Source organism: Lissotriton vulgaris, chromosome 6 (assembly GCF_964263255.1).
Source record: "Lissotriton vulgaris chromosome 6, aLisVul1.2, whole genome shotgun sequence".
NCBI classification, from domain to species: domain Eukaryota; kingdom Metazoa; phylum Chordata; class Amphibia; order Caudata; family Salamandridae; genus Lissotriton; species Lissotriton vulgaris.
The window spans coordinates 779,743,765-780,032,122 of record NC_141694.1 but is presented as its reverse complement, the minus strand read 5'-3'; the positions used below and the strand labels follow the sequence as shown (position 1 = coordinate 780,032,122).

Genomic DNA, 288,358 nt, shown 5'->3' with positions numbered 1-288,358 from the left:
ACCTCCTCACACTCTAATATAACCGAAATGCGTCTGGTGTTTAATTTTTGACATGGTTTTCTGGACAGGGGTCTGCCAGCAAGCTGCCTGCCAATAAATAAAGGAGCAGATTATGGAAACTTCCTGTGGCCTTTTTTCAATCGGGCTCCTGTGTTGGTGGATTTATTGATGGCTTGCCTAGCCGTGAATGGAGGCCCACCGCTTTGACACCACTCTGGTGTTCAAACTTGGGGAGGAAGTCAGGTCGGCGCTTTGCAGGGAGTTGCCTGCTTGAAGCTCGTGATGGCATCTACAAAGCGTGGCATGCGTCCGCCATGACTGCATGTCAGCCCACATGGGTTTTATTTTTTCACATGAAATGACAGCGTGCCCACTGGGGAAAACGTCCTTGCACTACACATCCCAGAAGGCTAGAGAGATGGCCACGCCCACCAGAGCAGGTGTGTATAAAGAAAAAAACTTTGCATTGAATTGTGCTTTTATTCCTGTTTAAACCTACGCCGCTGATGAAGGGATTTTACAACCCGAAACGCGTCTGGCGTTTATTTTTTGACATGGTTTTCTAGACAGGGGTCTGCTAGCAACCTGCCTGACAATAAATAAAGGAGCAGATTATGTAAACTTCCTGTGGCCTTCTTTTAACCCGACTGCTGTGTTGGTGGATATATATATATATATATATTTTTATATATATAAATCCATCCCCAAGGCCTCTCTGCAAACTCCATGGTTCCCACCAGGGAACAGCTCTGCCCCCTGCTGTCCTCCACGACTGTCTCCTCTGGAGCCCTCTCCAGGTAGAATCGTTCATCTCCATACCCCTCTAGCCTACTTTGCCATTGCCCCTGTTCAGGTTCAGGCAGCGGTCAATCAATCAATCAAGCAAATTTGTAAAGCGCGCTACTCCCCCTGCTAGGTTCTCAAGGCGCTGGGCGGGGGGGGAGGGGTTCGCTACTGCTCGAACAGCCAGGTCTTGAGTTGTTTCCTGAAGGAGAGATGGTCTTGGGCCATCCGTAGGTGGGTGGGGAGGGAGTTCCATGTCTTGGCCGCCAGGTAGGAGAAGGATCTTCCTCCGGCGGTGGTTTTGCGAATTTGTGGGACAGCGGCGAGGGCGAGGCTGGCGGAACGGAGCTGGCGGGTGGGTGTGTAGAATGTGAGGCGACTGTTGAGGTATCTCGGGCCCATGTCGTGGAGAGCCTTGTGTGCGTGGGTGAGGAGTCTGAACGTGATCCTCTTTCTGACGGGGAGCCAGTGCAGGTCTTTCAGATGGGCAGAGATATGGCTGTGACGAGGGATGTCCATGATGAGTCGTGCAGAAGCGTTCTGTATGTGCTGGAGTTTTTTCTGTCGTTTGGCTGTGGTTCTGGTGTAGAGGGTGTTCCCGTAGTCCAGTCGGCAGGTGACGAGGGCCTGGGTGACCATCTTCCTGGTTTCGGTGGGAATCCATCGGAAGATCTTTCGGAGTATGCGCAGGGTGTTGAAGCAGGATGACGAGACGGCGTTGACTTGTTTGGTCATCGTGAGGGAGGAGTCCAGGATGAAGCCCAGGTTGCGAGCATAGTCCGTTGGCTTGGGTGCGGTTCCCAGGGCAGGGGGCCACCAGGAGTCGTCCCAGGCAGAAGGGGATGGTCCCAGGATGAGGACTTCCGTCTTGTCTGAGTTCAGCTTCAGACGGCTGAGCTTCATCCATTCCGTGACGTCTTTCACTCCTTCCTGGAGGCTGGCTCTGGCGGTGGCGGGGTCGTTGGTGAGGAAGAGGATCAGCTGGGTGTTGTCGGCGTAGGAGATGATGTTAAGGTTGTGTTGGCGTGCGATGGCTGCGAGGGGGCTCACGTAGAAGTTGAAGAGGGTGGGGCTGAGTGGGGATCCTTGTGAACGCCGCAGATGACCTTTGTTGGCCGCGGATCGGAACGGGGGAGTCGGACTCTCTGGGTTCTTCCAGCGTGGAACGAGATGATCCACTCCAGGGCCGCTCCTTGGATACCGGTGTTGCTAAGGCGCTGTATCAGGGTGCGGTGTCATACGATGTCGAAGGCTGCTGAGAGGTCTAGAAGGATAAGGCAGCAGTTTCCCCGTTGTCGAGCAGGGACGTGATGTCGTCGGTGGCTGCGATGAGAGCGGTCTCGGTGCTGTGGTTTGCTCGGAAACCGGACTGTGTGGGGTCGAGGGATCCATTTGTCTTGAGGAAGGCGGAGAGTTGTTTGTTGACGGTCTTCTTGATGACTTTGGCCGAAAAAGGGAGGAGCAAGATGGGGCGGAAGTTCTTGAGGTCCGTGGGGTCCGCGGTGGGTTTCTTCAGGAGGGCGCTCAGCTCGGTATGTTTCCAACTCTCCCGGAAGGTGGCGGATGCGAAGGAGCTTTTGATGATGTTCTGGAGTTGGGGTGCAATGATGGAGTCGGCTTTGTTGAAGATGTGGTGTGGTCAGGGGTCGGTTGGGGAGCCGGAGTGAATGGTGTTCATCAAGCGGGTGGTGTCTTCAGTGCTGACAGGGGTCCAGGTGCAGAGGGTGGTGGTGGGGGGCGTTGGTTTGGTGGTTGGGTGCATGGTCTGTGCGCCGAAGCTGTTGTGTATGTCGGCGATCTTGCGGTGGAAGAACGAGGCGAGTGAGTCGCAGAGGTCTGCGAGGGTGTGATGTCGTTGTTGCAGGCACTGGGGTTGGAGAGCTCTTTAACGATGCTGAAGAGTTCCTTGCTGTTGTGGGAGTTGTTGTCCAGTCGTTCTTTGAATGTTGTGCTTTTGGTGGTGCGGATCAGCTGGTGGTGTTTGCAGGTGGCGTTCTTGAGGGCTGTCATGTTTTCTGTTGTCTGGTCGTGGCGCCAGGCTTTCTCGAGGGTGCAGCAGGTTTTCTTGGAGTTTTTGAGGTCGTTGGTAAACCACGAGGCTTTCCTGCTGCCGGATCTGTTGGGAGGGTTCTTCAGTGGTGCGAGGTCATCGGCGCAGTTGGTGAGCCACCGCGTGAGGTTGCGGGCAGCTTCGTTGGGGTCCGTCGTGTCGGTGGGTGGGTTCTGGCTGAGGACGGTGGTGATCTTGCTCCAGCTTCTGCGGAGAACCTGTTGCGGGTGGTGGTGGGTCGTGGTTCTCCTGAAGTTGAAGTGGACGCAGCTGTGGTCTGTCCAGTGTAGTCCGGTGGAGTGGCTGAAGGAGATGTGCTTGCTGGAGGAACAGATGGGGTCAAGCGTGTGGCCGGCGTAGTGGGTGGGGGTGTTCACCAGTTGCTTGAGTCCAAGGTTGGCGAGGTTGTCCAGTAGGGCCGCGGTGTTGCAGTCCTTGTTGTTCTCCAGGTGGAAGTTGAGGTCCCCTGTAAGGATGTAGTCTGAGGATGTGAGGGCGTGTGGACTGACGAAGTCTGCGATGGCTTCGCTGAACTGTGTGCGTGGACCCGGGGGTCTGTAGATGAGAGCGCCTCTGAGGGTGGTCTTGGGGTCGGTGTGTATCTGGAAGTGAAGGTGCTCGGCGGAGGTGAGGGTGTCGTCGGAGTTGGTCGTGATGCGGATGGTGTTTCTGTGGACGATGGCGATGCCTCCTCCGGTTTGGTTGACGTGGTCCCTCTGGGTGATCTTGTAGCCATCTGGGATGGCTATGGCGATGTCGGGGGCTGAGGAGGCGTTCATCCAGGTTTCTGTGAGGAAGGCAACGTCTGGTGATGTTGTGTCGAGGAGGTTCCAGAGTTCGACGGCGTGCCTGTGGACAGAGCGGGTGTTGAGCAGGATGCACTTGAGGTGGTTGTTGCTGGTGCTCGACTTGGCGGGTGAGGTGCAGGTTCAGAGGCAGGAGAATTTGCAGGCTTGGCAGGTGAAGGGCCCGTGGGTGCGTTTCAGGGTGGCTCGGTAGCAGGCGGAGTTCCGGCCGGCGTTGAGAGTGTGGAGGGTGGCAGCGTTGTAAGTCCGTCGGGTGGTCTGGCATCGTCGAGGGCCAGGGGTCCTGGCGCTGGGCGCGGACCAGGCGGGGACGGGCGCAGACGGGCTTGCCTTTGAAGGAAGGAGGTGAGGAGGGGAGGAGGGGTCAGCTGGGAGGTGGGGGGGAGGAAGCCAAGGGTGTAGGGGGGCAGGGCCGCACGGGAGGCAGCGGCGGGAAAGACGGGGCTGAGGAGCCCGACGGCAGAACCAGGAGATAAGCACTCACACACTCGGGGGTACAAAAAAGAGAAGGGGGCCCTTCTCCTCCAAGGTCCCTCGGGCTGCAACACCTGCAATCTCAAGGGTGACTCTCCCCGTCATGACCCCTCACTATCGGCCGCATCACCCTCATGGCCCGACCCCAAGCCCTCAACCCACAGTCCCTCTGCAGGCAGCCTATCCCTTCTTGATCTCTCAAAAAATGACACTCCCTTGTGGTGGAGTGACCTCTCTGTGAGGGCCTCTTTTCCTCAAAGGCTGCTCCAGGTTGGCATCTTGTGATCTGCGCTCCACAAAAAGTTACTGTGGAGGGCATCATTACTTTTCTTTGTAGAGGGACGAGGGGCTGTGGCTAACCACCGCACATAGGCTTAATTTACACCTTGGCGTGTCACCTCTCGGGGATATCACCACCAGAAGGATGGGGTCTAATCCCCCATGTAACCCACCTATGTCCTCTTCCTCCTTCCCCCAGGGTCAGTGACCGCACTTACCAGCCACTCAGAGCCTCTCATGCACTTACATCGCGGAAGGAGTGGGGCAGTAATTATCCTACAAGGATGACTTTCCATGACCTGATACATCTTCATTTGATGCATCTTAATGCTCTTCCATGAGGGTTTAAGCAAAATATGGGGGATGTAATTGAACATGTGAATTTTTATGTTAAATATTATGTGCTTTGTCAAGAAATGTTACTGGGTGTATGCATTGGAAACATCAATTGATACTACTTGTACCCCGCTTCTCTTGTGAAGTAAATCCAAGCTCTGTTCTCCCTTAGAATCCCACCAACTTGTTACTTTTGTTTTTAGTCTGCTGTTGAATGATGGGAGTCCATGGCACTGGACTTCTCTTTCCCCCTGCTGCCATCTCGGTAGGGCCTTAACTACTCTTCTTCAGAACACTCCCCCTCTTCAGGTCACTTTTATCCCTCAGAGCTTCCTACCTTTCCTGGAAAACCGGGCACAGCCCAGGAGGTGGGAGGGCATCTATTAGTGCCAAACAATCTCCATCTCCTGCTATGCTGAGACACTTGTCACTGAGGTGGGTGACCGGTGCTAAAGAAGCCCTGTTAGCTTCAGAGCCCTCAATAGGTCTCGCTTTTGGGACCTTATAAGTGTTTAGCCATGCAACAGTTCATGTTGTTGCACCAAGGATATTGTGCTAGATAACTAAACACTTATAAGTTCCCAAAAGTGAGACCTATTGGCTATGCCAATGCTTGTTTTTTTAGGTATAATTCCAGCTGGTGTGTTTGTGTTGTTTACTTGAATCCTACAGAAAGACAAAGTTTAGTTTGTAATATAATCAATATCTTCCAAAGCTCGGTAAGACATCGTAAATAATAATTTACCTTGGTCTCTTTGGAGGCAGAGGGGCAGTCTGGTTTCTTTTAGCTGTATTCATTTGTTCCTTCGTTTCCTTTTCCTCCAATAACAGATTTATGATGGTCGGCTGCTCATTCCAAGAAGAATGTTGCCCTTGTGTAGTGTTTGACTTTGTCTAACCTTTCCCCCAAATTCTCCTTCCCATTCATTCATCAAACCTCTAACCATCTTCCTCCGGGCTGTGTGATTTAGTGAGATGTGACTTAACAATTTACACCATCAATTGATCACACACTTGGAGGGGCAGATGCGGTGAAAGCAACACCAACTCAAGGAAGGGTGAGGAGGATTTCATTCTTAAGCTCATATAGCCCACACTGGCAATATATTATATTAACCACCACCACACAGTGTATGATATTTTGTTTCAGAGGAACATCTCATTGCCAGCATCACCATTCAGGCACTGGCTGAAGTTAATCGAGCAATACACCATATGCAGCTTCTAGAAAATATAGGTCCTTGACGGAATCAGCATAAACATGTTTTTTAAAAATAGTACTCAGGCTTACTATGTGGGTGTCTTGTAAATTGAAATGTTGAATACAGCAATAGAGGTAGCAGCAAAAATGTTGCCCAATGTCCAAGTGAGGATCTGGCTTATGGGCCCCGAAGGAGCTGTGGTTGATATACTGAATGTACTGGCTGTATGCATCCCACAGGAATGGTCCTCAGAGGTCCGGGCGATATGGGAGAATTTTGTTTCTTACATTGGTAGTGTTAGGGAAGAGGTGGCTAATTGTAAGCCAATAAAGGAGGGGAAAAGGGGGAAGTACTTGCTATTGGTCGGCGGTGATTTGAACACACAACCATCCAATATGATTACTAATAGCGAACTCCTAATGGAAGTCTGTTGTTTAGGTATCCCTGAAGCAGTGATAAATGTTTTTAAATACGCTAGAAAGGGGGATGCATTCTCTGATCTCTTGATAAACTTTCAGTTGCGCTTCGTTAACGGCCGCACCGCCTCAAATAGTACTTCTGTGACTACTTTTGATAATGGGAGAAGCCCAACATTAATCATCTATATTTTGTCAATACAGAGGGTTGGGAATATGTGCATAATCTGACTGATGTCAGAAGGCTGAGTAGTAATTATGACTCTGTTGCACTCTGCTTGAAACTGTGTTCAAGGTGGTGTGTTAGTATGGCAAATTCACAGGAGGGGAATTACTGACCTGTGGTCAATCCATCTAATAGCAGAAGGAAATTAAGATGGAGCAGTGAGAAATAGCAACTTGAAGTCCCACTGCTGGAATGTATAATGGTTAAATACAGACCCACAATTTTGTATTCCCCTATTCTTGACAACAGGGAAATCTTAGTAGCTTGCGATGGGATGGTGGATGAGCTGAAGGTTCTGTGGTCCAATCCCACTGGATCTACAACCACTGGCTCTAAAGGAGGGAGACTAGGTGCTAGGGTTGATTGGTGTGAGAGTGGAGAAAGCTATCTCATCTGCCCTAGTACAACTCAAGTCCAGAGAGTGAATTGTGTTTCCGAGAGTGCTGGGCGAGTATAAACGCCTTCCAAAAAAATAAGAAATCACTGCATCAATTGTCTTAATGGGAGAAACTGAGGGGTGCCTCACACGGGAAAAATACTAGAAGGTTCTGGGACCTGGTAGCATAGGTGGAGAAAGGGGCTGCATATACTATAGAAACCCATATTGGCCCATCTGTGTGGACAAGGCAGTTTTGCACCCTATATAGTGCCATCCCCTTAAGCCTCCCTGGTGCCGGGCCAGCCCACGAAAGCCCTTTTATTGGGCCCAGGCAATTGACATCCTAGTTCCTGAGGTGGAGAGAGCACTGAAAGAAATTAAGAAACAAAACCTAATGCCTACTGATATCTACAGTGAGGAGACCCATTTGTGGGCCAGTATCCTTACTAAAGTGTTTAACTCATCGCTGACCGGTAATGACGTGATCCCTTATGGCGCTCTGCCATTATCGTGCCAGTCTATAAGAAGGTGATCGGACAGCCCAACCGACTATCGCCTGATCTCCCTTATGAATGGGACTAGCAAAGTGCTAGGGAAATTCCTGCTCAGGCGGCTATAAAGGCTCCCCATACTAGTAATTTGGCCAGAGTCAGGCACTGCCCAGGTGGGGAATGTAACAAACCTTTCCTGAATGAGAAGGGCATCCAGAAAGGGTGTGTGCTGGCATCCTTACTTTTTGTCCTTTTTTAAATGATGCAGCAGATTACCTGATGGAAGATCCCTTAGATACCCCCACCATAGACGGGAAAATGTTATTACTATAGACGGATTACACAGTACTGATGGCAGGTACAGAAAATGCAACTCACAGGAAACAGCCTTTACACAGCAAGTGTTACAATGCATGCTATTACCCTGCATGCCTTTGTAACGCTAAAGGTGTGTAGCAGGGGGGAAAAGGTGTTGGATTTACCTCCAACACCTTCCTTCCCTACTGTTGGACACACTGGAGTTAAAGTAGGAAATGAAACTATACCAACTTCCACCGAACCCCAGACAGTAATTTGGGGTTAGATTTGCATTGCAACGGCATGCATTGTAATGGAAAGTGGGTTATTGGTAGGGGCAAATGTAGATCTGCCACTGGCAATAAGGCCACTAACACAGCACTCAGGATAGGTCTTAGAAAATGATTCCCATGCCCAACCCTTGGTAACGTGGCTGCGAGCAGGCACACAGGCTTAACTTCAAAGACAGGTATGTAAAGCATTTTAAAACACCAATTCAGTAAATAATTAAAGGCAAGGCACACAATTAAAATCCAACACCAATTTATAAAAATAGGTAATATTTTTATATTTTAAATTACATCAAAACTAAACAACACCACTGTAGGTAACCAGAGATATGAATTTGTAAAGATTAGTCACTTTCTAGTGCTTAGAGACCAACAGTGCCCCTTTTAGTCATTTCATTTTCTCTGACAGGGACACGCCTCTAGACATTGTTCTGGATAATCTCACCACTGTGTTGTGCCGCCTTCTCCAGCAGGCGGGGTCCAGTTAGAACTCCTTCCTGAAGTTCTGCTTGCGGGTCCCAAAGTATCCAACACACAATCCAAGGTTCTGGAATCTCCAAAAGGGTCCTTGAAAGTGTGAAACTTCAATTTCGCAATCCACTTGAACAAAACCCTTACAAATCCACTGGTACACCAGGCTGGGAAGTCTTTGTGGGGGTGTCCAGGTGAGCTCTGTTAACCTGTAGCTTGCAGGGAGTCCACTTTTTAGTCCTTTTTGAAGCAGGTTTAATCCACAGGGCTGTAGTTTTCAATCGTGCAAAATGGCGCAAACTCAGAGTCCTGGCCTTTGGAAATGCACTTCTAAATCTTCCGCGCAGACAGTCCCTGTTTTATTCTCTTCAGTTTCAAACACCAGATCTGGAGGGCTCTGCCCCTCTCAGATACTTATTCCAAGTTCTCTGGGTCATGCAGGAGGTCACTTCTGACCAATGTGAGCAGGGTAACTCCTCAAAGTTATGACCACATCCTGTAGAGTGTGGCATTATTTTGTCCCAGAGTGCATCAAATCTTCCAGATCCATATTGGATGTATTTCCAGCATGGAGGTAAGAGCTGGCTAAACACACCCCTTGAATAGTAATTTACTTAGACTCTCCCCCCCTGCATCTGCTCATACCTTCATTAATCCTACCATCTGCCTAAGGTGGGACGTTCAGAGCGTTAAATTGACAATGGTCTCTGCTCTCCCGTTTGAAGAGCATAGTGTACGACCCCTTCCCCTGGCCTGTCATTCATATGGAACAGCAGACTGCCCTGCCATCAGAGCTGGTTAACCCCAGGGGCTCTTTATCACCTCTTCAAGGCAGCCTGGCGAATCCACTTAACTCTGACCAATCAGGGAGACCACTGGAAGACTGAATTTGAACCTACAAACAAGAAAGTCTTATAACTTCTTGTATGTAAACTTTAGGAGAAATTCAACAATATGATATTGTTGGATTTATTAATACCATTCTGGGAAGTCTTTGAGAGGCATTTTTATCCCTCTCCTAACAATAGTTATTAATCAATAACTTTCTAACATGTTACCCTATGTAACAGGGGATTTGCAAAAGGAAAAATTACTTGGGACATTTTTCCAGCACCAGGACTTACAAAAACATATTTTAATAGTATTTGCCTTATATCTACATGAACCCCACCCCATGTGCAACTAGGGGAGATTTCAGGGGTTCTGAATCTGTAGAAATATTGTAGATTCTCCCTTCACAGTGCTCCTATCATCAAAGTCGAATTTGAGCAGCACATTACCACAGTGTGGGGAGTGCATTGTGAAATTTCACTTTACCCAGGCATATTAAAACTCATTGTATATGGGTGTACCTTATAAATACCTGACCCCCTACCTGTGGGATACCAATGGGAGACCCCGGGGGTCCCTAATATGCCAAAAAATTGCAGGTTATCCATTTTTAGGTGCCCAAACACCAAAGTCGGGTTTGGGCACAATTTACTTTTTAAAAGCAGTCCTGGCATCCAAGGCTGTTTTTAAACTGACCTCGGGCTTCAGCAGTGCACATATGCAAGTGCAGAAAAAGGCTACTGGCCTCTAAACTGCCATGCCCCAGGGTACTGGGGACTTCTAGGTAGGTTCAACTCCCCTGCCCTATTATATACTAGGGGCCTATAGGAGAGGACATGCCAATCACAGGGGTACCCCACCATACCATTGTGTACCCTAGTGTATGTAGGTGTCTTAACTGTATTCTAATGTGTCTTTTTCAACATAGCACTGGCCCTGGGCCTGGTCAGGCAGAGCCCAGAGTCAGTCAAAATCAGTTACCACCAGTATCAGTCAGCAAAAAGCTGGGGGGGTGCCCAGGACACAGGATGACTTAGCAACAAACGTCATACATTTGTTACTCACAGGCTAATAAAGAGCTTTAAGGAATACTGTTACAAGAAGTCTCTGACCATTAATTGTAGCAAAACAAAGAGTATGGTACTGATGCCGTCTCCCAGTTTCAAGAGGAACCCTACGATTGAAGATGTACCCTTAGAAATCTTTATGCAGTTTGACCATTTGAGTATTTGCTTTTCAGGGAATCTGCTATACGGTAACGATATACAGAAGGCAACCTTAGTCTTGAGACAAATGGAAGGTGTGGTATTGAAGTTCAAGCATAAAGCAGGTGCCAGAAGCATTAGAGTCATTCTAAAAAATATATAAACAAAGGGCGGTGGCAGCTGCACTCTATGGGTCAGAGCTCTGGGGGTACACCAATGTGCGATCACTTCAAGTAGCTGAGAATAACTTTTTAAGAACTCCGCTGAGGTTGGTGGCGGGGACGCCTTTAGCGGCAATTTATGCGGAGATAAATGTTACTCCAAAATAGGAAATTGAAGCTCTTAGGCCGTTTCTTTACTGGGTTAGGCTGATGAGAAATCTTAAGGCAGCAACATATTTGAAAACTCTAGAAGAAGTCACATACAGGATGGCCGTGGGGGGAGCACATGGTCGTCTCATGTACAGAATAATTTAAATGAGCTGGAGTCCCTATGGGCAGTCCCCGCTAGAGTCAGACAAGATACTGCAAATCTGATTAAAGAATGGCATTACATATACATGCATACAAGGAGCAGCCTGGCATTAAGGCCAGGTTCTATCCCATGTAATTATTTCAGTAATGCCTATGGTTCCACCTGTACTAAATATTTAGACGTGTTATACTCCGAACTGAAGAGAACGCTGTATGTAAGTACAGGTTGGGTATCCTGCCTACTAGAGACTACCTAATCCGAATCCACAGGCTCTCTGCTGGTTCTGATTACTGTGATTGTAGCTTTGGGGGGATATATAATGTAACCCCTTTTATTCTGTTCTGTAAAAAATATGATTCGGTAGGGCGGCAATGGCTCCTCCTCTTTATACATGGTTAGATGGGTTAAATCGGCACTGGCGCTGTGCATTAGGCCAGATGGCGGTATGTGGTTAATTCTGTAACATAATTTTTATGGGCTGTGTGGTCTAGTCTGAGAGAGCTATCTACTACTCTAAGTATCAGTTTAGCTAAATAATCTATGAAGTTCTGCACACTTTCCATCATGCACTGTGCTGCTAGCCCAAGTTTAAATTGTTTAAATTGTATGTGCCCTCAATGTTCCTCTGAAGTTGCACTTATTTACATCTGGCAAGATGGCTGATAGTCTTTTTTTGGGATGGAATATAGTGCCTAATTCCTTTTATGATACTGAGCTTGTGAATAATGTAAATGTTTTAGTTAATAAGGTTTTGTTTGTAGTGTATATCTTTTAATGTGTCTTTCCACATGAACCTTCATTTACTTGATGAATTTTATGACTGCTCCATTGGAATGGAATGTGATATCTAGGTGTTATTGTTCCACCCAGCTGATTGCACTGAACAAGTTTTCAAGGAACATGTTTTACATTTCTAATGCTTTTAAATTGCAGTTTTAATTGTAAAGCTAACAGGTGAAACAATAAATAAATACACTTTATTCTCATTGCGACATGAGAGAAAATAAAAACAATTTAGCTAAAGGTAAATATATAAGATCCAGAGACAGTCGCCACCAAAGCTAGTGCCTCGCTATACAAAAGAAATCAACCCACACTATGAAGAGATATAGCTACTATAACAAAAGTATGCCTTCTGCTGGTAGCATGATACTAATGCGAATTATTAGAGTCCATTGACATTGCCATCGCTTGAAAGGGAGTCTCAGCACCTGATATTTTAAGATCTGGGACACGCTATCAAACCGTTGGAGAAATAGCTCTATCAGCTGATATAAAAAATAAGCTTGCATGATGTGCGACAGCTGATATCGCCTTTTAAGCATGACCATTGCAGTGATGCCTCTGATGATGAAAATTAACCAGAAAATAACTTTGCTGATGTGGAAATTGAATAAAGATCTTTAATTGTTCCTAACTCATAGGTGTATGAAGATATGGGCTGTTTGTATGAGCTGTTCCTGATGCTGCTGTTGCACGGGCCGCAGACAAACCCTAATGAAGATTACATCTATGGAAGTGCACAATTGAAGGGCGAGTGCATAAATATTTTCATTTTTGTTTTCAACCTGTATGGATATAAATATTTTATATCAACTAATAGATTGTCTTTCTCTCTTTTTGAATTGCTGATGGAGCTGGGAGTCCACAGCCCCTGTTAATGTTTACTGCCTATTCAGTTCAAAACAGAATGGAAACTCCCCAAGCTAAAGTAGAGAAATGTGTAAGAACGGTGTTTACTTTGAGATGTTGCCTATTTTGAAACGGGAGCCTGGAGTGTACCGCACAATGACATTAGGGAGGGGGAGAGTTATTTAGACACAATTGTGAATATCTGTCTGGAGGGAGATTTTTATATCTGTGGCTATTAATATAAAATCAACCATCCTCAACAGGACGCATAATGTAGAAATGTATATCTAAACTTAACTGAGTCAGATGCAGTGCACGTAAGCACTGTTCCAGATGGCATTATATAGCCCAAAATGTGGGTTTAGAAGGATTCCTGATATATCTCTGACAGAAGCAGCAGAGGACATACTCGCTACAGTCTTTTGCTGCCAATTCTTCGACAATAATCTAGAATGGCCCTTTTCTGTTTCCTCCCCAGACATCCCTTTACCCCCACCAATGCCCTCAAGAGATGGTAGCTTGCTTATCATGATCCCGATGGTACTGGCTCATTCCTACTTTCAATACATACTATTGCCATACAGGGGAAATAATTAGAGGGAAAATAGGCCACTTTACTACAGAAAATGTGTTATTTTTCACTTTCCTAATTCATTAAAGTTGAACTACAGAACCGGAGGCATTGACTCGTGGATGGCCATGGTAATGGTGTTTCCTAATTATACACTCAAGGTGCAACAACAAAGGCGCTCAGTCTCAGAGGGGAAAAGGAAACTCCAAGCCATGCGACTTACATGCTACTGTATCCAGCTCGACTCAAGGGGATTTTCAGGGACAAAAACCATTTTTTGACACTTGGTGGCTGCATGGGACTGAGAGGAGGCGAAGCCATGCCTGTAGCAGCAGCAGTCTACACCCGGGGGACAGTCTGATGACCTTGTGGATAGTGGCGGCTAATGACATTTTAAAATGGCAGGGCGAAAAAGTTGGGGGTGAATTTCACATAGCCAGTGAGTCAGGCCAACAGAAGGGCGTTCAGCCCATGCATAACTCACCCAATCATCTCCCCACTAATTCATCTATGTTTCCATCATCCACTGCATTCTTCTGTTCATGCATACATACATACATACATCCATCCTTCTAGAAACTCTCCCATTCAATCATCCACCCCCAATCCATACAGGTATCCATTCACTAGAAAATCATCCATTCATTTCTCCATCATATGGAGCATTCATCCATTCTTTCATGTATACATCCGCTCATCCTTCTCTACACACTCTCCTGTAACTCCTTTGCCCACCCATTCATCTATGTATCCATTCACCACTGGTGAATCACCAGAGTATCCAGCCATCCTCAGGTGATCTCTCATCCATCCTTGTATCTGTACATCCATCCATTCATCTTTCCACGCACCAATCCAGGTTGCCTCAATTTATCTACACACGCTCTCCCATCAAACGATCTACTTAGCCTACTATATCAAAATGATAGAGGCTTCAAATTGTCTTGCCATAAATACATTTTGTTATTTTTTATGAGGTCACAAAAAGTTAGAAGAGCTCCAATTGAAAACAACTCTCTTACACGAGGTGCAGGTAGATAGTGAGATCCTTCATTATTGGTTCACAAATCCCCCTGCATGCACATTATTTGTATTGAATAATCCTAAAAGAGTGCTTAAAATACAGCAATGGCTGTTGTAAATCAAGGAAGTGTTTAAAAAACAAAATGGTAAATAAGAGCAAGCAAAGTAGCTATTATGTCAAAAAAAAGTTGTACAAAACAAAAGCAGGCCTTTACAATACACAGCACTGTTGCCTAACTTCTGAACAGCAGAGGGGGATTATAGCGATATAATACCCGCTCTGACTGAAATGGCCAAATACAGTTTTGTTCCAAATATCCAATAATGTAATGGCTGGATTAAAAAAATACTCTTCATAGACATGACTGTAGTTTCAAAATGCGCCTTTTTCCATCTACTGCTCGTTCACTGCAAACAATTCCAGCCCTACAATAAACATTTCGGAAGAGCTGCAAAACTGTACTAAAATCTCCCCTGTTCCCTTGACAAAGACAAACAACTTGCTTGTGATAACTTAAACTAAAATTACCAGTCGCGGCCAGCATTACGGGCGGGTGGGCGGGGAATGGGGTTGTTGCTAACCCTGGGTGAAGCACTACGCTACGCTCGTGGAGTTTGCGAAGTTTGTGCAACTTCGCACTACGCGAGCTGCACGTAGCACAGTGCAAACGCGCGCATAGTGCAGCGTAGCGTAGTGCAGCAGTCATTTTTTGCTTGTTCGCGGTCCCCAACATCATGTTCGCAACCGCGAGCAAGGAAAATAACATCCCGGCGAGATTCTCAACGCGGGAGGTCAGGTTTCTCATTGTGAGTGGTTGCGCATGCTCGCGACTGCTCTCAATGAGAAACTACCAGTTCGCGTTGAGAAAGCTGCAGCTCGAGTAATAATCTACTCGAGCAGCAGAAAACTACAGCTCGTACTGTGCAAGATGCCGTTTTCAATGATTGCACAGTGCCGGATGCTTGTCCTCCGCACTGTGCAGTCATTGAAAACGCATCTTGCACAGTGCGAACATGCTACTACGCAGCTCGTGTAGTGCTACGTGAAGTTCGCGTAGTGCGAAGTGCACTTCGCGTAGCTCTACTTCGCGAACTACGCCCACCCCTAGTTGTTGCGCCACGGAGGGGATGGGGTAGGATAAATAATAAAAGTAAAAGTAAACTTACCTTCCCGTTCCCGAGACTCCAGACTCCTGACTCCCGCCGTCGCTGCGTTTGAATTCCTCTGCGCTCGTCGTCATCAGGAAACCTACAGGCAACCTCCCTCCCCTCCACCGCACCTCAGCGTTTTTGATTGGTGCTGCCACTGCCCCACCCGCGTCATTTTCTCTCTGTATGCTGCAGCATACAGAGAGAACAGGGAGAGTGGGGGGTGTTACTTGAGGGTAGGGTGGAGTGGCTTGCCCACTGTTGCTAGTACTGTCTGTTTGAGCGGCCTCAAGCTACCCAAACAGACAGTATTAACAACAGTGGGCAAGCAACTCTCCCCTGCCCTCGAGTAACACCGCCCACTCTCAACCAGGAACGTCTGCTTTCTCGCCGTGCGAGGAGGCAGAAACAAATGGTAGTTATTATGGTAATTACTGCCATTTGTTTCTGCCTTCTCGCACGGCGAGAAAGCAGGGGGTCGGTGCCCAAACGCCCCCATAGAGGAGCCGCCACTGCTGTGGGCCTGGCACGTGGGATCAGGTGACAAGAAGGAGCCAACAAGGTAGGCGCTGCCATTGATCAGAGGAGACGTCCAATCAGGACCCCTAACAGTAGCGTCGACTCTCAGCAGAGACCTCCTGTGGGGCGGAGGGACCTTCAGCTTCACAGGATCACACCTGAACTTAATACTTAGCTTACATGGGGCACAGAGCTCCTATGGAATCACGATCCTGTGTAGAGAGAGGGAATACTCCAGTGGAGGCTGTCCACCACTCACAAGGACTACCAGAAAAAGTAAGGGGTTGTGCGGTGATGATTTTCAGTTGGGATGGGGACAGGCTTCCTGTGAATTGGGGAGCAGGCAGATTTAAACCTGCAGCACAGGGTGGTGGGGAGGTGCAGAGTTGGGATGGTTCACAGGGAAAGTTGGAAGTTTTGTACGCAACCAAATGATAGACCAATCCACAGAGACATGCTGCTGCACACTGGCTGCCTGGACACCGCTTGAGTTAGGGCACATGCAGGAATCACATAAACTACCATGTGCACATCTGTCACTAGGTATACTGTCATGAAACGTTAATGGGTTGGCAAACAAGATAAATAGAGGAGTGGTCCTGGCCAATGTGAAAAAGCATGGACTAGATGTGGTGCTCCTGCAGGAGATACACCTTAAGGGGACCTCCTGCAAAATGCTTAACAGAGGGGACTGTAAAGTATTTGCACTTGATGCAGACGTACTCTGGAAATGATTTCTAAAACCTTAACACCTTTCCTTAAAGTACAAAATCATTCATATACTCAACAGTGGGGCCCATGACACTGCGAGTCACTCACAAAACACTTCCATCCTACTTCATGGATCGGTGAAATTCAAAGGAGAGCCGCTGTATCATAGTGGAGTGTCTAAACTAAAACTGGATATTTATACTATTTACACCTGAAGTTTAAATGAGCTTACCATGGTTTTCATTTAATAAAACACTTAATTAGACACGCCACCACTAAGGTTGACGGATCTGCTAGTAAAAAATTAGGCGTAGGAAAACTCAAGACCAGCTTAATTCTCCATTTATCTAATTTTTATTTTAAAAAAAATTAACATGTCTAAAGTTTGTTTACTTTATTTATTTATTTATTCAAGGCGACATTTTAAAAAGGAAAATAAGGATTTTATTTTCAAACAGTTAATTCCATTCATTCAGGAAAATTCAGAAATAGACATGTTATTTAATTTTCAGAAATACAAGTATTAGCAGAAGACAGATAGTTCCCAAATTCATTTTCTCCTATTTCCCTAACTTCCCTGACTAATAACCTAACCTAAAGTTCAAATTTCATTCAGAAGAAATAGAAAATTATTCAAAGTCTTACATCTCAGGAAAATCAGCATTCCGACAGCATCTCTCGAGGAAATCGAAAAGAAGGATATTTCTTCAGTAAAATCAGCACTTTTTATACCTTTTTCCCTCGCTCTGTCTATCTAAAAAAGTAACTTTCAGCTTAAATTCAAGTTCTGATTGGACAATTTAGGGGTGGATGAGCATAACCTCATCTTTTTAATATTCGTCTTCCATTGTGTCAGCAGAATCTAATAGGTCCTTCTTTAAGAAAATATCCGGCCTAGTCACGTTCTCAAATTGATATATCCAAACATATTTCCACGTTATACAATAGTGACATCCACAGTTGTTGGCAGTCATCTGTATTCTCAGGACATGGTGGCCTTGAACCTCGCTTTTCAGGCACTTTCAGCTCGCATTTATTCTCGGCTTTATTCGCGCATGCAAATTTCTCTTTTGACCACAGTAATCGAGTGACTCCATTTTCTGCTAGGCCTCACGAGTCAAAAATTGGGAACTATCATAGAAACAAACACAAATGAACGTTAATTTAGGAATTTTTACCCTTCTGTTTACCTCCCCCTTTCTAAGGTTTTCCCTATTAGTAGTTACCTAGCGAAATAGCCACATTTAAGCATATTATACTCACTTATCCTCGTGTTTTGCCACAAAATACGTAAACAAAACCACATTTATGCCGCATTCCATTATCTCAAAGCTGCTTATTAGTTTAGGACATGACAGAATCACATAATTAGTTAATTATGTTTTCAACATAAGCATAATTAGTTTCCCACATATGTCTGTGTAGGTGCATTTCTTATTCTAAGTTGATTAATTACACACATCACTCAATTAGTTCAAATTATGGTTATGGAAGTGTGGCTTTACAAGGGGTGCACAACATTTTGTTTCTCCACCTTGCTCCATCAACCCCCCCTTTGGTGATTTATCACCAAATATCTCCCAAAATTTGCAAATGTTTTATCAGAACATGTTTCAAATTCTTTTGATTAGTATTGATTTATACTTTAGTATTCTTTTCTCTAGTCTCTTTAAAGACTTTTTCTCGGAATTCCTCCATTTCTATATCACCTTTTTCTCTTTCTCTTTCTCGTTTCTCTTGGATCATCTTCTTTAATGACTTTCTAACATTTCTTCTCTTTCTGTATATGCAACATAATCTTATCATTAAGACTACTAATACTATTACTGTTACTGGAATTAGTATTTTACCTATATTCGACCTACCTATTTCTTAAAACCAATGTTTAACTGCTGTAAAACTTCTTCCAAGTCGTTCAAGAATACCATCAACCTCCAGTGGTTCAATTTCTCTATGCAACTCTGTTATATTTGTAATGTACTTTTCTATGTTTTGACTTTTATCTGGAAAGTAGGTGCATCAATGCTGTACCTTCAAAATTCCACAAACTCATCCTTCTTTTGCTAATATTATATCAAGAGCAAGACGATTTTGCATTACCATAGTCCTCATAGCAATCATTTCAGTGTTTACCATTAAGAATCCACCTGCTGTGTCTGTTGACAAACGATTTACTATCTTTGACAATCTTCGAATTCGATTTGCATTGAAAGATATTCCCACTGCTGGTATCAGTGATCCAGAAGACATATCCTATTATTTCTATAACACTCTCTTTTTTTCTACGATTTAAAGGTTTACCTATTTCATGGATGCCATTAGTACCTCTATCTACATGAAAGATTTTAGGAACGACCAAGTCCACGTAGCAAGTCCCATACCAGTGGTCAGGTAATCTATAATAAGCCTTGTTTCCACAAATGAAGTATATACCAGGAAAAACTGGATCATTTCCCCCTTTAAATCTCCAACCCCCTAGAATTCTATGTGTCTTTACATTGACTTGCTCCCACAAAATAATTGTCATACACAGTGTTGTCTCTCCTAATACAAAATTTCCCTAACAATGGAGTGTCTATATTTATTGCTACATTCACATTTCTTTCATCAAGATTCCCGTCATTGAATGTCCATTATTTTGATTTCTCATGCTTTACTTTTTCTTTTTGCTTATAAGCAATTCGCCTTTCCTCAACCATATCTAAAAATGTATTTTCTTCCACTCTCATTTTACATGTCAGATTATTTTTAAACGCACAATCAAATCGTCTCCCATAACTGTGGCAGGCTTTTTCTTATTCAGTGCATTATCAATCTTCATTTTTGCAAAAACTTCATCTGAATTAGAATAATGATATTCCAGTTTACTTGTTTGATAAAACAGGCTTGCAATCACACTACATGTAACTCCATATGTAAGTGGAAGGTGATGATATGTCACCCCCTCAGAAACAGATGCGGGTAACTTTACACACACATAACAGTCGCTAGCATCCATTGTCCTAACATACTCAGACAATATTTTGGAAATGTATTTTTCAAAAAATCACTTATAGAGCTATCTTGAGGTAATTCTGGCCTATATACATGCTGCTTGTTAGACTTTGATTCCACATTTTGTTCATCTGAACTCACATTATGTTTTAACTTCACTAGGTTATCTCAGAAAGGAATGACAACAGCTAAAATTATCCATATCAATATTAGTAATCCGGTACAAATTAAACAGGATCGACACCATTTCTTAAAAATAGAACATTTTGTTTTATGCTCGTTATTGACCTTTTTTTCTTTTTTTACACAGCAAGTTTTTCTAACAGGTTTTCTTCGACCTTGTGTCACCTATTTTATTTTTCACTTACAATGCCTTCTCCTTTTATCAGGATTTCAAGTTTTACCTTTACCCTATTTCTTTGATCAAATACCACTTTTCTTTGCGATTCTGTCCTTTACTCACTTTTCCCATTAGTCTTTGGGCAATTCAAATTTTCTTGACTACTGTTTACCTCTTCAATTGGAGGTAGAACAATATAGGTCCATTCAGGTGATTTGTACTTCTGATTTGGTCTTCTCACTCTTTTTGGCCTTTGGACAACTTCTATTTTCTTTCCCAATGTCTCTCTTTGACTGGTTATTTCATTAACCTGCTCCTCTTGTTTTCTTTCTTTGTTAACCAGTTTGAATCTCAGTCCATCATTTCCTTTAGGCCAATTATCTCCTTTACAGATTCTTTTTGTCTTAGGCTCCGTGGTGTTATGTTCCACTCTCCAAGCCCTTTTTCTCAGACTCTTTCTCAATGGAGTCTCATCTGCACTGTCTTCAGTCTCACTTTCAGTGTCTTCAACAGTTTAATTTATAATGAACTTTACAACGTCTTTCTCTTTCTCAGTGTCTGTTTTCTCTTTTATCAGTTTGTTCATTCTCCAATGACTTGAGGGAGCAACTTCCACTTTGTATAAGTATCACAGGGTCAAAGTCGTTGATTCCCAAAACTTTTCTTTATTCAAGTGTTAGACACAAAATGACGACAGCTTCTCAATTCAAATTCAATGTTTTTTCAGTAAGTCCAAAAAGCATCCGTTAATCAAAACATTAAACAGCCGACGCGTTTCGTCCGATGGCGGACATCATCAGGGCTCTCAAAAAACTATTCACAGAAAACAATTCTTCTCCTTCACAGTGTAAATCAAACAGATTTGTGACAGCACTTGATATTCTATATGTATAAACCAATCTTTGGGTAGACCTCAACTCCTCTTCCCACATTCAGTGTCCTCAGTTATATGCTCACTTTACTATCCATTATTCAAAACAAGAATTACCGCCACTATAGGTAATTTGAAAATTTCACTCTTTCATATCTGATTTCAACAAATTCAGCGCATCCAGTCCTAATTCAAAGTCTTTGGATTTCAATAACGGGAAGTCTCAGTCAGCGGCAGCGGGCATATCGTCAGGTCTCCTGTGTTCATTCTGTTAGGAACATCTCCATAACTTGTACTTGGAATCTCATCCTTATCGTGAGTTTTTCCTTCTTTTCCAGTTTCAGGATCTTTGTTCCTGCTTCCAGAGATTTCAGACTGTTCTTCAGAATTTTCTTGCTCACCAGTTTTATTTTCACTTTGCTCAGTTTCCTTACTGGTGTCAGTCTTTACCAATTCTCGATCTTCAGATTGATCTTCAGAATTCGGTACCTCAAGAATTTCTCCTTCTCCTTCAGATGCAGAGCTGGTATCTTATACTTCCAGATATCGACGTTCCTGTCGATCTTTAGTATCTGGACTTCTCTCTGGTTCTCTGATGAATGTCCAGTGCTTCACATACCATTTGCATGAGTTCATTTTGAAAATGTGGGCCATGATCAGTTTTGATCGTCACTGGGAAACCGAATCTAGGGATGATCTCACGTAGAAGTAACTTTGCAACAGTTAGTTTATCATTTCTCCTTGTGGGGAAAGCCTCTACCCATTGGGAGAATAAACAGATGATCACCAAAACATATCTGAGTCTGTTACATGGCGGAAGCTCAATAAAATCCAATTGCATTTGTGTAAATTGATCTCCCTCTCGTCCTATGGTTCCCAAACTAACAATTGTTCTTCTGTTTAAATTGAACTGTTGGCACACTAGGCATCTCTGGCACAAACTCTCAGCTATCATTCTGAACTTGGGATTGTACCACGTCTCTCTGATTAAACGAAACATTGCATCTCTCCCAATATGAGCTTGACCACGGTACATTTGGGCCATATTTGAGATCATGCTATCAGGCATTACTGGCCTTTCATCTTTGTAAACCCAAATGTCATCTTCCTCTCTTTGTCTGCATCCTGCTTTTAACCAAACATTTTTCTCCTCCTCATCAGCTTCTTCCTGCATTTGCCTCACTTCCTGCCAAGTTTCAACTACAGTTGTTAGCATTAAAGGACTTGAAACATGCTCTCTTTCCCTGTCCCGATGGATAGATGCAAGATTTTTAGCACAGTATCTGGCAATTGAGTCTGCATACCTGTTACCTCGGGTGATGTAGTCATCCCCCTTTTTGTGAGCTGCACATTTCACAACAGCGATCTTATCAGGCAACTGAATCGCATCTATCAACATTCTCACAAACTCTGCATTCCGTATTGGCGATCCTGCAGAAGTCATGTAACCTCTTTGGGACCACAGTTGTCCGTAATCATGGACAACTCCAAAACCATACTGACTATCGGTCACTATGGTAACCTTGATCTCTTTTCCTAGTTCACATGCTCGAATCAAAGCAATCAATTCCGCTATTTGAGCAGAATGAATTCCTTTCAGACAAGATGCTTCCAATACATCTGACACTGTGCAGACAGCGTATGCTGCACTTAAAACACCCTCATCTGCTCTCAGACACGAACCATCAACAAACATCACATAGTCGGATTTAGGCAATGGCTCATCTCTGATGTCTGGTCTTGGTTTGGTACAGTATTCAAGAGCATCTAGTCATTTGTGATCAACCTCATTTCTCACTTCAGTTTCCATTGTATCAGGCAATAATGTAGAAGGGTTCACATTTACGCATCTAGAAATTGTCACATTATCTTCTCCCAAAATTGTCTTTTCGTATTTCGTCATCCTATTGTTAGTCAGGTACTGTGTTTTAATCCTAGTAAGGAGAATCTCCACAGAATGAGGTACATACACCCTCACAGGAAATCCCATCACTATTCCTTCACTTTGTTCTAGACTGACGCTTGTAGCTTCTACTGCTTTCAGACAACCTGGCAATGCCTTTGCAACAGGGTCCAAAACCGCTGGGAAATACGCAATAGGTTTTCTCAGTTTTCCATGTCTCTGAATCAATACTGACAATGCACATCCTTCTCGTTCACTGCAGTACAATTCGAACTCTTTTCATAGTCAGGCTTCCCTAACCCTGGTGCTTCACATAAGCTCGTTTTCAATTGTTCAAATGCTTCCATTTCAGTTTTAGTCAGAACTATAGGGTCTCTGCTATCTGCTCTGGTTAATCTCTGCAATGGCTTGGCAATCAGTGAGAATCCACTAATCCACTGTCTACAGTAACCCACCATTCCTAGAAACATCCTCACTTGTCTTTTGGTTTTCGGTGGCTGCATTCCTTGTATCATTTTAATCCTTTCTGCAGTGACTTGTCTGATTCCTTTGGCAATCTTATGACCCAAATACTGCACTTCCTTTTAAAAAAATTGTAATTTTGACGGAGAAACTTTATGTCCTTCTTCAGCCAAATGATTCAACAATGCAATGGTATCTGTTACACATGCATCTTTTGTCTTCGATGCCACTAGGAGATCATCGATATATTGAACCAATACAGACTCTCCAGGCATGCTCCAACTTTCTAATGATTTCTTTAGCAACTGATTAAAGATCAATGGGCTTTCAGTATACCCTTGAGGAATTCGGCACCATGCTAAAATACGATCTCCGAATCTGAATGCAAAAATTGGCTGTATTTCTGGGTGCAATGGAACTGTAAAGAACGGATTACACAGATCGATTACAGTATACCATTCTGCATCATGTGGAATTTGATATAAGATCACTGCTGGATTTGGTACAATTGGACAACATGGGACAACTATTTTATTTACCTTTCTAAGGTCTTGTACAATCCTAAATGTTCTGTTTGACTTTTTCAATCCCATTATCGGTGAATTACAAGGACTACTCTCTATCTCTGTCAATATTCCTTGCTCAATCATTTTGTTTATTACTGGAGTTATTCCTTCAATTATTTCTGCTGTCATTTTGTATTGGGGAATGTTCGGGTAACTAGCACCTTCTTTTACAGTGACTTTTACAGGATCTACATCTCTCATCAATCCAATATCTTCTCCTGTGAAATCCCACACCTTTTCTGGCACTACCCTTTTCAATTCATCCGGTATTTTCTCTCGATCAAACACAGGAAACTATTTATTTTGTTCTGCCTCAATCATGAGCATGGTCATTTTATAAAGCTATCTTCATCTGGAGTTTGCAGTTCTATGCCGTCTGGTGAACAGTATATGTCACAGTTCATTTTACACAAAATGTCTCGTCCTAACAGATTTACCGGGCTACTATCACACACCACAAATCGATGCATGTCTTTGAAATTTCCAATTTCTAATTCAACTGGTTGTGTTAAAGATGTTTTAATCTGTCTATTAGCTACACCTACAACTTGGATTTGGTCTCCAGAGAGAGGAAGATTTTAGACTTCCAATGACCTAACAGTAGAACGGGTAGCACCAGTGTCCACTAGGAAAGTTATTTCTACATTATTCACCTTTCCGTTTACAAATGGACCAGACTGATCTACCTCAAGAGTGGCTCCAAGCACACACTCTTCTCCCTCTCTCAGGCACCGTCAGAAACTTTCATCTGACTCACTCCCAACTTCCTCTTGTAACCAATACTGGGGACTCACATTCACTCTAGGTGTTCTATTTACCTGCTCGCCTCCGCTGAATCCTGTCTCTGCACTGTATCTCTGTTGATTTACACTGTATGGAAGTGGCGGCTGTGGCACCTGACTTTGCTGAGTAACTATCTGCTGCTGTTGCAGTTGCTGTTGAATTGCCTCATGCTGCACCTGTGGATTCAATGATGTATTTTTGGTATTAACTCTTGGTGGATACTTACTCTCTTTTCTCCAATGCCCTATTCTGCCGCAATTATGACAAGGGAGTTTCTTCTTAAGCTGTTCTATATTCCCTACCATTTTCGTTTTGTTGAAATTTCCTTTAAATTTTCCTTGACTCTCTGCATTTTTATTCTCCAATTGTGCTACTTGGTGTTCAGCTACTTTCACTTGTGCCCACATAGCTTTCTTTTTTTATTTCTTTTGTTTGGCATCGATTTCTTCACTACAATATTTGGCTTTTCTTAATACATCATCTACAGTACTTGATTGCCATCCTATCATATTGTTCCTGATCATGTCTCCAACTTCTGGTCTCACCCCATACACAAATTTGTATACAAAATGACTCATGTCCTTTTGGCTCAGTTCCTCATATCCACTGTATTGCTTAAATACTAACAACAGTCTTTCATAAAATTAATGTACAGATTCTTTCGGTTCCTGTGTAGTTCTGTCTATTTTAACCCAATCTGTTTCCTTTGGCGGAATTTTATTCTTCAAAAACACTATCACTTGTTCGTACTTTCTCATTACTTCAGATGATGGAGCACCTGTTACTTTATCACAAGGATATTCTTCCCTCGGCCAATTTACTGATATTTTGCATTCAGTCCATAAGTCTGCTGGCACAACTATATCAAATATTCGATCCTGATCAACCCATAATATTTTGAAACTTTTACAAATCTGTCTACCTGTCGATACCATTCTACTGGTTTCTCTCTCAGTCTGGGGAAATCATTTGTAAATGATAGTATATCCTGTCTACTCCAAGGAACATGCACATATCCTCCTCCTGGTATTTCCCTCATAGGAAATTAATTTACTGTTGTTTCCTTTTCTCTGACTGGCAATGCTAATGTAGATTTATCACTAGCCTCTTCTTTTTTCTTTGCCCATTTCACTTTCCACTTATTCACATGTCCCCATTTTCTTAGCAGCACAATTAATTCCTTTATTTGAATTATTCTTCCAGCTGTATTCATATTTTCAGTGTCTTTTTCTGAAAAGTCTACTCTATACGTCTTCTGCAATGTTTTACATTTTGTGAAATCTACATTTAATTCACTGGCACATCCTTCCAGCTGATCATGTACAGATTTTGTTTTCCAACTAAAACTTTTACACATGAACATCAGTTCGTCATCTTGGTAGGCTTTTAATCTGTCTGTTCCAATTGTTCCAATAATTAATTCTTCTATATTGACTTTTAATCTTGCGACACCTAGTACTTTGGGTTCATTCTCTTTTAATTTCAGAGTTTTAAGCCAATCACTTAATTCTTGTTCCAACTGACCTATCGGGGTTTGTGTTAAGTCTATTTTCTCAGTACTCTTTTCAGGTGTAGCAGAATCAGATTCCGCTCCAGTTGCATATTTATAGGATGAACTCTGATTTAAAGTCAAGTCAGGCGGATTTACATTACTTGCTCGTCTGATTTCCGACAAGTCTGGATAATATTTTCTTTTACTTTTTGCAAACTTTGCTGTAAAGGGATTGTTAAACTTGGCTCTTTTATTCTTTGGTTCTCAAACACTGGAATTACAGGTCCTATCGTTACTGGGGCTGTTACTGCTTCCATATTTTTCGTAATCTCTTGTATCTTTTCTGTCAATGCATTTGTAGTCCATATATATTCAGCAGTACTGACTTGTTCTTCAACTTGTTTTTCTACCCTATTTACGCTTTCTCGATCGGTAATTTGCTTGGGGGTACCGGTAAGTCTTGGTTCTGTCATTGAAGTACTCGGATTATATCTCACTTCTACTCTTTCTGGTACATCTCTAAAAGTAGAAAATTGTCTTGGGGTTTCATTAATCCTTTCATCTACGAGTGGAGAATTAGGTGTAGTCCATAAAGAACCTGGTTGATATGGAGGTGGTCTCCTATTTAATATCTCTTCCAGTACAGCATCCTATGATTCCCTATCGCCATAACCTGTTTCCACATTTTTCTTCTTCTCTGTACATTTCCGCCCTTCATATTCATCCACTAGTCTAAATGGATACATGCCATCACACATGTCTGCATTTCCCCATCTGCGCATTCTACTCTCATGTGTCTCTCCCCATAGATTGCAAAGTCTACCTCTTGGTCTGATATGTCCTTTCAATTTTTCGCTCTCTAACTCATGCATCTCATCTTCCCATTCAACTAATGGCTCAAACTGAGGCGGTCTATGTCTTGGGTCAAGATTCATCATCTTTTCTCTTGTTTCTCAAAACTGCCACATCAAAAGATCCTCCTTCCGGAAAAGCTAACACACCATAATTTCTGGTATACCTTACCCAATTCTCTAGCCAAACACACGTATGGTAACCATATTTCGACAACATATAGGAAGCAGGCCTTTTTGGCGGAGGAAGTAATTTTCCCTCTCTTGTTACTATCGCCTTATCCTTCACAAACACATTTTTCAATTTCTTAAACCACGAAGGTTTCTTCTTTTCCTCTTCGTAAAAGTAATCCATTGTTCTGTAAATTCCCTGTCTCTTAAAAGATCATGTACTTTTCTGTTGCTTTTCCGTAACACCAACTTATCACAGTGCGGTTTACACTAGCGTACCAATTAGAACAAGATACGTCTCCTTAGTGCTTAACCAATTGCTTTGCTTCTTTTCATGTTGCACCAATCAGCCCTTACTCTGTCTTGGTCTCGTGGACCAATCCCTACGCGACACTTTTGACGTCACCAGCGCTCCGGCTTCTGCAGTGCTGACTGAGCCCTCCTTTACAAGGTTTTTTCAAAATGCCTCATTTACGAGATATACAACTGAATCAGTTAGTAACTTACACAAAACAACTCGATTTGTCCGTTTCGCTAAAAGAAAGTGATAGGTTTTCAATCGTTCATGTATTCTGTATAACTACAACAGAATTTTAGACTCACCAATAAAGTAGCACAACCCTCTACCTTACCCTTCTGTCAAACAAGAACGAACCCGTTTCTCTAGGAATAAGACACATACAGAGACCTCAATGCTCCTTAGAGTTTAATCCAGAGTTTCACAAGAATGCATATTGCTATTTCATTCACACACGTTCACATGGAAATCCCTATTTATTCATACAATAATTCTGTATTTTCAGTAGGCAGCGCTTACCTCTACCCTACCACAGAATTTCTCTATCGTTAGTAAAGTAGCACACCCACTTTACCCTTCTTTCAAGCTCGGGTTAAGTCCTACTACTCTCCCAGCAATGAGTTTTAAGACAGAATACGCAATGATCCCTATACATGAAAGCTAAAATTTCATAGACTGCCCTTCGCTATACATTTATCCCTTCACACCTAAGATCCCTACACTTGTGATGTGCGACGACACCACTTGTGATATGCGCAAATACCACCGTAGTATACGACAATACTACCCTTTGAAACAGACTAATGCACTGTGCGACTTCACTTGCCACACTTCCTCTGCCTGCAGAGTAACCAGCTTCCCACAACCTTCGGAAGCCTTACCAAGACTACATATAACGTAATACGAACTCAACAGATGTTAGTCATAATTCTGTACATAAAACCCTATATCACTTTATACATAATCCTAGCTAATTCTATAGCAACCAATGCTCTGCTACCAAGCTAATAAATGATGCAGCAGTACTCTGGAAATGATTTCTAAAACCTTAACACCTTTCCCTAAAGTACAAAATCATGCATATACTCGACAGAGGGGCCCATGACACTGCGAGTCACTCACGAAACACTTCCATTCTACTTCATGGATCGGTGAAATTCAAAGGAGAGCCACTGTATCATAGTGGAGTGTCTAAACTAAAACTGGATATTTATACTATTTACACCTGCAGTTTAAATGAGTTTACCATGGTTTTCATTTAATAAAACATTTAATTAGACACGCCACAACTAAGGTTGATGGATCCGCTAGTAAAAAATTAGGCGTAAGAAAACTCAAGACCAGCTTAATTCTCCATTTATCAAATTTTTATTAAAAGCAAATTTAACATGTCTAAAGTTTGTTTACTTTACTATTTTTTTCTTTATTCAAGACGAAATTTTAAAAAGGAAAATAAGGATTTTATTTTCCAACAGTTAATTCCATTTATTTAGGAAAATTCAGAAATAGGCATTTTATTTAAATTTCAGAAATACAAGTATTAGCAGAAGACAGATACCCCCACATGCATCATTGTTACATTTTGCGAATTCTTATTTGCGAAAAATAGGGAATCGCAAATAAGAATTCGCAAAATGGGATGCATCAATTTTTTCGCATTTTTTTTGCGATTCGGTAAAAATCGCAATTTTTACCGAATTGCAAGGAAATTGCGATTCCTTATTAGCAATTTCGCATTTTGCGAATTCGCAAATAAGGAAAACACCCACATGATGAATACTGAAGTGATTGCATTGTGCCTGCCTCTGAAACTAATTACAGACACCTGTGAGTTACCTTCAACTTGAATTTGGCAGTTTGGTGAGTGTGTTTGAAAGCTGCTGGAGTGGTTCCTGTTTTCTCTTGTGAATATGGAGTCAAGCAATGAGGTTTTGGAGCAGCAGCAGCAGCCCAGGAAAAGGAAAGTCAAATTTAGTGACAAAGAATTGGAGATATTAATTGAGGAAGTCACAGCTAAGCATGAACAGCTTTTTGGGAAAAATTCTTTAAAAGTACCTGAGGCTGTGAAAAGAAAAATTTGGATTACAATACAGGCAAAGGTCAATGCTGTAGGTGTCGCCCACAGAGACATCAGCAATCTCCAGAAGAGATGGTATGATTTGCGCAGCAGAGCCAAAGAGAAGATTGCGACACGCATTAAATCTGGAAGGAAAACTGGTGGGGGTACACCAAAAGACATACCAACTACCCCTTGGGAGGAACTAGTAGAAGGGACTTTACCTACAGAAGCAGTGATTGGAGTGTTTGACATAGACACCTCTGAGCAGCCAGGAACAAGTCAAGGTAAATTTTATTTAAAATCTGGATAATGTCATTGACTGCATTACTTGTGATTAATTTTGTAATGTTAAAAATCTCAAAAGTACATGTTTGGCCAAAGTGCATTACAAATATGGTAAATTTTGCTTAAAAGAATGGCATCATGGGACATGTAGTTTTCAAAAAATTTCTTTATTGAAATCAAAAAAAAGGGTCCATTCAGAAAGTATGTAGAGTCACTTTTAGGAGTATTTGTGAGCCATGCCTCAATATATGAGTGTCATATGTGAACCTGTTTAAAAAAATAGGCATTGGGAAAATTTTTTTTAACAGTTTACTCCCACTGTCTCATTTTCAGATGCAGGTTTGGATGCTGAATTCATTCAATTTGCAGAGTCATTTACACAAGACTTATTAAATGATGCTGGAAATAACTTTGACCCACCACCTTCACCCACTGTGGAACCTCAAAGTCAAAGACGTAGAGTGCGTCAACTGGTAGACACAGAATCTGAGGCAGAGGATAATGTGAACACTGCAGTCCCAAATACAACAGTGAATGCAGAGCCTGCAAAAAGGGTCCCAGGCAGGCGTCAAAGACTGCATCAATTCTTCCGGCGTCGCAGACGTCCTTTCCAAAATCATGAAGCAATGGATGACATTGTAAATGGCAGTCTCATTGAGAGGAAGTTATTAAAAGTACAGCGCCTGCAAGGAAAGGATATAAGGGTTATCAAGGGTAAAATCACCAATATGGCCAAAGACATTAACAATATGAGTACAGCACTTGTCAACATGGTCAATGTCTCATCAGACAAAATGGAACGCATGACATCAGCAATAGAGACACTTTGTCAAGCAATGCAGGGTAACCAGGGTGCAGTTTTACAAAGAGCAACAGTAGTAAATATGCATTCCAGCACAAGAGCCATGCACAGAATGTGCAATAACACTTCAAAATTGATTGAAACTACTGTTGACATTCAAAAGGAAATGATGAAATGTTATGGAGAGCTGTCCTCTGGCATGAAGTCAATGCAAGGCCTCATTTCACAGCGCCATCAAGGGACAAGTACTATCTTTCATCCAGAGTCTGCAGTCACTGCAACTTCTTCAGAAGCTGCAAATGTAAAAATTAAAGCAGCTTCAGAAAGAAGAAGTGTCAGGAATGTAGCCAAAGATACCTTTAAAAACCTTAATTCAAACCCTGTGCAGGTTAAAGCATTGGGGTTGAGAGGAAGGAAAAAATGAATCATATGTGAATATTTTGAGAACCTTATTTTGCACTGTTATTAAATGACAATATCAATAACTTTGAACATTAAATTCAAATGACATTTTTGTTTACAAAGAGCAGATAAGTTTGATCAGAAGCTCACATTACATTACTTTTGAAATGCAATAAATACCTAAGTTACAGCAAAAGCATGTTTGTACTGTGTCATACCTTTAGTTAAAAGTAATGCTGAGTTATCTCTGCTCTCCTTCTCCTTCCCTCTGCTGCATCAGGACCATTGATTCTAGGTTGGGGTTGGTGAGGTTGGTTGTGGTTGTTTGGGATGTTGTCTTCAAATTCCAATCCAAGTCCTCTTTTCATGGCTACATTGTGCAGCATGGCACAAGAGGCAACAATTTTGCAACAGACCTCAGGACGATATTGTAATGCACCTCCAGTTTTATGAAGTATACGAAATCTGGATTTCATTATTCCAAATGTCCTCTCAATCACATTTCTGGTAGAGATATGAGCTTGGTTATAATTCTGCTCTTTACGGGTTGTTGGATTGAGATAAGGAGTCAGGATAAATGTTCTCACACCATAAGCACTGTCACCTATGGAAAAGTTAACACCATTTCAGTTCATTACAAAAATGTCAAAATTTTCTTTGTCTGAAAACACTAACAACAACACAACATGATAACTTACCCAGTAAATATCCATCTCCAAAATGTCCAGCTTCCAACTTTGTGAATATGGCACTCTGTTTGAATATGTATGAGTCATGAGCACTTCCAGGGAAACTAGCAACTAGGTCTGCGATTATGGTTTTGGAATTACAAATGGCTTGAATGTTCAATGAATGATACAATTTCCTATTCCTGTAAATGTACTCATTTTGAGAAGGTGGGCATATGGGTATATGAGTACCATCTATGCAGCCTATCACATGAGGAAAATGAGCCATATTATAGAAGTCCAACTTTGTCTGCAAAAGTTCCTGCTGAGTACTTGGAAACACTATGTAATGCCTGATCCTCAACAACATAGCATTTAAAAAATGTCTGAAAAACCTTGAAAGGGAACTCTGTGACACCCCCCCAGCAATGGCAATCACACCTTGAAAAGAACCAGAAGCCAGAAGATGTAGGCAACAAAGTACTTGGACATGAGTAGGAATGGCTTGTGTTCTAAGGGTGGGCCTCTGTAGTATAGGATCCAAATCTGCAATTAATTCCAGTATTGAATCCACATTTAACCTGTACTTATCATAAATCTCTGCCTCAGTCAGCCCAAATAAATTAATGCGCACCCTAAATATCCTTTCACTCACTACTCTGCGCCTCAAAGCAGCTCTCAATCTCCGCCTACAAGCCAGGACAATGACTGCAGCCATGGTGAAAGGAAATGTAATGGTCAGAGTGTCACTTATATACCAAGAGGGGTCAAAATCACATGACAGTTTGTTTTGGAAAAAAATAACACCAAGTCTAAGCTCTTCTTATTTTAGGTAATGCTATTTGCGAATTTTCAGAGAATCGCAAATAGCGATTTTTCATGCATGCCATTTTTTCAATGAAAAATGCGATTCCTTAATTTTGCGACTTATATGCGAATTCGCAATTAATATGCGAATTCTTAAAATGCGAATTTTCGCAAAAATGATGATGCATCCCAAAATTGGATTTTGCATTCGCAAACGGCCAAATTCTGCGATTCGCACCGTTTGCGAATACAAAACACAATGATGCATGTGGGGGATAGTTCCCAAATTCATTTTCTCCTATTTCCCTGACTTCCCTGACTAATAACCTAACCTATGGTTCAAATCTCATTCAGAAGAAACACAAAATTATTCAAAGTCTCACATCCCAGGAAAATCAGCATTCCGACAGCATCTCTCGAGGAAATTGAAAAGAAGGATATTTCTTCAGTAAAATCAGCACTTTCAATACCTTTTTCACTCGCTCTATCTATCTAAAAAAGTAACTTTCAGCTTAAATTCAAGTTCTGATTGGACAATTTAGGGGTGGATGAGCATAACCTCCTCTTTTTAATATTCGTCTTCCGTTGTGTCAGCAAAATCTAATAGGTCCTTTGTTTGAGAAAATATCCGGCCTGGTCACGTTCTCAAATTGATATATCCAAACATATTCCCACGTTATACAATAGTGACATCCACAGTTGTTGGCAGTCATCTGTATTCTCGGGACAAGGTGGCCTTGAACCTCGCTGTTCAGGCACATTCAGCTCGCATTCATTCTCGGCTTTATTCACACATGCGTATTTCTCTTATGGCCACAGTAACCAAGTGACTCCATTTTCTGCTAGGCCTCATGAGTCAAAAATTGGGAACTATCATAGAAACAAACACAAATTAACGTTAATTTAGGAATTTTAACCCTTCTGTTTACCTCCCCCCTTTCTAAGGTTTTCCCTATTAGTAGTTACCTAGCGAAATAGCCACATTTAAGCATATTATACTCACTTATCCTTGTGTTTTGCCACAAAATATGTAAACAAAAGCACATTTATGCTGCATTCCATTATCTCAAAGCTGCTTATTAGTTTAGGACATGACAGAATCACAGAATTAGTTAATTATATTTGCAACATAAGCACAATTAATTTCCCACGTATGTCTGTGTAGGTACATTTCTTATTCTAAGTTGATTAATTACACACATCACTCAAATAGTTCAAATTATGGTTATGGAAGTGTGACTTTACAAAGGGTGCACAAAATGTTGTTTCTCCACCTTGCTCCATCACACTCACTAGGTTTTTGTCTGACTCAAGGGTTGTAGCTGGCCTAATCAAAAAGACAGTTCTATTTACGGAGGTCAGAACGTGAGCGGATTCTCAGGGTAGGTTCTTGGCAGTGATAGGCACATGGCAAAATACCATATTCAACCTCCTTTCAGTATATCTACCCCATCCTACCTTCAGGGTTCGAGCCTAGACACACTCGGGTGCAACTGTTTATTCTCCTCAAGAGGACTTTGGGGCTTGCTGGTGCCCTAAATCTACCATTGTCGAGAAAACTAGACAGTTCACATCGTAGCGACAAAGGGATGGGGACAAAACTAGCGAGCTTCATAACGCCTATGGAGCTGTGAGAGATTTGATGTCTTCATCATCCCACAGACAAACAGTACTCTTTCTACTCTGGAGCCCATCTGAGCTTCTCTCGCATTGATCCTTGTCTTACACATGGACACTTCAATTACCAATTTTGCAATGCCAAATACCTAGCAAAGGGGATATCTGATCACTCCCTCCCTGGGAAGACCTGTTAGGTGGGAAGCAGCACGTCCGACACCTCTGGCGCCCGGATCATTGGATCCTAAAAAACAGGGAGGTGACGACCCAGCTCAGAGATTATACTAAACACTTCTTTCTGGACAACAGGGCCTCTGTTGCATCCGTGGTGTAATTATGGGAGGCTTACAATTTGGTTATCAGGGGCCAGGTTATATCCTTTACAGTGGTCCTGAAAGGGGAACGCCTGGAGGCAGCTGTGGAACGAGGTAGACATTCTCTATTTGGAAAGGACCTATTCCATCACCCGCAGAGTACTATAGAACCCTCTATGGCTCTGCAACAGACAGGAGGGTGATGGAGACCAATGAATTCTTACAATGTATACCAATACCTTGGTTTTCCAAGCTAGACAGAATGGAACTTGATGCCCCCTGTTAGATTTGGGGATCTCTAGTTGGCATAGGTAGGTACCTGTGACATATAGGGACCCTTGCGTCTAGTCAGGGTAAGGGGGTACACTCCTAAAATAACCCCTGCTCAACCCCTTGGTAGCTTGGCATGTGCAGAAGGGCTTATCTCAGAGGCAGTGTGTAAAGCATTTGTGAACACATACAGTGATCAAGTGACAACACTATAGATGGACACCACGCAAGTTGTATATTAAAAATAAGTATTCTTTATGTAGATTTAACACAAGACCACAAACGACAAAAATCCACAATACTGTACTTAAAATGGTAGGTTTAGCTTAGTTCCCTTTAGATCTTAAAATGCCACACTTTGAGTCAATGTAACTTAAGATACAACACGCAGGGCAACAAAAGTGTTGCAAAGATGGAAATGCAGTAGTCCCTGGAATGCAAGGACAATGGTGCGTTGAAGATCTGATGCAAAGAAACAAAGATGGCGTCTTCTTCTTGATGTGGCGTGCTTCTCCGATGTTGCGAGATGTCTCGACTCGATGCGTCAGCTGCAGCGGCGACACCCTTGTTCAGAGATTAGACGACAGCGGCTTTAGCGGCAACACACTTCTCCCTCGATGCGAGACGCTTCAGCTCGATGCGACAGCTACAGCAGTGACACCCTTATTCAGAGATGTGACGACAGAGGCTCAGACAGCGGCACGCTTCTCCGTGGATGCGAGGCGCTTCTGCGGTGCAATGCCTCAGCTACAGTGGCGACATCCTTGTTCAGTAATGCGACGGCAGCGGCTGCGACGACGACACGCTTTTTCAATGTTGTGAGAAGTTTCTTGTGTTGCGGTGCAATGCATCAGCTACAGCGGCGACACCCTTGTTCAGAGATGCAGCGGCTGCGACGGCGACACGTTTCCTCTTCGTGAGTCGCGCTTCCAGCTCCTTGCGACACGCAGTCCCTCAGAAGGCCCAACACAGCAGCAGGCACTTCCAAAGAACTAGCTGGTGGTTGAAGTCTGTTGTCCCTGAGACTTCAGCAGGAGGCAAGCTCTTCTCTCAAGCCCATGGCGATCCTTACAAGTTGATGAACGTACACAAAGTCCCTTTCTCCTTTCTTTGGCAGTCAGGCAACCACTGAAGGCAATCCCCAAACAGCACTTCAGCTTAGGGATAGTCTCTCCTCAGTTTCTTCAGGTTTCTCTCCTCAGCAAAGGTTTCTTCTTGTAGTCCAAAAGTGATCTAATTTCTTGGGATCATGGTCCCAATACTTATACACCAAAATCATTTGTCCTCTGAGGGCAGAGGGGCCTTTGCCTAGTCCAAACCAGTTCTGGAGCACTCTGTTTACCTGACTCCTTCTTTCCTTTCACAGTGCAGGGCAGAAACATCAGACGCCCCACAGGAGGTGGAGCCAGCCTTGTGGAGGAAAGTCACAGCCCTGGAGCACTCTGTTGACATGCCTCCTTCTCTCCTTTCACAGTGCAGGGCAGAGACATCAGACGCACCACAGGAGGTGGAGTGTAACGAGGACAACATGCCTCAGGTTCGCTCTACCAACCAGACAACCCCGAGCGGGTATTCACCTTGTGACCCCTCCTCCTTTCATTTCAGCCATCACACACGCCGGTCTGGACTGGGACCAACAAACTATATAGCTGTGATGCCGAGGAGGAAGGATGCGGCCTCTTTAACTGGCCTGGGACCGCTGAGGAGGAGAAGCCCGGATACTCCTCAAATACGGTAGGTGAAAGCACTCAGGTGTGCTTGTTCACCGGAGGAGCGGAAGGCAAGTGGAGAGGAGAGGCGTGGAGCGAGAAGAGAGGAGAGGCATGGAGAAAGAAGAGAGGAGAGGCGTGGAGTGAGAGGAACATAACGAGAGAGGCGAGGATAGTATCCGGTATTCCATCTACGGAGGAAGCAGAGGACGAGTGGAGTGGCCCGTCAGCGGCGCGGGAGCCTGTAGGCCAACGGTAACACGAGCCGCCCAGCCGCACGCCAGGAGGTGTGTGGCTCTCAGAGGTACGCAAGCGTATCACAGGCTGGGTAGGGAGAAAGGGCGGATCTGTAACGTAAACGGCTTCCCTTTGCCTCCTGCATTAACCCCTCCCTTCACTACCTCGTTCCCTCACTTAGGGCCAGATGTAGGTCGGTCGGTAACGGCCGAAAATCGGTATTTTCGGCCGTTACCGACCGGTATACATCATTTGAAATGTAGGGGCACAATTTTACAGAATCGGTAACTTTACCGATTCGGTAAAGTTACCGATTCTGTAAAATACCGAATCAGTATTTTTACCGATTCGGTAAATCTCTGATGTAGGTGGGACTCTTCTGAGTCCCAAAGGCCCTACAAAATCGGTATTTTACCACACAATCCTATTGTGTGGTAAAATACCGTTTTCAGGTGTGCATGCACATGTGTGCATGCACACCTAGCCATGTGACAGACAGACATGCCCTTAGGGCATGTCTGTGTGCCACATGGCGCACATGTCTATTTGTGGGGTGCCAGAGGGTGTCAAAGTGACACCCCCTGCACCCTTGCAAAATTCGGTATTTACTGATTCTGTAAATACAGAATCGGTATTTCCCATTGATTCCTATCGGCTTTGAAGCCCATAGGAATCAATGGGAAATACCGATTCTGTATTTACAGAATCGGTAAATACCGAATGTTACAGAATCGGTATTTCCACATCTGGAAATACCTACATGTCAACCACATTGATTTACCGATTTTCAATTACCGAATCGGTAAAATTCGGTAATTAAAAATCGGTAAATCAATATTACCTACATCGGGCCCTTAGTGTGCATAAGTCACGGCTGGTGTCGCCTCACCCCCTTTCCTGATTTCCCGGTGTTGCCAAATAACTAGAAACTGATACAACCTCTTTTGTGTCATCCCTCACGGCGGAGTGCCTTCCACCACGGAGACTGATGAGGAACCGACTCGACGGAGCCCCATCCGGAGAAAGGAGTCCGAAGAAGACCGAAAGAAGAAAGAAGCAGATCCCCGCGGAGGCCTCCTATACGGAAGACGTGTACTGATTTTTTGCATCAGCAAATAAAACCTGCAAGAACCAAGACTCGACTCCTGCCCATTACTACACACCCCGCTACATTGGTGGAGAATGCGGGCACCCTATCCATCGGTTTAACTAAGATGGACACCGTAGTACAACAGCTCGTGAAGGGACAGGAAAAGTTGGAATGGGTGATGGAACAACAGATAAGGTCGGCGGAGGCGGACCGGGAGATCATGAAGGCAGCCATGACCGCTCAAGCAAGTGACCTGCCCACGAAGAGTTGGCCGCCTACAGGAGGGGGAGCTCCTCACACCATCAGTGGAGTATCCCTACAAAAGTATCAACCGGGGGAAGACCCGGATTCCTTCCTCCTCAATTTCGAAAGGGCCACCAGGGCGTGCGGGTGGCCCGTGGCAAAGTGGCCCTTCTTCCTCGCTCCCCTGTTGGTGGGGGAGGCACAGGCTGCCTACCAGGTGGCGAATCCCACGGGAGATACCCACTACAATGATGTAAAAAGAATCATACTGGACCATTTAGGTTTGGACACTGTAGCCTTTCGTATACGGTTCAGAAAAGAGAGAGGAGTCCCCCGGAAACCCCCAAAACCCTCTTCGTCCGGATGAAAAAGGCCGCGACAAATGTCTCACACCGAATGTAAGTACAAAGGAGTAGATAATGGACCGAGTGTATCTAGAGCAGTTCCTAGAAGCCCTCCCTTTCACCACTCAAAAATGGTTAAGACAGCACCATAACCTTACGACGGCCCAGGCAGTGGAAATGGCTACCACATTCTCCAGGGCACAGCCAAGACTTCCCCCTTGGAGACTGAGAAGATAGTGAAAGGGGGCCATAAGATTGAGAAGGAGCCAGTGAGAACCCAGGAACACACCAGGCCGAAGCCATGGAGACCAGACCCCCCTACGCCCGGGGGACCCCAGTGCTTCGAGTGTGGTAACTGGGGGCACATTGCCCGATTGTGCCCCCGACGGAAGCAGACAGAAGAATCAATGGAGGTGGGATACCTCCCAAGGACTGTATTATATTCTGCAGAGATGGGCCACGTGTTCAGAGTGAGTGTAAGGGTAAACGGGTCCCTTATAAAAGCTCTCCTAGACTCTGGCTGTCGTCAGTCAGTGGTACAGTCACAACACGTGAAAACCCCTCAATACATCCCCAATGAAAGGGTTAACATCAGGTGTGTTCATGGGGATGTCAAACCCTACCCTGTAGCCAACCTTCCCATAGTACCTGTTCAAGGGGAACCCAGCACAGTTAGAGTAGGAGTACTGTCCTCCCTTCCTGAAGACCTGATAATAGGGACCGACAATCCCTCTTTCCTACGCATGTTCAGGCAAAGTATAGGTCCAGGAGGGAACACCTGTCCTAAGGATAGAGACCATACACAGCCCATGCCCGCCTTGGTGTCTTCCGAACCGTGGGTATTAGACCGGAGCTTCCGGTTCGCACAAACAAACGATAACACGCTGTTCAACACCTGGGAACAAGCCCACCAAAACCTGGGACAGAACCCCACTCAGTACCCCAGGTTTTTCGTGAAAAATGACCTTCTTTACAGGCAAGGACAAAAGGGCGACCCTGAGAAACTCCTGATTCCCGTGTCTTTCAGAGAACAGGTATTGTTCTATTCGCATGCACATCTGGTGGCAGGACACACTGGCGCAAAGAAAACGACACAAAACATCCTCCGGCATTTCTACTAGCCAGGGATATATAAAGACACGATAACCTACTGCCAGGAGTGTGATGTCTGCCAGAAAAGGAACATGACCCGGCCCCCGGCCGTACCACTACAACCCCTCCCCATTATCGGGGTTCCTTTCGAGAGAGTGGGCATGGACCTTATAGGGCCTCTTCCAAAAACCAGAAAAGGGAATCAATACGTGCTGGTGGTGGTTGACTACTCTACGAGGTTTGCGGAAGCCTTCCCCTTGTCTACCACCACCACCAAACAAATCGCAGACAGAATGTTGGAGCTCTTTTCTCGGGTGGGCTTCCCTAAAGAGATCCTCACGGATCAAAGGACCCCATTTGTATCAAAACTGATGAAAGAAGTCTGCCAACTATTGAACATACAGCAAATACGAACAGCGGTATACCACCCCCAGACAGACAGGCTTGTGGAGCGTTACAATAGAACATTGAAGAGCACCCTCCGAAAAATGTTAGAGGTAAACGGATCCGAATGGGACCAGATTCTGCCTTTGGCCTTGTACGTTATCAGAAGCCAAAAACAAAGCAGTCTCTGGGTCTCCTCATTTGAGTTGTTGTACGGGAGACAACCCCGCTCCTTATTGGACATGACAAAGGAGGCTTGGGAAAACGAAATACCCAAAGAGACCTTGAAGACTCTAGAATATGCAAGGAATTTGAGGTCCAAATTGGGAAAACTGCGGGATCTGGCCTGTACCAATTTAGAGAAAATCCAGTCGAAGGAAAAAGCCATATACGATAAAGGGAAGAAGTGGAGAAGATTGGAGAAGGGCGATTGGGCCTTAGTACTGTTACCCTCATCCACCCAGAAGTTCAAGGCCGAGTGGGGGGGCCCCTATCGCGTACTATCGACCATCGGTAATACCAGTTACAAACTACAAATGACTTCGCCAAAGACCCAGCTCTACCACATAAACATGCTGAAGAAATGGTTAGGACACCCCCCAAAAGGAGTCCACCTCGCCAACCCGGAGGCACAAAAGACAATGTCTACCATCCAACATTTGGTGATCAACGAAGAGCTAAGAGAAAAGGAGAAGCAGGAGCTGCAGGAGACCCTCCAGAATCATGCACTGATCTTTTCGGATAATCCGGGCAGGACCACCCTTACGGAACATCAAATTCAGACACCACCCGGAAAGGTAGTCAAGATACGACCATGCCGAATACCCGAAGCCAGGAGAAGAGACATAAGACAGGAGGTGCAAGACATGTTGGAACTAGGGGTAATAAGACCTTCCCAGAGCAATTGGTCTAGCCCCATCATAATAATCCCCAAGCCAGATGGAACCCGGAGATTTTGCATGGATTTCCGGGCCCTCAAAGAGATCTCATCTTTTGACGCCTACCCGATCCCGAGAATAGATGAGCTGATTGAGAAATTAGGAGACACGAAGTACATATTCACCATAGACCTAACTAAGGGGTACTGGCAGGTACCCCTTAGGGAGGAAGACCGCTAGAAGACCACCTTCTCCACAGCAGACGGCCACTACGACTTTACAGTATTACCATTTGGACTCCACGGGGCCCCGGCCACGTTCCAGAGACTGATGAATCATGTACTAAAAGACCTAACCTCCTTTATCTCGGCTTACCTCGATGATATCGTGGTATTCAGCCCAGATTGGACCACCCATCTCTCCCATCTGCATCAAGTCTTCAATACACTAGAAAAAGCCGGCCTGAAAATAAATGCCAAAAAGTCACTTATAGCATTCCAAAAGGTGAAGTACCTGGGGTAAATTTTGGGACACGGCCTCATCGAACCCCAGATTGAAAAAGTGAGGGCCATAGCCGAAACCCCATTTCCCAGCACTAAAAGAGAGATGAGGGCTTTTCTAGGCCTCATCGAATACTATAGACGGTTTATACCCCAGTTTGCCCAGTTAGCTGCCCCCCTTACCAACACACTGAGAACCCAGGTCAAACAGGTTGAGCTTTCCTCTCCCACGACAGACATGCAGGATGCCTTTCACGCTTTGAAACGTCTGATCACGTCCACCCCCATACTGTCTTCACCAGACTTCTCACGTCCCTTCTCCCTACACACAGACGCCTCAGAGTACGGGATCGGGGCTGTGTTATCCCAAGAGGGGGAGGACGGGCTTGATCACCACATCTTGTATGTCAGCCTAAAACTGTTCCCCAGAGAGCTGAAGTATCCCACAGTCGAAAAAGAATGTTGGATTGTGCGTCAACGTTTCGGTCTTGGTCATTGTGTATCGGTGATATCATCTTCAGGATGTAGGCATTGCATGATAATAAAGGACCCCTCTCTGGGGCCTGATATCAAAACATTGACTTGGACTCTAGATGAGTGCTTAAAATAATGTCACACAGTTGTAGACCATGTCAAATCGTGGTTTCAGTAATGTTAAGGTTGGTCATTCATACATTTTATCAGTGGTTTCACAAGAAGTGACCATGTGTAAAAAAAAAATCACTGTGTTTACATTTGGCAAAAATGTATTCATGCCAGGTTATAGAACTACCGTCTGCGTACCTGTGCGTTCAGCATGAATCTGACCCAGCCTACCAATACACAATGAACGAAACCAAAACGTCGACACAAAATACAACTTCCTTCTTAGTCATTGTTAAACATATCCTCTAGAGCCTAGTATCTTTTGCTTGACAGGCCTAACTTATGTATGTAGGAAGTGGATGCTTGATACATTGTCATATGGTACTTAAAATTATATATAATCCAGCAACGACTGTGGTCAATGTGTCATGAGATTTATTTTTGTGAACCCCTGTTACTGTATATATGAAGATTTGTCTCTTTCAATACAACAATTATGAATATATACACCTGCTCTTGCAATTCTTTTTCTCTTCAGTCCATTTGAAATGTACCTTCAATTAAGTTGCGGGGTCAAGTAATGACACACTGAATGATTTATGAATTTATGCAGAAGTATATGTGTTTGAACAAATCCCTTGCTGGCCCTCTTACCTGTTAGACTATATTTATCTAAGCTCTCAATGGACACCTTCCTGCACAAAAACAATCTCCAGAGATTTTTACCTTGTTCAATTTGTGCTGTAGTATGCAGTACACATAGAATGAGGAAAGAACAAGGAGAAATTATGATATTTCTCCTCATTATGACCCCCCCCCCCCCACCCCCGGGATGTTTTGCATTTTAGAGCATTCCAGGTCTTCCAGTAATGGTAAATCTGGGAATTCATCAAAATCCATTGGTTTTGTGTGGGAACACCCATGTACCACCCAAGGAAAGCCTCTCTGGGGCAGAGTAATGCAACACAGTAATTTGAACTGCGTTGAGTTACTCTGGATTTATCAAGTCACTCAGAGTCATGCAAGGTGGACTTGAGTGGCTTGATAAATTGTATTTTAAGGTTTTTGCCATTTTTGCACCAGGCTTAGTGGTGCAAAAGCGACGCAACCATTGATAAATATGGCCCTTTTTCACAAGCATGGGCTAAATAAGAAGACAGTTGTCCCTGAGTTTTATAAAAATATGAATCTATTATATAGTTTACGTGTTTGTATTTTCCTAAAGAGTTCAAGTCAGTTAGTCTGCTATGATTTTGTGAATCAGAGCCTTACGCTGCTGATGAGGGGTATTTGCTAACGTCTTTAAGGACGGTAAACTGTTTTTTGTTATTATTCTTGTGATGTATTACAAGCTCAATAAAGAGTTTGGACGTTGAGTGGTTCTGAGTTCCACATCAATTGTGTGCATTTTAATGATTTTTCTGTAGCCAAGATACAGTCACATATATAATTTAGTTTGGCTGTGTGGTATAAATTGATCTGTGGTGGTAGTGTAACTTTGAATCATAATTTGCCTCCAGGGTCGAGTGATGTAAGCTCAACAAGGGTTTTATCTTGTTACTGAAGATTTTTTTGATCGTGTAATCCTTGAAGACAACACAATCATATAAAAGGGTTAGTACCGATTTTACCTTGATTACTTTAAGTGACTGGGTAATTGCATGGCCTCTGTAAATCTTTGATAATCTCTTAACTGACCTGATGACATTGATTGCTTTCTTTAGCTTATTTTCTATGTAGGTAGACCAGGATAGATTATTTTTGACAGTTACACCCACGTAGTCATTTGACCTCACTTCTTCTATTCAATTACAGTCAATAAATCACTTTTGACCTTTCCTGCTGTTAAATTCTGCTAATTTGATTACGCGATTTAGCAGTCCGGTTGGTGTAACGAAGTAAAATGATATAATATGCTTATGCTATGTACCTGATAGGTCGTGTTGTTTTCCCAGTTTTGGGAAAAGGATGTTTGAATGACCAATATATACTATGAGAAAAGTTAGGGGCCAATTTACACCCTGCTTCAGACCATTTTGCTTGGTTATCCTAGGAAAAAGAATATCATTGTTAATTTAATTGGAAGCATAGTCTTTTCATGCTGTAAGACTAAAATATGTAGCAATGTTTGGTCAATAACCCTGTTGGACAGTTTTTCCCAATGTTTCAGGCAGTTAACTCTGTCACAAGCTGAGGAATAATCAACAAAGCATGCGTTTCTTTCAAGTTTCTACTTTAATGTTTTATTGATCAATAACCTAAGGCTGACAATGTTATTATCTATTGTGGACCCATTCAATCAAAATCCAGATTAATGAATTTGAAGAATATTGTTTTAAATTGTCCATGTGTATAATACATTTCACAGGTGCTTGCCAAAGAGTCTACCCTCACAATCCAACAAGGTTATGAGTCAGTAGTTCTTTGGTTTTCTTTGCTTACTTTTTAATAGAGCGGTTCAATTGTCGCCCCTAACCAAAATTTTTATTTATTTATTTATTTTATTTTGAAGGTTTTATAGAGCGCGAACAGGATCCTTGTGGATATCAGAGGGCTTTACAATGATAAAGTTGGTTATACAAAATTAATAACTTGACACAATATAAATGCAGTAGATTGAGGGAAAGAACAAATATGGGCTAAATATAAGAATAGACACGAAAAGGAATTACTGATAATAAATTATGCAAAAGAGAACTCCATAAGGTGAGATCTGACCTAATAACTTGATCAGGATTCTGTTGGGGCCTGCTGCCTTTGAAGTGCGAGACTTTTTAATGAGTAAATTGATCTCGCTTTGTGTGATTTGGAATGAGATATTAACAGATTCAGGGAGATTAAAAGTGGAGAAACTTGTCCTTGCACAAAGGTCAGTAATATACGTGTTCCATGACTCAACTGTATAAAATGATAAGTTGTGCTCCTATAGGACCCTGTATCAGGCCAATTAAATGACAAATGTTTTTTTTATTTTCCTTAATTGTAATGTACATTCTAGCTAAGCTGTTTCCTGTGCATCCCTAAGTATTTCGTTTAGTTCTGTCATATAATACTTACTGCCAGATTCATGAAAACCAAATTCTGCGAATTCTAAATTGCGATTATTTAATACCGAATCGCAATTTAGAATTCGCATAATGGGATTCATGCAAATCTGCGACTAAATATAGTGAATCGCAATCGGCCGCAAAAGCCGATAGCGATTTTCCGAAATCGCAGTAAAATCGCAAAATCGGTCAATATTCGTGTTGGAATTGCGATCTCACAATTAGCGAGATCGCAAATTGCGATCTCGCTAATAGCGAGATCGCAAAAACGGGAAGTCGCATTTCGAGCACAGTGATGACATCACAACCAGGAAGCAGGCAGTTCCCTCCCCCATTGAGAACACTGAGGCAGAATTTGAAGCAGCACCACTCAGAGCTCCTCTCAAACCACCTCCAGTTTTCAATTTTGGATACTGCAGACTGCAGCTATGTCACAGGAAGTAGCAGCAGGGCTCAGTGACACCGGGAGAAAGCGCAAGATCAAGTTCTCAGAACAGGAGCTGGAGCATCTTATCAATGGAGTCTGCAAAGACCACGACAAACTTTTTGGCAAGGACTCCAGGAGGGTGCCTGAGGCCGAGAAACGGCGACTGTGGCTGCGCTTCCGCGCCAAAGTGAATGCAGTAGGAGTCACACAGAGATCCATAGACGACCTCAAAAAGAGGTGGTACGACCTCCGAGGTCGTGCCAAGGAGAGGGTGGCTGAGAGGCTGGGTGAGCGCCTTGCAACTGGAGGGGGAGAGCCTACAGTCCCTCCCAACACCCCATTGGAGGATCGTGTGGAGGACACATTGCAGCCTGAGGCATATGTTGGGGTCACCCGTCTGGACTCATCCCGACCCACCCAAGACAGCCAAGGTAAGTGCCATGCAACTGCGACCCTGTCCCCTAACAATGGCCAAGACCCTATAGCCTCCCACAATAAACCCCAGTCATGCAGCCCATGAACATCAGAACATCCCTATTGCATTGTGGGACATGTAGTCTGACCACAATGTACAAAAACTCCCATGCAGCCAGACATGTCCTAATGTACGCAATGCAACAGCCAGTCAGGGAATTATTATTATTATTATTATTGCATTTATTGAGCGCACAGCTACCCGCAGGTTTCCCGGCGCTTGCCTTGGGAACCCGTCCTGGCTTTTCCCTGTGAGATAGCCCCTACAGGGGATCCCCAAGGTGAAAGCCAGGCATCCCGCCGCAGGGGGGCCGTTGTGGAGATTAAGCAAGCTTAATGCCCAGAGTTGCAGAGTGAGAACCCATGATTAGAGCAGGCACCGAAGCGAGAATTATCGAGTCCGTGGACATTTGAGCTCAAGACCCTGCCGCGTCGGGAATTGAACCCTGGTCCCGGGTCTGACCTCAGCTTCCGGGTCTGCCTGCTCTACACCGTGAGCCACAATGGTAGCCAGCATGCATGTAGCAACCGCACATGTCAAAGATACATGTAATTAATCTACATCCACTTTCCATCACAGGTGGCGCAGATAACACCAGCAGCGAAAGTGAGGGGCTGCAGATTGATGACACACAAAAGGAGCCTGAGGGTGAGGAAGAGGAAACATCCACACAACCAGCTCCATCTGGCCAAGCACCAGTGCCAGCATGCGTACCACCACCAGGAACGCCAGCTACATCAGGCACACCACCATTGCCAGGTGCAAGACCCATGCCAGTGGCGCCGTCAACATCAGGTGCTGCAAGACCAGCGACACAACGCACACCCACTGTGCCCAGCCAGCACAGCAGGCATGTCAGGGAGATGCGGCAGAGTACACCACGCACCGGCAGGAGGGGGATGGCTGTGCGTGTGCCAGGGCTCTCAATTGAGCGCTGCATGCTGCGCGTGCACCAATTACAGGCACGACACCTAGGTGCTATACACCTGCAGCTACACAACACAGGCAGGAATGTTGCCAATCTGTCCGACCGCATTGACAGGATGACCACAGCTATGGAGGCAAACACTGCGGCCATGGTCAGCCAGCGTAACCTCACCCGCCGCCACCACCGCCAGCTCCTCACACGCCTCTCGGCGTACACACGTTCAAATTACGTGATTGGAAATGCCACCTCCCAGCTGTCCCGTAGGTCTCTGGCAATGCAGCTGCAGATGGTACAATGCTGTGAGGACGTGGCACGTGCACTCGAGCAGGTGACCACTGCTGTCCAGGCTCTGCAACCAACTGGCCAAGGCCTCGCAGGAGGGGATGACACAAGCGAGGGGACATCGAGTCACAGCAGCCTGTCTGCAACACAGGTCAGTGTTCTACGCCGCAGCAGCAGGCCCAGTGCGGGATCACGTGCTCTGCCGGAGGAGGAGCCCGAGAGGCGACTGGGAGCTTCGCGCCGGAGGCGCCAATGACATTTCTCTACATGGGCAGGGACATGCTGCTGACATAAGCATGTCCACTACAAAATATTGAGCAGTATGGCGCAATACTCCTCATATGTAACTGTTTCAAAAAATGCCATATTATTGTGCAACCAACAATAATATTTATTCAAAAAAAGTACATCAGACTCATGTCATTATTTCCATTGTCATGCATGAGTGAAGTGTTGGGTGAGGGGAGTGGATGCACTAGAAACAGTTCATTGTGATTTGGTTGCGCCCTCTTTGTCCTTCAGCAGGATTTTCCCCGCATGCGTGACGCTCATGTGCAGGTGGGCGGTGGTCCCCTTCCGACTGCCAGATATCTCTACAGGTATCCGGCGCTTGGTAGCAATGTTGTGTATTATTGCACACACAGCCACAATGCGGCAGCAGACCTCAGGATCATATTTGATGGCCCCACCAGTCTTGTGAAGTATGCGGAATCTGCTCCTCAGAAGGCCAAATGTCCTCTCAATGTAATTTCCTGTGCGTATGTGTGCTACATTGTAACGCCATTGCTGTGGTGTTGCAGGGTTGAGGTATGGGGTGAGGAGGTACTCACGGAAAGCGTAGCCACTGTCACCTGAATGAGAGGAGCAGAGGGTGAGTGCCTGTGCTGCGCAGCTACATCATCACAGTGTAACATTGTGGGGCAAGTGTACTTACTGAGTAGGTGTCCTTTCACCAAAGTCTCCCCTGGCCAGTCGTGTGTGGAGGCCGCTGTGCCGGAATATGAAGGAGTCATGCGTGCTCCCTGGGTACTGTGCCACTATGTCCGTGATGTATGTCTTAGCATTGCACACCATCTGGATGTTGAGGGAGTGGTAGGACTTGCGGTTGCGGTACATGTATTCCGTTTGTGCTGGTGGGCAGATGTGGATGTGGGTACAGTCAATGCTTCCTATCACATGTGGAAATTGAGCAACATTGGAAAATTGATGCTTGGTCTCATCCAAGTCCTGTTGGCTGATGGGGAATGAGATGTGGTGGTGTAGCTGGGTCAGCATTGCATCTAGGCAACTCCTTAGGCAGCGGGACATGGTGGGCTGGGATATCCCCCCAGCAACTGCAACTATCCCCTGAAAGCTTCCGGAGGCCAGGAGGTGCAGGCTGCACAATACCTGGACATGTGTGGACACGGCATTGGTCCGCCTTGTTGGGTGCTGCATCAGGGGGTCCAGGTCCTGGATTAGCTTGATGATCATTGGTCCATTCAGGCGGTACTTAGCGTATATTTGCTCTCTGGTTTGACCCAGCAGGGTGACCCGCTGGCGGAATATCCTCTCCTGGATCCTACGTCTGTTCCGTGCTGCTCGCTGTCGCCTTCGCCGCCTGACCACCATGTAGAGTCCTGGCATTGTGAGAGTCCTAATGCTGCAGCTGCATCTCCTTAAGTGTGTTTGGTCAGGCCTGCACCTGTTGCTAATTAGGAAATGTTTAAAAAAAAAAAAAATGTTCCTTAATGGTTACCACCTGGTTTGGGTTCTCCTTAAATAGCGCGTCGCAAAATGCGATTTTTTGTTTTTTCGCAATTTGCGATTTTTCATAAATTGAGATTGCAAATTATTTGCGATATCGCTGATTTATTTGCAGAATCCATGGTTTCTCGCAATTACAGAATCGCTAATGGGCTTCTACCAGGATTCTGCAAATATAATTGCGATATCGCAAATAAATATTAGCGAACTCGCAATTTTTGTTCTTGAATACCTTTTCATTAATTGCGATCGCAATAGCTTTTTCGCAGCTATTGCAATCTCAATTTGGCTTCATGAATCTAGCCGTTATTTCCTTGTTTGAGTAGAAGGTGCCGACATTCATATTGTTGAATTTTTAGGAGCGGTCCTACCTTGAGACCAAATGTTGTTGGTTGGGGGTAATGATTGCTTTCTGTCCTCTGGATGATTTGGAAGTCTTTACCTAAGATGAAGGCAGCGTAATGAAAATAAATATAATCAATTATACCTTTTGTTTTGGTGGTCATAAAAATGGGTTCGTCATTTGATCTACTGTTAATCTTCAGTTCAACATGCGGAATCCCAGGTCACCGAGTAACCTAAGCATATAGCTGTTGTTTAATAACTGTCCAGAGTGCACAGACAGGTGAAAGGATGTTATAGAATGGATCTGGAAGATCATCTGGGGCAAGATTCTTCGGGTGTGGTGATAACAGATTGTCATTGAAGTCTTCTTTGAGACCTCCTAAGACTGTGAGAAGCTTTGAACTATTTAATAGCAGTGATGGGGGGGAAATAGATGTTTACCAATAGTACTTGGTTTTAATTTTTACCTCCTAAGAAAATTGATAGCAGATAAATTAAGTTTGAGGGAATTATGAGATTTTTAGAGATATGCTATTGTATATCACTGTTATTATACCATCACTTGGGCGCCCATGGTGTTCTTTTAGGCTAAAATGTGATACGAGTGAAAGTTTACAGCATGAATGATTGAAGGCAGATAATATGACAATTATTTAGGAAGTTCGACAAAGTACTTCAAAAAGCTTCCAAGTCAAGGGGGCGTGGCTTGGACGCCGACGGGAATGGCGGCGTGAGCGGAGCTCCGCGCCTGCTCCCGGCAAATATCCTGATTTCGCCCTTCTCTCCACGAATAATTGACTGGCGCTGGATCCCCAAGCAGCCCGCAGCATATAGGTAGCGGACAGCGGCACAGGGGGACTCTCCTGGGTGCTCAGGAGCGGGATGTCCGGAGCGGCCATACGCGGCCGAACAAAGGCAAGATGGCGGACGACAGCCGAAGCTGAAGAGGATCCCCATGACGGACGGTGAAGTGGGCTAACAGCGGACCCTGAACATCGTTGAGCGCCGTCGGGAGTTTGTCTTCGCAATCTGATGCTGCGGCTTGGCGACTTGCCCACACGGAGGCTCTGAACTCTGATTTTGGTAGAAGTGGAGGTGGGGCTCGACTCCGGCCGGGGCGAGTGCTGTGGCTGCATGCTGGCTGAGCCCTGAATTCCGGCGGGGGACTGCAGCGGGAAGGACATCCTGGGCCGGCTCCAGCGACTGCTTGCGGCATTGGAGGGGGCTGGTTCAAACCCCAGGAGGCCTGTGGAGGTAGGCGGTGGCAGGGAACGTCGGAAGAGTGGCGGAGAGGAAAGAAGCCCAGAGCCTCGCACCGGACCAGCAGCACAGCGGAGGTGCGGCCCAGGAAGCGATCCCGAGGTAAGTGCAGTGCTGGGTGCCTGGGCTCCACGCTACGGAGGTGGGGTGGGCTTCAGGCGTGCAGCGCTGTGCTTGCTGAGGGAGCGAGGGGCGGATAGAGTGGCGCAGAACCTGGATAAAAGTGCAGTGACCGATCTGAGCAGAGCAGAGACTGCAGCAGGGCCAGCAGAGGCACATCGTGATCAGCTGTGGCAGCGGACTGGGGCACTCTGTGGACTCCTGGAGCACTGTACAGAGGGGGGATGACCACTGCTTGAGCCTAATCTGAAAGTGACACGATATCTGGAGACCCACGACTTGCCCTCGGTGCGGTGATCTGGTAGTACCTCACGGGATTCTCTCCTGGAACTAGCAAGGGGCTATCCTAGGAGCGCTGAGAAGGGAGTGCCTGGAGCTTGATAGGGACGGGCCTTCCTGGGAAAACTCTCCTGGCGGCTGCTCTGCATCTGGAAGGGCAAAACTGCGCGCCTACTGCAGTTACTGGAGGACTGGCCAGGGTCTCTGCTGTTGCTGGCCGATTAGGGGTGAATTAGTAGTGGCTCAGTACTGGGCCTTACATCAGGTTGGACTTTAGCGCTAGGTCAGGCACAACTCATGTGGCATTGAAAGCACCGGCAGTATGAAGGAGGTGAGGGAACAGCGGAGTTGCCCTTGAAGTGACGCATTCCGTAGGCTGTCCGGTAGGGGACTTAATAGCCAAGATGAAGCCTAAAGGCAGGAAGGATGAAACTGTGGACCTGAGTGGTGTTGCCACCACGGAATGTAAGACAGGGGAGGGGGGGCCCAACCCGGGGCTCCAGCAGCAGTTCGACAGGTTCATAGAAGCAATAGCCACCTCTAAAGACGCCCTACAACAAGACATTCCGCAAGTAGCTACTGGTCTGGGACTCCTGAGGGCGGACCATGCAAAACTGGTAGACAGGGTCAAGACCAATGAAGATACCCTCCAAGACTTAGCGCCGGCGCAGTCGGCTCTGGCAACAAAGTTGGAGGATGCGCTGGATCGCATAGGGGTCCTAGAGCAGCGGGCGGAAGATGCCGAGAGCCGCAATAGGCGCAACAATGTACGCGTGGTGGGTCTTCCTGAACAAATTGAAGGGACAGACATGGCGGCATATTTGGAGAACTGGTTCAGTACGACGGTGGCGCCGGAAGGATTATCTACCTTCTTTACGCTTGAGAGGGCGCATAGGGTACCAGCACTACCTTCATTGCCGGGCCGTCCCCCCAGGCCGGTGGTTGCGAGGTTGCTTCACTACAAGGACAGGGACTTGCTGATCCAAAGAGCCCGCTTGTCTGGCCCATTTGCGGTGGAGAATAGCAAGGTGACGATCTTCCCGGACTACACGCAGGATGTCCAGAGGCGCCGCACGTCGTTTCTGGCAGTTAAAAAAGTGCTCTGGGAAGAAGGGATCCAATATTCATTGATATTCCCTGCGAAGCTGAGAATCATTGTGGATGGCCTTGCGCAGTTTTATCACACGACGGAAGATGTGTGGACATGGCTTGAAACATACAGAGCGGGAACAGATGGTAAAGAACACCGACGATCGGAGCTGTCTAAAGTGCCACAGATTCGCCAATCTCAGAGGCTGCGGAAGCGGAACAGGAATTTGCGAGCGCAGCTGCTGTCGCAGGTAGCGGCGGAAAGACAGGGGGCGCTGGAGGAGGCGGCGGCGATCACTGGCTGCCAGAAACCGGACTCAGTTGTAGGAACGGACACTGAAGAAGAACGGCAGCGGTCGGAAGTCGAACACTCGGACACAGACAGTACTAAGGGCCCGGACGTCACGCCCAGAACGGCAGACGGAATGCTGAATGATAACGGAAGGAAGGGCGGACATATGGAATGGGCCAATGGGGCCATTTAATTCTTACTATGGGGGAGAGAGGGGCACTTGATCCTGTGTGCACGATATGGGAGCACCGGGCAAAGGAGTGAGAGGCTGGCGCTGCTGCCTGTCGGGGCTGAGCTGCCCCCGATTGCCCATAAGGCAACCTGTAGTGGCTGCTACAGGGTGTAGGTGTGCGTGTGTAGGTGTGTGTGTGAGGGATTAGTTTGGATGGGGGCTGATATTTTTGTATTAGGTCCTGTTCTGGGGGGAGGGGAGGTTGTTGAAGGGGTAGTTGTTGTTTGGGGCTGCAATTCTGGTGTGAGTGGCCGACTGCGGGACACCTGGAGGTGGTGGAACAGGCGGGATGGGAGTGTTACCTGAACTTCGTTGTATCACGTGGAATGTTCGTGGCTTGAATTCAATGGCTAAAAGATATAAGGTCCATGCATATCTAGTGCAGAGAGGAGTACACATAGCTATGCTTCAGGAAACCCATCTCACTGAGGTGGAGGGTCGGGCGTTGCAGCGTAGATGGAGGGGTCAGGTCTTTAGCACGTCGTACTCGGCATTCGCTAGGGGGGCGCTGATTTGGGTGCGGGCGGGTGTTCCGTTTCAGGCCATGAGCCATGCCTGGGACCCAGAGGGACGGTACGTAGCGGTGGAAGGGAGGTTGTTTGGTAGAGATGTTACACTTTGTAGTATTTATGCTCCCAATGTGGATCAAAACAACAAAAGAGGGCCTTGACTCCTTACTCAGCACGGCTGAGTCAACTTGAACTAATATAACAAAACAAACCCCATGACTGAGAATTTCACTTGGCCAAATGAATAATTCAAATAAATAGCTGTTTTGAATAAAGCAAAAACAACTTGCTTAGAACATAGCGACATACACATTTTTAATACTTCTTTTTGGTTTTCTTCACCTTTTTTAGGACACTTATTTTTTAGTGCATGGAAATACAAAGTATTTTTTATGTACACAATATATACAACATTTACAATAATGGAAACGAATAACATTTACACACTACAAACATACTTGGCCTAGCAATCATACATAGCTCATTCAAACACAATAACAAAAAATGGGTGAATAAGAAAAATGAGTAGGTCCCCAAATCTGGTCTGTTGTTAAAAACTACTGGAGAAAATCCGTTTGCGTTTTGCCAATATTTAAAGTCTTTTCAAACGCCAATCAACAAGAGAATTAACTTCTCTAACTTGTTATGGGACCGTTGTAGAAAGTTAGAGTTAAGCCAGATGCGGGACCAAGCTGGTCGACGCGTTTCGAACCCCTAACAGTTGTGGGGTGCTCCTCAGGACCAAAACAAGTGCTGTAACAACAGGAAAGACACTATTTTAGACATATTAAAAAAGAGACTAGCCCCCTGTGTCTGTCATAGCCAATAGCCTAATCATACCTTGATATCTTGACCCGTGGTCCCAATTGTCAAAGACTAGTATTTCCAATAGAAGTGCGCGGGCTGTGGAAGAAGCAAAATAAAAAAGCGCATTGCATTTAGACACCATTCATTCTCAGGCAATCAGTCTACCTAAGCGTGTGCGAAGGACGTGTACCTGCTAGGAATCGGGTGTCCAACTCGCCATTGTTGTGAAAGCCTTCCTCGTTGCTGGGGGGTTTTGGCTGTAAGCAAAACGGAGAGGAAATGAGTCAGCCTGTTGCATGGTAAACCGCTGTGGGAACATCGCGGTCACCGGATCAAAGTTAACATACCGATTAGAGGCAGCTCTGGCACTTAGAACGAGCGTGCGGGATGAATCACCTTCACTCGCTGATCTGCCACTACTGTGACTTCCTGGTTGGAAAACCGACATTAGCAGTGCTGGGATATGTAGTTGAAGTGAGGGATTCTGGGAAATGTGGTTTAGTCTGCGTGTTGACTGGAGCCTGGGGTAAGATGAAGGAGAAGGACTTGAAATATCAGGGTGCAGTTCAGTTGGGATTCAAAGGTGCTGGCGGTTCAAAGGCAGAGAAGTTGGGGGTTTTAGCTGTTAGGTTTATATATTTCAGAGATCTCGTTCAGGCCCCTCAATGCTGTATTAAATGTCATTATTAACAGCGCTTCGCGCTGGCATAGCTTGGCATCAAGGTCACCGCCACGTGGATCCCTTTCCACCTTGGAGAGGACTGTCCATTTCAGATCGGTCTGTTCATGTTTGAGATTATTCCAGTGGTTTACAAGTGGTGCATTTTCAACTTTTCTGCGAATGCGAGACTTATGATGCGTGATACGGTTTCTGACTTCTTGTGTGGTTTTCCCAATGTAAACCAATGGGCAAGGACAGACTATGGCGTAAACCACATTTTTGGTTTTGCAGTTCGTAAAAGTTTCATGCTTCCAATGGATGTTGTCATAAGTGAAAATTGAGTCTTCTATAGTCTCGTCACAACAGGTACAAGTGCCACACTTGTGATGTCATTGAGTAGGAGGTAGTCCGAATAAGCTTCTCAAAGTTGGAGTTTTGACAGTTGGGAGGGCAGCTCTGACTATATGGTTGGCCACACTTTTCTCCTTTTTGTACGCAAATAGTGGGGGGGTGGTGAAGTCCTCATGGAGATCTTTCAATAGATGCCAATTTGACATTATAAGTTTTTTATGTTGATTTGCTGCTGGGCAGAAGGTAGTGACACACACCAGTCTTCTCAGATCGGGTTTGATTTTCTTTTCAAGTAAGGTCTCTCGTGGGGTCCACCATGCCCTTTTGAGGGAGTTTTTAAGCAGTTTTTTGGGGTAACCTCTTTGAATAAGACGATCCTTTAAAATGCCAGCATGTTTGAAGTATTCTTCTTTTACTGAACAATTTCGTCGGATTCGGAGAAATTGTCCAAATGGTAAGTTTTGTCTTAGGCTGCGTGGGTGGTTACTGGTGAAGTGTAAAGCTTTGTTCCTGTCTGATGGCTTTCGGAACAAGGTGGTACTTAGGCTTCCTTCATGGGTTTCAACTTTCACGTCCAAGAATGTAATTGATTCATTAGATGCCGTAACTGTGAACTTAATATCGGCAGTTCTTGTGCCAAGCCAGCCAACAAATTGGTTTATTGAAAAAGGACAAGATAGAAGGTTCTTCGACTTGCGCACAGATGTCTAATATTTAGATAAAAACAAATCTCAATGTTGCTACTAGGGACAATAGTGACGTCTATCCAGCGTCATAAACAATGTAGTAAACTACATATAAAACATTTATAAGCAATATATCCCGAGCAGTTGCAATCCGCGTTAGGAAAAGCAATAAAGAAGAAAAAGTCTTTCAGTATCAATCTTCTTCTTTTAATGTTCTCAAGATGATATTTCTTCAGATCTTTAGCCTTTAGCCAACACGTGTTTCGTCTACAGCAGTTTATGCTGATAGACTTCGTCAGGGCTGTCTATCTGTTAGAGCTAGATCTGTATTTCAGATTAGATTTCTCCCATAGACAATTTCAATATCACTCGTAAAATCTTAAAAGGACTATCCAGTCCAATGAAGTAGCAGAAAGAAATTAATGTTCTTGAATCGCAAACCCACGTCTGGGTTGGTCAATTCCCACAACTGTGTGCAGTTGAATCTGTATCTCACGAGTATTCCGGGCGCGGCGTTTAGTTCTTCATATCCTCCTGTCCAGGTGAAGAAAGTTTTTCTGTAATGCAAAGCGCGCCATTCATCGATACCATCCCAGCCCATTTAAAAGACACTACCGCCTTTTTGAACAGAATAGCCACCATTCACTTTGATAGTGAGAGACAGCTTCTTGTGACACTAGACGTGGTGTCACTTTATACTCAAATTCCGCAAGAACAGGCACTTGAAACATTGTCAGTCTTTTTGGAGAACAGGGAAAGACCAGTTAGAGTACCTACTGACTTCATTTTAGATCTGGCGCGCTTTGCATTACAGAAAAACTTTTTCACTTTCGACACGGAGTTCTTTTACCAAATAAAGGGGGTGGCGATGGGTTGTCCTTTCGCCCCTGAACTAGCAGTGATGTTTATGGGACTATTTGAAGAGAAATTTGTTTACAACAATAACCCTTACAGTAACTGCATTTCCAACTACATGCGTTACATAGACAATATTTTCTTCACCTGGACAGGAGGATATGAAGAACTAAACCAATTTGTTGGCTGGCTTGGCACAAGAACTACCGATATTAAGTTCACAGTTACGGCATCTAATGAATCAATTACATTCTTGGACGTGAAAGTTGAAACCCATGAAGGAAGCCTAAGTACCACCTTGTTCCGAAAGCCATCAGACAGGAACAAAGCTTTACACTTCACCAGTAACCACCCACGCAGCCTAAGACAAAACTTACCATTCGGACAATTTCTCCGAATCCGACGAAATTGTTCAGTAAAAGAAGAATACTTCAAACATGCTGGCATTTTAAAGGATCGTCTTATTCAAAGAGGTTACCCCAAAAAACTGCTTAAAATCTCCCTCAAAAGGGCATGGTGGACCCCACGAGAGACCTTACTTGAAAAGAAAATCAAACCCGATCTGAGAAGACTGGTGTGTGTCACTACCTTCTGCCCAACAGCAAATCAACATAAAAAACTTATAATGTCAAATTGGCATCTATTGAAAGATCTCCATGAGGACTTCACCACCCCCCCACTATTTGCGTACAAAAAGGAGAAAAGTGTGGCCAACCATATAGTCAGAGCTGCCCTCCCAACTGTAAAAACTCCAACTTTGAGAAGCTTATTCGGACTACCTCCTACTCAAGGACATCACAAGTGTGGCACTTGTACCTGTTGTGACGAGACTATAGAAGACTCAATTTTCACTTATGACAACATCCATTGGAAGCATGAAACTTTTACGAACTGCAAAACCAAAAATGTGGTTTACGCCATAGTCTGTCCTTGCCCATTGGTTTACATTGGGAAAACCACACAAGAAGTCAGAAACCGTATCACGCAACATAAGTCTCGCATTCGCAGAAAAGTTGAAAATGCACCACTTGTAAACCACTGGAATAATCTCAAACATGAACAGACCGATCTGAAATGGACAGTCCTCTCCAAGGTGGAAAGGGATCCACGTGGCGGTGACCTTGATGCCAAGCTATGCCAGCGCGAAGCGCTGGTAATAATGAAATTTAATACAGCATTGAGGGGCCTGAACGAGATCTCTGAAATATATAAACCTAACAGCTAAAACCCCCAACGTCTCTGCCTTTGAACCGCCAGCACCTTTGAATCCCAACTGAACTGCACCCTGATATTTCAAGTCCTTCTCCTTCATCTTACCCCAGGCTCCAGTCAACACGCAGACTAAACCACATTTCCCAGAATCCCTCACTTCAACTACATATCCCAGCACTGCTAATGTCGGTTTTCCAACCAGGAAGTCACAGTAGCGGCAGATCAGCGAGTGAAGGTGATTCATCCCGCACGCTCGTTCTAAGTGCCAGAGCTGCCTCTAATCGGTATGTTAACTTTGATCCGGTGACCGCGATGTTCCCACAGCGGTTTAACATGCAACAGGCTGACTCATTTCCTCTCCGTTTTGCTTACAGCCAAAACCCCCCAGCAACGAGGAAGGCTTTCACAACAATGGCGAGTTGGACGCCCGATTCCTAGCAGGTACACGTCCTTCGCACACGCTTAGGTAGACTGATTGCCTGAGAATGAATGGTGTCTAAATGCAATGCGCTTTTTTATTTTGCTTCTTCCACAGCCCGCGCACTTCTATTGGAAATACTAGTCTTTGACAATTCGGACCACGGGTCAAGATATCAAGGTATGATTAGGCTATTGGTTATGACAGACACAGGGGGCTAGTCTCTTTTTCAATATTTCTAAAATAGTGTCTTTCCTGTTGTTACAGCACTTGTTTTGGTCCTGAGGAGAACCCCACAACTGTTAGGGGTTCGAAACGCGTTGACTAGCTTGGTCCCGCATCTGGCTTAACTCTAACTTTCTACAACGGTCCCATAACAAGTTAGAGAAGTTAGTTCTCTTGTTGATTGGCGTTTGAAAAGACTTTAAATATTGGCAAAACACAAACGGATTTTCTCCAGTAGTTTTTAACAAAAGACCAGATTTGGGGACCTACTAATTTTTCTTATTCACCCATTTTTTGTTATTGTGTTTGAATGAGCTATGTATGATTGCTAGGCCAAGTATGTTTGTAGTGTGTAAATGTTATTCGTTTCCATTATTGTAAATGTTGTATATATTGTGTACATAAAAAATACTTTGTATTTCCATGCACTAAAAAATAAGTGTCCTAAAAAAGTTGAAGAAAACCAAAAAGAAGTATTAAAAATGTGTATGTCGCTATGTTCTAAGCAAGTTGTTTTTGCTTTATTCAAAACAGCTATTTATTTTAATTATTCATTTGGCCAAGTGAAATTCTCAGTCATGGCGTTTCCCAATGTGGATCAGGCACGCTTCTTCAAAGATCTTTCAGGGACACTAGCGCGATATTTGGCTGGGCCAGCGATTGTAGGAGGGGATTTTAATTCCATGAGTGACGTGGCCCGGGATCGATCACATCCGCCACTGCTTGATTCCCCAGTCAGGAGAGTGGCAGGGAAACACTTGGACTGGCAGAATAACTGGGGCCTGGTAGATGTGTGGCGTACACACCACCCTCATGACAGGGATTACTCCTTTTTTTTCGGCTCAACGTGAGTTGCACGTCCGGTTAGATGCTATACTCTCTTCCCGAACGGTGGCCCACCTGGTAGCACATTCCGAGTACCTAGCTCGGACCATTTCTGATCACAACCCGCTGTTATTGTCCTTTAATTGGCAACAGGAAAGGTCAGCCATATCCACGTGGCGGCTCCAACCTGGAGGACTCTGCCTTCCAAGCGGCCGTTAGGGGCCAGGGCATTGAACACTATTTTGAGGAGAATCAGGGTACGGCCTCCACCCGTGCAGAGGAGTGGGACGCCTTCAAAGTAGTGATACGGGGGCTCTGTATTGACAAATTCTCTGGAGTACGGAAGGTGATTATGGGAGATGTGGCCAAAGCGGAGGAACGATTAAGGGAGGAGGAGAAGCTGAGACCGGAACAGCCTACTTTACAGAACAGGCTTGTAGAAGCATAGGAAGCGGCGGCGGCTGAAGTTGAGCGCCTCCGCTGCTTTGACCACAAGAACTACATGATAAAAACCCATGCGGAGCGTGGTAAAGTGGGCGAGTTGTTAGCGCGGTTGGCTGATCCTGTGCAGAATGGAGCCCCAATCATGAGCATAGAGACTGGAACGGGTACCGTGGCTTACACCCAAAGGGAGGTGTCGTCTCGGTTCCTAACGTACTACGAAACACTATATCAGAGCCAGCTCGATGGAGAGGAGGCAGAGATAGACGACTACTTAGCTGAGATTCCCCTCCCGGCCTTAGACGATGAACAGGCGAAGCTGCTGGGGTCGCATGTGACTGTCCGAAATCCGCAGCGCGATAAAAAGCATTGCCCGAAATAAAACGCCTGCTGCTGACGGGCTCCCCGTTGAATTCTATTCACAATATGTGGACATCTTGGCACCCCGTCTGCTGAAGGTCTATCAGGAGGCGAAGGCGGTGGGTCACTTGCCCGCGCCAATGCGCGAGGCATTGGTCATTCCCCTTTTGAAACCAGGCAGGAGTGCGACAGATGTGACCTCCTACAGGCCGCTGTCTATGCTGACGGTAGACTATAAAATCCTGAGTCAGATCTTAGCGACCCGATTATTACCCTATATGACCACGTTAGTACATTCGGACCAGACGGGATTTATTCTGACCAGGAATACATCGACGAACATTCGGAGGCTGATCACGATTATGGGAGGGGACCACCTTGAGGCCCGGTTGCCCGCGGCTTTGTCAGTGGATATAGAGAAGGCGTTTGATAGCTTGGAATGGCCCTTCCGCCACAGAGGGCTGGAGAGATTTGGTGTGGGAGAACACTTTGGGACTTGGACGAAAGTGCTATACTCTTCGGCGAGGGCTAGAGTACGACTGGGGGTGGTGATATCAGCCCAGTACCCGGTCCTGAGGGGGACAAGGCAAGGATGCTCGCTTTCTCCTTTACTGTTTGCCCTGGCAATAGAGCCCCTTAAAGTACGAGCTAGATCGGGATTAGCCTATCGGGGGCTCTGGTTACAAGATACACCTCCCTTCATATCCTTATATGCAGACGATCTGCTCTTGTTCTTGGACAATGCGGAAGAGGCATTGCAGGACGTGGTGTCCCTGTTGTCGCAGTTTGGGGCCCTGTCGGGCCTGACAGTAAACTGGCGTAAGACATGCCTTTTCCCGTTACGACCGTGTGCGCTGCCTCTGCAACTGTTGGGTGCGATGAAGTGGGAACCGACATGCCTCACGTACGTGAGAAGTTTTCTCTCGCAAAGGCACGATGCGACGATCTCGGGGGTGGCGATGCGAGGTCCAGCGGAGATCTTCCTCTCGCAGCTCCTCGATGCGATGGCTCTGCAACGATTCTCGCAGCGACGTGATGCGGTGATCTCACCCAGCGGTGACAGGGTCTGTGACAAAAATCTTCCCGCTAACGAAGGGTGCGGCGGCTTTAGGCAGCGGCAACAGGCGCTGCGACGATCTTGGTCTTCGTAGCGGCAGGAATTTTCTCGCTATGCCGGGTTTGCGGCAAAACTTGCAGAAAGTTCTTTAAAAGCTTGGTTTCCAGCTTCCCAACACAGGTACAACTTCCTGAGGCACCACACATGGGCCACGCACTCCAGGAAGGACAGAACTCTCTCAGTAGAGTTCAGGGAAGCTGGGGGTGAAGTCTTTTTGTTCCTGGGACTTCTTAACAGGGAGACAGCTCTTCTGAGGCCCTTGATTCCTTCCTTCAAGCAAGGGGACACAGCACAAAGCAAAGTCCTTCCCCTCTCTTTGGCAGCAAAGCAACAGCAGGTCAGTCCAGCAGAGCAACAGCAGGACAGTCTTCCTTCTCCAGTTTCAGCTTTCTCCTTGGCAGAGGTTCCTTCTTGATTCCAGGATGATCTAATTTTCTGTAGTCTGGGGTCCTATACTTATACCTATAAATGTCTTTGTTCCCTTTGTGCAGGAGGGCTCTGAGCCCGGTCTGAACCAGTTCTGGGTGTTTCTTGAGCACTTTGTTTTCCTGGCTTCTCATTTCCTTTCAGAATGAGGGGCAGGGTTGTCAGCCACCCAGCAGGAGGTGGAGCTAGCATTGTGGAAGGCAGGCACAGCCCTTTTCATGCCCAGGTGCTATCCCCTCCCACCACTCAAGATGCAGATGCAGTCATTCAGCCTAGGGCTGACTCAGCCAGCTTCCTGGGGGCTCCGCAGTCCCTGTCACTCTCAAACCAGACAGTCAATTCATAAACAGGCCAAGGCACACAGAAAGGTCAGACAAGAGAACAGCCACTTTCTAAAAGTGCTGTTCTCAAACACAGGATTTAAAACAACCTTTCCTAAAAGATGTGTTATTAAATTCTGAGTTCAGGGATACCAGACGTTTATGTCCTTCTTTGCTCCTATGAGAAGATATTCTGGTAGCCACTGTAGCCAGCATTCCCCATGATAGCCTATGGGCAAGATAGCCTTACAATAGTGAAAAACGAAAATGGCTGCCATTCACTACCAGAGCATGTCACCTGCACTAGTACATGCTCTACCTTTCACATACACTGCACCCTGCCCAGGGGGGTACCTTGGGACTTCCATAGGGGTGACCAATGTGCACAGAAATGGAAGTGTTAGGCCCTGTCAGTGGGGACATTGACCAAGAGGACATGGCAGTTCACAGACTGTACACAGGCACTGCGGTGGCAGGCCTGAGACACCATTTTAGGGCTACTCATGTAGGTGGCACAATCAGTGCTGCAGGCCCACTGGTAGCATTTGTATCACCAGCCCTGGCACACTCAGTGCACTCAGTGCCCGTCCAGGCCAGGTCGGGCCCAGGGGCTAGGACGCCTGGCCCCCTCTTGCTATACACCATGCAGACCCTGAAGTGCTTTGAAGCCGTGGCCTGCCCGTTACCCGATAGAGTATTATTAAAACTCAAGCAGGAGGGCCTCCTGAGACCTGAGGCTAGCTCTCAATTGGTAATTAGGGCCCCGTCACCAGCCATTCCATCAAAGCAGGCGAGCACGTATGGGTGCAGGTTTTCATTACTCAATACCCGCTCCCTACAGAGGCACTATTTGGAGAACTTCTCCCTCTTACAGTTGAACAACCTGGATCTCCTTTGCGTCACCGAATCCTGGCTCAACGATTCATCAACACCAGATCTGGTGGCAGCCCTGCCCCCTAACTTCACCGCTATCCATGCCAATCGCGCTGATAACATGAGGGGGGTGGTGTTGCCTTTCTTTTTAAAGACACTCTGAAAACTGTAACACTCTGCTCAGAGTGCATTGAAGGGGCGGACATACTGGTGTGAAGTTCTGTTCCCCTACAAACTGTGTGGTTTTTCTTTTAGTGTACCGTCCACCTAGCACATCAATTAGATTCATGGAACCTTTCCTGAGAATGGTTCAAAAACCTCCGCACTCGCTATGAAAGATTGGTGGTCCTTGGGGACTTCAATTTCCACTGGGAAATAATCCAGAAGGATGGTCAGGCTGAACATCTCGAAGAGGTTCTAGTCTCTTTGAGACTTACTCAGCTGGTGGGGGAGTCTACACATGAGAAGGGCCATACGCTAGATCTGATTTGGTCATCTTGCCCACTTCTGGCCCCGCTTGGGATCTCCCCTTGCCCCTGGTCTTACCACTTTTTGATTGAGGGACACTTCCCACTCATCACAGGACAGCAGGAAGTTAAGTCAGATTGGAAACTGCTGTGCTGTTGGAATCAGGTCAAAGCCCCCGACCTCGCAGCTATTGTATTACAATCTGATTATTCCCCACTTTCCGTGGAAGATCTGGAAATTGAAAGCACAGCCCTGATGACTATACTCAAGGAGGCTATTGAGGTAGTTGCTCTAGCCCATGCAGTTAGACTGAGAGATAAGGGTAAAGGAGCTTTATGGGTGAACAAAGCTCTTTGGGAACAAAAACAAGTCCTCCGCCAATGTGAGAGAGCCTGGCATAAGTCTTGCATGCCTAGTGCACGGGAGGCTTGTACTGTGCAGTTCGTATTATATAAAAAAGCCATCCGTCGGAGGAAAGCCGAATTTTATGAGGCGGCAATACAGGAGGCGGCTAACCCGCAGCAAGAAGTATTCAAAGTCCTAAATGATTTGCGGACAGTAAGGAGGCCAAATCCGACCTTTAATTTAAAAGACTGTCAAGACTTTCAAGACTTCTTTATAAACAAAATAAAGGATCTGATGATAGATATCAGACAGACCCGTAATCTTCCCTGCTCTACTAAACCTCCCTCCTTCTGTCCAAGGCCAATAACAAACTACCTGACGGAATTGCCTGCCCTCACCAAGGAGTCTTTATCCCTTATTATGAACCGGGTGAAATCAGGTTCCCCGGCGGACCCCTGCCCACCTAAGACTTTTAGATTAGGATGGGCTGGGATGGAGAATAAAGTCCTTGCCCTGCTGAACCGCTCCGAGGAGATGGGATTGGTTCCCTCCAATTTTAAAGAGGCACGGGTAGTTCCTCTTCTAAAGAAACCTGGTGCCAATCCTTAAAGAATTTTCGGCCAATTTCCCAGTTACCATTTATCGCCAAAATCCTGGAGCAACATGTGTTGCACTCTCTTACCCACTTCCTCGAAGGGAATCATCTTCTTGAGCCCAATCAGGCAGGTTTCAGAGCCCATCACAGCACAGAATTAGTGATGCTTTCCGTGCTGGATGACCTGAGACTTAAGGCTGACAAAAATAAACCCTGTGCCCTGGTCCTTCTGGACCTTTCCGCTGCGTTTGATACTGTGAACCATCACCAGCTTTTATCGCGGATCAGGGACCAAGGGATATGGGGCACGGCTCTGGACTGGCTGACTTCCTTTCTTAAAAATCTCTCGCAACGAGTTCAACTAGTAGACCTAGTGTCAAATCCAGCCGAGTTGACTTGTGGAGTGCCCCAGGGGTCAGCCCTTTCTCCCCTGCTTTTTAATTTATACCTGCAGCCATTGATTGCAGCGCTGAATAGGTTGGACTGCAGGGTTTATAACTATGCCGATGACACCCAAATCCTGATCCAGATTGACCACTCTCCCACAGCTCACTTGAGAATACAAGACATTCTCAAGTTTACGATCAATTGGATGTCAGACAATTCGTTAAAAATAAACCCTGATAAAACGGAAGTCCTGGCAGTCTCTACAGCTGCCAACCCATGGAGCGACCTTTTCTGGCCGGCCGAACTGGGGCCTTTTCCAGAACCAGCAGTAGCAGTAAAAAGCCTAGGCATCAGAATTGATGCCCGGCTATCCACGACACAACAGGTATCGGCGGTGGTGGGCACCTGTGTTAATCTGCTGCGTCAGCTGCGAAAACTATCCCCATTATTGTCCTTTTCCCCTCTTAGGCTGGTGGTCGCTGCTCTGATCTTGGCACGGCTGGATTATGGCAATTCCTTATACTATGGTCTCCCCAAAAACCTCCTGGCTAGACTCCAGGTGGTGATGAATGACGCGGCCAGGCTCATTTTTAATAAACCCAGGCAAACCCGGGCCTCGCCCCTATTGAAGGACCTTCACTGGCTGCCAATCGCTCAAAGAGCTAAATTTAAGTGCCTGTGTATAGCACACAAGGCCGTTTATGGCTCAGCCCCCAGCTATATCAAGGACCGGCTCAGAAACTACACGCCAAGCAGGACCCTCCGGTCTGCTGAGGCGTGTAATCTGATGTGTCCTCGGTTCAACCTTGCTTCTAAGGGCGGCAGAGCCTTTTCTAGCACTGTCTCCTTGGCTTGGAACCTTCTCCCAGCTGAACTTAAGAAAGAAGCCAATCTCCTACTTTTTAGAAAGAACTTGAAGACAGTGCTTTTCTTGGAGGCTTGGGGGCCTATGTGATAGGGTGGCCCGGTGCCTCACTGTTGTTGTGTGTCCTCTGATAGTGCTTAGATACCTCGGGTGATATAGCGCTTTACAAGCTTATATTAACATAACATAACATAACAAATATGCCAATCATGGATAACCAATTACAATCACAATTTACACAGGGATCACTTGCACTCTGACACTGAACAGCAGTGGCAGAATGCCCAAAGCATCTAAACCAGCAAAAACGAAATCCAGCACAGCATCAAACATACAGGAGGTAGAGGCAAAAAGATAGGGGGAAACCACGCCAAAGATGCCAGGTCTAACACCAAATATTTATTTTATGTACTAGGTTATGACTGCTTTGTGTGTTTGATTAAGATATTCAGGTTTCTGTGTTCACATCTAAAGGTAGCGTTGAATCTTTGATGTGGTCCATATGATTAAGAGATATTTTCCCAGGTAGTAGATGAAGTAAGTATACTATATCATCCAGCACGGAGAGATTTGCAAAGTGAGGTTCCACTTTCTGGAGCAGCCCGTAAGATTGACAAGGGGGCAGGAACATCATTATTAATCCTTTTTGTGTTCCTAGTGTCTATAGAGCTACTGAATCATATTTTGTTTTTATTTGATAGGTTTTTTGAGATCTAGTCTTCATGTTGCCAGAGGTAGGAAGTCTAACGATCTGAAAATAAAGAGCAAATGTTTTTCGCTGAGCGGTTCTTGAAAAGGTTTCTATGGCCAGTCCAAACATAATATAGGATTCATGGTATCCTATGGTAGTAAGACAGAAGTAGCAGCATAGGTGCTTTAAGAAAGGATGCCGCTGCCAACATGTGGGAATCGCAGAATCAGAATCCAGCCAGCAGAACAGCACGACCCTCCAACTTTTCTACCCCAGGCCTGGGGATTGGTGATGACCACACGGGGCAACACAGGACACCATGTTTCCTGCTGTACCTCCCCAAACCAGCTTGCTAGCTCACTCACCTGCCCCTTTCAGCTCTCCTTCAAAGTTCACTCACCCCACTGCCATCCGCAATGGTCACTTGCCAGCACAGCTTCCCCGACCAGAAGATTCTCCAAAGAGCCTTCCAATAGTGCAGATGAGTTGCCACAGAGGAAGTAACATTTTTTGTGTGGATGAAGACATTATTTATTCAGAAGAAACAATTAATAGACACCAGGACCAAGAAAATGGCATTCACATAATTCTGTGTTCTAACATCATCCAGCACTTATTGTGCTCACTAGCAGTACCCGGGGGGGGGGGGGGGGGGGGGCTTCTGTGCCCTTTGTGAGAGTATACAGAACGCACTAGGGTCACTGGTGTCTGACTGCATGCTGCCAAGAGCAATAATTTAAATACTGTTTGTATTGGCAATACTTTATCCAAAATGTTCTAAACACTTTAAATCAATTGAGACTAATATTATGATGTCTCCATAGAAGCAGGTAAAGCTTCACATTTGCATCTTATAGTTAGATTTTTGAAGTTGGAACAAACAATTGAATCTAGGGTAAACCCCAGTGGAGTGCCCTTCATTCATAGCACCCTGTACTCGCACTCTTTACAGTCGAAATCTACATGAGAGAAATATATAAAGAACTGTACGTTTTTTCAGTACATGAGCAACATTTAAATTGAATGACAGTTTCAAAATGCTCCCATTTCTATGTACTATGCATATTTCCACAAGCAAAAAGAGAGGAATAGTCAGTCACATGCCTCCTTTATGTGCATATCTTGAAGAAGAGCTTCTATATTTCTTGCTCGTCAACAAGTCCTGGGATGAGTATATGTAAATGTGTGTAACATATATGGAACAGATGTAATGTGAAAGCTAATGGTAGCCCCATGACAATCCACCGGGCAGTGGCCATGATCAGGCCCAGCCAAGGTTTTAATTTTGCTCACAAAAGTTTCGAAATCTACACATTTTACACTAACCTGAGTTCACAAAATTTCACACAATCCAATTTTGTGTTATTTTTTTGCTCACAGGAAATTGGTTTAAGCAGAAAAAGAGTCAAAAGACATTTCTGCTAAAACCAATCTCCTTCTGGTATCTCGCTTGACTTTTTAAAGTGAGGAATGTCCTTGCATAAAAATTGCCCGTGATGTAGAGGCAAACCTCATTTCACTCCATTCCGGTAGTTTTGCATTATTTTCATGACATTTTTCAAAACTACACAATTATGCACAACCCTATCCATGATGCAAAGAATGCCCTGTATGCAGACTGTCACTAATGGCACTTCGTAACTACCATGGGCCTCATTTATGAGGCCTTGCGTCACTTTTGCGCTGCGGATGCGTCACTTTTTGTGACGCATCGGCAGCGTAAAGCATGCGCCTTGTTGCGCCATATTTAAAAAGTGACGCATCTAGGTAGATGCGTCACTTTTTAAACCCCTGCGCCACATTATACCTGCGTCAGGTATAATGTATGCAGAGGGGGCGTTCCCCCGCAAAAAGCCTCGTAATAGTGACGCAGTGAAATCTATGAGATTTCACTGCGTCACTTTTAGGATGTGGTTGCGTCAAAATCTTGCGCCTGCCTCACAGCAGGCGTAAAACTGACGCAAGCCCTTTCACATGGGGCTTTCCCCATGTGAAAGGACGCATTGCTGGAGTTGCGTCACTTTTGTGACACACTCCAGCAATGCGTCACTTTTGCGCTTACAGATGCGTCAGAAATACTGACGTATCTGTAAGTCCTTGCGACATGATGCGCCATACATTAAATATGACGCATCATTGGTGTCGCAAGGAGTGCGCAGTGAAAAGTGACGCATCGCTGTTTTCACGCAGCGATGCGTCACTTTTCATAAATGAGGCCCCATGTATCCATGATGCTGAACTTCCATCAGACACATGCATATTCTAGCAACACAAAGTTGAGCAGAGTGGGCCCAGGCTTACAGTTTCAGTATCATATCCCAGAATATATGCAGCCTTTATTGATTAAATAATCGGCCATCATATAGCCACCCGCTCCCTAAGAAATGTGAACATCTGAACAGAAGAAGAAATTTACAGAATCTGATAAGAGAACTGTTAATGGGAGAGCTGAAGTATACACTGAGGCTGGCACAAGTAGGCAAGCATGGGAAATGTGGGAGTTGGGCAGATGCTGAAAATGGCGAATTGGTACTAAAGTAGGCTAAGTGGTCTTTTGAGTCTGGTGTTAGGAGGTTGGTCCTAATGGTGGTAGGGTGTACACAGAGGAGGAAACTGCGGGATTAGCACTGGTACAGGGTAAAGGGTTTAGGGAGGCTGCCCTTCTTTCTTGCTTCCTCCCTAGCCTTCCCTTTCACAGGTACTTTTCCAATCTCTTCACTCTTGTATGACGTTTCTCCCTCTCTTTTCTCCTTATCTCCAGTCCATATTCCTTTTCTGTTCCTTTCCTGCTTCATTTGTATCTCTTACTGTTTTTCAGCCCACCTTTTCCTTCTCTCAATTTTTCATTCCCAAACTTTTTATCCATCTGCCTCTTTGTCCCTCAACTCCCATTTTCTCTCTCTGATGTGTCAAGTTGCTCTGTGTCAGCTTTACGCGACTTAGACACTCTGGGGCAGATTTACAAGCCCCTTGAGACACTTTTGCATCACTTGTCCCATGTTAAAAGTGACGCAAAAGTGGCGCAAGGGGCACGTAAATCTGCCCCTCTTGGTTTTCATTTGTATTTTGTTTCTATGTACTTGTGCAGAGAAGCACACAGGCTAGCCCCAAGCTTGTCATCATGGACTTAATAAATAGGCGGATGATGTGTATCGGGGAGTTCTCATAACTCCATGATGAGATACTGTGGGGCATATGTACAAGCCCCTATCGCCACAGGAATGTCACTTTTTATGATGTTTACGTGGTGATAGGGGCTTTGTCTTATTTACAAAGCAGTGTTAAGCCACTTAACATGGCTTAATGCTGACTTGTATGTAACTCCCCCTTTCACGCTATGCCTAGCGTGAAAGGGGTGGGCAGTGGGTGTTGCAGTGGGCGTTCCACCACAACACCCATTGATTTTGAAGCTGCCCCTATTTACAAGGGGAGCGCAAATAGGAGGCAACACCAACATTAAGACCTGGGAAAACCTGATCTTAACTTGGCAAAACAAGGATAAATGATATATTTCTCCTTGTTTTTGCAAGGCAGAACACATGGAAAAAGCAAAATGCCTTAGATTGTTTATATTCAGGAAGGACCCACTTCCTGGACATAAACATTTTGTATCTTCCCTGTGTGCTACATTAGGCCACACACATAGAAGTGACAAAATGGCATTTCAAGATTTTTTATGTGATGGGGAACCTTCCAGTACATAAAATCTTCCCCTGCACGCAAATACCCTAGTGCAAGGGTGCCTGCGTTGGTGCTACACTGCTAGGTGTAGCGACAGCACAGGGGGAAACGAAAGGCTGCACCATATCCTCGTAAATTTGGTGCAGCCTTGCGTTTCTGAAGTGGCGGATTGAGGCGTTAAAGCGATGACAGCTAACGCCTCACTCCGCCACTTCATTTACATATGCCCTGTGTCTTTCATACCTCGTCAGTCACTCGACCATTCGACATGCCTCTTCCTCGATCTCCATGCATCCCTGCTCTGCCTCCTACCTGCTTTCTTGGTCCCATCTTTCTCCCATCCCTTCCCTGTCACCCTACCCTTGGCTGGTGCTGTTGTTTCATTTGAGCAGAAGCGGGGCCCAGACTATTTATTTTTCGAGGAAGAACAACAACTTCAATTCAAACTTTCACGCTCCCTCGACAGAACCTCTCAACATCACACTCCAGAAAGAATGGTTAGTTAAAAAGTTATCGTATCCCTGAGAACTGAAAGAGATGAGGGTTTTATATCAATCCCAAGTGGTCAATTTAGTAAACTATCCGTTTGATTTTGATGGAGTTGTGCTACCACCTACTGACCACAGATGGCATTCTTATGTGTAAAATCCCATGGAGAATCCCCATATTGATAAAAACATACAATGAACTCGAATGAATAATGGAAAGACCTTTATTTAACCAGATGCCAACCATTCTACATTTGTTTAATTCCTTTTTCCTCTTACAGTTTAAATTGTTTTTCGTTTAGCTCTGCAGTTTAGAAATTACTCAATTACAAGGATGCAATTAAGCAAGGCTATATATACTATGATGTTTGTTTTCATTCGTTTCACTTTTTTTTAACTTTTCTTGGTTAGAAAAAATACTTTGCAGATTATTTCTGTCACTTTGCCATTTTTGTCGCATTATAACTGTGAGACTGCAGTCTCTACTATTGTGAAGTGCTGCAATATACAACTGCTGACATCAAAAATATTCATACTGAAACCTAACGCAGATCAGTTAATTGTTGATTAACATGCAAACGAGGCCTTTTGGCAGGTCCCAGACCCATAAGGAGTATTTTAAAAACGAAGGATTTTCCACTCGCGAAGCCTTGGGTGGGCCAGTGAACTCGGTTTGGAGCACGGCTCTCCGGGTTTATTCTTTAAAATCGTCTCTGCTTGAGGTTGGCTGTTTCTAGACCACCACCCTGACAAGGGTGTCATAATTAAACTAAAATACACCTACAGGCTTGCACTTAGTTCTCTCCTGTTTCTTCCCTCCCTCTAGGGCCATAATACAGATAGTGCCCGGAGGCGCAACAGGCGTCTGCGCATTCTCTTGTATGGCAGAAGGGGCCGCAGACACTTGTGTGTCCCCTTCTGTAATACCAATAGCGCTGATGCACTTAAAGCGCCAGTGCTATCTGCAGGGGGTGAGCCCCATACAACTGGGGTAATCCCTCTACTTCTGCACCAGTGCCATACTACAGACGCGGTACAAAAGGGGGTGGTGATGGATGGAGCATCTGAATCAATCAAACACTCACACCCAGTCAAAAGATCTGGGTTGAATCCATCACCGTTCTTTAGCCCACTCTGCCACCCCAGTTCAGACATGGCTATATGCAAATCAGTCTGACCCTGTGCCTTATGGGAACAGTCCAGCCCGAACTGCCAAGCCATTTCTTCCCTAGACCGGAAACAAGCTTCTGAGGACCGGTTTCTGGCATTCCAGCTGTCTTCAGCCCGGCTTGCTTGAATCCAGTGGCAAAGTGAGCAAGGGACTCACGTCTGAGTATACCCTGCCACACTTATGGTGGCCAAAAACTACAGACGCGGGCACAGAGGCAAAGAAGCCCTCAGGAGGCTCATTGACAGTGAACCACCTAAAAGGTGGCGCATTGTCAGTGTGCCCCTTCATGGCAGCATTCTGGCCGGAAAAGGGGGTGCCATGGACCCCTCAGACATCCCTTTGACTGCACCTGGATCTCTAATGCCCTTCAAAAGTGCGGGAGGGTTGCCCCCTGCACTGTGAAAACGCAGAGTGGTTGTAAAGCAGCTGTTCTGTTTTTCACCTGAATACGCTGCCCCCATTGCAGCGCAACTTTGCGGCTCCCTGGGGTAGTGCATTCATCATAATAGGGAGCAATTTCATTGTTTACACAGGGCACAGCTTTTTAATGGTGCGCCCGGCACAAACATTTTTTTTTCAAACATATTTTATTGATTTTGCATATCAAAGAGTAAACCAAAAGACATTATATTGTAAGCATACCTGTCATCATATAACCGTCCACAAGAAGAACAATATAATTTGGTTTTAAATGTGCTTAGTGTGTAATGTAGCCCTTGATCTTCTGTTCCCCTCCAATTGCCCTCTCCTGTTTCATTCTCTTGCTTCTTTTGAGAAGAAATGACACTAGACCAAGGGGAAAGCCATCTTCAATTCAAACTTTCACCCTGACTCCACAGAACCCCTCAACATCACATTATGAAAATAACATCTTGCTAGAAAGTTGTCAGTCCCCCTGTGAACTGAATGATCAAATGATGTAGCTGTAGAAACTCAACAATAACAAACTTTATTGTTCCATTATTAAAAACTATCATAATAAAATCCAATTATATAAATGATAATAGATAAATAACCTTCAAGCATGTCAAAGAGCCTAAGCCTGCTAGGTCCATTATTTTAAGGATAAGAAAATACAAAAACATCTGTTACCTTAAAAAACAAAAACTGATAATTCATGCTATGTGCCAACCAGTTCAAATACATACTTCCATTCAACTCCAAACCTAAGTAACTTACATAGTCCACAGTTGTCCACGAATATTACCTGCACTTTCGCAAAGGTGAGGAAGCACACTCATGCTGAAAATTGATTGGGCCATATATTCTTACAAAAAGATGGGCTTTGGAAGACAAGTGAAGAGGATAATTGTTTGAAATCATTATTGGAGTGCCAAATACTAAACCAAGCCCCCAGGATCCAATGTGGCGGACTCTCAAGCTCAATGGGGACAAAACAGAGCTGATGCTCCTGGGTCTCACAAACCCCACTTTTTTCAACTCCTTGTGGCCCCCTTGCCTTGGTGCCCCCCAACACCCAAGGACAACATAAAGAGCCTTGGGGTTTGGCTGGACAAAGCCTTATCTTTTAACACCCAGGCTATAAAACTCTTGACTACCTGCTTCGGTCTCCTTAGGATGTTGAAGAAAGTTCTCCCTCTTTTGCCTGTGGAGGCAAATCAGGTGGCCATTCAGGGTGTGATTCAGTCCCGTCTGGACTTTAACAATGTCCTTTATCTCGGTGCCCCGGAATACACATTGCACAAGCTACAGATAGTGCAAAACTGTGCGGCCCGCACATTGCTTCAGCTGCCGCGCAAACTGTCAGCCAAACCTGGACTGAGCAGGCTGCATTGGCTACCAGTATGACAAAGAATCGCCTTCAAGGCCATGTGTATATCCCACCAAGCCTTCTGGGACACAGGACCGGCTATTGTCCGGGACCTAATAACACAGTATCAACCTAGCAGAAACCTTTGTTCTCGCCAGGCATGTATGGCCATAGTCCCTAGAATAAAAAAGGCAAGAGCTGGCGGCAGGACGTTCACTCACAATGCCGCCAAGATATGGAACTCACTTCCTTTTCAACTCAGGTCCAACCCCAATCTTTCCTTCTTTCGGAAACAGCTGAAGACCTTTCTGTTTAATGCTCCACAGTAACTTCTCAGCGATTCCCCTTCTGTTAAGCAATTTCATACTGGCCGCTAGCGCTTGGACGCCCCAGGGCAGCAATCGCGCTTTATAAATTTACATTTCATTTCATTTCATTCATTTCATTTCATTTCAAAAGATGGGATTAGAGTGCTCTAAGCATAATCTGTTCTATTAGCTGAAGAATTTCAAGTTCTAAAATTATTATCCAATCACCAGGAGACAATCCTAGACTGACTGATGACTTTAAACACTTGGGGGGGTGCTATCCGACTGTCACTTTTCTTTAAGCTTTGGTGGCGCAGGCCTCTCTCTCATACCTATTAGGTGACGCAAAGCCACCCTGCATGGCTTCATAGATATGGAGTAAGGCAAGGCAGCGCAAAACGCTGCCTTGCCTTACTCTGCACCAAGGATGCATTCCATGGGCATTGCACTGGGAGTTCTCATGGAACACCCATAGATTTTCACTCTTCCCCAGATTTACCAAATCACCTAAACCAGGGGCAGCTCCAAAACCTTACAAATCCCTGGAGCAGGCTTAACGAAGAACATTTGTTTTAATTTCTCCTAATTCTTTCCTCTTTCCATGTGTGCTGCATCCTGCAGCACGCATAGAATGAGGAGTCAGCCTCCATGGATTGTTTTTGTGCAGGAAGGTATCGCTTCTTGCACAAAAAAACCTGCCAACGACGCAGACACCCTTGCACCATGCTGCAAAGCTGCCTGCGTTGGCACAAAGCTGCAGATTGTGCTGGCTGAAAGAACAGGAATGCACGGTATCTTGTAAATACAGTAAATTCCTACCTTTTTGAATTGGAGTAAGGCAGCGCAGCAAAAAGACTTGCGCTGCTGGCCTAAGCAATTCAATGTAAATGACGCCCTTGATGTAGAGATAAGGTGCATAGTGCATCTGGGACTCCAGAAATGGACCTTTGAGGCACTTTTATGCACCTAAAATATAAAGTGCTCAGTCTAATTGTTTCAATCCTTTCCCTTCCTGAATTATTGTCTGGTCCTCAAATGCCATCCAAGAACCCAGAATCTGGCAACCGTAAAACAGATGATGGAACAATAAAGTGATGAGTGCATGTAAGGTCCAATCATCTCATAAAGATCACTGACATGATTGTACAGGTATGTGCCATGTTCTTAAAGGAACCAAGAACACTGATTTCCATATTCTTATCCGTGGTTGTTGTCATTGACCCTGAAAGCACTGTATACAATGTACCTCATGAGCCAATCAATCAACACAGCAACTGCTTTCTATAAACATTTGATGAAACTATAAAGTGACAAATGCATGTGAGGCCTGATAAACTCATAGAGATCTCAGCCATGATTGTACATGCAATGAGTCAAGCTCCCTCCGTTCATCCCAGTACACTAGGACCTCATCTGGGGAGTCCAAAAATGTCTTCACTCAGCCCCACTCTCTACATTCTATGCATGCCTCCTTTAGCAAGTATCATTCAACCCACGGTCTCAACATCATCTCTTATGCCGAGGACACCCAACTCTTCCTATCCCTCTCAGAAGACAACAACACCACCAAAAGTAATTTCAAAATGTACATGACCAATGTAGCCAACTGATTGAGAGACAACTTGCTCACACTGAACACTGACAAGACGGAAGTACTGATATTTGGCAACAATATTTCACCCTAGGACTCCACCTGGTGGGCCACTGAATTATGCCCACCTCCTCAACCTCTGACTTCGCCACAAACCTGGGCATCATCCTGGACACCAGCCTCACCATGAGACATCCAACCAACACAGTCATCTCTGCCTGCTTTCACATGCCTTTCATGCTCTGAAAAATCACCAAATGGCTTCTTCCTGACACCAGAAAGACCATTACTGAGGCCCTCATCACAAGCAGACTGGACTTTGGCAATGCTCTCTACAACAGCATCTCCGCATACCTGCTACACAAGCTGCAAACCATACAAAACACCGCTGCCAGACTTATCCTCAAACTTACTCGGAGCACGCACATCACACCTCACCTCCATAAACTATGCTGGCTCCCCATTCAGAAACAATGTCAGGTCAATATGCTCAACCTCACCTACAAGACACTTCACAACAAGGGTCCCCCCAACCTCAACCACCTTCTACACTTCTACCAACCAGTAACCTCCACTTTGCACCACTCATGCTTGCCCACACACCCCTGTATCTGTAGAAGCAAGACAGGAGGGAGGGCCTTCTCTTACCTGGCAGCAAAATTCTGGAATGGCCTCCCCCAGCTGTGTCACTAATGGATTTCCACAAGAAACTGAAAACCTGGCTCTTTTAATTAAAGTTGGCACCCTGTACCTGTCCAAACAACCCTTATGGTGATTTAAGAGGTCAAATATAGCCTTAGAAGGCGATCCATGTAGTAGCTGCGGAGAGTCTTGAAGGAATATTTATCAGCTTGTTTTACCAGAATGTAACCTTATTGTATTGGTTAAATGAAAGGAGAACCACACAGTATTTATAAAAGTATGTATTTTTTTACTAAAACACACTTTAAATTCCTCACGGTATCTGCAACACACAGATAAACATAAAGCACACAATACTGTAGCACAGAAACAATCGTAAGTAGCACTAATACACAGTGGGCTCCAGGGGGAGACCAAACCATATACTAAAAATGTGGTATTAGAACCACAACTCGAGTCAAGACAGTGTCCAGAGGATGTAGAATTGCTGGGACCCCAAGGAACTACCCAAGGTGAGTAAGTAGGGACCCCATGGAGGACCGGTGCAGTGTGAGAACACGACCGCGTGCACCGTACAATTCTATGGGAGATACGCAGTTGCAATTTTAAAGTTTAATGACCCTTCCCAGTGGATTATACGGAAGCCCCTTGGATCATATGAGGTTAAAGAGCCACCCCACTCGTCGATACCGTAGTACCAGAGTTACCTATACCAGGGAAGAAGGCTGCATAGGGCTGAAGTGGTGTCGGATGGAGAACTTCAAGGAAATGCTGCTGCGGGAATGAAGAAAAGTGTCTGATGGAATCCAAGGGCGGATTCTAGAAGATGAATACCTGAAAGAAGAGAGGACAGAGTCTGGGTCACTCAGGAGTGACAAGAGTCTCAGTAGACGAATGCCTACCGATGTCGGGTGCTTCAGGTGCATTAAAGGGGTTCTTGACTCTGTAGCCACCGGGACCAGGAGAAGTTGAGGACAACCAGGAGCTGAACATGAGCTATCCCACGAAGGATGTCGAGTGCTGAGGGGTCGGTGTCCGGCGGGAGCACCAACAAGCCTCAGCAGCGGCAAACCCCGAAGATGGTCACAAATAGGTATGGTTCTGACCAGCAAGGTCCAGGAGACTCACCAAACACAGGGGAGTCAAGGCAAGCCTGGAGCAACCAGGGGAGCCCAAGAAAAGCAAAGATGACCCTCATGAGGACCCACAGGCTGGAGACACAGGAGTCGTGAGGGGACCTCAAGCAGATTAACAAAGCAGCAGCCCACTAAGCACTCAGTGTGAGGAGGCCACATTTCTTTGGTGGAAATTAGGCCAGAGGCTGAGCCCAGTGCACTTATTTTGGGAACACCAACAAGCATATGCTCTTGCAAAAGTATGGGGTGCAGAGGGATAAGGGTAATGCAGCCCCAAAGAGGGATACTGACCTCAAACTAGGTGAAGGGGCAGCTCGGACCTTGAGGGACTTGGAAACCCACTGCCTGTGTTGCTGGAGCCCTCAGAGTCCGTAGGAGCTCAGAAGCAGCAGACCGGTCAATCGTGATGTTGTGCCTGCAGTTGCAGGGGAGTGACTCCTTTACTCCAAGGGAGATGTCTTTGGTTGTCCTTGATGCTCCACAGGTCCTGCATGGAGCCTGTATGGTGCACAGGCACAGACAATGTTTTGGACGGAGTGGGAGATGAATCCAGGCCCATACAAAGTCCAGTGAAGTCCAGAGTGTCTAAACGGTCGGAGTTCAGTGGTTTCTGGTTCCGAATCTAGGGTCCTACAGCCAGGTAAGCCCTTTTGTACCCACGGGAGAGGGTTGGACAGATTCTGGGGACCCTCCCAGCGGAGGGTTTGGACTGTGGGGAAGTTAGTCCTATGTCCTTTGCTCAGCAGCAGGAGGGCAGAAATGTGCCTCTGGTCGGCAGCAACCATTTTGGGCTGCCCGAGACTAGAAGACTGGTACTGGGAACACCAGCGACCTCACAAAGCTTGTTTTTGAGGGGTGGAATCATACCTCCCACACCGGTGTGGGGGTATGATTCCATAATGTTTGACACCAAACACGATAGGGTTACTCTCAGACGTTTTAGAGTTGGTCATCAAGCAGTCGCATGATACCACTCTATAATTCCTAAATGGCTGCAGCACTAACAACCCAGGGGAATGGACTCCGTAGGCTGCAGGGGTGTCCTGCTAATGCAGTGGCATCTGCTCACTTAGAAACAGGCACCCTGCCTTCAGGATTGTCAAGACCTGCTATAGGGGTGACTTATAGGTTTTAAGTATAGTGATCCTTAGCTATAGTAAATATATATCTTACGTAAGTGGTGCATGCACCAACTTAGACAGGCTGCAATGGCAGGCCTATAGATCCATTTTGCATGGCCTCTCATGGGTGGCATAATACATGCTTCAGCCCATGGGAGTCCTTTGGGGTACCTATGCCCTGGGTGCATGGGTACCATATACTAGGGACTGACGAGGGTACACCATTATCCAATCTGGAGTGTACCTAGGTACATGACATAACATTTTAGGGTGAAAACAGATAGACGGGGTCCTGGTTACATTACATTAAAGTGCCATGTTCTTAAAATATCTAAGAACACTGACTTCCATATTGTTAGTCACAGTTATTGCCGTAGACCCCAAAGGCAAATGCGTTGCAGTTCGTCACATTAAAGTGCTCACCTACGGGACATCTCGACCTCAGAGAAACGGACAGGAAGCGGCATGGGTGGCTTGAATTGCGTATGGCAACTCTGCTGTTGCTAAATCCAGGAATTTTAATAACCAGCTCATTAGCTGCAGGTCCGTGCCCTGCAAACTTCCTGTAATGGCTGCCTTAAATGTCGTGACGCCTAGTCGATTAAAGCATGCTATACAAGCTTTCTTCTTGGGGACAGTAAGAATGGACAAATTCAAATTATGTGCGATAGTATTTCCTTACAACCCTCTGCAGCAAGTATATATAAAGAACGATTATGACAGGCTTCAAATGATTTAAGAAGTAGCATTCGGAAACTCGATGGAATATATCTGGCTTGCAAAGATTGTTCCATATTAATCAGGAGAAATGGTTGAGGGAATGGTGAGGAATATGAGGGAATAGTACCTGTCCTCTGGACAATTAACCCAAGGTCTCAACATTTTTCAAAAAAAGAGTACAGCCTAGCAGCCACCTTTACTTGATCTCTAATGATTACATTCTGTCTTACTGTCGAGATTTATTTGAGCTGTGGAAGCTCTTTGTGTTCAATTTATAAGGTACTAGCAGCCCGCCCCGGCGTTGCCCGGGGGCAGAAGGGGGCTGGGGGCAGCATTTTGTGCTTTTGTTTAGTCCCGGCTGGGCCCCCGCCCACCCTGACATTGCCTATACCGGCAACCCACCCAGACATTGCCTATACCGGCCTCCGCCCGCCCGCCCGCCAGCCCCGACATTGCCTATACCGCCCCCGCCCGCCTGCCTCCCGCCGGCTCGCCTGCCTCCCGCCCACCTGCCTCCCGCCTCTGCCTTACCTCCACGCTCCGGACTTCACCGCCACTCCCGGGCCCCCGCCCGCCCCGACATTGCCCGGACCGCCTCCTGCCTCCCGCCTACCGCCTCGCCTTACATGAGCCGCCGCGCCACATTTTCGCCGCTCGTCACCGCTCCTCCCCGCCTGTCGTCATCACGCAGGTGTAGGTCGCGGTCAGCGCTACGTCATGGCCGGCGCTAGTTTTGGGGACTACTTTGTTTTTAAAGTTTAATTTTTTAATTTACGTTTTTTTTTATTTTATGCAGCCTATGTCCATCTACACACCCTGAGGATTACAACAATGTATTGGGTATGTGAATTGGCGCTGTGGTTCCCGAGTTTACCTTGCCAAAAGGTTTCTGTTCTCTCTTTATAATAGTAGTATAGATTTAGACTGGTTTTAATTGAGAAATGCTGCCACCTACTGATCATACATTTTCTTTCTGTAAAATCCCATGGTCTCTTCATAATAGCTACACTTGAATAAAATATATACTAACTAGAATGAGCTATAGAATATTCTTTTTTTAACCGGAACTCAAGTCTACAATTTTTGTATTTGTTTTGTCTTTTAACTTATTTTTTGTATCGCCTTGCACTTTAGGAATGGCTTCACTGCAAGAAGGAAATAAAACAAGCCGACAATAAAATATTTTTTCTAATTGTATGTTTTTTTTTCTTTTTTAATTTGCATGTGAGTAAAGATTGATTCTGTCATTTCGCTATATTTATCTCTTAGTTAGTGTGAATTTGCAACCTCTGCCTTTTTGGGGTGTACGCCTGCTTATTTCGTACATAATCACACAGACACCTTAAGTAGGCTAAGGGGTTAATGATTTTCATGCAAGTGAGGCTTTTCGCCGAGGCTCCAGGCCCATTTGAAGGAGGTTTTTTTCAAAATGGAGGCTTTACCACTTTTGAATTGGCCTTCTGAGGACCAGGAAACTCTCTACGGAGAGTCCCCTAGTCAGCCTAGGGGAAGCTCTGTTTGTGGTTGAGAGTTATCTAGACGTGCGACCCTCACCCTGCAAATGGTGCTACAAATAAAACAAGAGACTAGTTAGTTGACCTCTTCCATTACATATGGTCAATAATATTAATGATGGAGCAACATCATAGTCTATCAAACCATGAAGAGGAAAGGCTTTTGTGCAGGCTAGAACCTGAACGTATTCTTGATGCTCTCAAATATGACAGTAAAATGATATCCAGTTAAGTATGTGATTTGACTAAGCTCACACTGTTTGGTAACTGGGAAATCCAAAATTTGAAACACAGATGTGCTTGTTATATGTTCCACAGTTTAACCATAGGATTCTGTTCCATTTAACACCAGATGGCAGTTTTTTTGTTTAATTCTATCAGAGATAAATAGTACACTCTGTTAAATACACTGATTACATGCTAATTAAATTTTAACACAAGAAATCTTTTTAAAGACAAGTGCAATGTGAAAGGAAGGCAGGGCAGTGCCTAGATGTTAATGTCACTGGCGTCCTGTGTTAATGTCACTGGCGTCCTGCTGAAGAAAAGAGGGAGCAAGTCACACTTAGGGGTATGTTTACAAGTGAAGTGGTGGAGCGCGGTGTTAGCCTTCTTGGCATAACGCCACGCTACGCGACTTTGGAAGCACAGGGCTGCACTGTATTCACAACAATACGGTGCAGCCCTGCATTTTCCCCTGCGCTGGCGCTAATTACAGCTCCCTAGAGCCAACGCAGGCCCCCTTCCACCATCGTGCAAAGGTGCCTGCATTGTGGGAATTATTTTTAATGTGCAGGAAGGTGTCTCTACCTGCACATAAACAACCTTAAATTGTGATTCGTAACTTCTATATGTGCTGCTTTGTGCAGCACACATAGAAGTTGCAACTCGTTATTTTTAAATGATTCTTTATGTGCAGGAAGGGACACCTTCCTGCACATAAACAATCAATGGCGTTTTGCTGATTTTATGTGTGCTGCACAATGCAGCACACAAAGAAACAGCAAAAAGGAGGAGAGATAAAGCATTTCTCCTCATTGCACCACGTTAAGAACAAGTTTTTTTGGTCTTAATTTTGGCGCTGCCCCATATTTATTCTACCCGTGTAAATATGGTACAGAGTCAAAATCAATGGGTGTTGCGGTGAGACACCCACCGCAACACCATTGCCCACTCCTTTTACGGTAAGTCACAGCTTTCCAAACTTTTCACGTTGGTGACACACCCTTTTGTGAAAAAAAATGTAGGGACACGGTAACGCGAGGAAGCGCAGCGAGCGAGCCCGAACCACCTATGGTGGGTTTGGGCGCCACACCCCACACACACACCCCACCCCACACACAAACCCACACACACCACCCCACAGACACACCACCCCACACAACCCCCACACACATAACCCCACACTCCCAACACACACTCAACACACACACACCCCACACACCCCACCACAGCCCCCACACACACACCCCCCACACACCCCCCACGCACACACCCCACACACACACACACCCCACACAAAGAGACTTGAGGGGCACTGTTAAAGGGTACTAGTGAGGAATCAGTGGCGGAGGTGGCTTTTTCCTCCAACTGTCTCCCTCCATCTGTCTCCCTCCAACTGTCTCCTTCCCTCCCTCTCTGTCTCAATCCCTCTCTGTCTCAATCCACCTCTGTCTCACTCCTTCTCTGTCTCCCTCCCTCTCTCTCTTCCTCCCTCTGTCTCACTCCCTCTCCCTCTGACTGTCTCCCTCCCTCTGTCTCCCTCCCTCTCTGTCTCACTCCCTCTCTGTCTCACTCCCTCTCTGTCTCACTCCCTCTCTAGCTCACTCCCTCTGACTGTTTCTCTCTCTCTCCCTCCGTCTCCCTCTGTCTCACTCTCTCTGTTTCACTCTTTGTCTCTCTCCCTGTCTGTCTCCCTCTGGCTCTCTCTCTCTCTCTCTCTCTCTCTCTCTGTCATCCTCCCTCTCTGTCTCCCTCCCTCACTCTGTCTCACTCCTTCCCTCTCTGTCTCACTCCCTCCCTCTCCCCCGATGCAGTTAAGAGCAAGGGTTTCCTAAATGCAAGGAAGATTTTGTTCCTCTGACGAGGCCCTGAGCAAGATAAAGCTTTTTTGAGTGCTGTATGCAGACATGGCCTTTTATCATGGCATGAAGAGGCGATAGCCACTGGTAGGACAAGGCCCTTAATGTAAAGACGCGAAGTGGACTAAAGGTAGTACTGTGAAAACATTGTACTTGTGCTAAAAAAAATAGAGCAAACACATTTTGCTACTTTTTCCACATATGATAGTGAATAGAGCAAACAGATTTTCTCCAACCTCATTTCTTAATTATTTCCTCACCACTGGAGAAAAGAAGAAACATGAAGTAATTGCAAAAAAAAAAAAAACAGATGACGTCAATTTCCCCAAAAATATTTACCAGATAAATAGAGCTGTTAAACCAGTGCTCCATGAATATCAAGTAGCGTCAACCCTTATGGTAGCGTGAGGTGTAATTGGTTTAGCACATCACGGCAGTACTTGAATATTTAATGATGGCTCTTTCAAATCCTATGACTGGAGCAAATCAGTGAAAACTGCGCTTTAAAATGTACCATTTGACCAACTTATTTCAACAATTTCTCAAGGTGTGAGGGAGGGGAAAGCAGAGAGGAACACCCTCAAACCCTCTCAGAAGCACTTGGGGTGGGCGAGGGGGGGCTCGCTGGAATTCGAGCATTGTATTCACCCTACTACTCTGGAAGGTGAACAGCCGTAAACATTGAATGCAACCAGAGAATGTAAATGGGGTGAAATGTCAAGAGCAAAACACATAAAAAAGTTAAAGAAAGGACACTCTCCATGACATACTCTTTTGGCGGAGAGCATCTCACCTTTAACAGCAGCGACTCTTTTACGAGCAGGAGGTTTCGACTCGGGTGAAACTTGGCATTCAATGCAGCTTGAGCACTCTGCCACCTGGAGAGTCAGTTCCCACTTAGGTTTATTGGTCTTCCTTTGCTTTAATTGCTTTTTCTTCAGTTTCTGCAACTCAGCTACCTTTGCTCAACATGTATTAGCTTTACCATCTACCCAGGGCAGAACCTACAGCAGAAGGGATGTACCTGGCTACTGAACACTGCCTATAGCTCTTTTCTTTCTTGCTTTCTTTCTATTCATAAGCACAGTGGACCCTACAAAGTGGTCACAGCTGGCACAGACACAGTGCTTCAAAAGGACAGGTACTGTCAGCTACTGGGGTCCTGCACTTCATTAAGTTTAAAGGGAGAGTACCTGCACTTTTCAGCATAGGTGCAATGTCTTCAATAAGAGAGTTCTGACACGCCCCAGCTGAAAAAAGGTACTCTGGGACACTGCGTACCTATACTTCGATATTCTCATTTCAAGCACTGCACAGGCACGCTGTTATGTTTTAGGGCTTTTGGAAAGGGAGAAGATGAGTTATGTTTTCATTTCATTATGTCTGATTATGTGCTCTCACAATTTTGGAACTGTAGTTCTTGGGTTTTGGATTTGCAGCGCCACTCTGCCTGTTGCTGGAAGGCCCTCGGGGGTGATCGAAACAGCATACTAAAACCGGGACATTTGGATGTTTTACCCGGACGCTGATGTAAAACCCGGACATTTCTCTAATTCAGCCCCCCCCCATCCCCCCCAAGTCGTGTGTGGCAGCCCGGGTCCGCTCACAGCCGCACCCGAGCACTTCACAGGTCGTTAAAGACCTTGTGCATGTTAATAGGGCTTTGATGTTGCTTCGCCCCTTTTAAGAGCCCCTGCAGCTCGACTCTGCCGATGCGACACACCTACATATGGGTTGCGGCACAGTAATGTGTCGCGGCACATAGTTTGGAAAGCTGTGCGCTAAGTATTGGTGAAAGGGTGCCTTATTTTCAAGGCAGCGGTAAGCCAATATCAGTGGCTTAACGCTGCCTTGTTAATAAGCCACAGCGCATCTCGCCAGAGGAACGTCTTTAAAAGTGATGTTCCTGTGGCGATATGGGCTTGTAAATATGGCCCATGCTCACAAAAACAGACCCATCTCCTTTACCATTGGGGGCAGGGGTAAAGGAGATAGATTAATAATGGCTGTCCGGGAATTAGCCTGAGTGGGATCAATGGAATCCTCTGCTCACAACTTCTCCATTTTGGCAAAACTCAAGAGCCACGTAAAACAAAATGCCAACGCAATCTGCCAGGATACATGGAGTGTGTTGAACAGGGTATTTACTGAGAAATGTACCCATTCCTCAGCAAAGGTTGAAAGACCGGTTGTATATCCAGGGGCAGATTTACTACTTCTGACGCATCTCTGCTATTCAGCAGGGATGCGCCAGAAGAGTTGCGACGCATCTGCCCACCCGTGCGCCACCACTGATGTGCCGCATTTACAATGCGGCGCACCGTGGCGCAGATGCGCGTTGCATCCCCCGGCGAAAAGGCGGCACATTGCTGGAGCCGTGTCGCAAGCGCAATGTAACTCCAGCAAGGCTCGGAGTGCCCCTATTCACAACATGCTGTGTCAATCCTTACGTCTGCTTCAAACAAGCGCAGGGTTTTGACGCAGCATGGCCGTAAAAGTGACTGAGTGAAATCTTGTAGATTTCACTCAGCCACTTTTCGGAGGCTTTCCTGCGCCGGAACGCCCACCCCTTGTGCTGGAACGCCCACATGTGGCGCAGGGCTTTACAACATGACGCAACTCCCCAGATGCGTCATATTGTAAATACCCCGCAGCATGGTGCTGGCTTTGCGCCCCCGCTGCGTCACAAAAGTGACGCAACGCCGGCGCAAATGTGCCGTACGGGGCTTGTAAATCGGCCCATAAGTTTTTTCTAATCACAAAAATGGCCACGTTGGCCAGTGTTGACACACTGTTTTTCACCTGTGTGTCTTGGAGGAATGTAGTGTGCCACGCACACACACAAGGGTGACTACAAGCTTGCCATCATGGAATTAATAATTAGGAGACTGGCTCCAGTTCTCAGTCAATCCAACTTTAGAAATGCGTCTAAATGCCTTTTCCTGAATATTCATGCTTCTCTGCTCTGTCTTCAACCTGCTTCTTATGCCTAGATGCATCAACCTTTTTAGGAAGTGCAAACGGTGCGAATTGCAAAAATCGGCCGTTTGCACTTCCTAAATTGGTTTCTGGGATGCATCAAGCATTTTAGGAAAATCGCTATTTTTAGTGAATTCCAAAAATGCGATTGCTTTTAAGGAATCGCAAATTTGCGATTCCTTAAATGCAATGCATCATTCTCAAAACATTTGCGATTTTAAAAATTACAAGTGCAAATTACCACGAAGTTGAACTTCGTGGTAATTTGCAAAATTGTTTAAAAACGCACAAAAATGCATTTTTTAAACTGTTAAGTTACAGACACACATGTCCTTAGGACATATGTGTATGTAACTTACAGGTAAAAGTGCATTTCATGGGTGCAGGGGGGGGGTCATTTGGACCCCCCTCTCCACACTTGAAATGCTTTGTTGAATTCCGATTTCAAATAGCGAATTCGCAATTCCCATTCATTCCTATGGGCATTTCAGCCCATAGGAATGAATGGGAATTGCGAATTCGCTATTTGAAACTCGCAATTTTATTGCGATTCGGTAAAAATTGCGATTTTTACCGAATCTCAATAAAATTGGGAAATAAATGATGCATTGCCATTTGCGATTTCTTATTTGCGATTCTTTATTTTTCGCAAATAAGGAATCGCAAATGACAACGTTGATGCATCTACCCTCTACTGTTTCCCACTCACTTTATTCGGGTTCTGCATCCCTCTCCCCTCATCCTAACCAAACTCTCCCTTCCTTTGAGCAGAAGGGAAGGGCACACTATTCACAGTCAGGACATTTCATACTTCTGCAGGCCCTCTACAACATCGGACTCATGAAAGATTGTCTTGTTAAAAGGTTAACATTCACCCTGTGAACTAAACGCTCTGAGGATTTGGATGTATACGTTCTCTGTACTTCATTTAACAGGCATTTCGTTTGGTTTTAATAGAGCAATGCTGCCATCTGCTGGTACTACATCCCCTTAATGTATTAATCCACGGTACCTCACTGGTACATATATATACTTGAATAATATATGAACTAACTATCGCGAGCTAGAAAATATTTTTATTTAACCGAAAGTCAAACAGTCTTCATTTCTTACATTCCCTCTGTAGTTTAACTTATTTTTCATAAACCGTTGAAGTTTAAGAATGGCTTCAATGTTGGAGGTAAATATAACAAGCCAATATCTGTTTTAGATGTATACTGTATTTTTAAAATTTTTACCGGAAGGAAGAAATACTTTTCGCATCAGCTCTGTCACTTTTTTTTCGCTATTTTTGTCTCAGTCCCCCACATGCATCAAAGTATTTTGGAATCGCAAACGGTGCGATTCCTTAAAATCGGCCGTTTGTGATTCCAAAATAGCTTTTTGGAATGCATCATTCTATTTTAGAATTTGCATCATTTTTGCGATTTCTAAAATTGCATTTGCTTTTAAGAAATCGCAAATATGCGATTTCTTAAAAGCAATGCATGAATATTTTTCAAATTGCGAATTCGCAATTAGGGGGTTAAATTTACCGAGTGGTTGAACCACTCGGTAAATTTGGAAAAAGGTGTAAAAATGCTTAAAAATGCTTTTTTTAAGCAGTCATGTTACGGACACACATGTCCTTAGGACATGTGTGTGTGTAACATGATGCGAAAAATACATTTCAGGGGTGCGGGGGGGGTCCTTTGGACCCCCCCCCTGCACCCATGAAATGCATTAACAAATTGCGATTTTCAAAATGAAAATCGCAATTTGTTAAAGCCTTCCCATTGATCCCTATGGGCCTTTTGGCCCATAGAAAACAATGGGAAGTGCGAATTCGCACTTTGGAATTCGCATATTATTTGAGAATCGGTAAAAATTGCGATTTTTACCGATTCTCAAATAATTTGCAAAAGTGTACATGCATCCCATTTTGCATTTCCTAATTTGCGATTCCCTAAAAATCGCAAATTAGGAAGTGCAAAATGAAACAATGATGCATGTGGGGGTTAAGTTACTGTGTCTCAGATACCCTAGTAGCCATAGGGATTGTTGATGATCAAGCAAGTGAGGCGATTAGCTAGGCCTCAAGGCCCATATGAAGGAGTTTTCAAAAATGGCGGCTTTTCCATTTGTGAATGGGCCTTTGGTGAGTCAGGAGTCTCTACGGAGAGTCCCCTGGGCTACTCAGGGGAAGCTCTGTGTCTGGTTAGATTTCTTCTAGACTTACGACCCTCGCTCTCTCACAATGGTGCTACAAGTAAAACAAGAGACAAGTTAGTTGTCCTCTGTCTTTACATATGGCCACTTTGTTATAGGTGGAGCAAAATTAAGGTCTATTAAACCATAAACAGAAAAGTTTATTGAGTAAGCTAGATCCATAACTGATTTACTTCTAGGTGCTCTCAAATATGACAATAAACGAAAAGGATATACAGTGAAGTAAATTGATTTGACTAAGTTCAAACTGTTTGAAGAAGTTTAAAACCCAGGCTTTGACCACCAGATGTCCTGGTTGCAAGTTGCACAATTTAACTCAATGATTGATATATGTTAGACCGGACAGCCTTGAGGTGGTCTCTCCCGAACGTTTTGCCTTCCTTCTCAACTCTTCTGACCTAGTTTTTGCTAGCATTAGGACTCTGCACGCTTTACCACTGCAAATCAGTGCTAAGGTGCTTGCCCTCTCTTCCCTAAACATGGTTAATAGTGGTTCATTGCTAATTAGCATATTTAATTTACTTATAAGTCTCTAGTAAAGTGGTAATGTACCCAGGGCCTGTAAATTAAATGCTACTAGTGGGCCTGCAGCACTGATTGTGCCACCGACTTAAGTATCCCTTTAACCATGTCTCAGGCCTGCCATTGCAGAGACTGTGTGTGCAGTTTACACTGCCATATCCACCTGGCAAAATACGCCTTTTGCCAGTAACAAACATTGCTTTTTTATACATATAAGTCACCTCCAAGTTAATCCCTGGACAACCCATAGGGCAGGGTGCAATGCATTAAAGAGGCAGGCTATGCACTTGTAAGTTTCACATGCCTTGGTAGGGTAAAATTCCCAAAATCAATTTTTACTACTGCAAGGTCTATCTCTCCCATGGGATAGTATTGAGATTATAAGTGTAATTTCCAATTGGGAAGAGATGAACCATTCAAAGCTGGTGTCTCTGGAATTAGAATTTAAAGTCCAAACTCATGGTAAAGTCCGATTTTAAATTACAATTCTGAAAATGCACTTTTAGAAAGTTGGCATTTTCTTGCTTTTGCCATTTTTGCCTGTAGCCTGTCTCTGATCTCATATGACTAGTTGTAGTTGGCAGTTGTGCTTGGTGTATTCCATCTAGACAGCCACAGACAGTTGGAGCTTAGGCGAGTGCCAAGGGGCCATCTCTGGCAGGATGGGAGGGAGGAGCTCAGCACAGGTTCACTTATCCTTAGGCTGTGTTCTCTCCACACACAAAGGGCTGCATACCTCTAAAACGTGAGTCTGGAGCCAGGTCAGGAAGGGGGGACACCCATGCACATCAAAGGCATGTTTTTGAAGTCTTCCCAACTTCGAAGGGACATCTGGGTATAAGACCACAGACAACGACACTTCAGTACACATCTGGACCTGTGGATACTCTGCCAGGAAGAAGGACTGCTGTGCTACTGGAGGGCTACCGCTCTGCTGGACTCCTGCTTTGCAGCACTGATTTGCTGCCTGCTGTCCTCTTGCATAGGTAAGAAGGAATAGACCTGCATCTCTTGAACCTAGAACCGATAGTGTCTCAAAGGCTAATTAGCTGGCCTCCGTATTTGAAGCTCAGGGACATAACAGCTTCCAACCAACTTGCACCTGCACCTTTACTTTCCCAGCTGTGAGTCTTGCCTGCCAAGTGTTGTCACTCCAGTCCTGGACCCTTGGAAGATGGCCTAATGTGCTTGCCAGCAGAACTGACACATCTTTTCTGCTGAGAGATGCACCCCCAAGCAGAATCAATGCATCTCTTTGGCTAGGTGAAGCATCCCTTAGCAGAACCGATGCATCGTTGCTGCGTGGATTGGGCTTGTCGCAAAAGACTTGCATCTCCTCTGCAACCTGCATCTTGGGACAGACGCATAACCTTTGGTAGCGACACTTGCACAATGCTTTCCCCGGCACAGCTCCCTTTCTTCACTCATTGATGGCAGCCTCGATGATGACTCTGAAACTATGCATCGCACCTTCACCGCTCATCAGAACTGACCCATCGCCTCGACTGCACATCACATCCTCGAAGCATCACCTTGAAGCAGATCCACACAGCGCTCTGAAACCAGGATATAAGGTATTCGGTTCAGTAGGCATAACTGGGTTCCTGTAGCCGGCCAATGCTCCATCGTGGTGAGCCTGAACTTGTGACTTTTTCTTGGTTCCGTCGCGGCCAGATATCCCCAATAGCGCTTTGTGCTCGTTGGCGCTATTTTTCACCATAATCTTAAAATTTCGTATCGCCAGTTCTACTAATTGGATGTTTGTCATTTTGGTCTTGTTTTATTTATTAATTTCAAGATCTATATTTCTAACTTGTTGTGAAATTCCTTTGTGTGGTGTTGTCACTGTTTTTCTGTTTAAAGTGTTGCACACATTTTTTACACACTGCCTGAAAGTTAAGCCTGACCGGTCTCTGCCAAGCTACCAGACGATGAGCACAGGTTGATGTGGGATGTGCTTGTACCTTACCCAGACTAGGGTTGTGGTTGCTGCTTGACCAAGACTTACACCCCAGCCAATCATAACTCAATTTGTAACATTGGTGACTAGCAGGGAGATTAGGGCTTGTCTTTTTACAGTGCCATACAGTGAGTTGGTGTACACTAACTACCGTTCCATGTCAAAGACCAATTTGAATTTTAAAATCTCCCTGATTGGCATTTTTGATTTTCGGTAAAGTAAGGTAAAGTAAAGTTTATTTTGTTGATTAATTAAAACCATTACAAAAAGCAAAGAGCAAATTCAGTTCACAACCTGATTTGAGAAAAACGTTATAAACACAGAACCAGATTAGCCAACGCTCATATACATACTTAGTTCAGCTGTAGTAGGATGAACAATGAACAATTTAGCAGCAAAAGTGAAATAAAGTGCAACGAGTTGACAATGAACGATTTAGCAGCAAAAGTTAAATAAAGTGCAATGTGCGCTCTAATTCCATATCAAATACTTTAGATGCTAATCAAAGAATTCTGATAAAACCATTTTAAACTTAGAATAAAATTAATATACTATCTCCCCAACTGATTTGATGTACTTTAAGGCAACAAGTTAGAAAATCATATGCTAACAGCAAATATTATCTATAAAGTAAAGTAATACATTTATAACAATTAAATTTAAAAATGTCTATAAAATTTCTCGTAATCCCTAAAAGCATTTGCTATTAAAGTGTCATTAACATTTTAGGTAGCATTCATTACATGGATTTCATCGGTTGCAGTGTCTTCCTTACATAATTTTGTTTCCACTATAAGGGTATACTTAACAAACTGATGAACTAATCTAGGTGTAATGCCTCTTAGACATACAATGATTGCAGTTCTGCACGTTCTTACTCCCATTTCCTTAAAAAGCGGTTTTAAAAACATATTTCGTTCAACAAGCAATTTTGGGCACAAAGTTACAATATGCTGTAGAGTTTCTTCGTTCTTACCACATAATCTACAGACCTTAGAGGGCCAATTTTTTTCCCATTTTGGGATTCCATCTTTGGTTGGGTATCTCCCAAACCGTAACAGCATAAATGTATTTTTAATATAAGGTCTTAGATAAAATTTCAAGTAAGGCTGATGATACAAATTGTTAAAAGAGTTTGCTATTGTCCAAAGATGTTTTTTCCCCTTAAATCGTCTTTATCCGTTATACAAGACAAAAGTGATGCTGATTGATTGATTGATTGATTGTTTTTTTAAAAACCATTGTACACCTTGTTTCATCCTCTAATTTCGGGCAATCAAAGGCAAGGAAACATTCGTTTAAATAAGATCGCCTGCTTCCCCGAATGGGCCCCTCTTTGAATCTCAAGCCAACAAAGGTTGGCCAGCGAGTCTTCCTCTGATCTGGATAATAACAATAAAGATTTTAAAAAAGTAGATTGCCTAACGAGACACTGTTTCTTCAATCCAAATTCCAGTCTGACATTCGCTCGACTGATGTTTTTTGGGATTCTAAATACCGATTTATATGATCTTATGTCAATATCATCTAAAAGTTTTGCATCTTTGCCCCGAAAAATAACAGAACCATAGTCCAATGAAGGAAGTAACTTCACTTTCATGGCCTTCCTCAAATGGTCATGATTTGGGCATAGTAACTTATCCCTCAATTGTCTAAAGGCAAATGTGAGAAATGAGCCTTTAGCTTCTAGGTTGTTAAAATGTTTCCTGAAAGATAAATTATGATCAAATGTAATGCCCAAATATTTATAGGTTTTTACACAGTCAACAACCATACAGTTGATATTCCATTCTTTAACACCTAGTTTACCTTTTCCCATGGTCATTATTTTTGTTTTTTTAATATTTATTTTTAGACCATTCCTTGCAACATAGACGTTAAAAGAATCTATCAATCTTTTAAGGCCAATAACTGTCTGACTTAATAAAATAGTGTCGTCAGCGTATTGTAAATATTTAATCTCTTGACCCATCACAAAAGGGGAATGAGCATTAATATCTTTAAAATGGGCAGGGAGATCAGACATAAAAAGATTAAAAAGGCAAGGGGCCGAAACACAACCTTGTTTCAAGCCGATGTTAGTTTCCAGGTGTCGGGTTATATGACTACCGTCACCTACTTTAATCTGGACCCAAGTATCCAAATATAGCAGTTTAATAATTTTTAAAAGTGCGTCGGATATTCCCCAATCATCTAATTTTGACCATAATATGTCACGGGGCACAGAGTTGAAAGCTGCTTTTAAATCAATAAAACATATATACAGATTTTGTTTCCTAATTTTAGCTCTTTCGCCTAATAGAGTTAATAAAACTAAATTTGAATAGGTTGATTCTCCCTTTCTGAAGCCAGTTTGTAAATTTGTTATCAGTTTTTCTTTTGAGGCCCAGAATTCCAATTCCTCTAACAAGCAGGTTGCGAATATTTTAGCATCAACATCAGTTAGGGCTATTAATCTATAATTTGCTGGATTCTCTTGGGGGCCGTTTTTGTAGATTGGTTGAATGGTACTACCCTGCCAAGAGTCTGGAATTTTACTGGTTCTAAGTACATCATTAAACAACAGGGTAAGAACCTCTGACCAATCCTTCATGGTAGCTTTAAATATGGCATTTGGCATTCCGTTAGGCCCAGGCGCACTATTTGATCGAATCCTATGTACCACTTTTTTTACTTTATCAACTGTCCATGGCTCAATAACCGGGATGTTTGTCGGGGGTTGCCCAGATATTGCGGTTGTCTCTGGACATTTATTACGCATAAGAATAGTGTTGTCTTGAACAAACTGAGGGCCTAATTGAGCCATTTTAGAGTTATTTAGAAAAGATACCCAAGTTGATTCATCAATATTTGCGCTGTTGCTTCTATTGTTTCTATTTTCTAAATTATTAATTAAACTCCAAAAGAGCCTAGGGTCTTTCGATTTGCAGGTGTGATGTAATTTGGACCAAATTGTTTCATAATAGGCTTGTTTGGACTTCCAAATTTCATTCCTGTAAATCTTTTTTAGTTGTCTAATTTGTTGAGCGACCACAGCACAAATAGACTCATTCGCTTTCCTATATAGTGATCTTACAATTTTATTGAGTTTTCTTTTAGGATATTTTACGCGAGGGGAAAACCATCCTGGGTTCCTTTGAGTTAACGTCTTGCCACCTGTAGATTTTAAATTAGAAAAGTTTGACAAAAGAGCAGTACATAAACAAGGCCAAAGGTCTACCGGATTTTTTCCCTCAAGTATCACATCTTGAAAATCAGCAATTAGGCCAGCTAGAAAGTCCAAGATATCTTTTTTAATTATATCATTTCATATGAGCCTTTTTAAATTGAAAGGGAAGATGATGTTCTAATTGTTCTTGACTCGGGCAGATAATCGAACGCTAAAGCAAGGGTAATAACTTGAGGGTTATGGTCACTCTCGATCCTTGGTACAACTTGGTAACTTTGGACTGCCTTTACAAGATTTTCGGAAATTATGCTGTAGTCAATTATCGAACGATTAACACTTTTCCTAAATGTAGGAGTATTGTCAGCATCTTTGAGATTATTTAAGTTATATTTTCTAAACTCACAATTAGACCATTCTAATAGAGTGGATGATGGTACCATTCCTTTTTGATATGAGAAAAGATGCATATTAAAATCACCAGTTATAATGATCATCGAGTCCAAATGGTCGTAATATAACAATTTTACCATTGCCCATAATAGATCGAGTTGTGAGGACCTTATCTTTTTCTTTGAACTCAAATAAACATTTAGGAAGATAAATGATTGTTTGACAATAAATTTAACACACAAGATCCATTTTACTTGGAGGTCTATCTCAAAGTGTTTAACATCAAGATTTAAGGAAACATATATGGAGAGACCTCCATTAGGGCGACCTATAGAGGCCTCACGAGTTGCTGCGTTCAGATATTCGTAATAACCAATAATAGGTTCACTACACATTTGCCAGGTCTCCTGCAATATTAAGATATCAAAGGAGTACAAAAAACTTGTTACACTCGGATCCTCAAGAAGTGTTTTGAGACCGTTTACGTTCCAAGAACAAAAGTTTAGAGAATTAAATGTTTTTTCAGAGGAGGATCGGCTTCAGTCCATCTTTGCAGAGTTAACCTTTGATAGTATTGAAGGAAGCCAACTCCAATCCTCAATTGGATTAGGTGTGGACCGTAATTCAACACAAACTCGTGATACTGACTGACAGCTCTTAATCTTAATACCCCGCATCATATTCACCTCAGTTGATGGACCTGAGGCACCTTTCAGTACTCTAACAGGTGAACCATAAGCTGATTTTTGTATACCCTTTGTTTGTATCGTATTACAAGGTGATTTAACCGGAATCAACAAAGTTGGGTATTGAGTTTCACAAATGGTCCTAACTTTAATGCCCCATTTTTCAAATGTATCGGCATTGGCCAATATTTTACTGACAATATCCTCAATTCGCTAAGTAGTCACAGTTGTTTCAATATTGCGGTCGATCTTACACTCCACAAATTCCAGATCTTCCGCAGTTTTTTGCCTATCAGATCTGGGATTGCAGTAAATAAATTCAGGATATTGCCACGGTTCAGAACATAATGAGTTCCTCTCGTGATGTACTCAGGGCAGAAGACTACTTTCCTCTTATCCATTTGTCCTATTGAGGATTCTGCTTCATCCTTATCTAAAGAAACAACCTGTGCCTTCCTCACAACAACATGGTCCAATATAGGCTCTACCTGTTGACGTGAGGCAGGCAACTCGATGGATTTTTCTGCTAGAGTGCAGGAGGGAGCAGCATAGGGTTTTGTTCTTGGAACATGTGGATTTGTAAAATTTACAGTTTCCCCATTTGGGGTAGCTTACACTCCAAGTTGTTCCACCGATTTACCACATGGATGATCAGACATGGGATCCCTTTTTTGAGCAGCCTCGGGACACGCATTAAAAAGGGCCTCACCCTGTGTTAAGTGGATATCATTTTGTACATCCCTTATTTTAGGTTCAGGTTTTTTTACACGCTTAAAAATTGGAAATAGTGCTTTTTTTCCAAATTCTTTAGTACGGTTTACAGTAACTTCCACTCTTGAGGAGTTTTTGATATTTATATGATTTGTGGTTACCTCATCTAAAATAAGTTTTGTTCCCAAAGGGATTTTATTATGGTTCTTCCTCAATCTTTTTCTTGCCCTTTTAGATAAGATCTTATGATTATGTTTTACCCTCAGAACTTGACTAATTTCTGGTGGCTGTAAATCTTGAGTTTTATTGGGGATATCAATTAATGATTTATTTGTCTCCACACCTTTACTTGTCGTTTCTTAATGCAACAGTTGAGACTTGTTTATTTTATTATCGTTAACTAATTTGTATCTGTCTTCATCTATAAAACCTGTTTTATCTGTTATATTCCCACCACCATCCATGAGTTCATTGGTAGTAGATTGTCTACTTAAACAGTTAGTTCTCTCTTTGATACCTTGAACCTTTCTTACAGATAACAATGTTATCTCCTGGACCATAGAGCTAATAATTTCCGGTAGATCTGATATTTTATCAATCAGTTGAGCACAGGTACAAGTTATTAGTTGGCCTTCATTATCCTTTTGTACCCTAGTAATCAAATCAGATAGATGGTGCAACTTTTCATCTATTCCAACTACATGTGTTGCTAATGTACTTAAAATATCAACCTGCATATCTAATTTATCTGAATGAAAGTTTAGGGCATTAGTGATTGAATCCATAGTGTGCAGAAGATTGGCCCATAAGTCACATTCACGACCACTTGGTTGAAAATTCTCATCAAATTTTGTTAGCAAAGAAAAATCCAGTGGATTCATCTGTTTGTTTGGATCTGAGTTAATGGATTTTTTTTGTTCAGATATACATTGGAACTTTTCACCATTGACTACGCCTGGAACCAGTAGTGATTTATTCAGGTAGTAACTATTCTCCAAGGTTATACTTGATTGGTCCAGTTTGAGAGGTCTTACATTGCCATCATTCTCAGGATGACCATTTGGACTAGATACTAGATCGATGGTTAGTAAAGCCATATCTTTGGCAATATGATCTAATACAAAAACCTCATCACTTGAATTCTGTTCTAGACCGAAGGAGATGTTGATAACTGAACCTTGTTCCTTATGGTCTCCAGCCATCCGGGTACCGAGTGGGGCCGGACCGCTACCGACCCCAATGGACTCCGTACAGCATAATACAGAGTCATGCAAGTTGTGCGAGTAAATTTGGGCTTTATGAAATGTTGCTTTTAACCCAATCTGACCCGAAGACTGATAGGAAAGTTTAGGCTCTGATGTTATTCCTGACTTTTTTCATTTTCAACATTTTCTACCTTTTCAGCACTGTTCCCCTTTTTGCCCATACTAGGAATGATCTTGTTGTAGCTGACTATGACCTCCTTCAATTCATCTATTTCTAAGGAGGCCTCTGAAAATACACATGGGTTAGCTCCCTTTTTACCCCATGGAACTGAGGATGAAGAAAACATTTCACAGGTGTCATCATATCCACAATTATTTTAGTTTTTTCTTTGATGATTTTATGTTTGTTTTTGTTGATAATTAAGAAAAAGACTCTGAATGGATGGCTGAATAGCATGAGAGACATGTAGCACGACCTTTTTGTCTTGTCCTGAGGTAGTAGGAGCTACAACCAGTTGGGCCTGGTCATTTGGATGTTCCTTTCTTAAGGCCGATGTTACTGCCTCTGCCAACTCATTTTTATACTCGGTTGCCTCCTTAGCGCAAACTCCGGGACAGGCTTCATTTACATGTTCTTGACTCTGCTTCGTTGAGTAGTAATGTCCTTATTCTCCACCCGTTTTAGTCTTTTTTTCTGTTTGGGTAGCGCCCCACGTTGGTGGCCAGATCTCATATCCACAGACTCTTAAGATGATTAAATTGGTTGGATTAGACCTGTGACTTTCTTCAACCTCCACACCTCTCTACACGCCGCACCTCAGGTCTCCAACTATTGATGCACACCAGCGTTTTGAGCTCCACCAGAAACCCACAGGGTCCAACACAGCCTCCCCCTGCTTGTCTGCTCGCTACGTAAGTGACCAACACGCTGTTGCTGTTATAGGCAAAACCTCCAATATGGGAAAAGCATGGCAAATGGCAATGGGCCGGGCACTGCGAACAGCAGCCGTCGGGGGATGACGGATAGGGGCCTGTGGGCACTAATCTGGATAGCCAAATCGGTTGAGCCGGGTGATGTGATGGATTTATGCGCGAGTTTATATAGATGGGAAGGGAGGATAAAATGCAGCGTGCTTGTGCTCTACTCCGCCCAGCTCCAGATAGCAAATTACTGGGCTCCTCTCTACGGCTGAGCTCCCAGCCAATCTCGCCGCTTTCCCCAGTCTCAAATTACAGTCTCAAAAATTACAGTCTCAAGATTGCCGCCAAATTATCACGTTGCAAGTAACTTACTGCCCGTAGCAGGATCGCGGCTGGTCCCGGCTCCCGTGTCACACTATGGTTCCAGGCTCCAGGGGCTCAGTGCTGTTCTGCTGCTACTGCTGGGTCAGGCGGGGTCAAGCGGGAGTGGCTTTCCCGCAACTCTCCGCTGACCCTCTGCTGGACGCTGAACGCTGGACTCAGGACTCGGGGCTTGGAGTGGCGTGATGGCTTGCTGCTCACTACTCGCTTTTGGCCTGGTCTCTCCCTCACAGCTCGGCTTTCAGTGTTCTGAATTCTACGTTCTCCTTGCTGATATGAGCCTTCTACTATCTCCGGCAGATGCAGCCTCGACCGCGTTAATAGCGTTAATCTCGGCTCTCGCCGTGTTGCTGTATCCCCTGCAGCTTTGGGGCACAGCTCACGGCAGCTCACGGCAGTTTGCGAGCCGGGGCGGCCCCCAATGCAGGAAATTTAGCGTATGAACGGCTGGAGCAGTGGAGCGATTGAGACGTTACATCGATTTCTTCGGCGTCTCTGCTCTGCTCCCGCTCCCACTCCGCTCTTCTGCCTGCCTGCTTCTGGCTCCGATCCCTCCGAAAATCTGGACTGGAATATCGCACGGACGTGAGCACGGATCTCCTCTCAGTGGTGCCACTCCTTTTTGATTTTCAAAAATCATATCTCTATGTGACAGTTCTGAAACAACACCAGCAAGCATGGAATTTGAGCTGGCCAACATGGAAGTCTACACTGTGGCCCAGGTCAAGGACTTCTGCAATGTGTCTGGACTTCCGCCAAGAGCAGTACCAAGAAGGTGGAGTTACAAAAGGCCCTAAGGGCCTGGGCAGAAGCTCACTCAAACCTGGTGAGACCACACAAGAGGATGAGGAGGATAGGGAGGATCAGGATCAAGACCAGGACAACAGCTCTGGAAGGCAGTCTTCTGGGGAGGGAGAGGACTCATCCCCTGAGATGAATGCCCCTGCCAGAGCAGGAAGCAGTGTATCATCACATGGTATGTCCCCAGAGGAGCTAAGGGGCAGGAATTTAGGGAGGGAGTTTCAACTGCAAATGGCAACATTAAAAATAGAGGAAAACTTGCTTTGGAGAGGTCAACTCATGAAAGGAGCCTGAAAGAGCTGGACCTGAATGTAAAGCAAGGAGATTCCATTCTACATTGTCTGAAGGAGACAGAAAGGTTTGCCTCCCTAAGGATCTGGTGCTCAGTTATGTGGTGGAATATGACATAGACATATGGTTTTCTGCCTACAAGGGGTTGTATGTGGTAACACATGCCTAATGTGGGCAGGACACACTTCTAACAATAGAGGTTGGGGACCAAACCAGGTACACTCCCATGAAAGCCATTTTACTTGCAAAGTTTGGACTGACCATGAAAAGTGCCACCAAAGGTTAAGGGACAACCAGAAGCTTCCCAACAAGTTCTGGGTAGATTTTGTGGATTACTCCAGCAAGGCATTGAATAGTTGGGTGCTGGTCAGCAAAGTTAGGTATTTTAACGGGTTGTATCATTTAATCATGAGAGAGCACATGTGCAGTATCTGTATTATAGAGTTGCGCCAGCACCTAGTTGATAGTAAGCTGACTGACACCAAGAAGCTTGCTGATGAAACAGACCTCTGGGCCAGTACTAGAATGTTCAAGAAGATATGTAGGGGACTCCCACAAAGATGGCCAGGGTTCCAATCAAAAGAAAGAAGGGGAGATAAACTTAAAGATAAGGAGTTCTCTAAAGACCCCAAAATAATTCTCAATGGAGTAGTGGTAACCAGTCCCAGTCTGATCAGAAGAAGAACGGGTTCTTTGATAATAAGACAGGGAGGTTTGTACCCTAAGGTACTGTGTGCTACAAGCATGGGCACTCTAAGGGTGCCTCAAAAGGTCCCAAGAGGGCCCAGCCCTCTACCGGTGGGCAGACATCTGGTTTGGCAAGTGTAGCGCTTGGGGAGACGATAGTTCCAGTTAGCTTTAAGGATCAGATACTGATAACCCTGGTCTTTCTGGGGATAGAGAAATGGTTCAAAAAGCCCATCGGCCTGCAAATACTTCCAAGTACAGGCAGTGGGTCACAATCAGTGGGCAACAGATGGAGGCTCTGAGAGACACAGGAGCCAGCATGACTACTGTGAAGTGTCAACTAGTGTCTTAAGAGCAGATCTTCCCTAACACATTCCACCAAGTCATAGTTGACAACAACCGTGAGAGCCATCTAACAGTGTCTATAGTTCCCTTTGAGTGGGGGGTTCTCAGGTTCTCTGAAAGTAGCTCTGAGCCGTGCCATGTCTGAAAGTTGTCTGTTAGTCGATGACCTAGAGCACACTACCTGGAAGGAGGTAGAACTCAAGTCACAATAGGAGATGTTGGGATTTCCAGAGTGGGTCTGTATGACCACACTGTCTATAACTGTCCAGGAACGGAATCAAGGGCGCCTGTAGCCTGGAACAATGGCCCAGGCAGCTACCAAGAAAGAGAGGGGCAAGAGGCATGGGAAACTAGCCCTTGAAGTTCTCACAGTCGAGGTTGACAGGCCACCTGAGGAGGAGTCCCCTGAGCCAACCGGGGAGGACATTGCTATTGCTGGTTGGTAAGCTGACGTTGGTCCCACCAAGGAGGAATTCTGCAAGATGCAGAAAGAGTGTCCCACTCCACAGGGCTTGAAGTGGGAAGATGAAGCCCAGATAGCAGGTGACACCTCTGGGAATCACCTGATCTATTGGGAGAATTACCTCCTATATATTGAGCCTAAGGTTTCTAGTTCTGGGTTAGCCTGTGTGCTGGGGGTCCCCCCGTGTTACAGGACCTTCCTATTGGGTTTGGCTCATGACATATTCCTGGCAGGATGTCTAGGGCCGGATGAGACCTCTGCCAGGCTTGTTGCCCACTTGGCCATCTGATGAATACTGTAGGTCCTGTCCCACTTGCCAGGCCAGTGGGAAGTCAGGGGAAAAGCACAAACCTCCCCTGACCACATTACCTTTTATTTGCACTATCTTTGAAAGGGTAGCCATTGACATAATTGGCACTTGGGCCCCAAGATAGCCTTAGGCAACAGGGTTGTCCTGGTCTTGATGGACCTTGCCACTGTCATGATCGTGCTGCTAAAACTACAATTCCCGAGTGGGAGCGGAGCAGAACTACATATCCCATGATCCTTTGCGAGTCAAGTGAGACATCGCAAGAGGATCATAATAGGGAAGCAATGACCGGGTGCGGCGTTGGGGATTCCTTCTCCGGTCCCGTCGTGCCTGCTTGGTGTTCCTGTTCTTCATTATGTGGTGGTAAGGGTGCGCAGCACCGGTTTCTTTGAGTATCAGCGAGGACGCTGATTTGAGTATTTCCAGTGCGTCTGCAAAAGGCGTGCTTGTGCTTTAGGATTGAACTATTGTTTGTTTTGGCAAATCGGATCTTGGCCCGGTCGGTATTGTCGGCCGACGGGGAGTGGATTGCTTGAAGTCCGCTGGGTTTTCCCCATCTCTACATTTCATTTGGATTACCTTTTGTGCACTTCCTACAAGGATTAATTATGTGGAGCAGAGTGCATGAGAATAACTCTGGGCCACGTTCTACTATGGAGCCATAGCTACGGTGGCAATGTCTGCTTACTATAAGGCCACTCAGTAACTTATCTCCTTCTCCTCATTATTTTTGATTTGGATGTATGGCCAGTGAAGTATGTGTATGAAGGTTTATGGTGTATTAATCTTTATGTCTCTGGCTCCCTTTGTTAACAGGGGTTCCCCAATGAGTGGTAGAGGTCTACACTCTACCCCTGTGATTCAATAAGGAGTCTAGACATTGGTATGTTCAAGGGTTCATCATAACCTGGCTCCTTGCCCATTGTTTCTCTGTGTATCTGTGGATTGAGTATATATATATATATATATATATATATATATATATATATATATATATATATATATATATATATATATATATATGTTTATTTTGTATTCATGCAGTTATGAACCACAACGGTCCTCTACACTGAAAAGCACTACTACCTATCCCCAGTATTTGTATTTTTATTTACAGGTATTTAGCACCAAGAAGGGTTCATACAAAATTTTGCAAGACAGTTGCTAAATGTAAAGAAAGGGTATAGTGTATTCACATGTGTTTATTTCTTTTTGTATTTCAGATCTCCCAACCCGCTGTCCCCTTCCTTTCCTTCCCCACCTCCTCATTTTCCCTCACTTGATCCTTCCAATGTCCTGTGCCGAATATATGTTCCCATTCCGCAAACAAAAATCCCGCATACCATCACTCCGCATTTTTTAGTACGCAAATACCATTACTCCGCAAGCCATAATTCCTCAAATTTTTACAACGCATATGACTTTACTACGCATGCAATTACAACGCAAATGCATGTGTGGTGAAGTCATATACTTTGTAAAAGTACTTTATTTTTAAAAATATATATATCAATATATATATATATATATATATACACACATATATATATATATATATATACACATATATATTTTTAATTAAAATGAAACATTATTTCTTTAAAATTACATTATATTTAGAACTATATTAAAATTACACACACATATATATATATATATATAGATATATTTAATTTTTATTAATTAATAATTACCCTATACACCCTAAAAACTAATCCCACCCTAGTCCCTTTAAATACCCCAGCACCCTTAAACACTAACCCATCCTGACCCTAAAGATGCCCCTGTACCCCAAAACCCAAACCTACCCCTGAACCCTAAAAATACCCCTGTAGCCCAATACCCAAAATAACCCCTGAACCCTAAAAATACCCATGTAGCCCAAAACCCAAACATACCCCTGAACCCTAAAAATACCCCTGTACCCCAAAACCCAAAACAACCCCTCTACCCTAAAAATACCCCTGTACCCCAAAACTCAGACATACCCCTGAACCCTAAAAATACCCCTGTACCCCAAAACCCAAACATACCCCTGAATCCTAAAAATACCCCTGTACCCCAAAACCCAAAACAACCACTGAACCCTAAAAATACCCCTGTAACTCCAAAACCCAAAACAACCCCTGAACCCTAAAAATACCCCTGTACCCCAAAACCCAAAACAACCCCTGAACCCTAAAAAAACCCTGTACCCCAAAACCCAAAACAACCCCTGAACCCTAAAAATACCCCTGTACCCCAAAACCCAAAACAACCCTGAACCCTAAAAATACCCCTGTACCCCAAACCCCAAAACAACCCCTGAACCCTAAAAATACACCTGTACCCCAAAACCCAAAACAACCCCATAACCCTAAAAATACCCCTGTACACCAAAACCCAAACCTACCCCTGAACCCTAAAAATACCCCTGTACCCCTTAACCCGTAAATACCCCTGCACCCCATAACCCAAACCCACCCTTAAAATACCCCTGAACCCCAAAAACATATACTCCAAAACCCCAAACTAAAACCATATACTTACCTTACAACTTACCTTAAAACATATACTTTTACCAATCATGCTTTTACAACGATTTTCGTTGTAAAAGCATGCGTGATAAAAGCATATAATATATAAAGGCATGCGTTGTAAAATAATGCGGAGTAACGGTACCTGTGTTATCATGGTATGAGGAGTAAAGGTATGCGGAGTAAAAAATGCGGAGTGATGGTATTTTACCCCTGTGCCATTACGGCTATCCAGGCATTGGTTAGATCTAGGGGTGGACCATACTAAGCATCAAACTGATCCTGAGGACGGACATCCTTGACAGTCACCTGCTACCCAGAGGCCATCCTTTTGAGGTCAGAGTGACTGCACCTGTGGTGGCCAGAGCTCTGATGGGGGTTTTACCTATGTGGAGTTCCCCAAGGAAGTAGCGTCTGACCAAGGAACTAACGGTCAGGTCAGTTCTTATTTTCAGGAGTGAAATGGTTACGCCAGAAGTTCTAGACTCCCCTATAGGCCAAGGGATGAAGGGATGAAGGCCGGTTAAATGTTAAATGTGCACATTAAAGCTTTCTATTGGTCCTGGCCTTCTTCTTTCTATAAAGCAAACAACAACATTTTAGTGCTTAAGTAATATTGTTATAAGCTGACTATGTACCTGTTTTGATCTGTTCTAGTTACCCAATATCCCTTCTTCTCTTGCCAGAAATACAGAAGCCTTCAAGCTTGTATTTCTGACTCTGTAATACATGAACTACAATGTAAGTCCTATCATAGAACCTCTCACTTATATGATAATATATTAATCTAACCCACAAGAATCATACCTATATATCTTTTCTGTAATGACTTCTGATCTGAGTTTAGACATTTTTTAAGATGCTCATTTCTCTTAGGTAGGTTTTTTTTGGTTGAAAATTTCCAAAAGAAAGAAAAAATAAGAATTCTTGTCTACCAAGAAAAAAATCAATTATTTTATCTAAACTGCCTCTCTGATTAAGAGTTCAAACCAGTTTCAATTGATTAAATTCAACTGAAGATACATGCTGCTGCATGTCCATGTCAACAAAAATATTCATACATGTTTTACATTCATGCTAACAAATAATGTTGTCACATACTGATCACATATATGTCAATAATATTTGTCCCAATTGTTTATTATCTCTTTTAGGTATGTTTCCAATGTGTTGCCCAGTCACTAACAAGTCTCTATACCAGTCAATCATAAATGTCAGATAAGTATCTCAGTATTTGGTAGTTAAGCGCCAGCAGCGCCTTGCCCAAATAAAGAGTTTGTCTCTTTTAAACTTCTCCTGCGTTTGTTTTCAGGAACAGCAGCAAACTTCCAGAGAGCATCAGTGAGGAAAGTGGTAAGACCAGCACTGCAACAGAATGGAGCCAAGGCACAGAGGCACCGGAGGACAGGATGCTTCAGGAATTGGAGCAGGACATTCCACATGTATGTAGAAAGGAACTCAAAACTATGAGCAGTCGTTCGTGGTGCAGTGCACAGTCTTAAAGGTTATGTGCTCCACCTTCTACAGGGACTGCTCTGCAGGAACACTGAGACCAGAGTGTGCCCGTCATTAACTTCATGTCAGCATACATAAAGTCCATGTGGGATGAGTGTGGTATAACCTACAAGTTCACCACACCCTAACACCCCCAAACCAATGTTCTTGTGGAGAGATTCTACAAGACCTTGAAAGGGCTTATAATGGACCTACCTGAGCCCATGAGACATAAGTGAGATGTCCTTCTCCCATGCCTTCTCTTTGCCTACAGGGAAGTGCCACAGAAAGGAGTAGGGTTTAGCCACTTTGGACTCCTCTAAGCCACCCTGGCCAGAAAGAATGTGTCAAGGAGCCTGTGGTGCCCAAAGCAACCCAGGATCGCTAGCCAGGCCCATTCGCGGTGAAAGAGCAAAAGGGGGCGTCCACCTATATATTGGCTCTCCAGACCATTAGGAACACCTTAAGGGTGCTCCATGCGAATTACCTCAAACCTCACTAAGAGAGGCCAGAAGTTACCATGATCCTGGGGACAGATGGGGGACTGGAATTGGGGAGCAAGCCTCTCCCTGACATCCTATCTTCCCATGAAAATGATGGGTCAGAGGAAGGTGCCAACCTCTCTTCTACACTGACCCCAGAGCAGCAGAGTGTCTGTTACCAGTTACTAGGACAGTTTGCCACTCTGTTCTCCCTCACCCCTTGACCCACACACCTGTGCGTCTTTGAGTACACTCGAGACAGCCTACCAGTGAAGAACACAATTTAAATAAAGTCAGATACGGTGAAGGTCAGTATAAAGTAAGAGGTCTTCAAGATGCTACTGTTAAGACTGATTGAGCCCTCTAAGAGTCCCTGGTCCAGTCCTGTGGTGGTAACACTGAAGGCTGCCCCACCAGGCGCCACTCCAGAACATAGGTTCTGCATGTGCTACCGGGGTCTCAATTCCGTCGCCAGGATGGATGCACACCTGTAAAATCCAACAAATAAAAGATGAATCCTTGTGTTGCTGCATCCAGATGTGGTTTATTCTTAGTAATCAAGAATTAATGTACAGAATACAAGCAAGAATGTAAAACAGTAAAGGCCCCAGTTAAGGCCCCACCGGGAGCAGCTGCCCTACTGCTCAGCCTCAGATATAACTCGCAGTGTAATCAAACATACACAAAGGAACTCTAAGTGAAATCATAGATACAGGCTGAGCAGCTTAGAACATACACTAAAGAAGGACATGGAGGGAGGAAAAGCAGGATGTAACACATCTCCCCCTTGACAGAAATAAGAGCCAGATGAGAAATAGAACATACAGCACATACAAATGTAACACATCTCCCCCATGACAGAAATAAGAGCCAGATGAGAAAACAAAGGAAAGAAGAAAAGTAGATGATAGAACATACAGCACAAAGAGGAAGAGGATAAAACAACAAATGGGTGAAAGTACGAAAGGCAGTACCGTCACCTGAACATGAAAGGAAATGGAGAATAAATAAATGTGGTTAAGGTCCACCACATAACAAAATCCACAAGAATGAAAGTGGATGGATTAATCACAAGCAAACAAAAGAAACTGAACACTCCAAAAAACTGTAGTGCAATAAAGGTTCAGATACAAGAATTAATAAATGAAATATGAACTCCTCTAAAACATTAGAGCTCTTGTGTGGTTCATATCAACAAAATTGAGCAACTTACAGTTCTTCATAACATTAAGCAATTTGAACTCCTCTAAAACATTAGAGCACTTACGTGGTTCATATCAATGAGCAACCTGAGGCTCGTAACTCCACTAATAAATTTGAACACCTCTAAGCGATTGAGCCCTAACACAGCTCTTCATAAAACAGAATACCTCCAAAGAAATCCAAAAATTGAGAAGCGCTAGAACTCCTCACATAAAACTGAGCACAAGGCTCTCCGTATAACTGAACACCTCTAACTAAAAAGAGCACTGACGTGGTTCAACAATATTAACCATGTATAAAACTGAGCATGAACCGAACTGAGCACACTGCGGCTCTTTATCATTAAACCTGAAAAGAATAGAGCGCCTCAACAAGGAGCACCTATGTGGCTCCACAAAAGTACACATCTTATAAGTCCAAACTGGAACAACTAATCTTCAGAAAATTCAAAATGGAAAAGGAACACCTCAAGAACAATTTGAGCACAAATGTGGTTCGAACAAGCATAACAGTATCAAACACTTCTGCGAATAATCACAAGAAATAAACAAATTGAGCACCCCAACACAAGTTGAGCACATAAGTGGCTCAATCCAATAAAAGTAAACTAATCCAGCACATCACTGAACTCCAAAAACGGACTAAAATGCAATAACCGCCAATGAATGACAATACAATATATCTGTAACATGAAGAAATACGTAAAAGTAGCATAAACAGCACACAAAGTAAATTATGTCATCAACAATACAATAAACAAGTTGGTCGATATGAATAGCAAATCAGAAGACAAAATATTCAAAATAAGAAATTAAAACAATAAAAGTAGTCACCGTTAACTGAATGCTGAAATGACACAGTCACAGTTATTGTAGGTCATGTTGTCCCTTTTCACCAATGAGATTGAATGACTGTAAATCCCAGAAAATATCTACAGAAATATCCGTCTTATACTTCCATACCTTTGTTGAGACCCGAAACGTGCAAGGTGAAATATTTCTCTCACCTGCATTATTTGCTGTGGTGCAAGGAAGAGGCATTGATGGAAGCACATTTTGGTAGGCAACATTGGTGAAGTAATAATAAATGACCAAATGTGCCAAAAATGGCGGCACGTACGTGACGTCAAACCAGGTGGCTCACGGCACGCTTCAGCAGCTCTCCACAAAGCAAAAGAAGGTTGCACAAGATGATGAGAAGGCTCGTGCTGGCAGAAAGAAGGCACGAGCAGAATACGTTGGTGAGTGACAGTTTCTTCTTACTTATTTTTAAACTCTTGCGAATGGAAATTAAAAAGTTTCCATATTCACCAAAACTCACAGGTACCACAATACTTGATCCCTATAAAAAGGTGTGAAATATCAATATGCCTAACAAAGCAAAAAAGCTCTCAACGATTCCTGTGGCATGAATAAAATTAATGTAAGCTCAACCATCTGTGCCGACAAAAGTAGCAGTGCACTTAACTGCTAGATTCATCAATTACAATGACTTCCAAAGTATCCAAATAGTATTAATTTAGTTCAGCAACGTTCAGGGATCACAGGTTCACAGCAGGCAGTGCTTTCCAAATTAAACAAGAGATCTCAATATCAGTCACAAAAAGTTGGCACAATGCAAATTAATTTCTTCCAGTGGTTTAAGAAGATTTCAGACTTGACATACTTTGAAGGGTAATTTATCCAGGTCACACAAAATCTCATGCATAAAAACTAACTTACTTATGTAGTCTGTCAGTTGTTGTCTGCGCAAGTGCTTGTTCGAATGATGTAGAAGAATTATTGTTTATGCAATGAATAACACAATGTTCTGGGCTGAGACTGTCAGTTAGAATCAGACACCGGTGGGGCACCCAGATGCAGGAAAGTAATTTTTAAACGTTTCTCTTCTTGTCTTTGGTTGCAAGGATTACCTCTTTGAATTCAGTGAAGTCCTTTTTCTTTTAAATGGGTCCTTTTTTACCTCGTTGTCAGTGTAAAATCAAACAAATAAAAGATAAATCCTTGTGTTGCTGCATCCAGATGTGGTTTATTCTTAGTAATCAAGAATTACTGTACAGGATACAAGCAAGAATGTAAAACAGTAAAGGCCCCAGTTAAGGCCCCACCGGGAGCATGAAGTAACCAGTCAAGTTGAAGTAAATAAAATACGTTTATTCCAACCCAAGAATAAGGTGTTATCTCTTCAAGAGCCAAACTGAATCTGACTCAAGATTCCAAATACATCCAGAATGTAGAACAAAGAATACAAAGAATACACACATAGGAATTCTAACTTCCATATTACCTAACATTATGCATGTTACACTTATTAAATAAATAGATAAATACTACACATATTTTCCCTTTAAGAAAAAAAAAATATATATTCCCAAATAAAATCATTAAAAGGTTTCTTAATGACCCTCCCACATGAAGTCATTGGATTATCAGATGTTGAACAACTTTCGAAAGAAGTTCCACTGAGATCAGGTTGAGATAATTCTTGAGAAACAGCCTGAAAACGAGAAGAAACTCCATCATTAGAATTAGATCTACAATTATCTTGTGGAGAAATTGAATTGTCAAAAGTTTGAGAACAACTAGAATCTGAACATACGTCACAATCCAACATCCACCAAAACATTTTTTGTGAAGGAACATCAATTAATTCATGAGTATAATTTTTACTAATAGTCAGAGGGTTCATGTGCCAAACTTCACCATTGTCAAGAACTACAGTATTATTATTTATTTTGGTAATTTTAGGTGGTTCACTAAACCTGCTAACCCCTTTAGGATTTTTTTAGCAAGTTTAATACGGACCCATTGACCAACAGACAAGGTACAATGTTTACAACCATGCTTCAAAATAAGCCTGAGATGTTTCAATATTTTGTTTAATATTATCCCAATCAGAATGAACACACTTGCTTCTGTTCATCCAACTAGGATTTTCTTTAGAAAATGGAATCCTGCCCATTATTATGGAAAAGGGACTGCAACCTAAAGAAGGATGATTGGTAACTCTATATGACAAGTCATTTTCATTAATTCATTTTCCCAAGACAAATTAGATTTGTTTGAAAGTTGAATGATACCTTTGATCGTTCTGTTAATTCTTTCTGCTACATTATTACCACTGGGACTCTATAGTGCAGTACATTTCTGTACAATTCCAGAAGAACGTAAATACTGTACCATTTCGTTAGATTTAAATTGGACTCCATTGTTGGTAAGAATATATGCAGGAAAACCCTCTCTGAGAAACACGGAATCTAAAAATGTTATAACAGAAGTAGAGTTTACATGTTCTTCAAAACTTAACTCAAACCACTTTGAAAATATATCCACTAAAACAATAATATATTTTCACACACTCTCTAACAAATCGCTCAACAGCAACATCTGCTCCAGGCCACCAATATAACGCCTTAAGTTTTTGTTTGGTGCGTGTGATACCAGAATGGCCCTCATGACACAAGCTGATAATTTTCTTCCTCAATGACAAAGGAGGTACACCTTATCACCTCTCAACAAAAATTAATCATTGATACTTAATTAATTCTTTACTTTCCAGAATCCTCTGAGTTTATCTGAAATAATCTTCTTATCAGCTAAACGCCAACCATCAGTAACTTTAGATTTGACATCAAGAAGAATTTTATCCTCACTTTCGGCCTTAGACCATTCAGACTGATCAATACAACCCTGAAATACATCCACATAAGAAACACTTGCAACAGAAAATTAATTCCAAGAATTGCCATCAATCTCAATTAAAAGTAAAGACATCCTGCTTAAAAAACCAGCAGTTCTATTTTTAACTCCAGGAACATACTTTATAGTATACAAAGAATCTTGGAGTCTCATTGAAAGTCTCACAATTCTAGAAGTGGCTTTTGACAGCCCATCAGTGGTAAGAAGTTTAGTTAAAGGTTTATGATCTGACCTCAAAACAAAATGCCTTCCCCATAAAAAATGTCTAAAATGTTCTAATACCCAAACGCAGGCCAAAGTTTCTCTCTCGCCGAGTACTTCTCTTCTGAAGGGGATAACGACCTAGAAGCAAAAGCAATGACTACCTCCTTATGATGATCACCAGTTTGTGTAAGCACAGCACCTAATCCCTTTGAGCAAGCATCAGTTGTGACGAATGTATTAGCTGACGGATCGTAACCTTGGAGACATGGAGCTTTGCTGATAGAATCTTTGATAGAAAGAAAAGCTTGTTGACACTCAGAAGACCAATCAAAACTAACCTTGTTCTTTAAAATCGACCTCATAGGATGGGTTTTCTCAGAAAAGTTGTCAACAAATTTTGAGTAGAACTCTGCTAAACCCAAAAATGATCGCAAATCACCCTTGGATTTAGGAGAAGGTGCATTAATGATAGCATTAATGAGTTTAGATTTTGGTTTAATACCTTCAGAACTTACTTCATGGCCTAAATAAGTCACACTACGCTCCGCAAATTTGCGTTTTGAAATTTCACCAGTTAAACCTTTGTTCGTTAAAACATTTCTTAATCTTCCATCATGTTCATCTTTGTCACGGCCCATTACAAGAATGTCGCCCTCAAAGAAAGTAATACCCGGCATAACACCAAATAACTCATTCATTAATCTTTGAAATACCGCAGCTGCAGAAGCCAACCCAAAAGGCATTCTACAAAATTGGTAACACCCAAAAGGGGTACAAAAGGAAGTAAGGCTTCTGCAAGACGGATGTAGAGCAATTTGGTGATATGCCGCGGAAAGATCAATTGAAGAAAACCATTTTGACCCTCTGGTGATAGAAAGCATCTCATCTATTCTTGGGAGAGGAAATTGGTCTACAATAATATTCTTATTAAGATTCCTGAGATCCACACATAAGTGGATTTTTCCGTTGGCACGTCTGGCGACTACCAACAAAGAAATCCATTGAGAAGCTTCTATGGGCTCAATAATTCCTGAATCTTGTAACTTTTTCAATTCAAGTTTGACTTCATCTCTTACAATCAATGGTATATTTCGTGCTTTGTAGATTTTGGGAATGGCAGAAGGTTTAACCCTAATAAGATGAGTTAAACCTTTCAGTTTTCCAATTTCTCTACTGAACACTTCTTTGAAATCTCTTAAAACCCATTTTTTTGTGTCTTCACCATCACATGACACCAAAACCTGTTCAGGACTATTAGGATTAATAATTATATCAAGAGCTTTCTGATCTTTCCATCCTAAAACTGAAGGACCATCATAAGCAATATAAAGTTTGCAAAGTGCTTGTCTACCTTTAAATTGAAATTTAAGTAAACGAAAACCAATCATATTAATTTTTTCACCTGTAAAACTTTCGGGATTAATATCAGGAGGCTCTAAATGTGGGTCTAAAGCACTTACAAATTTATCTTCCCAAATTGAACGTCAATTATCGTAAAAGGAGATCCTGAATCTGCAGCAACCTGTAAAGGAATACCACCAAAATTAATAATGCACAAAGGTTTGCTTTTATCAGAGTCTACAATATTGAGGACAACCCTTTTTGAACTGGAAGTAGATGTGGAATCAAATTGAACATCATCAGAATCATTTTCAGAAGAATCAGAATTTTCCGTAAGGCAAGCAACTGGGTTAGATTTCTTATTTTTCTTTCTATTGCAAACTTTAGCGAAATGACCTACAACCCCACAATTAAGGCATCTAGAAGATCTAGCATAACATTTTTCAGAACTAGCATTGTGCTTGGTGCTGCCACATCTATAACAAGCTTTTCCTCGCGGTTTGGAGGTAGTTTTATCAGAAGACTTGTGAAAATCAGAATGATTTTCTTGTGAAGAACTTGAATTGAATATTCCTTTAGATTTTGAAGCTACTAAATTCACAGAAGATTTTTCTGTATTATCTGAAATGGCTTTCACACTTCTATCTGAAAGTTCAGCTTTCTTAATCAGAGTAATTATATCTTTGAGGCATGCATCTCCTTCAATCCAGAGTTGATCTTGAATGTTCTTATTCTTTTAACCAACCACATGTGGATCCCTTATTATTTCATCATGGAGTTTTCCAAATTTACAAGGGATGGCTAAAGTTTTTAAACAAGAAACAAATTCTTCAATGGACTCATTGGACTGTAGTTTCCTTTTGTAAAATGTATGTCTTGAGATTGCCACACAAACAATGGGGGGAAAATAATTGTCTAAATCTAGAATTGCGCATTTAAAAATATCAACATCGCCAGCTCTATCCACTTTTTGCTTTTGATGTATATTCTTAAGCCTTCAGGTCCAAGACAATGCATTAGTATTCTTTTTTTTCTCTCTGTGGAAAGTACACTACTATTGTCTTCTAAAGTAGCAATGTAATTAAGTAAATATTCCTTCTAGTCAGCCCATTTCACAACAGGTTCACCTGGGTTGATTAAAACATTTTCATGTGTATTTAAATTAATTCCCATATCTAAATTGTTGACATTTGAAGGAGCTGCAGGATTTTCAGAGCTTCTTTCATTTGTTCAATTATGCCAAAATAAATAATAAATAATACAACTTTAAATGCGACTGACTAGTATCAGATAAGCGTAGAAGCTAAAGAAATAGTCAAGCAGGTATATTATTTCAAAATACCAGATAAAAATATGTTGCTCTAGGCAACATATTGTGGACGCCTGAGCATACCTCTCTCGCTGGACCCTGGTTTTCCGAGCCCTTGGACGGAGTAAAGGAGTGGTGGACGCTAGTGCTTGCCGCAGGCGGCTGCAAGCAGGACGCGGGATACATCGTTTCCTTAATTGAAAGCTGCGGCGGCTCTGCAGTGTGTTTGAAATATTGGAGCGGAGTGAGTCAGTTAGGCACAGCGGACTTTCCCGCTCCGGTTACTGGGTGTTGCTGCTGCTGGGCCCACGGCGCCAGATACTGGGCGTTGCTGTTATGTCGCTGGACTCACGGTGCATCTGGAGCTCGTTGCAGAAGCTCTTGGAACGAGGAAGAGTCTAGGGGTTTGTCGGTTATCGGGATGCCGCCGAAGGGTTCCCGTAGTAAGCCTCGTGGGCAGGATGAAAGTGCGGCAGCTGAAAACATTGGAGCGGCCGGCCAGGTGAGAGGGAAGGTGGCTCAAAGTATTGAAATTAACTCAGCAGTTTCTAAAACTCAAAAACCTGCAGAGGCGGCACAAAATCCTGGGGCTGGCGTTCAGGTGAGGGGAAAGATAGCCTAAAGTGGCGATATTAATCCCGAGGTCGTGTCTGCGGGAATCAAGTTAAAATTTACTGCTGCTGATAGCGGAAAGAAAATATCTGCACTTTTCGCAAGTACTGTAAAAAGGCAAAAAGAGAAGGAAAAAAGACAAACTAAAGAAGGGGAGGTCGCAGTAATGGTTGAAGCTGTGGTGGACGTGAGCGGTGACTCTGGCGATCCTGGTACCACTATGGATTCTGTCCATGACTCTCGTACGCAAAAGGGGTCAGCTACTTTGCTAGATTGCACCACGGATGTGCCTCATTTGAATATAATGACGGCCTCAGCTGCTGGCAGCGGCTTGATTGTGGAGGAAACTGGGCAAGGCTCACTAAATTTGGAAGTAGATTCTGGAGACTTTTCTCTCTTTCTGAGCATTCTGTGTCTTCATGTGAGGACCTGGCTATACAGTATTTAGCCCAGCTTTCTATGATGGACGGTAGCGACTATGGCAGTTCAGTGCTGGTGGAACCCAAGGAGTCGGAGGATGGCTAGCTTAAGACAGTTAGGAAGCTGGATTTGTGTGCAAAAAGAGACGTCATTGTGAAACCTCTGAGCCAAGAGGCTCATGTGGGTCTTGTTGGGACTAAAGGGGAGGAGGTTTCCTTAGCATTAATCTATCGGTCCATTATGCAACATAGAGATGAAACGAGGGGATAGAGTCAAAGGGTTCAGCAAAATTCTGTTAGACGCCTGGTTAAATCGCATGGAGATTTTGTATCCCGATTTAACGAAGTGGAGGCAAGGGTATCTACACTGGAAGACGAATTTGCACAACATAAAGCAACTACGGAACGGAGCTTAGCTACGAAAGAGGATATGATTTGGAAATTAGCTGACATTGAGAATCGCGCACGGCACAATAATTTGAGGGTTCTTCAGATCCCGGTGGGGAAAGAGGGGCAAGATCCGAGGGGGTTCATTGTGGATTTGTTTAAAAAAGCTTTCCCTGGCTTAACCCAATGGGATTGGAATCGTGAAATCAAACGCGCACACAGATTTCCTTTTAAGATTCGGCTGAGGTCAGGTCACAAAACCAAACCTAGGGCAATGCTGGTATCATTTAACAGCTTTTTAGCACGGTAGGAAGTGTTTAAGCATGCTAGGCCTGACAAGAAGGGGAAGGCTGGGGATGTGGAATTTTTTGTTCGCCCCGATTTGTGTCAACAGTCAGTGTCGCTTCGCTGGCAATTTCGCCAATTAATTCCAGAGTTACAGTCCAAGGGGACCTCAGCTTTCCTAATGGTTCCAGCCAAGCTGAAGATAGTGTTTAAGGACCAAACACGTTTTTTCACCAGCATTGCCCCAGCGACAGATTTTTGTACGTTCTATATAGTTTAGGTATCCATAAAGGCTGAATATGGTGAATTAGGGAGCCTGTCTGCTTATGTGTTTATAAACTTTAATGACAAGGTTAGGTACTCTGCTTTTTTTGTCAATTTTAGTTTACTGCTCCAAACTACTCCTTTTTTTTCTTAATTCAATTGCTGTGAGTTTGTTAGTTAAGGACTCGGCAGGGGAAGGCAAGGGGCTGCGATAAAGCTTGCATCTACAGGACTATTAGTCCTAAAGCCTCGTTAAAGGGGGTGAGGGGTTTTGAGGGGGTTAAAGGTGGGTGGATGGTGGGCACGAGGGGAGGAAGAGCTAGGGGGTTTGGGGGGGTTGGGTAGCACTAAGGGGGAGTAAAAAAGGAAAAAAAATCACAGCGACAAGAATAAGGTTAAGTTCTAGGATACAAGGGAAACACAGTTTTGTTAGTGTTAAAGGGCAGCTTAGTTTTTCTGGAAGGCTGTACAGGGATAAGTATTTAAATAAATTGAAATGTTAAATGATGGAATTAAAATTTGCTCGCTGAATGTGTCAGGTCTTAATAATGTGTTAAAACGACAAAAAGCGGCTGCAGAATTACAACACATTCGGCCAAACTTACTATGTATACAGGAAACCCATATCCCATGGGCTAAGAGGGGTATTTTGAGCGAATTGGGATTTTCTCTAATCTCCCTATCTGGCCAAACTAGCATGATTCGAGGTGTAGCTATTCTTGCTAGACAAAATGTTGTTACTTTTGGTCGCAAATTAACGGATAAAAATGGGCGATGGGTTATAGTGGAGTGTGGCTTTGAGGGCCATAAGATCACGCTTTGTACCATTTATGGATCTAATGTTGATAATGCAGGGATTTTAGTTGAATTAAATGCTGAATTAACCACATGGCCGCAACCAGTGCTTATTTGTGGGGATATAAATATAAATTTGACTAATCAAGCCTTACAGGATGGCCCTGATAAATACACTGGACGAAAGCCCAAAGTTTTAAAAGCACTTTATAATTTAATTTGTGATCAAAGGTTGGTGGATGTGTGGGGCAAAATGAGGGAACACGACAGCGGTTTTACATTTTACTCGCACCCACACAAAAAATTAGTAAGATTAGACTATTTTTTTGCATCTACTTCATTATTGGTGGGTGCGTCAATTCATGTACACCCAAGGATTTACTCGGATCATGCCCCAATTGTTCTTTAATTGGCTTTATCTAGAAGGAGACCTAAACCCAATAATTTCACATTTGATGGGAAATTATGTGTAAATGATGAATTTAAGGACTATGGGGCCGATTAGGATGGCGGACGGATCGCCACCGCCATGCAGGCGGTTGCGATCCATCCGCCATCCGTGCCCGTCTGCCACCTATTTCCCCCCCGCCATATTAGGATGGTGGGGGGACCGCGGCGGACGGGAAGACCGTCCGCCGCTTACCCGGCGGCGGAAAAGGTCTAATATGGTGGCGGTGTCTATCATACACCACCAGCCATATTAGGATGGGCTTTGGGGAATGCCTTTCCGTGGCGGAAATGCCGCCACGGAAAGACATACGGTCTTTGCTTTGGGGGCCCGTTGCGGGCCCCCAGGGTGAAGGGGGGGTGGGGGTGCACATGGGGGGTACCTTTGTTACCACCCTGCGTTTCAAAGTAAAACATGGCAGGCACCACACAGTGCCTGTCATGTTGTGCTCTGAAATGCACAACATACATTTTTAGCATTGCAGCGGGCGGTGCTTTCAGCACCGCCCGCCGCAATGTTAAAGATGCGGGATGCACCGGCCACTGTGGCGGGTGCATCCTTATTCGGCGCACGGGACCTCCGCCATTATGGCGGACGGTCCCTTGTCACGACAGGATGGCGGACGGACAATGTCCGTCCGCCATCCTAATAACTGGATCAAGGGCTTTTTTGGAAATAATAATGGCACAGCACCCTTTAGTATATTTTGAGATACATTCAAGGCCTGTTTTCGTGGGGAATGTCTTAGTTTTAGTTTATGGCAGCAAAAGAAACTTAAAGCGGAGTTAGTAAGACATTATGAGGCATTGATAGAGGCGGAAGGCTCTTTAACCAGAGGGATTGCCTTAGGTAGGAATTATATTTCTGGCCTAGAGAATAGCGTTGCTAAGTATCGAGCTAATGTTCTTGGGTGTTGGAGTGCCGAGAATGCTAGGAAATATCCGATATTTAAGTGGCAAAGGGAAAATATTGGGAAACGGCTGGCTGTACAACTTCGAAAGAAGGAATCAGCTCAAAATATTCAGGCATTAAGGGACTCGAATGGGGTGTTGCCGCACTCTGATCCTCAGCAGATACTTTCAATTTTCCAACAGTTTTATTCTACTCTTTATACTCAGCAGAGGAGATCTGATGGGGATTAGAGAGTAATCTTTGATGAGGGACTGAAAAAACTAGATTCCATACTTGAGGAGCAATTGGACTCCCTGATCTCTATGATAGAATTAGAAATCGCAGTTAAAATTCTGGCGCAAGAGAAAGCAGCAGGGTCAGACAGGATTCCCGTGGAAGTTTATAGGCTGTTTTTTAATATAGTTAAAGACGAAATGCTAAAAGTACTACCGTTGGCACAGCTATGATACCCACCTAAATCATGGTCAGATGCTACGATCGCAGTATTTTGCAAGAAGGGTAAATCTCCAGATTTAGTGGGATCATACCGTCCAATTTCTTTATTGAATAGTGATAATAAAATATACTCTAAAATCTTGGCCAATCGATTGTCTAAAGTTATCACACCTCTGGTTTCACTAAATCAACATGGCTTTATCCCGAAACATGGTACGGTGGACCATGTGAATAAAGTAGTAACACGGTTTGATATTGCAGGGATAGAAAAAAGGGATCTAGCGTTGATTTTACTGGATGCAGAGAAAGCGTTCGATCGCGTTCAATGGGATTATATGTGGCAACTGATGGATAAAATTGGTTTTGGCAAGAAATTCATTGTAGCACTTTAGGCGTTATACACGGCTCCTACGGCTAAGATATCTGTAATGGGATTGCTATTGGATGCTGTGAGTATAACTAGAGGCACTCGGCATTGGTGCCCTTGCTCCTCTCTTCTGTTTGCTTTATATTTTAATCCTTTTATAGAACAACTGTCTCATAATGTATCCATTCCTCCGTTTCGGGTTTTTGATTATTGTTTTTCTGTTTTGCTTATGCAGACGACATAGCTGTATTCATAGCAAATCCTTCTCTTGTGATTAAAGAGATAGAGCGGGTTATAAACTCAACGAGTCGAAAATGCAAATTCTATGTTCCGATAGTGTATTATGGAGGGATGGGCGGGTAGTCAAAGAGGTGACTTATTTGGGGATACAAATCCAAGATTCTATGTCTGAGCTTATGGATGTAAACTGGAATTTGCTTATTCATAAAGTTAAAGCCTCCTTGGATAGGTGGGATCGCTTGTACTTTACAATAATTGGACGCTGTAATATTGTTAAAATGAATGTACTCCCCAAGGTTCTCTACCTATTCCGGCCAATACCCTTGGAAGTATCCAAGGCTAGATTACAACACCTACAATCAATCTGTGGAAAATGTATATGGAGCCCGGGGAGACCTAGGCGGGCGATGAGCTTCATGACTTTGCCCCTTGATAGAGGGAGCCTTGCGGTACCCAAATTTGCACTTTATTTTGTTACATGCTTTTTGTTGAAAATGCGCTTGCTAATTACTGGGGAGGTGACTGCTAATGGTGCCACGGCCCCAATAATTTTTGAAATGTTATTAGGCTCAATTGCTAAACAGTGTTTATTTAAAGAACTGGATGGTAGCTACTTTAAACGAACACGATTTAAAGTCCTGATCAGTGCATTTTAACTCCCTTTAACGCATTCAAGCACTTACCAGGAATATTTGGGGATAATATCTCGCAAAGTTGAAAGAGGAAGGGTGTTAGATATTTAGGCGATTTGTTTTCTGTTACTGGGTTATGTAAATCATTTGATGAATTAATTTTACAATATGGTTTACCCAAAACTTATTTTTTTAAAATTTTTGCAAATTAGAGATTTTTTACTTCAGATTAATGCTGATATGCGATCTAATGCTGTTGTAGAAGGGGTCAGATGGCAGGTTAAAATTGGAGCTTTATACCAATTACTGCTCTTGGATAGACCAGGTGATCTTGTAAATGGTCTGAAGGGCTGGGAGAAACAGATATTGTGATTGAAGATCTCATTGTGATGTCTAGAGAAACATTAATGTCAGCAAACCTGAAAGTTCCATTTTTTTTTTTTTTTATTTTTTTTTTGGAAGACCTTTATTGACAAAGAAGAAAGGGTTACACATACATCCCGGAGCACAGCCCGAAGGCGTTGAATTGCAATACAGGTCAACAAGGCAGATTCGTCAGGATCTATTACAGGATCATTGAGGTCTAATTTTTCAAATTTAAAGTCTGAAGGAAAATGGTATCAGGATATCAAGAACCAACCATCGGTCCGTTCACGTGTAAACAGGATTAAACAGTATGCAATGTAGTATGTCGCCGGAACCGCTTACCCGCCACAGTTAGGAATCGTCCTGGGAAGGGCACAAATCAGGAAGCCAAGTGAACCACAAATAATACTCTAAAACACAATGGTCTACCTACAAGTGGCAACACACACACCAGTCCGCAATGACTCATGGTGGACACCCTCCCAGATTACGCGAAACCCAGTCCCATTGGGGAAGAAGTCAGAGAAGAAAAAGACTAGAAAGAAGAAACGTAGGGCCATAGAGACAAAGAAGCACAAAAAACACGTTATACCCCAACCCCCCACCCTGCATGCAGCGGAAGGCCACGGCCCACCCCCCCCATAGGCATGCTTGGTACCCCAGAAACCCCCAAGAGGGAATACAAAAGAAAGGCTTAGACAAGAAACGGGCCATAGAACATAAGAAGAACTAACCCACGGGTCCTAAACCCCCCACCCTGCGCGTCTAACGAGGCTATGGCCCACCCCCGACTAGCGCACCCGTCACCCCAGATGGTCCCAAAGAAGGGAAAGAAAACGGAGGGGGAGAGACACAACAAGTAAACCCCCCCCCCCCCCCGCCCGCACTAACTGGCTCAGCGTCGATCTTAAATAAGCCAGCTCTTGAACAGAAAGCAGCGGCGTCACCACACAAAACAATAATCAAGGTCTTCACACTAGTCATCCGGGGAGCAGTCCTGGTTACACCGATGGAGGGGTCACCCCTGGCCCGTTCTGTCCCTGCCATCGAGGCACTTCAGCTGAAAGGTAGCAGTGCAGTACATTAGAAGATCAGGGTGGTCGGGCAAGCTAGGCAGGACCAACCGCACGAGCGATCTCGCCACCCAGAGGCCAAGGAGACGATCGATCCAGATATGCAGGGATCGCAGCAAAGCACCAGGCCATCTTGCCAAGTCACAACACGATAAGGGCAAATCGAAGTTGGTGGTCCCAGTAGCAGGGTCGTGAACGAGATCCAACTGCGGCGCAGCTGCAAGTCCCAAGGCCACACTCACACAGTCAGGCTGCCCAAAGCCGCCATCATCACTGGTCCGGGTCTCCCACTGGGTCAAATTCGAAGTCGTAGTCGGTGCACCCTCCACTTGCGCAGCGCCGTCCGTGACCCCACTCTCCTCCCGATCCTCGGGGCTACCTTCCGACGGCGAAACTATTATGGCGTCCAGCCGTTTGCCAAGGTCTTCGGCTTCCCTCACCCAGGCGACACGGAGAGAGTCCAATGCATTCAGGACTTGTCGAAGTGAAGGTTCCATCTTGCGACGCCGGTCCGAGCAAATGCCCCCACTAAGGGACGCCCCGCAAGACAACGTCGGAAGTTGGCACTGTGTCTCCCAACCAAGAACCCCTGGTGGAATCAGCATACAGGAGCCGGTAAAGCACACATTCGTGGAGCACGAGTCGTCACACTGACCACGGCCGCTGGCAGGGAATGTTAGGCGGCAAGCAGTCCATGAGGAGCCCGGGGGTATCCGCTATGCACAGCATGGGATTGCAACATACAGGGTAAACAGCCCGGGAGGGTCGATCCCCGTGCCACTGAAGTCCAGGATCTTATAGCTCAGGGCTCACTCCAACAGATGAGGTCCGCACCGGATAGTCCGCTCCAAAATGGCGCCCCACCAGCCTCACAGAGAACAAAGGGACGACTCAACATGCCGGTGTGGCGGGCTTCGCAGTATGTGCGCCCGTTCTCGGGGGTTGCGCCGGTCGCCGCGCTCACCCTTGCGTCCCCAGTGTCATCCGCCGCATTACAGACCTCCGGGCGTCCCGGCCTGCACAGCCGCGGTCTCTAGTGCCTCCAGCAGCCGGCGTCAACATCCGGATCCTCGGCCAGCTGCCCGTCTCCGCAGCGGCCCGAACAGCAAGACGCGGAAGAGGGGGATGCCGGTCACTTCAAGCCCCAGGATTTCGGCCAGTGACTCCCCGGATCTCCCGACGCCGCAGGAGATCAGCTCCAAGCCGATGCGAGCGGGGGAAGGCAGGAGAAGTTCAGGATTGATTCCGTGGCGAGCGGAGCTCCCAGCCTAAGCGGCCATCTCGCTTCGCGCTCGGCCACGCCCCCCCGAAAGTTCCATTTTTTAAGACTCTATTTGATTTATATTATTCCCCCGCACGGATGGCTAAATAGGGGGGTGGGTATGACGGGAAATGTTTTCGATGTGAGGAAGACAACGCGGATAGTCTTCATATTTTCTTTAGATGCGATAAACTGCATAGATTTATTGTAGATATAGAAAAGTTTTTGTCTTTGGTTATAAACCTACCTTTGACCATTACTCCTGATTTGATGTTATTGGGGAAGATTTCTACAAATAGCTCTAAGAATGGATTGCATCAACATCGATATTTGGTTTTTTTCTCGATGACTGTTGCCCGTCTGTGTATTGCAGCGGGATGGTTGCAGGAAAAGCCGCCGGCATTTGAACTTTGGTGAGCAAAAATGTATAATTTATATAAATTGGAATGGGGTTTATTTTCGGTTAAAGGTCTTAGGAAGCGACAGATGGGTATAAACATTTGTGGAGCTTTTCGTGATTATTATGAGGGTTGACCTTAAAATGAAATGAATTGTGTTTCAGCCATATACTTGTTATTTTTTTCTCTCCCTCTGTTTTGTGATTAACGATTATTGATCTAAGCTGCCTTCTTTGTATGTATGTTTGTTTCACTGGTACTATTAATTGTATAAGGATTTATGTAATCTTGCTGCTGTGAAAAGGATTTATGTAAACTTGCTGCTGTGAAACGGCCCGGCGGGGGCAATCCGCCCGCCATCCTCAACAGAATGACCCCCCGCCGCATTTCCGCTGGTCGTGAAGTCGACCGGCGGAAAAAGTGCTTGTCTATGGTGGCGATGTCTGCGAGACACTGCCAATCATATTAGGATGTGTGCGGTCAGATGCTTCTCCACGGCGGTGTTGCCGCCGAGGAGAAGCATGCAGTCTTTACTTTGGGGGCCCCCATGGTGAAGGTGAGGTGGGCGGTGCACATGGAAGGGTATCTGTGGTACCCCCCTGCATTTGCATACACAATGCGGCAGGCACCGCGTGTGTATGCAAATGCACAACATGCATTTGTCACATTGGGTGGATGCTGGTGTAAACACCGCCCGCCGCAATGTTACAAATGCATGATGCGCCCACCAGTGTGGCGGGCGCATCATAATTTGAATTACGGGACCGCCGCTCAGGTCGTGGGCGGTCCAGTTTTCCGCCCGCCATCCTAATGTGCCCCTTAATGTTGTGCTACAAGATGGGGGCACGTAAGGCCACGCAACGTGACCTGGAAATATATCCCAGAATGAAATACGCCTGTTACCATACGTCATCTGAGCGAAGAATCCTGTACAGGAACATTGCAGACGAACGTTGGTGAGTGCGATCGTTTTTATAACATGCGGGTAACGGTGATTTATCCAAACAGTTAAAGAGTCATGAAATATATTGAAATAAAGATAAAAATTACCCGAAATTGTTGAAGAATTCGCACTCACATCGATGAATAGTAAAAATCTTGAAGAGATCCGAAATCAGTTTTTAGTTCGTGGATATCAGCAATAGGAAAGCCGTCTTCGCAGAATACAAAGTAGAAAATAGGAGAAAACATGATGTGGGTCCTGGGTTGGTTATCCTCTGTTGCCACATTTCTGAAGTAACCAGTCAAGTTGAAGTAAATAAAATATGTTTATTCCAACCCAAGAATAAGGTGTTATCGCTTCAAAGAGCCAAACTGAATCTGACTCAAGATTCCAAATACATCCAGAACGTAGGACAAAGAATACAAAGAATACACACATAGGAATTCTAACTTCCAAACTACCTAACATTATGCATGTTACAATTAATAAATAAATAGATAAATACTACAGAGCAGCTGCCCTGCTGCTTAGCCTCAGATATAACTCACAGTGTAATCAAACATACACAAAGGAACTCTAATGACATCATAGATACAGGCTGAGCAGCTTATAACAAACACTAAAGAAGGACAGAGAAGGAGGAAAAGCAGGATGTAACAACACCCCATCCCCGAAGCTGATGAGCTCATCGGCAGGCTGGGTGCTGTCAAATCCCTCAGTACTTTTGATTTGACATCAGGATACTGGCAGATCACTCTGACTGAGGGGGGAAAAGAGAGGTCCACATTCTCAACCCTTGAGGGCCAGTTGCAATTTTGGATGATGCCCTGTGGCATCAAGAATGCCCCTACCACCTTCCAAAGGTTGATTAACAGGGTCCTAGCTGGAAAGGAGGCCTTCTGTGCCATCTATATGGATTACATCCCTGTCTACAGCTCCAGCTGGGAGGAACTTCTGCACCATCTCCAGGAGGTACTTTAGGCCCTGCACCAGACATGTCGGACCATCAAAGGCAGTAAGAGCCAGATAGGGCATGGCTCCATGGAGTATCTGGGCCACCTGGTGGGAGGGGCATGGTGAAGCTCCTTCAGGCCAAGACAGAGACTATCATGGCCTGGCAACTACCTAAAACGCAGACTGAAGTGAGGTCCTTCCTGGGCCTCACAGGATGCTACGGGAGATTTGTTAAGAATATGGCACCATTGTTGACCTCTTACCAGAGCTGACTTCAAAGACACAGCCACCCAGATTGGTGATCTGGGCAGAGGCCTGCCAGAAAGCCTTTGATTCTCTCAGGGAAGCCATGTGTTCAGCACCTGTACCCAATGCTCCTGACTTCTCTATGGAAATGATAGTGCAGACTGACACTTCAGAGCATGGGATAGGGGTGGTGTTAGCAAAGTTGGAGGGCCTAGACCAACTGGTAACCTCCTTTAGTAGGAGATTATTTCCAATAGAACAGAGGTGGAAGCCGATTGAAAGAGAAGCTTTTGGTGCGGTCTGGGCACTGAAGAAGTTGAGACCATACCTGTCTGGGACTCACTTCCTGGTTCAGACAAACCACCGGCCCTTTAGATGGTTCATTCAGATGAGTGGAAATCCCAAACTGTTGATGTGGTCCATCTCCCTACATGGAATGGACTTTATGGTGGAGCACCGTCTGAGGTCGAACCACCCCAATGCTGATGATCTCTCTAGGTTCTTTCGCCTTAGAGAAGAGAACTCCCAAGCGGCTGGGTAGCTATCCCCATTTTCAGCCAGGGGTTCATCCATGTTAGACCGAACAGCCTTAGGGTGGTCTTCCCTCCAACTTTTTGCCTTCCTTCTTCACTTTTCTGACTTCATTTTTGCTATTAGGACTTTACCACTGCTAACCAGTGCTAAAGTGCTTGTACTCCCTTCTCTAAACATGGTGATGTTGTTTCATCCTTAACTGCCATATTTAATCCTAATATAGTGGCAATACATATATATCCAGGGCCTATGAATTAAATGCTACTAGTGGGCCTGCTTCACTGATTGTGCCATCCATATAAATAGCCCTTTAACCATTTTTCAGGCCTACTGTTGCAGAGCCTGGGTGTGCAGTTTACACTGCCATGTCAACCTGGCAACATAAACCGTTTGCCAGACCCAAACCTTTCCTTTTTATACATGTGTCACCCTTAAGGTAGGCCTTGGAAAACTCAGAGGGCAGGGTGCAATGTATTTAAAACACAGGGCATGCACTAGTGAGTTTTAAACATCCTGGTAGTGAAAAATTCCCAAAATAATGCTTCACTACTGCAAGACCTATTCCTCCTTTCGGATAATATTGGGAGTGCCTTACTACATTTGATAAGTGTAAATTCCAATTGGGAAGAGATAAACCCTTCAGGTCTGGTGTCTCGGGAATCACAATTTAAAAAACAAACTTATGGTGAAGTCGGATTTTAAATTAAATTACAATTCTGAAAGTTGACATTTTCTTCTTTAACCGTTAGGTCCCTGTACCCCTTCTCTGATCACATGACTGGGTGTAGTTGGCCATTGGGCTTAGTGTATTCCTCCAAGACAGCCACACACAATGGGAGTTTATGGACCATCTCTGGCAGGATGAAGGGGAGGAGCTGGGCACAGCCTCACTTACACCTGAATAGGCAGAGTCCTGTTCACACACAAAGGGCTGCATTCCACCCCCCCTCCCCATGTAGTGAGTCTGTAGTGAGTCTAGAGCCAGGGCAGGAATGGAGGCCATCTGTGCACTTCAAAGGCATGCCTTTAAAGTATCCCCCACTTCAAAGACATCACTTGGAATTAGTACTGGACCTCAGACACCAACACTTCAGTACACTTCTGAACCTGTGGATACTCTGGCAGGAAGATTTGCTATGCTGTGAAGGACTGCCACTCTGCTGGATTGCACTCTGCTGGACTCCTGATTTGCTGTGATGATTTGCTACCTGCTGCCTTCATACCTGGGTGAGAAGGACTGGACCTGCATCTCTTGAACGCAGAGCCCAGACGGACTCCAAGGGCTAGTTGGCTGGCCTCCTGATCAAAAGCCTCAGGGGCATAACAGACTTGCAAACCACTTTCTTTTGCACCTAGAATCTGTGAGCTGCGAGTCTACCCTGCTGTCCCCCGTCGAGAGAGGACGTGGGCACGCGGCTCTGGCTGTTCCTGAGGAACCAGGCCCCCGTCTGGCTTATTTTGTGAATCGATTTATGCCCTCTGCACCACAGGACCCGACTGTCACATCGGACCACCATAAGATCCTGACCCACCCAGGGTGTGCCCTACCGCGCTGAACTGGGGACAGGGTCAACCATCATCTTTGGACTTCCTGCGACCTCAGTATTGTTTCTACTCCGATCCGGGCTCCCATCACTGTCCTTCACGAATTTTCCCTCTCCTGCCACACATGGGAACCCGAATTGGCTTGAGTGGAATCGTTAATCGCGTTGACTGCGGATTTTAGGTGTTATATCCCCATATCGCCTCAACCTGTCTTTTCATCTGCCAAAAATTCTCCTTATCCAGCTTGTATCGTCCATAGGAAGAAAAATACCTTTATCTATCAGGAACACCAGGAACCTGTCATGCCGCGAACCTTCTAAAACACCCCCCCCCCTACGTTTGTTCCTCGATGTAAAAACTTCCTTTGACATTGCCTGAGTTTCCTAAGAACCTCATTCTTCACTCTAAAGAAAATAGTGTGCATGTCCCCACCCCTTGGTCCTTCTTGCCCTGATGAAGGTGCAGCCTAAATAGGCTCTGCATTGAAACGCGCGTCGGCGTGACCTACATGGATGGCCTTTAATGTAGCTGTTATTAACCCACCCTACCCATCTTGTCTGGCCTCCGTGTTGTTAATTAAATCCGAGCAGTCCCAAATTCATCATCTGCAGGCTATAATGTACCTGTATCATTTTTAGGTTTCGACCTGGCCGTAGCAACTGCGAAGCAGGTGCTCCGCCCAGGGCGAAATCTTATGATCCTACACTATGGGGCTTAGTCCTGCCTCTGTCTTCCATTGGCTAGCTCCATAAATGGAGGCTAGCCATTGTAAGAGATTGGCTGTCAATCACGCTTTCCCCGTGAAAACGCGATTCAGGGGTGTTTCCGTGTCTTTTTTTAAGTACCGCCCTCTCCTCTTCCCATTGGCTGGAATTTTACCTTCCAGCCAATGGGAAGGGGAGAGCACGAAAAACACGCCCCTGAATCCCTACACGCACTCCCATCCCATCTTGTTCCTTCTCCTTTTCATGTGTGTAGGCAATTAAATACAAAAGGAAGGTGGCGGCCGCCTTTACATCGTTACCGGCTATGCAGCTTTTACGTCGGTTATACCTTTAAACACGGCCGCCGCCGCCTTGTTTGCTAATTTTTTCGTGTGTACACTAGTCTTTTCACTATGTCCAGTGCGGATCCTTCCCATCGATTTATACTTTGAAGCTAGGCAACCCGATCCAAGTCTCGCGGTGCTTCGAAAAAGTTCCCACGCCTTGAGAATGCCCTCTCTCTCTCTCTCTTGCACTTTGTGCCCGCACGAGCAGGCGTGCATGTGTAGAAGCAAGTGTCTGCCTTTGGCCTGTCGTGTCTCTCTCCCGTCTGAGCGTCTGCCGCTTCGTTTCTCGGGGGAAGGGTAGCATCTCGCGAGACTTGGAGTTTTTGCGAGAGTTTGTTGAAGATGGCGCCTGTTGTGACAGGGTAAGTCTGGGATTCGGGGCTTTGGAGAACGGGGTGGGTTTTGGTAGTGACCGATAGTTGAGACTTTGAATGAGTGGTTACAGCATTTGCATACCTTCCTCCATACACATCAACTTTATGCGCAGCTTCCGTTAACGTACAACTCTGGTTAGATTGATAGCTCACTGGTGGCATCACGGCCCCCTCCCGTGTTCCTCGCCTCTGCCTCTTAAGCGGCCCCTGTTCAGGCATCCTTGGAGGCGGCGGCTGCAGTGAAATGAGTTTTTAATTAAACCCCGGGGCGTGCTGCCGTTCTCAGATCTGGAATGGGGCCGCTGAGAGAACTGATCGCGGGGGCGCCTTGTACCCGATGGTGTTCTGAGCTAGAGCTCTCGGAGTACCCCCAGCTGGGCACGCGCCTTCTGTTCGCACCTTTGCCACGCTGCCCATTCTATTTGTTATTAGCGAGAGTAGATTGATCTCACTGGGATATTTTTATTGGCGTCGATGAGTGTTTTCTGTGAGTGACGTGACTGCGAGAGCCGTGGGGGGCCGGGCTGAGTGCTTCAGATTGTCGTCAGGCCTGGATCTGTTGTCGGTATCGCAGCGAGACTGGATGGGGTTTGACTCTTGTGTTGACATTCTTGGAGGCATTTGGCTTGGAGCTGCTGCTGTCCAGGTCGATGTTATCCCAGTGGATGAAGTGAGCGGGATCTAAGGGGCATGGCCTGCCCAACCTTATTTTATTATGTTCCTCGACCTCTACTTTTTTAGGTTTCGCCTGGCGTGTGTGCGTGAGCTCCTAACCCCCTCCCCCTCCTTGCTAATGTGCATGCGCTCCTCACCCCCCTCACCCCTGGTTGCTTGTGTGTGTGAGCTCCTCACCCCCTCCCCCTGGTTGCTTCTGTGTGTGAGCTCCTCACCCTCTCCCCCCACTGTATTTGGGTGCTAATCTGGTACAAATACGGAGTGTCTTTTGCAGACACTGCTGTTTATGTGGTAAAATGGCAACATAATACTGGTGCAGTGTTCCGCTGAATGTCCTATCTTGCTGCATTATTTTGCCACATGTCACATAATTTTGTCCTCCATTCTTGGATGATACCTTTATATATGCATACATTCTGTGACATGTAATGAAACAGGAGGAGCTTTACTGTATTGATTTGTTGCAGGACATAAGACCTTAGTTGCAGGACATAAGACCTTAGCCGGTCTATGGCTGAAAAAAAACAGGCACACTTTTAGCTATCGTGTGCCTCAGCTGTCCGACACTATCTCGTGTCCCTTCAGTGATATGATAGGACGAAAAAAAACAAATGTGTTTTACTTGTATACCAAACAATTTTTTTTTACACGTCAAGTAGGTTTTTAAAGCATCTCGCCTCTTGGTCAAGTTGATATTTTATGACATTTAAGAGCCCTGGTTTATAAAATATGTTAAATCCTCACCAAATTAACATTTTGTTGCTTTTTGCTCAACAAATATTACAGACCTTATTGGGCACATTTTATATATATTTACAGGTTCCAACTGTACCATTTTCATGAAAATATTATCTCCTTTTGAGGAAATACTAATGACATTTGACCTGTTTGTAAAAAATGCTTAAAATGTGATTTTTTTTGTTTCTAAGGGCCCCTATTTCTGTAGAGACTAGATTGCCGACTAAGGTGGAAATTGTTATAAGTCAAGGATGACCCAGCTTAGTTGAGGGAAATCCGTGAGAATAAGCTACTGGTCTCCAGGTGGCAAAGATGTAGCCATTAGGGCATATATCCTCCTTTGTCTAAAGCTTTTAGCAACATAATCAAGATGCATTATTTGTAATGTCTCCTGTTAGTGCACAACCTACACACAGCAGCCCTCTCTTCTGACATTTCTGCCCCCTCATTAATCGATCTAACTCAGTCAAGTCGCCAACTCAAGCAACGCCTTGCGAACTATGTATTGTCACAATTATTATGGGTTTTGCATACAAACAAGTTACACTGCCTATTTATCTCTGCAAATATTCTTTTACTGCGGTGCTCCATCTAAATTAGGACAGCGGTGCCAAAATCTTGGTACCTTTAACTCTGCTCATATCTTCCCCTGCTCCTTAAAACAAACTCCCAGGATCACAAGCAATGCAATAGGTCTCGCATTAGGAAAGTTTGGGCTATTGGTATTGTAAATGACAATTTTTTTATTTATGTGTTGGTTTTGAAAATAGGGAAACTAATAGCTTTGTCATTTACAATGCCAATAGTTATAACTTTCGCAAATGTGACACCTACAGCCTTTGTAATGCAATATGTGTAGTATTTACGTGACTTAGATGTATTGATAGTACAATTAACAATTGCTTTTGTTTTTTTAAAATATTTAATACTTAAATAAAAGTTATTGTAATTTATAATGGCAATAGCTTAAACTTTTGTAAATAACTTTTGTGAAGATTATGTTCAATGTATTTTATTGTGACGAAAATCCAAGAACAGAAGTGAAATAAAAAAAAAATTGTGACATTTGTAATAAAGCTTGAAACATTGAGAGAACATATTTGAACCAGTTGTTGAATGGTTGCACAGATTGATGCTGTGGTGGCGCTGAGTGATGCTGTGGTAACGCATAGTGAGCTTGTGGTGCCCCTGAGTGATGCTGTGGTGGTGCTGAGTGATGCTGTGGTGATGCGATAGACACACAAATAAAAATGTTATCATTTACAATGCAAATAGCTCTAACTTTGGCAAAGGCGAAACCGTTGCATTGTAAATGCTTGTTTTGTGTGTGACTGTATTATTTTAGTGAGTGAGCTTGTGAGTGAGTGTATGTTTTAGTGAATGACTGTGGTAGAGTGTGGGACACGAATAAATGTTAGCTCCTGTGTGAAGTTTATTGTAATGCCATGCTGCTTATTTGTTTCTTACTCCATACATGTATTTATATATGAATCAGATTCTAATCAAATAAATCAACTCTATTGTTTCTAAAAAAAAGTTGTATTTGAATTTTGTGATGTTTTGCTGACTCTGATACGATCTACTTTGTCACCACCCCCATATCATTAGGATCCCTCCTTCTGGGACCTATCAATCAATATTGGCAGGGTTCTCATGTTCTATTTAGGTGTTCTCTTCCCCTCTTCCTGCCCATATTTGAATCATCTCTCTGGAGAACCCCCTTCTGTTTTGTTGTTACCCTGCCAAGTGGTGTCATCCTAATCCTAGACCTTTGGAAGTGGGCCTAAGTTGCTTACCGATGGAACTGACACACCTTCTCTGCCTAGCGATACATCCCTGAGCAGAACCGCTGCATCTCCTCGGCTGAACGGTGCATCCTCAAGCAGAACTAGTGCATCTTGGAACAGACACATCGCTTTCAGAACCAAAACTGTGCAACGCTTTCCCCGCAGCAGCCTGGACGATGATGATGAAACTCAGCCTTGCAGCTTCACAGCTCATCCGAACCAACGAATTGCCTCGACTATGCATCACATCCTCAACACCAGACATTGCATACCAAGCCCCTTTAATGCAATCCTTGTCATTGATGCAACAGGACCTAGCACCGCAGCATCTCTGCATCTCGGAACAGATGCATCTCCTCAGCTGTGCAACACATCTTGGACGCAGATCCACACAATGCTCCACAACCAGGATTTATGGTACTTTGTTTAGCGGTCCTAACTAATTCCCTGTAGCCAGCCCATGCTTCATCATGGTCTGCCTGAACTTGTGACTTTGTCCAGGTCTGGCACAACCGGACTTCCCCAATAGCGCTTTGTGCTTTTTGGTGGTATTTCTCACTAAAAGCTTTAAAATTCCATATTTCTAAATCTACTAATTAAATTTTTGTCACTTTGTGTTAGACCTGGCATCATTGGCGCGGGTCTCCCTTCCCCATTTACTCTTTCTGTCTTGTATGTTGGCTGGATGTAGATGTTCTGGGTGCCATGCCACTGCTAAGCAGTGCCCCAGCGCAAATGCTCCCTGTATATAAATGACTGTGTGAAAAGATAACTCTAATGCTTGTGTCTGTGTAGCGTGTTTGTTAAGGAATTGCTTATTATCCCCCTATACGGCTCTAGGAACCCAATAGGAACTCCGAGTTTGGTATGTTTGTGCTCAGGCCACCTTTTTGTAAGGACCGTTTAGGTATTACGTTTTGGGAAATGCTTTTCCTGGAAACACAGTAGTTTCTTGCCTAAATCTTTGCTGCAGGCCGTTGCGTGTATGTGTATTGGTTGTCTGGTTTTGGAGCAGCAGGGCCAGCTGAGTCAGACCTGGCTGGAGAGAGAGATCGATATTTAGAGTGTAGGGAGGGGTGACTCTTTGATCCAAGGAGGGCAGTGCCTGGCAAGGTGAATAATGGCTCCACCTTCCACTGGGTGTCTGATAGTAGGCCCCCTCATTCCAAAAGGGCAGGATGTCGCCTCATAAACCAAGTGCTCGCCGACCCCACTGAACTGGTTCTGACAGGAGTCAGTGAATTGCGACCTTAGAGAACAAAGACTTTGTAGGTATAAAATGCTGCACTGGAATTTTGGCCAAGTGTGTTCCATCTAGATGTCAAGACGAAACTCTGTAAGAGTGAACAGAGGAAAGGACTTTGAAACCTTCACCAAGCTTGCCGAAGAAACTACCCGAGGGCCTAAATCGAGAGAGCCTCCAGTAGAAGTCTCAGGGATATTAGACTTTACTCCGTCAGCCATCGGAATTCCTGTGTGAGGAATTTAACTTGCAGGTGAGGCCTCAGTCGAGTGGTCGGGAGCCTCTAGTCCTACTGCGAGGACTGCGGACAGGGCCCCTTTGAATCCTTTGCTAAACCTGTGCGGGCCGCTGTAGCTAAAAGATAGTTGCCACCGCTGAGATCCCGCCTATCGCTGAACCTTGGAATCCTTTGCTAAACCTGTGCGGGCCGCTGCAGCTAAAAGAGAGTTGCCGCCGCTGAGAGCCCGCCTAACTGTGAACCTTTGAATCCGCTGCTAATCCTGTGCGGGCAGCTGCAGCTCAGAGCAAGTTGCTGCCACTGAGAGCCCGCCCAACTGTGAACTTTTGAACCTTCTGCTAATCCTGTGTGGGACGGTGCAGCAAATGCTGTTGTTAAGATAAAGTGATGGGAATAGAGTAGAGATAAGTGGTATACAGTGCATTCATTTATTCTTTGTTCTAAAAATGTTTCTCTTCTATTTTGCTATTAGCTCGTATTTGGGCCTGATGTAATCTTGCTGCACTTCATTTTGAAAGACTTGAGTCTGCGCACAAGAATCAAAGAATCCTCGAGTCATGGCATTGAAACTGTGCCAGTGGCAGTCTTGCCTGCAATGCGCCTGGGAAAATGAACTTTTACCCTCAGAGAGGAAGACAACTTACCAATCTTCATATACATTGTATTTGTTATTGACACATCCATTGTCGGGTGGAATAAAAGTGCATGGGAAAATAAAGTTATGGGAGGGAACATTAATTTGAATATATGAAATTGCGGAAATACACAACTTGCAACATTGGGGGGGGTGGTACACTGCCCTGGAAAATGGTATATCTAAGGTAGGCTTAGCTAGTCAGATTGTCCGACTTGTCCGAAAAGCTGATCTATCACTGACCCAACGCACTCAATAGGCTATCGAGAGCAGAGGTGCTGGCGGAGCACTCTGTCTGAAGATTCGATAACCCAATTGGGATTCTGGGAAGGAGTTCGATAACCCAATCGGGGTCCGACTGTTAGCTACAGAGAGGGGTGTGACGCTGGTGTTACACTTACACTTTAGCTGCGGGTGCCGGTCCCGACCTGAGGTGGTCCTGTCCTGATCTGATTTGGTCCGTACCTGTCCTGATTCTGGTCTTCACCTGTTCTGTCCTACTGGCACCTGCACTATCGGGGTTCTGTCTTTTATCCCAGCCCGCGGCCAGGGTTGGTCTTCACACCATTCTAAGTAACTATAAATTCATGTGGGTATGTCATTTGAACTGTTTTCCCTTTTCTACCCTTCCTTTATATTTCAATGCTTAAAGAAAGTCTTGTTAAATAATTTTCGCATCCGTTTTGCTTAAATCATAACAAACTCTGACTAAAAAGTATGGACATCTGACACTTAAACTTTCATAGATAAAGTGTTTAAACCTTTCCCGAGTCTGTGGCTATTTTACACAGGAAATGTTAAATACTACCTATTTTCTTGCTAACTCCCTTGATCCCTTAGGACTTTAGGTACCAGTGAATAGGATTGGTAAGTCAAAGGTATAGGTCCGAAAAAGTTATTTAACTGGTTAAGCGCAGGTTTACCTGTTCAAAGTGTGTATGCTTTTATGGGCCCAGGTGAGCAATGGTAAAACGAGTAAGTGAGCCGGCGCTCTATCAGGGTGATGAGAAACAGTGAATGCTTCAAAAGTCATGCTCAGAAATTATTACTTTTAATAAATAGCACTCGGTGTAGCCGTGTAGGTGGGATCCACAAACGTTAAATGATGTCTTCCCTGTGTGACTTTACAATTTGTACATTTGCAATTTTTTTTTCCTGTTTGTATCTTTTATGTAACTCATGTAATCCTAAATCCTTATGTATAGCAACTGGTTCTTTTGTAAAGCGCTCTGACACCATCGGGTAATGTTCGCGCTATAGAAAATCGCATTAAATAAATAAATAACATTTAAAAAAAATGTAAATCTTACAAAGACTTATATTTCATTTGACATTTGTTGAGCGATTTAAAAGCCCAAAATGTCGATGATTCGGATCCTACTTTCCAGCATACAGCACAAACTGTATAGACTCTAACTTAGCGCTGGGTCGGCTCTTCATACGAATCCGTTTACTAACTCATCTCTACACCTGACAGCTGAAAGCAAATGTCAGCGTACTAGTGTTGATCTTTTCTTCGTCTTACTGAAGACTGAACATGCGCAAAAGTTCAATATTCAACCCACTGCTTTTCCGGTGTATGTCCGTGTTGGCATAACGCACTTGACATTTTGGTTAACTGCTGTCTGGCGGGTAACTAACTCTTCGTACTTACATAGGATTGCTCTGTTTTTATCATTTCTACTGAATTAACGTTAACATATGGGTGTCTCAAAAACTAGAAAAGACTACTATACACGATTTTCTACGCACTCATTTTCTTATATAAAATGTTTTTCTCTTGGACTGATAACCTGAGTATCGATTGGTATATTTTATAAACTTGAGCAGTTTAGCCCACAGTCCTAAGGTTCCATGACGAAATCTTTCCATGCCAAAATGGCCGGCGCATTCGCGTGCTGAACCTTGCTATGCCTTAGCTGCTCGAGGGAAGCGGGCCTCAAGGTGGGAACCTACTCCCTATTTGAGACCCGATAAGTTCACCCCAGAAATATCGATTGTCTTTTTATGTCCCTAGACCACCTGTGAGGTCCTCGAAATTTTGTTTTATTTGTACAACAACATTGTGACACACGAGTGGGAGGAACAAGGCAGCCACGGTTACCAATCAGGTTGCATGGAATGTGACATACAAACCAAACCAGGCTAGTGCAATCTATGACCGAGTGGCGGATGGACTGCTTCTCCTATGCTGTCTCCTCGTCTCCCAGTCACGCTCTCCTCTGTGCTTAGCTGCCAGGCACCTCACCGCCTGCCTCGTGTCCCATGGACAGAGGCCGCAGACCATGACCGACTACCGGGAGGAACAGCGCAATGAGCTGGAAGCACTGGAGTCCATCTATCCGGACTCCTTTACAGGTAGGTGGACAGCCACAGTTGTGCCCTGCAAAGACAGCGCAAGTTCGCTTTTGATGAACTCCATGGAGCATGGCTGACAGTGAGTGCTCATGGTTTATGTATTCCTGCATTCATATGAAGTTAGACTTTTTATGGGAACGACTGAAGTCGCCCGCTAATTGCACACTTCCACTAGCAGATCTGGACTGCATGATAGCGTCCCGCCGCGAATTCTAATAGAATGGGGGGAGGGGGGGGCGGCTCCCAAAATACAGTGACACGCGTGCATGAAGCGAGGGCCAGTTCTACATGATGTCTGTCGGAGATCATTGTAGTGATCCGTGTGTCCAAATAATGACAGGTATGCATGGCAAATGTGTGTATGAAATGAATTGCACATATCGGGCCAGACATTTATGACTGTCCAAAACGAGTGTGTGTGTGTCGGAGGGTCGGCGGCAATAGAATCTACAGCATATGTGACAAGCCATTCATTGTGTGTAAAGTAAGAATAAAACTACCACTGCTGTTTTGTTTTAATTGAAGTAAGTTGACATCAACCTTTGTCAATTAATTTGTTCCCATTATTCGTGTAACCCACACAAATCTGCAGTTACACACATGCTTACTATAAAATATCCTCATCCTGCTGGTTACATCTTTCTGTTTCCCATCCTCCATTGATGGGCAGCTGTAGGCAATAGCGGTCCTTTTTGTGTGTTACCTCTCCCCCAATGACTAATTCAAGAAGAGATGCGTTCACAGGACTTTTGGCACTACTCACCCCTTTCCTTCTACAACACCTCACTTAAAGCTTTGTCTCAGTCTGATGGTGTGAGCCCACTGATGTATATGTGCTTACTTGAAGTTATCAGAGGTGGTTTTCTGGTGTGCGTTTTTGTTCTTCTAACTTTGCTGAGGTCTGCGTAGATCTTATGGCTCTTAAGAGGTGCCCTGCACAAATTTATTGGTCCAGCGGAATCGCTGAACTACTTGAAAAGAGGACACATTAACTTTTGTACATTTTTCTGGGTTAACAGCTCCTACTGCGAGGAATCTTCCCACTATTTGAAAAGAGCCAAATGAGCCTGCTTGAGTGGGCAGTGACCATAGCCTTTTGAGGACACCCAGTATTTGAAGAACTGCCTTTAATATGGATAAAGACTTTTCAAATGACAGGGTGCTACACCCTGCGTAAGAGTTGTAGGGAAATCACTACTTAACAAAGGAAACCCAAGGTATAGCGTTGTGTGTTGTTGATGGAATTCCAGACCGTGACTGTTTGAAGTCACCCAGAATCTTCTTGTCTGTATTTGACAATGGTAGGTGAAGAGTGAAGCCTGTGCGACTCAACACATTGGCTGTAGCCAGAGAGGCTGAATAGTGTTTGATGGCCATCCTTATGAGTTTCTTTCACTAAAGTGTTGGGCAATTTAGGGCTGCTAGACATAATGACAGCAACCCTTTATTGTAGACCCAACGATCACATTAAATAATGAATAGACATTCTTGTAAGAAGGCTTGTTTTTATTAACTGTGCTCACACGCAATCACAGTTTCTTGTGGCACTTACCAGTAGCTCTCAGGCTGTTGAGAATTGTGGAAGAAACTTTCACCTAAATAAGTCTGCCGACGCCAGACATCTAGTTGATTTATGGTGTGGTGCAAGGGTGAGAGTATAACCAACTAGTCCATGCTTCGAAAAATCTTTAAAACGTTACCAAACCTGCCGGTTTAGTAACTTGAAAAACCTACACAACCTAACTGTAATGCTCTTGACCCACAAAAGGGTGTCAAATTGTGTGATCCTATGCAAATATTTTAATTCAGTCACTTTTTCTTTCTTCATTATCACATAGGAGAATCTTCAGCTATCTGAGTTCAGTATGCCCGCTGTACCAAAAAAACTTGTTTTATTTAATAGACTAAACATTTGCCCCATGTATAGAAATCTAGCCCACATACAGGGTACACATGATCCCTGACTTGCCTCTAAGTTCACTAATAGTATTGTCATCAGGCCAGTAATGTTTTTCCGTTCATGCAAGGAATATGTGCTAAAGTGTATCTTGGTAAACACCAGATCCTTAGTAAAGCATAGTTTTTGTGTGTGCTACACTCATAGTGCAACAAGACCTAAAATTGGCCTTCATCACAGAAGCCTGGATGGGCGAGGCCTCAGGGCCGGACCTAGTGAATGCCACTCCCCCTGATTTTTTGTGTTATACCTTAAACAGGCCAACCGGAAGAGGAGGAGGGCTAGCAATAATTTATCATAGAACTCTCAAAATAGCGTTTGAGACAGCCAATAACACGGCTTGCGAAGCGCTCTCGTTCAGTGTTGGCCTATCGTCCCATCACTCCTTTTAAGGGCATACTAATGTACCCATCATCAGGGTCTAGAACTTCATTTTTAACCCTGCTTGGGATATTACTTGAAGAATGCCTTTGTTCCGATTCATTTATCATTCTGGGGGACTTTAATTTCCATCTGGATGCCCCCATGGATCCGGATACGAGAGCCCTGCTAGATATGATGGGTAGCGCTGATCTGGTCCAACTTGTGAAAGAGCCCACCCATACGGCAGGACATACTTTGGATAGGATTTTTTCCAACCTTCCTCATTTAACTTACCCAGGAACAATGCCTTTGATCTGGACTGACCATGCAGGAATCTTATTTGAAGTAACCACCCAAGTTGATCACTATATATTCAGGGGCTCTATAAACCAGATAAAGACAAGGGCCTGGAACAGAGTGGTGGGGACCGAACTACAAGAACTGCTTAGTGCCACACAGAGGCCATTGCCCACAAGGGTGGAGGACGCCACCAGATGGTATACTCAATGGGTTGAGACAGCCTGCAAACAGTTAGCCCCGGCTAAACTTGTGCATCCCAAACGATCTTTGCCTACCTCACCCTGGTACTCAGAGGATCTTAGAAATCAGACACTAACCTGTAAACGCTTAGAACACAACTGGAGTAATAAATACACCGCAGCTGAGAAAGAAGCCTATAAACAAAGCCTTTTTATTTACAAACAAGCCATATGTAATGCAAAAAAGCTCCCTTTTTATAAATCAAATTAACTTAACAAAAAATTCCTCTAAAGAACTTTTTAAAACCGTATCTAAGCTGGCCACCCCAGCCTACCTAAAGTCGAAGCAAGTCAAGAATTGAGTGAAGATATTGCTAGGTTCTTCCAAAACAAGGTGGAAGCTATTTTCTCAGCCTTCAACCAACTCCCACAAGAGGGTATATGAAATTTGATGACTGGAGCTAAGCAAGCCATAGGAGCCATACTTGAGAAATGTGTCCCACTTTGTATAATTATAAAGTTGCTTCTCAGCTCAATTAAGGCGGGATCTCCATACGACTCCTGTACAGTGTCCGTGGCCAATCTAGCCCTGGAACCTATTGCTACCACACTTACATCAGTATTCAATGCCATGTTCGAATCCGGCGATTTCCCTTGCCTTTGGAAGATGGCCTCAATACTCCCACTACTGTAAAAACACAATCTGGATCAATTGGATCCAAATAACTTTAGGCCCATCTCTCTTCTCCCACTGCCAGCAAAAGTGGTTGAGAAAGAAATAAACTCCCAGCTGAGTGCCTTTCTCTAAGAGAATAAGCTACTGGGTCCCACTCAGTATGGTTTCAGAGTAGGGCACAGTACTGAGGCTGCCCTGATAAAATCAACGGAAGAAATTAGGAAATCCCTGGACCAAGGAGATGAGGCTGCCCGCATACTGGACCTATCCGCGGCCTTCGACACAGTTCATCATGACCTCCTGATGGACCGTTTGTCAGAGTATGGAGTCAAGGGCAAGGCATGGATGCTGTTAAAAGCTTTTTTTAACTGATAGAACACAAACCGTGTCCCTAGGGTAGTTCTACTCTAAACCTTTCTCTTTACCGTGTGGAGTGCCACAGGGATCGTCCCTTAGCCCTACACTCTTTAAGGTTTATGTGGCACCTCTGGCCCCACTGATCAGATCCTATAGATTCAGTCTTACCTCCATGCAAATGACACTCACATTGTGGTGTCACTGCTACTGGGACAAGAAGTAGGGATGTGCAAGAGGTTTCATAACTGCATGGGAGCAGTCAAAACTTGAATGAAACAGAATTGCCTTAAAGTAAACTCAGGTAAAACTGAGATCCTCTTGTTCGGTAATAAGGCCGATTTCTGGTCCCCAGAATGGAGGCCATCAGATCTGGGTACTCTCTCGAATCCTACAATGAAGGAAAAACGTCTAGGTGTTATGGTGGATGATAGGTTGAGCTTTGAGGACCAGATAAACGCCACAACCTCAGCCACCTTTCACTCCCTTAAATTGCTTAAAAAGATCAAACCTTTCCTGCCAGAAGACAGTTTACGAACGGTCGTCTCATCCATTATTTTATCACAGCTGCATTATTTCAACAGGCTATACTTAAATATCCAGGAGCAGGACTTAAATGAACTACAGATCCTGCAAAATGGGGCAGGAAGACTTGCTACAGGTACCCCCAAATTTGTATCTTTCACCAAGGAAATTCAAAGACTACACTGGCTGCTCATCAGGAAACGGGTGCACTTTAAGTCTCTATGTTTTGTCTTCAAAGCACTACATGGCCAGGATCCTGAATTCTTGACTCGCCAATTTCAATGGTAAACTCCCAAAAGAACTTTGCGCTCTCTAGGAGACAAACTAGTGAGCGTACCGGCCACGAAGAAGGCTATGTGGAGGGGAGAAGTTTCATTTCAGGTGCGGCCAAAGCTTGGAATGCCCTCTGTTGGAATCTGAGGAACTCGACTGACCTCTCGCTTTCAGGAAGGAACTTAAAACTGGCTATTTAACCTATAGAATCCCTCCGCTACACCTTCTTGCAACCTTGATCTCAGTAGAGTTGAGCTACTAGTGCCAGGACACCCTCGGGTAACTGTGCACTTTTTAAATATAATTAACATGTTTAAAAACTCTCACTTTAAATAAATGCTTTACCAAAGCATGATGTGGTTGTGCCCTTTCATTTACAGGTAGCACATTTTCCATTGAATTGACCACAAACCTTCCCACTGACATGCAGAATTACTGATAAAACAATATTGCGTACAAACGATAATATGTAGAAATCGGGTTTCAGCAAATATTTACCATTTGCACAAAATAAGTTCAGTGTTCTAAATTATATTGATTCTATTAACATTTTGTGTCCATCTTACTTGAGAATGACAAACTGTTGCTATATTTTAAAATAGTTGTACAGTTTATCTCCCTGCTATTTACATTTGTGTTAGATAAAGCATTTTTTGCCTTTTAGTACACGCTCGCTGTACCACTGCACGATTGTCAGACAGTTAATTTTACAACATTCTCCAACTTTGAAGTCAGCGAAAGAAAAGTAAACTCCAGTCTCTTGGATAAAAAAAGCAGCAAAATAAAGACATACTCTGACATTTAACCGCTGTCTTTTGAACCCACAGTAAATGTGACAAGATAAAAACAAGATTTAAAGGCATTTTTATTAGTTGTTCACTTTCTGAATGAACTGGACACCTGTAATTTGCCAGCTCAATCTGTTGCCAGAATGCACTAGTAAGCCCTGAAAATAGCTTTCCCTGATAAAATATGACTCACCATAGCTAGTGAGCGAGTACATTTTTCAAGATCTGTAGTCTAACATTGCTGAAGTTCCTGCCATGTCAGCTTTTTAGGAAGGGGCATCATATAAGAAGTCACTGGATCTGGTGTGGTTCTTATAAGGTATGCTTTGGTGATTAAGTTGAGAAGTATCCACAGGAACCTGTACTTGAGCATTAGTATTGGAAGTGTTATGCTTCTTGTCTATGTCTACTACTGTAGAATTTTTTTTTGGCCTTATATTCTGTGTGGCCGGACCATCAGTATGCACCACTATGCAGTCTGAAATCTGCGTAGTATGTCCAGAAGTGGTGTTCTGAATGCTCCACGTCCTCTTTTCTGATCCCACTTGTTGATATGTGGTGATTCAGTTATATGTGGAGTTGATTATTTCTCACCAAATCACTAAGGTCCCCATGTACGGAAAACCCCGAAGACCCGCGAGAGCGTGGATCCCGGGACCGCGTGTTAGTAGTCCGTGCGAAAGACTTTTGCACGGACTACCAGCACTTGTTTATTGAACCCTGTCTTAGTTGTCAAGATTCCTATAAATTAACATCCTGATGAGTCAGGTTTACATCACAGGTTTTTTGTCTCTTTTTATGTTTTTGTGAATAATTTGCACATGTATTTATAGGGCAGGATATGATTTTATGTATAAATCGAACTATGAAATGTATTGTTTTTAAGAATTGATGATAAATAAATTTGTACTTGAGCTAATTTCATTGTTGTATGATTTTACTATGTAAAGGGACTTGCATTCATTACCATTGGATTTTCGTGACTTTGAGTGTGAGTACAAATAGTGCTGTTGAATGTGCATGAGTGTATTTGAGTGAAAGGTTTTGAAATCACTCCAAGGGAATTACTTATTCTCACTTGTGATTTGGTACCCTTTCCCTTGGATAGTTGGGCCACTTCCTACTCTTTTAACATGAAACCAAAGAATGCCAAGATAGATAGAATTAGAAGTGAACTGCAGCATTTTGAACAAGTTGAAATTGCACTTTAAAGTAGCATGGAAGGCCCCAAAACAATGATTTCCTGTAATCTAGTTAGGATAACACCACTTCCTTGATTATGTTTTTTTCAGGATCGCAAGAAGAAAGGGAAGAATTTTTCTTAGGAGTCGCAAGTAGTGGTTGTAAGCATCAGATAAGTGAGAGACATGTAAAAAAAGGAGAGAAAAGAATTGATTTGTAAACTAAAATTGCAAACTGTAGAGGAAGGAATGGGACCAATTTCAGATGGCCACCAGTTGGAATACAAGCTGAAGGGTGTGCCACCAAACAGCTGGAACTTTGGATTTATCCAAATTATGTTAAATCCAGTTGGTGTCCAATCAAGTAGCAATGCTAGGAAGGCAAAGCCTAAAATAATCAGTGCTGGTTGGTAGTGATTGTTCAGTAATCTGCTTAGGACGTAAATTAAAGTTTGAAAGATTTAATTAGATGTGCCAAAAGGATAATGTAGATATTTAATAAAAAATAGGTGATATAGATATTAAATAGGGGAGGTCTTAAAGGTGAGCCATGTCACATAAAAGAGGCTTGAATTTGAAAGGAAAAGGTGCGAGATACATGGACTCAATATGACTAACTAGGATGATGAGAACCAGCCAGGGTAGGTCCATGGATTCCAATTTTGATGAAGACAGTGAGTCACCAAAGAATAGGGCACCATATCAAATGCATGGATAGATCCAGTATGATCGGTGTTGCATTGCCGCCCTCATCCAGTATCATATGCAGATTGCTGGATACCTCAAGTATGGACATTGTAGTACTGTGATGATGACAGAAATTGGATTGGGAAGTATCCAAGATGGAGTGAAATGCAAGATAAGAGAGGTGTCCATTGGTATGTTTTTCTCGAAGTTTGAAAGCATAAGCAATAAGCGAGATAGGCCAGTCGAGGAGGCTAATCAGTGTGCAGTTGATTTTATAAAAAGGGGCACAGTGAGAGCTGATTTCAACATGGATGGAACCATGGCAGTAAGTAGAAGGGTGTAACAAATCTGAGTGAGACTAGGAAGGACAGTAGTGGCAATTTTTGTAATAGGAGAGGGAGGGGAAGGGTCAAGAGGAAATCCTGACTTGGAACTGGCAAGTTGCATGACTAAACAGTCTGTGGAAAGTAAGAGAAAATTAAAGACAAGACAAAAGATTAGGAACAGTATCATTAATAGAAAGAGTTATGGAAGAATCAAGTATTGATGCAACAGGAATTGGTACAGAATTTAGAGGACAAGGAGAAGAGGGCAGAATATTAAGAGAGAATACAGTGGAGGAGTTGGTGAAATTAGACCTATTTTTTTGAGATTTTTTGTCATTAACGAAAATCGAGAGAATTTGGCAGAATTGCCTAAAAAAAGAATTGAGAATAAGATCTTGAACAGTATTAACTATTTCTCTAGTATAATTATTTTCTGATTCATTTTTAGTGCAGCAAAAGGCAGCACGGGTGCGTCACTGCTTTTTTTCAGGCTTTAAGAGCAGTAGGATAGTTAGACTAATCAGAAGTACAGCGGTTGAGCTGCCTTAAGCATTCCAGTTTTTTGTGATGATGGTTTTCTTTTCTAAGTTCCTTGATTTGCCAACGAGTCAAAGGCTGTCTTCAAGTTTGGGGGATGTTTACGGACTTATCATGGCCCTATGAGAAATTGTGTGCAATGATTGTGGAGTTTTTCCTGCACATGGTATCCATGCGACCTGGCACGCTACTCTGCGTGGAGATGGTATATGTTTGGGCTATCTCTGTGGGGTGCATCACAATGGGTGTTGTCTAACGCTAATTAGCTGTGGAATTGTAGTCCATTCACCCGAGTCTCAATGGACCAGTCAGCAAGGACTGTTTACTGCCTTTCTTATGTGTTAGGTGACTGCTGGTGTGGCTTGTGTAGTTACTTAACCTATTTGTAGTTGTTGTTCGGCTGAAGTGCTTGTGCAGCTTGGAGTACATAGGTTAACATAGCTGATAAATATTTCTTTCTTCAGTTGCTTTGCATTTATTTCTTATTCTTTTGATGTCTTTATTTTTAGTGCTTTCAGATACCCCAGTAAGTTTCACAATCACTGTGACATCTGATCCAGGGGAAGATGATGAAAGTAAGTTGACTCTATGTATGAAATGTAAAGTGATATGCTTATTTTTCCCTCTACTCGAAGTACCATCGATTAGAGTTGTATCACCTTAAACTTTTTCATGAACTGTGTTAGTATACCCAAGAAGACAAATGAACACCCTAGATCACAATACAGTCTAGAATAAACTAAGGGTGTTAATTTTAATCTAAATTATTGTTAGACTCTCTATCATAGAAAATGGCCTTAACAATAGCTCTCCTTGAAAAAATCTGACTTGCCATAGTGAGTGGGCGAGTAGATTTTCAAGGCCTGTACTCTAACATTGCTGATGTTCATCATATGTCAGCCTCCTAGGAAGGGGCATCATATAAAAAGTTATATAATCTGGGAGGAAAACTCCTTTTGGGGTGTGATTTGGTGATTACGTTCAGCATTAGTATTGGAAAAGTTAGGCTTCTTGTCCATGTGTACTTTCACCCCACATTTTCTCTTTTTTTCTGAGGAAAATTGTCATTCAGCTGAGTTTCATTTACAGCTGTACTGTGTCAGTTATACTTACACTCCTTATGTACAACTAAAATTGTTAAATTATTGTTTATCAGACAACTGTACACTACCACAAATGCTGCATTTTTATCATCTGTTAGCCTCTCGATTTCCAGGAGATTCATAGCTAGTACCAGAGACAAGGGTCACTACAGATTCAACCTACATATCCCTATGCCTTGCTGTTAACGACTGCATATGAAGATCACAGGCTGTTCTAGTAAAGAACTAGAATCTTCCTCTATCACACAGAATGTGTCTGCACTGGAAGGCATGCTTCTTGCTTAAGTTGCTTTAGGATCTTCCACTCTACTGTTCAGAAGGCTAAATATGTACATGAAAATATTTCATATCTTCCCTAGTACAAGTTCCTCAAATAAATGAGTTCCTGAAAATATTCCTTTCCAGGCCTGATTCACAAAGGTAAACTTACAATTTTGTGTAAGTTTAGGATTGATTGCTATTAGCAAAAATATTTTACTAGTAGTGTCTTTACGACTGCGGAGTCTCTGCCCACACAAAGACTATATTTTTATGTGCGGGGATTCCACAGTTGTAAAGAGTTGGAAACTTGCATAAAAGTGTAAGTTTAACTTTGTGAATCAGACTATTCCATGTGTTAGTACTGTATACTCAAATTGTCCCAGTCAGTGAAAATTGAATAGTTATGGCAGATTTTACTAAGGTTTCAAATAATTCACTCATTGTTTTGTCTGATATACAATGTTAAATATTTAAAATGTTTGTTATCTTTGAATGTATACGTTTATAGGTTATCCAGAAAGACAAATTATAAACAATAAATAAACGTTTTTTTAACATGTTTTATTGTTTCCTTATATTAAATTCACAATGAATGTCAATTTAAAGCCAGTTCAAATCATCTAGGTAGATCTAATTACTGATACGAAAAAGTGTGAAATAGTAAAAATAAATTGCTAAATGGAAGACTAAAAATGTTTCATTGTGTAACAAATAGATACCATTTTAAAATTAGGATGGCATTAAGCAACAAAGAGCGTGGGTATCCGAGTAAACATATTTGGACAGTGGATGTCTTCCTTTTACTATTTTTTATATCTTTAAACTATATTATGACTCAAATGACAAAAAACCTATACCTCCTCTGACATTTCTTTTAATTAGCTAGTTTCATATTGGCATTAATACCCTGATGTATATTTGCTTTATTCTTCTCCATGGGAGTAGCGTTAAATTCTACAGCTTTTATTAAAACAACGTGCCATTCGGAACTGCCTCACTTTGGTGTTGAATACAGAAGGTTAGTAATTTAGCTGTCCTCTGTGGTGAAGGTACAGTAGATCACTTGGGAGTCAACTGACAGACTGTTGCTGACCATGTTGGAAGTCCACATTTGACTCGGCATGCCAGCCTGTTCTTCTGACATGGATGAGGAAGATATTTCAGATTTTTCTGAAAATGTTTTATCATTTTAGCTTTCTACAGTACTAACCACAATGTGACCTGAATATAGAATATTAACCCAGTAGCTGTTCATTAGAATTCTTTGTTTGAACTGAAGTAGATTACTACAGAATTGACATACAGACTGCTGTTGCAAGTACATGTCGTACTTGGTATGTGACTTTTTTCCCAAATGGCAGGGGGAGATATTTGTGAATTTATTTAAATGTCTATAACGTCTGTCGGAAACTCACAGCAGAAACAAATCTCTCCAACATGGTTCATCAGATCCCAGCTAGGTACTATTCACATTAGAACTCACGACAATCCTTAAAATTGGTTTAATATCGCCAACAAAAGATTTATATTGGGACAAACATCTGGTATTACATTTTATTTCTGTTCCTTTTTGTGACTCTTAAACCAGGCATTTATTACTATGCATTTCAGTAGACCAAAGGTGACAGAGCTGTATCTAAAAAGCATCTAAGAAACCATTTTATGAATCCCCCCCCCCCCCAAACTTTAAGGGCCTTTTTTACCATAGCAATATTATTAAAGGGTGGAAAGCACTCCCCGTTAATTATTGACAGGGATCGCTTTGTTTGCCCTAAGTTGGCAGGGTATACCCAGACATGGGTCCCTTGCTCACTCTACCACTGGATTCAGGATAGCCTGGCTGATGAGGATTATGAATCCGAAACCGGTCCCAGGATGCTTGTTTCCAGTCAAGGGAAGACATGGCTTGGCAGTTCGGGCTGGACTGTTCCCATGAGGCACAGGGTCAGACTGATTTGCATATGGCCATGTCTGAACTGGGTTGGTGGAGTGAGCTAAAGAATGGTGATGGATTTAAGCCAGATCAGTTGACTGTGGGTAAATGTTTGATTTGCTCAAACGCCCCGTCCATCATCCCCTTTGGTAGCACTTTTTAAATGGGGCATTCTCAAACACACAACATAAAAATCATCTTGCCTAAAAGATGTTTTTTTAAATTCTGAGTTCAGGCATACTAAACTCTATTTGTCATTCTTATCCCAATGGAGAGTTATGCTTGTACAATGTTACAAGGCAACTCCCATGTTAAGCCCATGGGACAGGCAGATTTTCAATAATGAAAAACAAAATACACAGTATATCACTATCAGGTCATGTCACACACCCCAGTGCATGTCCTACCTTTCACATACACTGTACAATGCCCATGGGGGACCTTGGGCCTACCTTATGGGTGCCTTACTTGTAAGAAAAGGGAAGATGTGGGCCTGCAAGTGGGTGCACTTGCCCGGTCGACATGGCAGTTTAAAACTGTGCACAGACCCTGCAGTGGCAAGTCTGAGAACCCATTTGAAAGGCTACTGGTGTGGGTGACACAATCAGTGCTGTAGGCCCACTAGTAGCAGTTGATTTACAGGCCCTGAACACCCATGTGCACATTACTAGTGACTTAGTAGTAAATCAAATAAGCCAATTATGGAAACACCAATCCATACACAATTTACTGAAAGAGCATATGCACTTTAGCACTGAATAGCAGTGGTAAAGTGCTCAGACTCCTAAAAGCAACAAAAACAAGGTCAACAAACTTATGCTCCAAATGGAATACAAATCTAGCCACATATAGGATATACATGACCGCTGACGTGCCTCAGTTCATTAATCACATTTTCATCAGGGCAGGGGCAGGAATGTTTCACAAATCATGTTTAAAAACTGTCACTATTAATAAATGCATAAAGTAGCAGCACATTGTCATTTGCAATCATAGATTTTAGTTTGAAATGGCCACAGAATTTCCCACTGACGTGGTTTTAAAACTATATAGTGTACAATTTTTGGAAATAGTTTATGCAAATATTTGTCATTTGCATATCACCAAGATTTGTTTTTCTCCTATTTGTAAATGTAAATGTAAATGTATTGGCATTTATATAGCGCACTACTTACCCGTAGGGTCCCAAGGCGCTTCGACCGCTGCGAAACCCTTCCTGGCTTCCCTGAGAGATGGTCCCTTAATGGGTATCTCCAGGGTGAGACCAGGCATCCCCGGCGGTCTGGTGGGGCCGTTAGTGAAGATGAGGCAAGCTAATGCCCAGAGTTGCCGAGTGTGATCGCTGATCAGAGTGGGCACCGAGGCGAGAGAATTATCGAGTCCGCTGACCCTGGTCCAGAAACCTGCCGTGCCGGGAATCGAACCCTGGTCCCGGGCCGTCCTCTGCTCTCGGGTCTGCCGCCTCTAACCAGTGAGCCACACTACTTCACTTAAATCCTTGTTTGCATCACACTTCTGAATTACAAATAAAGTTCTTTCATAATTCTGAATATATTTTGAAATACTTGTACTATTCATTTACAAGCTGTTTAAGTGTTGTGATTGTCAGACAACTCACTTGACAAAAAGTACTAACTATGATAAGATAAAGAAATGTAAATACGATTTTTCAGGAACAGATGAGCAACAATTAGTCAAAAGACAAACTGACATTTCACCTCTGTTCTTAAACAGACAGCAAATGTGTCAAGACAAAAACAAGATTTAACGGCATCTTTATTGCTCATTCATTTTTCTGAATGAACAAACACCTGTCCCATCCAGCTTAAGTTACCTCATCAGCACAGATGAGTAAATGCCTAAAATAGCTCGACCTTAAAAAGAAATCTAATTTGCTATTCTCAGTGGGCGAGTGGATTTTTTGATACCTGGAAACTGATCAAACCGAGGTGAATGGAAAGCAAGCTCATCTCCCATCTATACTCCGCTCTGTTTCTTTTCCCCAGCACCATCTGTGTTGCTTTAACGCAACCCATGTGCTGCTTCTACACTCCTCCACTCTCCCCCATGTTAATTGTGTATCCTGTGTTGCCTCTACCTCCCCCTTGTTAATTCAGTGTCCCCCTCCCCCCCACCCCCCCTGTGGCTTCCGCTCCCCAACCCACTTTTAAAAAACATGGGCAGCTGTATCAAAGGCTTGTATTTGTTTTCAAAATTTTAGCCATACTGCGCAGCATGGTGGATTGGCATATTAGAAATTAAAAAGAATATTACATTCCAGTATTAGGGTGTGCCAGTCACTATTGTTTCAATTGCATTCAGGTAATGAGGTACACACCTCACCTAGAGGACTCGTACAACCCAATATACTGAGACACAGCAGATTCTGTCAGCACACATCTTCAAAGGATGAACAAATGTAAAATATACAACACACATTGGAAACTTATCATGTGCTGGTTAAATTATGAATGTGCTACTATACAGTTTTCACACAGCTTCTCTTCTTTTTGTTTCTTTTTATTTTTGTTTCCAGCTGTGCAATCAACAGTTAAGTTTACCTACGTAGAAAAATATCCAGATGAAGCACCACTGTATGAAATAGTTTCTCAGGAAAACATTGAAGATGAGGATGCCAGAGCGATAATATCGTGTTTAGATCAACAGGTACATTTGCTTTTATTTGAAATATTAAAAAAGCAGCTCAAAATATGTACAAGTAGCCATTTTGTGCCACATTTAAATGGTCCTCTGATGGAAGGTGTACTGTATTTCATTTGGTCACCAAATGATGCACTGTCTCTTCTAATTATATTACACCTTACTCCTGCCTACATATTCCTACTACTTCTGCCCAGACAATGAGGTCAATTTAGTAGGCCCTTTTGACTTCTTAATGTTTTTACCTGGCAGGTCGTTAATCAAAAATGTTCCTAACAGGAGTCTGTTTTTTGCTGTTTCTATACTGTATATCATAATAACTAGTGTTACAAGAAACCTTGGGGTAAGAAAGATCATCTCTGGTCCTGGAAATGGGGAGTTTGTGAAAGTAAGTTTTAGTCCTGTCAGCCTTAGGGTGGTCTTCCTCCAAATGTTTTGCTTGCTTACCTCCTGATTCATTTTGTTGGCCATGGGACTCTGAGCACTTTACCATTGCTGACCAGTGCTAAAGTGCCTGTGCGTCTCCTCTAAACATGTAGAAATTGGTATATTGATTTAATCTTGAAAACCTCATAACTCGGGTCCCTTTATTAGATTTTTGTTATTTTGGTCTTGTTTTACTTGTCTATTCTTTCTAACCCTGTGTGGAGTATTTTTGTCTTTTTTTTTCGTTGTTACTTTGTGTGTGTGCACATTGCTTCTTTAGATAAGCCTGACTGCTCTGTGTCAAGCTACCAGAGGGTGAGCACAGGTTCTCATTTAGTGGGTATGCTTACCCTGACCAGGGTTGTGATTCCTGCTTGGACAAGGTGCATACCTCTGCCAACCAGAAACCCCATTTCTAACATTGATCAGCCGTGAGGATCGGATTTGTGTGTGTGCAATACCATATAGTAACTCATGGTTCATTACAACTCAATGCTAAGACCAATTCGAGCCCTTTTCACTACTCCCTAATTTAGCTTTCAGATTTTTCTGCTAAAACTATGTCTCACTGGATAAGCAGTGCCTGCAGTATTCGATTTTGAGTTGGCTAGGTTAGAGTCGTACTCTGTGCCCAAGCTGAAGGATTTCTGTAAGGATTTTCAAGTGTCTACTAGGAGTTTTGCCAGTAAGGTGGAGCAACAGATTGCTCTGAGATCCTGGGTGGAGACCCAGGTAGCAGGGGCTGACAGTACAGGGGAGGAGGAGCAGGAAATTCCTGAGGAGGAGGATGACCCGATTCTGGATTCCAATGTGGATTTGAGACTGCCTGTGCAGCGGGCTAACAATGTGCTGGAAGCAATGGTGATTACCAAACCAGTAAGTAGTGTCTCCCCCCGGGAACCTGTCCCCAGAGGAGCTGGCAGACAGGAGGTAGGAAAGGAAGCTCACATTGGAGCTTGCTAAATTGGAGCAGGCTCAAGAAGAGGAGGCTGGCCATGAAGAAACTAACCCATGAGCTCAACCTCAAGGAGCTTAACATTAGAGCCCTACAAGTGGGGTCTAACAGCAGTAATGGTGGCAGCATACCTGTGGTGTCAATCACAGAAGTAAGAGTACGGAGGCACAAGGATTTGGTGCCCTGATATGTGGTGGGATTGACATAGACACATGGATTGCAGCCTATGAAGTGGCTATAAAAGTGCACAAGGTCTTGGAGGACTCCTGAGGTGGTAGTTTATGGAGGTGCATGGCCTCAATGGGTAGGGTTACACTTCTGACGCTAGAGATGAGACTAGAAATGCTACACTTCTATGACCATACTAGTAAACAAGTTTGGACTGACACCTGAGAAATACTGACAGACGTTCTGGGCCAGTCACACAATTGCATCACAGAGCTGGGTGGATTGCTTAGACTATGCTAGCAATGCACTGAAGGGCAGCAACATAGATGATTATTCTGGGCTGTACAACTTGATTTTGATGGAGCACATGCTTGATCTTTGTCCTATGGAGCTGTACAAACACCAGGTAGACAGTAAGCTGTCTGACCCTAGGAAGCTTGCTCAAGAGCCAGACATCTGGTCAGCATCAGTGTGCCCAAGAAGGTATCTTGGGGGACTCCCAAAAGAGTGCCGTGGAGGGGAGTCAAAAAAGGACTGGAGCTTGGAATAATGGCCTAGCCAGCTGCTAAGAAGGGGAATGGCAGAGGGTGGGGGGGGGGGGGGGGGGTGAGGGACCAGCCCCTGAATGTGCTACCAGTGAGGTAGATGGGGCACTTGTGGTGGCACCTCCGGAGTCCACTGTGGAGGGCGTTGCTCCCCTTGTTGACCTGCCAGAGCTTGTTGGATAGCATGTGGAAAGAGGGCCCACCAAGGAGGAGTTCTGTAGGGCAAAGGAGTGGTGCCCAACCCTTGAAAGCTTGAGGAAACAGTCTGAAGCCCAAGCAGCAGGTGATGCCTCTGGGAGTCATCACTTTTACTGGGAGGACATCCTCCTTTACAGTGAGCCTAATGCTTCTGTGCGTGGGACTGGAAGGACCTGGGTGGGCCCCTAATGCTACAGGATCATCCTACTGAAGCAGGCTCACGTAATTATCCTGGCAGGTTGCCTGGGCCCAAGACAAGACCTTTGCCAGGCTTGTCCCCCACCTTTATTGTCCTAGGACCAAGACTTCCTCAGAAGCATTCTGTAGGACCTGTATGACCTACCAGGCCAGTGGGGAGACTGAGCAGGGGCTTACAGTCCCCCTTAAATCCCTCCCTGTTGGCACATTCTTTGAGAGTGTGAGCATTGACATTGCTGGGCCTATAGATCCACAGACTGCTTCAGGCAGCAGGTTTATCCTTGTTCTGGTGAATAATGCCACTAGGTACCCAGAGGCAATCCATCCGAGGATCACAACTGCACCTGCATTGGTAAAGGCCCTGATGTTTTTTTTTTACCCGAGTGGGTTTCCCCAAGAAAAAGTGGTGTCTGACCGGGGCACAAACCTAATGTCTGCTTATTGACGTCATTGTGGAAGGAGTATGGGGAAACCTATTAGTTCTCCAACCCTTACCATCCACACACAACTGGGCGTGTTGAGCGATTCAACAAGACCCTGAAGGCAATGATTATAGGTCTACCTGAGGCCTTGAAGAAAAGGTAGATTACTCTCCTTCCATGCCTAGTGTTCGCATACAGAGAAGTGCTTCAGAAGAGAGTGGGCTTCAGTCCCTTTGAGCTTCTCTATGGATTGCCAGTCAGAGGACCTCTGAGTTTGGTCAAGGAAGCATGGGAGCAAAATCCCAGGAAAGTTCTACAGGATGTAGTGAGCTACATGCTGGTCTTCAGGAGCCAAATGGCTAAGTTGTGGAAGCAAGCTTCAGACTACTTAGAAGCCAGTCAGGCTGTAATGAAAGAGTTGTATGACCAAAATCTACCACTGTGAAATTGAAGCCTGTGTATAAAGTTTAGTTTATGGAACCTGTGAAACCCAGAGCCCCCCAGGACCATTGGACTTGGCCCTATGAGGTGATTGAGAGCAAGGCCGAGGCCGCCTATCTGTTGGACTTAAGACCCCTAGGCACCCTCACCGGGTGTTCCATGTCAGTTGCCTCAACTCCATTCTGAGAGGACTGAGCTAACTCTGTTTTTGGTGACAGATGAAGAGTAAGAGGAGAGTGAACTGCTCTGTGATCTTAGCTTACAATGAGATTGATCGGTCGGTAGAGGGAGTAATCCTTTCCCCCAGTCTGACTCCTAAACAGCAGAGGGACTGCCACCAAGTGTTGGCCTCTACTCCTCTGTTTTTTCTCACTCATGGGAATACCCACATATGATGTACCCATGATGTGGACACAGGAGACAACCTCCGTGTCTAGAATAAGTCTTACAGGTTGTCTGACAAATTGAGAACCAGCATTAAGGAAGAGGTTTCCAAAATGGTGGAGATGGGAGCGATAGAATCCTCCTGTAGCCCCTGATCTAGTCCTGTGGTTCTGGTGCACACCTGACCTAGAGTTCAGTGTGGATTATAGAGGGATAAATTCAGTCACAAAGACAGATGCTTATCCCATCCCATCCCCCAGACTGATGAGCTTATTGAGAGGTTAAGGGCAGCCTATTGCTTAAGTACCTTTGATCTTACATCTGGGTACTGGCAGATTTCCCTAACAGATGGAACAAAGGAGAGGTCAGCATTCCCCACTCCATAGAGCCACTATCAGTTTAGGGTTTTGCCCTTTGGACTCTGGAATGCCCCTTCCACGTTCCAGAGGTTGGTGAACCTAGTCCTTGCTGATATGAAGGCCTTCAGTGCTGCTTATCTGGATGACATAGCTGTCTTCTATAGCAGATGGAAGAACCACCTTTTTCACCTCCAGGAAGTGCTTTAGGTTCTGCAGTAGGCAGGTCTTACTATCAAGGACAGTAAGTGCCATACAGGGCAAGGGTCTGTGGTGTATTTGGGACAGCTATTGGGCAGGGGTAAGGTGCAGACACTCCACGCAAAGATAGAAACCAACAAGGCCTGGGAGCCCCCCTAAAACCCAGAATGAGATCAGAGCATTCTTGGTTCTTGGGCCTAACTGAGTACTGTAGGAGGATTGTCAAGGGATATGGCACCATTGTTGCCCACTTGACTGAGCTGACTTTGAAGAAGGATCTCAGAAACGTGATTTGGACAGAGGCATGTCAAATTGCATTTGATTCCTTAAGGAGGCTGTGTGCAGAGCTCCTTTGCTCAAGGCTCCTGGCTTTTCCAAGGAGTTTACGGTTCAAACAGATGCCTCAGAACATGGCATAAGATCATTACTATCACAGCTTATTAAAGCGGGCCTAGACCAACCTGTAGCCTTCATCCCCAGGAGATTACACCTCCGGAAACAAAGGTGAACTGCTAAAGACAGAGAAGCTTTTGCAGTGATCTGGAAACTGAAGATGTTGAGACCATACGTGTTTGGCACTCACTTCCTGGTTTAAACTATCCACAGACCCTTCAGGTGGCTCGTGCAAATGCAGGAATAGAATCCAAAACTGTTGAGGTGGTTCATTTCCCGAGAGGGTATGGATTTCAGAGCCAAACACAGACCAGTAGTAGATCATGTCAGTGCTGATGGCCTATCCAGGTTTTTCTGCCTTAGTAATGGAAACTCCCTAGAGGTTAGGGTAGCTCTCCCCACTTTCAGCTGGGTGGACATGTATTAGACCTGCCAGCCTTAGGGTGGTCTTCCATTAAACGTGCTTACCACCTGTTGTTGCTGATTCCTATTGTTGGCCTTGGGGTCCTGAACACTTTACCACTGATGACCAGTGCTAACGTGCATGTGCCTCTCTCTTAAACATGGTAAAATTGATGTATACACAATTGTCATATTAAATTTACTTGTAAGTCACTTGTAAAGTATTATGCCATATAACCAGAACCTATAAATGAAATGCTACTGGTGGGCCTGCAGCACTGATTGTGCCACCCACACAAGTAGCCTTTCGAACTGGTCTCAGGCCTGCCATTGCATGGCCTGTGTTTGTGCAGTTTACTGCCACTTCGACTTGGCATTTAAACTCCTTTGCCAAACCGTAAACTCCCCTTTTATTACACGTCACCCCTAAGGTAAGCACTAGGCAGCCCATAGGGCAGGGCGCTGTGTAAGTAAAAGGTAGAACATATACTTGTTAAGTTTTGCATGCTCTGTTAGTGATAAACACCCAAATTCATTGTTTAACTATTGTGAGGCCTATTCCTCTCATAGGCTGGCATTGGGAATTCCTTATACACTTAAGCTGTAATTCATGATTAGAAAGGAGTAACTGTGTTGTGTCCTGTTCGATATCTTTGGAACGGTAATGATAAATCCTCTTTACTGGTGAAGTTGGTTTTATCATTACTAATTTAGAAATGCCTCTTTTAGAAAGTGGGCATTTTTCTGCTGTGTCCCTGAAACCTGTCTCCAAGACATGTCTGGGGTGGGTGACCGCTTCACTTAGTGCATTCCCTCTAAAGACCGCCGCAAACACGGGAAGGTTAGGCGTGTCTGAGCACTCATCTGCATTCTGATGGCTCTTGCTGGGCAGGAAGGGAGAGATGAGCTGACACTTGTAACTGAATAGGTATGCCCTGTCCCCACACAAAAGACTGGTTACCCCCTACTTATAGTCTGAAGCCAGGGCTCAGAAGAAAGGACCTATGTGCACTTCAAAGACCGCTCTTTGAAATTATCCCCACTTCAAAGGCACAACTGGGTATAAGTACAGTGGCTCTGACCCTACCAAGTCAGTACATTACTGAACATGTTAAGACCTCTGCCAGGAAGGAATGCTGTGCTGCTACAAGGACTACCTGTCTGTTTGACCGCTACTCTGGAAAAGCAGCTTTTCTGCTCTGCTGCCTGTTTCATGCTACTGCTCCCCCCTGCTCTACTGAGGGAAAGGACTGGACCCATCTTACTTTCACCCAAAGTGACTCTAAGCGCTTGCTGGATTGTCCGCTGTTCTGAAGTCTCAGGGCTATCAAAGACTTCCTTCAACCCTGCAACAGGACCTGGACTCTGCCATCGGTCAGTCCTGCCTTGCCAAGTGGTGCCAATCCAGTCCTGCGCCCTTGGAAGTGCCTTTTGCTATGCTGATCCAGCAGAACCCATGCATCGACAACTTTGCACTGATCAAAACCCTTGTGTTTCCTTTCAATGCCTGCCCGACGACATTGCTGCGACAGACTGCGTAGCTCTACGATGACGCATCGCCTTAATCGCCAAGGGGTTCCTCGACAAAGTCCCACTGACTGTGCAGATCGGATACTGATGCATCGGCTCCATTGACGGGATCCACGAAGACGCTTCCTCCGTCCAAGGTACTTTTTCAGCAGGGCCTGTCTGAGTCCTGTAATGGACCTGCCCTCCATCGCGATAGAACTGAACTTTGGGTTTTACCTGGTTTAGCGCAACCAGATGTCCCCTGTTGGCGATTTGATACTCTATTCCTTTATGAGAAATGTTTAACTTTTGTGATTCTGTTTGCTACAGTTTTATAAGAAAAACATGTATGATAGTATTGAATGGTTTATATTCAGAATTTAGAGATTTTTAACTAATGTACGCGGTCTTTAATGATTTGATAATCGAAATAAAGACCTATTGACTGACTGACTGGCTTTGTTACTCTAATCAGTATAATTTGAGTTAATTTTGAAATATATATCACTCCGGTTCTACTTATTGGATTGTTATTATTCTCAATTTTTCTAACCCTGTGTGGACGGTTTTTGTGGTGTTTTCATTGTGTTACTGTGTGTGTGCGTATGCTGTACAAATACTTTATGAATGAATGAATGAAGACGCACTTGTATAGCGCATGGCTACCATAAGGGCATCCCAGCGCTGCCTGTGAGCACCAATCAAAACACCACTGATCACGGAAAGGGAAAAGTCTTCAACTGCTTCCTGAATCTAAGATGGTCAGATTCAAGACAAATTAAATCTGGGAGCTGATTCCAAAATTTTGCTGCGTTATAAGAAAACAGCCGGCCTCCAGTCCGTGCCCGGTTAATCCTGGGGACTGCAAGCAATCGCTTATTATTAGATCTTAAAGCCCTCTTAGTGCAATATAACTGTACCATGGACTGAATCAGGGAAGGACCATTACCAGAGATAGACTTATGGACAATACACACATGGCCTTGAACCTGATTCTTTCCTGAACAGGAAGCCAGTGCAGCCGAACAAGCGCCAGCTTAGCAGAGTGCTTGAACCAACATCCGCCTGGAATCAAATGGGAGCAGGGGGAAGAATCTTGCGTATCCGCACAAGAAGGCCATAACCAACACCAGCAACCTTGCATGCTTGAGCAGTGAGGTTCAGGTTGCGATCTAGCCAAACGCCCAGACTCTTAATTTGTTCCTTTGGGACAGGTGGAGAGCCAAAACAGCTGGGCCACATAGGATCTAAATTATTAGGGGCTGCATGACCCAAGATCATAATTTCTGTCTTGGCACCATTTAACTTAAGAAAGGACAGATCCATCCATGCAGATACCTTTGTAAAGCAAGCAGCTAAGCCCCTCTCAAATGTATCATGCTGACTAAGAGACACCACCAATTGGGTGTCATCAGCATAAGTAACAATATGGATTCTCCATGGAAGTACCACCTCCGCCAAAGACCTCATGTAGGTGTTAAACAGGGTGGGACTCAATGACGATCCCTGGGGAACTCCATACTGCATAGGTCTCTGCTTGAGAGTGCTCCTTCAAAGACAGAGAAAGATCTGTCTACAAGAAAAGACTGTAGCCATTTTAGGGCAATGCCTCTACTCCCACCTCCCTGAGGCTTTGGATCAGGATATGAAGATTCACAGTATCGAAGGCTGCTCTGAGATCTAATAAAATAATAGCAGCGCAGCCTCCTTCATCCACTATCTTTCTTGATTGTTCTACCATGGCAAGAAGGGCGGTCTCCTTGCCCTGATGACGCCTAAAGCCGGTCTGAGTGGGAAGGAGATAGTTATATTCCTCAAGATGGGCTGCCAATAAGAATTTTCACATATTTTTCCGTTATTTTACTAATTCCTGGCAGTATAACGATACGGGACGATAATTGGCCCAATCCTCCAGATCTAAATTGCTCTTTTTCAAGAGGGCTTTAACTCTTGCTTGTTTCCAAGGGAGGGAGGGGGGGACGGGGGGGTGGGGGGGAGAGAATCTGACCTGTTGAAAGGGAAGTATTTATTATGTCCTGCATAACTGGGCAAATTGTCTCTGAGACCAAATTAAGGATAGCCGGGGGGCAGGACCTGCCGGGGATCCTGATATTAACCGCTTCAGAAAATCCTGCAGTAAGGCGAGGGTGATGGGAGAAAATTCTTCCAGAAAATCTTGTTGTGGAGGCAATTAAAGACTTATGTCTGAAATCTTATGCTGGAAACTAGAGTAGATGTTAGCAAACGTTTTTCTATCAAAGTTCATATCTCCTCACAACGCTTTAGTGCATTCTCACCATCAATAGAGGGATTAGGGGGTGGGGGTATGAAGAGCTTTCAAAATAATAAAAATCTCACAAGGGGAATTAGATTGCAAGGTGATTTTTCCATGATAATAGCTAGCTTGGGCAGCTTTGATTTCCTTGTTATAGAGCTTGATAGCTTCTCTATATTTTCCCTTACTTTTTTCCGCAAAATCCTTCCTCCATTTCCTTTCAGATTCTTTACAGGATTGTTTAAGCTGTCTCAGAGTATGAGTATACCAAACTTTCTTATTTGAACCTACTCGATGGCATAATTCCTTCTTAGGGAGAACTATGGCAAGGGAAGACTCCAGCCAATTATTAAAATTCCTATTCGCCATCAAGGGATCAGAATGGGGAATAGGAATGGAATCTACAAGAATAGTCACCCAACTTTCCACTGAAAGTTTAGACCATATGCGGCCACATTTTTTTGTCCTAAAAAATGGCTGTAATGACTCTTGCGGGGTCCAAATAAAAGATACTAAAAAATTATCAGACCAAGGCACCGCAATGGACTCAGCCAAAATGTCTGTAAGATATTAGCGCTGTTAGGGGTAGGGAACAACATCGCCGCCATCGCCCCAGGGCCACGCCCACTTCCTGAGGCCACGCCTCCCACCTCCCCATATCAATGTGTATTCCCTGGACGCGCAGCGGGCGAGAACAGCAGGCGCGCCGTCAGCGCGCCGAAGGGAAGCCCGTCCGCGCCAGGCCGGGCCCAGGGCCCAAAACCCCTGGAGGCCACACTATAATACCAAGGGTCTATAAACCTGAACTACTACTCTCCATGCGACTCCCTATCAAGCAAAAATGTAAGATCCTACCTAATGACAGGCACAATTCCATCTCGTGTCCTTCCTGCAACTTCCAACTTGATGTTCCCCAGCTCTGTCGGCCCATCGTCTTAGGCCGCAAGCCGGCACACACGTGGCTTCTCGGAAGCCTGAACAGCAGATCCCTTAGCAAACACAAAAGAAACATATTTGACCTTTTGTCCGAAAACTCACTGGATGCCCTATTCCTCATGGAGACGTGGCTACACGCCATTTCAGGCCCAGACATAGCTGAAGCCCTTCCGTCTACCTATGCCATTGCCAGAAAAGACCGGACCACTGGAGTAGGGGGTGGCATAGCAGTCATCTTTAAAAAATCGCTGCAATGTACCTTCCAATCAATCAATCAATCAGGAGTTTGTTAGAGCGCGACTACTCACCCGTGAGGGTCTCAAGGCGCTAGGGGTGGGGGGGAGGGGGGGTGCAGGTTCCATTCCATCAAGGAGGGGGTCTGTCGAAGAGCCAGGTTTTGAGGTTTCTTGCGAAGATGGGGAGCGATGTTGTCTGTCTGAGGTGGAGCGGAAGGGCGTTCCATGCTTTGGCCGCGAGGAAGGAGAAGGAGCGGCCTCCCGATCTGGTCTTTCTGGTGCGAGGGACCACGGCGTAGGAAAGCTGGGCTGATCGTGGGGTCCTTTGGGGTACGTGGAATTTGAGTCGGCTGTTCAGGTATGCTGGTCCTGTGCCGTGGAGGGCCTTGTGTGCGTGGGTGAGCATCTTAAAGGTGATTCTCGCCTCGACGGGGAGCCAGTGGAGTGTGCGCACGTGCTGGGAGATGTGGCAGTGTTTTGGCAGGTTGAGGACCAGTCTTGCGGCGGCGTTCTGGATGTTCTGTAGCTTGCGGATGAGGTTTTTGTTTATTCCGGCGTAGAGTGCGTTGCCGTAGTAGAGTCTGCTGGTGACCAGGGCGTGAGTGACTTTTTTTCGGTGTTCGAGGGGGATCCATTTGAAGGTCTTACGAAGGAGGCAGAGGGTGTGGAAGCAGGAAGATGAGACAGAGTTGATCTGGCGGTCCATTTTGAGCCTTAACGCCTGCGAGATGGCCCATTTCAAACTTCAACTCCACCCGAACTTCACCTTCACGGGTCACATGATCTATCGACCACCCGGCCCCATTCAACCCTGGGCCACTCAACTAGTGGACAGGGTCGCCTCGGTCCGGGTAAACTACAGCAATTTTTCCATCATAGGCGACCTAAATATACACCTTGACGACCATCTAAACAAACCGGGCGTAAACTTAATTAACGATCTTGCCGCCATGAATCTCACTTTGTGGAACTCAGGAGCTACACACAAAGGAGGTCACCTTCTGGACCCAATTTTTTCCTGCCTTCCACTGTCACTCTGCCTCCCAGCCTTGCCCCTACATTGGTCTGATCATTTTCTTATAAAATTCAGCGTGTCTGGCCATATGAATTCTAGTCCCTCTGGCAGGACAGGACAGTCCGGCAATAGGAACTGAAAGAAACTGGACATAAATCTCTTAATGTCCGTCCTAGACTCGGCACCTCTGGATGAATTATTTGATACCGAGGACGTAGAGATTGTAGCCACTAAATTTAACAAGTGGCTACTGGGAGCCTTAGACACCTGCCTTCCCTTGGCTCGCAAAAAAGTCACAACCCACAACCCTCCTACGTTATGGTACAACGAGGAACTGAAGGCAGCGAAATCCTAGTGTAAACGCTTGGGACGACTTTGGAGGACAGACTACTCTCCTACAGCCTGCCTGACCTACCGAAATGAACTCAAGTTTTACCATAAAGCCTGCTCCATGGCAAGAACCAACTACGTGGCGAAATCAATCTCAGAAGCCACAAATAAATCTAAAACTTTGTTTAATCTCGTAAAAGAATTAGCGGGTTCAAACACATCAGCCAAACCCCTTCCATTGAATAATGTTCAATGTGAAGAATTGGCGCAATTCTTCACTAAGAAGATTGAGACCATCTACCAGGACATTAAAAAACAGCACCAGACACAAGCAGAAACTGCTCGGGATCTCGATCCAAAGGGGGAGGCCATTTTCCCGGTGCGAAACCTGTCCTACGAGCCACTAACATCTTGGCCCGAGATAAATGTTCAGGGTCTTAGAGACATCCTAGGGAAAGTAAAATCTGGCTCTCCCATCGACCCTCTCCCAATCTCCGTACTTAGACTCCTGGACACCCCACAACTCTCCGTCATCTGCCAATCTTTGAATTTATCCCTCTCCACAGCAAAGGTCCCAGCCATGTGAAAACATGCCATGGTATCACAGCTACTCAAGAAACCATCGGCAGATCCGAAAGTCCTGGCCAATTTCCGCCCCATATCCCTCCTACCCGCTTTCTCCAAAATTTGGAGAAACATGTCCACGGACACCTTGCCAGTTTCACGGTGGTAAACAACATACTTCACCCATCCCAATCGGGTTTCCGCCCTGGCTTTTCGACCGAGACGACACTGTAAATGTAAATGTAAATGTAGTTGAGCTTATATAGCGCACAGCTACCCGCAGTGGGTGTCCCGGCGCTTGCTTAGGGAACCCGTCCTGATATTCCCCTGTGTGATAGCCCCAGCGGGTATCCACAAGGTGAAAGTCAGGCATCCCGCCGCGAGGGGCCGTTGTGGAGATTAAGCAAGCTATCGCCCAGAGTCGCAGAGTGTGAACCCGTGAGTCGAGAAGGCACCGGAGCGAGAATTATCAAGTCCGTGGACTTTTTAGCCCAAGACCTGCCGAGGCGGGGAATTGAACCCTGGTCCAGGACCGATCTCAGCTTCCGGGTCTGCCGCCTCTAACCCCTGAGCCACACTTCTCCACACTTCTCCACACTTCTCCACTTCTACACTGCTTGGAGTGATGGAAAATCTTCGACTCCTAGTCGACAGAGGTGACTCCGCTGCGCTGATTTTACTTGACCTCAGCGCAGCGTTCGACACTATCTCCCATAACACTCTGTTAAATTCGCTCTCCACCATGGGCATCAGGGGCAAAGCACTGGACTGGATATCATCTTTTCTGACTCTAAGGACGTTTCAAATCTCCTCCAGCACCGCGGCCTCAAATGTCCACCTATCCCCCTATGGTGTCCCTCAGGGATCGGTACTGAGCCCCCTGCTTTTTAACCTTTATGTAACCCTGCTCGCCCAGATCGCCGAAGCAGCAGGCCTCAGCATGTTCACCTAAGCCGACAATTCACAGATCGTTCTTTCACTCTCCAATGGAGACCACGACTCCTCCTCCCTCCTGCAGTCTGGCCTTAGGAACATTGCCACCTGGATGTGCAAAAACATGCTCAAACTAAACGGCAGCAAAACGGAGGTCTTAATACTGGGCCCTAACCAAAATCTCTGGAACCCAAGACACTGGCCATCTGAAATGGGCTCCCTACCCATCCCGTCACAAAAAGTACGCAACTTGGGCATTATCATTGACAACGGCCTAACTATGGTGCCCCAAGTCACTAACCTGACATCCACCTGTTTCACCATCCTGAGGTGGCTCAGAAAAATCATTTGGATGCTACCAGTCGACACTCAAAAATCAGTGGTCAACGCATTAATCACCTCCCGCTTGGACTACGGAAACGTCCTCTACCTAGGGTCTTCAAAGGCAGTCATGCAACGCCTTCAACTGGTGCAGAACGCCGCAGCAAGACTGTTCTGCAAGCGCCATAGAAGGGAACACATGTCCGGTCACCTTAAAGCACTCCACTGGCTACGAATTGAAAACAGGGTTAAGTTCAAAACACTTAGCCTTATGCACAGAATCAAATGGGGCAATGCCCCCAAATACCTGCAAGCCCTCGTGTGAACCTACACGCCGGCTCGCTGCCTGAGATCCTCATCTCAAGGCCTCTTCTCTGTTCCCAAAGTATGCCTAGTGAGGATGGGGGTAGATCTTTCTCCCTACTGGGCTCCAAGCTCTGGAATTCCCTCCCTCAGCACCTACGCTTGGAAACCCGCTATATCCACTTCCGCAAAGCCATCAAGACCTGGCTTTTTAACCAGTAACTTGCTCCAGCTTCTCCCCTGAGTCCTTCGTTTCTGCTCTTGTGGTTAATTATCTCTTAGCGCCGGGAAACCCTTTTCGGGTAGCTGTCGCGCTTTATAAGCCCAATAAATAAATAAATAATAAATACATTTGTTAGTAAAGAATCTAGCAAATGTCCTAAGTTATAAGTAGGGCCGGTCACTATTTGTTTAAATTGAAGCTTTTCTAAACATTTAATAAGGTCCTGCACAGGAGAAGCGCTACAGTCATCAAAATGTAAATTCAGATCACCCAAGATGGAAAAATTGGAGGAAGGACACGTCCCATTGGTAGCTACATCTGAGAGATCTTTACAAAAGTTACCCAGCGCTCCTGGGGGACGATATATAAGAATCCCTGAGAAAGTACAAGTCTGAGAGAAACTGATGCCAAACGAGAGACTCACATTCAGATAAATGGCCATTAGTGGCTCTACATCTATAAACATCTTTATAAATAATAGCAATTCCCCCGTCACGCCAATTGACACCGTCTTGTCTAAAAATAGCATAATTAGAAGGAAGAGCGGGAACTATGTCAGCACCAGAATCCTTGTTGGTCCATGTTTGTCAGAAAAAGGGCATCGGGGCTCCTTTCTTCGAGGAGAAGGTGAATTTCACTGGAATGTTTTTGAAGTGAACGACAGTTAAGTAATAACATGGAGATGGATTTTGTTTTACCCTTACCGGTAGTCAAAGGGGGAGTAACAAGGGAGGGCTTGAAGTTGTAGTTGGCAACATGTATTCTCCTCCTCTAAAGACAAACTATGTGCACCCTCACTCCTATTCTCACCTTTTATTCTGAAGAGCTGCTCCCTATCATAGCTATACTTGTCTGAAGAGAGTCGGGCAGGGGTTCCAGCCCCTAGCCCCGTCCTGGCGCAGACGGGCTTGCCTTTGGCGCGCCGCTGCGCGCAAGCGTCATCGGCGTGATTTAAAGCGGATAATGCGTGCGCGTCAGCAGAAAAAACTAGAGCACCAACTTGACTTTCCCCAAAACAATGCGGAAGTTCCCCTGGAGCCTTTCAACCAGCTCAGAGTTTCTGGCATTTCAGCCGTCTTCGGCCCGGCTTGCTTGAATCCTGATGGAGCAGTGAGAAAGGGACTCATGTCTGAGTATACCCTGCCACACCTATAGTGGCCAAAAACGATTCACAAAAGGGGGTGGTGATGAACAGAGTGTCTGAATTAAGCAGACCACTCTTACCCAGTCCAAAGATCAGGGCTTGATCCATCACCGTTATTTATCTCACTGCCCCATCCCAGCTCAGAACCTGGCTATATGCAAATCAGTCTGTCCCTGGCCCAGTGCATCATGGGAACAGGGCAGACTAAACTACCAAGCCAATTCTTCACCAGAAAGGAGACAAGCTACCGGGGACCGGTTTCTGGCATTTCAGCCGTCTTCGGCCCGGCTTGCTTGAATCCTGATGGAGCAGTGAGAAAGGGACTCATGTCTGAGTATACCCTGCCACACCTATAGTGGCCAAAAACGATTCACAAAAGGTGAGTAGAGCACCAAGCGGCTCCATGTAAAGGATGAACAGACGAATGCCTCCGGCTTGAGTGATGAACACCAGTGTTTTGATGAACACTAGTGTTATGTTGAGTAGACATTCCTTGATATGCTCATGCGACTTTTCAAGGGACATCCTGGACTATTTTTTTGATTATTCCTTTTGACAGAAGTTATTTGGGGAGATGCGTCACTCTTCCCTAAAGTGCCCCAGGCAAAGCAGGACTACAGTGAAGTCATTGGGATTAGCATCTCCTGTTAACTATTTTCAGCATTTGTTTTGAAAAGTCAGTGTATTTGCAAAAGAGCAGTATTTCAAACCAAGAAAGCCCACTCAGCCTCCCCCGTGTCCTGCTTCAGCTTCCCCCCCAATACAGAGGCAGAGACTAGGTCAGGTGTTGCCAACTACAGCAGCCTTTTTCTTATTCCTCCTCTGTTCTACCAATTGCAGAGCCAATTTAAGTTCTTTAAACCACATACTGTATCTGAAAAGGACCGGTTAGCAGCATTTCTCAGATCAATGTGTCCCCAAGTATCTCTGCTACTTCCTGGATCACTGCTGCTTGTGTTATCATCCATTTCGAGACTCTCCCCATACAAACATTTTGATGTCTGAAGTACAATCTTTGCTGCAAATGAGAGCTATAGAGATGCACCCCACCCAGGAGAAATGCGACAGGGATGTTAATACTATACCTTTCTGGTGCCCAAGAATTAACAAGAGGCCTAATTTCATGTGCGGATTGTTCAGAAGTACAGACTTCGCCTGTGTTTTGTGGTCACTGTCTGTGGTGCGTTGTTTTGGCACGGCCTCTGCTCAGAGTTTTCACAGAGGTCAAGGGTGCATTGATAGCTCCCTCTGCAAAGCAAATGCACAGAATCTTCCATAACTGGACAAATGACTTAGCAGCTTGTATCTTGGGAGGAGTTGGAATGGTGGGAGCAGCACATATTCTTCATTGTGTTCTGCAAGAAGCTGTTATGGCAGAAATTAAATGTTTCTTCAGTGAAGCTTTTGTTACTTTTGTCCCAGCGCAAACATTTGCACTCTGTTAGCTTGTGTGCATGAGAGTATGCTTATGGTAGTATATAAGGTGTGATAACTTCACTTTGATTGTTTGCTTTTAGAAATAAACAGTTTTTGTTATGTATTTGATTGACATTTTATTCTTCTCTGCTTTTCTTGTGACATTATTTGGGCTTCTTGTATAATTGACTAAGATCTCTTCATGATTTTAGTACTCTTCATCAGGTGTAAGTGTTACAGGAGCAATGCACAAAGTTGATCCTTGTGTAACAACACAAGGAATATAAAGAATCGGATGTAATCCAAAAAATTCCAGAGGTAGCCATGAAGTCGGTTTTAGGTAAAATGTTTAAGCTAGATTACTATATGGTAGTTCAGCATTTGAACAGTTCAGCCCCACCAGGATCAGCAAGGATGCTGCTCACCCCACCCACTCCAACTGTCTTGCTCTCCCCTCCACCAAGCACTCCAACATTCCGCTACCTCATCAAGCATTCTAACATTCCACACACATCACATTCATACTGAGTGAGCAGCAGGGAATGGGTAACCAGGGGAAAGGATGCATTATAGGAATTCAAGTTGTAACAGAATTCAACTCCTAAATAGGTTTTTGCGGGCAGTTATGTGAAAATTATATGTTTCTCCTGTAGATTCTTCTCGATTCATTACAAAAAAAACCCCATTCACATAAGCACTTGTAACGCCTTAACTGCTTCGAATGTTCCGCGCCAGTGCGGAACGTTCTAAAAAACGGGCAAGCCACGTCGGCCAACGGACGTGCGCAGCACTACCGAGGTAGTGCTCGCGACGGCCGTTGGCCAACACCCGCAGCAAACGGGGTAAGAGTTGGGTTGTTTATGTTCTCTTGTTTTGTTTGTATCTCCGGCCAAGCATTGTGAGTGTTCTAATTAAGCTGCCTTGCAAAGTAAACCTGTATAAACCAAAGAGAGAAGTCCTACACCCTAACTCTCAATTATTTTTATATTTATGGAAAATGAGCAGAGGAAACTAGATTGATTTGTGTTTCCTCCAGAAGAGTCCTAAATTATTCTTGCTGAGTTGCCACCTTCTACCAAGTTTTTCTTTGTGATGCTTGGATTTGCCTAACATTTATTAAGCCTAATGAAGGACCTGAAAACTTGCTGCAAAGAAGTTAGTAAACAGTATGTGTTGGACCTGGGCCTCTTGGCAGGGTCATCCCTAAACTTTTTGCCTTCCTCCAATACTCTCTCTGACCTATTTTGTTTGGTTTAATGACTCTGGGCACTTTACCACTGCTGACCAGTGCTAAAGTGCATATGCTCTCCCTACTGAAAAGTGTACATGTGATTGATGTCCATGATTGGTTCATTGGATTTACTGTTAGTCCCCAGTAAAGTGCACCAGGAGTGCCAGGGCTTGTAAATGCCAATACTGCTAGTGGGCCTGCAGCGCTGGTTGCGCCACCCACAGAAGCAGCCTTAAAATGTGTCTAGGGTCTGCCATTGCAGAACCTGCGTGCAGTCTGGTACTGTCATGCTAGCTGGGCAAGTGCACCCACTTGCCAGCCCCTAAACCTTCCCTTAACTTCATATTAGTCACCCCTATGGTAGGCCCTAGGGCAGGGTGCATTGTAAGTGTAAGGTAGGACAAGCCCTGATGTGTGTGGCATGTCCTAGTAGTGAATTACAACCAAATTCGTTTTTCACTATTGTAAGGCTACCTGCTCCCTTTAGGCCAGAATGGGCTGCTGGAATTATTACACTCTATAATCCCAGCAGGCTCAGGGAACATGGTAGAAATTAATGTTTAGTATGCCTGAACTCAGAATAATAAAATACTTCTTTTAGTAAAGTTTATTTTAATATCCTGGGTTTGCAAATGCTACTTTTAGAAAGTTAGCATTTGCTTGTCTAACCATTTCAGCCCGCCTCTGCTCTTGTGTGTATCTGACTGTCTGAGTGTGTGAGTGACAGGGCTGGGAGTTGACAGGTTGTGAATAGCAGGATGACACCTTAGTGGGAGGTGGGAGTTTCCCCTGAATGATGCATCAGGCTGTGCTCTGCCTCCACAATGCTGGCTCCGCCCTCCTGGGGAGCGACTGATGACTCAGCCTGCACCTGGCCCAGGAAGGACCGAAGCTTGTCAACAAAGTGCTCAGGCTGCCCCTGTCTTCACAATGCCGGCTCCGCCCCCCTGGGGAGCGGCTGATGTGCCTGCCCTCACACTGAATGCAGAAGCAGAAGTACCCACCACAAGTGCTCAGGAGCTGAGAGCAGTTATGCAAAGGCCCCCCTGGCCTGTAAGAACAAAAGAAACTGGGTATAAAAGAAGGAGCCCTGCTCCTTGTAAATTAGATCCTGTTTGCGCTAGAGAAGAAACTCTGCCCGAAGAGAAGGACCTGGAAGGACTACAAGGAAGAGTGCTGTCTCTGGCCTGTGTCTGGTGCCTTGCTGCAGAAGGAGAGGAAAAGAAGAGACTACAAGAAACTTTTGCTTTTATTTGAACTTTGTGCCAAACTCTGCTGAAAGATCTCCAAGGGCTTGCCTGAACTTGCCCCCTGACCAGCGCCCCAGGAACAGTGGGCGCTACCCCCTGAAGAAAGCTACTGTGTGTGCTGCTTATCGCTGCAGTGCTGACTGAGGAGTCTGGGAGCGTTGTGCATCCCTGCCACGTTCCCCGTGATCCAGGGCATCGATATCCCCCCAAGCACCGTGACCGGGGCCCAAAGCGACAGCAAGAGCAACGTGAGGCCCAGCCGCCGCTGGCCCGAGCACCGTGACTGCCTCTGCCTGGGAGCCCCGAGAACAACGTGAAGGAGGACCCGTCCGGTCCAAGCGCCCGAGTTGACTGCGCCTCGCGCCGTCAACCCCTCTGCGAAGACGGACTGCCGCCCTGTGATAACCCCCCTCTGGTCGGCATCCTGCCCGACAGCTCAGCTGTGAGCGCACAGCTGCAACCGGCACTTTGGCTGGGTACGTCCCGCACTTGGGGACCGTACTGCCACTTGCCGCCACCACACAGCCGCCGCCTTCAGGGTCGGAGCGAACTCCCAAGGAAGGACCCTGCCGCCATCGAGCACCGCCGCCCGCCCGGGAAGCAACGCGACGTGGGTCAGAAATACAAGGTACTGTGTCTTTGCCCTCGCGGTGCGAGCGTCCTGCAATCTGAGCTCACAGCGCGCCGTGTGACCTCGGGAGCATCGCAGCTGCTGTCTGCTTCCCAGCGCGAGCCGCCCCTGAGACAGAGGCTCGCACTGCTCCTGGCCCCCGAGGCCCCGCCTGACGCTCCCTGTGGCCCGCGGCCCCCTCTCCTCGAGTCGAGCCCCGAAGGGGGTCTCATTGCCAGCGCAGACCCGGCCGTGCCTTTCGCGACCCACGCGGGAAGCGTGAGCTTTGGCAGGCCGGGCCCGATTTTCTCCGAGGAAGTGAGCGGAGACCACAGAAAGCGCATTGAGGCGCTATAAAACACTGAACCTTGCCGAACCTGGGCAGAAGGCCCAAAAGATTGCTTATTGCTAGAAAGAACTGTGGCAACTTAACCCAAAGTAAACTGGAACCGCAATATAAAGATTGAAAGACTGTATTTACAAGCCTGCTTTGAAAGTATATAAAGAATATATTTTTACTACAAATACAGTTTGGTGTCATTGTATGGTGGGTTGGTTGTGATGGTGTAATATTGCAAATGTTTAACCCTATGTGCCCCAGAGATTAGCCTAAGACTGCTTAAGCCACACTACCTAGAGGGTAAGCAGAGGTTGTCTTGAAGGTAACCCTCAGCCCTGACAAGGAAGAGAGAGTCCCTGCTTGTCGCTAGTGCTGCACTGCGCCAACTAGAGACTCCCCCTTCCTACAGTATGTTTTCCAAATAAAACGTTTTCTCTTCTAAAGTGTGGTGTTTGAAAGCATAATCTGATGTAATACCAAGACAAACCTGCAATGTTAGGACTCTCACAGACGAAGGAAAGCTGTGCTCCTCCGCGTCTGCTGCATGCATCTCCCTGTAGTACTGAAGAGTGAAACATGAAACAACGTTCACATTAAAGATACATTGCTAAGAGCATGGTTCTGTTAACTTTACTTTAGCATCATTTTTTCCACCATATGAGGTACTTTAATGCTGACTGTGACTAGAAAGTATCTTTAAAAATTATGTTTTATTTCCTAAATAAATTAAAGCAGAAAGAACTATGCAAAAAGTGACTTAAGGAATTAGCTTATAAAGGTTTTTGCTCACCTATTCGGATGCTGATTACTTCTTATCCTTCACACAGTAAAAGCTTTTTCCATTGCTTGCTTGTTCTTTTAATGTATCCAAAAACATTATTTGACTCGTGATGAAAATTATGCATATCTTTCTTCTTACAGGTGGAGGAGAATCTGGGAATGGTAATGATCTTCACTTTAGTCTCTGCGATTCAGGAAAAACTTAATGAAATAGTTGATCTGATCAAAACGCGGAGAGAGGAAGAAAAGGTAAAGAAGGAGAAGGAAGAAGAGGAAGCGGAGAAGGTGAGCACAGTTTAATTTCTATCATTATGGCATAATTCCAAATGCTTTTCTTAATGTTCTTCCATGCTTTAGGGCCAATGCACAAACCTTTTGTGCAAGAGAGTTAAACCTAGGTAAAAAAATGTCATCTGCTGCCATAAACTCCACAGAATTGGGGCTTTAGCTATGTATGCAATGCGTTTAAACAAATTACCATGGTCATGGGAACTCAGCATGTATACTGGATGTTGCCTGACAATAAGTTGAGAATTGCTCATAAAAGTGGGTGATGTGTGGTAGCTTTACAAAATGCATTTGAGCACTCATAATGTTTTAGGTTTTCACACACAAAAGAATGTTTATGGCCAGGAATTAGAAGGTAGCACCTCCGTAGGTTCTTGCGGTGTGAAGAATGTTGCATTAAAAAAAATACTTTCCTAGCAGAGGAAAAACGTATTGTACTACTTCCAACAGGGGTGTGGAATTTAATAAAATATCTACTTGTTCATGGGGCTGGTTGCTTCACAAATCTACTTGTCCTGTAACAAAATCCAATTGTCTCTTTTGTGCCCTGTAAGGCAGCAACAATTTACGCCAGTAATCTCATTAAATAAGACCTCTGATGAAGCCTCTCGGATAATGCCAGACTCATACCATTCCATTATGTTGCCACGTTTCCGCATATCTACATACTGGGGCTGAAATTAGTGGTAGTCAATAGTTCCTGGGTTGGAATGCCCTTTCGAGTCTGTGCAAACCTACTAACTTGCATGTTTCAGACACTCACCCTTAGTCACAGATCTGGGTTGAATCTCTCATCATTCTTAAACTCACTTTGCCGCTTCAGTTCAGACCCAGCTATATGCAAATCAGTCTTGACCCTGTGCCTCACGGTAACAGTCCAGTCTGAACTGCTAAGTCAGGTCTTCCCTGAACGGGAAACCAGCATCCTGTGACCGGTTTCTCGGAGTGAGTGTCCGAACTTATGTCACTTTTTGTGAATTCACTAAAGTTGCATATCTGCACTTAATACAAGGACATATACTATGGGTGCACTTTTGCAATAATTGGGCCCCTAATTAGGTCCGCAGTTTACTATGGCCTTTTGAGAATTCAAATTCCATCTCTCTCACTATCAGCTGGCTTCGCTGTGAGTGACCACATTCTGCTCTTTCCCAAGGAGCATAGCAGCACACAAAGTAGTTTTGCCAATGTTTGTTATAATGGTGAGGGACCGGCAGCTCCCACACCAATTTGGTTTTTACAAAAACCATGCCAAACCAAGTCAGACATTGACAAAACCAAAACGCTGACCATCAATTTCAGACCTGCTTTCTTTGCCAGTGCATGTTTATTTTTGTTTCTCACAATCTTATTGAAACTGGTTACACTGATTTTCCGTTATGAATATCTTTGGGATATGCTAGCATACATCAACACATTTTACTAAATGATGTTGCAAAGAAATGGTACTTAAAATGTTACAGTAGTTTAGCCAAATGTTTTTTTCTTATTTGCATTTTTTTTTTAACATTTCATTTTGAAAGCAAAGACCTCAAGCCTGCTTTTATGGCTTTGCAAATATTTACATCCAATCAGTGAGCATTCTGGGAGCATTATACATAGCCTCATATTGATAAACTTTGAAAACGCGTGTAAACATTTTTATACTGGAACCACTGTCAGTAGTACAGTCTGAGCTTACAACATTTACTTAGAGTGCTCACCCTAATAATAAAGGCTTTGCATTAATGAACCATGAATACAAGTTTGAACAGCATTAACACACTGATACAAATATTCCCTTAACTGCAGACATTGCTCTTCCCTGATCCATAATGTGTCACTGTAAACTGGCAGCCAAATAATTTGTGCTGTAAGGGTTTAGGCCTACTTGACCCAAGGACAAAATACACATTAAAACTTGTTGCCCTTGACTCCAAACAATATGTCCTGGGAGTTGGGCTACAGGAATTCCATATCCTTGTTCCAAATTACTCTTTTAAATTGTCTACCTTTTGAAAAGTGCTTAAGAGTAAGTGTAGAGGAATTGAAGCACACGCACAGTTGTAGGACTTGCAAAAAATTCCTAGACAACTAGTGGAGATTTTTATTAATCTATTCAAAGTCATAAATCTGCTTTAAACCTAGGTATTACATGAGTAGGTTTGTGAGGATTTTTTAAAATGTTTGTGTTCTGATACAATCAAACCAGATGTATAAAGCATAGAAAGTTAGTGATATTGAATAAAATAAATATTACATTTTTGTGGATTAGGCCTTTTGTGTCCAGCTTAAATACCTGTTCATTTCTTGTGATGGGAAGAAATTATTCAGTTACACAAATTGTAACAATATTTTAAACTTTGCATTCACAACTTAGTATATGTATGTGTATGTATGTATGTGTGTGTTTGTGTATATATATATATATAACAGAGTAGTAGTCTGCTACGTTAGTTAACACATTCTATGCTCTTTTTTTTTTCTTTCAAATTATACATTTTATTTTTAGATTTACCAAAATTAATAAATGGCTGATTAAAAAAAAAAAGTAAAGGTTGTGTGATATTTTTAAAGTAGCGCGTCACTGGTAAAATAGCTGTTGTGCATGTCTTTTTACTAGACAATCCCAAATATTGTTTTAGGACATAATGGACATATTTATACACTAACCATACATTCAATGCTATTGATAACCAGTGTAAGCTTCATTAAGTTTGGCCATGTTTTAATCTTGAAAGGATAAAAAACAGACCCAGACACCATCAGGATTTCAGCACATGAGATCCTTTTCAGAGTTTGTAAATGTTTGCAACAAGTGTATAAATTTCGATTTAGAAGACTTGCTTTAAAGAGGCGGAACACTCACACTGACCTGTTGGAGTGTCACTATTTCTTGCTATCTAGGTGCCATCTATAAAGAGGTAAGGAAAGAGTGAGGAATTGAATTAAAGGATGAAAAGAAGGAAATGTTGAAACACTTGGTGATAAAAGGAGGTCAGAATAGAATGTGAGGAGGTAAAAAGGCAAAGACAGAATGTGGATCATTGGGAATTTCAAACTAAAATCTCCTAACTATTCAGTTTAGCTAGGTGTTAGAAATGGGGCCTCTAGTTGGCATTGGTTTGCACCCTGTCCAAGTGGAGACCCTCACTCTAGTCAGGTTAAGGGAGTCACAAAGCTAAGATAACCAATGCTCACCCCCTTGGTAGCTTGGCACAGACCAGTCAGGCTTTTCCCAGAGGCAATGTGTAAAGCATTTATACAAACACAGTAACAACACTACAAAATGAGTCCACGCCATTGTGGACAAATTGCCAATATTTATCTGAATAAAACAAGACCAAAATGACAAAAATCCAACATAAACAAGTCAATATACCACTTTTCAAAGGTTGAGCAAGTTTGGTCCATAGAAATCAATGGATGCGCGTGATTAGGACAAAGGACCTTAGGAGCGTCAAAAATCAAAGACGTTGCGAGGCTCAGGGGAGGTGAGGTGCCGAAAAAGCAGGTGATGTGTCGGTTCCTTACTGCCAGGAAAAGTGATGTGTTGGTTCCTTCCTGCTAAGCAGGGGAGGTGATGCACCTGTTCCTTACTGCATGTGGGGTGATGCATCAGCTGCAGACACAAGACCACTGTGTGGTGTCGATGAAGTAATCGGTGCACAGGAATGTTGTTAGCCCTGTTGCGATGTGTCGATTCCACATCGATGAAGCAGGCGCAGCATCGGATTTGGAGTGATGTGTCACGTACTGTGTTTGAAGCTCACGCTGTAGCAGTTCTTTTGATGTGTCGCAGTAAAAAGCTGGGACCTACGGTGTAAGACGCGGTCGTTGCGTTAAGCGGGGACCACGATCCTAGCTGGCAGTGCCAATGCGTCGAATTTTGCAGCGGTGCATTGGATGGGAAAGACATTGGGAGTTGATGCATGGATTCTCTCCTTTGAATCACCAGAATGCACTCCCAAGGGCCCAGGAACTGGATCTGACGCAACTTGGCAAGCCCGGACTCTCAGCAGAAGAGCCTAGGTACTAGCAGATGAAGTCTTTGATGGCCGTTAGGCTTCTTAACAGGAGGCAAGCTCAACTCAATCCCTTGGAAAACCCTGGAAGCAGGATACAGCAAGCAAAGTCTAGTCCTTTTGCTCCCAGGACGGAAACAGTAATCAGCAGGCCAGCACAGCAAAGCAACAAGCAGAGTGGCATTTTTTTCTGCAGCATTCAGCTCTTCTTCCTGGCAAAATGTCCTCGACCCAGAAGTGTTCTGATTTTGGGGTGTCCAGGTCCAGTACTTCTACCCCTTTCTACCTTTGAACTAGGCCAACTTCAAAGGTTAGCTTTGTAGTGCACAAGACCCTACCTTTCCCTCACCTGGCTCTAGACACTCTACAGAGGGGTGGAGACCACTTTCTATGAGGGCAGGCACAGCCCTATTCAATTGTCACTGATAACTCCTCCCACCGCCACTCTAGCTGAGGAAGGCTTATCAACCTGGTGATTGCCCTTCAGGATATGCAAGGAACACATCAGCTCCCTTTGTGTGACTGTCTCCAGTGAATGCACGAGAGCCTAACTTTTAGCAAACCGAGACGTATTCTTCAGATGGGCAGAGACACCGAATGGTTAAAAAAAAATTGCCATTTCTAAAAGTATCATTTTCAAACTTACAATTCAAAAGCCATCTTCTCAAAAAGAAATTGTGAGCTCAGAGACCTCAAACTCTAGATCACTATCTGCTCTCAATTGGAAATTACAATTAAAAGATATTGTAAAGCAATCCCCAGGTTACCCTATGGGATAGATAGGCTGTGCAATAGTGAAAAACAAACTTGGCAGTATTTCACTATCAGGAAATGTAATACACACCAGTGCATGTCCTGCCTTTGAAATACACTGCACCCTGTCCATGGGGCTTCCTTGGGCATACCTTAGGGGCGACTTACATGTAGTAAAAGTGAAGGTGGGAAGTGAATACACTTGCCAGGTCAAAATGGCAGTTTAAAACTGCACACACAGACATTGCAGTGGCAGGCCTGAGACATGTTTGCAGGCCTACTCATCTGGGTCACACAATTGTGGTAAATATTTGATTTACCGTCCTAATTTCTATGCAGGTAAGTACTTAAACAAAAATAACTCAATCGGAAAGAAAGACGCAGAGTCCGTGGTGTTAGAGTTCTTAGGGGTTTTATTCCTTAAAAAGGAATGGTTCTGGTACCGGATATCGGGTTCCTGACACCACTGGGGTGCAGGAAGGGATAGAGCATACTTTATTGACAAGACATAACTTTTATACTTAAACCATATAATGAATACCAATACAGTAGGCGTAACAGCTGAGAGAAACAAGATAAAAGCATACACGTGTTAGCAATACGTAATCAGAAGGCGTGAACTGGGCGTGTGTGCTAGAGACGTCACATAAAAGTGTCACAAGTGGGTGGATACATAGCAGAATCTTGCAATGTCAGCAGAAATCTGAGGTCTGGATGCGCGCGCAGCTGCATGACGTGTGATTGACGTGAAGCTTGGAGGGTGCAGGGGACTTGACATTTACACTAGCGGAAAGAGACAGAAGTCTGGCATGTCAGATCAACTCGTACCTATATCATATCTGATATCTGATGTTTGGGAACCATATTATCTAGAGGGAAAGGTCTCTTGGGCAGAGGCTATTCTATACTGACTGTGAGTGCATGTATAAGCGTCTACGTGTCTGCATGAGATGTGAGGGGGCATGGGCCTACCATGGTAACAGAAGCTATGAATTACTTGCACGGAGACAGTGAGGCCGGGCCCTTTGCTCTGCAGCTGGAAGGATGTTTACTTGAACTAGTAGGCAGGAATGTATGTTTGAGGAGCGGAGCAGATAATTCGAAGGTTGAATACGGTCTTGGCAGGCAGCAGGCTGAGCTAAGCGCCGTTAGCCGCACAGGGAGTAAGGCAGAGGTCACGGGTACAGAGGCAGCCCAGGCTGAGGCGTTCAGAGTCAGAAGACAGGGAAAAACTCGAAGGCAGAATTCAGGGGCCTACTTCGCCAGAGCTGAAAAACATGTAAAGAACACTACATAAAGACGTTGGCACGGCATACTTAGGAACGGAATATTCAACCCGTTCAGGGTGGATCTGAAAGAGGACATGTTAACGTTGGACGCAAATGTATTTGCGTCTTCATAGCTGGCACAGGAGGGAAGTTACATGCACTTTAAGCTTGTACATGGAGACGGTGGGGTACACGTTAGGGAACATTTCTTGACCATAAAATTTATATTTCCTCATTCCCTCCTTGTTCCCTACGGACCCTTCATGATATATCAATCCTCATGAACCGATCAGTCTGTTCATGTAACATCATTTGCTCTTCTTTCTTCTTTTCGCGTTTTGAGTGAAAACTTGAATGCGGAATACATGAGGTGGCGCGCACAGGCAACAACTGAAAACTATGACCAGGGCAATGCCTAGGAAGGATAGGATCTTCCATCCCCAAGCGGTCAACGTTGTCCAGAACCAACCGGACCAAGTCCAGGTGCCTGGATTCTGATGTATCAAACTTGCAATTTTATGAAGACGTGTGATAGCTTTATATACTGTTGGCGCGTTTTCTGGAATGAAAACACAGCAACTTGACCCGATGACCTTACAAGCTCCGCCCCTATCTGCTAGGATGACGTCAATAACAAGACTATTTTGAAGAACAACAACCCGCATGGCGGATTGCTCCTCTGTTAAGTTGCCTAGAGCGGAGGTAGTTTCATTCACTACTGCTTCGAGGGTTCTAGTTAATTTTCGTATCAGTTTACTATTAAAAACAGTACCTAAGTAGGGGAAAAAACCTTTATTGAAATCTGTGTATTGCTCCCATGCCGTTTCAGTATAGTCGACAATCGGGAGATCTCTTCGAAGTCTATCCTTTACTAGATTTGTATTTCTGTGATAATCAGGAGGGGCTAGGAAAACAGGTGGCAGAAGGAATGCAATGTAACAGGTACCATCCCAGTCTGGAGGTAAGCGTATGTATGCGGTATGGCCGCAAACAAAGTAGGAATGACGAGTAGCTCTAAAGGAAGACTTGCCTTGATCACTGAATTCGACCACAGTAGTACATTTACTATGGCCTAAGTGTACTGAACCCTTCTTTCTGACACATAAGTCACCTGTGATTGGTAATACTGACATAGCAGGGAGAACTGGTGCAGCTTCGGATTCAACAGTAAGGATCATGAGGTTAATTGTATAATTACCTAATCCATATACTTCATTTTCTAGATCAGTTCCTATTCTAGTGGGAAGTCCCTTCTTGTCAGGATAACAGGCGTTAAGCAGAACTAAGTTCAGGTTTCCCCAAACCCAATTTCCTTCGAAAACAGCAATATCAGGATCTAAGGAATTAATTATTCTAAACCATGCTCCACATGAGCCATTGTGAGTGAACGGGTATGGAAAAAGGGGCAGAACTCCCTCGTATTTCTGATAGGGAGGGAGTCGGCCACATATCCAACAGTTTGTAGCATTATTAGTCTGATGGGAGTGGTGTAACATACTAATGAATGTGTTATTGCGCAGCGCAAGTCTGTATGATAATTCATGAGGGGGTAATTCGCTAAAAGAATGTTCGGCAGTGACATTGTAAGCAGATTGTTCACGCTTGAAGATAGGGTAGTATATAGGCAGCAATATACTGGCAACAATAATCAAAAGACTTAGAAAAAACATAACCAATAATGTCACTATACAGTGACTACGGAGTGATTTACAATATGCATGTTTCTTGAATTTTCTCTCTCTCTCTATCTCGGTCTAGGGGATACATGTCAGAAACTATTTAACCGATTCACCTAGGGGAGGACTTAAACAATGAAACTGTCTGACTTGCTAGACCGTAGTTTCTTTGTATACTCCTCTTGGGGAGTATTCTCTCTCTTGGGAACTTTAAAGTCACTAGTATCGAGGCAGTCCTTTGAGGGGGTGGACGAGTCAGTCTCTGGCAACAGTTCATTACATTTTTTAATATGACTCGTATGGATCCACCCTTTCCGGCCCTCCACTTTAATTGCCGTCCTCGTGGTCAGAAGGACGATCTTCGGCTCCTTCCAGCGGGGCTCCAGCGGGCTTCTCCTGTCGAAGTTGCGGATCAGTACAGTGTCACCTGGACGGACATCGTGTGGCTTTACATCAGTGTTGTCGGGAAAGGCTGCGGCAACCTGTGAACGACATGATTGGAGTGCAGACATCAAGGAGGCAAGGTAATCTGTCAGCATATTACAATCAACATCGGTTATTTTCTTAGGCATGGGCGTCCCCCCACATATTTGGTGGTCGGCCAAAGACCACTTCATACGGGGATAGTCCTGATCTCGAATGGGGGACCATTCTCATATAGAACAGTGCAACTGGCAGGGCGACTATCCAGTCGACCCCTTTCTCTTTACATATTTTGGCGAGGCGTGTTTTCAGTGTCTGGTTATGTCTTTCTACAAGGCCAGCTGCCTCGGGATGTCGGACGCAATGGAATTTCCACTGATATCCTAGCAGAAGTGAAACCTGCTTCATGAGCTCGGATGAGAATGGCTGTCAGTTATCTGAGTACACGATACGAGGCAAGCCGTACCGTGGGAAGAATTCTTGAACCAGCTGCCTGGCAGTGGTCGGGGCAGTGTAATCTGGGACTGGATATGCTTCGGTCCAACGGGAAAGTGCACAAACAACTACGAGGACATACTTGAATCCTCGACAACGGTCCATCTGGATATAATCCATCTGGAGGACTTCAAAAGGGTGATCGGGAGGATGAAATCCACCTTGCTCTACGGGGACGCTTTTACCTGGATTGAACTGACAACAGATCATGCAGGTACGCACTTTCTGTTTTGCGGCTGCTCGTAAATGTTTGTTGTACCATAGATTCTGTAAACTGTCTAACATAGCTTTTTCTCCTAGGTGTGCTGGACTATGTGCTGTATTTATTATGATTTGAACCATAGAGTCGGGGAGAAACCATGTAGATTTTCCCTTCGTCATCCATCCCTGATCTGTCTGGATCCCTCCTAGTTCAGTCCATTTCTTGATTTCATCTGGAGTAGCATGTGTCTTAATATCTATTACGTCTAGTGTGGGATCCCTAACTGTCATACAATGTGTCGGCACTATTGTCTTTGTCACATCAGTTGTCTGGGTGTGAGTCAATGCTGTATGTTTTGCTGTTTGGTCTGCCAGGTCGTTACCCTGGGAAATGGAATCTGTAACTTTAGTATGTGCTTTACACTTCATGATGGATATGCCTGAAGGCAGATGTATTGCTTCTAATAGTGCTTGAATGAGGGGACCGTGTTGGATCTTGGCACCGTGAGAGGTCAAGAAACCTCGTTCTTGCCATAACACTCCGAAGTCGTGTACGACTCCGAAAGCATAACGTGAATCTGTGTATATGTTAACATTTCTGTTCTTGGCTAGTATACAGGCTCGGGTCAGAGCGATGAGCTCTGCTGCTTGAGCGGACAGTGTATCAATACGATATGTTTCTTTGACTTCAGTTTCAGTGGTCACTGCATACGCGGCCACTAATTCTCCTGTGTTTGTTCTCATACATGAACCATCCACGTAAAGTGTCAGATCTGGATTTATCAGTGGAACATCTGTTAAGTCTCGTCGGGGCTTTGTTACTGCATTAATGATCTCTATACAATCATGCGGGGCTGAATTTGTCATAATCGAAGGTAACAATGTTGCAGGATTCAAAATGTTACATCGTCTGATTTCTATGTGTGGCTGGAATAGCGTCAATTCATAACCTGTCAGTCGTGCTATAGTCAAGTGTTGAGTCTGGGTTCGGTTTAAAAGAACCTCTACAGAATGTGTAACTTGTACTGTCAATGGGTGTCCTAATACAATTGAATCGCTCTGTCTGATTGCTAGGGCTGTCGCTGCAACTGACTTTAAGGACGCAGGGAGCGCCTGGGCTACTGAATCCAATGTACTTGAAAAATAAGCACAAGGCTTATGTGAACCTGCTTGATCTTGAGTGAGGACAGACAACGCTGTACCATCACGTTCTGTAACAAAAAGCGTAAAAGGTTTGCTGTAACATGGTGTCGCTAAAACTGGTGCTTGACATAAAGCTTTCTTTAATTCCTCGAAGGCCTGTGTATGTTCCTGAGTCCAAGGAAGGGCAGTCGAAGTCGCTGCCTCCTGTGTTGTCAACTGAATGAGTGGTTTAGCTAGAAATGCATATTGAGGAATCCATTTTCTGCAGTACGAGGTGAGGCCTATAAAGGCCCGCACTTCCTTTTGTGTCTGGGGTTGTGGCATATTTATAATTAACTGGATGCGGTCAGGAGTGAGCTGTCTCCCCACTTTGGACAGCAAGTGACCCAAGTACACAACTTGCTGAACACAGAATTGTAGCTTCGAAGGAGACACCTTGTGTCCCTTGTCGGCCAGAAAATGTAAAACTGTCAGTGATGCTTGTTCACATTCGTGTTCACTTCGTGCGGTGATCAGCAGATCATCGACGTACTGTAGTAAGGCAGTGTTAACTGGCATTTGGATACAATCAAGTTATCTTTTCAGTGCTTGGCTATAGATGCTGGGGCTTTCTGTGAATCCTTGAGGTGCGCGTGAAAATTTGAAACTTCGTCCATTTAAACTGAATCCGAAGAGGTATTGGCTCTCTGGATCAATGGGGACACTGAAGAAGGCGTTCTTGAGGTCAATTACAGTAAAGAACGTTGCTTCTGAATCAATAGCAGTCAATAAGGATGAGATGTCGGGAACCACAGGATACTGTGGGACAATGCATTTATTAAGTTCTCGTAAATCAATCACCAGCCGATATACTGGCGGTGCATTGGGATCAGTACGTTTAAGAATCGGAATGATAGGGGAATTACAGATATTGGAGTCGGTTTCTACGACCACTCCTTGGGCAATGAGCTCTTCAATGATTTCCAGTAAAGCCACTACAGCATCGGGTGGTAACTTGTATTGTCTGATTCGTGGTAAAACAATTCCTGGTTTGAGTGTAACACGGTATGGTGTGATGTGCATGCAACCTACATCGGTTAGGCCTTGTGCCCACAGGTGTTTCGGTACATGTTTCAATCTGACATCAAACTCTCGTAATACATAGTGACCCTTAAAGTCACGCAGGAAAAGTCTAACTCCTTCCGGAGAACAACATATCACAGCTCCTAGAGCCTTCAATGTTTTGATACCTAACAAGTTTTCTGGACATGACTTCGTGAGTAACAAGTCTGTAACGCGTGATAATGGACCTACAGCTAGAGGGACTGGTTTCGATACTTCATTTACAATAGGCTGTCCTGAAAAACCAAGGGAAACATTCTGTGAGCCTGAGAGGGGTGCCCCTGGGACTTCATTATGGCTGATCGTTGTGCGGCTTGCCCCTGTGTCAATTAAAAACTTTCTGTCTTTTCCCAATACTTGACTGTGTACATAAGGACCCTCTTGATCTACAGGAATCTCAATAAGAGGCAAGCCAACCTCCCTCTCTAGGCTGTTTCATGTGTATCGCTGATAATCGGGATAATCAGATTGGGCATACTGGTTCATCTTTCGTGAAACTTGCTGTGTCGCGGCAATGGGCTGTGGCTGTGATACCGCTGTATTCTGTGCTGTATGTGGTGAAACATGCATAGGTTGTGAATTCTGTGAAGTCTGTTGCTGGACCTGGTCTTGTCTAGGCGGATGCGGTCTTTCTTTAGTTTTACCTGTTGCTATATTGTGTTTCAGGACTGGACATTCATGTACGTAGTGACCTGGCTGCTTGCAATAGTTACATGTCCCTTTAACGGGAGCTGCTGAATTACCTGTCTGGGTCATACCCTTTCTCTGACCGTCGGCTGGAACCGATTGTGCCACTAACATTTTCATTTTTGTGTCTTTCATACGTCTCTGTTAGTGATCCTGTTCTTCTTTACGGAGTGCTTTTTCAGCACGTTTATGTGATTCCTTACGCCAAAATTCTATGGCGTCTTTCTGAGATTGTCTGGCTTTCTTTTTCCATAGCGCTTCTTCTACCTTCATGATGCACTCGGCATCCCATGTTCCTGTAACGGGCCATCTGTGTCTCTCGTCTAGGTGCTTAGTATAATCGGCCCATAAATCTAGATACAATATGGCATCTAAGCCATGCTTATGGTACATAAAATTTCCACGAGTGTCCCTAGGGGGGATAGGAATTTCTTCCTCTAACATCCCTTTCCTAGTTCCTATCTGTCTTAATTTATTGAAAAACGGCATCTTGTTACTTAGGACTGAATACTCGATACTTGTTACTTACTCTGAACACAGCTAGTTACACAAAAACACAGTAATGTACATCAAACAGTCACTCATACCACGACATTAATCACATGAAAAACATTTTGAACACATATGACTACCCTTGATACTAGATGTACTGCTAAACAGCACAGATACACTGTTGAGAACAGTGCAAGAACTTGAATGCTTGATATACTGCTAAACAGTACAGATACACTGTCTAAAACAGTGCAGACCGCGTTTGTGTACCCAAACCCGTCTTTACCGGATACATAGTAATGCACCCGTCTAGATACGTCCCAGCAATGGTACTCACCGGGAAGCACGGAACAGAAGGCCTCGGAAAACTCGACTGGACTGGACCGGACTCGGCTCGACACGTGGATACTTCGGAAACTGGTGGGCCTCTTGACACCTCGGACTTTGCTTCTTTCGGCTAGGCTCTGGTCGGGATCCTCCGCACTCCTCACCGCCTCGTCTGGGTGCTGATCGCAGTCTCTGTCACCTCCGTGGGCCAGAGGGAGATACAGGAAATCCTGCGGGTACGCGTAATTGTCCGTCTTGACTTATGGCAGGGGGCAAAGGTTGCAATGCACCAACCGGCGCGTAAGGTGGGGGAGGGGTCCCTGTTTGGGTGCCAAAATAATGTGGTAAATATTTGATTTACCGTCCTAATTTCTATGCAGGTAAGTACTTAAACAAAAATAACTCAATCGGAAAGAAAGACGCAGAGTCCGTGGTGTTAGAGTTCTTAGGGGTTTTATTCCTTAAAAAGGAATGGTTCTGGTACCGGATATCGGGTTCCTGACACCACTGGGGTGCAGGAAGGGATAGAGCATACTTTATTGACAAGACATAACTTTTATACTTAAACCATATAATGAATACCAATACAGTAGGCGTAACAGCTGAGAGAAACAAGATAAAAGCATACACGTGTTAGCAATACGTAATCAGAAGGCGTGAACTGGGCGTGTGTGCTAGAGACGTCACATAAAAGTGTCACAAGTGGGTGGATACATAGCAGAATCTTGCAATGTCAGCAGAAATCTGAGGTCTGGATGCGCGCGCAGCTGCATGACGTGTGATTGACGTGAAGCTTGGAGGGTGCAGGGGACTTGACATTTACACTAGCGGAAAGAGACAGAAGTCTGGCATGTCAGATCAACTCGTACCTATATCATATCTGATATCTGATGTTTGGGAACCATATTATCTAGAGGGAAAGGTCTCTTGGGCAGAGGCTATTCTATACTGACTGTGAGTGCATGTATAAGCGTCTACGTGTCTGCATGAGATGTGAGGGGGCATGGGCCTACCATGGTAACAGAAGCTATGAATTACTTGCACGGAGACAGTGAGGCCGGGCCCTTTGCTCTGCAGCTGGAAGGATGTTTACTTGAACTAGTAGGCAGGAATGTATGTTTGAGGAGCGGAGCAGATAATTCGAAGGTTGAATACGGTCTTGGCAGGCAGCAGGCTGAGCTAAGCGCCGTTAGCCGCACAGGGAGTAAGGCAGAGGTCACGGGTACAGAGGCAGCCCAGGCTGAGGCGTTCAGAGTCAGAAGACAGGGAAAAACTCGAAGGCAGAATTCAGGGGCCTACTTCGCCAGAGCTGAAAAACATGTAAAGTACACTACATAAAGACGTTGGCACGGCATACTTAGGAACGGAATATTCAACCCGTTCAGGGTGGATCTGAAAGAGGACATGTTAACGTTGGACGCAAATGTATTTGCGTCTTCATAGCTGGCACAGGAGGGAAGTTACATGCACTTTAAGCTTGTACATGGAGACGGTGGGGTACACGTTAGGGAACATTTCTTGACCATAAAATTTATATTTCCTCACAATCCCTGCTGCAGCCCACTAGTAACATTTGATTCACAGGTCCTGGACACCCCTGGTGCACTATACTAGGGACTCGGAGTTTCTTTCCTCCTTTACCTCCTGGATGGAACCTCTAGCCATCGAGGACTCCTTTATGGCATTGGGAGACTTAAATTTCCATTTAGACAAGACGGAGGAGTCGGAAACTCAATCTTTAATAGCAGAATGTCACACGTTGGGTTTAAACCAGCACATAAAGGCACCAACTCATGATGCTTCACATATTTTAGATGGCATATTTTCCAACATCAACGAGCTGGAGGTAACTAACATACTGCCGCTTACATGGACAGATCACCATGCCATTCTGTGTCATATTCCGATTAATCGGATCAACCCCTCTAAACAGACCCCTTATCAGGAAAAATTTAGAGTATGGAAGGACATCGATTACGAAACCTTCAGAATGTCCCTGTCTAATACCCGTCCTGATATTCAGTCAGACCCTAACGAAGCAGTAGGTCAGTTTCTCAATTGGGTAGGTAAAGCGGTGGAAACGCATGCTCCACTAAAATCCATCTCAAAAAATAGGAAAGTGCCTTCAGCACCTTGGTACTCAGAGATCCTTAGAAAGCAAAAACAGATTTGCAGGAACCAGGAAAGAATCTGGCGCAAGACCTACGATAACCTAAGCAAGGCCAAGTATAAAGACACATTAACCATTTACAAAAAAATGATTCAGGAGGAAAAAAAGAATTATTTTGAGCAGCAAATTGAAAAGTCCAAAAACTCCAGTCGACAATTGTTTGAGGTAGTTAAGACACTGGCAGGGAAATCTGTAGACTTGAGTCCTCCCCAATCACAGGAATTCTGCAATAATTTAGCAGGTTTCTTCTTCTCAAAATTCAATGACATATACTCTGAATTTTCAGTAACCAAAACTAACACAAACACGCAACCTAAACAACTAAGAAAAACCCCGAACTGCTCATTTTCCAAATTCAGGGAAGTAACGAATGAGGAGATAATAGATCTCATGAGGCAGGTAAAAACAGGCTCATCCTTAGATCCTTGCCCCCCCAAAATTTTCTCTCCAGTAACTGACTTGGTTAGCGAAGTTATCACCGAAATTTGCAATGCCATGTTCCAATCTGGGATCTTCCCGGACAAATTAAAAAACACACTATTGAAACCCCTCCTGAAAAAGATCGGTCTAGACAAAACAATCCTCAAAAATTACAGACCTATCGCCAGCTTGCTTTTCCTAGCCAAAGTAGTGGAGAAAGCTATGAATAGACAACTAGCTGAATACATCGAACAAAACAACCTCCTGGACGACTCTCAGTTTGGGTTCCGGAAACTACATGGAACAGAGACTGCTCTCATAAAGGCTGCTGATGACATCAGGACCATCAGGGACCAAGGAGGAACAGCGATACTGGTCCTGCTGGATCTCTCTGCGGCCTTCGACACGGTCAATCATTCCATCCTGATTGACTGTGTCGAAGAAATGGGCATACACTCAAGGGCCAAGGATCTTCTGTCTTCGTTTCTGTCCAACAGAACACAAGCAGTGACCTTGGGCTCATTTCAATCTACTGAGCTCGCCCTCCCATGTGGCGTTCCGCAAGGCTCATCCCTAAGTCCGACACTTTTTAACATCTATGTGTCGGACTTAGCTAGGGTGATTAAGAACTACCGGATGAGCCTGACCTCATTACGCCGATGACACCCAGTTGGTGATTGCAATTAAGAACGATGGCGAGGAAGTATCCGCCCGGTTTCAGGAAGGCATGTTGGCAATCAAGGAATGGATGGCCGAGAACTGTCTACGTCTCAACTCAGATAAAACTGAGGTAATGATTTTTGGAAAACTATCTCCACAGTGGTCCACCACTTGGTGGCCGACTCCACTTGGATCCCCCCCAGAACCTGTGCAGAAGGTTAGGAATCTTGGAATTATTTTCGATGACAAACTCAACTTTTCCAGCCATGCTAATCAGGTAGCTTCATCTGCCTTTTACAAGCTTAAGATCATCAAAAAAATCCTGCCCTATCTTCCTGAGAACACAAGGAAAACAGTGGTGAGCTCCTTGGTACTCTCATCTCTGGATTATTGCAACAGATTATTTGCAAATGCACAGGCACGGGTGGTGGCCAAACTGCAGCTCATTCAAAATGCTGCGGCAAGGCTACTATCCGGCACTCCCAAATTTCAGTCCACCAAGCAAGTAATCAGGAACTACCACTGGCTAACGGTGAGAAATCGCATCAGATTCAAGACCTTGTGCCTCACCTTTAAAGCTCTTAATGGTCATGGCCCGGCGTTTCTCAAACAGAAACTTTTCCACTATCTACCTAAAAGATCTTTAAGATCTGAACAGAGGCATCTACTGGCAGTGCCGCGTACCAGGACGGTCACATGGGGCGATAGATGCTTCACTAACTCCGCAGCCAGACTTTGGAACACTCTCCCAAAGGAAATCAAATCTGCACCCTCGCTACTTCAATTTAGGAAACTGCTGAAAACTTGGTTGTTTGATCAATAATTGTTCAGGGTAACACTTCCTAAGGTAGACATATGCTCAATCGGAGATCTTTAGCTGAGTCACAGCGCCAAGACACCCACGGGTATACGCTGCGCTTTATAAATATTTAAAATAAATAAATAAATAAATTACTAGTAAATTAAATATGCCAATCATGAATTTACCATTACATTTTAGACATAGAGCACCTGCACTTTAGCCCTGGTCAACAGTGGTAAAGTACCCAGTGACCAAAAAATAAATACAGGAGGAAGGCAAAAAGTTTGGGGATAACCTTGCAAAAATAGCCAGGCCCGACACAAGGCATTTCCCACCCATGACACATGTGGATCTACTCTTGGAAGAAACTGGGATATGTTCTTTTTCTAGAGTGGTAAGGGCACACCCCATTTAGATGAAGGGGTTTCCCATATGAAAAATGTTTTTCCTCTATTACTCCTTTAAAAAAAATGATATATAATATACACTCACGTATATTGCGCTTTGTGCATTTCGCTGTGCTTACTTCAGTATGTTGCGTGCTTATCTAGGTTCCTGATCGATACTGTGACCTTATGCCCCTATTCTGCTATAAATCCATTTATTCCCTATATTGGCATAACCGTTCAAGTGCGATTTTCTGAAAAGTCATCTCTGGCCTCACACGAACAGAGCCACATTCCAGCATGACTCTCTGCTACTTCCTTTGCGACCAATTAGTGCAATGACAGTGCAGCAGTCACTATCTGATATTCCTAGATAACACTCCGAGTTCTTCAACAAGATAAAAACTCAGCAAACCTGGAAATCCCCGCTTGCTATGTTTTGATTAGTAATGGAACTCTAATGAGCAACTGATAACTGTCACTTCCTAGTGACATCTTTAATTGACGTCTTATGTCCAGCAAACTTGCGTCAAACCCGGCACCTGTCAGGTATAAATATTACCAACGTTGCCTTAAGCAATGTGAGTTCGTTGCCTGTTGCTGATGCCGGCTGCCTGCATGACCCTGTGTTGGTAAATCTAGCACTCTGTCGCTGCAGCCTGCTATCCTGTGGTGGTGAAGCTGCTGATTACCATTATCGCCGCTACAGCGCGAACTATGGTGCAGTACGCTTAAGGAGCTGAACAGCCGTCCTCTGCGAAGACATCCAGCAGATTCCAGCTGCCCGCGGACGCTGTCACCCCTCCTTCCTCGACGCGCTGAAGAGAAGCCGCTGCATTTCTCGTGCAGAGAAATCCAGTCCCGGCGCTTCCGGTTTACCCTCGCGGGTGACTGGGATATCGAGAGAGACCCCTGAAGGAGATACCAATCCTCCATCATTCTATTCAGAGGTATGGTGTTGACTAAACCCTTAGACGAGAATTCTTGAAACAAACCTTGGCAAAACCAACTTAACTTAAAGCTACTTACTTGCTCCCCTTTTCACGTGTTAGGCTTAGGTCAGGCACACTGGGGTAGGCTTAGTTAGAAGCACCAGTTGAGTATGTTAGCCTAATGTGTATATGACTGTATATATGTTTTATTACTTTTAAACCATTGTATGGCTAATAAACCATATCAATGCTTTTACAGTTCTATTTCGCAATACTTATCTTACTGTACGTACTTTTTATAATAACAGTTATTGCAATTGTGGCAATACATTTCTCTTGTACGAGAAGAAAGACTGTTCAATAAATGTTAACCCTTTATTGACAAACGCCCGTCTCTCTATTCTCTACATCTCGTGAAAGTAAACTGCACTAAACTGACTGAGTGAAATCTATGTCTATTGTTTCACACGACCCTAGAGATCGACTCTTGATCTGAGGAGCAAAGTTGTCATGTTGCACGGTTGTTGGAAAACTGAATCCCTTCTTGTCTGTGCCAAGGAAGCTGATCACTTCCTATGCAGAGAAGAAAGTTTCCAGTGACCTCTGAGCTAGTTGGTAACACAACCCAATTAAGTTTAGCATAGTCAGTGGAGGCCTGGAATATAAGCAGTTCCACGTCGATACTACTGTTTATGTTATTCCAATGCGCAGGGCCTAGTGGGAAACTAGGAACTACACTACAAGTAGTTTGAGTGTGCAAACTTCCCTCCAAATTATACCTGGTGGACTGGAAGCACACCTGAAAATATTCGATTTATGTTGACTTCTAAGTGCACTTTTTGATTTCATACATCAACACAAATATCTAAATGTATGCAAGTTGGACATGGGAGCCTTTGGTTTTACGTTTCAGCATTCTTTTTGACTCTGGCCTTTTTTCTTTTTGTTGATGCGTTAAATTTACCAAATTTAGCTGCACCTCGAAACAGGCTGACCACCAATGTTACTTTGTATATTAGAACAAAAAAAGAAAGGAGAAAACACTGGTACTTAAGATTTGTATACATTTTTAGGTCTCGCGCCTGCGATGCATATGGCGAAGCCATATGCCATCGCACAGGCGCGATACTATTGTTGCTGGGTCTGCTTCCCAGGAGACAGGAGATGTCACGAGCACGGTCTGGAAAGCGATCGGCGCCGGCCGCGCGCGTTTCCCAATCTCCTGTCTCTCTGGGAAGCACACCAGCAAGCCCAGCAAGCCCCGCCAAGGTAACTTTGATATAATCTTTATTTCTTAATAAAGTGAGGTGGACAGAAATGAAGGTTTACTGTTTGCTCGGAAACACTCGATGTGAAGTTCTCGGGACTCTCTGGGCACCTTCCTCAGTCATATGAGGGCCGGCCATTTTAACCTCACTTATGGTGAGATTAATCTAGTGACTAGTGGGTGTAGATTAATCTATTGACTGCTGGGCAAATCGCATCGGAGCTACGGCTTGTGATTGTAGTGTAGCCGGAAACCCTTCGCTGTTGCTCTGTTGAAGCCCCCCTCAGATGCTGCGGCAGCCTCGAGTCGCTGCAGTGTTGTCCCTGGACACCTGCGAGAGGAAACTCCAGACGCTATAATGCAATGCTGGCGAACTAAAAGTTTTCACTACGACGCGCGCTATATAAAGGTCTCATGTCGAAATATTTTACACCAAGGGTGACTTTGCAGAGGAAGGCCCACTGTTCATGGACTCTGTGCTTTCCATCCCCAACTTACAAACATATCACTGCACGAGCAGGAGCACAATTAAACAGAATAACCCAGCCCAAAGTAGCAGTTGCACACTATGGCATTATGGGTATGCAAATGAGCCCAGGAACGGCTTCTTTCTCCACATTGCAGTATGCGACCTGTAAAAATTGAAGGCAACATTTCAAGTCTAGTGGGGAAAAAATGACAATTTTGCAGTGAATCTCGCGTTTATTCAAAGACAGTTAAATAAGTCGCGCACACTTTCTTTGAGATATTCAGGACCGGCGCAAAATATAATTCAGTGTCAAAATTCTGTTCGGTTTTCATAAGTAGACGTGCTCCGTTGGAATTCATTCACCTTGACCCATCCCCGAGATGAAAGTTAACATTGAAATGCTTAAAAGTAGTTTGTCAAAGGCCAGTGCTGCTGTACGGGACGCACTTTAAAGCCAGCCAGCCAGCAGACACCACTGAAGTTTATTGTGGCCACAATCTGTATATTTCACAAAGTTTCCAGCAAGCAGAGCCTGTGACTCTGTACAGGGTCCAGAGTGCTTGCACCCCACCTGCCAGGGCTTTAATCACAGAAATGTAGGGCCTCAGTCGCGGCAAGAAGGTGGGTGTGATCTGTTCTGTGTTGCCACCAGCAGACCCCTCTGAAGCTCATTGCTGCCCCCATCTGTACATTTCAAAGAGATGCCTGCCAACAGAGCACACAGTCTGCAGGGCTAACGCCACATCTCTTACGACTTTAATCACAGAATTCCACATCTCCAGTTCCCGCAAGATGGTCTCAAGGGCACCCTGGGGGGCGCTGGGCATAATTTGGGTGTGGGGGTGATTGTCCCTCCTCTGTCTCCTGAAGGGGCAGGGCTCTCTTTGAGGGCAGCTGCGCGCCCTCCTCCCCTGTCTCTTCCCCATGTTTGGAAGGCTAGCTCCTTACAGATGACACTGCGCAGCGCAGCTCTAGGCGCTGCTTGGGTGAGGGCAGTTCTCTGCAGACTGCTGTTCCGATGACAGTTTGAGGCCAGTGATTGACTCGGAGGCAGTTCTCGGTATTTTCCACAGGTACAACAGTAGTTGTGTGATTGTGTTAATAGATTTGCTTTTCCTTCAGGAGGTCGAAGTGAAGTTCTCGGGACTCACTGCTACAACAGTAGTTGTGTGATTGTGTTAATAGATTTTCTTTTTTTTCAGCAGGTCGAAGTGAAGTTCTCGGGACACAGTGCTACAAAAGTAGTTGTGTGATTGTGTTAATAGATCTTCTTTTCCTTCAGCAGGTCGAAGTGAAGTTCTCGGGACTCACTTGGCACCTTCCTCAGTCATATGAGGGCCGGCCATTTTAACCTCACTTATAATCTAGTGACTGGTGGGTTTAGATGAATCTATTGACTGCTGGGCTAATCGCATCGGAGCTCCCTCTGGCGGCTTGTGATTGTAGTCAGGAAAAGAAAATAGCCAGAGAACTGCCCTCACCCAAGCAGCGCCTAGAGCCGTGCTGCGCAGTGTCATCTGAGGAGGGACAATTACCCCCACACCCAAATTATGCCCAGCGCCCCCCCGGGTGCCCTTGAGACCATCTTGCGGGAATGAAGGCCTGGACTCGACAAACTTAATGTGGAGAAAATGGAGTGGCATGATTGAAATAGAGAAGCCCGGGAAACGAGGCAGATTGATTGGAATGAGAGGATTCAAAGCGCAGTAAACTCCAAACCATTATGGATGTCGTGTAGCGCTTGAAACGGTGTAATCTTCAAAGAAGCCACCAGTGAGCTTTGTGCAAGTTCAAATGAAGAACAGGGGGCAGAAAAACAGAAATCTAGGACAAAAGTTTGGGAAAGGATATTAAGAATGAGCAGAGTGGGAGGAAAGTGAAGGCAGGTTGGGGTGCTTGCTAGAATTTGAGGAAGAAGTAGATGTGTGGGTTGTAAAGAATAAAGGAAGGCAGGTATGTTGTACAGAAAAAAATACTTGGTATTGGCACTTCACAGCTCGCGTAATTATTAATGGCATTTGTGTTATTGCTCATGCTGAGTTCCTGGAGTAGCAGATGTAGATGTTTGATCACTGCCTGCATAGTTATGATATGCAGACTCAGGACTCGAATCCAAGCCCAGATCACCAGGATCCAACCTTCTCCGGAGTTGAAAACTCATGTATTCAAGCAACTTCCATAACTGTGTAGCCTCTTCAGTGCTATCTGCTCCTAAAAGGAGGAGGGGGTAGGGTAGGCATGGTCCTTTCCAAGGGCAGTGGTGTTATGGGTTAGTCCACCGCTGTGCTCAAAGGCAGTGAGGTACATTTATTTTCCCCCACATTTTCAGTGGGTACTTGCTGTCCTGCAGCAACGTTTGCAATTGTGAACTGGGCACCGGGGCAGTTGTCCTCTATACCACATTGAAAACAAAATGAGGTGAAGGGTCCTTGTGATAGCTGCAGTAGCACCCTCTCTGCTTCTGAATAGGGTGCTGGAGCATGTTTAGCTGTCCTGGTCCTTCTTGGCCTACAATGCTTTGAGGTACTGTCACCGTCTTCGAAATGTAGGGGCAATGGATTTCAGGACACTTGATAGTTATCAAACCAGTACCATAAGATCCAACATACATCCTTAGAAATCAATGACATTTCCTGAAAAAAACTAAAGTTTAAGACAAGACAAGGTTGAGCATGGTTTTAATAGTGGCTACAGTGCAAAACCAAATTGTCTGCCAGGGTTTCTGTTGCTTTGTCAAGCCTCGCCAAAGTTACCAGCAAATTAAACAAGCATTTGCAATGCTACAGGTGTCGCATTTACTAGAGTTTGAGTTATTGGCATTGTAGATTACAATGCCTTTTATTAATGTGTTGGTTTTTTAAACAAATAAATAAAAGGCATTGCCATTTACAATGCCAATAGCATAAACTCTTGCAAATGCGAGACCTATTGCATTGTAAATGCAGAGCGTGCGCGTGACATCTCCTATCTCCTGGGAAGCAGACCCAGCAACAATAGTGCTGTGGTGTGTATCTACTTTTTAGCCATATTGCACGGCAGCAACCACAACCCGCCGATCTTGGAACTGGCGAACCGGTTGGTGTCTTGAGGTGGATCAACATCGTGTGATTCTGGGGAAATCACTTGCTCTCCACACGCCTAAAAACAAAAAATGAACGTACCTGTGTGTAATCCCCGTGGTGAGGTGCATCATTACAGCTGCGTGAATAATAACAGCTGTGAGCCCGTGCATGAGGTGCATCATCAGAGCGTCAGAGCTTTGTGAATAATAACTGCGTCAGCCCCGTGCGTGAGGTGCATCATTAGAGCTGCGTGAATAATAACAGCTGTGCGCAACAGCACTCTTGCACACACTCAAAGTGCTCACCAATTCAAAGTATGCTAAAAAATGTATGCAACGCATTGTCATACACAATGCCAATAACTCAAACTTTAATGCTGCGAGACCTATTGCATTGCAAATGCTTGTTTTTGTCTGTCTTAAATTTTATTCTGCTTAGGGCAAGTGAAATAGACTGTCTTTCTTCCACACTTATTGCTGCCATGGACAAACGGAGAGATCAGTAACAGCATTTATCAAACAGTTAGTCAGAGCAAACTATGTTGGTTATTTTTAGATCTCGCCTTGGCAGCGAATGCGCTGCATGCGCCGTCTCAGCGAAGCATAAAGTAATCTCTATATGTTGGCAAGTGGCCGGTAGTTTCTCCTGCCGCTTGCCATTTGCTGAATGCTTGTATTGCTTTTGTTAGCTTAGTTTTGACTGGCTGTTGATGACAAACTGACTTCATTGTAGTCCGGAAGCAGCGGCCACCAATTAGTTTTCGTCCGCCAGATCACACTTTTTTTGTGTCGCGCATCTCTGCCTGACGTTAACATGGCAGCGGCGCATGCGCACGGCTGTGGCAGGAGCCTGTGAGCGAGAAGCTCCGTTGCGTTAGCTTCCTGTTTCCACCCCCCTCCCGCTGCCCCCTCCCATTGGCCGTGTTACCGTTCCCTTTGTTCCTGCCTCCCTCCTGCTCCCCCCTCCCGTTGGCCGTGTTCTCGTTCCCTTTGTTCCTGCCCCCCTCCCGCTGCCCCCTCCCGTTGGCTGTGTTCTACACCCCCTCCCCCTTGTTTTTGAAATTAGTAGAATATAGTTGCAAAACGGAAAGATGAAAACACCCGAAGTTCTCAGGGAGAAAGTGGTGCAGTGAAGCTCCTCGGACATGCTCGTAATGCTCTTTTCAGTAGTATCAGCGTTTTATAGGCTGTACTGATTTGACTTCGCCTCATGCCTGCACAAGAACTAATATATCATGCAGTTATAATTTTATGCGAATAGCCAGTATACATTGATCATAATATTTAATTGTCCATATGTGCTGTTTTCACAAAATGAAAGAGCCAATCGACTTATATGTTTAAAGTATATCTTCACTTTTCATAATCACGTGGTGTGCTCAGCAAAGAGGGAGAAAAAATGAGTACTTAAAGGTCTCTTAAACCACTGTACCGTTATGTGATCAAGGGTATTCCATACCCGAAACGCATCATGCCAGAGAGAGAATCAAGGCGATAATAAACTGACCTGTTGTACTGGACGAGCTGTGTGGTGGTCTTTGTGTCCTGCGTGCCGTGCCTGGAGAAGCAGGAAGGAGTGGAAGAACTTATATATGTATCATCGTCTTTTCTGTTATTTTTAAATATTCAAATGTCATACCTGCAGTTAAGTCACTGGGTGTATTTGCCTCCCGTTCTTTACATTAGTACGCAGAGTGGCTTTTCCTCTCCTTGTAAATATGGAGGATTCACCAGTGCCATCACTACATTACAAAAAGTGACGTACTGGTGGTGCAGGGAGCTTGTAAATCTGCCCCATGAGTGCTTAGGTATTGGCAGAGTGATATAATAAGAACATAGTGCTGGATGGCTGATTGACTAACTCCATGAGACTGATAGATGGTATCCTAGGCTGCATGAGTACTACTTCAGTATTTAGTTGAGTGTACCAATAGTATGTATCTGCTTAGAGGTTTGTAGGGATTGTGCACAGAATATTGTACGTGTACTTGTGTTGGTGCCTAGCTCATTCTATAGGAACATCACTAGTAACTAGAATGATGACCGTGCTGCAAACTGTGCTCAGGTAATTTAAAAGTGCTTAGATATTGTCTCAGTGCCGGAGTCATTCTGCAAGTGCATAGACAGTGACTGGGTTCCTAGAGGGCTAGTAGTTGACAGCAGGATACATTTATAAGCACTTATGTTTCAGCAGTGTGATTAGATAAGGACATGCTTCTGTCAGGATGATTGTAGGAGGGGACACAGACTCAGTGTGATTCCAGACAAGCATGACTATTACCTGGACTTTTACAGGACTGACTCAGTAGTCTGATAGGAGTTAAATGACCACATATATTTTGCACATTTGACTATACCACTGCTTGTCTCAATGCCGGAGTCATTCTGCAAGTGCATGGACAGTGACTGGGTTTCTAGAGTGCTAGTAGTCGACAGCAGGATACCTTTATAAGCACTTATGTTTCAACAGAGTGATTAGATAAGGACATGTCAGGATGATTGTAGGAGTCCACAAAGCTGTTTTAGAGCCATGGAACAGGTCAGCAGAGCTGCTTTAGAGTCCGAGAACCAGGTCAGCAGAGCTGCATTACAGCCATAGTACCAGGTCAGCAGAGCTGCTGTAAAGTCGGAGAAACCAGGTCAGCAGAGCTGCTGTAGAGCCAGAGACCCAGGTCAGCAGAGCTGCTGTAGAGTCCGAGAACCAGGTCAGCAGAGCTGCATTACAGCCATAGTACCAGGTCAGCAGAGCTGCTGTAAATCCAGAGAAACCAGGTCAGCAGAGCTGCTTTAGAGCCAGCGAACCAGGTCAGCAGAGCTGTTGTAGAGCCAGAGAACTAGGTCAGCAAAGCTGTTGTAGAGCCAGAGAACCAGGTCAGCAGAGCTGCTTTATAGGCGGAGAAACCAGGTCAGCAGAGCTGCTTTAGAGCCAGAGAACCAGGTCAGCAGAGCTGCTGTAGAGCCTACGAAGCAGGTTAATCAAGCTGCTCCAGAAGCATAGACGCAGGTCAGCAGAGCTGCTCTAGAGCCAGGGACCCAGGTCAGCAGAGCTGCTCTAGAGGCTGAGAACAAGGTCAGCAGAGCTGCTTTATAGGAAGAGAACCAGGTCAGCATAGCTCTTTAGAGGAAGAGAACCAGGTCAGCGGAGCTGCTTTAGAGCCAGAGAACCAGGTCAGTAGAGCTGCTGTAGAGCCAGAGAACCAGGTCAGTAGAGCTGCTGTAGAGCCAGAGAACCAGGTCAGTAGAGCTGCTGTAGAGCCAGAGAACCAGGTCAGCAAAGCTGCTGTAGAGCCAGAGAACCAGGTCAGCAGAGCTGCTTTATAGGCAGAGAAACCAGGTCAGCAGAGCTGCTTTAGAGCCAGAGAACCAGGTCAGCAGAGCAGTTGTAGAGCCTACGGAGCAGGTTAACCAAGCTGCTCCAGAAGCATAGACACAGGTCAGCAGAGCTGCTCTAGAGCCAGGGACCCAGGTCAGCAGAGCTGCTCTAGAGGCCGAGAACCAGGTCAGCAGAGCTGCTTTAGAGCCAGAGAACCAGGTCAGCAGAGCTGCTGTAGAGCCAGAGAAGCCAGGTCAGCAGAGCTGCTGTAGAGCCAGAGAAGCCAGGTCAGCAGAGCTGCTGTAGAGCCAGAGAACCAGGTCAGCAGAGCTGCTTTATAGGCAGAGAACCAGGTCAGCAGAACGGCTTTAGAGCCAGAGAACCAGGTCAGCAGAGCTGCTGCAGAGCTGCTGTAGAGCCAGAGAACCAGGTCAGCAGAGGTGCTGTAGAGCCAGAGAAGCCAGGTCAGCAGAGCTGCTTTAGAGGGAGAGAACCAGGTGACCAGAGTTGCTTTAGAGGTGCTTTAGAGGGAGAGAACCAGGTCAGCAGAGCTGCTTTAGAGGGAGTGAACCAGGTCAGCAGAGCTGCTCTAGAGCCAGAGTACCAGGTCAGCAGAGCTGATTTAGAGCCATAGAACCAGGTCAGCAGAGCTGCTTTAGAGGGAGAGGACCAGGTTAGCAGAGCTGCTCTAGAGCCAGAGAACCAGGTCATCAGAGCTGCTCTAGAGCCATAGAACTAGGTCATCAGAGCTGCTCTAGAGCCATAGAACCAGGTCAGCAGAGCTGCTCTAGAGCCCAAGAACCAGGTCAGCAGAGCTGCTGTAGAGCCAGAGAACCAGGTCAGCAGAGCTGCTTTCGAGGGAGAGAACCGGGTCCGCAGAGCTGCTTTCGAGGGAGAGAACCAGGTCCGCAGAGCTGCTTTAGAGCCAAGGGACCAGGTCTGCAGAACAGCTTTAGAGCCATAGAACCGGGTCAGCAGAGTTGCTTTAGGGCCTGAGAACCAGGTCAGCAGAGCTGTTAAAGAGCCAGAGAACAAGATAAGGAGAGCTGCTCTAGAGCCTAAGAACTAGGTCAGCAGAGCTGCTCTAGAGCCAGAGAACCAGGCCAGCAGAGCTGCTTTAGAGGGAGAGAACCAGGTCAGCAGAGCTTCTTTAGAGGGAGAAAACCAGGTCAGCAGAGCTGCTTTAGAGCCAGAGAAACAGGCCAGCAGAGCAGCTTTAGAGCCAGAGAACCAGGTCAGCAGAGCTGCTCTAGAGCCAGAGAACCAGGTCAGCAGAGCTGCTCTAGAGCCAGAGAATCAGGTCAGCAGAGCTGCTTTAGAGCCAAGGGACCAGGTCAGCAGAGCTGCTCTAGAGCCAGAGAAACCAGGTCAGCAGAGCTGCTCTAGAGCCATAGAACCAGGTCAGCATAGCTGCTTTAGAGCCAAAGAACCAGGTCAGCTGAGCTGCTTTAGAGCCAGAGAACCAGGTCAGCAGAGCTGCTCTCGAGACTAAGAACCAGGTCAGCAGAGCTGCTCTCGAGACTAAGAACCAGGTCAACAGAGCTGCTGTAGAGCCAGAGAACCAGGTCAGCAGAGCTGCTGTAGAGCCAGGGAAAACAGGTCAGTAGAGCTGCTTTAGAGGGAGAGAACCAGGTCAGCAGAGCTGCTTTAGAGCCAAGGGACCAGGTCAGCAGAGCTAGTCTAGAGCCAGAGAGCCAGGTCAGCAGAACTGCTTTAGAGCCAGAGAACCAGGTCAGCAGAGCTGTTTTAGAGCCAAAGAACCAGGTCAGCAGAGCTGCTCTAGAGCCAGAGAACCAGGTCAGCAGAGATGCTGTAGAGCCAGAGAAACCAGGCCAGCAGAGCTGCTTTAGAGCCAGAGAACCAGGCCAGCAGAGCTGCTTTTGAGCCAGAGAACCAGGTTAGCAGAGCTGCTCTAGAGCCAGAGAACCAGGTTAGCAGAGCTGCTCTAGAGCCAGAGAACCAGGTCAGCAGAGCTGCTGTTGAGCCTGAGAAACCAGGTGAGTAGAGCTGCTTTAGAGCGAGAGAACCAGGTCAGCAGAGCTGCTTTCGAGCCTAAGAACCAGGTCAGCAGAGCTGCTGTAGAGCCAGAGAACCGGGTCAGCAGAGCTGCTGTAGAGCCAGAGAAACCAGGTGAGTAGAGCTGCTTTAGAGCGAGAGAACCAGGTCAGCAGAGCTGCTTAAGAGCCAAGGGACCAGGTCAGCAGAGCTAGTCTAGAGCCAGAGAGCCAGGTCAGCAGAACTGCTTTAGAGCCAGAGAACCAGGTCAGCGGAGCTGTTGTAGAGCCAAAGAACCAGGTCAGCAGAGCTGCTCTAGAGCCTAAGAACTAGGTCAGCAGAGCTGATCTAGAGCCAGAGAACCAGGTCAGCAGAGATGCTGTAGAGCCAGAGAAACCAGGTCAACAGAGCTGCTTTAGAGCCAGAGAAACAGTCCAGCAGAGCTGCTCTAGAGCCAGAGAAACAGTCCAGCAGAGCTGCTCTAGAGCCAGAGAACCAGGTCAGCAGAGCTGCTCTAGAGCCAGAGAACCAGGTTAGCAGAGCTGCTCTAGAGCCAGGGAAACCAGGTCAGTTGAGCTGCTCTAGAGGGAGAGAACCAGGTCAACAGAGCTGCTCTAGAGGGAGAGAACCAGGTCAGCAGAGCTGCTCTAGAGCCAGAGAACCTTGTCAGCAGAGCTGCTCTAGAGCCCAAGAACCAGGTCAGCAGAGCTGCTGTAGAGCCAGAGAACCAGGTCAGCAGAGCTGCTGTTGAGCCTGAGAAACCAGGTGAGTAGAGCTGCTTTAGAGCGAGAGAACCAGGTCAGCAGAGCTGCTTTAGAGGGAGAGAACCAGGCCAGCAGTGCCGCCTTAGAGCCAGAGAAACAGGCCAGCAGAGCTGCTTTAGAGCCAGAGAACCAGGTCCGCAGAGCTGCTTTCGAGGGAGAGAACCAGGTCGGCAGAGCTGCTTTAGAGCCAAGGGACCAGGTCTGCAGAACCGGTTCTATGGCTCTAAAGCTGGTCAGCAGAGTTGCTTTAGGGCCAGAGAACCAGGTCAGCAGAGCTGTTGAAGAGCCAGAGAACAAGATAAGCAGAGCTGCTCTAGAGCCAGAGAACCTGGTCAGCAGAGCTGCTTTAGAGGGAGAGAACCAGGTCAGCAGAGCTGCTTTAGAGGGAGAGAACCAGGCCAGCAGTGCCGCTTTAGAGCCAGAGAAACAGGCCAGCAGAGCTGCTTTAGAGAGAGAAAACCAGGTCAGCAGAGCTGCTTTAGAGCCAGAGAAACAGGCCAGCAGAGCTGCTTTCGAGCCAGAGAACCAGGTCAGCAGAGCCTAAGAACCAGGTCAGCTGAGCTGCTCTAGAGCCAGAGAATCAGGTCAGCGGAGCTGCTTTAGAGCCAAGGGACCAGGTCAGCAGAGCTGCTCTAGAGCCAGAGAAACCAGGTCAGCAGAGCTGCTTTAGAGGGAGAGAACCAGGTGAGCAGAGCTGCTTTAGAGCCAAGGGACCAGGTCAGCAGAGCTAGTCTAGAGCCAGAGAGCCAGGTCAGCAGAACTGCTTTAGAGCCAGAGAACCAGGTCAGCAGAGCTGTTGTAGAGCCAAAGAACCAGGTCAGCAGAGCTGCTCTAGAGCCTAAGAACTAGGTCAGCAGAGCTGGTTCTCTGGCTCTAGGTCAGGTCAGCAGAAATGCTGTAGAGCCAGAGAAACCAGGTCAGCAGAGCTGCTTTAGAGCCAGAGAACCAGGCCAGCAGAGCTGCTTTTAAGCCAGGGAACCAGGTTAGCAGAGCTGCTCTAGAGCCAAAGAACCAGGTCTGCAGAGCTGCTCTAGAGCCAGAGAACCAGGTCAGCAGAGCTGCTCTAGAGCCAGAGAAACCAGGTCAGCAGAGCTGCTCTAGAGCCTAAGAACTAGGTCAGCAGAGCTGGTTCTCTGGCTCTAGATCAGGTCAGCAGAGATGCTGTAGAGCCAGAGAAACCAGGTCAGCAGAGCTGCTCTAGAGCCAGAGAAACCAGGTCAGTTGAGCTGCTCTAGAGGGAGAGAACCAGGTCAACAGAGCTGCTCTAGAGGGAGAGAACCAGGTAAGCAGAGCTGCTCTAGAGCCAGAGAACCTTGTCAGCAGAATTGCTTTAGAGCCAGAGAGCCAGGTGAGCAGAGCTGTTTTAGAGCCAGAGGAACCAGGTCAGCAGAGCTGCTCTAGCTGACACTGACTGGCTGACTGACTGGCTGGCTGGCTGACTGGCTGGCTGACTGACTGACTGACTGACTGACTGACTGACTGACTGACTGACTGACTGACTGACTGACTGACTGACTGACTGACTGACTGACTGACTGACTGACTGACAAGGACACTAAGTGACAACTCTCTACTACTCTACTACTCACTCTCTACTACTCACTCTCTACTACTCCACTACTCTCGACTACTCACTCTCTACTTCTGACTACTTCTCTACTACCCACTCTCTACTACTACTCTCTACCACTTACTCTCTACTATTCTACTCCCTCTCCACTACTCACTCTCTACTACTCACTCCCTACTACTCACTCTCTACTACTCTCTCTACTACTCCCTCTCTACTACTCACTCTACTACTCACTCGCTACTACTCACTCTCTGCTACTCCACTACTCTTGTCTACTCACTCTCTACTTCTGACTACTCTACTACTCACTCTCTACTACGACTACTCTACTACTCACTCTCTACTATTCTACTCACTCTCCACTACTCACTCTCTACTACTCTCTCTCTCCCTACTACTCTCTCTCTCCCTACTACTCTCTCTCTACTACTCACTCTCTACTACTACTCTCTACCACTTACTCTCTACTATTCTACTCACTCTCTACTACTCTCTCTCCCTACTACTCACTCCCTACTACTCACTCCCTACTACTCACTCCCTACTACTCACTCTCCACTACTCACTCTCCACTACTCACTCTCCACTACTCACTCCCTACTACTCACTCCCTACTACTCACTCACCACTACTCACTCTCTACTACTCTCTCTCTACTACTCCCTCTCTACTACTCCCTCTCTACTACTCACTCGCTACTACTCACTCTCTGCTACTCCACTACTCTTGTCTACTCACTCTCTACTTCTGACTACTCTACTACTTATTCTCTACTACTACTCTCTACCACTTACTCTCTACTGTTCTACTACTCACTCCCCACTATTCTACTACTCACTCCCCACTACTCACTCCCAGCTACTCTCTCCACTACTCACTCTCCACTGCTCACTCTCCACTGCTCACTCTCCACTGCTCACTCTCCACTGCTCACTCTCCACTGCTCACTCTCCACTACTCACTCTCTACTACTCACTCTCTACTACTCACTCTCTACTACTCACTCTCTACTACTCACTCTCTACTACTCACTCTCTACTACTCACTCTCTACTACTCACTCTCTACTACTCACTCTCTACTACTCTCTCTCTACTACTCTCTCTACTACTCTCTCTACTACTCACTCTCTACTACTCACTCTCTACTACTCACTCTACTACTCTCTCTACTAATCTCTCTACAACTCTACTACTCTTAACTCTACTCCTCACTCTACTCACTCTCTACTACTACTCACTCTCTACTACTACTCACTCTACTACTCTCTACCACTCACTCTACTACTCTCTACCACTCACTCTACCACTCACTCTACCACTCACTCTACCACTCACTCTACCACTCACTCTACTACCTCACTCTACCACTCACTCTACCACTCACTCTACCACTCACTCTACCACTCACTCTACCACTCACTCTACTACTCACTCTACTACTCACTCTACTACTCACTCTACTACTCACTCTACTACTCACTCTACTACTCACTCTACTACTCACTCTACTACTCACTCTACTACTCACTCTACTACTCACTCTACTACTCACTCTACTACTCACTCTCTTCTAAACACTCTCTACTACTCGCTCTCTACTACTCGCTCTCTACTACTCGCTCTCTACTACTCGCTCTCTACTACTCGCTCTCTACTACTCACTCTATACTACTCCACTACTTTCTACTACGCACTCTTTACTACTCTCTCTCTACTATCTGGTTCTCACTCTCTACTGCTCTCTCTTCTACTCACTCTACTACTCACTCTCTAATACTCACTCTACTACTCTCTCTACTACTCTCTCTCTACTACTCACTCTCTACTACTCACTCTCTACTACTCACTCTCTACTACTCACTCTCTACTACTCACTCTCTACTACTCACTCTCTACTACTCACTACTACTCACTCTCTACTACTCACTCTCTACTACTCACTCTCTACTACTCTCTACCACTCACTCTACTACTCTGCTACTCACTCTACTACTCTCTACTACTCACTCTGTTCTCTCTACTACTCACTTTATTCTCTCTATTAGTCACTCTCTACCTCTCTACCTACTACTCTCTAACTCTACACCTCTACCTCTATACTTCTACCTCTACACCTCTAGCCTCTCTACACGCACACATATGCACATATATATATGCATTTATATATATATATATATATGTGTGTGTGTGTGTATATATATATATATATATATATATATATATATACTTACGTAAACATATATATAATCTGCATATCTATATAAATATGTATGTTATGTACATGAAAGTTCGAAAAACACTAATAAAAGCAAAGCTAAAAAGCCACCTAATTACGAACAGAATTGCTTTAACTTAAACGAGGGCGAGACCTATTGCATTTTCAATGCTTGTTTGCTTTGGTTCCATCAAGAGGGCATTTAGATGTGTCACATTTGCCATAAATTCTGAATGTTAGCACTCTAGTTGCTCATTAGATCACTGTAGTAAATCTACTGCTCACCAGGGAAGTCTGCTGCTGTTATTCAAAGGGCATGTTTCAGTCTGCATGTTAGAAATTTTTTATGAAATAGAAGAGGATTTGAGAAGTCAAAATGTGCCCTAATTTTTCTTTCTGCAGCACTAATCATACTTTCTATGGCAAAATGAACCCCCTCATTTTGTTCCTTTTAAAATTAAATGTTTTAGAAGTTACCACTTTTTTCCAATCCTGATTGCTTCAGGTGTGCCATACTTTTGTCTTACGTAGGACTGTTAGCGCTCTAGTTGTTCTTTAGAACACTCTGGGAAGCTGAAGTAGAACACAGAGGAATCAACTGACCGTCTCTGCCCTTGTTGGATCTACATGTTTTATTGAGAATGTCAGACTTCATTCTCACATGACTGAGAAAGATAATGTGAATTTACAGAAAATATGCTCTGTTTAGCTTATTGATCACCTTTCAAATCTCTATGGGAAAATCATGAGAAAATAGTTTTCTCTCAAACATGATTCATGATATCCCAGCAGATGGCGTTTTCACATGGTAAAATCACCTTAGAACACAAAAAAATTCCTAAAATAAGTATGGTACCATCAACAAATGATTTATAATGTAACTAAAGTCCTAAAATATTCCATTACCTGCAATGCTTTTTAATGAGGTGCTATCATATATATTGGTCCCAAGACGGCTGCCAACACTTCTTGGATGAAGTGCTGAAAGCCAATCAGATCTCACGATGAAATGAGTTGTTAGGCTCCGCCCAGATATATATATATATATATATATATATATATATGTATTTTTTTCCTTTAATATCTAAAAAAACTGCTCAACAGATTTACACCATTTAACCAAAAAGCACGAGTGTGAACCAAGGACTACCTTTTTGCCAAATTTGGTGTAATTCTGTTCTGCAGTTCGGGCTGTAGCTGCGATTAACAGTCCCTATGAAAAATTACGTGGGGGAAACATGTTTTTTGACCCCCCCTTTTTTCTCGGCCCCCGCTTGATGAATCACCCCGAGACTGTCAGGATAGGAGCAGACCGGAGCGAGCCATAAGGTTTGAAAAGTTCGCGAAGATTTGTCAGTCAGTGCCAAAGTTATTCCAAATAGAATGTTGCGGACTTCCTATGGAAAATAGGTCCTAACTATACCTACTGGCAACCACCAGTAAGTTTTATATATATATATATATATATATATATATATATATATATATATATATATATATATATATTCAAATCCAAGTTTGCCTGCTGTAGAGTAAGCCGCATCACAGGTAGGTAATTTTGCCATGATTCTTTATTTGAGGCTGCTGCGAGGAAAAAGAACAAACTTCACTGCAATAATATCCAGCCTCAGCCTGATGCAATTCATGGGAGACCACTTCTTCAGAGGCACAGGCTTCAAAAGTCCTAGCACGCTCAATTTCGGCACTTTTAAACTATTGTTCACACCACCCATGTGGGCGCGGCAACGCCCGTGGCCCGCTGGTAGTTGAAGTGCTCTGTCTTGCTGCAGTGAGCTGGCATGCTCAGGATTTCTTATTAAATGTACTTAAACCCCAGTGGGTTGTGTTGTCAGTCTTTAACCCTCACGACACACTTACTCCTCCATGCCAGCTCACTGCAGCAAGACAGAGCACTTCAACTACCAGCGGGCCACGGGCGTGGCCGCGCCCACATGGGCGGTGTGAACAATAGTTTAAAAGTGCCGAAATTGAGCGTGCTAGGACTTTTGAAGCCTGTGCCTCTGAAGAAGTGGTCTCCCATGAAACGCGTCGGGCTGAGGCTGGATATTATTGCAGTGAAGTTTGTTCTTTTTTCTCGCAGCAGCCTCAAATAAAGAATCGTGGCAAAATTACCTACCTGTGATGCGGCTTACTCTACAGCAGGCAAACTTGGATTTGAATATATATGAATTGACCCTTCTTTTTATACATGGTCTTTTACAAAAAAGTTTTAACATATTTATATGTTATTTATTTGTTGCAATGGAGTTTTGTATTGGAATACTATATTAATGTGTATATATATGTTCGTACTAGTTGTAGTGTCACCCTTATCATGCTGCTAGTTCTAAATTTGCACAAGCTAAAAAACGCATTTATGCTGTTATATTTTGTTTGTTGTAAATAGAACCTGATTGAATATCTTACTTTATGGTGCAATAGCAAATATGCTGACAACAGTCTAAAGACATCCTTAGAAAGCTACCAATTGTTTGTTTCTATCACTGTACACAAACAATCTATTTTCTATGTCTATGGTAAGAACACGTGGTGGTATCACGAAAAGAAAAAAATTGAGTGGGTGCTTTATTTAAAGTGACCACAACTGCATTTCCGTTATGTGATCAAGGGCAGTCCCTGCCCGAAACGCGTCATGCCTGCTGAAACTGCCAAAATGGATAATAAAAGCTCGTTTTAACACTCACGAAGTCGTATGGTGGTCCTTACCTTCTGTGGTCTCAACTGGCGAACAGATTTTGCTTTGCATATATATATATATATATATATATATATATATATATATATATATATATATATATATATATATATATATTTCACCACTTGCGCTCCTGCTGCTTCGCCAGCTATCAATCCTCAGCCAACTTTCAAGCAAGAACACGGAAGACCCAGAGTGCAGGTGAGTTTTTTATTTTGTAGCACACCACGCCAGGATAACATTTCGCCCTACACAGAGGGCTTGGTCACATGTATATATATATATGATGGGCGACTGCCAAGCTTATAATGGTTAGAAGTGATACTACTGCCTCTAGGCTATTAAGCAGTAGCATTAAAGTGACCTTCCGTTTTCACTGGTTTTACCCCTCTGTAGCTGTCGGTCCCGATATACCTTGGTTAAACAATGCCTTTTATTTTTGTTTTCGTTTTTAAAACATAAATAAAAGGCATTGTCATTTACAATGCCAATAGCTTAAACTCTCGTAAATGCGAGACCTATTGTATTGCAAATGCTTTTTCAAAGAGTGAGCTTTCATTCCTGCACTGGTCATATAGACAGCATTATACAATAGTGTGATGACCTTCAAGCCAGACAATATGTGGCAATTTCATAGTCAATAATACTGAACTGCACATATGTGGACTCCACACTACCGGCAAACAACAAGGTAACCTTATATTGGAAGTATAGATTTACTATTCTTATCTCTACATCTATTCACATTGAGAATATGTTGGTAGATGACATTATGCTGTCAGTATAAGTGCAGGTCGATATTAAAACATCTATATTATGGTAGAACACTGATAAGACCTTGGACCAATGCTATTTAAATTTCAGACTACGGGAAGTATATTATAATTGTCTAATGTCCTCAAACACGTGGCAACAGGAGCTCATTGCTTTGCTGCTAAATAGCTGGTAAAAGGTAGGTATCCAAATTACTTTTTTACGTTCACCTACCACTGAGACCGCACTTTTATTTTTGCAAAGCTTCAAAACAGTTGAAGTAATTATTTAACCGATGTCCGATTGGAACAGAGGTTCACGGACATTTACTGTTCACTGTACATTTTCAAAACATTTTGTAGCTTATCAAAATGGATACAAAGTCTGACCCCAAATGTAGACGTATTGCAGGCTAGTTGCTAGAAATGCTTTTTAATAAACTGAAGGAAAGACATAAGTTTTGTGGCAGTCCCTAGGAGATTTGCCAAAGCTCAAAAGGGGTTCAAGTTAGTAGTCTGTGAGTAGTTTGTCAGTATGTACCAGTGAATTGAACTCTGATTGCTGTCGGCAACAGATGTTGCGTGAACTCTTTCAACCCTGCAAACTGGTCAGGTTGGACCACACCTCTAACACCACCTGAAATAAGTCTCACATCACAGTTCAAAGCCCTAGGCACATTATAGAATATCGTATCATGCTTAGGTTGCTTGTTATGCTCTCTACTCGTAGAGGGTGGCCACATGACTCCATGGCATCACAGACAGTGCATTCTTGTTGTTCATTGGAACGTAAGGCTTCTACCTTCTACGTTGTCTTGAAACAAAGACTAATAGATTATTACATTCTTAATGTTACATTTCTGTTAGCATTGTAAAAATTGTGGTTGTTTCCCACTGCTTCAATACAAAACAAAAGAGTTCACGGTTATGTCTGACATTTCATAAACTAAATTATCCCTTTTTGTCACATATTCTAACTTAAAAATCTTGTCTATTAAGAAACATTGAAATTGATTTTAACTACATTATTTAGTACACTATTCTATTCTATGTGACATATCTTTCATAAGAAGGCTGAAAACTACCCTTCACCATGGAATCATGTTGGTTAAGCACATTTCATCATTGAGCTCTTCATCTTCATATTACTATGAATGTTCACCTAAGGTCAGTAAAAATTGTAAATGTAAAGGGGGAAAAAAACTGATTTCATAGGCATTTTTAAGTTAACACGTCTTAACTATGGGAGCCTAGTGCATTCATTTGTCATTATATAGATGTGGCTCCTCGTCTTAGGCCTACACTCTAATTCTACATGTTAATTACATTAATTTACTTTTATTAAAACTCTCCAACAAATCCATGCAATAATGGCTACATAAAATAAATTTGCCCAAAAATAATTTAAATTGAATTCATTCAATAGTAGTTATTCAGAATATTTGTCATGGATCCATCACTCCGGAACCTATGTTGAGCGTCCTTGTGATATAAGTAATTGTGGTATGCTTTTGTTTTCCATTCTCCATAACTTGCATTGTTTTGGTTCCTAGGTTGTTTTCCATGGCACTCCAGTAACGATCGAAGCCTTCTTGAGTTGGAAAGCTAAATTTGAAGCAGAACTAAATGAAATTAGACGGAAAAGACAGAAGGAAGAGGAACAAGCAGGAAAGAATAAACTCTCTGGTAATTCAGTTTCTCTCAAAAAGCGTGTCTGTGGGTGATCTTGCCACAAACCTGTCATTGTCTTGTGTAAGCTCGTTAAGCATTTTCAGCTTTCAGCTGTGCTTATCCTGTGCTTTAATGATGTTATTCATCAAAGGGGTGCATAGCAACCAGGCTATGAGATATATATTTTCTACTTGCGAAGTTTAAATCAACTTTGCCTTGTATAAGAATATGAGAATAGAGCATGTTCTTTTTTTCGTCAATGGCCTTTTTACAGACTTTGTTGCTGATTTATATGAATCCTGATGTCTTACTGCAAGGTAGAAACTTGACAAACACATGAAGTTCATACATACAAACACATTCAAATGCACACACACCACCATCAACCTTAAGAAAACGAATAGCTTCTTTAATCTTTTTTTTTTTAGCAGGTATAGTCAACATTATACCAATCCTGTGTAGCTCTGCAGTGCTTTGTTAGGACATTGAAAGTGTAAGAGAGAGAGTGTGTGTGTGTGTATGTACATTTATATGCAGGTTAACACATTTCCCCTACTTATGGGATCTTTGGCAATCCATATACATTTTTTGCTTAAACATTTTAACTACTCATTTAGCGCAAAAAAACTTTGATAATGGTTCAAGAGACTAGTCTTATGCGTTTTCAAGTATTCGCACAAATGTAAGGATGCTGTTCCTGAAGAGGGAAATGTCAGGGAAAAGAAGATTGGAAAATGAATTGCTAACGGTGAGTCTTCCTCTTTGGAAGAAAAAGCCCTCACACACCTACATGCGTGTCCTGCTTCGTCATTGGGTTTTTACTCCTTGTGGGGCTGGTGCTGCAATTTCCCACTGGCTCTGCTAGAGGGCTGTTTGTCGGAGATCCTCACTTTTTTGCCGTTTTGTGGAGTGCAAGAATGTGAACTTAAAGTAGGGTGTGAAATAGTGAGTTGAAACTACCTGAGGTGTGCTCTATACTCTTTATTCTGGTAGCACCCTTGGTAGCGATAAAAACTGTGGTGTATGTACTATCTTTTAGGGAACTTATGATCTGTGATAGTCTCACAGTGTTTGATACTGGGGTTTCTTTAAATTTAGGTCGACCTGTTTCACGCCTTTCTTGTCCCAATGGGATCCATGCCATTTCTTCAGGACCAGATTATAAAGCCTTTATCCTATACTCCAGTGAGTTGTGCTTCATAAAGATAAGGAACATTTGTTTGGATTCACTATACCTATGTGTATACTGAATTTGAATCTTTAAATCCAACCTATGTAAAGAGAAGACAAAGGGAAAAAAAGTTTTAAAAATGACATATGTTAAGTGTATCCCTTTAGGCATATAGGTATCCTCCTTATAAACAGTATTACTTTGCACATACCATTAGGTTCAATGATATACATTATGAGTGCTCCGACGCCACTACCTCGTGAATTAAATAAAAAAACACAGTGCAGCAGGAAAAAGAAAATCCTAGACATTTTCTTGCAAAGATGTTATAACATGGTATGTCAATGGAAGCGCCAAATGTTATATTATTGTTGTATCAGTTTACTAACAAAAAATGACCAAACGAAATACACAGCAGGCACCGGCAAGAGTGGGTAGGGTTCAAATAAATGGAATCACTGGCATTTGCTGAGCAATGTAAGACTTGGCTTCAAGAACTTAGATTTATTCTCATAAGGGTAAGAGGGGCTTTTCGTTGCCCTGTCCTCATGCGGGATTCTAGATCTATCTATCTATCTATCTATCTATCTATCTATCTATCTATCTATCTATCTATCTATCTATCTATCTATCTATCTATCTATCTATCTATCTATCTATCTGTCTGTCTGTCTGTCTGTCTGTCTGTCTGTCTGTCTGTCTGTCTGTCTGTCTGTCTGTCGAAAAATGCTTAAATGCATACATTATAGTCTTTCCATCTTAAAAAAGGCTAGAAATGGCCCCATTTGATTACTATTTTTCTATAATTGCAGATATTTTTAAAAGAAAAAATAATTAGGTTCAAACTGACCAGGGAATAGAACTTGCACACCTGTTTTCGAAAAAGAAAAATAATGACAACGCTTGCATGCAGGTTGCACAGACAAAAGCTAAACACTGTCGGCTTGCTTTTAAGTACCTTACCCTTCCTACAGTGTCCCATCATGCCCAGGGTTGACAGTTAGGTCAATTAATTTTTACTAATGGCTGCAATAGGATCTAGAAGCACTGAGCGTAGCATTTTGTGGGTTTTTCACTACTAACATATAATATGTCGAAACCTGGTTTAAACCACCTTACTGACATCTGTTAAGATTAGGATGGTTTTTCACTTGTTTTCTTGTTGGAATCATTTAGTTATTCAGCCAGAATGTGTTCACTTTTTAAGAAGTGCCCGGTCTATGGAAAGAAGAAAGCCCAATCAGACCCCATGAACTCTGTTGTATGTCTACCAGAGGATCACCACACAGACGACTACAGGCAGCGTTCTCGGATGCATGTTTCCCTAACTGTATAAGTTGATTGTATGATCGATGCTTCCACGTTGTTTATGGGGTATACTCAAAGGAATCGTGCCAAAATAGAATCAAGTCTTTGAGCCACAGTCATCTTTACATTGTTGATTCTGCTCAACAAGGATCCCATTGTTTAAAATATGTGTTCATTTGATAAACTAGAATAATAGGGTTATCTTGGATAATGCAAGGGATTTTCCTACTTACACGGATTGCTAGATATGTGCGTATGTAAGTGATCGACTTAAATGACAAGCCAAAAAGCAAGCTTTCCCTTGTCATATCTGTCATAGGCATGTTTTCACTCTCCATCCAATTTATTTTGTACTCAACGAAGCCTGATAATGTTGTGACATTGTCCATTAGAAGGGGCGCTGATGTATCCGGTGTAGAGTCAAAAAATGTTATAATCGTAAATCATTAGCTTTAGTTCACCAGCCTCAGTGTGATTCCCTGAGATATCTGAACTTTGCTTTACTGTAATTGCCAGGGGCTCTAATGCCCGCAAGAGTAACCGTGGGCATCCCTGTCTAGTTCCTCTTATAATGGTAATAGTATCTGATAGGAAGTCATTGTAGATCACCGCTGTGGTAGAAACATTGTTTAGGCATCTAACCATTGTAAGGAAGGTAGTTCTGTTAGACCCGGCCTCGCGGCGTGGTCCTCCCTGACCTGTAGCATCACCCTTCCGAGCTTTACACCACAACAGACCCCTGAGTCCCCCGGCCTAGCCAACCCTTCCCTCCATGTTACCCATGACCATCCCCGGACTTCCCAGTCCGTGCCTCCATCTTCCCGGCCCGTAGGCCCTGTGTGCCCACTTTTCGGCACCTAAGATGGCCACCGAGCCAGCGTGGCCTAGGCTGAGAGGCGCCACCCTGGCTGGAGGACAGAGCGCTCCCTTTGAGTGAGAGAAGGAGGAGCAGTACCTTTCACACCTCCGACCTCTTCTCGAGAAGTGGGTTTCGATCGCCCCTCCGGCCACCTGGAGGGCTGGCTCCACACCCGCTGTGCGTCTGGGACTCCTCCCGAACCTGACATGAATGGATCAAAGGGCCGCATGGCAGGAAACCCCAACAAGCGGCCCCCAGGTGCTAAGACCCCTGTAGACCAGAACTCCGGAGATCAAAGAGGAGCAGTCCTATAACTGGAGATGCTCCGGGACTATCGACAGATTCGATTCTGGAACGACGAGAGCCCTGCTGACGTGGTCGCGTCTCGCTTGGCAGAGAAGGACTTCTGCTGGAACCACCTGAGTCCCGCTGAGTGACTCGCGGCTCCCTTGCAACTTTGAAACCACCTGAGCCCTGCTGAGTGACTCGCGGCTCCCTTGCAACTTTGAAACCACCTGAGCCCTGCTGAGTGACTCGCAGCTCCCTCGCAACTTTGTAACACCTGAGCCCTGCTGAGTGACTCGCGGCTCCCTGACTCTCCTGGTCCGGCTGGACCCCAAAGATCACAACATATCCCCCCAGCTCGAGGATTGAGAGCTGTGCGCCGGATACGCATCGATATTGACACTGATCCCGTAAGCCTGTCCCGCTACCCCTGCCCTTACCGAGACTCTTTGAGTACTTGCTCTATGTGTAACTACCTGCCTTTGCCGATCATAAAGATCCTGTGAATCACGAGATAAGGAAACGTTCTCAAGAAGCTACGGTGTGGTGTCTCTTTGTCGTGTTGTGCCTGTGTAGTGTGTACGATCCTAGATTCGAGACTCTCCCCCTGAGAAGTCTCCCACCAGTGCTAGTCTTTGTACCCAGGGAGGTGGGTCCCAAGGTGGCCAGGTACACTTCCTGTCCTCCCCTGAGTTCGCCTTCTAACAAGGTCCAATGCCTATTTTCGTCCTGAGATAAGGAAGCCCAATTCCACCACATTAAAAGGCTGCACTGCATCGAATGAGAGAGACACTCTTTTCTCTAATTTAGCCTTAGATATAAAGAATAAATCCAGGAAAGTTTTTAGATGATTCTGTGATGTTATTTTGTGGACAAGTCCCACCTAGAGATTATGAATCAGACTCTGCATTACTGTCTGAAGCCTGTGCTCCAAGATCTTTGCTAGGATCTTAATATCATTGTATCGGAATGTTATAGGCCTGTAGTAAGAGCAGGAGAGGTGATCCCTACTTGGTTTCCGAATCGGAGACCATAATGCTTTATTAAATTCTGGACATCTCCACTTCATGCCCGGTAGTTTCCTATAGATTTTCCCAAGTAGAGCTACGGTATATTAGGCCTTAATGTTGAAGACTCTGTCCTCTTCGGGCGCCTTTCCTGTTAGTTGTGTTTTAATGGCCTCAGCTACCTGTGATTTCATGTGCTAGTTCATTCTTTAAATCTTCATAGAGTCTGGGAATCTGAGGCCATCCAAAATTCCACCTCTTTTTGAGAATCTTCATTGTTTTCCTTGGTGTAGAAGGTGAAATAGAAGGCTGCACATAATTTTCGTTTTTTAGGGCTCGCGCTTGGCGATGCAGTGCGCAGCACTGTTTGCTCAGCGAGAGTTCTTTGGTCCGGGGTTCTGAAACTAACCCTGGAATTGTACTCGCTTGTGCGAGTGTTTTTACTTTTGTGGTCTGCTATTGGCCTTTGCTTGCGTGCTAGTATTAAAAATAGTACACAATAGGCCAAAGGCGGGCGCATTGCTCCGCTCATGGCCTATTGGTGTCTATTACGCGCATTCCTGCCATATGGTTTCAATTATGGTGCCCAGACACGGGCGCGATAATTGAAACCATATAGCGCACGCACCACTCGCAGCTTTGTTTCTTCATTGATGGGGCTGAGGGAGTCTCTCCTCAAGCTGGCAGACCCCCGCCTGAAACCCGGCCTCCTTCCCCTGCGGAAAGAACAACTGTGGCAGCAGGCTCGCCACTCAGAACATCCACCTTCAGCCCTCTGCTCTGCTTTCTCCAGGGACTCTACGGGTGGCAGAAGCGGGGCTTACAGGAACAACGTCCGCCCTCTTGTAAGTGCAGGGCTATTCCAAAACGTTGCGCGGCATGTTCTCGAAGTGCCGGACAACCTCTGGGGTATCTTCGCCACTTGCGGGTGTTGCTGGTTTTTGTTATTTTTCAGTCTTTGCTTAAGTTTCTAATCATATGTACAGCGCTGTGCTACCCTTGGGTAAAGTTCACGCTTTATAAAACACCCTCAATAAAAACAGGCAAAATTATATATATGAAACTTTGATATTTTGTGGCAGTCGATATGCAGGATGCACTATTCTGGCAGGATGGCATTTATCACTTAATCCTTCCGCCAAAAAGCGTAGGATGTTTCTTTCATTACTTGGACACCTTTGGTGCATCAGCATTTATTTATGTCTTCTTTATTTCGCACACATACGTTTGAGTTGAGAGGCGAATTTGCAACTGTTATGGGACGATTTGCACTGCTTCCTTGTTTTACTGTAGACGTGCCAAGCTTTAGATGCCCCGTGTGTCACCTGGCCTGGCACGAAGTGCTTGAACTGCTAGGAAGTGTATCAAGTTAATGATTTTACAGCGGTGGGGAGGGTGGAGGGGGCAAGGCAGGCAGACAATGTTCAGTTCCGCATTGTTTGTTTGTGTTTCGCTGAAATCCTAAACTGTAGTGGGACCAGAGAGCAACGGGATACCAAGAGGTTACTCACCCCCATACAGTCCGCTGTGTCTAGGCCACTCCCATACAGTCCACTGCATATATGGGGCACTTTGGCCCTGTGCTGTGTCCAGTAACCACCACCACTCGGTCCACTGTACCTATGCGGGGTATCCGGGCACTGTGAAGTGTTCAGGATACCAGGAGGGCACCCCCATTCAGTGCAGTGTGTGTGGGGCACTGTGCTATGTCCAGGATACAAGGAGGCCACCCCCATACCGTTCGCTGAGTCTATGTGGGGCTTTAGGGCACTGTGCCGTGTGTCCTGGATACCAGGAGGCCACCCCATACAGTCCGTTGTGTCTATCTGGGGCATCAGGGCACTGTGCAGAGTCCAGGATACCGAGGCCACCCCTATAACGTCTGCTGTGTCTAGGTTGGGCACTGTGCAGTGTCCAGGATACCAAGGCCACCCCCATACAGGCTGCTGTGTCTATGTGATGCACTTGGGCACTGTGCATTGCCCAGGATACCGAGGCCATCCCCATACAAACTGCTGTGTCTATGTGGGGCATCAGCGTGCAAGTGATAACTGCCAGCTGAAACCCCATGCATTCATTGTCTACCGCTTGTGGCTGCATGTCTCTGCAAATGTGGTGGCCATGTGAATGGAACATGTGCGGTCGGTAAATGATAGTGCGCTGTTTGCGAAAGGGTGCTCCAAAATGCACCACTGGGAATATACCAGGGGCCACATGTATGATGCATTTCAGCGGTCGCAAACGGAGAATCGGGTCGTTTGCATCCGCTAAAGAATCGTTCGGCATGTACTAACTCTATTTTGCGAGTTGGTATCAGGGATGGTTGTTTCAAGGGCGTCACTTCCTAATAGCAAGTCACAGGGGCATGTATGAATGTTTTACCAACTCTGTGATGGAAGTGGCAACCCATTCGCAAACAGGAAGGGGTCCCAAGGGACCTCTTCCCATGTGTGAATGTGGGCGTCAGCATTTTCTAAGAGCAGGCGCAGTGGTTCCACAGATGGCATCATTATCAAATGAGAAGTCAGAATTACCAAAGATCTACATATTATTCCTCCCAGACCTGTCCTCCTAATAATTGACTTCTTTTTTTGAGATTCCAAAGTTCACCCCCCCAGCCTGCCTAGATTTTCAAGCAACTGGGTCTCAATTTTTGAGTTGTGCTAAATGCCAACAGTTTGTTGCAAGTTCTTTGTTTGTGTCGACTGAGGCAAGCTCCTCTGGGATAATTGAGGTTTTTATACTTTTCAGTTCTGACATCAGAGAGACCAACATGATAGACATGTCAATGCAAAAAGGTTTCAGCACTCAATACAGTGTTATTAATACTTCATGTCAAAGTCCATGAATGAGTAGCACATAGAGAACAAATGTCCAAATCCGAAGTGTTTTTCTTGATGCAGTGTTCACTTTATTTTTCATACGTAAATTAGGTTTTCAACATTCTATTGATCATAGCCTTTTCACAATTCCATTGATCCTAGCCATAGCCAACGCATTTCGTCTCCTGAGAGACTTCTTCAGGGCTATTAAAAAAATACACAAAATACATTTATTTTAAAATGTAGAGCCTAGTCCCTTTGAATACAATAAAAAGGTCTATACGAAATATATTTACACACAAACAGATTTTCACAATTATGTACGTTGATTTATACATGGTCACATGTTTGAGAAAGATTACTCAACAGTGTTTCCACAATATACGATGTGAGTATCAGCAAAAGACCAAGTATCCATTTATAGACTTGTTGCCAAAGTCAATATCACTGACTACAGCAATAAATCTCATCAATGCACATAAAAAAACAAATATATACAATATACAGAGAAAAAAAAAGTCTACAAACAAGGCCATTCACATAGGTATTCCCATTCTCAACTATGAGCTATGCTTGAATAAGGCACTCGTTCGTGAGGTGCACCCAACTGGTGCAAACGAGCAGAATTTGGATTCAGGCTGCACCGCCACAGGGAGAAGCCTGCCACCGGAGCTTCATGGACGGAGGGTCGGAGGACGCCCAAAGTGAAGAACGGAAGAGCGGGTAAGCGATATGTTTTGCTAATGCAATAAAAATGGATGGTATAACGAACCCTGTGAGGGCCTATCTTCCTGGAAAAACAACGAAGAGAGAGCGACAATTGATTATGCTGCTGCACCACCGCGACAAAGGCACCCGTTTGTGAGTACGCCCAACCGGGGCAAACTAGCAGAATTTGGATTCAGGCTGCACCGCCACAGGGAGAAGCCTGCCACCGGAGCTTCATGGCCGGAGGGTCGGAGGACGGCCGACGTGAAGAACGGAATAGCGGGTAAGCGTTATGTTTTGCTAATGCAATAAAAACGGATGGTATAACGAACCCCGTGAGTACCTATCTTCCTGGAAAAACAACAAAGAGAGAGTGTATATATATATATATATATATCGCTCCTCGTCCTTTTACCCTTTAAAAGAGACACAGCACTCGCATGGGGAAAGTCGTATATTTTATTTCAGACTTTCAAACAGCACCCGTGCATGAGTGCGTGAACGAAGTGCAGCAGGAGCTAATATATATATATATATATAAATATGTGTGTTGGGACCTAGTTTCCATAGGAAATCCACAACATTCTATTTGGAATAACTTTGGCGCTGGTGGACGAAACTTCGTGAATTTCTCCAAGAAAATGGCCTGCTTGGTTCCGCTCCTTCCCTGAAAGTTTGGGGGTGATTTGTCAAGTGGGGGCCGAGAAAAAAGGGGGGTCCCAAAACATGTTTTCCCCATGCAATTTTCCATAGGGACCTTTAGCCAGGGCTACAGCCCGAACGGCTGAACGGAATTACACGAAATATGGCAGAGAGGTAGAGTTCTATTCGCAGATTGTTCTTTTTGTTAAATGGTGTAAATCCGTTCTGTAGTTTCTGAGAAAATTGCAAGTAAAATCATAGCGATATCTAGAGACGGAGTTCAGTACGAGTACGGAAATCTGTTCAATTACGAGCACGAGCTGCATGCTGATTGGCTGTTAACTGTCTGTCAACACTCAAAACCAGGAAGTGTTGGCAGCCATCTTGTGCCTCGCTAGAACCGAGTCGCAAGAAAACAGTATAGCAAAGTTGAGAATTAAGGAAAGGGGGTAGGCTAGAAACATTCTGACCCTCTAGGCTTGCTCAGGGGGTCGTACATGGATGTTTAGGCTCTATTTTTTATTTTTATTTTTTTAAAGGAAAATCGAGGCGTTTGAGTATGGAAATACGTACAATTACGAGCAGGAGCTGCATGCTGATTGGTTTTCAATACTCCAAAACAGGAAATGTTGGCAGCCATCTTGTTTGTCGCGAGAGCCGAGTCACAGGAAAACAGTAAAACAAAGTTGAGAAATAAGGAAAGTGGGCAAGGTAAAAACATTCTAACCCTATAGTCTTGGTCAGGGGGGTGGTACATGGATCTTTAGGCTCAATTTTTATTTAAAAAAAAATAAAAAATGGCGGGATACTAGTGCAGTACTTGTATGCGGTAGAAAAGGTGAAAAAAAAACTAGAAGTCCGTTTTCTTTATTAGGTCCCGGGTGGGGCAAATTACGGGGGCAATTTTTAGAGCTATATTTCTATGACAGTATGTTAAACTTTCTGGTTTTTTTCGTACATCAATTGTACTCTCTACGTATGCGCACCCTTGTTTGGAAGTGCACTTTTTTTTTCTTTTTCTACAAGTTCGCCAAGCAAACCTCTCCTGATTTTAGGTATTAAATTTGCTGCTTTCTTTTCCCGTGTCATGTGTGTCATCCGGTGCTATACTTTTGTAATATATTAATAAACATATTGTATGTATATTTATTTGAAATGTAGTGTCGAGGCACCAAACGTTGATTACATACTCCGTCCAACCGCCATTTTAGTAGTTTTCCTCGGTTATTTTTATTATACCTGTTACTTTCATTTTACCCTGCGCTTATTTTCTCTGTGATCGATGAGATTTTGTGCCACACATACCACGGTGTTTGTCCTTGGCCTCCGATCTTATCAGACTACCTAGAAACTAATTTGAAGGACGTAAGGCACAGGCATTACAACACGTGTTGGTCAACAAAAAAACATTATTAAGATCAGGCATTTATCATGTGCGGTAAATGCATACTAGTTGTAAAAGCATGTGTGGAAAAGCGATATGCGTGCTAATGGTTTTGTGGTGACGATCACGCGTGCTTATGAACCGGGTCTGGGCGTGGTGGAGTCTAGGGTACCAGGTGGAGGGGCACGCAGCTGCACTCATACAATATAGAAGTAATATAGGATTTTTAAAATTTAAAAAAAAAAATATTCCATAATTATCCTAGATTGTCTTCTGTTGGTATGTTCATTAAATACATGAATAGATGTTTTTAAACAATTAAAATCATTTGCGTCTTTTTTGTACGGGGCACTGTACATGACGTCACACGGAAGCTTTGATGCGACGTGTAACGTCAAAGGGTATTCGTAGCGTATGCTGAGAATGATTAGCAGTACAAACTATGGCGTGTTCACTCTCACTGTCAAATCAGAGCACAGGGCGCGCTATGAGAATGGTTAGAAGTGGTCACTCATTGGCGATCCAATTCAGGTGTGTGGCTTATCCACAGTATCATAACGTTATCTTTAACCTGGTTAAGTTTGAGGTTTGCATGAAATACTATGCTATAGGCAGATATGGATGTTTAGGAAGCGGTTATCTGCATGAAGCTTGGTTATTACCATTTACATATAGGTGTCTGAGGGAGGGAAAAGAAGTCTATGTGAATGGCGAGGATTGCACAATAGTACCAGATCACTCCTTAATTTGTAGACACATACAATTGCATGGCTCTTGTATACAAGATGCACCTAATTTGGACTGAGTTTTGAAAGGTAGTCTGACACCTGCTATCATAACGTTCAGAGTACTGGAAACGGGAGTTATTTACTTTGAGATAATGGAGATTGTTGTTCAATGTTAGCAGGCATCGCTTACATGATTACGGTAACTGAGCGTGTGGTTTGATTTTAAAAAAAAAGTTGTGTTAACTCCTCTGCATGGGAAGCTGGATGTTTCCATCTGGCTGTCGATTTCGACCTTGAAAGCAGAGTCAACCAAATGAGTCGTATAAGAGCGCTATTGTCTCAAAAAGAGGTCGCTCTTATATCTGGTACAGAAACATTTGTCCTAAATGGAGCAAACACCCGCACAGAAGTGCTTGATTTATTAAATTCAGACGTGCTCTTGAATTTTGGGGAGTTAATTTAGAGTATCTTTAATGTGTCCTTGACTACGGGGTTACCTTAATTTTTTTAAGTTAGAAGCAGTGGCCTTGTGACTTCTGTAGAAAGTATATTTGGTGTCTTTCCGGAATTTTTTTCATTCGATTTTTTTCCAGCATCTTTGGTGGATTGCGCTTAATACTCGCATTAGTTGCCGGTGTGCTTTTATTAATTTGTTTACATAAATATGGATGCACATCCTGCAGCAGACGATATGTCCCGGTTGTTGCTGCCTTGCAACCGAATGATTAGTTATTACGGAGCGCTGCCTTTGGCTACATTTAGTGCTGTTTATGGATTATCGTTTCGATTTTCCTTTTTCACATGCGTTCAACCTGTGTTCCATTGCCTGAGCTGTGATTTCGACTGGGCCCTGGATTTGTGTCTCTGCAGTACGGTGTCTCCCAACGCGGATTATGACCAGCTGATGAGCCCCTTACTGGTTCATGACGTGCTCTGTTCTGGCAGCAGGATTATGGCCTTAGCAGCGACACATGGAATAATGGGACGTTGGAATGTTTTTGCAGCGGCGCTTGAGTTCTTGGCACGCAGTTACATTGAAGATGACCAGAGTTTTCCTCCGATGGTGATAGAGGCTCTGGTCGTTGAGGAACATGTATGTTCATTCCCACTATTGAATTGGATGGCTGAAATGTTTTCAGATGAGAACAATGACTTCCTGTTGGAGGCTGTTGCTACATACTGTGCTTACACGCTGTAGGATTAAGACTCTTTGATTTTTTTTCATATTCTTTATTATTTAGTTACTGCTTTCTATCAAAGAGCGAATAACTTTTTTTTGAAATGTGAACTTGACTCTGCTTTTTAGGCTTGGACTCTGCGTTCCTAATTCGCCCACGTTTATATCACGTGCTTTTATCAAGATAGGGTGCCGTGGGGCTGAGCGTTGCACTCACACCCTGTTAAGTTAGCATGGGTTTATTAGAAGCTTACACGCTATTTTTGCTTTCCTGCTCTGCACACGGCACGTACGTGTGATATTGTTTAGAGAAGGCTGAGTATTTTGCTTTATATGAGAATAATTTGATATGCTACATTTGTAAACTGCCTTGCTAGTTTTGTGTGTATAGTGAGAGCATGGAACATCAAGGTTATCTTGAATACTGTGTCTGTTATTCAGAATTATCCTCTCACGTTCGAGCCATAATACATATGGAGCTGTGGCCACCTCTGATACTTGCGCGTTTCATAATCCATTGTGGAGGCAAAGTTACACACAGTTGGAGAACATTCGTATCTTGACAGTTTGTGGAGCACTGAATGTGATCCACTACTGCTGAGTACCAGAGGTATGGGTCTGCCCATGTAATCCTATGAGACTTTCTGTATTTATAAACTAATCTGTTGGGTAGGGAGGGTGAAATGTAGGTATATTTTAAATTTGTTTACCTTTAGCATTATAGGATGCATTTTCCGTTTGTATTTCATAGAATAGTAACAATGCTGACAACCTGGTTTCTGATAATGTTTGGTTGTATTTTCTAAGGTACTGTGCATGAGATTATGGCGTTAGAAATAAACATTTCAAAGTTGCACATGTCTTTATTTACATCATGTTTTTGACTGGTGTAAGAGTATATTGAAAGAGTGTTTTTGTCCACTTTACTTCATGTAATCTAAGTCGCATGTTCTGGGTTGACTAGTCATTGGTGTTTTTGCTCTCGGGCGAAGAACCAATGCGTCACTGATTGCTAGTTTGGTAGGGGGTTTGTGTAGTAAGGTGGGTTTTGGTACACCGTAATTCACTGAGGTCCTAAGTCTTTATGCACAGTTCTGTGTATGAGCAGAATTCCTGGAACAGTGGTTACAACAAAAAGGCTCGATAAAGGTCTTGCACTTTGAATATGAATATAAAATAGAAGAATAGTTGATAATCACAGCTAAGGAATGCAGCAATTAGATGTGTGTATGTGTGGATGATGTGTAGATTGAGTGCAAGATGAAAAACGTGAAAAATAAGAAAGGTTGGAGAGACGCAAACTACCCACTGCATTGTCAGTGAAGTGGATCTTTGGATTTCCAGGTCATTACACAGATAGGGTGTTGGATTCCGCAGTGGGAGCAAGAGACACTAGTACAACAACTAAGGAAGAAAGCTAGTGCATAAAGTACACACAGTTGGGCAGATTTACACTGTTGTGGGAAAAATGATGCAAAAGTAGCGCAAGGGTCTTGTAAACCTGCCGCAGTGTGTGGTAGAAAAGACGCAAGAAAGGACAGAAGTGTGCAAATTACCCACTGCTATTCACGGGTAGTAGTTACCAAGAAGGCTGAATAAAGGGCCTGCACTTTGAATTTGAATTAAAGAAGAATAATTGATAAGCTTAGGCAAGAATGGTAGCAAGTAGGTGTGTGTATTTGTGGTTGTTGTGTTGATTGAGTGGAAGATGACTAAGGTGAAAAATTAGAGAGGTTGCAGAGATGCAAACTTTCCATTTCTTTGTAAAGGAAGTGGGTGTTTAGTTTTCCAGTGCATATTTATATTCACTGAAAAAAACATATGATTCAGACACGTTATAGTTAGGAATTGGCATTTAAAAAAACCTTAGAAATTCACTGAATAAACCATAGGTTTCGCCCATGTTATAGTTAGCTGGACATTTCTCTCATACAAAACCATTGAAATTCCCCCGTTATCGTTAGTTCAGCTAACTATAACTCGCGCGCCCGCAATGCACTGCTGATGACGTCACATATTACATCACTCATCACATGGTCAGTGACATCCATGATGACTTCTCAAATGACCTCACTGATGACATCACTGATGAAATCATCCATGTGAAAGAGTGGCAGACCTCCTCTCACCCTAATATAACCTATAATACATACATTCAAAAATAGATACTAAAATTTTCAAAAAAATGGAGATACCAATACCAGTTACAACAACCCATTCAGTAATTCCAACATCTACATACACATCCACTCATCCACTAACAGTTCTATATAGTCACTTAAACATGTACTCACTCATCATATGTACTCATACACCTATACATCCTGTTACACACCGATACTCATCCATACAGTTACTCACACACATACTCACACATGCAAATAAACTATCAAACATCCATTTGTTTGCATATACAGCTATACACACACCACTACACTTAGTTTTACAGAAACGTACACATACTTACTCTCTTAAACAATCAGTTATAGAAACACATACTTATTTATACAGGAACTTTTTCAATCTGTCACTGTCATATATTCTTACTTATATACATCAATACTCACATATACTAGTTTAAAACGTATGTACTTTCTCATAAAGACACTATTGAGGCAGTCATTCAGTTAGTAACACACCCATACACACATTCATCCACCCTTACAGTCCTGGACACATGCTGTCTTCAAAACGCATACAGTGAGTCAGTCATTCATGCATCTGTGCCCTAAGTAATACCCGCCATCAAACCATATAGACACTCATTCTGATACTCAAAAAAACAACTAGTAACCCATATAGACACTTGTGTAGCTACTCGCCAACCCATGCAGCCACTTATACAGAAAGTGAGACACTGATACAGATATTTACATATTTAAACATTACTCGCTAATACATGCATTCACTAAGATACACTTAAGTCAGTTATACAATAAAATTTACAAAAAAAACATCCATTTAGATACTTATTTACACATTAATCTTCCATCGACCTTTAGATATACATATATAAAAATATTTATTTTTCAGAAAGACACACATTCAGTGGATGTCATCAGTGATGTCACTGACCATGTGATGAGTGATGTAATATGTGACGTCATCAGCAGTGCATTGCAGTCGCGCGAGTTATAGTTAGCTGAATTAACTGTAACTGGGGAATTTCAATGGTTTTGTATGAAATGTCCAGCTAACTATAACTTGGGTGAAACCTATGGTTTTTCAGTAAATTTCTAAGGCTTTTCAAATGCTAATTCTTAACTATAACGTGGCTGAAACCTATCTGCTCCCAGATTCTCTCAGCGTTCTATTACGAACAAGAAAACCGCACTCTCAGGGGGGGTTTTCAAATGCCAACAGTTCTTTATTGGCAACCCAGCACAGACTCGTTTCGGCGCTTAGCGTTTGTCAATTGTGAATTCGAACGCGCCACCATTACTTTTAAATGCATTGCTACGGTCACAGTGTGTCAAACATAAACATAGAAAGAAGACTGCGAGATTGCAAATACATCACCATTTTGAAAAGTGCAACTCCAACATGAAAAAAGAAAGTATATACATTCTTAAATCATAGTCTTCACTAATAATGTGGTAAGAGGCTGAAATCAACCTCACTACTATTGAAATTAATATCATATTATCTCGCCCTGGATTGGCAATGCAATAAGCATTATTGTTACAGCCCACAGATGGGCACCATACTGTTATAGCACACATTAACCAAAACAATGCATCAATACATTTATCCGTTCATCAAGCATATTCCTCCTAAAAAAGAGAGATTAAGTTAATTCATTCATTTACATAACAATCTATTCAACAGTTAATCAGTCCAAAATCAATAAACATAATTTCATTCGTATAATCATTACCCCAAGTGTACTGCTAATTCTTTGTGTGTTAAGCCCAAAAGGACTCTTACTCTTTAAATCTATAATATATAATATAGCGTGATTCTAGCCGTCTTAGTTTCTGCAGATGGTCACCTCCTCTCGGGGGTGGTGGTACGCTATCGAAACATCCCTTTACCACTATCCACCGCTAAACCCAAAAAATCCCCTTTTACCACCCTTTATCACCATCGCTTCAACCTAAATGTATCCTTACCCCCCTAAACCCATTACCAATACCCACTCCTAAACTTTACATTTTGCTTCACCGCACCATCCTCTGTGTGCATGGCCAATAGAGGATTCGACGTAAGACATAAGACCAGTGCAAAGACCATGCACAGCTAAAACAAAAACATGAAATTCCCTGGAAAAAAAGTTATTGGTTGGTTGCAATTCAACAAACGCAAAATTGAATAAGCCCTAACATTTGCCTGTTATGATGTACAACACACAATGAACTTAAGAACTCATGTCCTCTCCCATGTTTAGTAGACCCCTTAGCCAACAGCATGTGGGGGGGGGAAAAGAAAATGCTCTCTGCAAAGAAAACAGCTGGTGGGACGCGCGTTACAGGCACCATTGTTCATTGCACGCCATCATTCTAAAATTTCTGGGCATTTTCAGTTTTGTGTTCTTTCAAACATAACTAACCTTTAACTGAGTATTTGCATCAGCATACTATATATATATATATATGTATACAAAGGTACAATTGTAATGTGTTTGGTAGTAAATTGCTCTATGTGTTCTCAGAGGCAGTAAACAGTATTTTTCTCGTCAGTATTGCTGCACTGTGGTAATAAACTTGAATTTGACTTTTGCAGTGCAGTAGTGACGTGAGAATGTGCGTTAATTATAGTTGCTCCAAAAATGAGGTCTATTGGGCCAAATTTATTTTCAATGCCAGCACATGATGAGTGAGTCAAAGAGTAAAAGGCTATTTATTACCATTGTTTAGTATAGGGAATGGCCATGACTGTCTCACGAGAGGCTAGAATAGTACTCATGTTTACGAAGTGTGAGGAATGCACATGTAGCACAAAATAACTGCTGCTCTTTCAGTTGTTAGAAGCAGCTCCAGTAAGAATTGGTGCTTTATGTGCTTCCATAATGGTTAAATCCTCAATTAGTTTTTTTGCGACTCTTACCCGTGTCTTACATGTAACTGACTGCTGATGTTTTGTAATACTTCGTGAATGTGGCAGGTAAGGACTGTAACTCCATATGCCTTATGCCTGAAATTATTGCTTAAATCTCCCAAAACATTAATTTCAATACTATCACAAGACTCTAAACATTTCTTATATTTCATCTTTTTCTTAGGTAAAAAGTTGTTTGAAACTGACCATAATCTTGATACATCTGACATCAAGTTCTTGGAGGAAGGTAATTTCTTCTGTTACTTTTCAAACTATTATTTAGATGCCTATCTATCACTTTACTAAAAATGTTGCTCATCTACTACTTTTTCTTCAATTTATTGTATATGATCATTCATGCACACACCCACCCTAACCGGTTTCTACTAAGCTGTAAACTACAGACTCACGTTTATTCATTTGGCACCTCAAGCAATTTGTGAACTAATCATTAGCCAGATTGGATACTCCATGAAAAACATTCTGTTGTGCTGAATCAGTGGATTATAAAGAAAGTATACAAAAATACTGTTACAGCCTTGTTCCGGTCCATTCCTTTTTTTCTACCATCCCTGTTTATTCGGCATTGCTAGTGAGATTTTAACGAATTGGTAAGTCTGCAAGTGGATAGGTACCATGAGTACTGCCCCAGCTCTTATTTTAGATTTGTTCTCTGAACAGTCGGTTGGGGTGCAATAATGTATTTAGGAAGAAGAGTACTCATGATGTTGCATGGAATCAGAACTCTTTACTTAGTCACTTATCTCGTGCCTAGAGTATGTGAAGAATGTATGAATGGCTTCTGGGTAAGATGGCTGCTGGGTTTAACTTGCCGTGCTCTGCTCCTCTCCACCCGCTCCTCCGCTGCAAGTGGCAACCACAGGATGGACACCCCTGGGCAGCAGCACTGAAGGGGCATGGCACTTTGCTGAGCCCCACTGAGAAACACCACAGAGTTTGGGCCGGCCACTCTAGGAGCCTGACTGTAGAGGAGTGATTTCACTGTGGGATACTGCGAGGTAGGTCCATGGACTGCCTTCGAGGGCGGATAAAAGGCAGGTACAACCCCCATGGACTGAAGGTGCGCAGGGACCTGAACTCGATCCAAGACGAGGGTGGAAAAGACATTGGGAAGAGAAAAAAAACAACTTACAAATCCTTGACTAATGCATAGACATAGCTGAGGAGTTTATCGCGACGCAAGTGGACCAAGTGATAACCACTTTTAAATGCCATCTTGAATTACAAGTGTCCTGACTGGCAAACAAATGTGAAGACTTGAAAAACAGGTCAGGGGCACAACAATATCCACATTCTTAATTTAATAGAAGGAACGGAAGGAGACGATATGACAAATGGCATCACAGAACTATTTTGAGCTTTTTTACAAGCTGATACGAACCTACCTATTGGCATAGAGAGAGCATACAGGGTGGGACGTAAAACAGCAGAGACAAAGGTGAAATCACTGGACCTGGTGGTCTAATAAGTTTCCCATGAAATAACACATAATGACGGCAGCATACAAATCATGGAAAGCCCTCTACGGTGACAGTGTAGTTTCCCTGTTTCAGGATCTATCCACAGTCACACTTCAAAAACTCTGAACCCCTAAACTGGTGACTGCAGAACTGTATAAGAAGCCTATTAAATACAGATGGATTATTCCGGAGGGTGTACAGTTCACGTGGAAGGGCTCTGAAAGAACAGTGAAAACTCCAGATAAGGGCAGGAAAATGCTGAGCATCCCAGTGGCAGGATAGGAAAGTGTCCACAAAGTTACCACTACAGACTACGATGAGTCAGCAGGGGAAAACTATATCGAGGTGTGTGTGTGACAGACTATGGACACCAGATTGACGTCTTACAGGAGAAACTTAAAGAGTGGCCACATGACAAAGGACTGCCACTCATAGGAAATGAAAGGTGGATATAACTAGAGTAGCCACAAAATTAGGTCATCAGATGGTTTTCCCAACACTGAAGGTAACAAGCCAACTGATGGAGACACACCAAGTAGTGCTGTGAAGAGCTCGACCAGCAGTGATAACCAAGAAGGTATGAATATGTAGGACTATCACACAGCAAACATGTAAAGCTGGGGAGACTGACGAGAAAGGGTGGCGGGACGCTGTGGACGGGTGGAAAGAAGGCACGTCATCACAACCCCATATGACCAGACACACTCAATGCAGCTCGGCTTGTGAAGTGGTGGTCGAGAAGATGAGATACTGATTGGATCTGCATAGGCTTAGGTGTTTTTGTTAATTTAGGGATATCTCACAGGATTAAACAAAGCACATTCCATAAGGGGCTCACAGTAGAAGGGGCCACTGCCCCCTTAGATAGTCCACCACAACAGCAACCATTAAATATATCACTCTGAACATACAGGGTCCGAACTCGCCACAGAAGAGGAGCATGGCCTGGCCCTACCTAAACCAACAACAAGCAGATATAGTATTTTTACAGGAGAAACATCTCTTGAAGAAAGACCAGTTTAGAATTAAACAAAAGGGCTATCAGTCACAATATTGGACCTCAGGGGAAACTAAAACAGCAGGGTGGCAGTTCTCATCAAGATACAGCTCTGACATATACAGAGAGAAAAGGAAGGCAGGCGCCTGGTGCTATAAGCCCTAATAGATAACACTTCTACACACACACCTACTCAAGAGGTCCAGAGTTTTTTGGGTGTGTTTTCTTTACAAAAAAATACGTGAAAACTGATATGGACTTGGATTCTCCTGTGGACCACTCTCTCTTCCTAGAAACACCTACATATATGCACCTGATGCCCATCAAGAAGCATTTTTAGAACAAGTATTAATTACGCTGGTTGGACTGGCAGAGGGGAGGATCCCCATGGGCGGAGATATTCATTTTATTTGGCATCCAGAAACGGATAAGACACCCCTTCAGACACAGGCTACAAGAGAGGCTTCCCACTAGTTTAAAGCTCAATTTGAGGAGATGGGTTTGAAAGATGGCCTGAACTATTTCCACTCCCACACCGATAAATACGCCTTTTACTCTCAGGTTCATAAAACATATACTGGAATAGAAAGTTTTTCTTTTCCAGGACTGAATAAGCGGAGTCACTGACATTCGCAATATAGGGGGAACTATATCCGATCAGAAAGATAGTCGATAACACTTTATTTGGCCATTTTGGGCATTAACGCGCATATTAAAACCACGGTTTACAAATGTAAATAAATATAAAAAACATCAATGTAAGACCAAGATAAAAGGTATCGCCTCTCAGCAGTTGTTCTGTAGTGAGAAGCACTGCACAAAAGCAAATGCAGAGAACCGGGATTCAAACACTACACAGCTGCATCATCGAAGTTAGCCTTACAACCAAGAAAACCTCAAAACCGTTCCAGACCAATGTAATTCTAAAGTGAAGGCCCACCTGAGATGCAATAGTAGTACTTTAAATACTTTGGGACCTGATAAGGGCGAGGCATACATATTCCTGATCTTTATGGCCCAACCAACATTACTGATTGCTGAATGACCAGTAGATTCTGAGTCTAAGTGCTGTAAAAACGGAAAGCCAGCTTTATAGGATACCAAACCTTGTGCTCACAAAATTGGCTGCAGAAAGCGTGTTCTCGGGGTAACATACAATTTATTAAAAGAAGCATAAAATACACAGTTGATTGTACGTCAATAATACTTTTATTTGATTTATAAAAATCATAAAAGGGTGGGTCTTACCACCATACAAACAGCATGTACATTGTAAGGTCAACATAAAAACAAAATTTAAATCACCTGAAAAATAATAAGTTTAAAACATAATCTTGACAAACTTACACAAATACACAATCGCAGTATAAAATTATAAGGATGTGGCTGAGGGAAGGTATGACTATCTCATTGGAGCTACGAGACAACTATATCTTTGATAAACTCGGATAACAAGCTTTATGCCAAGATCCTGGCTATGCGGTTGGGGAGGGTTATTGGCGGACTCGTCTCCCCATGGCAGCATGGGTTTATCCCCGGTCGTGGAACGGCGGATCACGTTAGAAGAGCAATCTCACTGTTCGAGGCCTATGCTGCTGGGGGGAGAGGAGTAGCCATGATCCTCCTGGACGCAGAAAAAGCGTTCGACCGCGTCAGTTGGGTCTATCTATGGAATGTATTGATGGCGAGAGGGTTTGGCCCAAAAATCAGGACGGCCATTAAAGCCATGTATTGCGGCCCAAGTGCCCGAATACAGCTGATGGGCCAGAGTTCGGACAGGATTGGGATAAGCAGGGGCACCCGTCAAGGGTGTCCCTGCTCACCCATCCTGTTTGCTCTGTATATCGACCCTCTGGTTAGGCAGATTCTAGGGAACGGGGGAATACAGCCGGCAGTTACAAATGGATTTATGAGCAAAATACTGGCATATGCCGATGACCTGGCAGTAACTACACCAAAGCCAGCTGAGGCTATGAAGGTATTGGTAGAGATCGCTAGCGAGTTTGGTATGCATTCGGGGTATCGCTTGAATGAGTCAAAGACCCAGGTAATTTGTTCCAGGGGGATAGTTAAAATCGATCAAAGATATGTCGACTCGGCCACTTACCTCGGGGTAATAATTAATGCTGAAATAGGCTCTATTATACAAGATAATTATCTCCCGCTTTTTAAGAAAATTGAATCGGATTTAAAGCGGATGGACTCATTGCACCTTACACTTATTGGGAGAGCCAACGTGTTAAAGATGACCATGCTGCCTAAACTACTGTATCTGTTTAGATGCATACCATATCTAATTGACGAGGGTATGTTAAAAAAGATCGAGTCTATCTTTAACAGTTTTTTATGGCAGTATGGTAAAACCAGGAGGGCATTAAAATTTATGACCCTCCCCCAGGAACGCGGAGGCTTGGCGATTCCAAATATTAGATTCTACCACTGGGCTGGGTTGCTAACTCAGATGTCCATATTATTTGAGCCAATGTCCAGAGAAAGATATACAAATGACCCTACCTCAGATCTATATGTTTTACCTTCAATTTACGAATTACTGATGGGAAAGGAGGCTGTGGGGGTTTTGTTGAGAAAAACCAGTCGCAGATTTTTTTAAAAATCCCGCTATAAGGCGGCTTTAAGTGCCTGGGATTTGTGGAAAAATCTGCAGAAACTATTCCATATCCCTAAGATAAATCTATATACCCCGCTGTGGAACTCAGGGTATACACCTAATTTGGGTGTGGATGGGGCTTGGAAGTGCTGGGAGCAGTTGGGTATTCGGACGGTGGGCAATGTGACGTTGAATGGAAGCGTTGCTAGCTTCAACTGGCTGCAAGAGAAATATGGCCTTCCCAACGACCAAATCTTTAAGTACCTCCAGGTGTCACAAACACTTAAATCGGTCATGTCTGATATCCTGCCTGAGTCATATTGCCCGGTACTGGGGTATTTGCTAGGAGGAGGCGATAGGATTAGCAGTATATATCAAGCACTAATTGAAAAATCCCCCGACGATCTTGAGAAACACAAGGTTGCCTGGGCAGTTAGACTCCAAGATCCAGATACCGATTTTGATAAGGCCCTGAGCTTGGATAAGCAGGTACTTCGATCCTCTCATTTGAAGGTTCAGCATTTTAAAACACTTTTTAACCTGTATTATACACCATCTAAGCTACATGATTGGGGCATGAGAAATGACAGGAACTGCCCCAGGTGTCAGAAAGGTCCAGGGGATTTACTACATATGTTCTTTTACTGTGAGCAGCTTAGTTCGATCAAATCTGAGATAGAGAAATTTTTAGAGGGGCTGCTAGGCTTAAAGATCTGCCTATCCCCGACAATAATGATCCTCGGGAGTGATAGCAAAACGGCCCGTCTGAACAAAGAAACAGAGGCCTTTATTTTTATAGCTGTTGCTGTTCTACGCATCCTACTATCAGCTGCTTGGAAGGATCCTAATGCCCCAACCTTCCAATTGTGGCTGAACAGGCTTCTTGGTATCCATAATATCGAATCTACTTTATATTCTTATAAGGGGAAGAAAAAACGGGATTTTGGAAATAAGATTTGGGACCCCTTTAAAATCTGGAGAGAGGGGCAGCGTTGAACATCGGATGATGAGCTTCTAATATGTATATTTATTCGTATATGCAAACCCCTGCACAAAGTTATTTATAGAATGACTAGCGCTATGTATGATGTTTTAAACGTATACTGAAACGTATTATGAAACAATGGAATTTCTTCTTCTTCATTAAGATGTATCTGTTTTTTGTACGAATGAATTTTCAATAAAAAAAAAAAAAAAGGAGCTACGAGACAACTGATAATTGTACTAGGAGAAAGAGAAAAAACTCTGGGGAATAAATTAATTTTGTGGAAAATACGCATTTTGACTCAGAATGGAGAACACAACCTGGAAAAGTGAAAATAAAGGGATAACCATTAGGAAGGGAAGTGGGAGTCCAGGGGCAGCCGTGATGAGACCGATTGGCCATGGTCATCTTTAATTACTGCCTTGTTTTCTATCTCTTCTGCAGCATGAGCCAGGAATTTTATAGTTTTGCAGGCTAGTTGTGTCCGGGACCCGCTGAGGCATTCTATCACAGCCACCCTGCAAGTTCTCACCTGAGCTTCTCTTAAAAGTGGTAGCAAAAGCGTTTTCCTTAGTTTTTGCAGAGCAGGGCATATGCATATTAAATGCAATAAAGACTCTGTGGCGTTGCCACAGAGACATGTAATTCAAACAGAGAACTGCTTGTAAACGATGCACTGTGCACACGTCCCCGTAGGGTATTTTATCAACCACACTTGTCGGTAGTTTCAACAATTATAACAATGATTTCCAACAAATTTTAAATAAAACATTTTCTAGTATACCAAACAATAACATGCAACCAATCGGATGCGAAACATCTTTTGTTTAATCGAAGTTTTTCTTGTCTTGTGATTGATGCTTCAATCTTGGTACATTACTTCATGTACATACATCTTGTCAGTAGCGCCCAATGCATTTCGGTATAGCAATACCTTCGTCAGGGGATGCTCTAAACAGATACAACAATAGTCCGATTGGTTGCATGTTATTGTTTGGTATACTAGAAAATGTTTTATTTAAAATTTGTTGGAAATCATTGTTATAATTGTTGAAACTACCGACAAGTGTGGTTGATAAAATACCCTACGGGGACGTGTGCACAGTGCATCGTTTACAAGCAGTTCTCTGTTTGAATTACATGTTATGTCACTGACTTGAGCCAGTCAGAGCAAACGATAGCACCCATAAACAAAGGATTACTTGATTCATTTACATATAAAGGAGTGCAGGGTGTCAAACCTCACCGATAGATTTGTTGCCACAGAGACGACAGGCAGAAGTTGACCAGGACCGTTGCCATTTGGGGGTGAGGTCTTTACTCGAGAAGCATCCCAGCCTCAGAAGGCTTAATTTCCTCTTATAATAGTCCCTAAAACAATCTTGCAAGTATGGCTGAGGTTTCAGATGTATGTAACTTGGCAGCACAATCCAGGCATGGCTTTTTCCGGCCACTGCGTCTATGTCCATTAGCATCGATGCTTGTTTAATGGCTTTGTTGGTGAAGTGTTTAAAGGCATTGTAAGATATGGGTGAAAGCCAGGTTTCTTCCAGCTTTAATGAAACAAGCGCTTGCCTGAGGGATTTGTATGTTGAATTAGAGGACCCGGCCTGTTTTTCTACCTCTAGCCAGCAGAGATGGGCAAGGGTGTCATCTTCAGCGTCCCTCATGCGCCAGTAGTATTTGGCCAGAGCACCTTGTCTTGCCGGAGTCTGATTAGTTAGTCCATATTCCAAGCGTATTTGGGCTTGTGAGATGTGTTTCCGGATCGAGAAGTGGTTTTTAAGCAGTCTGGGTTGGGCTAGATTTAGCAATGTGGAGTCCCTGGTTGCCATCATTTCCGAGCCATATGTAAGCGATGGCAAGAATTTGGCAGCTACGATCTTTAGCATATGGCCGGTAGAACTACCACTTAGATTTGTCTGTATAGTTTTAAAGGCAAATTGAAGCTGTTTGGCTTTTGATTTCCCCAATTCTAAGTGGTGGTTGTACTTTAATTGATGGTCAAGTGGAATGCCCAAATATTTATATTTGTCCACCTGTGTCAATATAGAAGAATTTATCCTCCATACGAATTTTGGTTTTTTTCTCTCGGAAGCTGGAGAAGCATAAGATATTTGAGTTTTTAAGGTTTTTAGTTAATTGTGCTTTGGTGATGTAGGACGCGAGTTTGGAAATCAAACGTTGTAGGCCGATCGGGGTTTTTGAGAGGAGCACAATGTCGTCTGCATAATGTAGACTAACTATGGGTGTTTGTCCCAGTTTTGGTGGATCTCCCTGGATTGTACGTAGATCACTTTCTGCGATGTAGATGTTGAAAAGGCTGGGGGCCAACACGCAGCCTTGTTTTAGGCCGTTCAAAGTTATGAATTTCTTAGTTAAACATCGGCCGTCTCCTTTTTTTTTATTTGAACCCAGGTGTATGAGTATAGCTCAATAATTGCTCCTAGTAGCTTTGGCAGCGCGCCCCAGGCTTTCATTTTGGCCAAAGTTTGGATCTAGGCACTTTATCGAAAGCTGCTGTCAAGTCTAAAAAGCAGGTGTAAAGCGTGGAAAATTATCGATTGCCTTTTTACCCAGGAGGGTTAGCGCGGATTAGTTTGTGAGAGTGCCCATTCCAGCCCTAAAGCCTGTTTGTGTCGGATGAATTAGCCCTCTGCTACTGACCCAGGATTCCAGATCTACAAGAAGATTGGATGCATAGATCTTGGCCTCTACATCTATTAAAGCTATTAGCCTATAATTATTTGGATCTGAGCGGGCTCCTCATTTGTGTATCGGGTGTAAAATACTGCCCCTCCAGGAATCCGGAATTCTCCCGGTGCTTAGGCTGTGACAAAACAAAGGAGATAGTTGGCTGGCCCAAAACTATGGATCTTGCCTAAATAGGGCATTGGGGAGGCCATTTGGACCAGAGGCTCCATCTGCTCTCAAATTTTTTATGATGTTCAATACCTGCGTCGTTGCGATTTGATCGATTTCTCCTGTAAGCTCCAGTGTCAGTGGTTTGAAGATGACTTTGGGTTCGGAGGAATTTGATTCTGCCATTATAGTCGGGCTTTGGGTTGTAGTAGGCTCAGATGGTAGTGCCAGTGTGTTATCGGTGGATGTATTGTGCGAGAAGTTATATAGAGTGAGTTGATGTGGCGACACCAGAGCTGGTCGGTCATATCTGAATTAAACTGCTGATGTTTGCCGTTGAGCATGAAATTTATTTGTGCCCAAAAGTCTTTGGAATTCTGCTGTTTGCTTGCATGTAGTATAGTGCACTCTAGTTTTTCCATGTACTTTCGCTTGGCCATTTTGGTCTCTTGTTTTAGCTCGTTTTTTAAGGATTCAATTTTTTTCAAGGTTTCTTGTGGTAGTTGAAGATCCTTTTTACGTTAAGCCCTGAGATAAGCGTTCATTTGCCTTTTTAATAAGCGTAGTTTTGGAGTGTAACATTTCCCTCCTCCGTTTCTTATTGTTTTTTGTCCTCTGCGTTTGCTTTGGTAATTCTTGTTTATATCCACCACGAAGGATTCCCATGGCAGGTGGTGACAACAATGAGTGGCATGTCTCCCTTAAGTTGGAAATGTTCTCTTTGTTCCAATTTAGCCTTTGCAGGTTGAAGAGTTGGGTGTTCAAAGATAAAGGCTGCGCTTGCTCGGACTTAGTTGGCAAAGTTGTTAGTGCAAAGGTCTGTGGGTAGTGGTCGCTTTCTCCCCGTGCCTGAATATGGAAATCTTGATGTGAGTGAATAGGTCGGGGTCAACCAGAGTGTAGTCTATTGTTGAAACAGTTGATTGTAATGAGTTTTAATCACATGGGCAGCAGAGCAGCAATCTGTTAACATGAAGGTGACAAAAAAGTGCGAAACCTCTGACGTCTACGGTAAAAATCTATACTTCGGGTGTCTAATCCATAATAGATGGGGCTTCACCATATCACTGGACGAAATCGGTAAGTATCGTATGGCAGAATCCATGGTATTCAGTCTGGCCCTTCTGGATTCCCCATGGGAGTGATACAATAAATACTTTACTATGCCTTTGGTATTAAGGCCAATACTGAGAGATAAGTTAAATAAATCGGGCCTTGCAGTATCTTGAAAGGCCTGCTTAACATAAGTAAGCCAGGGAATTAGGGCCATGTTGTCCAACCTCATACAGTCCTCCAGGAACAAATAAGAAAAGCCAGCCTCGGGAGAGGACCGTATTTTAATCCACAAAAGCTCGGGAGCTATTTTCACCAGGTCCTCCAGTTTGGAGATTATCAGTTCTGCATGTGCAATATGAATTGGAGTGTTTTTTGGAATATCTAAAAATGTACAGCAGCAATTTGTTTTCTTGGGGTTAAAAATGCCTTAAATTAATATAACCCCAAACTTCTGCCCATATGTCCCCTTTTGGTGACATTTGCTTCTGTACAGCAAAACCAGCTGTTTGATGGGCTTGTGGCCCAATTTCCCTGAGAATCAAAAATCTGACTTGCATGCCACTGAGAACTTCTGTACTCTTTGATTGAGTAAATTGTTCACTTTTAAGTTAGCCTCAAATAAAATACCCAAGTAATTGAAATTGTGGACCTTAGCAATTGGAATCCCCCATAAAGAATTTTCGAGAACGGGAAGTCTTAGGACCACAGGTCATAATATATGATTTTTGATTGTTCACCTTTAGTTAGTTTATGTTTACCTAAAAAATCATTAAAATAATCAAGCAGGTTCTGGAGGCATTTGCGGTACGTACTATTAAAACCACATCGTTGGCGTATATGTGTACAGGAACTAAGCGAGGTCCAATGTTGGGTAGGTATTTTTCGGTTGTAACAAGCACTGAGTCCATGGCATTGATCTACATTAAAAAGGGAGCTGAGATGCATCCCTGTCTTACACCACAGCTTGACTGGATCGGCTTTATGCAATCTCTATTTTGATGGAAATGCACTTTAATAGAGGTGTCCTAATGCAAAATTTTCTTTCTCTTTCATCCTTTACAAGAAACAGTGACTCCCTTTGTGTACTGGTTACATTTCAGCAGCAAGGGTCCTTGGACCTAATGATCAGCTCCTAGTGTCCCCCTCTCTATAAATAGGATAGGTCCCAATGTAACCACCTGAACAGGTCTAACAGGTTAACTTCCTTTCCTACCTTTTCCATCAGCTTCCAAAACTTTGTCCTTTTGACCAAGTCACAGATACACGAGAGGTCCATGATGGCAAGATGTAATAAACCTCTCCCGGCTTTGACAGATCATTAGGGATAGATTGAAGGATTGTTCCACTGTGCACAGGCCCAGTCAGAAACCATGTTGAATGACCAAGAAAAAGGAGTTAGCCTTGGCCCAGTCTTCCAACGTCTCAAGAATGACCATAGAATCTTAACATATGCATCCAACAATTAAATGGGGTGGTAGCAAGCCAGGAGGTCCCTGTCCCCTTTTTAGGTTTCGCCTGTCGAAAGCTGCGCAGCAGCCTTTCGTGCAGGCGAAATCTTATGTCTTTACACTGTGTGCTTTGTTCCGCCTCTCTGTTCCATTGGCTAGCTCCATAAATGGAGGCTAGCCATTGGAACAGACATCTGTCCGTCATTGCCGGAGCAGATTCGTGGGCGTTCCCGAGAATTATTCGCTTTTTGCCCACGTCATGCGGCGGTGGGCGGTGCTTTTTTTTTTTTTGTCTCGGCATCCTTCATCACAACAACCTGCTTGCTCTCCCTGTGAGGACGCAGACCCGACCCGCTCCCTACTCCGAGCAGGGGTGGGCTGCGCGATTTCACTTTCCTTGCAGGTAATCGGCATTTTCACTATTTTTTTTTATCCCGTTCCCGCCCCCCCTCCCGCTGTCAGTGTGCCCGTTCCCGCCCCCCCTCCCGCTGTCCGTGTGCCCGTTCCCGCCCCCCCTCCCGCTGTCCGTGTGCCTGTTAACCCGCCCCCCTCCCGCTGTCCGTGTGCCCGTTCCCGCCCCCTCCCGCTGTCCGTGTGCCCATTAACCCGCCCCCCTCCTGCTGTTCGTTTACCCGTTCCCGCCCCCTTTCCCGTGTGCCCGTGCTTAATGCTTGTTGTTTTGTGACTTTTTTTTAAAAAAGTGTATTCATTACAAGTCTCCCACCGAGATCGTGTCTGTTAGCTTATACCATAATAATGATTAATACCACCCCCTAGAGACCCGATCCACCTATGGTCATATTGATGGCCATCAGAAATATCATCCACGTCGTTCCGACATCAGGATTGGTCAAGCTGTCTCCCATGGGTACACGCAACGCTTTTTTCCTAGAGCTATGTCAATTCCAAATGAATGAACCAAGCAGACAAGAGCGTAAGAGACATTGATAAGGTACTTGAAGTAGAGTTCGAAAGAGTGCGACACCCAGACATCCAGCAGAGCGACCACGTTGGAAAATACATTTACAGGAAATTATATTAGACTAATGAAATGTTAGTAAAATGCAGTTCTGTAATGAGATATAGTTCTGTAAGATACGTTTTTTTCTCATAAATCGCTTACTTTGTACAAAACATCTGTTTCCACATAACTAATACTCTCTCAGTAATATAAACACTTTAGCATCGTACAATGAAAAATAATAGCAACATGTTGACCCTTTTAGAGATCTTAAAACAAAAATATGCAGCTGACGTTGTGCAAACTTTTCATGACTCCTTTTAAAGATGACCGCTTTGTGGTCAGTCATCAAGACAGCAACCCAATTATTGCTTGTCCAATTATTTTTTTTTTTACAGCTGTCAAGTGTCCTCTGCAAAAAAATCATAGGTGTTGTAATAAGATGCCTTTGTTGAACCTGCATGACATCTGCATGTTGTGCATGGGCTCCAACCACAACTCTGCTAACTGCGACCCATAGTCTGATTCAACCGAAGCCCATCAGGAGGTGGGAGAACAAGTTATTTATAACTGGTATGTCTTCTGACAGGGGACAGTTGTCCATGAGATCTTCCCACAAATTTCAGTGAAAAAGATTCAGTTGGAATTCCCTGTTCCTTCTGTTGATCTTAAGCAGGCCTTCTGTCTGATCTGGTTCGATTGTTCAGGACTTCTCAAGCACCGTCTAGGACACTCCCCACACCCCAACTTTGAAAACCCAAAGACCCTATATGATTGTTGGCAACTTGCTGTTCCAGGCCCTGAGGTTCTTGAGGTTTGTTGATACACTTGTTTGTGAGAAGTTGGCCTGGTTTATGATGTCCACTATTCTAGTGGGCACCTTGCACCAGTCCAAACGACCCTTATTGATGGTAGGTTATAGAGTCAACCTTCTAGAAAGCTATCCTAGTGGTAGCTGTGGAGAGCAGCCTTCAGGCTAAGACTTGGAGACGAGTTAAGCAAGTTGTTTTACCAATTATAATCTCTTGAATGATCAAATGAAAGCACACCACACAAGATATATATATGAAATATATATGTATTTATTCTAAACACAACCCCTCTGCACTTTTTATGAGGTCAGAGGTAAAAGTACCATACAAGGAAGTAAATCAGCATACGATAAGTTGCACAGTATACGTTATGCCCTAGAGGCCTCACAAACCATATACCAAAATACTGGTATAAGAACCATGTGAGAGTTAGAAAGCAGGCCTAGGGCCTGTGGAATCTCTGGGGCAGCCTAGAACCACCAAAGGTTAGGATGTAGGAGGCCCACTGGAGACTCGTGCAGTGTCTAAACACAGCCGCGGGTTACGATTGACTTTCTATGGAGAACTAACAAGTTACAAAGTTATAGTTTAAGGGTACTTCTAGGTGAACTACGATGGAACCCTTTTAGACCAGGACACTTCGAGAGTCAAGACCCACGGGAGCACTGGAGTACTCGTGTTACCTCACCCAGGGAAGCCGGGTGCATAGGTGGCTTTTGCGGTCTGGTTTAGTCGTCGATTCCAATGGAGAGCTGCGAAGAAGTGCTGCAGGCGACCAGAGGAAAAGTGTCCGGGTAAATCCAAGGTTGGATTGGAGATGTGAAGAACCTGAAAGCAGAGGAGACAGAGTCTGGGCCACTAGCCAGTGACCAGGATGGCGACCGGAAGATGCCAGCCAATGTCGGGTGATTTAAGGTGAAAAAGTGAAGCTTGTCTCTTCAGCCACGAGGACCAGGAGGCGTCGACGACGACCAGGAGCTGGATTCGAGCTGTCCCACGAAGGATCTAGTTCACTGCAGTGTCAGTATCCGGATTGGATCCAACAAGCCTTTGCCAACGTAATTCACGCAAGATGTCGAGATGGGCTTCGGTGCAGACCAGCAAGGTCTGAGGATCTTTGAAGAGGAGTTGGAGCAAGCCGGGAGCAACCAGGAAAGCAAAGTAAATCAAAGATTGGTCTTCTTGGAGGATCACTAGCCAACGGACTAGGAACCGCGAAGACGCGCCAAGCGGAAATGCACAAAGCGGGCCCGCGGGACACTCGTGGAGTGTGGGCCTCTGAGCTTCGGTGCAAATGGTGCTCGGCCTGGGGCTTCATGCACCCCAATGCACAACTTCGGGATACCTCGGGAAGTGGGTGCAGGTTGCAAAATGCAGAATGTCCAGGAGTTCCGGGCCCGCGTCTCTCGTGTCCGCCACAAGTCTCAGCTGTGCTGGGAGGGCAGGTCAGCGTCAGATATGTCTGGAAGTCCGTGTCCTGTGAAGAAGATTCTTCGGGATCCGGCGGGAGCCTCGAAAATGCAGACCGGCAAAGATGCAGTTGGTACCTATTTGAACAGGGTGGTCAATCCTTGACCACAAGGGAGATTTCTTCTGTCTTCCAGTCGATATGGAATGTCGAAGGTCCAAGATATATGTTGCAGAGTTTCCTCCAGGGTAGTCTAAAGTCCTAGGGACTGTGGATCTATACTTATAGTAAGTTTAGGGGTTGGACTAACTCTAAGGACCGTCCTATATGGGTGGACCTGGGGAGGGGGTGGTTACACCCCTTCCCCTTTGTCCAGTTTTGCGCCAGAGCTGGGGCTGAGTGCCCCAGCAACCGGTTTGAACTGGGAAATGCATGGAGCACCTTGTGTGCCCCAGGCAGTGTCTGAAAAGCATTCACTGAATGCAACCCTCCCTTCCCCAATACGCTAAAGCCTGTCTGGGGAGGTGCCAGCACCTCCCTGGACCGGAAACCTACTGTCCAGGCCTCCCCTGCCGGAGTTTCGTCCAGCAGCAGGAAGGCGGACTCGTGTCTGTGGTAGCAGCATTCATTTTGTGATGCTGGGGCTCTGTTTAACTTTAACCGGGTTTAACAGTTACTACATGTCTTCTCCCTCTAGAAGGGTGAAATGCTACCCCCGCCGCCAGAATTGCTGGGGGGGGGGGGGAGGGGGAATTTTCCAAAGTGTTTGACACCTTACACAACATGTTTAGATAAAGCCAAACCAAAGTTAGTGTTAACCGCGAGGATTATAATGCACTTAAGAGTATAGGGTATGGCTCTGGCATAGGGCACCCAGCAAGAGGGGTGACTGAAGTATGCCAGGGCAGTGGGTTCTGTGGGCATGGCACACAGGGTTCTGTAGTAGGGGATCTCTGTGTATAGTCATAATCTAGTGAATAGTCGCGCCCATGAGCGGGGACCCTGGAGCAATCAAAAATAATCTCTTAAGCTGTCTTCATTGCAATCCTGAATAGAGACTTAAGAGAGAATTAAAGACAAATAATGCAGCCTATACTTAAAAGGCTACACTGTCCAGTACTTCAACTAGAAATGTAAAGGATATTCCACCAACATCATTTTTAACACAGTCTGCCAAGTTTCACCCATAGACAAACTTCCCCCTTCACAAAATCCTTGGAATCATAGAGAGGAAAGGATGGACAGACGAGCCCCCCATAGGCTGCCATTATGTGGCTTGAAAAGGGATACCGTGCCTTTAGGAAAATTTCCAGAACTTTCGGTATCCCAGAACGCACAGCACTTCCCTCAACCTTCAGTTCTTTTTTCACGCTCCTGTTTACAGGACCCTGGAGCATTGAGCTCTCCCTTTTTGGGTATTATTCTAATCTTTTTGCACTTTTATAAGTGTTCAGAGTGTTTTCACTCGACGTCCTTTGGCCCTTTCTGCTCTTGCTGGTGTTATTCTAGTAAGTTTAGCCACTCTTTTTATGAAATATGCCATCCCTATTTGATAGGTGTCCAGAGTGTGCTGGAAAGAAGGCCAAATCAGACAAGCACAGGGTGTGCATTCATTGTCTGCCCCCTTCTCATGTCCCAGAGGATTGCGAGATCTGCCAACAGTTCTCCAACAAGACCCTGAGGGACAGGGAGAAGACTCTGCTTCAAGGATTGGAGAAGCGAAGACAGCGTGACCAAGGAGGGTCTGGGCATGAAGGGGCTCCTTCCTCTGCCCGTACTGAGGCCTCTGGGGGGATCCCCAGTAAAGAAAAGGCCCGAAAACTACATTGTTCTCCGTCAACATCGATGGCCTCTACGTCGGCGTTTTGAGGAATGACCATGGTGTGTTCCCAGTCTCCCCAGGGCTCTGAGTCGAAGCGGCGGCGTTGTTCGACGTCGAGGGGATTGACGTCGAGACCTCCAACGAGGTCGACGTCGAAGACAACTTCGTCGTCGAGGTACCACAGACGTGAAGAGGGGTCTAGCAGGCACCGCCGGTCGTCCTCGACTCAGCGTTCGTCGTCGAGGAAGCGTTCATCGACGTCGAGAAAAAGATCTTCGACGTCGAAGAGGTCGGCGTTGATGTGTTCGACGTCGAGGAACAGATCGGAGTCGAGAAGAAGAGAGTCCAGGTCCCGAAGGCGTTCTAAGTCCAGGACAAAGTCCCAAGGCTCCGTTATCAGCCTTTCTTCTTCGACCACGAGCTCACGGTCGCGGCAGCGCTGTCGCTCTTCAAGGAAGCGGTCGGCCTCAAGGTCCCCTTCAAGGGTACAGAAGCCAAAGAGAAAGAGGGTGGAACAGTCTCCGGGCTCGGAGTACTCACAAGTCTACTCACCCTCTAGGCATGGAACACCGCCTCCTCCGTTACCTAGGGGCCTTCTCCAGAGGACACCTACACCTCTTCCGAGGACTCCAACTCCTCCACCTCCTCCTTTGAGGTCTTACTCGTTACATCTACCTATGCCACCCTCAGGCCCTCCAAGGCCTAGGCTGCCGACTCAGCCTCCACAACCCGCGTCTGTATGGCCAGTGGATCGGCCAAGACCAAGGAGACCGAGGTCCCGCTCCGTACGGAGCAGGTCCAGAGATGGTCGTCGGTCGTCTACTAGATCCACACGACGGCACAGGAGAGACAGGTCCAGGTCCCACCACACGGAGTCGTCCAGTGCCAGGGACTATTCCCCGACACTTTCGGATTCCCCTCGGACGAGGGTGTCTCCGGTAGCCGATATTGCCTACTTTCAGGAGGTCTTGTTGAGAGGAGCGGCAAAACTGGGCATCACGCTGACTGTTCCTACGCCCTCAACCTCAGTTATAGTCAAGACCCTACATAAAAAACAGCTGTCTCGTCCTCTACTACCAATGGTGCCAAGGCTAGAAGAACCAGCCATGGACCTCTTCCTCACCCCTGCCTCTACGAAGTCTGCATCGTCAAGGCCACAAAAGAAGTACAAGGCCCCTGAGTCGGACCCTGCCTTTCTGCGTTCAGATCCTGTACCGACTCAGTGATAGTGACGGCAGCCAGGAAACAACATTCCACCGTGCCGTCATCAACGGTGCCTCCTGACAAGAAGAGTATTTGGTACGGCCTCCACGTCTATGAAGGCCACCAGTGCCTCGGCGTTGTTGGGGCGGTACGATAGAGCATTGTGGGAGTCCCTGCAGCAGTTCACAGAACATCTTCCCAGGGAACGCAGAGAGGACTTCCAGGAGATCATCACGGAGGGGATGATAGTCTCTAACCAGATAGTCAGCTCCGCGGCGGACTCCTCGCTGTTGGCAGCCCATGGGTACTGCCACGGTATTAACCTGCGCGAACACGCATGGCTGCATCCAACGTCACTGATGCCCGAAGCTCAACAGAGGGTCGCCAATCTGCCCTTTTCTGGAGCGACCCTGTTCGGCAGACATGAGGATGAGGAGATGGCCCGCATGAAGGCAGAGGCTGAGACCCTGACGGCTGTTGGGTTAGAGAAGCCGAAGGAACAAAGGAAGACATACCGACCATTCCAAAGGCGGTACGGTGCGCAGGGCAGAGGACAAGGTCAGCAGGCTGGACAGCAGCAGCAGCAGCAATACCAGCGGCGACCGTTCCAAAAGCGCCAGAGGGGCAGAGGTGAACAGCAGTCCTCCTCAGCGAATAAGGGCCTGGTCGGGTCTAAACCCTGAGGTGCTACTTCCCCCTCGTCCGTTACCCGCTCCGGTGGGGGGAAGCATACAACATTACTTGGCAGAGTGGAGAAAATTACACAGGACAAGTGGGTGTTGAATATTGTTTGCAATGGATACAGTCTTCGTTTCGGTAGCCCGCCTCCAGCGATTCCACCGGTTTGCTCGCAGTTCCATCTACGCAAGCTCCAGTCGGAGGCCGATACCCTGGTAAGGAAAAGGGCGATAGAAGACCTCCCTCTGTCTCAAAGGGGAAAGGGTCTTTACTCACGCTTCTTTCTGGTGCGCAAGAAAGACAAGAACGAGTTCAGGCCCATTATGGATTTGCGACAAGCAAACAAATGGATTCTCTGGAAGAAGTTCCACATATTATCTTTGCACCAGATTTACCCTCAGCTGCAAAGGGGAGACTGGCTCTGCACGATAGATCCGCAGGATGCGTACTTCAATGTGCCCATCGCACGGAAACACCGGAAGTTCCTGCGCTTCTTGGTCGGCACCAATCACTATCAGTACACCGTACTACCGTTTGGACTGAAGTCTGCTCCTAGGACTTTGTCAAAGTGCATGGCAGTGGGGGTGGCACACCTGAGAAAGAACAAGGTGTTTGTCTACCCGTACCTGGACGATTGGCTGATCAAAGCCTCATCCTTCCAGGAAGCACAACTGCACTTCAACAGGACGGCCGCTCTGTTGAGCCAGCTGGGTGTGCACATCAACATGTCCAAGTCGGTCCCGACTCCTGCAAGTGCCTAAAATACCTGAGGGCATCGATCGATACGTTGTCAGCAAGCGTGTCTCCTTCGGAGGAGAGGCGCTTATCGATCCTTCGGAAGGCTCAGGCTCTCACGACTGTTCGATCTACAACAGTGAGGACGGTGTCTTCTCTACTGGGGTCGATGGCCTCTTGTATCTTCCTCACTCCACATGCACGCCTGCACATGAGGCTGATGCAGGAATGTCTGGAGGATCAGTGAGACCAGAGACGAGGGACCTGGGACGACAGGATACGGTTGTCTCTACATGCTCAGCAGTCCCTGAGATGGTGGTGTTCGGCGGAGAACCTCCTCAAGGGGGTTCAGTTCCACAAGGACATTCCCTCTCAGACTATCGTGACGGATGCTTCTCTCCACGAATGGGGAGCGCATTCCGGACAATTACAGATCCAAGGACTGTGGTCCCCGACGGAGTCAACGTACCACATCAATTTCCTGGAACTCAGAGCTGTTCACTTGGCACTGAAGGCCTTTCATCCGTCCTTCCAGACCAACTCTCTGCTTGTACAGACGGACAATACGACCACAATGTATTATCTGAACAAGCAAGGGGGATCGAGATCGCGCACACTGTCACAGGAAGCGCAGGCGATCTGGCACTGGCTGCTAGCCAGAGGATTGACGATAACGGCCACCCATCTGCCAGGTGTGCAGAATGCTCATTAGACTGATTCAGGAAAACCATGAGTGGGTCATAAACGACAAAGTACTCGAAGGCGTCTTCGCCAGGTGGGGCACTTCAGACGTAGATCTGTTCGACACCGCCGAAAACAGGAAATGCCGAGACTTCGCATCCAGGTATTATCAGCAGGTGTCTCTGGGGAATGTGTTATGGATCAACTGGTGGAACAGCTTTCTGTACGCTTTTCCACCCATTTCCCTGATTCCGGGGGTGCTCATCAAGCTGTCCCAGTCCAGGGCGCAGATGATCCTCATGGCTCCGGAATGGCCCAGACAGTGATGGTTCACGGACCTGCTTTACTGGTCTCTCCTTCCTCACATGCGGCTGCCGTGCTGGCCGGACCTTCTCATGAAGTTCGGGGGGCAGATGGTGCACCCCAACCTCTCGTCTTTGAGTTTGGCGGCATGGCTCTTGAGATAGTGCAATATGGCCATTTGAATCTTCCTGAAGATTGTATGGACATACTGAAGGAGGCGAAGCGACCTTCCACTAGGACTTCCTATGCTTACAACTGGAAGAGGTTCTGCATCTGGTGCACGTCCAAAAACTATGATCCGACGACATGCAAGGAAGATGTCATCCTTCCATACCTTTTGCATTTGGCGCAGTCTGGCCTTAATTTCCATTCTATTAAGGTTCATCTGGCTGCGCTGACTGCCTACCGGAAATGCCCTTCACAGGAATCCTTCTTCCAGATCCCTGTGATAAAGGATTTCTTGGAAGGTTTGAAGAAGGTGTTTCCTCCTGTTCGGCTGCCTTCGCCTTCATGGGAACTGAATGTGGTGCTGTCCAGGCTGATGAAGGAACCTTTCGAGCTCAATCATAAGGCCTCATTGCAGCACATGTCATGGAAGGCAGCGTTCCTCGTGGCCATCACATCGGCCCGCAGATTGAGGCAAATTCAGGCTTTGTGTTGCCAGGAACCTTATACTGTTTTTCATGCTGCTAAGGTTGTGATGCGTACTCACCCTAAGGTCCTTCCTAAGGTGATTTCTGATTTTCATGTAAACCAGACTATAACTTTACCTACGTTCTTTCAGAATCCTTCCACTCCAGCGGAAAGGTCTCTTCATTCCCTGGATGTCAGAAGGGTGTTGAAATTCTATCTGGATAAGACCAAGGATATTCGTGATTCAGACCAATTGTTTATCAATTATGGGTCGGTCAGGACTGGTCTTGCTACCTCTCAACAGTCCATCTCTAGGTGGATTGTGTCCTGTATCCAGTTGTGTTATCAAAGGGCTAATAAGACCTTAGGGGGTAAGCCTAAGGGTCATTCCACCAGGGTCAAAGCAGCAACAACAGCTTTGCTCCGTAATGTTCCCATTGCAGACATGTGCAGGGCTGCCACGTGGAAGTCAGTCCATAACCTTTGCGAAGCATTACTATCTGGATTCTGATGCCAGAGCTGATGCTCAGTTTAGGCAGGCTTTGTTGCGAAATCTGTTTGCACAGTAGTGGTGTTGTCATTTTCCGCCACCGCCAATTTGGTTGTAGGGATGGGCTTGCCATTCTATTCACTAGATTATGACTATAAACAGAAATCCCATACTACAGAAGGAGTTGTTTCTTACCTGTAACTCCAGTTCTGTAGTGGTGGTATCTCTGTTACAGTCATAAGCGCCCGCCCTCCTCCCCGGTGGAGAAAATGATAATGTACGGAATGCTACAGGTCTAACTTTATACACCTCCAAAAAGAACTAAAAGTGGAGGTAAGTGCTGTGCATTCTGGGATACCGAAAGTTCTGGAAAGTTTCATAAAGGCACGGTATCCCTTTTCAAGGCACATAATGGCAGCCTATGGAGGGGCTTGTCTGTCCGTCCCTTCCTCTCTATGATTCCAAGGATTTTGTGAAGGGGGAAGTTTCTCTATGGGTGAAACTTGGCAGGCTATGTTAAAAATGATGTTGGTGGAATATCCTTTACATTTCTAGTTGAAGTACTGGACAGTGTAGCCTTTTAAGTATAGGCTGCATTATTTGTCTTTAATTCTCTCTTAAGTGTCTATGCAGGATTGCAATGAAGACCGCTTAAGTGATTATTTTTGATTGCCCCGGGTCCCCGCACATGAGCGGGACTATTCACTAGATTATGACTATAACAGAGATACCCCCACTACAGAACTGGAGTTACAGTTAAGAAACTACTCCATGTGTGCCATTTCGGCTCTTGTTTTAGTTCTGTACTTAGGCACTCAGCCTGCAAAGGCAGTGTGTGGGTGCCAGGGTACTGGGCCCCTGAGAGTGGCACAATAAGTGCTGCAGCCCTCAGGGGTCTCCTCTGGTCACCATGCCCTGGGTACCTAGGGTACCATTTACTAGGGACTGACAGGTGGCCAGAGGTGCCAATTGGGTATTTTGTTTCAGCATAGCTTTTCTCTTTAGGGAAGGAACACAGGCCCTGGGTACCTGATTGGCAGGGACCCAGGGCACACTCAGTCAAGCACATCAGCAGTTCAGAAAAAAGTGGGGGCATACTAAGGCAAGAAAGATGGCACTTTTTCACACAACCTCTTCCCCCCCCCCCCCCCCCCCCTCCCCCCCCAACGAAAGGTGATGAGACTAAACTTGCCCTAGGGAGTCTTCATTTTCTAAGTGGAAGAACCTGGAAAATCCATCTGCATTGTCATGGGCAGTCCCTGGTCGGTGTTCCACTTCAAAGTCCATACCCTGAAGGGAGATGGACCATCGCAGCAGTTCTGGATTTTCCCCTTTCATCTGCATTAGCCATCTTAGAGGTCTGTGGTCAGTTTGAACCTGGAAGTGAGTCCCAAACAGGTAGGGCCTCAACTTCTTCAGGGACCAGACCACAAAAAAGGCCTCCCTCTCAATGGCACTCAAACGCTGCTCCCTGGGGAGTAGCCTCCTGCTTATAAAAGCAACAGGTTGGTCTTGGCCTCCCTCATTCATCTGGGAGAGGACTGCTCCTATTCCCAGCTCTGAGGCATCAGTCTGCACTATGAACTGCTTGGAGTAGTCTGGGGCTTGTAGAATGGGTGCAGAGCACATTGCTTCTTTCAGGGTGTCAAAAGCCTTTTGACAGCTAACAGTCCAGTTCACTTTCTTGGGCATTTTATTTGGAGGTAAGTTCTGTGAGGGAAGTCACAATAGACCCATATCCTTTCACAAACTTCCTGTAATATCCAGTCAAGCCAAGGAATTCCCTGACTTGAGTTTGGGTGGTTGGAGCTGCCCAGTCCAGGATGCTCTGGATCTTGGGCTGTAAGGGTTGGACCTGGCCTCCACCAACAAGGTGGCCCAGGTACTCCACAGTGCCCTGCCTATCTGGCATTTGGATGCCTTGATAGTCAGTCCTACAGATTGCAGGGCTTGTAGAACCTTCCCAAGATGGATCAGGTGATCCTGCCAGGTAGAGCTAAATACAACAATATCATCAAGATAGGCTGCACTGAAGGATTCCAACCCAGTCAGAAATTGGTTCACCAACCTCTGGAAGGTGGCTGATAGTGCCCATCAGGGGTGGAGAATGCTGTTTTCTCTTTGGCTACTGGGGCCATGCCAATTTGCCAGTACCCTGCAGTCAAGTCAAAGGTGCTTAGGAATTTGGCTGCCCTTAGTTTGTCTATGTTATGTTATGTTATGTTATGTTATGTTATGTTAGGAATATTTATTCAGCGCACAGCTGCTCCAGCGAAGGAGCTTCCTGGCGCTTGACAAGGTATCCAACACAACACAACAAAGAGACAATAAACTAAGAGAGAGCAGGCTCAGGAAAATAACAAAGTCTTGATAGCTCTGCGAAATAAGAAGCGATTATCAGACGCACGTATCTCTAAGGGGAGAGAGTTCCACAGGGCCGCAGCCCGAACTCGAAAAGAGCGGCCTCCAGCTCGGCTAAGTTTGAACCGAGGGACCACTGCCAAATCCTGACCCAGAGATCTCAGGGAGCGGGCAGGGACATAGGGCATCAAGAGATTCGTGAGAATCGGGGCAGAGAGGCCCTTGAGAATTGTGTATGACTGGCAAAGCACTTTAAAATGGATCCTCTGCTTGACTGGAAGCCAGTGGAGAGAACGTAGAGTGTTGGCAACGGAGCAGAACCTGGGCAAGCCCACCACAGCTCTGGCTGCCGCGTTCTGAACTTGTTGCAAGCGTGTAATTTCAGCTTGGTTCACCCCTACCAAAAGAGAGCTGGCATAGTCAAGCCGAGAGATCACCGTCGCCTGCACCACCAGCTGCCTGGTAGAGGCGTCAACATTTTTTAGTACTGGTCTTAGTCCTCGCAAAATGCCAAAACAACTGGCGGCAGTTCTCTTGGTATGGGAGACAAAACTAAGGGCGGGGTCTAACCAAACTCCAAGATTTTTAGTCTCCGTTACCGGAGTCGGGGTAGGCCCCAGTTCCGGAGGCCACCATTTGTCGCCCCAGAGTTCCGGTTTCTTGCCGATGATCATTATCTCAGTTTTTTTTGCGTTCAGCTGGAAATAGTTGGAATTCATCCAGCTGGCAAGCGCCCTCAGCCCATTCTGGAACCTAGGGGCATCCAAATCAGAGACCCCGCTGAGGGTGACCGCCAGCTGAGTGTCGTCAGCGTATGAGACCATAGTCAAGTCCCACTTCTTGACGACATCAGCCAGCGGCCTCACGTACAGATTAAATAACGTGGGACTCAGCAAGGATCCCTGGGGGACCCCCTGGTCCAGCGGATGGAATTTGGACTGATGGGGAGGAATAGCTACGCAAAAAGATCGATCGGCAAGAAAAGAACGGAACCACTGGAGGGCAGTCCCAGAAATACCAGCTTCTTCCAGGCGCTGGAAAAGGATTGTATGGGAGACGGTGTCAAAGGCGGCGCTAAGATCTAATAAAACAAGCGCCGCCGTTTGACCCGAATCTAACCCCATGCGCAGATGTTCCACCATGTAAAGAAGGGCTGTCTCCGTGCTGTGGTCAGCACGGAAACCGTTCTGCGTAGGGTCTAGGATATTTGCCCGCAAAAGGTGGTCCGAGAGGTCTCTATTCACGTGTGACTCCGCTACTTTCGTTGGCCAAGGGAGAAGTGATATCGGCCGGTGGTTCTCTGGTTTAAGAGAATCTAAACCCGGCTTCTTCAAGATCGACGTAACCACCGCATGCTTCCAACTGGCAGGAACCGTACCAGTGGAGAGCGAGAGGTTGATCAAAGAGCACACCGGTAAAAAGTCCAGAGACAACAGGTCCCTGAAAAGAGCCAATCTCAGTGGATCTGCCGGAGAACCGGACTTAGTATGTTGGGCCAATTGATTAAAACCCTCAGGCGATAAGCAGGGGAAGGTATGCAGGACCGTGTGTTCCTCGGGCCTAAGAGACGGTCCGGCGTCCTGAATGGGAATAAAAAATGAACGACGGATAGCTTGGACCTTCTCCAAAAAGAAGTTTGCCAATGCCTCACAGTGTAAAATGGAGGCCGTCTTATTGGTAGGGGCCTTTTTTGCCATTAGATCTTTAAGGGCCTTAAAAATAGCTTTGGAGGGGTTAGAGCTGTTGCGAAACTCAAGAGAATAAAAAGCCGCACGCGCTCTGCAGACCGCGCAATGGTAAGCTTTAATAGTGGCAAGAGATGACACTTTTTTACTAGTGTCATAAGCTTTCCGCCACTCTTTCAGCGTGTCTGCACACACTCTTCAAAAAGTTATCGTACCAGGGGCTAGGGTCCCTTACGCTACATTTGCTCAGGGTAACCGGGATGCTGGAATCCAAGGCACGGGTGATCCACTCGCAAAAAAGGTTGTAGCCCATATCAACTCATCTGCTCTTAGAATGTTGTGAGCATCTGTCTTGGTGACAGAGTTGAGCCCTCTATAGTCCACTCAAAACCTCATCTCTCTCTTTCCACCCTGTTGATGAGGTTTGGGGACTAGAACCACTGGGCTAGCCCAGGGGCTCTCAGAGGGTTCAATCACCCCTAGCGCCAGCATCTTGCTGACTTCAGCCTTGATGCTTTCCTTGACTTGGTCTGATTGTCAATACATTTTGTATTTGACAGGGTTACTGTCACCAGTGTCCACATCATGGGTGCACCAGCTGGTCAGACCAGGGTTCAAGGCAAAGATGCTAACAAACTGCTGCAAGACTTGCTTGCAGTCAGCCTACTGTTGGGAAGTGAGGTTGTCTGAAAAGACTACTCCATCTACGGACTCATCTTTTGGGCTGGCAGAGAGGAGATCAGGGAGAGGTTCACTCTCTGCTTCCTGTTCCTCATCAGTCACCATCAGCATGGTGAGGTCAGCCCTGTCATGGTAGAGTTTGAGGCGGTTCACATGGATAACCCTTTTGGGGGTCCTGCTGGTGCCCAGGTCCACTAAGTGACCTCACTCTTTTTCTCCAGGATAGGGTAAGGGCCACTCCATCTGTCTTGGAGAGCCCTTGGTGCCACTGGCTCCAAAGCCCACACCTGTTGCCCAGGTTGAAACTCAACCATGGCAGCTTTTTGATCATACCAGTGCTTCTACAGCTTCTGGCTGGCCTCAAGACTTTTGGATGCTTTATCCATGTACTCAGTCATTCTGGACATTAGGCCAAGCACATAATCCACAATGTCCTGTTTGGGTTCTTGGAGAGGCCTCTTCAAACCCTCCTTTACAAGACAAAGTGGTCCCCTTACAGGATGACCAAACAGAAGTTCAAAGGGTGAAAACCCCACTCCCTTCTGTGGCACTTCCCTATAAGCGAAAAGCAGGCATGGCAACAGGACATCCCATCTCCTTTTGAGTTTTTCAGGGAGCCCCATGATCATACCAGTGTCTTGTTGAATCTTTCCACAAGACCATTGGTTTGTGGGTGGTATCGGGTAGTGAACTTGTACTGAACCCCACACTCCTTCCACATGTGTTTCAGGTAAGCAGACATGAAGTTGGTACCTCTGTCTGAAACCACCTCCTTAGGAAACCCTACCCGGGTGAAGACACCTAGGAGGGCCTTGCCTACTGCAGAAGCTGTAGTGACGCCAAGGGGAATTGCTTCAGGGTACCTAGTAGCATGATCCACCACTACTAGAATGAATTTGTTCCCTGAGGCTGTGGGAGGTTCAAGTGGACCCACAATGTCCACACCTATCCTTTCAAAGGATACCCCCACCACTGGTAGTGGTATCAGGGGGGCCTTTGGCTTGCCACCTCTCTTGCCACTGGCCTGACAGGTAACACAGAAGCTCATAAACTCCTTCACTTTTTGGTTCATCTGGGGCCAGTAAAAGTGGCTAACCAACCTTTCCCACGTTTTGGTGTGACCCAGGTGTCAAGCAAGGGGGATGTCATGAGCTAAAGTTAGGAGGAACTCCCTGTACTTCTGTGGCACTACCACTCTCCTGGTAGCTCCAGGATTGGGGTTTCTTGCCTCAGCATACAGTAATCCCTCTTCCCAATAAGCTCTGTGGGTACCACTGACATCTCCTGTGGCTTCTGCAGCTGCTTGCTGCCTCAGGCTTTCAAGAGTAGGGCAGTCTCGCTGACCCTGGTACAGCTCTTCCTTGGTGGCTCCCCCTGGGCCCAGGAGTCTAGCCTGCTAAGGCTCAAGCTCCTTAGGCTCAGTTCCCTCCAGGATTTCTAAGTCCTCTCCTTGGGGAGAGGGGTCCTGAGAGGCTGGCTGTGTAGAAGCTGGTTCTCCAGTCTCCTTGCTTTTTCTCTTGGTTGGTTGGGCCATACTTTCAGGCTCCAACCTCACTTGTTCACCCTTCTTTTTTGCTCTGTGCTCTGGTTTGGACACACACCAGTCTAGGGATACCTAGCATGGCTGCATGGGTTACTTGCTCAACTTCAGCCCAGGCTGAGGTCTCCAGGTCATTTCCAAGCAGACAGTCAGGTGGCAATTGTGGTGAGACCACTACCAGTTTCAGGCCAGTAACCTCCCCCCATCCTAATGTTACCATAGCTAGGGGGCGTTGGGTGGTAATGCTGTCAGCATTGGGGACTGGGTACGTTTTCCCAATCGGGTATTGCTCTGGAGAAACCAGCTTTTCCCTTACCATAGTGATGCTGTCACCCGTATCCCTCAGGGCTTCTACTCTAGTTCCATTGATGGAGGGGTATTGCATATATTTGTTACAGTTGGTTGGCCACCCAGCCACACTGGCAATCTCCCTATTCCCCAAGCAGACTAGACTAGCCTGAGTGTTTTCCCAGATTTGCTCTGGGCACTCCTCTGATCCCATCTGTAGATTTACTGTCCCTGGAGTAGCTGGAATGGGTGCCTTGGGGGCTTTGTTGTAGGGGCAGTTTTTGTCTACAGTTAAATGTCCCAACTTCTTACAGTTATTACAATAGGCCTTGTTAGGATCAAAGTTTCTTCCCCTATAGTGCTGAGGCACATAGGAAGTATATTGGGACCCACCCACCTGAACAGGGTTTTGGGGCCCTTTGGAAGACTCAGACTTTTTATCTTGGGGATTCTCACCACCTTTCCCCTGGGGGGGGTTTGTGACCACCTTCTTTTGGTCACCCCCAGTGGCTGTCCTTGTAACCCTAGTCTCGACCCAGTGGTCTGCCTTCTTTTTCAATTCTTGGGAAGAAATTAGACTTGGGTCTACCAAATGCTGATGTAACTTCATTTGTGCAATTACTTAAAATGTGTTCCTTCATAAACAAATTATACAATCCAGTAAAGTCATGCACATTGTGTCCAGTTAACCAACCATCCAGTGTCTTTACTGAGTAGTCTACAAAATCTATCCAGGATTGGGCCTGGGTTTTGCGAGCCCCCCTGAACCTAATTCTGTACTCCTCAGTGGTGAGTCCAAATCCCTCAATCAGAGTGTTCTTCGTGAGATCATAGGACCCCACATCTGGCCCATAGAGGGTCAGAAGTCTGTCTCTGCAGTTACCAGAGAACAGTTCCCACAGGAGTGCCCCCCAGAGAGGTTTCTTTAGCTGTCTGATATCACAAGCCCTCTCAAAGGCTGTGAACCACTTGGTGATGTCTTCACCTTCCTCAAATTTAGGGACAATCCCTTTGGGGATTTTAGGATCATACGATTGCTCCCTATCCTTGTTATTGGCATTGCTGCCACCAGAGATAGGGGCTAGGCCCATCTCTTTTCTTTCTTTTTCTAGAGCCAGGAGCCTGGTCTCTAGGTCTAATCTCTTGGCCAACTTTGCTAGGAAATTGTCCTCTTCACTGGGGCTGTCCCAATGTGTTCCCTGGGGACTAGTCCACCTGTGTGGTTCCTAGGCTCCCAGAGGCTGATACTTGGAGTCAGGGGTACAGGGACCCCCTCCTCCCTAAGAATGATGGGTGGATTATCAGTGTCATCCTCCTCATCCCCTCCTTCTTCCTCTGGCTGGGTGTCACCCTGCTCAGAGGGGTGGTCTTTTGCATACTCAGCCAGGAGCTCTTTGAGCTTTTGTTTGGTTGGATGCAGACCTACAGTTATTTTCTTTACTTTGCATAGAGCCTTCAAATCCTTGAAGTCCAGGTACAAGTAAGGTGTGAGGTCGAGTTCCTCCACCATGTTTGTATTATCTTTACTAACAGCTGGGTTCTGTTGAGACATTCTAACCTGATAGTTCTAACCCTCTACCCTGGCTTGTAGTGACTTTTATTTTCACAAAATTCTAATGGGACTTAAGCAAGGCCCTATCAGAGTTTTAGTATTTTTGAAAAAGACCAATTTCAGAATTCTAAAGGCAATTTATGAGTTCTGTTGTGTGATCATATGGCAACCAAGTAGTGCAACAAATGCAAGTTTGTATCCCACCGCTGATCCACCAATGCGAGAAAGAGGCTTTATATATACGGGACTAGAAGGAAGTACAGTGTGTATAGAGTCCACCAACCCCAGAGGTATAACACAGGTTAAAGTCATAACTGACCTTACTCTCCAAAGTGGTAGCTTGGTCGAGCAGTAAGGCAGTACCAGAGGACAGTGTAAAGCATTTGTTGTACACACTCAGTCATCAAAAGGTTTCACACACTCAAGAACTGAACTTCAGGCCAATTGTTGTTATATCCTCAGATATTGTTGTTTTATTTTTAGAACCAACAGTTATAAAAATATACTTTTCAAGGTGCGAGTACTCTCATGTAAATACTTTGCAGAGGAGCAATAAGTTTGTACACACAATAATTACAGGATAGATAATAAGAAACACAGTTCTGAAACACACTCTAGCATTGAGCTCAATGGGTTTTTCATAGTAAAGTACAGTTGATTACATTATCGATTACTTTGGTAGTTCCAAGTGTAGATCTTAGATTCAGTCCTGGGGTCTAAGGTGAAACCAGATTAGCAAAAACGTTTTAGTTACTGTGATGAATTTTCCTGAATATAAAGCTGTTTTAAAAGTTCACACTTAGAAACTTTTCAAGGTGATTCTGACAAAGTTATCCAATGGGAGGAAATTCAAATTACCGGTAAAGTACGATTGAGTTACTTTTGTAACCCAGCACTAGTCTCCCAGGGCTAGCACTGAGGGCTTAACTCAAAACAGGTAGGTAATTGCGTTTCAGTATTTCGTACGATTTTTAAAGAATATTTGGTTTTCAAAAGTAGACAGAAGAAATTTCATAGAAAAGCAGAAATGGGTTCCTATGGAGAAAATACAGGTTACTAGTAAACCCGCTAGGGATTACTTTTGCGGTTCAGTGCTGGGCTGAAAGGTACAGCACTGACTTCTCTCCTGATCACATATGAGTATTTTCGAATTCGGACTTTGGCTGATTTTATAGGAATATTTTCAGTTTTCAAAACTACACACTTTGAAAATTTTCAAGTCAAAATGGGTCAGTGTTATCCAATGGCAGGTAAGTGAATTACCGGTTTCCAGGTGAGTACGTGGTTGGTGAAGTTAGGGTTCTGGGCGTAGACTCAGGGGTCCCCCAGGTTCAGGTGAGTACAGTTAGTTCAGTCCCAGCGGCACAGGGGCGGCCGGGTGCAGAGGTAGGTAGGTCCAATGTTATCCAATGAGGGAAGGGGGGCCTTCGGTTGGTGGCGGCTGGCTAGCAGGCCACGCGGCTCTGGGAGCTGGGCTCCTGGTCACTTGCTCAGGGCAACGGGGGGAAGTGAGGTGGGACAGAGAGGTCAATGCTATCCAATGAGGAACTTGAAAAAGGAACAAAGGATGCAGGCTCTGGGACAGTGACTCTCCAGGGGCCACCAGCTATTCGAGAAGTAAGTTGGGATCTTGGCGCACAGGCAGGTACCCCAAAGGGAGGCACAGGGGGCCGCGGGTGCCAGGTGCAGGGGTGTCTTCGGGGGTCGGAAAAGCTTACCCTCGGCTTGTCGAGGTTGGGGTGGCCCCTGGTTCTGAGTCTGCAGGCGTCGGCTGATTCGTCGAGGGGGGACTTTCGGCACTGGACTTCCTGTCCCAGTCGCCGGGGGGGACGTTCTAGTGGTCTTGGCTCGGGTTGGCCCGGCCCAGGCTTGGCTGGTGCAGAGTGGGCTGGTCCGGAGCTTCCTGGTGGCCACCTGGTGGGATTTTGCAGCAGAGCCTCTGCTGATGGGAGTCCCAATTTTCGAGAGGGTCAAGGCAGGCAGGTCCTCGGGGTGTCCCAAGGTTGCTGTCCGTGGAGGTCGCCGGAGTTAGGCAGGAGCAGGTTCCAGGATCAACAGGCCGGTAGGGCTAGGGCCAAGCCAGTTGTTGTTGTCTTGTTAGCAGCTGTGCGGCGGGTCTTCTTCTTCTTGATCTTCTTTCTTCTTTTGATATTGGGATCTGAGGAAGGAAGGTTCAGGGAGCCACTAAATACTAAATTTAGGGGCGTTACAGGTAGGGCAAGGGCAGGGACCAATGGGTCCCTGTCCTGGGGTGAGGACACTCCCTAGCCTGCTCTTCTACTGTGGGAGGGGGACAGGAGCCTAGCTGGGATTGGGCAGGGCTCCCCATCTACAAGATGGCCGGAGCCCGGGGTCGTGCTTCACCTTGCCTCCTCCACCTGAGGTCGATTTTGGAAAAGGGGGTGGTGATGGACAGAGTTTCTGAATAATGCAGAATACTCTTGCCCAGTCAAGAGATCAGGGCTTGATCCATCGCCGTTTTTAGCTCACTGCACCATCCCAGCTCAGAACCTGGCTACATGCAAATTAGTCTGTTCCTGTCCCAGTTCATGATGGGAACAGGGCAAACCAAACTACAAGCCAATTCTTATACTGGGAAGGAAACAAGCTTCCGGAGACCGGTTTCTGGCATTTCAGCCGTCGTCGGCCCGGCTTGCTTGAATCCTGATGGTGCAATGAGCAAGGGACTCACGTCTGAGTATACCCTTCCACGCTTATAGTGGACAAAATAATTAAACAACAGGGGGTGGTGATGGACAGAGTTTCTGAATTAAGCAGAATACTCTCACCCAGTCAAGAGATCAGGGCTTAATCCAACACCGTTTTTTAGCTCACTGCACCATCCCAGCTCAGAACCTGGCTATATGCAAATTAGTCTGTCCCTGGCCCAGTGCATCATGGGAACAGGGCAAACCAAACTACCAAACTACCTGCTCCAGACTGGGTACCACCTTGGAAGGGTCCACTTACATCAGGGGCTCTGTCAGGCCAGGCCTGACTACCTCTGGGGCAGTGCCTTCACAAGGGGCAGGGTCAGTTCCCTGAGGAGGCTGACCCTCACCTAAAGTCTGGTGGGAGGGAGACTCTTCCTCCCCAATGCTCTCTGTCTGAGTGGATTGATCCATAGTTTCAGGCTTCACAACACTAAAATCTGTCTGGGTTTGGGATGTGACCATCACAGCCCTACTAACCTTTTCAGGAAGGCCTACCATTCTGGAATAGGCTTCTTTTTCTACCTCAGCCCAGGCTGAGATCTCTATATCATTGCCTAGTAAACAATCTACTGGCAAGTTTGTAGGCACTGCCACTCTCTTTGGGCAAGTGACTCCTCCCCAGCTGAGATTTATTACTGCAATGGCATGATCTGACTTGACTCCATCAATATTGGTCACCTGGTATGTAAACCCAGGTAAAAGTTGTTCTGAGGGGACTAATCTCTGTGTCACCATAGTGATACTAGCCCCTGTGTCCCTATAGGCCACAGCTGTCTGACCATTGATGTGGGGCTCCTGTCTGTACTTGCCCAAGGTATTGGAACAAGCAGTGAAATTGGCAAACCCCATGCCACCATCACAGACTAGAGGTGCTGTTGTAGGGGACCTGGTTAGGCCAGAGTCCACCTGAGTTCCCCAAAAAAACCCAACCACATTTTTGGGGGCACTCCCGCCACCTGGGTGATTACTACTAGTAGTAATAGGAGGTGTTGGAGTAGTACTTGGAGGAATGTTCTCCTTATTGCTGGCTTTTGGGCAACTGCTGTCAGTTTTCCAGTGGCCAGGTGTCTTACACACATGGCAATAAGGTTTCTTGACAGTAGAGGAAGGAGTTTGGGACCCACCCCCTTAAGAGGATTTTTGGGGCCCTGTTGTGGATTTATCCCATCCTTTCTCTTGTGGTTTGGTAGAATCTTTCCTCTGGTCACCACTCTGATTTTTAGGCCTAACCCTGGTTCAGACCCATTTGTCTGCCTTCTTTTCCAATTCTTGGGGAGAGGTCAGATCAGAGTCCACCAGGAGCTGGTGTAAAAGCTGGTTTTGACAATTATTAAGGATCTTCTCCCTCATAATCAAATTATACAATCCTGTAAAGTCTTGTACTTTGCTGCCCAGTAACCAACATTCCAGAGCCTTAGTAGCACAATCTGCAAAATCAGTCCAGTCCTGAGTCTGTGTCTTCTGGGTGTCTCTGAACTGCAACCTATACTGTTCAGTGGTTAGGCCAAACACATCTATTGGAGCACTCTTCAGGACTTTGTAATTGTCAGCATCCTCTTATCTAACAGTAAGGAGCATATATCTACCTTTGTCTGCAAAGGGGAGCCACAAGATTGCTGCCCACTGCTCCTGGGGTACCTTCTGTACTTTGCAGGCCCTCTCCAGTGCAGTAATCCACTTGTGGATGTCATCCCCAACCTGATAGGGAGGGACAATCTTGCTTAGGTTTCTATGGTCATAAGACCTATCCCAACCACTAGGGATGTTGCTGCCACCATGGGACTCTAGTCCCAACTTTTTTCTCTCTCTCTCAGGAGCTAGGGTCTCTTTCTCAAGGGCAACTTCTTGCCTCTTGATCGACTTCCTTCATTCTAGCTTCATGTTCCCTCCTCTCAGGTGAATTTCTTCTATGAGATGAGGCAGAGGACCCTAGAGAATTGTTAGATTCCACTAAAGGTGATCTTGCCCTTCTAGGTTCAACAGTAGGCCTACATGGGGGGATAGAAAGAGGCCTTTGAAGGCCATCTCAATCTCGAACAGTGGATCAGCGACTGCACCGACACCCTCGCCCCACTCAAGACCTCCGCTACCAATCACACCAACAAGAAAGCCGCATGGTTCACCAAAGAGCTTCCGACCGCCAAGCGATCCTGTCTGAAGCTGAAGAAGAGATGGCTCCACGACCGAACTCCAGACAGCTACACAGCCCACGAGAACGCCACCCGCAGACACCACCAACTTATCAGGACCGCCAAGAGGACCGCCTAGACAACAACGCACACAACACCAAAGAGCTCTTCAGCATCGTGAAAGAACTCTCCAACCCCAACGACATTCCCCCATTGCAAGACCCGTGCGACTCACTGGCCACCTTCTTTCACCGCAAGATCACCGACATCCATGACCGCTTCAACTCCCACACCCACCGCCGAGGCCTCCACCCCTGCGACCCCCACCCACACCAGTCGCTTGACCGCATGGTCCAACGTCAGCGACGAAAACACCATCAAGACCATGAACTCCATCCACTCCGGATCCTCATCTGACCCATGCCCCCACCACGTCTTCATCAATCGCACCCCATCTCCGGAAAACAATCAACACCTCCTTCGAGACAACAACCTTCCCGGAGAACTGGAAGCATGCCGAGATCAACGCCCTACTGAAGAAACCCAAGACGGACCCCAAGGACCTTAAGAACTTCCGGCCCATCTCCCTGCTCCCTTTCCCAGCGAAAGTCACGGAGAAGATTGTCAACAGACAGCTGACCTGCTACCTCGAAGACTACAACATCCTGAACCTATCCCAGTCCGGCTTCAGCAGCAACCACAGCACCAAGACCGCCCTCATCGCCGCCACCGACGACATCAGGATCCTGATGGACAAAGTAGACAGTCGCCCTCATCCTTTTGGACCTATCAGCAGCATTCGACACGGTCTGCCACCGCACCCTAACAGCACGCCTCCATAACGCCGGAATCCAAGAGAAGGCCCTGGCCTGGACCACATCCTTCCTCTCCGCCAGGACCCAGAGCGTCCGCCTCCCACCCTTCCGCTCCAAGACCACCGAGATCATCTATGGCGTCCCACAAGGATCTTCCCTCAGCCCGACGCTATTCAATATCTACATGGCACCACTCGCCCACGTCGCACAACAACATACCCTCAACATCTCCTACGCCGACGACACCCAGCTGATCATATCCCTCACCAAAGACCCCCACACCGCCAAAGCCAACCTCCACAGAGGAATGAAGGCTGTCGCCGAATGGATGAAGGACAGCAGGCTGAAGCTGAATTCAGACAAGACTGGGGTCCTCCTCCTCGGCCCCACTCCTTCCGCCTGGGACGACTCCTGGTGGCCAAGAGCACTAGGAACAGCCCCAGAACCCACCGGCCATGCACGCAACCTGGGGATCATCCTCGACTCGGCGCCCTCCATGACCAAACAAGTCAACGCCGTCTCCACATCCTGCTTCAACACCCTCTGAATGCTCCACACAATCTTCAAATGGATCCCCTCCGACACGAGGAAAACCGTCACCCAGGCCCTCGTCACCAGCAGACTGGACTACGGGAACGCCCTCTACGCAGGAATAACCACCAAGCTCCTGAGAAGGCTGCAACGCATCCAGAACGCCTCAGCACAACTGATCCTCGACGTCCCCCGACGCAGCCACATCACACCCCACCTGAGAGGCCTGCACTGGCTCCACGTCAACAAGAGGATCACCTTCAAACTCATCCACGCACACAAAGCCCTACACAACGCGGGACCAGCATACCTCAACGACCGACTCCGCTTCTACACCCCCACCCTCAGCCTCCGCTCTGCGAGCCTTGCCCTTACCACAGTTCCCCACATCCGGAAAACAACCTTCTCTTACCTCGCCGCCAAAACCTGGAACACCCTCCCTACCAATCTACGACAGACCCAAGACCTGCTGGCTTTCAGAAGATCAGTAGCTGCCCCCCCCCCCCCCCGCCTTGATACCCTCACGGGTAAGTAGTGCGCTTTACAAGTCTTCTGATTGATTGATTGATTTCCATCCCCAGATAGCCCTGTGTCTGCCAGGTTGGGTTCATTAACCACTTCCTGGTCTGCATCCTCCTCATCCTCAGAGTCCTGGTGGGGAGCCCCACTAGGATCTTCTGATGATGGATGTGCCCCCCCTCCCATTGCCTAGTCTATCTGGATCTGTTGCTTTGTCCAAGTCATCTGCCACTAAGATATCTATGAGGTGTTGGGTGATGGGACTTTGTCCTTGCCTTAATTTCCTTATGGCACACAAACCTCTTAAATCTTGGAAAGAAAAGGTGTCATATTTAGATGTCTGCACATTGGCTGACATCTGGCAGAGAGACACTAGCTCCTGCTCTTAAGGCCATGAATAGTGAGGTGTGGTGTGTGCACCTACCTACACTACTTGGTTTCCTACTAGAACCTCTCTAGGAGTTGTAGTCAGGGTGTGCTAGGCCCTTACCACCTACAACTTCTAAGTTCAGTAGAACGTATGTATTATGAGCTTGATTTATATGTACCTACTGGTACCTTGCTGAGATTTTTCAAATGATATTCTCAAGATTATTTGGTAAAACAATGCAAGCTCTTATCCCATCCACTGCATACCAATGTGAGAAGTTGGCCTGGTATTTGATGTCCACTATTCTAGTGGGCACCTTGCACCAGCCCAAACGACCCTTATTGATGGTAGGTTATAAAGTCAACCTTATAGAAAGCTATCCTAGTGGTAGCTGTGGAGAGCAGCCTTCAGGTTAAGACTTGGAGATGAGTTAAGCAAGTTTTTACCAAGTATAATCTCTTGAATGATCAAATGAAAGCACACCACGCAAGGTATATATCAAAAATATATGTATTTATTCTAAACACAACCCCTCTGCACTCTTTGAGGTCAGAGGTAAAAGTACAATACAAGGAACTCAATCGGCATACAATAAGTTGCACAGTATATGTTATGCCCTAGGGGCCTCACAAACTATATACTAATATAGTGGTATAAGAACAACATGAGTTAGAAAGCAGGCCCAGGGACTGTGGAATCGCTGGGGCTGCCTAGAACCACCAAAGGTTAGGATGTAGGAGGCCAACGGGAGACGCGTGCAGTGTCTAAACACACCCGCGGGTTACCATTGACTTTCTACGGAGAACAAACAAGTTACAAAGTTACAGTTTAAGGGTACTTCTAGGTGAACTACGATGGAACCCTTTTAGACTAGGACACTTCGAGAGTCAAGACCTACGGGAGCACCGGAGTACTCGTGTTACCTCACCCAGGAAAGCCGGGTGTATAGGTGCCTTTTGGTGTCGTGTTTTGTCGTATATTCCAATGGAGAGCTGCGAAAAAGTGCTGCAGGCAACCAGAGGAAAAGTGTCCAGGTGGATCCAAGGTTGGATCGAAGATGTGAAGAACCTGAAAGCAGAGGAGACAAAGTCTGGGCCACTAGCCAGTGACCAGGATGGTGACAGGAAGATGCCAGCCAATGTCTGGTGATTTCAGGTGAAAAGGTGAAGCTTGTCTCTTCAGCCACGAGGACCAGGAGGCGTCGACGACAACCAGGAGCTGGATTCGAGCTGTCCCACGAAGGATCTAGTTGATTGCGGTGTCGGTATCCGGATTGGACCCAACAAGCCTTGGCAAACGCAATCCACGCAAGATGTCGAGATGGGCTTCGGTGCAGACCAGCCAGGTCTGAGGAACTCCCCTTTCGGAGAGGAGTTAAAGCAAGCCGGGAGCAACCAGGAAAGCAAAGTATATCAAGGATTGGTCTTCTTGGGAGCTCACTAGCCAATGGACTAGGAACCGCAAAGACTCGTCGAGCGGAAATGCACAAAACTGGCCCATGGGACTCTCATGGAGTGTGGGCCTCGGAGCTTCGGTGCAAAAGGTGCTCGGGGCTAGGGCTTCAAGCACCCCAATGCACAACTTCGTGATACCTCGGAAAGTAGGTGCAGGTTGCAAAATGCAGGATGTTCAGGCGTTCCGGTCCCACGTCTCTCGTGTCCGCCACATGTCTCAGCTTTGCTGGGAGCGCAGGTCCGCATCAGAGATGTCTGGAAGTCTGTGTCCTGTGTCGCAGATCCTTCGGGATCCGGCGGGAGCCTCGAAAATGCAGACCGGCAAAGATGCAGTTGGTGCTTGTGTGAACAGGGTGGTCACTCCTTGACCACAAGGGAGATCTCCTCCGTCTTCCAGTCAATATGGAATGTCGAAGGTCCAAGATATATGTTGCAGAGTTTCGTCCAGGGCAATCTAAAGTCCTAGGGACTGGGGTTCTATGCTTATAGTAAGTTTAGGGGTTGGACTAACTCTAAGGTCCCTACTATGGGTGGACCTGGGGAGGGGGTGGTTACACCCCTTCCCCTTTGTCCAGTTTCGCGCTGGGGCTGAGTGCCACAGCAACCGGTTTGAACTGGGAAATGCATGGAGCACCTTGTGTGCCCCAGGCAGTGTCTGAAAAGCATTCACTGAATGCAACCCTCCCTGCCCCAATACATTAAAGCCTGTCTGAGGAGGTGCCAGCACCTCCCTGGACAGGAAACCTATTGTCCAGGCCTCCCCTGCCGGAGTTTTGTTCAGCAGCACGAGGGCAGACTCGTGTCTGTTTCAGCAGCATCCATTTTGTGATGCTAGAGCTCTGTTTAACTTTAACCGGGTTTAACAGTAACTACATGTCTCCTCACTCTAGAAGGTGGAATGCTACCCCCGCCGCCAGAATTGCCGGGAGGGAGGGGGGGAGTATTCCAAAGTGTTTGACACCTTACACGACATGTTTTGATAAAGCCAAACCAAAGTTAGCGTTAACCGCGAGGATTATAATGCACTTAAGAGTATAGGGTATGGCTATATCATAGAACAGCTATAAAGAGATGGTTCCGAAAGCTGCAGAGGGGCTCAGCTCATGCTAGGGCACCCTCTCACACAAAACCAAGCACTCTGCCTTCAGGATTGTCAAGGCCTGCCATAGGAGTGACTTATAGGTTACTATGTGTCTATATATAAGGTAGATATAGATAAACTATATCGAAGTACGGGATGATTACACCACCTTACCAAGGCTGTAAGTACAGACCTGTGTTGTCAGTTTGGAAGGCTAACCAGGGGTAGCACAATACATGCTGCACCCCCTGGTAGGCCTAGGGTGTACCTATGCCCTGGGTACCTAAGGTACCATATACAGGGGCTCACAAGGGTGATCCAGTAACCAATCTGGTAGGTACCTAAAGTACACGGAGTCCATTTTTATAGAGAAAGCATATAGACTGGGTCCTGAATAGCAGGGTCCCAATCCAACTAAGTAAAAAACCAGCCAAATAGTGGGGGTAACCATATAGTCGGATATCCACCTTCCTACATTGTTGATCATGATCTATCACTTGAGAGTATCCCCTCAAAAGAGAGCACTAAGCATATTTGTTTTGCACCTATATTCTCTATGGTGCTATGTGTCCTGAAATAGTTTTTCATAAACTCCTTTGAATACATTGAATATGCCATTTGATTCTTCGCGCAAAAATTATGTTACTAGGGAACATTGTGTTCGAGGCATATGAGCTGCAGATAGTACACTTAGCATTAGATCGCCACCTGGTGTGGGGCTCGGATGATTGCATGTTGTTGTCTTCTTGGAAGAAGTCTTTGTGGTCACGAGATAGGTGACTCCTCCCTTGGACAATAGTGCGCATGGGCATCCTTGGATTGTTTTTTTCCGCCACTGGGTTCGGATGAAAGTTTTCAGCTCTGGCTAGAAATAGACTTTTCAAGCACTTCGAAGCGCAAAAAAACTTCCCAAAACTCTCCACACTACTCTCGATATCGACTAACATTGTTTCGACTCCATCAACTCGATTACGATCGTTGATGCGGGCCGTTGAGCCTATCCCCGCCGTGAGGCCTACACCACATGGAAAGGACGCCATTCAAGAAATGCCCCGGGTGTGGAGCAAAGTTTCCACACAGTGACCACCACGAGGTCTGTAACATGTGCTTATCCCCAGAGCACGACGAATCCAGCTGTACAGCCTGCGCGCCCTTTTGATCAAAGAAAACCATCCGAGATCGGAGGGCCCGTCGACACGACATGCAGCGATCAACTCCGGAACCGGTGGATAACTTCGACGAGGAGGTTACTCTCGTTCCCGAAGAAGATTCCGATAATCTCCAGATCGTATTAGAGGCAGACGACTCAGATGACTTCATACCATCATGACAGCGCTTGAGTACTACTGCCCCTGCACCACACACAGCATCCAGATCGAAGGCAAAGGTCAACACTCCGCCTCCGGGGCCCAGTCGTGACGGTAAATCCACTTCGACAGCCCCGCCATCGAGCCCGGCTCCGAAGAAAATAACTAAGCCTTCTGGTAGCTCGGTACTGAGCAAGCCGCACGTGCCGATCCCACCAGCTCCCTTGGCACTGAAACCGAAAGAAGTCTCGGTTCCGAATCCGTCAACTTCTAAAGACAAGGGTACGAAGCCAGCGTCCGACGCCTCAAAGCGGACGAGACCAGCTTCCACTCCAAAGACACCGTCTACGGTGCCGAAACTGACAAGGCCTGATTCCGACACGTCAAAGCCCTCAAAACAGCCTACGACACCAAAAACAACACCTTTGGTGCCGAAAATTACGCCAAAGGACACTGTATCCACTCCTAAGGCTAAAGACAAGCAGCAACCTCATCCGGTACCGAAAAAATGGACACCGACAAAGGTTACTCAAGGAAAACAACTCTTCCAGCCAGAAACTCTCCGAAAGAAGATCTACATTGACCCAAAGACAGGTCATGTGTCCACTACACCACACAAGAAGAGGGAGGTAGATGACACACCCACACCTGTTGTTCCTGCCAAGAAGAAGGACTCTGCCACATCCCCTATGCACCCTTCTTCACCAATACTTCCTTCTCCTTTTATCTCCTGCTCCTCTTAACATTTCACCACAAATGTCTCCTTCTCATTCACCTCTGTTACCTCCACACTCTCCTGAAAAAGATGATGAGTATAGTTTAGGAGGAGGGATAGACCCAGATGAGCCTTTCCAGACCCTACACATGATACAGACTGGAAGTACCCAAACCCACAGGATATACCAGACATTCCTGACCCACAGTCATTTCCATCAAAACCTTCTCCCCCAGAAGATAACATTGGCTTTGGGCACCTATTGAACAGAGCTGCCATGTACCATAAGGTCACTATGCATTCTGATGAGGCAGAGGAGCATTTTCTGTTAGACGCATTCGAACAATCGCAAAGATCTGTTCAAATTCTTCCCATGATCAAGGGTGTCATTAAGCATGCTACAGAAGTTTTTAAAGACCCTGTACGTACTAGGATTTTAAACCCTAGAATTGAGAAACAATATAGGCCTGCACCTACAGATGCTACCTACATTAAGGGACAACTACCATTAGATTCATTAGTTGTATCAAATGCTAGGAAGAGAGAAAACTCACAAACTTCAGGTGAAGCACCCCCACCTGACAAAGAATCCAAGGTCATAAATGCCTCGGGCAAAAGAATAGCTGCGGAAGCTACCAACGAATGGCGTATAGCTAATACACAAGCTACTTTCCCGGTATGATAGGGCTCATTATGATCAGTTAGAGAAACTGCTAGAACATCTACCTGACCAATATAGGAAACAGGCAAATGATCTTATACAGGAAGGCAAACTTATCTCAAATGCCTCATTCAAGTGCGCACTAGATGTAGCAGATACTGCAGCTAGAGCTGTGAATACCAGTGTCGTACTGAGAAGACCTGCGTGGCTACGCATTTCAGGGTTTAAACTGGAAGTCCAAACTACCATTTTAAACCAACCATTTAATCAAAACCAATTGTTTGGACCTGAAGTAGACACAGCACTTGAAAAAATGAAGGATACAGACACTGCCAAATCTATGGGGGCTCTACAGTTCGCACAAACTAGAGGTTCCTTTCGTCGCTCCTTTTGTAGAGGGGGCTTCAAACAAACAGGTGCAGATAATACAACATCCTTCAAATCTAACACACAAACCTCCTCCAACAAGGGATACTTTAGAGGAGGATATAGAGGAAATAACAACAAAGGAAGAGGTCTTGGTAACCACAGTAATCGAGCCTCTTCCGCCTCAAAACAGTGACTTTCCTCTGCTTCCCAAACAGCATTCCACTCCTGTGGGGGGCAGATTAATGCAATTCCTGCCTGTCTGTAACTCCATCACATCAGGCAAGTGGGTAAGACCGATTATCCAGTATGGTTACTGCCTAGAACTTACAGCACCCCCTCCACACATACCACCCAGACAGCGTCCAATGTCTGCAGAACACCTTACTCTGCTCAAACAAGACGTTCTGTCACTTCTACAAAAGGACGCAATACAATTAGTTCCTTTACAAGAACAAGGAACAGGGGTTTACTCGCTGTACTTTCTAACTGTATCGTTTGTAAGTGGTCTTACAAACTAATCCAAAATTCCTTCCAAAAGTAATAGCTCCTTTTCATTTAAACCAATCTGTCGAGTTACCTGTGTTTTTCCAAAACCCTGACTCTGTGGCAGAAAGGGCTCTACACACATTAGATGTTAAAAGAGCTCTTCTCTACTATATAGATAGAACTAAGTCTTTTAGAAAAACAAAACAGCTGTTTGTGTCTCTCTCCACCGCACAAAGGCAGGCAACCCCATCTCAAGGTGGAATTGCAAGGTGGATTGTAAAATGTATACAAATATGCTAACAAAAAGCAAAACGTACATTAACTGTTCCTCCTAGAGCGCACTCAACACGCAAACTAGGAGCCTCAATGGCTTTCTTAGGAAACATCCCCCTAGAGGACATATGCAAAGCAGCAACATGGTCTACAACACACACCTTCACTAAACACTACTGTTTTGATGTGCAATCCAAGCAGCAAGCTGCAGTAGGCCAAGCTGTCCTTAAGACTCTTTTTCAAGCAACTGCAACAGATACAGGTGACCACCGCTAGGGGAGACACTGCTGCACAATCGATGCTAAGTGTACTATATGCAGCTCATATGCCTCGAATGGAAAATGCTACTTACCAGTATGCATCTGTTCTTGGCATGTAGAGCTGCAGAGTAGTACACGCCCTCCCGCCTCCCCGGGACCTGTATCTGTTCCAGTTTATCTTACTTAGATGCACACGCATGGACATCTTTTCTTTACTTCTACTAACTCCATCATTTCCCATCATGGCGAAAAACAATCTAAGGATGGAGCCGATGCCCATGCGCACTATTGTCCAAGGGAGGTGTCACCTATCTCGTGACTACAAAGACTTCTTCCAAGACAACAACATGCAATCATCCGAGCCCAACACCAGGTGGCGATCTAATGCTAAGTGCACTACTCTGCAGCTATACATGCCAAGAACAGATGCATACTGGTAAGTAGCATTTTCCTTTTTTTTGTTGTAGTTATTACCCTAGATCACTAAGGATCCTTAGGTCTCCCTTGCTGTCCGGTAGATCGTCAAAACAGTTATCCGATTGTGAGCCTGGAGCAAATAATTATTTAGAGCCCAACAACGTCCTTCCTCCTAATTGTTATGAAGCTTACAAATATCTCACAACACAAGTGTCCTGGATACATCACCAGAGGGCGATATTCCTTAACCTTTGGGTCTTCTCTCAGAAGTATGTTCATTCATAGCAGTAGTGCAATGAACAAATCTATTTGACAGAAATGTGCTGCCTTCCTCCACAGTTACTGAGCTTTTGCTTCCCGTCAACAAGGCATTAGTGTCACCTTTCCAGGCTGCCTCGGAAATCACTTTTTTATCAGACCAGCAGTACATAGACATATTGCCATGTGGCATAGACCTGTCTTTGCTGTAAACACTCTGCATGATCAATGCTACATGCCTTCTGGGCTGCTGTGTCCGTAATTCTGTGGGAATTTGTGAAACTGGCCATTGTCTCTGAAAAAATATGAAGTAGCTCTTTTCTATCTAGTTTCGTGTGAGTTTGAATGCTTCAAAGCAGATCTAGATGTGTGGCCTAGAGTATGTTGACACTGCATCCAGATCCAGGAGTGCGGCTTGGATGAGTTCCTCTGGTTTCCCAGAAGATGTGCTGGCAACCCTCAGTTACATGACCTTCAAAGCATCCTCTGGCAGCTCTGCTGTCTCAGGCCTCTCTGACTTTCTCTCCCCACCTTACATCACCATCTTTTGCTCAACAACTTGGAGGGAGAGATTCTTCAATTTTTCCCATTTTCCCCCCATTTGGGAGACAGTCGTTGTAAATATAGTGGGTCATCCAACTAATGTATAAGGGATATGCCCTACCCTCCTCCTCCCTCCCCCAAGACAATCCTCCGTTTATCTTGATGTGCTATCCAACACACTTCTGTTTTGAAGACGGACGTTCTTGCCATGCTAAGCAAAGGGGCCATTATGTTGATGCATCTAGATGAAAGGGGCATGGGGTTTCACTCCCTTTACTTCTTGGTCTCCAGGAATACCTTTAATCTAGAGTACATCCTTGATCTTCAACTTCCAAATTTGTTCTTTCAGCGGGTCGAGTTCAAGATTCTAAACCCGAGCCAGGCCTTGGAGTGCCTGAATGCAGGATGTTGCTTTGGGTCCTTGGACTACCAGAACGCCTGCTTCCACCTTCTAATTATCCACACCCACAGATGGTGCCCAAAGTTCACTTTGTGATCCCAGCACTATCAGTTCACGATCTTGCTTTGTGGGCTCACAACATTGCCTCATATTTTCACAAAACCGCTGACTGTTATAATGACTTCAGTGAGGCAGTCAGGAGTCCATGTGTTTCCACATTTGGATGACTGGCTTCTGAATGGACAGTCCTCCGTGCTCTTCAGCGAACAACTTCAGTGCATAATGGTTCACCTCCAGAAAAACTCAACACTGAAGTGAGCCATCACAAGAACGTTGTTAAGCAGGGTCTGCATGTAGGCTTTTCCTACTCCTCAGAGAATTGTGGATATTCAGGAGATGATCTAAAGACTGCTGACTCTTAACAGTTCCTGGTTCTGCAGGTGATGGATGAGGGCGCTTTATTAGAGTCTAAGGTAGTGCTCGAGCATCTAGGTCTCCCCATGTGAACATCCTCTGATCAACTCACGGAGATCTGTACTGGTGGATGGAATCCTCCATCCTAGTGTTTGGTTGCCTATTGATCCATACACAGGCACAGGTTGCCATAGTCACAGGTGCTTTTCGCTTTCTGGAGTGACAATCTGGGCTAAATTAAGGAGTTAGGCTTTTGGTACCTGCAGGAGCAGCCACTGCACATAAATATACTGAAGCTGCGGGCAGTCTGACTTTCCGTGACGGCATTTATTCATTTTATCTCTTCAAACACAATTCATATTTTCTTCTCTCAACAGAGAGGGTGTGATGACGTCATGGAATCTGTGTTGGGAGGCAACTTCCTGTGGCAGCGAGTGCAGCAGTAGAATAATTTTCTCAGTAGTACCTCATCTTGAAGGCTCCAGGATCCTTCGCAGTGAGAACAAATGCTCAACTGCCTCTCACTGGAAGACCACCAAAGGGAAATACAGCCCTGGGTGGCAGAGGCACTCTTCTCTGGATTGGGGTGTCAATAGACAGATCTTTTCATCATATTCCAGAGCAGAAAGTATCCACAGTTTTGTACTCTATACTTCTTTCTAAATGGTTCTTTGGGGGAGTGCCATCAGGTTCAGCTCTTCTTATGACCAATGAAAGGTGAAGATGGAATCCAGAATGTCCCCGATACACCAATCTGTTGCCACCCAGTCCCTCTCCCTGTCCCGCACAGTGTATATGCTCCCACAGCAGAATGGTCAGGTCTTTCAGCCTAATGCCGAAATGCTACTACCGCTATTGAGTTGTCCCTGCTAGAATTCTTTTGCCAGCTTGTTGAGCTTGTAGGCATTTTCTTGTTGGCAATAAAGTCAGCTCTAAAAGCCATTGACTCATGTCGCTAGACCTGATGGTATCCCTTTAAATTCCACCTTTCCATTTTCTTACAATTCACACTGTCTTTTGCATTGCAAGGTCTGGCTGTGGTTGCATTTAAAAGCTGTTTGGTTGTCCTGTCTGCCTTCATGTGTCTTCCTGACCAGCCATCCTTGTTTAGATCTCTATTTTTTGCATTTGTAAAAGGTTTATTTTCTGTGTTTCTGCCCGCTCGTTTCATTGTTCCTTAGTGCTATTTGAATTTTGTTTACTTTTACTGTCATCCTTGTCTGAGAAATTGTACAGTTGCCAATTCAGACATCTTTACGCCCTCGTTTTGCATTAATCTTTAACTGGTGTTCACCATGTTGATCTATCATACCTATCCAGCCTTCCCAATCAAGGTGGTGCCTCGTTTTTACTTTGGTCAGTTCATTATGGTTTCATCCTTCTTCTCATCCCACCAAAGAGTAGAAGTAGTTGCCTTGAGTGGATCACAGCTCAGCTGTGTCCTACTAGATCAGTTGCACTTGACTGGGCATAGTTGATGACCCGCTTTTCGTGGACTTTTTAAGAGCCAAGAAAGGGAAGCCGGTGACTAAAAACACTATTTCTCATTGGGTCATCTTCTGTGACAAGATCTGTTAAACCTTTGCCAAGAAAGATCCTCTCATTCGTGGACACTCTACTATGGCTGCGGCTGGGTCAACACCTCATTTCATGTGCTATCTGTAGGCGGTCACTTGGTGATCCTTGCATATTTATAACCAATGTTACTACCTCACAACACGTGCCTGCCGGTGCGGGTACATTGCCACATTTTTGTTGCATGATTTTCTTTGTTAAAGTGCACTCTTAAGTCCCACAACCTGGGGATGTTCTGCTTTGGGGCTTACTCTTTGAGAAAAGATTCTGCAGGAAGTTGTATCCAATAGAAGAGGTTACTGTAACAGTTTCTCTCTCCCCATGGACTCCTCACTGCCCTCTCACCTCTCCTGTCTGTTGAGTTAGGGTAGTGAAGAATAGAAGAATATCTTAAGGTATGCAAACGTATGTGCTGTAATTGTCTCTGTTGTGGATGCTCTTTCAGTTTCTCTCAACACACTTCGATGGGGCTCATAAAAAGTCCCATGGACTGACGCCAGTTGGCACCTAATATTAGTGATGTTGTAATGTCTGGTGGGCAAGGTCCCAGCTTAAGTTGTGTGGCATCACCTGGCAGTGTTGGATTGCTTTTGCTGGGGAAAAGTTTTGAGGACCAATCTGATGTCTTGTGCAGATATTGTTAAGCTGAGGAATTTGTTGGAGGACCATGTATCCACCAAATATATTGTTACTGAATGTAAGTAATGTTTTCTTTTTGTTGCAACAAACTAACTTTCTTCAATATAGTGGATTCATGTCATTAAGTGAGATATTCTCTTTTTTAATTCCACAGCTGGGAACAGTGTCGAAGTGGATGAGTCTTTATTCCAAGATATGGACGACTTGGATCTGGATGATGAAGATGACCCAGACTTTAATCCTGCTGTATTAGACAGTGACTAACTCATTTCTTGGACTGGCACATTCTTGGAGGCTGGAAAGTCACAGCATCTGTGACTAGAACTAGCTTACTTTTTCATTTTTACAAAACAAGAAAAAAGTTTTAATTTTCAGGAGAATACTCTTCTGACGATCCATCACTGTTGCTTAATAAATCTACTTAATAATCTGGGCTGGCAGCAAATGGACCCTGTTTTGCAACATACCTGTCAAGATCCTTCATTATTTTGTCTGAGGATCCACCTTCCCATACACAATTTATAATTTACAAGTTAAGAGTTCTCTGTGTCTCCAGGTAGGTTAACGTAGAAGGCATATTAAGTATCCTTCTTTAGCAAATCAACTATTGAGAACATTTTTTTGCGCTACAGCCACAAGTTAGCCATTTGTTCCAAAATCACACATTTTATTTTCTTGTATAAGGAAGTTGTGCATTGCCCAAGAGTTCATACTCTTGGAAGTGAACATTTTCCTCTTTGGTCCACCAACAATTGGCACTAAGACGGTGCTCGTTCTGAACCACTGTTAAGTTGTGGGAATTGCATGGCCATCTTATCAATTAACCAATTGTATTTTTAGGATTGTTGCTTATCCGGTGTTAGAGGCTATTGAACCAAGACTGATGCAATCCTATTAGTCGTAGGTCACACAGCAGCCTTGACCAGTATGCATAACTTGCTACGTAGGTAGACCTATTGAACTGCTGTGATTTTGACAGGATACTGGTGCATCTAAAGACACACAACCGCTCTAAATTGACTAATATCTATTTGGCTATGAATATTTTTGTTCTATCTTTAAAATAAATTTGACTGATTTGACCCATGTAGTGCACAATAAAATTCTGAGCGAATGTGTACATTTCACATTTACATTGGTTCCTTGAGTGAACTGGTTGCTCACATTTACCATTTTGGCAAACATTTTAACAGTTTACTTGATTGGCATGCTGGGATTTAATATTGCAGTGCATTTTTTTATATAAAGTCTCAAGTATGTTGTAAACTGTTTATATTGTAATGTGTTAGCGTACGTACAGAAAACGTCCCCATATTCTGGGTGACTGTCATCTCATCTTCCATTTCAACCTTTTAACCTGAAACACCACCATATGAATTCTTTTCAAAAAAATCTTTACAGTCTATTACAAACACATAATCATCAACACCTTACAACCTAAATATAAAAAATAATCCCTTGAGCCAACAAAAGTTTAAAGAAGCTAAAATGAACAGAAGTGGGTGCCTCGCACTCTGATGGAGAAACATGGTGTTCGAGGCATGTGGGCTGCTAAATTCATATCTTAGCATTAGATCGCCACCTAGTGTTGGGTCCGGATGATCGCACATTGTTGTCCTGGAAGAGTCTTCGAAGTATCCTGAGATGGGTGGCTCCTCCCCTGGACTACAGTGCGCATGGGCATCGGCTCCATCCCCAGATTGTTTTTTTCCGCCATTGGGTTCGGATGCGGTCTCGACGTCTCTCCGTCGGAACCGAAAAAACATCTAATTTAACGGCCAAAAGGCTTTGGGTTCTTTACGTCGGTATTGTTTGCGTACGGTCTCGAGTTCTTCCGTCTCTCGGAGCCGGAATCAGCGGAGTTTTTACTACTCTTCGGACATCGAGGCCTTCTCATCGCGACTCGACACTAAGTTCCCAACATGGAGCGGAGCCCGTTTAAGCTCTGTCCGCTCTGTGGGTCCAAATACCCACATATAGACGTGCACCCGGTCTGTAATAAATGCCTTTCGCCAGACCATGACGAAGGAAGTTGCAGGGCCTGTGCGAGTTTCAGGTCGAAGAAAACTCTCACGATTCGGCGCGCGGTGCGCCTTGTGGCCAAACAGGCGGCCCCGGATCCAGAGAACATCTTCGACGACCAAGAAGAGGAGGACCAGAGCCATCATCTTCAAATCTCCCCGCCTGAGACGGAGGTCGAGGCTGATCCGGAATATGACGACGACGGAGTCGTGGGTCAAGGCCTTGAATACGTCGACGAGGTAGGGGACGACGATATGGTTTATGGGGCCGCGGAAGATAGCTCAGGGGACGAGCTATGCCCCGAAGTTGGCGGACGTCTGGAGAGGGTCGCGGGATCGCCTGTCGGCCTTACCCAAGACCCTGTAGCGCAAGCCACGGCCCCGCCTGCTGGCCCGGCCACGGACATACTTGCTGCGCCGAGGGTTTCGAAACCGAAACTGAAAGCAACGGTCTCGACTGCACCTAAAATGGCCGACCCGAAACCGAAAGTAAAGGACTCAATCGTCCCTAAGATGGCGGTCGCAACGGCAAAAACAAATAAACCGGCGGCCTCATCGACTCCGTCGACCTCCGGTCCGCAGAAGCCGAAGAAACACGGCGATTCCACAGGGTCAAAATCGGCGCCGGAGGAGAGATCCTCTAAGAAGGGTGGCACGCACAAGACAAGCGCGCCGGCGCAGGCAAAGCCAGCCAAGGCAACAGACACAGCCCCGGCTCCAACGGGGACATCTGCGCATCGCTCCAAGGACTCGGGGTCGGCGCCGTCCATCCCTCCACAAGACCAACGGAGCGTCGCATCCGAAGGCAAGGCCACCTCGTCGGTGCCAAAGACATCGGTCACCGACGCATCTCTCGTGGCTGCTTCACTGCAAAGAATTAGGGAGAAGGCTTTCTCTTCGTCGACGCCAACGCCATCGACGCAGAAGGCGGCAGACGTCCCGGTCAAGCCCGCAAGTAAACTCCTCTTCCTTCTACCGCCAAAAGTGGCGCCGAAGGCCTTTTCATCGAAATCGACGCCAAAGAAGTCGGAATCTTCTACGGCAGGGGCATCTTCGGGTCAAGTGCTCGACCCAGAAGAGGATTCGGAGTGTTTCATAGACGCGGACACGGGGAAGTTAACCCTTTACAAAAGGAAGATCACTTCGCAGCCGGTGGAATCCTATGTCATCCCCCTAAAGAAGAAGAAGTTTCCACAGGACGCCTCAGGCCTCATGGAACCTATCCAGCCTCCTCTGGGAAGGAGCCCAACACCGTCTCCAGACCACTCGGAAAGTGAGGGCTATGGTGAAGATGAACAATACACGTTCCCAGTAAATGAACCTGATGCACAGCCAGATTCTTATTATGTCATGGGGGACCAAGGCACCCAAGATGTAGGACAAGACCCACAGACTTTCAGTACACGTGCATCCCCTACAGAGGATTCTGCAGGTTTTCATGCACTCATTGAGAGGGCAGCTGCTAATCATGATGTGGACATGCATGCTGACCCAGTTGAGGAAGACTTTCTATTCGACACCTTTTCAGTTTCGGAAAGAACTGTAAAGACCCTGCCTATGCTCAAAGGGGTCCTCAAGCATGCTGCGGACATCTTTAAAGAGCCTACCAGGGCGAGGGTGGTCAACCCACGTATTGAAAAAAAGTACAGACCAGCGCCTGCAGACCCTGCATACATTCGAGGACAGTTGCCGCTTGACTCCCTGGTGGTAGCAAACGCACGCAAGAGGGCCAACTCCCAAACAACGGGTGAAGCTCCTCCCCCGGATAAGGAGTCCAAAGTGCTAGAGGCAGGAGGCAAAAGAGTGGCGGCACAGGCTGCCAATTTCTGGCGTATTGCAAATACACAGGCACTACTGGCACGTTATGATAGATCACATTACGACACACTAGAGCAGATTGTGGAACACCTGCCTCCGCAGTTTCAAGAGGGCACCAAAATGATTATACAAGAAGGACAACTGATCTCCAACGCGGCCATAAAGTGTGCACTTGATGCCGCGGACACAGCCGCTAGGGCCATTAACACCAGTGTCATGCTCAGAAGACAGGCTTGGCTCCGCATATCGGGGTTCAAACCTGACATTCAAACAACCATACTTAATCAACCAGTCAATCCGGATAGACTGTTTGGTCCAGATGTTGACACCACCCTGGAAAAAATTAAAAAAGACACTGAAACTGCTAAATCTATGGGGGCCCTACAATCACAGCAGTTTCGTGGCAATAATTTTCGTCGCTCAGGTGCCCGTGGAGTCACCAGAGGACAGTTGGGTCAACAGTCACAGTTCCCTAGAGGTGGAGCACAGTCCTCGTACCCCAAACAAAACAAGAGGGGCTACAGGGGAAACAGCAACAAAGGACGTGGCAAAGGAGGCAACAATTCACGCTCCTCTGCCCCAAGCAACCAGTGACTCTCTGTCACTGCCCCCCGACCATTTAACACCTGTCGGGGGGAGAATACAGCAGTTCCTGCCCGTCTGGATCAACATCACCACAGACAGGTGGGTGCGACAGCTTATCCAGTACGGTTATTGTCTAGAGTTAAAGTCCACTCCACCCAACATTCCACCAAGGCAAAGACCTATGTCCGCAGAGCACTTGCACTTATTGCAGCAGGAAGTGTTGGTGATGCTGCAAAAAGGGGCAATCGAGCTCGTGCCAGTGGGGGAGGAAGGAACAGGGGTTTATTCCCTGTACTTCCTCATTCCAAAGAAGGACGGATCTCTCAGACCAATTCTGGATCTCCGTCCCCTCAATCTGTACATACTGTCAGAGCATTTCCACATGCTTACACTGCAACAGATCCTTCCTATGTTAAACAAAGGAGACTTCTTAGCAACCTTAGATCTCAAGGATGCTTATTTCCACATCCCGCTACATCCGTCCCACAGAAAGTACCTCAGGTTCACTATCCAAGGCACGCATTATCAGTTCAAAGTCCTACCCTTCGGAGTCACAACTGCCCCAAGGGTGTTTACCAAGTGTCTGGCGACAGTAGCAGCGCACCTCAGGAGGCAGAACATCCATGTCTACCCCTACCTCGACGACTGGCTCGTTCAAGCCAGGTCGGAACAGCAGTGCGCCGCGGACATGTCGACTACCATTCACCTCCTTCACGACCTGGGTTTCTCGTTGAATTACCCAAAGTCACACCTTCAGCCGGCACACGTCCGGCAGTTTCTGGGTGCGACAATCAATACCCTGACGGCCAAGGCGCAACCAAACCAGGTCAGGATAGACGGCATACAGTCTTTAATCCAGAAGTTCAGACCGGGACACTCACTTCCAGCAAGAGTGTTCATGCAGTTGATAGGCATGATGGCCTCCTGCATCTTCATAGTCCCTCACGCACGGTTGCATATGCGCCCGCTCCAGGAGTGCTTAGCAAATCAGTGGACACAGGCTCAGGGACAATTAACAGACCTAGTGTTGGTTACCAGTCGGGCATACAACTCTCTGCATTGGTGGACTCCACACAACCTTTGCAAGGGCCGACTGTTCCAGGAGCCAGTGCCACAGGTTATCCTGACAACGGACGCATCTCTCCAGGGATGGGGAGCTCATCTGCTCACTTACACGGTGCAGGGACTATGGACGACGCAGCAGCAGAAGATGCACATCAACTATTTAGAACTGATGGCGATCTTCATGGCACTCAAGTCCTTCATTGTACATCTGTGCAACAAGGTGGTGTTAGTCCGGACGGACAACATGACCGCGATGTACTACATCCAAAAGCAGGGAGGCACCCACTCACCACAGCTGTCTCACCTGGCTCAGAGCATGTGGAAGTGGGCCATTCAGAGGAACATCTTCCTCATGGCAGAACACCTCCCAGGGAAGGACAATCAGATGGCGGATCTGCTCAGCAGATACAGTCATCAAATGCACGAGTGGGAGATACATCCATCGGTACTCCAGCCGTACTTCCAAAGGTGGGGTCGTCCAGACATAGACCTGTTCGCCACAAGGGAGAACGCAAAATGCCAAAGCTTCGCCGCCAGGTTCCCACACCCCCAATCGCAGGGCAATGCGATATGGATGAACTGGTCAGGCAAATTTGCTTACGCTTTTCCCCCGACACCTCTGATACCACTGGTGGCGAGAAAACTAAGGCAACACTCGATGACACTCATCCTAGTTGCTCCAACGTGGGCGCGCCAAGCCTGGTACACCACGTTCCTCGAACTCTCAGTGGTGCCGCATCAAAGACTGCGCCTCACGCCCAGACTTCTGACGCAGAACCATGGAGAAATTCAGCATCCAGATCCGCAACAGCTCAACCTAGCGATCTGGCTCCTGAAGTCTTAGAGTTTGGATACCTCAACCTACCTCCTGAATGCATGAACATCATCAAGGAGGCGAGGAAGCCGTCAACCAGGGCATGCTATGCCGCAAAATGGAAACGTTTTGTCATTTACTGTGCAGACAATGACATAAACCCGCTAGATGCATCTATCCCTAACATCATTTGCTATCTGTTACACCTTTATAAGTGCAAGCTAGCGTTCACTTCTATTCGGATACATCTATCCGCCATCGCAGCTTACCTTCAAAATAGGCAGCACCTCTCAGTCTTCAGGGTGCCTGCCATTAAAGCGTTTCTTGAAGGTCTGAGACGAGTCATTCCCCCAAGAACACCGCCAGCTCCGGTGTGGAACCTCAATGTGGTCCTCACCAGACTGATGGGACCACCATTTGAGCCAATGCACTCGTGTGAACTGCAGTTCCTAACGTGGAAAGTTGCTTTCCTAATTGCTATTACGTCACTAAGGCGTGTTAGTGAGCTGCAAGCGCTCACAATACAAGAGCCTTTCATTCAGATTCATCCAAATAGGGTAGTGCTACGTACTAACCCCAAATTCCTTCCAAAGGTGGTGTCACATTTTCATCTCAACCAAACTATCGATTTGCCGGCATTCTTCCAGAACCCACAAACGGTGGCGGAAATAATGCTCCATACGTTAGACGTACGGAGGGCATTGATGTACTACATAGACAGGACACAACACTTTAGGAAGACGAAACAACTCTTTGTTGCCTTCTCACCACAACACAAAGGCAACCCAATTTCCAAAGCTGGAATAGCCAGATGGATTGTTAAGTGCATTCAAATCTGTTATCATAAAGCCAAGCGCACTTTAACAATACCCCCAAAAGCACACTCCACACGCAAGTTGGGGGCATCCATGGCTTTCCTAGGAAACATTCCTCTAGAGGACATTTGCAGAGCAGCCACGTGGATTACACCACATACCTTTACAAAACACTACTGTGTTGATGTACATTCCAAACAGCAAGCGGCTGTTGGGCAGGCTGTTCTCAAGACACTTTTTCAGGTTTCTGCAGCTGGCACGGGCAACCGCCGCTGATGGAGGGACTGCTATGTATTCTATGCTAAGATATGAATTTAGCAGCCCACATGCCTCGAACTGAATATGCTACTTACCAGTATGCATCTGTTCTTGGCATGTAGGGCTGCTAACATTCATATCGCCCACCCTCCTCCCCGGTGCCTGTCGCAGCTGCAGATATACTATTGTATTCAATCATTAGCATGGGCATCCTTTACACTTTTCACTCCATCCTCTGCCACAATGGCGAAAAACAATCTGGGGATGGAGCCGATGCCCATGCGCACTGTAGTCCAGGGGAGGAGCCACCCATCTCAGGATACTTCGAAGACTCTTCCAGGACAACAATGTGCGATCATCCGGACCCAACACTAGGTGGCGATCTAATGCTAAGATATGAATGTTAGCAGCCCTACATGCCAAGAACAGATGCATACTGGTAAGTAGCACATTCAATATAAATCCTGAATGCAAAAGTACTTATTACTCAGTCTGGTTCCGCATTGCATAATCCTCGTGAAAAGAACTACATAGGATCCTCTCGGAATTCTGCAGTCTGATTTGAACTGCAACCAAAATACCAGACTTACAAGCCTTCTAGGTTACCTTAACCACAAACCTGTCTCCAAAATAAAAGAACTGGAAGACTACATCTGAAAGAAGACATCCAAGAGCATACCCAGAACACGAACAACAAATCATACACAGTTAACAATCTGACTTACTTCCTTACAGCTCTCAGATGCTAAGTTCACTGATTTGTTTAAGCAAAAAGAAGCACTCTGGCACAATTGTCAAAGTCATTTTACTTCCCACATCTGCTGTCTGCAGATATAAATATTCTCCACAAATTTATACAATCAAGTATTTTGCCCTCCAAACTTCAGACCTCCTTCCTCAGACTGATCTTCAGAATAAATTAAACCTTGATCCATTCGTCCCAGTTAGCTACAGACCATTCTCTCATGGCCCAGGTCTAGGAAAACTGAACGAAGTGCCTACACAAAGATCTTTATTTTCATATACTTCAATATCACATTTGCTTTGAGGCACAAAATGTGCCTTTATATCCATCTGAGTTAATGTGATGTACTATGTGGCTATGTCATCTCTCCACTCAAGATCGTATTTTCATATACTCGTATATCAAATTTGTTTTGAGGCACAAACTCTGCCTTGAAATCCATCTGAGTTAATGTGGTGTACTATGTGGCTATATCATCTCTCCGCTGCTTGTTCAGCCTCTTCTTCGCACCCTTACCACACCTTATAGACTGCAGCATTGACTTTGAAGACCCCGATTCCTAAAACTTGAAAAAACCTAAGTACCTGTCCTGTAGTTTCCACTAATCCATAGGACATGCACGTTTGTTGGACAACATATTCTTTTGGCGAGGTGCCTAGACTGATTCCGGGTACCTCCGCAGGATATGTTGACCTAGAGACCAGTTAGCTCACAGTGCCACCATAAACCCCCCTAACCTTTTCAGGGAGTGAATAGTTTCTGGCTCCCACTGAACATGACAACTCTGACCCCTTGGCAATCGTGGAAACATGTTCAACAACAAGTGGGGAGGGTCTAAGGGCAGGTTTACCGACCAACCAGATATAAGCCCCTAACTCAATATATCACAACAAATAATATCTGGGGGTCAAAAAAGAGAAAGGAGAGTTTGACAGTAAGAACCACTATACCAAATGCACACAGAACAGTATCAGTGAGAAATAATAGTTAGTAAATGGTCAAGTCGAGACTCAAGAGTACAAGGAGAAAAATGTATTGTTCCCATCAGAAGCCACACTGTACCGCCCTTGTTGTCATCATATGGGATCTCCTTACCCAGGAGACAAGACGGCCGGTAAACATTACCGTGACCGAAATGTGATATGAGAGCAGAACAGAGGAGTGTGGTAGTGGCTAATGAAAAAAGCAGTGTACGGTGATTAGAGTGGAAAAGTGAAGGGTAATACTAAAATTAGGTGAATGGGTGGAAAAAAGAAATTTTATTAGTATCCCCCAAACCCTAAGGTTAAAAGGCAGGTGTGGGTGCAGGTTTTAAATAATAACCGCACTTATTAGTGGTCGACATGTTTCAGCATTTCATAAGATTTTCTTAATGCATTCCTCAGGACCTATACAGGATACACTACTGCTTTTGTAAAAAATAAATAAATTATGAAGATATCACCTGGACATCCAGGCGTGCTCAACCGTATACTGTCAGTGCATAATGGTAAGGGATCCAACATGTAAAACAAACGAACAAACAAACAAATAGAACACGTAAAGTTATTCACATCGTTATTGTTTGTATTCATAATGACATTGCAATATGTTCAATCATACCTGGTCATTATTTCAGGTATGCACTCACCCTTGCGTGTAGGTTGAGGAGCTTCACCCCACCTGGCTGCAGCGCAGGTAAAAGGAGCACCGCTCTGTGAGAAATCACATAATGTTTACAGAGCGGCTAGTGATATGACACTAACCAAATTAATAACAAAGTATACTTCGAGATGAGAGGTTGTCTGAGCCTCTTGTAACCAGGCTAGGCGTGAACGCCATAATCTGTCATGACTCGAAAACGATGACCACCCAGTAGGGACAAGTAATGCATGAAAGCCGATCCGTGTCAGTTATGTTTAAGAAACGCACACGAGATACGCTTCGTGTTATTGATGGCGGAGTAGCCTCTAGCGGCGTATCCGCACAGAATGAAACAACACAAAGTCACGCATAATGCGTTCACTCACCTTTCCGTCGGCGTCTCCAGGCAGTCTTCAGTACTGCTCGGGGGGGCGCCGACCGCGGAATGAGGTAGTGTTTTGTATGCTCTACAAACAAGACGTAATGTGAGCAGTCACGTGACGGCGAGACTTCTGGGAATTTTAGTTCGCTACCCAGTACTGCCTCTATTTGATAGAATGGATTTTCTTTCAAGATTGTGCCATGGTGTATCTTTTGCACACTACCTCATTCCGCGGTCGGCGCCCCCCCGAGCAGTACTGAAGACTGCCTGGAGACGCCGACGGAAAGGTGAGTGAACGCATTATGCGTGACTTTGTGTTGTTTCATTCTGTGCGGATACGCCGCTAGAGGCTACTCCGCCATCAATAACACGAAGCGTATCTCGTGTGCGTTTCTTAAACATAACTGACACGGATCGGCTTTCATGCATTACTTGTCCCTACTGGGTGGTCATCGTTTTCGAGTCATGACAGATTATGGCGTTCACGCCTAGCCTGGTTACAAGAGACTCAGACAACCTCTCATCTCGAAGTATACTTTGTTGTTAATTTGGTTAGTGTCATATCACTAGCCGCTCTGTAAACATTATGTGATTTCTCACAGAGCGGTGCTCCTTTTACCTGCGCTGCAGCCAGGTGGGGTGAAGCTCCTCAACCTACACGCAAGGGTGAGTGCATACCTGAAATAATGACCAGGTATGATTGAACATATTGCAATGTCATTATGAATACAAACAATAACGATGTGAATAACTTTACGTGTTCTATTTGTTTGTTTGTTCGTTTGTTTTACATGTTGGATCCCTTACCATTATGCACTGACAGTATACGGTTGAGCACGCCTGGATGTCCAGGTGATATCTTCATAATTTATTTATTTTTTACAAAAGCAGTAGTGTATCCTGTATAGGTCCTGAGGAATGCATTAAGAAAATCTTATGAAATGCTGAAACATGTCGACCACTAATAAGTGCGGTTATTATTTAAAACCTGCACCCACACCTGCCTTTTAACCTTAGGGTTTGGGGGATACTAATAAAATTTCTTTTTTCCACCCATTCACCTAATTTTAGTATTACCCTTCACTTTTCCACTCTAATCACCGTACACTGCTTTTTTCATTAGCCACTACCACACTCCTCTGTTCTGCTCTCATATCACATTTCGGTCACGGTAATGTTTACCGGCCGTCTTGTCTCCTGGGTAAGGAGATCCCATATGATGACAACAAGGGCGGTACAGTGTGGCTTCTGATGGGAACAATACATTTTTCTCCTTGTACTCTTGAGTCTCGACTTGACCATTTACTAACTATTATTTCTCACTGATACTGTTCTGTGTGCATTTGGTATAGTGGTTCTTACTGTCAAACTCTCCTTTCTCTTTTTTGACCCCCAGATATTATTTGTTGTGATATAATCGTGGAAACATATCAGAACCTTTTGCTCAGTCACTCATGCTTACATGTGCTCAGAGAACTATACAGGGAATAAACAGTGGGACATTTTCAACATATTTATTGAACCAATGTTATTCTTGTATAGAATACATATGCTGCATTTCAGTAGACCGAAGAATAAGAAAGTGATTACAAGCATTAAATGATTAAATTGTAGACATAGTTCTACCATGGTGCTAAAACAGTGTGTATATATGCAGGCATATCAACAAGGCAGTAATCAGGTGTACTCCTACTATGCAAGCCCTACTCTCGGTGAACCTAGATTGTTTGTGGAGGTGTGAAGCCAAGATTCTCCAGTATTAGGGGTGTCTTTCATAGATTCACATGCCTGAATCATTCCCCGTCGTCGGAGTGGGAGTCCTGCGGTACATAAAATAGCAATATTATGCCATAATATCATAGTAAAAACCAGTAATTCCCAACCAGGAAGTAAAGTAGCCCAAGCTACAGGAGAAAAAACTTCCACACTCATGACTATCCTAGTCATTTTGTATAAACCAAACTGTAGCCAATCAGGCGACAGCACCCACCAGAAGGTTCTCCCCAGAGGCTCAGGCTCTCAGATTTTCTACTGCACGTCGTGTGAAGGGAGACTCCCTGAGCTCTGCTCAGTACTTCTCTATTTTCCTTCTGGAATCTAGTGTTTTGAAGATGTCAACCATGAAATCTTTGTTCAGGCCTTGTGACTCTTGTGGTAAGCTCCTGCTTTTTAAAGAAGATCCCCACAAGAAGGTCATTTACTGCCTCTATCCTGAACATCAAGTGAAGGACTGCAAGATCTGTAGGACCTTCCCTCAGAAGACCCTCCGGGACAGAGGGCTGCCTGCTTTTGTGGCTACAAAAGCTCAAGGATTCGGATTATCCTGCTTCTGAGGTAGGCAGCATTGCCTCTGGGTCTACTTCAGCCTCTAGAAAGAGAGCTGCTGATGAGGTGTTAACTTCTCCTGGGGCTAAGGTTGAGAGGAAGCACCAACCTGTTAAGGGGTCTGAGAGGCCTTCCACATCTAAGGCTACTCCCCCTGTGAAGGAGAAAAGTGGTCCATCTACGCCCCCGAGAAAATCCACAAAGATGTTACCTCAAACATCTTCTGAGAAGACTTTACCTCAGAAACAGACCCTGTCGTCGACGCCGCCGTCATTGACGAAGATCTCAGTCGATTCTACGTCAATGGTAACTTTTTCCTCTCCTAAGCCTGAGATGATTATGTCGACGACGTCTTCATCGCCGACGATGGTCTATGTTACTGTTAGACCTATCTAGTCGACAGCAGAATATTCATCTTCTGCCATCGTCAGGGCCTCGTCGACGGCTAAATTTAAGAACATGGGTCTCCAAACAGGTCCTGGAGGGCCGGATCCATGCCAGATTTTTTGGATATCCCCATTGAGATACATGTAGTAATTTTAAAAATCTGGCATGGATCCGACCCTCCAGGACCGGTTTGGAGACCCCTGTTTAAGAAGTTCCCGTCGACGTCACCGCCGACGCTTGTTCTCCCGTCGACGAAGAAGCCACCGTTGACGGGATCGTCGACTACTACCACACCGTCGACGAAGACACCATCGTCGACGAAGACACCATCGTCGACGAAGACACCATCGTCGACGAAGACACCATCGTCGACACAGCGTCGACTAAGCCAACAGCGTCGACTAAGCCAACAGCGTCGACTAAGCCAACAGCGTCGAATAAGCCAACAGCGTCAACGAAGACACCACCGTCGACGGAGCCTTTATTGTCGACGACGTTCACTATTCCGTCGACGACGACCTCATTGTCATCTACCATCAAATCCAAGTCGGCGAGTCCTTTGGTTAAACCCCCATCGACGCCACAGCTATCTTCTTGTACCACTTTGCAGGTGTGGTCGCCGTCTACGGCTTTTCTGTCGACGCCAAAACAGTCTTTACTTCAGAGACGTGGTTCAGCCTTGGAATTTTTATCTCCTCTACATATTTCACCGCAGAAAATACCTCTACAGGTTCCAGACAAGCTACTGGATTCTGAGGACGGTGATGAGGATTCTGTTGTTGAGGATACATTGGGAACGGCAACAAGTCCTTCCGAATTGAATATAAAATATCAAGAAGACAACCAAAAAGATCAGCATTCGCCTGAGCAGATGACATCAACTGTGACAAATGTCCCTTCAGCTCAGGTGCCAATAGCATTGCTCACCAACCTTCAATGCATGCTAGATGACTATTATAGGCGCTTTCCGCCAGCAGAGTCAGCAGGCTCTATACCTCCTACACCTGTGGTTGAGACGCCTTTGCCTGACCTCAGACCTCCAAGGTCGCCTCCACCTGCATCATATAATCAGCCGGCCGAAAAACGTTCTTCAGACGAAGAGGAAAGAGAAGAAGTCGATAATGAGTCATTAATGTCGGAGTGGGACGGCTACCAGGTTCAAACTCCTTCTCCGTTGCCTCCGGCTACTTCAGATTCACCTCCAGTGGATGTGGGAGGATTCCACCTTTTAATGGAGCTAGCCACGAAATGCTTCCACATTCATATGGAGCATACAGAACAGGAATGCTTCCTATATGATTTTAAAGACCAGCCAAGGAAGCAAGCAGGGTCTATACCTATTATAGATTTCATTTGGAAGGAGGGAATTAAGGTCATGGCTAACCCGGCTTCCATTCCTCCGGTCCTGCCAAGGATTGATAAAAAGTATACGGCTCCGGAGAAGTCCCCTGCTTGCCTTATAGGACAACCAAAACAGGATTCAGTTATTGTTCAAGCTGCACAAAAGAGATCTAGGAACCCTTCATCTCCAATGGCGGCTCCACTTAAAAGAGACGGTAGGCGCCTGGATGCCATTGGCAAGCGTGTTTCAACTCTGGCAGCTACCACAGTCCGAGCTGCTAACTCACTGGCCATCCTGGGCATATATGACCGGCAAATGTGGTCAGATATCTCGCCATACATAGACCAACTTCCAGAACCTTCCAAGTCTGAAGCGCAAAAGATCCTACAGGAAGGTGACAGAATCTCGGCTGAGATTGATTGTGCTGTTGATGTGGCCTCAACTGGCTTCAGGCAATTGGCGGGTGCTGCTGTCCTACGTAGGCAAGGTTGGCTACGCTCCACTTCGTTCCGTCAAGAAGTGCAAACAAAGGTATTGGATATGCCTTATGACGGAGAGTTTCTGTTTGGTCCGCAAGTGGAAGAAGCCCTGCAGACAATCAAAAAGGATACAGAAACCGCTAAATCCTTAAGTACCCTGCAATTTCGTACGCCGCCCTTTCGAGGAGCGAGAGGACGTGGATCGTTCTCTAATCGAGGTGGATATTCACAACAGTCCTCTTACAGGCAGGGAAATCAACGCTATCAAACACAGCGTTATCAGTCCTTTGGTCAACGAAACAATAATTATTCCCCGAACAAGAGAAGACAGGCCTACCGCGGAAAGGATAAACGACAATGAGCCTTATCACCTGCCACCGCTTCTGTCCCAATCTCATGCAAAAATTGGAGGGCAAATATCCAAATTCTACTCAAAATGGTCATTGATAACATCGGACAGGTGGGTCCTTGACATTGTGGCTAAGGGCCATGCCCTCGAATTCGAACAGTTTCCTCCGAACTTTACACCAAAGGGATCACCTCCAGCTCATCTAAAGGAGCTGTTTACCCAAATCAATTTGATGTTGAAGAAAGGAGCAATCGAGAAGGTTCCTCAAACGCTGAGGGGAACAGGATTTTTTCTGATAAAGATGAAGTCCGGAGAATGGTGTCCAATTCTAGATCTCCGTGTCCTAAACAAATATCTGAAGAAGCTAACCTTCAGAATGTTATCGCTACAGTAAATACTGCATCTCCTATCGGCTGGAGACTACATGGCCACCTTGGATCTCCAAGATCCGTATTTCCACATCCCCATCGACACACAAAGTACCTGCGATTCAGAGTGGCTGGCAGGGATTATCAATTCAAAGTCCTTCCCTTTGGACTGCGCTCGGCACCCAGGGTCTTTACAAATGTCCTGGCTCCGGTAGCAGCATACCTCCGGCTGGAGGGAATACAAATGTTTCCATATTTGGACGACTGCCTTATCAAGGCCAGTTCTTACGCAGACAAACACAACCATTTACAACAGTGTCTAGATCTCTTTCAATCTCTGGGCCTTTCCATCAACGTCAGCAAGTCCCAGTTGATACCCTAGACAACCAGCTGCTCCAAGCCTTCGTGTCGGACGAAAGACAAATCAGAATACAGGACATGGCTCAACTACTACTTTCAAAAAAGTCAGTTTCAGTCCGACTGTTCAAATCCTTTCTGGGGATGGGATCGTCTTGCATTCCGTTGATACCGAATTGCCGTCTCAGAATGAGACCTCTTCAAGAAGAACTCCGCTTACAAGGGCGGCAGGTCTCGGGTTCATTCGAGGACCTCATCCGGATCACCCCTTGCATGCGGGGTTCCCTTCTCTGGTGGAAGCAAAGAATGAATCTACAACAAGGCTGCGCGTTCCTTCAGGACGCACCAAACTTTACAATCACCATGGACGCATCCCTCGAGGCCTGGGGAGCTCATCTTCAGGGACTGACTATCAGCGTCCCAATGGAGCCCCCAGCAGAAACGTTGGCACATCAATCTGTTGGAGCTGAGAGCCATCTTCCTTGCCCTCAAATCATTTCAAACAATCATTCAAGGAGCCACTGTATTGGTTCGCACGGACAATACGACAAGTATGCACTATATAAACAAACAGGGAGAGACAAAATCGTCTCTATTGTCTCAGGAAGCCCAGGAGCTATGGGCATGGGCAATACGGCACAGAATCAATCTTCTGGCGGTTCATGTACCGGGAACAGAGAAAGTTCTTGCAGATACCCTCAGCAGGACAACAGTGTCCACTCACGAGTGGGAACTTCATCAGCAGACAGTGGATCGGATCTTTCGGCAGTGGGGTCATCCAGATCTAGACCTCTTTGCGACCAAGAAGAACAGCAAATGCTGGTTATTTGCAAGTTGGCATCCCCACTAAGACTCTCAGGGCAATGTGTTTTCGATCAACTGGTCACAAATATATGCCTACGCTTTTCCACCGATACCGCTAGTTCTTAGAGTCCTGCGGAAGATGAAGAAGGAACCGTGTCGGCTGATTCTTATTGCCCCCAGGTGGCCTCGCCAATACTGGTTCACCAAGCTCCTTCTCCTATCTGAGTGCAAACCAATCCAGTTACGTCCAACTCCAGACCAGCTCTCCATACAGGACGGTCAGATTTACCATCCGGACCCGACATCTCTGAAGTTAGCGGCCTGACGCCTGAGTACCTTGAGTTCGCCCACCTAAACATTTCTGCAGATTGTAAGGAAGTACTAGTCAATGCGAGAGCACCTGCTACTATAAAGACATACAGTCTCAAATGGAAACTTTTTTGTATCTGGTGTCGTTCAGCTTGAATTCATCCTCTTTTGGCTAAACCAGAGCAAGTCTTACCTTTTTTCTTACATCTGACAAAATCAGGATTGTCTCATGCAACCCTAAAGAT

The 288,358-nt window shown here is 44.9% G+C and overlaps 1 protein-coding gene across 1 annotated transcript; it reads left to right on the top strand.

Moving 5' to 3' along the window:
• The first annotated feature begins 133,933 nt into the window (after positions 1-133,933).
• On the top strand, positions 133,934-272,349 carry RWDD1 (RWD domain containing 1). The gene is made up of 7 exons (XM_086926805.1): positions 133,934-134,305; positions 142,961-143,026; positions 148,285-148,415; positions 169,056-169,199; positions 206,822-206,954; positions 224,252-224,314; positions 271,422-272,349. Exons 1-7 carry the CDS (start codon positions 134,233-134,235, stop codon positions 271,529-271,531), a joined length of 720 nt encoding a protein of 239 aa, XP_086782931.1. The 5' UTR covers positions 133,934-134,232; the 3' UTR covers positions 271,532-272,349.
• The last annotated feature ends 16,009 nt before the right edge of the window (positions 272,350-288,358 follow it).

Excerpts from the sequence above, each read along its gene's own strand:
- RWDD1 (XM_086926805.1), top strand. The coding sequence starts at position 134,233 with ATGACCGACTACCGGGAGGAACAGCGCAATGAGCTGGAAGCACTGGAG. Across the intron at positions 169,200-206,821 it reads AAGAAGAGGAAGCGGAGAAG|GTTGTTTTCCATGGCACTCC; the intron begins GTGAGCACAGTT and ends TTTGGTTCCTAG. Across the intron at positions 224,315-271,421 it reads CATCAAGTTCTTGGAGGAAG|CTGGGAACAGTGTCGAAGTG; the intron begins GTAATTTCTTCT and ends TTAATTCCACAG.